The sequence below is a fragment of the Microcaecilia unicolor genome, chromosome 1 (assembly GCF_901765095.1).
Source record: "Microcaecilia unicolor chromosome 1, aMicUni1.1, whole genome shotgun sequence".
NCBI lineage: Eukaryota > Metazoa > Chordata > Amphibia > Gymnophiona > Siphonopidae > Microcaecilia > Microcaecilia unicolor.
In genome coordinates, this window is record NC_044031.1 from 769,389,117 (window position 1) to 769,632,909 (window position 243,793).

The 243,793-nt window shown below is 45.6% G+C and overlaps 1 protein-coding gene across 4 annotated transcripts; it reads left to right on the top strand.

The window, feature by feature from the left end:
* The first annotated feature begins 23,983 nt into the window (after positions 1-23,983).
* Positions 23,984-242,546, top strand: ADAMTS7 (ADAM metallopeptidase with thrombospondin type 1 motif 7). Of its 4 annotated transcripts, none has more exons than XM_030189821.1 (25): positions 23,984-24,436; positions 50,026-50,381; positions 77,280-77,451; positions 98,738-98,934; positions 99,197-99,280; positions 100,076-100,200; positions 123,793-123,942; positions 128,189-128,332; positions 139,909-140,053; positions 149,857-149,949; positions 150,434-150,579; positions 166,652-166,821; positions 167,504-167,637; positions 182,382-182,502; positions 190,311-190,555; positions 196,962-197,103; positions 211,053-211,179; positions 217,660-217,873; positions 221,343-222,995; positions 223,032-223,064; positions 223,887-224,039; positions 227,584-227,757; positions 232,143-232,289; positions 236,301-236,460; positions 241,218-242,546. In XM_030189821.1, exons 1-25 carry the CDS (start codon positions 24,334-24,336, stop codon positions 241,379-241,381), a joined length of 5,352 nt encoding a protein of 1,783 aa, XP_030045681.1. In that variant the 5' UTR covers positions 23,984-24,333; the 3' UTR covers positions 241,382-242,546. The 4 variants fall into 4 exon arrangements, with proteins under 4 accessions (XP_030045681.1, XP_030045683.1, XP_030045682.1 ...); XM_030189823.1 differs by having other exon boundaries at positions 221,343-222,845; positions 222,966-223,064; XM_030189822.1 differs by having other exon boundaries at positions 221,343-222,828; positions 222,889-223,064.
* The last annotated feature ends 1,247 nt before the right edge of the window (positions 242,547-243,793 follow it).

The window sequence follows — 243,793 nt, forward strand, 5'->3', positions numbered from 1 at the left end:
GGTAGAAAAGCAGTAATAAACTCTATTTTGTGCTAATATTTCTACACTGTTCTAAAGAATACAGTAATACGTGGTCACATTTTAGGATATCCTATTTCCTAATAGGTTCATCTTAACTGTTGTTGTAATCTGCCTTGGGAAGCCTGGTGATATTAAGATGGAGTATATTGAAATTAAATAGAAGTAAAATTAAACTCTCCTTTCATTGGAGCACATGGAATCACAGCTTCACCTGATCTGTTTTGTAGAAGTTTACATTTTAGATGCAGGAATGGATTATATTGTTTTGAGCATGTTTCAGGGACAAGTGGTTTTACAAGTAAAAATAATAAAAATAAATACGATGTTTCATGCAGATCTCTCAAGTGTTTAAACATAACTAAATGGGCTATTAGCCCCTAATGCAGTCCATTGGTGCTATACTGTGCCAGAACTGAAAACTCTTATCTTCTCTATCTGGTCGATAATAAAAGGAGTTCATTGTTAACACTGTCCACCCAAATCTTGCATCATTAATAACAAGTTCAGGGCACCCATAATGATATACTGCAAGCAGTTCCAACACAACTTTAACTCTTTTAAATGCTGGGTTATTACACAGGTTAAGTAAGGCACCCATGGTGGGGACAGAGCAACAACAACATTACATAGTAAATGATGGCAGAAAAAGACCTGCACGGTCCATCCAGTCTGCCCAACAAGATAAACTCATATGTGCTACTTTTTGTGTATACCCTACTTTGATTTGTACCTGTCCTCTTCAGGGCACAGACCGTATAAGTCTGTCCGGCACTATCCAAGCCTCCCAACCAGCCCCGCCTCCCACCACTGGCTCTGGCACAGACCGTATAAGTCTGCCCAGCACTATCCCCGCCTCCCAACCACCAGCCCCGCCTCCCACCACCGGCTCTGGCACAGACCGTATAAATCTGCCCAGCTCTATCCCCGCCTCCCAACCACCAGCCCCGCCTCCCACCACCGGCTCTGGCACAGACCGTATAAGTCTGCCCAGCACTATCCCCGCCTCCCGCCACTGGCTCTGCCACCCAATCTCGGCTAAGCTCCTTAGGATCCATTCCTTTTGAACAGGATTCCTTTATGTTTATCCCAAGCGTGTTTGAATTCTGTTACCATTTTCATTTCCACCACCTCCCGCGGGATCTTTTGTCTAAAGTCCCTTGAACCTGGCGTTCTGAACAGTATGTTACATTGGTCAGTGTTTCTTTGAAGATTCTTGCATGTTTTTTAATGACTCTTTAACCATTACTTTCAGGTTTGCAGATGGTGTTCTGATTGGTCAGTTTACCTGTGATGCCATCATCTTCTGATTGGCTCATTGTACTGTGGTGTCTTTTTTAAGAGTACGCCATATTTTGCATCTGTAAAAAGAAAGAGCCTGCCCATACGGCAGCAGTTTTATTTCACCTTAGTAGCAGCATTTGGGTTTTTTCCCCTATTCTGTATCGTATTGATGAAAGTTTTTGGTTGCAGGCACTGGTACGGCTAGGTCTCCAGAAGAAGCCGTCAGGACCAAAGACATCTTGCCTGGACCCATATTGAACTGAGAGCCATAGCATTGCTCCAAAACTTTGAAGTTTGTTCTATTACAACACAGCATCAGCTGCAGCACTGCTACAATGCTGTGAAATTAACATAAGAATAAAGCACTTCTACCATTTTGCAGTGGAAAGAAGTACCATAAAGCTAATTATGTTTTTGACTGATTGATGCATACTACTACTACTACTATTTAGCATTTCTATAGCGCTACAAGGCGTACGCAGCGCTGCACAAACATAGAAGAAAGACAGTCCCTGCTCAAAGAGCTATGTAATAAAAGTGAGCCAAGTATAGGACAATCAAGCCATTGTGACATCACTGATGAGGTTGGCTCTTATTGGTGGCCTGAGGCATTATGACATCACAATATCACCTCTGATTACAACAGACTACTACTACTACTACTATTTAGCATTTCTATAGTGCTACAAGGCGTACGCAGCGCTGCACAAACATAGAAGAAAGACAGTCCCTGCTGAGCAGTTTAAGGGCCCTGTTTATTAAGCTGCGCTAGAGGCACGATAAGAGTTTTTAGCGCACACTGCTAACTGTGTAGGCAACCACAATATTCCTATGGGCACCTACACATCATGCGCTAATTTTGTACAAGCGCTAAAGATGCTAACGCACCTTGGTAAACAGGGCCCTGAATTTTCTGAATATACTTAAGGAAATAGACTGATTCTGAAAGTTTCTCTGACCTATGGTTACTTTTTTTTACTGGTTACTGATAAAAAGTTATTATACTTAAGAACCATTGTAGTTTTATCAGTACCAGTTTGATGAGGTCTTGTCCTCCTTTTTTTATATTAAAACAAAAAAAGTAAAGTATTTTTTCAATTATACTTTTTCTATACGTTTTCCTGAGCTTTCTAGTTTTTCACCATCGTTTTCTAATTACTTGTGTAATTCATGGTCAGTAAGATCTGAGTTTTGTGATTTTGTCTTTAAGTGATTAGTGGAACATAACCAAAAAGGCATTTTCAATATGGTAATACTAGAGTCCAACTAAAGAACGGGTTATTTGGAGTTAGTCTTCACTGGACCAAACTTCCTTTCCTTGTGCCATCACCATCCAACTGGATAGGTAGTGCCTTAAAAGGTGGAGGATAAAGGCTTGAGATTAGCATATACACCCAACTAGGCATTTAAAAATTTGTCCTTTAATGATTCCGTATGTTCAGAAATCACAGCCTAAGTATAGACAGTTATTCAAACGTCAAATGCACACAGGCATCCATACACACACTGCAAAAGTAAACAACAACTTCTATACAGTACATTCAAGACTTAACATTTATTTCCTCATTTCCATCTTCCAAAAATTCTAGACAGCAGATGTACTGAACAGTAGGACCCAAAGCAGTGCAACAACGTTTGGTGGCCTTACAGGACAAAATTGAAGGCCAAGAAAATAGGAACCGAAAATCAAATATTCGCATTCTTGGGATTCCTGATGGTTGAGAAATCCTAGGAGTCACCATAGACCGAAATTTGACCTTTGACAAAAATCGAATCTTATGACAGGGGCATAGCTAGGAGGGACCCCCACAGATTTAGTCTGGGCCCCCTCCACTTTTGACCCTCCCCCCGCTGCTGCCGCAAGGTACCTTTGCTGGTGGGGGTCCCCAACCCCCGCCAGCCTTAGTCTTCATCAGGACTTGTAGGAACCAAGATGGCCGCCGAACTAGACGTGTGTGCGTGAGCTCCGGAGTTTCCAGTTTAGTGGGTCTATGCCATGGAGCGCTCCCCGGGAGAAATGGGGAAGAGGAAAGGAAAAGCGGCGGCTCATACCTCCTGGAGCGCTGCTGGTGGTCCCGCCATGACACAGCCCACACTTGAGACTTTCGGAATCCGCTCACCGGGACCGAGGAATCCTGCTACTGGAACCTCCAAAACGACATATACAGAACACAGTATAGAGGGCGCTACTTTGAGCCCGTTGGCAGGCCTGACCCCACCACAACCTGGAAGGAGTAGCGGAACAGAGGAAGCGCTGATTGAACAGCTGTCCGAAGCGGGCAGACTATCGTCGGCGGTGGGAGGTCTGGTTCTGGCTTCAACTCCAGGTACTGATACAGCAGAAAGGGGATTTTCGTCCCTAGCCTTAACCCGAGAAGTAAATCTTCTAGGGTTGGGAGGTGGTATGGAAAAGCCTGCAGAAGTCACCATGGATGTGATTTGGGAGGCCATTCAGGGGGTGAATGTGAACCTCCAGCGAATTTTTAATGCCTCACAGACTGAAATAAGTCAATTAAAGGAACAATCTAACCAACTTACCACTAAAGTCGAATTCCATCAGGAAAAAATTCAGACTTTCGATTTGAATTTAAAATCCACGCAGACTACAGTGGGGCTGTTATTAAAGAGAATAAAATCCAGGCAAAGAAATTGGAATATATAGAAAATCAAATTAGAAGGCATAATCTTAGAATACTCAATTTTCCAATTTCACCATTCCTTACTCCAGCTGAACTATTGAAAAAGTATTTTCTGGAAGTTCTGGACATTCCTGTTGAAAGTCACCCTCTGGTGTCAAAAATGCAATATATAAAAAAATGTATGCCTACAAATTCAGAACCTCCTCAAGATAATTTGACTGATTTTCTAGAACGTTCTGAGATTTCAGATCGATCAACATTACTTATAACGCTTGCCCTGGAGTCAGATAAGACTTTAATTCTACGTTCTTATTTCAGGAAAATGAATGTTAATTTTATGGGCGGGAAAATACGTATTTTTCCAGATTTAGCTAAAGAGACTCAAACCAGGAGAAGGGAGTTATTGGCATTGAGGCCAAGAATCCTTTCCCTGGGTGGAACATTTATTCTTAGATATCCATCTAGATGTATGATCTCATTAGATGCTGTAGATTACCTTTTTTTCTGTCCTATTAAATTAAAAGATTTTCTTTTAGCTAAGGAGGCTATACGTGACCCGTCTGTGATGGCTGCTCCCACTTAGCTGTACTGTCTAGGCTGCAGGATACCAAAGTCCTTCTAGTTCAGTTTTGATATGTGTTATTTTACAAGTTGTATTAGTTAAAATTTCCTATTCTTGGTTCCCCCTTGTTGTGGACAAATATGATAAGATTTTGTTTGTAATATAAATACTTGGAGTTATATTCTAAATCTATACATCTTAATGTATGAACATTGGTGTGTTATTAAGATGAAAATATAAATAAACAGTTAAAAAAAAAAAGTCTTCATCAGACCCACTTAAAGGAACGTGCAGGACGTCAGGACTCACAGCACAGATCAGTGAGGTGAGCGAACGTGCAGGAGACCGGCGCTGAAGAAGATTAAGGCTGGCGGGGGTTGGGGACCCCCGCCAGCAAAGGTACCTTGTGGCGGGGGCGGGGGTTGGTGGCTGGGGGAGGCGGGCTAAAATGTGCCCCCCACCTTGGGCTCTGGACCCCTCTCCCACCGAGGTCTGACCAAGAGATGTATTCCGCACACTAGCTCAAGTCATAGTCCTCACCCATGCGAACTACTGCAGTAGAATCTAAGCCAGATGCAAGGAACAATTACTAAAGAGACTACAAACAACAAAAAACACAGCAGCAAGACGTATCTATGGAAAAAAAACCGATTCAACAGCGCCAGACCAATCCAAAACCTTCACTGGCTACCAGTAAAAGCATGGCTATCCTTCAAGATATGCTGTTTCACCTACAGAATAATATTTGGACTTTCACCGGAATACATGACAAACCTAATAGAACTACCTAAACGCAATGAAATCAGAGGTGCATGAACCTTTCTCAACCTTCACTTTCCCAAATGTCGAGGTCTGATATACAAATCTTCATACTCAACCAACTTCACATGCATTTACCCCAAGACATGGAATGCATTACCGAAAACCCTCAAATGTATATACAACTACTTAACATTCTGAAAACACCTGAAAGCCCACTTTAGAAAATTCTTCTCTGACGATCCCACATAATCAAACCAACCACCAACCATCACACCATGATACCAGAGCACTAGCAGAACACGAATCAAGGACAGATCTAACTTTTAACGGCTAATGTAACATGTGTACCTGAAGTAACTTGTAAGCCACATTGAACCGACCACCTGATTGGAAAATGTGGGGTACAAATGTATAAATAAATAAACCTGCCCTATTATATACATCAAATCCTGATGACCTGTTTTCTGGGGATCTCATCAAATCCTCTGTTTGAAATAAAGACAGCACATAGGGAGCTTAGACCTAAGCCAAATATAAATATGCCTCCCCATGGAGAGAGTTGTGGACATATAAAAAACGGGCTCCAAGAGACAGGATTTCAGGTGGGTCTTTCGAACCCTGCCAAGTTAGTATTATGTCATGGTTGTGGCCGTGCCCTTATGCTCAGACCTACTGTTTCTCTGTATCTACCTCTGTGACCTCTCCAGTCTGCCTTTTTCCCTATTGTTGCTCTTCCTGCTTTGGTCTCCCTGCTTCTGCTTCATTTCCTGTTGTTGTTCTTCCTGTTAGCCAAGCCTCGCTTTGGTCTCCATGCTTCTGTTTCATTTCTTACTTGTGACATCATCAGCCTACTCCTTTATAAAGACCCAGGGAGCTTTCGTAGCTCACCGTTGCAAGAGGTCTCTTAATCTTGTGTTACCTGTGTAGAGCATTTCCCTGCTTGGCTTGGTTCCTGAGAGGCTTGCTCCTGAAGGTCTTTTCTGTGTTCCTCTGAGCATAGGAGCCAACTTTTCAAAATGATTGGGGGTGCTGAATTTTTGTTGTTTTGTTTTGGTTCTAATGGTCAAACACAGTCATTAATGAATGGGGATTAATCTTCTGAGGAACTTCTGGGGGAGGTTCCCTCAGGCTCTTCGAGAGGAGTGCATTCTTCCAGTATACCTCCTATTACTAATGATATTTAAGTCTCCAGACTCTTAGGCTATCCAATACAACTCCAGGCAAACAGAGGGGTCCTTTTACAAAGGTGTGCTAGTGTTTTTGGTGCACGCTAAAAATAAGCATGGGTGTCTGTAGCATTTAGCACATGCTAAAAATGTTACCTCACCTTTGTAAAAGGACCCCCCGAGTCACCGTGGAGAGGTGATTCTCGTCTACATTCACTATCAAGAGGTTTCCAGATGTATAACCCCCTCCCTGGTAGTGATGTAATTACATTACAATTTAACAGTTATAGTTAAATGCATAGGATGTTACTGTAGTCACGGTAGTTATTATGATGGTTTCCCATTCAATTCACATCACCACAGAGATGTAACATTTGTTTGCAATAATAATATAATGATCATTGAAACAGAATCAAGATGTTTAATTCAACAATTTTTAGTTTTATAATTCAGATAGAAATCAGTTATAATTTTTAAATGTAGAATAACAAGTTACAATTATTATTCAAGAGTAATCAAATTTATATTGTTCACTCAGATATAAGTACCGAATGTCAGCTTTCAAGTATTGATATTTTCAGCTTAAAGCTAAGGGCCCTGTTTACTGAGCCACGCTAGGAATATATGGGTGTCTCTAGGTAGCTCAAGTTAGTAAACAGGGCCCTACATTTTAAACTACCAATTTCTGCAGCTTGAGAACTTACTTTTGTCTCAATTCATATCTTCACCAAACGTTTTTAATAACACACATTAACAAAACTGGTTATTTTCTCAAACTATGTTTTCTTTCCACAGATTTCAAACTGATCAAGACTTTCTTAAGATTCATCAGGATTGTTCAGAAATTTCAGGTTCTTTGGTAAAAATTTGACCTAATAATTACTAAAACCCCAGAAAAAAAAATAAAAAAAAATAAAAATGATGCATACTGAGTGTAAAACATGCGTAAAATATGTGTGCACACAACAAAAATATTAAACTTTAAAAAAAAACACAATTTAAATATAGACATGAACTTTTCCCTGATATTGCTAGACAAACTCAGAAAAGACGTCACTCCTTTCTGAAACTTTGTGACCGTGTGTTGTTGTAGGGGAATTTTCTGGCTTAATTTTCCTTGTAAATGTGTTGTTAAATTTCGATCAATTAAATATGTTTTCTTTGAGAATGACCAATTAGCCAAATTCCTGGACTCTAGACAAGAGCCGGCCGTAAACTCTCCGGCGCTTCCTCCATTAGTATCTACTCCGTAATAGGATAAGTGGGAATAAGTTCTATTCATTTTTTCCTATGTTAACCAATGTTTGAATAGTGCCTTGCCTATAATTGTGGACTTTAGCAGTAATTATCATTTAATAGATACTATATATAAACCATTTTCTTGAATTGCTATGATAATACTCCTTCTCTGTACAAGTGTTTTCTTTTAAAATTTATTGAAATTATAAATAAACTAGTAAAAGAGGCCCGTTTCTGGAGCAAATGAAACGGGTGCTAGCAAGGTTTTCCTCCCCAACACCCCCCCCCCTTCTCCCTCCCTCCCTCCCTACCTGCCGACCCCTTCATCGTTCTGACGCCATTGCTCCGCACCTCCTGAGCGCACCGTACGCCATTGCTCCGCCCTCTGTGTGTGTCGCCATTGCTCCGCCCTCGACATCATCACGTTTGACGCGAGGGCGGGGCCCCGAGACTTGGCGATTTCGGTGGCTTCACCACCACGAACCCTTCAAACCCGTCTTGAAGGAAGTGACGTCAGTGTCTTCAGAACGTTGAGGGTGAGTTTTATTATATAGGATAAATACAAACACAAAACCTTGCTGTTCACCGGTGTTGCTGTTTACCAATGAAGGGTAATTCTGCTGTCAGTCTGGAACCTGCAGCTTCTTTGATGAATCCACTGTGACCTACGATCCTATCTGAAAATAAATGAAAGGAAGCAAAACCCAATTCTTCTTGGGTATGAATTGCAGATCAGTGTCTTCGTAGGCTAAGGCCATGTATAACTAACTATATAGCGAATGCTACATACCTGTAGAAGGTATTCTCCGAGGACAGCAGGCTGATTGTTCTCACTGATGGGTGACGTCCACGGCAGCCCCTCCAATCGGAACACTTTACTAGCAAAGGCCTTTGCTAGTCCCCGCGCGCTCATGCGCACCGCGCATGTGCGGCCGTCTTCCCGCCCGAACCGGCTCGTGTTCGTCAGTCCCGTATGTAGCAAGACAAACCAAGGGAAGACACAACTCCAAAGGGGAGGCGGGCGGGTTTGTGAGAACAATCAGCCTGCTGTCCTCGGAGAATACCTTCTACAGGTATGTAGCATTCGCTTTCTCCGAGGACAAGCAGGCTGCTTGTTCTCACTGATGGGGTATCCCTAGCCCCCAGGCTCACTCAAAACAACAACCATGGTCAATTGGGCCTCACAACGGCGAGGACATAACTGAGATTGACCTAAAAAATTTACCAACTAACTGAGAGTGCAGCCTGGAACAGAACAAACAGGGCCCTCGGGGGGTGGAGTTGGATCCTAAAGCCCAAACAGGTTCTGAAGAACTGACTGCCCGAACTGACTGTCGCGTCGGGTATCCTGCTGCAGGCAGTAATGAGATGTGAATGTGTGGACAGATGACCACGTCGCAGCTTTGCAAATTTCTTCAATAGTGGCTGACTTCAAGTGGGCTACCGACGCTGCCATGGCTCTAACATTATGAGCCGTGACATGACCCTCAAGAGCCAGCCCAGCCTGGGCGTAAGTGAAGGAAATGCAATCTGCTAGCCAATTGGATATGGTGCGTTTCCCCACAGCCACTCCCCTCCTATTGGGATCAAAAGAAACAAACAATTGGGCGGACTGTCTGTTGGGCTGTGTCCGCTCCAGATAGAAGGCCAATGCTCTCTTGCAGTCCAATGTGTGCAGCTGACGTTCAGCAGGGCAGGAATGAGGACGGGGAAAAAATGTTGGCAAGACAATTGACTGGTTCAGATGGAACTCCGACACAACCTTTGGCAAGAACTTAGGGTGAGTGCGGAGGACTACTCTGTTGTGATGAAATTTGGTGTAAGGGGCCTGGGCTACCAGGGCCTGAAGCTCACTGACTCTACGAGCTGAAGTAACTGCCACCAAGAAAATGACCTTCCAGGTCAAGTACTTCAGATGGCAGGTATTCAGTGGCTCAAAAGGAGGTTTCATCAGCTGGGTGAGAACGACATTGAGATCCCATGACACTGTAGGAGGCTTGATAGGGGGCTTTGACAAAAGCAAGCCTCTCATGAATCGAACAACTAAAGGCTGTCCTGAGATCGGCTTACCTTCCACATGGTAATGGTATGCACTGATTGCACTAAGGTGAACTCTTACAGAGTTGGTCTTGAGACCGGACTCAGACAAGTGCAGAAGGTATTCAAGCAGGGTCTGTGTAGGACAAGAGCGAGGATCTAGGGCCTTGCTGTCACACCAGATGGCAAACCTCCTCCACAGAAAGAAGTAACTCCTCTTAGTGTAATCTTTCCTGGAAGCAAGCAAGACGCGGGAGACACCCTCTGACAGACCCAAAGTCTACGCTCTCAACATCCAGGCCGTGAGAGCCAGGGACCGGAGGTTGGGATGCAGAAGCGCCCCTTCATCCTGCGTGATGAGGGTCGGAAAACACTCCAATCTCCACGGTTCTTCGGAGGACAACTCCAGAAGAAGAGGGAATCAGATCTGACGCGGCCAAAAAGGAGCAATCAGAATCATGGTGCCTCGGTCTTGCTTGAGTTTCAACAAAGTCTTCCCCACCAGAGGTATGGGAGGATAAGCATACAGCAGGCCCTCCCCCCAATCCAGGAGGAAGGCATCCGATGCCAGTCTGCCGTGGGCCTGAAGCCTGGAACAGAACTGAGGGACTTTGTGGTTGGCTCGAGATGCGAAGAGGTCTACCAAGGGGGTGCCCCACACCTGGAAGATCTGTCGCACTACACGGGAATTGAGCGACCACTCGTGAGGTTGCATAATCCTGCTCAACCTGTCGGCCAGACTGTTGTTTACGCCTGCCAGATATGTGGCTTGGAGCACCATGCCGTGACGGCGAGCCCAGAGCCACATGCTGACAGCTTCCTGACACAGGGGGCGAGATCCGGTGCCTCCCTGCTTGTTGACGTAGTACATGGCAACCTGGTTGTCTGTCTGAATTTGAATAATTTGGTGGGACAGCCGATCTCTGAAAGCCTTCAGAGCGTTCCAGATCGCTCGTAACTCCAGAAGATTGATCTGCAGATCGCGTTCCCGGAGGGACCAGCTTCCTTGGGTGTGGAGCCCATCGACATGAGCTCCCCATCCCAGGAGAGACGCATCCGTGGTCAGCACTTTTTGTGGCTGAGGAATTTGGAAAGGACGTCCCAGAGTCAAATTGGACCAAATTGTCCACCAATACAGGGATTCGAGAAAACTCGTGGACAGGTGGATCACGTCTTCTAGATCCCCAGCAGCCTGAAACCACTGGGAAGCTAGGGTCCATTGAGCAGATCTCATGTGAAGGCGGGCCATGGGAGTCACATGAACTGTGGAGGCCATGTGGCCTAGCAATCTCAACATCTGCCGAGCTGTGATCTGCTGGGACGCTCGCACCCGCGAGACGAGGGACAACAAGTTGTTGGCTCTCGTCTCTGGGAGATAGGCGCGAGCCGTCCGAGAATCCAGCAGAGCTCCTATGAATTCGAGTTTCTGCACTGGGAGAAGATGGGACTTTGGATAATTTATCACAAACCCCAGTAGCTCCAGGAGGCGAATAGTCATCTGCATGAACTGCAGGGCTCCTGCCTCGGATGTGTTCTTCACCAGCCAATCGTCGAGATATGGGAACACGTGCACCCCCAGCCTGCGAAGTGCCGCTGCTACTACAGCCAAGCACTTTGTGAACACCCTGGGCGCAGAGGCGAGCCCAAAGGGTAGCACACAGTACTGGAAGTGACGTGTGCCCAGCTGAAATCGCAGATACTGTCTGTGAGCTGGCAGTATCGGGATGTGTGTGTAGGCATCCTTCAAATCCAGAGAGCATAGCCAATCATTTTCCTGAATCATGGGAAGAAGGGTGCCCAGGGAAAGCATCCTGAACTTTTCTTTGACCAGATATTTGTTCAGGGCCCTTAGGTCTAGGATGGGACGCATCCCCCCTGTTTTCTTTTCCACAAGGAAGTACCTGGAATAGAATCCCAGCCCTTCTTGCCCGGATGGCACGGGCTCGACCGCATTGGCGCTGAGAAGGGCGGAGAGTTCCTCTGCAAGTACCTGCTTGTGCTGGAAGCTGCAAGACTGAGCTCCCGGTGGACAATTTGGAGGTTTTGAGGCCAAATTGAGGGTGTATCCTTGCCGGACTATTTGGAGAACCCACTGATCGGAGGTTATGAGAGGCCACCTTTGGTGAAAAGCTTTCAACCTCCCTCCGACTGGCAGGTCGCCCGGCACTGACACTTGGATGTCGGCTATGCTCTGCTGGAGCCAGTCAAAAGCTCGTCCCTTGCTTTTGCTGGGGAGCCGAGGGGCCTTGCTGAGGCGCACGCTGCTGACGAGAGCGAGCGCGCTGGGGCTTAGCCTGGGCCGCAGGCTGTCGAGAAGGAGGATTGTACCTACGCTTGCCAGAAGAGTAGGGAACAGTCTTCCTTCCCCCAAAAAATCTTCTACCTGTAGAGGTAGAGGCTGAAGGCTGCCGGCGGGAGAACTTGTCGAATGCGGTGTCCCGCTGGTGGAGCTGCTCTACCACCTGTTCGACTTTCTCTCCAAAAATATTATCCGCACGGCAAGGCAAGTCCGCAATCCGCTGCTGGATTCTATTCTCCAGGTCTGAGGCACGCAGCCATGAAAGCCTGCGCATCACCACACCTTGAGCAGCGGCCCTGGACGCAACATCGAAGGTGTCATACACCCCTCTGGCCAGGAATTTTCTGCACGCCTTCAGCTGCCTGACCACCTCCTGAAAAGGCTTGGCTTGCTCAGGGGGGAGCGCATCAACCAAGCCCGCCAACTGCCGCACATTGTTCCGCATGTGTATGCTCGTGTAGAGCTGGTAGGACTGAATCTTGGCCACGAGCATAGAGGAATGGTAGGCCTTCCTCCCAAAGGAGTCTAAGGTTCTAGAGTCTTTGCCCGGGGGCGCCGAAGCATGCTCTCTAGAACTCTTAGCCTTCTTTAGGGCCAGATCCACAACTCCAGAGTCGTGAGGCAACTGAGTGCGCATCAGCTCTGGGTCCCCATGGATCCGGTACTGGGACTCGATCTTCTTGGGAATGTGGGGATTAGTTAGAGGCTTGGTCCAGTTCACCAGCAATGTCTTTTTTAGGACATGATGCATGGGTACAGTGGACGCTTCCTTAGGTGGAGAAGGATAGTCCAGGAGCTCAAACATTTCAGCCCTGGGCTCATCCTCCACAACCACCGGGAAGGGGATGGCCGTAGACATCTCCCGGACAAAGGAAGCAAAAGACAGACTCTCGGGAGGAGAAAGCTGTCTCTCAGGAGAGGGAGTGGGATCGGAAGGAAGACCTTCAGACTCCTTGTCAGAGAAATATCTGGGGTCTTCTTCCTCTTCCCACGAGGCCTCACCCTCGGTGTCAGACACAAGTTCACGGACCTGTGTCTGCAACCTCGCCCGACTCGACTCTGTGGAGCCACGTCCACGATGGGGGCGTCGAGAGGTAGACTCCCTTGCCCGCATCGGCGAAGCTCCTTCCGCCGACGTAGTCGGGGAGCCTTCCTGGGAGGCGACGGCAGCCGGTACCGCACGCGGCACCGACGCCGGAGACCTCACCTCGGGCGATGGGCCAGCCGGCGCCACACTCGACGGTACCGGTGGCGCAAGCACCGCCGGTACCGGAGGGTTAGGGCGCAACAGCTCTCCCAGAATCTCTGGGAGAACGGCCCGGAGGCTCTCGTTCAGAGCGGCTGCAGAGAAAGGCATGGAAGTCGATGCAGGCGTCGACGTCAGAACCTGTTCCGGGCGTGGAGGCTGTTCCGGGCTGTCCAGAGTGGAGCGCATCGACACCTCCTGAACAGAGGGTGAGCGGTCCTCTCGGTGCCGATGCCTGCTGGGTGCCGGCTCCCTCGGCGACCCAGAGCTCTCGGTGCCGACATGGGAAGGAGACCAATGACGATGCTTCTTCGACTTCTTGGAACGAAGCATGTCACCGGAGCTTCCCGGCACCGACGAGGAGGACGTAGAATCCAGCCGTCGCTTCCTCGGGGCCGAGGCCGAAGGAGGTCGGTCTCGGGGGGGCTGTACCGCAGGAGCCCTCAGGGTAGGGGGAGACCCACCCGAAGGCTCACTGCCACCAGCATGGGAATGGACAGCCCTCACCTGCACTCCAGACGAAGCACCACCGTCCGACGACATCAGCCGACGAGGTCCCGGTACCACCGACGTCGATGCAGCTGTCCGATGTCTCAGCGCCGATGCAGAGGGCCGATGCCTCGATGCACTCGATGCACTGGCGGCCGAGGATGAAGGTCTGGACGCTGAAGACGTCGATGCACACGATACCCCCAGTGCCGATGCCGACGAAGAGCCCGAGAACAAAACGTTCCACTGGGCCAATCTCGCTACCTGAGTCCGCTTTTGCAAAAGGGAACACAGACTACAGGCCTGCGGGCGGTTCCCAGCCCCCAAGCACTGAAGACACGACGCGTGCCTGTCAGTGAGCGAGATGACCCGGGCGCACTGGGTGCACTTCTTGAAGCCGCTGGGAGACTTCGATGTCATGGGCGGAAAAATCACGCCGGCGAGATCAAAAGTCGAAATGGCGGAAAAGGCACCAAAAACAACAAGGGGAAGAAAACTTCTACCCGAGGCCTAAAAGCGGCCTACCCCGACGACGAAAGAAAACTTACCGGGGCGAAAAAGCTGAAAATAGCGGGGGGGAAAAAGACCAAGAGTCTTTTTCCACACAGAATGTTTTTTTTTTGAAACAACACGACAAACGCGCGAGGTCGACTTTGCGGGGCCCGACACGGCGAAAACACGACCGTACCGAGCGCGGACAAAAGAAGACTGACGAACACGAGCCGGTTCGGGCGGGAAGACGGCCGTGCATGCGCGGTGCGCATGAGCGCGCGGGGACTAGCAAAGGCCTTAGCTAGTAAAGTGTTCCGATTGGAGGGGCTGCCGTGGACGTCACCCATCAGTGAGAACAAGCAGCCTGCTTGTCCTCGGAGAAATATATATATATTTAACAGATAAGCAATTATCCCTAAACTAGACCTCCCATTTACAGAAAAAGAATTTGTGATAAAGAATCAGCTCACGAAATCCAAATGCACCGTCTCACTATCTGAACACTCTGCTTTTCCACTCAAAGGGCCCTGTTTACTAAGGTAAAAATTAGCGTGTACTAACCGTGTAGACGCTCAAAGGAATATTATGGGCATCTACACGATTAGCGCATGCTAATGCTTAGTGCGTGCTAAAAAAGACCAATGCCTCCAGCGCAGCTTAGTAAACAGGGCCCAAAGTTCTGTGAAAATTCTAATGTTGCTAGTATTAAACCATTAGTACCCGATAAACACGTCAGTACCGCTCAGCTTACAATCCAGCTCAAAATTCTTAGCTTTCAAATTTTCAGCAAGATTTGGAGCCCCGTTTACTAAGGTGTGCTAGTGTTTTTGGCGCACTGTAATGCTAGAGACACCCATATATTCCTCCGGGTGTCTCTAGTGTTAGTTAAAAACGTTAGCGCACCTACAGCACAGCTTAGTAAACAGGGCCCAAAGATTGGAACAAAATAACAGACATCATCACATCAGTGAATTATTTAGCAGATCCAAATGAAACTATGATTTATGCAGGGGCGTAGCCAGACTACAGATTTTGGGTGGGCCTAGGCAAGAAGTGGGTGGGCACCAAGTGCTCTCCCCCCACCAAAAAAATATCTCAGCAGGTGAGAAAATACTTATTTCCACCTTTTCAGTCTGCAGTAGGCATGTGCAGAAAACTGAGCATGAGCAGGTGCCAGTATCGTGGAGAGTTCTGTTTTCGTTACCATCAAGGGGAAGTCTTCAGCTGGCTGAGCTTGGGATCCCCACCAGCTACCACCAAACATATGCTACTGTTGGGTGGGCCTGAGCCCTAAGGCCCACCCAGGCCCACCTGTGGCTACACCACTGGATTTATGATTATGATTCAGCTAAGATACCAGCGTCAGTGGTGGGTCAGTTGAGCTGAGGTTGAAACCCTGGAGGACTGCCAAAACCTGATGGTCCTGGAGCAGTTTCTACAGAGATGAGGGAACATGTTCAAGACCACCAGCCCTGTACTCCAGAGAAGGCGGATGAGTTGGCTGACATCTTTATGTCTAACCATTGCTGGTTGGCAAAGAGAACCCGTCCTTTTCCTCAGAAGGCAGGATCTAAGGGCAGCCAGGGCCCTAAGCCAAATATCCCTGTAACCTCAAAGGCTGTCAGCAAAGCATCCAGTGTTCCCCCAAATCCTAAAGACTTTAGACATGAGTGTCCTTGTTATCAGTGTGGGCATACAGGATATTTGAAAACAAATTGCCCAGATAATGTCAAGCCTGTACTAAAAAGCATTTCAGTTCCTGCACCAAAGCTGGTGGCTTTTGTGGGTGGCTGGCTCCAGTTCCACGAAAGAGGCCCACGCAGTTGCCACAGCACAGAAAGTTACTGGTCATTCATCAAGCAAGGAAGCAGATGGGTTTCCACAACACTACAGCACCCCAGTAATTGTGAATCAGACCCAGGTGGCTCTAGCATGATTTTATTACGATCAGAGCTAGTGCTGGAAGATGCTATTCCACCAGGACGCACTGCAGAGGTAGTGTTAGCCATGGTTCGGGATAAGGTATCTTGCAAGGATACCTCACAAACAGGGAAGATAGGGTTTCTGGATAGTGAGGTTGCACAAGAGACAGTGGTAGGCCAGGTGCCCTTAAATACAACTAAAGATCAGACAAAAGATGGCAAATCAATAGTGTCAAGTACTAAGCATCATGCAAATAGGAACAACAAACATACTCTGAAATGTCTATATGTAAATGCTAGGAGTCTAAGAAATAAGATGGGAGAGTTGGAATATATTTGCACTAAATGAAAAATTGGATATAATAGGCATTACTGAGACCTGGTGGATGGAGGATAACCAGTGGGACACTGTCATACCAGGGTACAAAGTATATCGCAGTGATAGGGTGGACCGGACTAGTGGAGGGGTAGCATTGTATATTAACGAGAGCCTTGACTCAGATAGATTACAAATTCAGCAGGACACAAATCACACCTTTGAATCATTGTAGGTTGAAATTCCTTGTATAAAAGGGAAAAGGACGGTGATAGGAGTGTACTACCGTCCGCCTCGCCAGGTTGAGCAGGTAGACACAGAAATGATAACAGAAATCAGAGACGTGAACAAAATTGGCAATGTGATAATAATGGGTGACTTCAATTATCCAAATATAGACTGGGTAAATGTAACATCAGGACACGCTAGAGAAGTACAATTCCTTGACGAAATCAAGGACAGCTTTATGGAGCAGCTGGTGCAGGAGCCGACGAGAGAAGGAAAAATTCTAGACTTGGTCCTTAGTGGAGCGCATGATCTGGTGAGGGACGTTATGGTACTGGGGCCGCTTGATAACAGTGATCATAATATGATCAGTTTTTATATCAGTCTTGAAGTAACTATACACAGGAAGTCAAATACGTTAGCGTTTAACTTTAAAAAAGGAGACTATGATAAAATGAGAAGAACGGTAAAAAAAAAACTTAGGGGGGCAACTGAGAGGGTAAAAACTGTACAACAGGCATGGACGCTTTTCAAAAATACCATCCTGGAGGCCCAGGCCAAAAATATTCCACAAATTAGAAAAGAAAGACGGAAGTCCAAAAGACAGCCGGCCTGGTTGAAAAGTGAGGTGAAGGAAGCTATTAGGGTAATAGAAATGCCTTCAGAAAATGGAAGAAGGAACCGTCTGAAAATAACAAGAAGCAACATAAGGAGTGTCAAAGCAAATGCAAGGCGCAGATAAAGAAGGCCAAGAGGGATTATGAAAAAAAAATAGCAGTAGAGGCAAAAAAACGTAGTAAAAAATTTTTTTGGTATATTAAAAGCAGGAAGCCGGCAAAAGAATCGCTTGGGCCGCTGGATGACTGAGGGGTAAAAGGGCAATCAAGGAAGACAATGACGTAGCAGAGAGACTGAATGAATTCTTTGCTTCGGTCTTCACTGAGGAAGATTTGGGTGGGATACCGGTGTCGGAAATGATATTTCAAGCGGACGAGTCGGAGAAACTTACTGACTTCATGGTAAAAATGGAGGATGTAATGGGGCAGTTCAGCAAACTGAAGAGTAGCAAATCTCCTGGACCGGATGCAATTTATCCTTAAAATCAAGCATGGTACCGGAAGATTGGAGGGTGGCCAATGTAACGCCGGGGAAAATGGTAAAGGCTATTATTAAAAAATAAATTACAGAGCACATCCAAGGACATGGATTACTGAGACCAAGTCAGCACGGCTTTTGTGTGGGGAAATCTTGCCTGACCAATTTACTTCAATTCTTTGAAGGAGTGAACAAACATGTGGACAAAGGGGAGTCGGTTGATATTGTGTATCTGGATTTTCAAAAGGCGTTTGACAAGGTACCTCATGAAAGGCTACAGAGGAAATTGGAGGGTCATGGGATAGGAGGAAATGTCCTATTGTGGATTAAAAACTGGTTGAAGGATAGGAAACAGAGAGTGGGGTTAAATGGGCAGTATTCACAATGGAGAAGGGTAGTTAGTGGGGTTCCTCAGGGGTCCGTGCTAGGACCGCTGCTTTTTAATATATTTATAAATGATTTAGAGATGGGAGTAACTAGCGAGGTAATTAAATTTGCCGATGACACAAAGTTATTCAAAGTCGTTAACTTGCGACAGGATTGTGAAAAATTATAGAAGGACCTTATGAAACTGGGAGACTGGGTGGCTAAATGGCAGATGACATTTAATGTGAGCAAGTGCAAGGTGATGCATGTGGGAAAAAAGAACCCAAATTATAGCTATGTCATGCAAGGTTCCACGTTAGGATTTACGGACCAAGAAAGGGATCTGGGTGCTGCTGCGGCTAGGAAAGTGAATAGAATGTTGGGTATTATTAGGAAAGGAATGGAAAACAGGTGTGAGGATGTCATAATGCCGTTATATCGCTCCATGGTGCAACCGCACCTTGAGTATTGTGTTCAATTCTGGTCACCACATCTCAAGAAAGATATAGCAGAATTGGAAAAGGTGCAGCGAAGGGCAACTAAAATGATAGTGGGGATGGGACGACTTCCCTATGAAGAAAGACTAAGGAGGCTATGACTATACAGCTTGGAGAAGAGACGGCTGAGGGGAGACATGATAGAGGTATATAAAATAATGAGTGGAGTGGAACAGGTGGCTGTGAAGCATCTGTTCATGCTTTCCAAAAATACTAGGACTAGGGGGCATGCAGTGTAGCCTACTGTGACCCACAGTGGTGGTGGTAAATTGGCTTGGAATTGATTACTCAATCCTGAATGCTTCCTTAATTGTAGCCAATTCCTTCTTGAGTTTGTTGATCTAATTTTCCATAGCTGATATTTGAAGACAGATAGGACAAGTTCTAAGGTTCCAGATAGTTTGCCTAAGGATTAAAGTGGAACATCTATTGCACTGAATGAAGGTCATGTTGATGTGATTCACAAGTGTGAAAAAGTGAACTGTGATAGGGGATATAAAGGAGTAGGACTGAGTCACCAATTCAAATAAGTACCTGTATATAATATGTAAGCCGCATTGAACCTGCTATGAGTGGGAAAGTGAGGGGTACAAATGTAACAAAAAAAAAAAGTACCAATTTGGTTGGATTAAGTCATTGGCACAGAAGGTTCAAGATACAGTTCTAACAACAATACTACTACTGCTTGCAGTGGCCAAAGGGGCAGAGCTCTATAGAGTATAGATAAAGAGTTTGACTTCTTGCTTAGAAACCCACTGTTTCGTCACACCTTTAAGACCTCGAAGGTCCTCTCAAGGATCATTACAATCTGTACCCTTGTCAAAAGAAATTGTACAATGTGATACCCCCCAGCAATCCGTCTCGGGAGTAGCCCCCATGCTCTGGAATTTACTCCCAGAGGGGCTACGTATAACGAGACTACCTCTACTTCAGGAAGCAGGTGAAAGCCTGGCTCTTCTCCCAAGCCTTTAATACATAGGATGACTGACTACACTCATTCTGCACCCGGACTAGCTTACTACACACACTGTAACTTAGATCAGTTCCTTATCTCTTACTTAACTATAGAACGAACTTGTCTTGAGTTTAACTAACCAGGGCCGTGCCTAGGGTCTCCGGCGCCCCCCTGCAGTTGGCCCCGCCCCCACGAAAACGATCGCTACACTACCGCACTCTTCTCCCCAGATCCTTTTCCTTTTTTTTTTTGTTTAAATTTACCTCTGTCTGGCGGCAGCGTAGCGTTAGTGAGAAGGAGGCGGCCTCCCCTGCCCCGATGTGTCAGTCTTCCCTTCGCTCAGTGTCCCACCTTCTTCTGATGTCATTTCTGATGTCAGAAGAAGGCGGAACTGAGCGAAGGGAAGACTGACACATCGGGGCTGGGGAGCGCCGCCTCCTCACTAACACTACGCTGCCGCCGGACAGAGGTAAATTTAAACAAAAAAAAAAAGGAAAAGGATCTGGGGAGAAGAGGGCGAGGTAAGCATGGTGCGGCGGCTCCTGCCATGCTTACCTCGCTTACCGTGTTGGCACGGCCCTGTAACTAACCATAAAATTATCCCAACTAACTCTGTACCATGCATCTTGTTCCCATCATATATCTGCTCTTGCTCCCTCAGCTATATGGTAAGCTGTATTGTGGAGAACCTTTAGCATCATATCTATGTTAGTTGAATATTCTAATGCTGCTTATTAGGTGTATCATTAATATTATGCTAACATTGTATTATATATCTGGTATTTTAATTCCAGGGCTACTAAATGTATATATTTTTGATACTGTTTCATCGGTAGTCATAAGAACATAAGAGTAGCCATACTGGGTCATACCAATGGTCCATCTAGCCCAGTATCCTGTTTCCCAAACAGTGGCCATGCCAGGTCCTGGCAGAAAAGCAAATTGTTAGCAACATTCCATACTACAAGTCGCAGGGCAAGCAGTTGCTTTCCATGTCTGTCTCAATAGCAGACTATGGACTTTTCCTCCAGGAATTTGTCCAAACTTTTTAAAACCCAGATACACTAACTGCTGTTACCACATCCTCTGGTAAAGAGTTCCCGAGCTTAACTATTAATTGAGTGAAAAAATATTTCCTCCTATTTGTTTTAAAAGTATTTCCATGTAACTTCCTCGAGTGTCTCCTAGTCTTTGTACTTTTGGAACGAGTAAAAAAGTGATTTACTTGTAATCATTGTACACCACTCAGGATTTTGCAGATCTCAATCATATCTCCCCTTATCCGTCTCTTTTCCAAGCTGAAGAGCTCTTAGCCTTTCCTCATACGAGCGTTCTATCCCCTTTATCATTTTGGTCGCTCTTCTTTGAACCTTTTCTAATTCTGCTATATCTTTTTTTAGATACGGCGATCAGAACCGAACTCAATACTCAAGGTGTGGATGCACCATGGAGTGATACAAAGGCATTATAGTATTTTCAGTGTTATTCACCATCCCTTTCCTAATAATTCCTAGCATCCTGTTTGCTTTTTTGGCCGCCTCCGCACACTGAGCAGAAGATTTCAGCGTATTATGTACAATGACACCCAGATCTTTTTCTTGAGCACTGATACCCAAGGTGGACCCTAGCGTCAGGTAACTAAGATTCGGATTATTCTTTCCAATGTGCATCACCTTGCATTTGTCCACATTAAATTTCATCTGCCATTTGGACGCCAATTTCCTAAGGTCTTCCTGCAATATTTCACAGTCTGCATGTGTTTTAACAACCTTGAATAGTTTTGTATCATGTGCAAATTTGATCACCTCACTCATATTTCCGAGTTCCATATCATTTATAAATATGTTAAATAGTACCGGTCCCAGTACATATCCCTGTGGCACTCCACTGTTCACCCTATTATTAGGTTTAAATTTAATGTTTTCACCTCATTCATTGTATTTATATTTACTCTTGGTTATTTTACTATTGTTATGATGTTAACAAATTTGTAAGTTTCATGTTAAACTGTACCTGCTATACACCGCCTTAGGTGAATCTCTTCATAAAGGTGGTTAATAAATCCCAATAAAAAAGACAGTTTCGTATCCAAAATCACTCCCAAACTATGAAGTGAAGTAACCACTGGTACAAAAACAGAATCCAACTCAAATCCAGGAACAGGACATGGTTCCCCCAAACAGGGCAACCTAGAGGAGTGGCCTAGTGGTTAGGGTGGTGGACTTTGGTCCTGAGGAACTGAGTTTGATTCCCACAGGCAGCTCCTTGTGACTCTGGGCAAGTCACTTAACCCTCCATTGCCCCATGTAAGCCACATTGAGCCTGCCATGAGTGGGAAAGCGCAGGGTACAAATGTATAAAATAGATACTATTGGAGATTCTATATGGAATGTTGCTGCTATTGGAGATTCTGTTGCTACTGTTTGACATTCAACATGGAATGTTGCTACTATTGGAGGTTCTAGATGGAATGTTGCTACTATTGAGATTCTACATGGAATGTTGCTATTCCACTAGCAACATTCCATGTAGAAGCCTGGCCTTGCAGATCAGCAACGCGGCTGCGCAGGCTTCTGTTTCTGTGAGTCTGATGTCCTGCACATATGTGGCCGCATTGCTGATCTGCAAGGGCAGGCTTCTACATGGAATGTTGCTAGTGGAGGAGTAGCCTAGTAGTTAGTGCAGTGGCCTTTGATCCTGGGGAACTGAGTTGGATTAACACTGCAGCTCCTTGTGACTCTGGGAATGTCACTTAACCCTCCATTGCCCCTGGTACAAATAAGTACCTGTATATACTATGTAAACTGTTTTGAATGTAGTTGCAAAACCACAGAAAGGCGGTGTATCAAGTCCCATTAACAAGATTCCAGGCACAATCTCAAAGAGTAGCAACATTCCATGTAGAATCCCAAAGAATAGCAAGATTTTGGAATCCCAAGGAGTGGAAGAGTAGCCTAGTGGTTGGTACTATTGAGATTCTGTTGTTACTACACCTACACCTTCCCAATTGTAGAGGAATTAAGTACAAGACCTACTACGCATCCAGTTTCTCCTTTTTGGGCAGCCAGCTTTGGAACGCTATACCCAGACCAATCCGATTAATAAACGACTTCCGCCCCCAATTCTGTTCTGACTTAAATACCAACCTCCCATCCTTCTCTTTCCATCGCTCCTTAATTTTATCCCTCCTTACCCTTTCTCCCAAATTACACTATCCTATCCTGTCTACCCTCTTTTATCCTAGTCATATATTATCTAGCTCAACTTATCATACACTACTAAGCCCAACTTTACATTGTTTTACTACTGTTTTATTAAAATTCTATTAAGTTTGTATTTCAAATGACTATGTAAGCCGCATTCAGCCTGCATTATGTGGGAAAGCGCGGGGTACAAATGTAATAATAATAATAATAATAATAATAATAATAATAATAATAATAATAATAATAATAATAATAATAATAATAATTGAGATTCTACATGGATTGTTGCTAGTGGAGGAGTAGCCTAGTGGTTAGTGCAGTGGACTTTGATTCTGGGGAACTGAGTTGGATTCCCACTGCAACTCCTTGTGACTCTGGGCAAGTCACTTAACCCTCCATAGCCCCTGGTACAAACTAAGTACCTGTATAAACGTAAACCGCTTTGAATGTAGTTGCAAAAAACCTCAGAAAGGCGGTATATCAAGTCCCATTTCCCTTTCCCTTAATAAAAAAAGATACCTTTTTTTATTGGACTAACTTAATAATGTTTTTTATTAGCTTTCAAAGGTAATCCTTCTTTTTCAGAATGGGGGATTACATCAGCAATTCCTAGCTTTGAAATTGTTCAGCTTTTGGGGGGTTTGCTGCAATGCGGAATTCCCCCTCAATACACCAGAAAGAATTCCATAGGCTGTACTTTCTCGTTTGTTTTTCTATTCCTCGTGTCAAGCCTTCTCTTATAGAGTTAGTCTGTGCAGTTTTCAGCTAACTAACATACCTCCGACCCACCCCCATCCTCCCACCCTGTCAGACTGTCATAGTAATGCTTGAATGTTTTCACTTATATACACTGTCAGCTAGCACATTTGCTTATTTCCGATCTGAGGAAGAAGGGCAACCTTCGAAAGCTAATCAAGAAATGTATTAAGTTATGTCCAATAAAAAAGGTATCATCTTATTTTCTTTTCCATGTTTTATTTTGTTTGATTTCTATTGATAGTCAAAAGGCAAAGAAATGACTGTTTCAGCCTCGTGCCTTTCTGCAGAGCACCAGCAGAGGGCGCCAGTGCACAAGGTCCCGGAGCTGAGGGCAAAGGAAGAGCCAAGAGCCTCCTCCAGAGCCTGGAAAGAGGGAGAGGGGGAGGGAGGGGGAGATACTTACTTTGCACGCTTAATGCTTTTCATTGTCTGTGGATCTGCAAAACAAAGCAGCAGAGAGGAAGGGCTGCAGCAGGCAAAGTGTCACTTCTGCCTGTCCTGAGGGGCTGAGCTGAGATGCATCCGGTTCTGGAAGTGATCTTTAGCTGCAAGGCTGGATGAGTTCAGGATACCACCGTTATGGGAAGATCTGGGGTCGGCCCAGGGCTAAACAAAAAACAAAGCCAGAAGCCGGTTTTCTGTTCCTGCAGATGAGAGGGGGCTGGGGAGGTGGGTCAGGCTCAGGCAGTGCCCCTCTGGTCCCTGCACTCCCGGGGATCTGCCTGTAGACGACCCCCGTGTCCCCCCCCCCCCAGCCCTATGCAACCCCTCTGTCTCCCCCGGGTCGGGGGCTTTCTGCTCCTGGCTGCATTTCTGGCACGGTCTTACTGCTCGGACCAGGAGGCGAGTTCACAGGAGAAAGGTTTGTAACTTTCCCTTTGCCTTTCCTTGGCCATATCCTTCAGAGAAGCGAGTGATAGCTGGGAGCCCCCGCAGGGGGGAGGGGAAGGGCTGCTGCCCCTTGTGCAGATCTGCTGAGCTGGGTTATTCGAGGGCTAAGCTGAAAGTCCTCCCTCCTCTACTTCACCCATCCTACTGGCTGCGTGGTGTGCCATGATGGGGAGCCCCATCTCTGCCAAAACTGTGCCATCCCTCTCCCCTCTGTAGTGTGCCACTGGGTTCTAAACCCCTCTTCCTTCTCCCACTGCCCCTCTCCAGACTGTGCCGCTGGGCTCTAAACCCCTCTTCCTTCTCCCACTGCCCCTCTCTAGACTGTGCCACTGGGCTCTAAACCTCCTCTTCCTTCCCAGGCTGTGCCATTGGGCTCTAAACCCTCCTTTTTTTTCTCCTCCTGCCCGGATGTCAGTCCACCCCTGGTTACTGGGATCTGAAAGGTCATCTTTCTCCCTCTCTTCCCAGACTGTGCCACTGGGCTATCCCCCTCCCCCAGTTGCAGCTGGGTCCCTTCCTCCCCTTTTTCCTCCCTTGCTGTGTAACTGGACCCCCACCATCCTCTTGCTCTTCTGTGCTGCCACTGGGCTCCTTTTCCCTCCCATGTTGCACTCACCTCCTTCTCCTGTGGGTCCCCGTCCCCCCTTCCCACTGTGGGTGGCTGCCGATACAGAAGAGAGCCACTTGATTGGTCAGAAGAAGTGCTTTGGTGTTTTACTGTGTTAGTGTGAAATTACATTATGTTGATGTGCTTTCTATATCTGTCTATAGAAGTTTTTTTATTCAGCCAGTGATGAATTGCAGCTCATTCACCATCCTTTCAGCTCTATAAGATCTGGGGATCCAGAGCTCTTTCAAGCTGTTTCCTTCCCATTCCTAAACTATTTGGCACTGTGAGTGTGGGACACCTAAGTTTGCTCATTTTTTTTTCCACAAGGGATCTTTTGTAATTGGTTGAGTTTGTTCATTTAGATCCCTTATCCACTGTATTTTGGTGTGTTTTTTTGCTTATTGTACATCACTTTGGTTGGTATTTACATTACAAGACCTATGAGGAGAAACTTGATGACCTGAACATGTATACTCTGGAGGAAAGGAGAAACAGGGGTGATATGATACAGACGTTCAAATATTTGAAAGGTATTAATCCGCAAACGAACCTTTTCCGGAGATGGGAAGGTGGTAGAACGAGAGGACATGAAATGAGAGTGAAGGGGGGCAAACTCAAGAAAACTGTCAGGAAGTATTTTTTCACAGAGAGAGTAGTGGATGCTTGGAATGCCCTCCCGCGGGAGGTGGTGGAGAGGAAAACGGTAACGGAATTCAAACATGCGTGGGATAAACATAAAGGAATCCTGCTCAGAAAGAATGGATCCTAAAGAGCTTAGACGAGATTGGGTGGCAAAGCCGGTGGCGGGAGACGGAGATGGTGCTGGGCAGACTTATACGGTCTGTGCCAGAGCCGGTGGTGGGAGGCGGGACTGGTGGTTTGGAGGCGGGGATAGTGCTGGGCAGACTTATACGGTCTGTGCCCTGAAGAGGACAGGTACAAATCAAGGTAAGGTATACACAAAAAGTAGCACATGTAAGTTTATCTTGTTGGACAGACTGGATGGACCGTGCAGGTCTTTTTCTGCCGTCATCTACTATGTTACTATGTTACTATTTACTGGGGAAATTACACATAAATTGTTAAAAATATGACAAAAATTGAAGTAACTATACAGAGGACAGTTCTATAAAAGCGTGTCTGGTTTAAGCCTATCGATGAAGGAAAGTAGGTTTCTTTAGAGAACACAACTGGCCAAGAATACACTTGGTGCAATCCAGAGGTGTAGCCAGACCTCGATTTGGGAGGGGGTATGAGCCCACAAGGGGGGGGCACATTTTGTCCCACCTCCCCACTGCTCAATCCCCACCGTAACCTCATGTACCTGGGCTGGCGGGGGTCTCCAAGCTTTCCTGCGGCGATATTTGCTGTCGCGTTGCCTGCCCTGCTTTCCCGTCCTGGTGCGAAGCTCGCGCATTCTCAATTTCACTAAAAATAAGCAGGTGCATGGGGAAGGGGGAAAGCAGGGCAGGCAGCACGGCGGGAAATATCACTGCAGGAAACCTGCTGGCAGGGCTTGGGGACCCCTGCCAACCAAACCAGCAGACCTTGGGGGGAGGGGCTATGCCACTGGTGCAATCAAGTACCCTGCCATAAAGCTGATAGAAGTGCTTGCGACTAGTAAGATGGGACAAACATAATTTACTTGCGAACTCCGAGCATTGTACTTTACACTATCTTCTCCCCCCCCCCCCCCCCCCCCACTACTTCTTCCCTTCCAAAACTAGACGGCTCATTTAGAAGTAACGTGGAGGGGCATAATCGAACGTCGCTGGCGAAATAGATAGCCAGCAATCTATTTTGGCGGAGGCGCAACAGCTGGACGGAACAGTATTATTGAAAAAAATGGCCGGCCATCTTTTTTTCGATATTACGGTTTAGCCCGGCCAAATGCCAGAGTTCGCCGGATTTGAGATGGCCGGTTTTGTTTTTCAGCGATAATGGAAAAAAATGCCGGCAATCTCAAACCCGGCGAAATCCAAGGCATTTGGTCATGGGAGGAGCCAGCATTTGTAGTGCACTGGTCCCCCTGACATGCCAGGACAGCAACCGGGCACCCTAGGGGGCACTTCTAAAAATATAAAAATAAAAATAGCTCCCAGGTGCATAGCTCCCTTACCTTGGGTGTTGAGCCCCCCCAAATCCCCCCAAAACCCACTCCCCACAACTCTACACCATTACCATAACCCTTATGGGTGAAGGGGGCACCTACATGTGGGTACAGTGGGTTTTGGGGGGGTTTGGAGGGCTCCACACTTACCACCACAAGTGTAACAGGTAGGGGGGGATGGGGATGGGCCTGGGTCTGGGTGCCTGAAGTGCACTGCACCCATTAAAAACTGCTCCAGGGACTTGCATACTGCTGTCAGGGAGCTGGGTATGACATTTGAGGCTGGCATACAGGCTGGTAAAAAAAAGTTTTGTTATTTTTATTTTTTTAGTGTGGGAGGGGGTCGGTGACCACTGGGGGACTACAGGGAGGTTATCCCCCATTCCCTCCGGTGGTCATCTGGTCAGTTGGGGCACCTTTTTGAGACTTGGTTGTGAAAATATAAGGCCCAAGTAAACCTGGCAAAATACTGAATCACGCCGCTTTTTTTTTTCCATTATCCGCGAAAGCCTGCCATCTGGTAGCCACGCCCATGCCCGCCCATGTCCAACCTTTGCTATGCCGCCGACACGCCCCCTTGAACTTTCACCGGCGCGGCGACGGGAAAGCGGCAATGGTGTCCAAAAAGCCGCTTTCGATTATACCGATTTCGCCGCTTTTGAGAGATCGCCGGCCATCTCCCGATTTATGTCGGAAGAAGGCCGGCGATCACTTTCGAAAATAAGCCTGATAATAACACAGCAGATGATGGCAGATAAAGACCTCAATGGTCCATCCAGTCTACCCAACATTCAAACTCATTATCAATACATGATTAAACCAACAAAGAGCGTGGTATAAAATACTTGATCCTGGTTTTTCTTTGCCTTTTCTGGGACACAGACTGCAAAAATTCCCCAGGCACTTTCCTCACATGCCATCGAATCCCTCTCCAGCCCATCCTACGGGACACAGATCATAGAGTCTGCCCACCACTGGCCTTAGTTCTTCACAGCCAGAATCACCATCTAAGCAGCACTTGACACATCAAACGCACATGAAGCCATTTAAGTTTAATTTCTTATACCGTTCATTTTCTAATTAGACATCCTCTGTGTTCATCCCATGCCTTTTTGAAATCCGTCACCATTTTTGTCTCCACCACCTCCTTCGAGAGGGCATTCCAGTCATCGACCACCCTGTCTGCAAGAAACAACAGCAGAGTCGATGAGATTGGCCGGAGAACTTTAATAATAATTCTTCCATCTGACTCGACACAGACCATGTTTCGGCGCTAGGGCCTGCGTCAGGAGTCTACAAGTACATAAATAAAAAACAAACTACACACATATAAGAACGTGAGAATAACCCTACCCAAAATATTGTGAGTGGAAGAATGCTCTAAAAATCCAAAAATACTTCATGGCAGTAACCTCTGAAGAAGAATGCAAAATCTTAAATACTCATTGTAATGGGAAGGGAAAGGAAAGGGAAATGGGACTTGATATACTGCCTTTCTGAGGTTTTTGCAACTACATTCAAAGCGGTTTTCATATATTCAGGTACTTATTTTGTACCAGGTGCAATGGAGGGTTAAGTGACTTGCCCAGAGTCACAAGGAGCTGCAGTGGGAATTGAACCCAGTTCCCCAGAATCAGAGTCCACTGCACTAATCACTAGGCTACTCCTCCACTAGCAACATTCCATGTAGAAGCCTGCCCTTGCAGATCAGCAACGCGGCCGCACAGGCTTTTGTTTCTGTGAAACGTCAGACTGACAGAAACAGAAGCCTGCGCAGCCGCGTTGCTGATCTGCAAGGGCAGGCTTCTACATGGAATGTTGCTAGTGGAATAGCAACATTAACATTCCATGTAGAATCTCCAATAGTAGCAACAGAATCTCAATAGTAGCAACATTAAAATTACAAATTACAGTCACATATAATGGTGTACAATAAGCAGAAACAAACAGGAGACAAACCACTGCAGAATCAAATCAGACAACCCAACAGCAGCAGCGATCTAGGGAAGGACAAAAAGGCAATAGCTCATCCAAGTAAAACTTTAATGAAAACAGGACCCAACCTGGTCAAGTTTCGGAAAACCTTCGTCGGGGGACATACTGCTTTCCACAATTCAAACGCAGGACTATAATTGTACTGGAAATCCTTCATGAAATGATGCTCAGTTCAAATGCCAGAAGGCAGTGGAGACATAACTCCTGACGAAGGAGGTCTTCTGAAACTTGGCTAGCTTTGGGTCAAGTTTTCACTAAAGATTTACTTGGATGACCTATTGCCTTTTTATCCTTCCCTGAATCGCTGTTGGGTTGGCTGTGCAGTAAAGCAGCGCATGCATGTTGCTTTCACAAAAAGAATACAGGTTTAAAATCGAAAAAGGCCTTTTTCGATGACGTCATCAGCCCATTGGATTCCAGGAATTTCAGTTCTTCTGTTACTTTTCCAGTGACCGAAATGAGACTTATCCGCTTCCTCTCTGTTACCACTTTTGTGAAGAGGGACCACATCCGCTCTTCTCCAATCCTGCGGAACCTCTCCCGTCTCCAAAGATTTGTTAAATCTTTCACTAGTCCCGCAACGCCCCGGAATGGATCCCGTCCGGTCCCAGAGCTTTGTTCCCAGAGGAGGGCTTAATTGCTGAGGGAACAGCCTGGAACGTTGTTCTGTCACTTATTTTCAGACTCCAGAGCAGCAGGGAGGTTCTACTGTAGTCCGTCCTTTCCAGGCTGCCTGCAGGGAGGGGAGGAGGTAAGCCTGGAGCAGAGCAGAACTAGTCACTAACCTCCTTAATCCAGCCCCTCTTCTCTTGTCGCGCCTTCCTCTGGCTTGTGTAAGCCCTCGCCTGGCTTCACAGTTCCACTTCCTTTGTTTTAGCTTTCAATTAATTTCTCCCTTCCTGCCAGGCTCACAGGAGCTGTCAAGAAAGAGTCATTCCTATGACACTATTTTTTCTTGGTATCTTGGATATATAGAGAGAGGCACATCACCTTCCCGATGAAAGCTTCTGATCAGTATTGCATCACTGGTGCTGCACCTGTTGGGTCCTATGGGAATGTCTGGATGTGGAACCAGGGACATGAAGTCCCTCAGCGTAGAGTATGTGTATATATACTCATGTGAGAGCCTCCTGTAGGGAACCGTGTCAAAAGCTTTGCTGAAATCCAAGTAGATTAAGTCTATAGCATGTCATAAGTACATAAGTACATAAGTAGTGCCATACTGGGAAAGACCAAAGGTCCATCTAGCCCAGCATCCTGTCACCGACAGTGGCCAATCCAGGTCAAGGGCACCTGGCACGCTCCCCAAACGTAAAAACATTCCAGACAAGTTATACCTAAAAATGCGGAATTTTTCCAAGTCCATTTAATAGCGGTCTATGGACTTGTCCTTTAGGAATCTATCTAACCCCTTTTTAAACTCCGTCAAGCTAACCGCCCGTACCACGTTCTCCGGCAACGAATTCCAGAGTCTAATTACACGTTGGGTGAAGAAAAATTTTCTCCAATTCGTTTTAAATTTACCACACTGTAGCTTCAACTCATGCCCTCTAGTCCTAGTATTTTTGGATAGCGTGAACAGTCGCTTCACATCCACCCGATCCATTCCACTCATTATTTTATACACTTCTATCATATCTCCCCTCAGCCGTCTCTTCTCCAAGCTGAAAAGCCCTAGCCTTCTCAGCCTCTCTTCATAGGAAAGTCGTCCCATCCCCACTATCATTTTCGTCGCCCTTCGCTGTACCTTTTCCAATTCTACTATATCTTTTTTGAGATACGGAGACCAGTACTGAACACAATACTCCAGGTGCGGTCGCACCATGGAGCGATACAACGGCATTATAACATCCGCACACCTGGACTCCATACCCTTCCTAATAACACCCAACATTCTATTCGCTTTCCTAGCCGCAGCAGCACACTGAGCAGAAGGTTTCAGCGTATCATCGACGACGACACCCAGATCCCTTTCTTGATCCGTAACTCCTAACGCGGAACCTTGCAAGACGTAGCTATAATTCGGGTTCCTCTTACCCACATGCATCACTTTGCACTTGTCAACATTGAACTTCATCTGCCACTTGCACGCCCATTCTCCCAGTCTCGCAAGGTCCTCCTGTAATCGTTCACATTCCTCCTGCGACTTGACGACCCTGAATAATTTTGTGTCATCGGCGAATTTAATTACCTCACTAGTTATTCCCATCTCTAGGTCATTTATAAATACATTAAAAAGCAACGGACCCAGCACAGACCCCTGCGGGACCCCACTAACTACCCTCCTCCACTGAGAATACTGGCCACGCAATCCTACTCTCTGCTTCCTATCTTTCAACCAGTTCTTAATCCATAATAATACCCTACCTCCGATTCCATGACTCTGCAATTTCTTCAGGAGTCTTTCGTGCGGCACTTTGTCAAACGCCTTCTGAAAATCCAGATATACAATATCAACCGGCTCCCCATTGTCCACATGTTTGCTTACCCCCTCAAAAAAATGCATTAGATTGGTGAGGCAAGACTTCCCTTCACTAAATCCGTGCTGACTTTGTCTCATCAGTCCATGTTTTTGTATATGCTCTGCAATTTTATTCTTAATAATAGCCTCCACCATCTTGCCCGGCACCGACGTCAGAGTCACCGGTCTATAATTTCCCGGATCTCCTCTGGAACCCTTCTTAAAAATTGGAGTAACATTGGCTACCCTCCAGTCTTCCGGTACTACACTCGATTTTAGGGACAGATTGCATATTTCTAACAGTAGCTCCGCAAGTTCATTTTTTAGTTCTATTAATACTCTGGGATGAATACCATCAGGTCCCGGTGATTTACTACTCTTCAGCTTGCTGAACTGACCCATTACATCCTCCAAGGTTACAGAGAATTTGTTTAGTTTCTCCGACTCCCCCGCTTCAAATATTCTTTCCGGCACCGGTGTCCCCCCCAAATCCTCCTCGGTGAAGACCGAAGCAAAGAATTCATTTAATTTTTCCGCTACGGCTTTGTCCTCCTTGATCGCCCCTTTAACACCATTTTCGTCCAGCGGCCCAACCGACTCTTTGGCCGGTTTCCTGCTTTTAATGTATCTAAAAAAATTTTTACTATGTATTTTGCTTCCAACGCTAATTTCTTCTCAAAGTCCTTTTTTGCCCTCCTTATCTCCGCTTTGCATTTGGCTTGGCATTCCTTATGATCTATCCTGTTACTTTCAGTTGGTTCTCTTCTCCACTTTCTGAAGGATTGTTTTTTGGCTCTAATGATTTCCTTTATCTTACTGTTTAGCCACGCCGGCTGACGTTTAGTCTTTTTTCCCTTTTTTCTAATACGTGGAATATATTTGTCCTGAACCTCCAGGATGGTGTTTTTAAACAGCATCCACGCCTGATGCAAGTTTTTTACTCTGCGAGCTGCTCCTTTCAGTCTTTTTTTTCACCATTTTTCTCATTTTGTCGTAATCACCTTTTCTATAGTTAAACGCTAGCGTACTTGATTTCCTAGTTTCACTTCCTTCAATGCCAATATCAAAACCGATCATATTATGATCACTGTTATCAAGCGGCCCTCGTATCGTTACCCCCTGCACTAGATCATGAGCACCACTAAGGACTAAGTCTAGTATTTTTCCTTCTCTTGTCGGCTCCTGAACTAGCTGTTCCATGAAGCTGTCCTTGATTTCATCAAGAAATCTTATGTCCCTTGCGTGTACAGATGTTACATTAACCCAGTCTATATGCGGGTAATTGAAATCCCCCATTATTATTGTGTTGCCCAGTTTGTTTGCGTCCCTGATTTCCTTTAACATTTCCGCATCCGTCTGTTCGTCCTGGCCAGGCGGACGGTAGTACACTCCTATCACTATCCTTTTCCCCTTTGCACATGGAATTTCAATCCACAGTGATTCCAAGGAGTGTTTTGTTTCCTGCAGAATTTTCAATCTATTTGATTCAAGGCTCTCGTTAATATACAATGCTACCCCTCCACCAATCCGATTCACCCTATCACTACGATATAATTTGTACCCCGGTATGACAGTGTCCCACTGGTTATCCTCCTTCCACCAGGTCTCAGAGATGCCTATTATATCTAATTTTTCATTTAGTGCAATATATTCCAACTCCCCCATCTTATTTCTTAGGCTCCTGGCATTCGCATATAGACATTTCAAACTATGTTTGTTGTTCCTAAGTACATCATGCTTAGTACTTGACAGTATTAATTGGCAATCTTTTGTCTGATTTTTATTGTTATTTAAAGATACCCGATCTACTACAATCTCTTTTGCAACCTCACTATCAGGATACTCTATCTTCCCTGTTATGGTGATATCTTTGAAAGATACCTTATCCCGAACCATGCTCTTTTGAGCGACTATCGGCCTTCCCCCCATTTCTAGTTTAAAAGCTGCTCTATCTCCTTCTTAAACGCCGATGCCAGCAGCCTGGTCCCACTCTGGTTAAGATGGAGCCCATCCTTTCGGAATAGGCTCCCCCTTCCCCAGAATGTTGCCCAGTCCCTGATTCAATTCTCCGGTCACCCAAAGAATTCAATGAGATTCGTTTGGCACGATTTCCCTTTGGTGAAACCATGTTGTCTCGGATCTTGCAACTTATTGGCTTCCAGGAAATTCACTATCCTTTCCTTCAGCATGGCTTCCATTACTTTTCCAATAACCGAAGTGAGGCTTACCGGCCTGTAGTTTCCAGCTTCTTCCCTATCACCACTTTTGTGAAGAGGGACCACCTCCGCCGTTCTCCAATCCCTCGGAACCTCTCCCGTCTCCAAGGATTTATTAAACAAATCTTTAAGAGGACCCACCAGAACCTCTCTGAGCTCCCTCAGTATCCTGGGGTGGATCCCATCCGGTCCCACTGCTTTGTCCACCTTTAGATTTTCAAATTGTTCATATACAGTCTCTTCTGTGAACGGTGCTATATCCACTCCATTCTCATATGTACTTTTGCCAGTCAATCGTGGTCCTTCTCCAGGATTTTCTTCAGTGAAAACAGAACAAAAGTATCTATTTAGCAAATTTGCCTTTTCTTCATCATTATCTACATAGCAGTTCGCAGCATCTTTCAGTCTCACAATTCCCTGAAAGATGCTGCATCTGTTTACGCTTTCCAAAAATACTAGGACTAGGGGGCATGCGATGAAGCTACAATGTAGTAAATTTAAAACAAATCAGAGAAAATATATCTTCACTCAATGTGTAATTAAACTCTGGAATTTGTTGCCAAAAATGTGGTAAAGGCGGTTAGCTTAGCAAAGTTTAAAAAAGGTTTGGATGGCTTCCTAAAGAAAAAGTCCATAGACCAAATTAAATTGGACTTGGGGAAAATATTTCTAGGATAAGCAGTATAGAATGTTTTGTACTTTTTTGGGATCTTACCAGGTATTTGTGACCTGGATTGGCCACTGTTGCAAACAGGATGCTGGGCTTGATGGACCTTTGGTCTGTCCCAGTATGGCAATACTTATGTACTTATGTAACAAGCATCCACTGAGTTGGCTGGAGGATGACTTCTGCAGGGGTGGTTTCTAGAGCAGGAGGCTACATGTTGGCATGAGGTGTACAGGTCGTAGTTGTGACTTCACCTACAATGGTTGCAGGCGTGGCAGTATCTGAGGAGTTCTGAGAAGCGGCATTTTTAACTCAGATGCAGTATCCTCCTGTGTGGCTCCAGTTGCTGTGCTTATTGTTTTATTCCACAGCAGCTGTCTGAAATTCTGCGCCCCCGGCAGTCAACTTTATTTACCAACTCCTCCAGTTTTCTTTAGAGCATCGTCTATCTGTCTTACCTATATGGACCACTGGATCATTTTCTAAGGTTTTCTACATGGTTACACCTACTGCAGCCACTTCCAGGACATTGGATTCAGCAGTTGCTTGTATAGCTTTGGCCCATACAATCACTGGCTTGGTTCCTGCTGCTCGATGGTTACCTCATTCTAAGGTGACCTGATTCAGCTCCTGATTTGGTAGCTACGGCTATTCTACTCGCTAGTTTATCATCTCTATCTTGATTCTCCTGGGGTGTCTGGCAACTCCGGCATATTATTTTCTGGTAGTTTCTGTTTTTTACGATGTCTCACTTCCTCTATTCACTTATTTGGTGGCTTTGCCGGTCTGCTGTGTGTCTTGGACTCCATCATTTGTATGTTTCTAAAGTTTAGCTGTTTCCAGGGCACCTGCTGTATATCATAAACATAAGTATTCCCTGTTTCATGTCTTCTGAGTCCACAAATGGGGGCATGTCAGTCAATCCTGAGCCTCATGAGATCCTTTTCTCTTCTCGATCAAGGATGTATTCTGTCATGGACTGACTCATGACCTTATCTCTTGTCTACACCTTTCAGTTACATGGGTGTTCTATCACAAGCTTTGTCAATCCATATGTCTCAAATCCTTTTCATCAGATTTCCTTGGTATTTTTCCATATTCTGAAGTTGACTTCCTTCACATGTATAGTGCTTCCTTACGGTTTACCGCACTTTCAGTTATGTGCCTTTGGAAAGTCTATGCACACATGATGCCTTTCAAACTTTGAACCAACCAAAAGTTTGGGCTATCCTTAATTTATTTCTCTACCTTTTGGCCCCAACCTTCTTGAGAAGCTGCTTTGCTGCATCCCATTGATCTGGACTGGACTGGTATGGATGTAAGAGAAGGAAAAATGATGTCTTACCTGATAATTTTCTTTCCTTTAGTCCTACCAGACCAGTCCAGAAGCCCTCCTTGTCTCGCTTCTGGGTACTCTTTCTCTCTCTTTATTTGCAGATATAATTTTTTCAATGTTACATCTCCTTTCCTTTGGTGTTCCACATCTCCTGACTCAGTGAAATATCTGTATGTCAGTTGAGTATGAGCCTAACTACAGCTTATAGTGACTGCCAGATGGCCTCATTGGCTATTGAGGTTTCCATGTTCTTTATATGTATTGAGCACCATTGCTTGGCTATTCGAAATACTGAGCATTCCAGGCTGCACGATGCCCTTAAGGGGCGAATTACTTAGAACTGCTTTGTTCTTGGTCTCCTTAAACTGGTGGACGGACATAACCCATTGGTATGGTAGGACTAAAGGAAAGAAAATTATCAGGTAAGACATAATTTTTCCTTGTCTTTGTATGTTCAATTCAGTCTCCCAAAGGTTAATTGCACCATTAAATATTGAAAAGAGTTATTTGTGAATTTGTTTGTACATAGTGGAAATAAGTTTATCTCTAATTATAGTCTTGTGACCTTTAAGCTTCGCTAGAGAGCTGGAACTTTTAATAGTCTTGTAAGCCTCCACAGTTAAAATATCGAGATTGTGGTAAATTGTACGATAGAGAGAATTCCTGAAAAGAAAATAAGGAAGGGTTATTTTGTGTATATCTTAAGGACCAAATTCCTAATGATTGCCATTTAGAAACATAGAAACATAACGGCAGATAAAGGCCACATGACTCATCCAGTCTGCCCATCCTCTGTAACCCCTAATTCTTCCTGTTCCTAAGCGATCCCACATGCTTATCCCATGCCTTTTTAAATCTATCCTCCAATCTATTATCTACCAATAACGATACATTGTAAGCCACATTGAGCCTGCAAATAGGTGGGAAAATGTGGGATACAAATGCAACAAATAAATAAAAATAAATAAATAAATAAATTCTGGAACAGCCCTCGACTCCACCGCCTCCACCGGGAGGCCATTCCACGCCTCCACCACCCTTTCTGTGAAATACTACTTCCTTAGGTTACTCCTAAGCCTATTCCCTCTTAACTTTGGGCCACTTAATGCAGACCTTAGCAATCTTAAACTTCGGATTATTACAAATAGCAATATTCAAAGAATTCCATCTTGTTAGTTTTAAACATTTTTATTGATGACGTCAAAATAACACATTCAATTATAAAGGTGTACAGAGATTCAAATGCAATATCTCTACAATAAAGACCAATGGAAAAGAAAAAAAAAAACGGTCATCAAACTTTTAACAATTTTTAACTCCCCCTAACCCTAGCCCCCCACCCCTACCCTCAAAATTTTTGTTAAAGGTGATTCAAATTAGTCACATCCAAACTTGTTAACAGACATCTATTCAGAACAGATCCGATGCACTGACCTGAGAAGTAGAGAAACAGTTATCAAGGTTTTTTTTTTTTATTTCCTCTCCACATGCCTCCAACTTTGTTCCTCCCCCTCCCAGGTTATTAACTACAACGCCCTGTCTTCAGTGAAATATCCCCAACTTAACATCTTTACATGCTCACCAATGGCTAAATCAATCGAATTCCATCTTGTTAATGGAGAAATATTTTCCAGTGTTATGAGAACATTCTGAGTATCTTTTAATAATTTATAATACTTCAGTGTCAAAGGCGCATTCGATGTCAGTAACATGGGTAGAAGAAGGTCTTTCTCATTTTCCAACCATGGCAGAGAATAAGAGTTTTCAGGATCATTTGTAATCCAAAATGTCCCATATTTTAGTAGGGATGCCAAGTGAGAGGAATGAAAATCTGGGAAATTAACTCCATCTTGATACCTGGGAGTTTTCAAAGTTTTTAAGGCAATACATGAAGACTTAACCAAGATTGGATAGCAGAGCCGGTAGTGGGAGGCGGGGCTGGAGGTTGGGAGGCGGGGATAGTGCTGGGCAGACTTAGACGGTCTGTGCCAGAGCTGTTGGTGGGAGGCGGGGATAGTGCTGGGCAGACTTATACGGTCTGTGCCAGAGCCAGTGGTGGGAGGCGGGGCTGGTGGTTGGGAGGCGGGGATAGTGCTGGGCAGACTTATACGGTCTGTGCCAGAGCCGGTGGTGGGAGGCGGGGATAGTGCTGGGCAGACTTATACGGTCTGTGCCAGAGCCGGTGGTTGGGAGGCGGGGCTGGTGGTTGGGAGGCGGGGATAGTGCTGGGCAGACTTATACGGTCTGTGCCCTAAAGAGCATAGGTACAAATCAAAGTAGGGTATACACAAAAAGTAGCACACATGAGTTGTCTTGTTGGGCAGACTGGATGGACCGTGCAGGTCTTTTTTCTGCCGTCATCTACTATGTTACTTGTTCCATAGAAATTTGGAAAGTTTAGAATCGTATTTTTTAATAGATTTCTAGGGGGCATTTTCCAGGAAGCATCGTGAGAAAAAAAACAGAAGAATGTAAGAATAGTCGTACTGGGTCAGACCAGTGGTCCATCTAGCCCAGCATCCTGCTTCCAGTAGTGTACAATCCAGGTCAGAAGTACCTGACAAAAACCCAATTAGTGGCAACACTCCATGGTACCAATCACGGGGCAAACAGTGGCTTCCCCCATGACCATCTCAATAAAAGACTATGGACTTTTCCTCCAGGAATTTGTCCAAACCTTTGTTAAACCCAGATATGCTAACTGCTGTTACCACATCTTCTGGCAGCGAGTTCTAGAGCTTAACTATTCTTTGAGGGGCCCTTTTACTAAACCAACGCGTTCCATAATGGAGATACCGCCCGGCTACCGCGTGGCTCTTGTGGTAATTTCATTTTTTGCATCTAACTTGACAGTGCTAATGTTGGTTCTTATTTTCTTCATTTGAATTCTTTTTCCATTCTTTGAAGGATGCTCTTTTGGCTCTAATAGCCTCTTTCACTTCATCTTTTAACCACGCTGGCTGTCATTTACTCTCCTTTCCACCTTTGTTAATATGTGAAATGCATCTGGTCTGGGCTTCCACCATAGTATTTTTAAACAATGTCCATGCCTGATTTAAAGTTCTAAATATTGTGTTCAATTCTGGTCGCCGCATCTCAAAAAAGATATAGTGGAATTAGAAAAGGTGCAGAGAAGGGCGACGAAAATGATAAATGGGATGGGACGACTTCCCTATGAGGAAAAGCTAAAGCGTCTAGGTCTCTTCAGCTTGGAGAAAAGATGGCTGAGGGGAGATATGATAGAGGTCTATAAAATAATGAGTGGATTGGAACGGGTAGACGTGAATCAATTGTTTACTCTTTGCAAAAATACTAAGACTAAGGGGCACGCAATGAAGCTACAAAGTAGTAAATTTAAAACGAATCGGAGAAAATATTTCTTCACTCAACGTATAATTAATTTCTGAAATTCGTTGCCAGAGAATGTAGTAAAAGCAGTTAGCTTAGCGGGGTTTAAAAAAGGTTTGGATGGCTTCCTAAAGGAAAAGTCCATAGACCATTATTAAAATGGACTTGGGAAAAATCCACTGCTTATTTCTGTGATAAGCAGCGTATCTGTTTTGGGATCTTGCCAGGTATTTGTGACCTGGATTGACCACCGTTGGAAACAGGATGCTGGGTTTGATGGACCTTCGGTGTGTCATGTATGGCAATACTTATATACTTATATTGTTGGAATTGGAGGAAGTAAATTCATCAACTCCTGGAATGAGAGGCCAGAGAGGCCTGGGGCTCTCACAAACTGTTTGTACAGATTTGGGATGGTTATTTACAACCAGTGTCAGCTAGAGGGCAAAGTCTTATATTAAATAAATTGTAATCATAGGCTTTCAACACAATGTCATGGACCCAGAGGTGATTGATCTCATACTGTGAGAGGGGTAGGGGGTGGGGTGGGATTTGCTCAGTTTAATTGGTATAGTCATAATTCAAACGTTGGAGGCCATAAGAGCAAAGGCCTCTGATGCTTATAAATTGATTATAGTGAGCAGAGTTGTCATTAGAAGGGGATGCTGGGGGGGGGGGGGGGGGAAGATTACTACTGATCACATAAGCTGTTTTGTTATTGTTTAACTGGTTGAAAACTTCTAATACAATTGTTTAAAGATAAAGCTACATAAAGGTGAATTTTCGAAAGAGAAGGGCGCCCATCTTCTGTAACATGGAATAAAGGGGGAATGAGGAGGAAAAAAAAAAGATAAATACTTACCTGTGGGGGCAGTTCCATTGTTTTGGGCTTCCGATTAAGTTTGGGGCCAGTTGGGGCCGGGTGCAGGGATGTGGTGCTAAAGGAGCGCTACGGGGGGGGGGGGGGGGGGCAAGCCAGCATTGATGTTTTTTTTGTTGTTGTTGTTTTGGGCCTGTTTTGGTGTGCCTCAGGGATCGGTACTGGGACCGATTCTGTTCAATATATTTGTGAGTGACATTGCCGAAGGGTTAGAAGGTAAAGTTTGCCTATTTGCGGATGATACTAAGATCTGCAACAGAGTGGACACCCAGGAGGGAGTGGAAAACATGAAAAAGGATCTGAAAAAGCTAGAAGAATGGTCTAAGGTTTGGCAATTAAAATTCAATGCGAAGAAATAGGGAATAGAAACCCACGGGAGGCGGGGAGAATCTGATAGGTACGGACAGGGAGAGGGATCTTGGGGTGATAGTATCTGAGGATCTGAAGGCGACGAAACAGTGTGACAAGGCGGTGGCCGTAGCTAGAAGGTTGTTAGGCTGTATAGAGAGAGGTGTGACCAGCAGAAGAAAGGAGGAGTTGATGCCCCTGGATAAGTCATTGGTGAGGCCCCACCTAGAATATTGTGTTCAGTTTTGGAGGCCGTACCTTGCGAAGGATGTAAAAAGAATTGAAGCGGTGCAAAGAAAAGCTATGAGAATGGTAAGGGATTTGCGTTACAAGACGTATGAGGAGAGAGACTTGATGACCTGAACATGTATACTCTGGAAGAAAGGAGAAACAGGGGTGATATGATACAGACGTTCAAATATTTGAAAAGTATTAATCCGCGAATGAACCTTTTCCGGAGGTGCGAAGGCAGTAGAACGAGAGGACATGAAATGAGATTGAAGGGGGGCAGACTCAAGAAAAATGTCATGGAGAGAGTAGTGGATGCTTGGAATGCCCTCCCATGGGAGGTGGTGGAAATGAAAACAGTAACGGAATTCAAACATGCGTGGGATAAACATAAAGGAATCCTGCTCAGAAGGAAGGGATCCCCAGAAGCTTAGCCGGTGGTGGGAGGCAGGGCTGGTGGTTGGGAGGTGGGGATAGTGCCGGGCAGACTTATACGGTCTGTGCCAGAGCCAGTGGTGGGAGACGGGGCTGGTTGGGAGGCTGGGATAGTGCCGGACAGACTTATACGGTCTGTGCCCTGAAGAGGACAGGTACAAATCAAAGTAGAGTATACACAAAAAGTAGCACATATGAGTTTGTCTTGTTGGGCAGACTGGATGGACCATGCAGGTCTTTTTCTGCCGTCATTTACTATGTTACTATGGTCAAGACAGCGACACGGTTTTGGGCTCCCGGGGACGATTGAGCACGTCCCCGGGAGTGAAGAGCTGTTTGGGGCATTTTTGGGCCAAGTTTGGGCCGATGGGAGGCAGCACGACAAGTTTTGGGGCCCGGGAGTGATGGAGCACGTTCCCGGGCCTGAAGATGTGAACCGGAGCGGGGGGAGCGCTCTAGGTGCTGCGGGCGCTGAGGTTTTCGGGGAGAGCCAGCGGGTTTAAAAAAAAAAAGGGCCGGTGATGCATGCAGGACGTGCGCGCGCGTGCATGAGGCGGCGCGCCTCATGCACAAATCGGCAGCGCGCGTTTTTCCAGGTAGGCCGAAGCCGGGGCCTAAATTTTGGGCCGGCTTCGGAGGTTTTTTTATTTTCGTTTCCGTTTTTGTTTTTGGACATCCGGGACTGGAACCAGGGGCAGGCGTCAAGTGTAGAGAAAATCTACTATAAGGTAAGGGGTTTTTAAACCCGAAATTTTTATTTATTAATTTTTAAATTGTGAATATTGGGATTTTTATTTTTTAAAAATCAGGGGTTCGTTGAATTTAAATTTTATTTTTGGATTTGGGGTCGGGGAATTTTTTGTGATTTTTCTGGTATATTAGTTTTTGAATTTGAATATTTTAAGTGGGTCATTTGGGAGGGATCTGGTTTTAAGGGGTTAAGAAAGGGTTAACTGGTTAAATTCGACAGAGTAGGTTCAGAGGGGAATATTAAAATTTTTGAAATAGGTTTTAAATTTTTTGGGAATTTTTACAGGGATTTTTAGAAGATTGTTGCGTGGCGGGGGTTAAATGTTGGGATATTTAAATTTTAAAAACACAGATTAATAGCGGATGGGAGGTTTAATTGGCATGGGAAATTTGGGGTAATTTGATGAAAATTTATAGGTGTTTTAAATTAATTGAAGAATTTCCCATTGATTTCTATGGGGATTGAGCAGTGCTGCTCAACATTCCGCTTGTCGGCAGGAAGAGTCGGAATGTTGAGCGGGACTAGGGATTGGCTGGCTGGGGGCGGAATCCCAAGTCAAGCAACCGTCTCCCAGGAAACGGTCAGTGGGACAGTTGGCAGAGCGCTGGTGACTGTGGAGGTGGAAGGAAGTGTGTTTGGTGGTGTGGCTGATGTGGTGAGTTTGGAGTGATCTTGAGCAGGTTGGAAGTGGTATTTGACTCAGTTTGGTGATAGGAGGGCAGGGTGTGAGGTTGGATGCTGGGAAGTGGTGAGTTGGAAATATTTTGTGATTTTTTTTTTTTGGTGGAATGTGGAAGTAACATAGTAACATAGTAGATGACGGCAGAAAAAGACCTGCACGGTCCATCCAGTCTGCCCAAGAAGATAAATTCATATGTGCTACTTTTTTTATTTGTACTGTCCTCTTCAGTGCACAGACCGTATAAGTCTGGCCAGCCCTATCCCCGCCTCCCAACCACCAGCTCTGGCACAGACCGTATAAGTCTGGCCAGCCCTATCCCCGCCTCCCAACCACCAACCCCGCCTCCCAACCACCAACCCCGCCTCCCAACCACCAGCTCTGGCACAGACCGTATAAGTCTGCCCAGCACTATCCCTGCCTCCCAACCACCAGCTCTGGCACAGACCGTATAAGTCTGCCCAGCACTATCCCTGCCACCCACCACCGGCTCTGGCACAGACCGTATAAGTCTGCCCAGCACTAGTCCCCTCTCCCAACCACCAGCCCCAGCACAAACCGTATATGTCTGCCCACACTAGCTTCGCCTCCCAACCACCAACTCTGCCACCCATTCTAGGCTAAGCTCCTGAGGATCCCTTTCTTCTGCACAGGATTCCTTTATGTTTATCCCACGCATGTTTGAATTCCGTTACCGTTTTCATCTCCACCACCTCCTGCGGGAGGGCATTCCAAGCATCCACCACCCTCTCCGTGAAAAAATACTTCCTGACATTCTTCTTGAGTCTGCCCCCCTTCAATCTCATTTCATGCCCTCTCGTTCTACCGCCTTCCCATCTCCGGAAAAGGTTCGTTTGCGGATTAATACCTTTCAAATATTTGAACGTCTGTATCATATCACCCCTGTTCCTCCTTTCCTCCAGGGTATACATGTTCAGGTCCGCAAGTCTCTCCTCATACGTCTTGTAACGCAAATCCCATACCATCTTCGTAACTTTTCTTTGCACCACTTCAATTCTTTTTACATCCTTAGCAAGATACGGCCTCCAAAACTGAACACAATACTCCAGGTGGGGCCTCACCAACGACTTGTACAGGGGCATCAACACCTCTTTTCTTCTGCTGGTCACACCTCTCTCTATACAGCCTAGTAACCTTCTAGCTACGGCCACCGCCTTGTCACACTGTTTCATTGCCTTCAGATCCTCAGATACTATCACCCCAAGATCCCTCTCCCCATCCGTACCTAGCAGACTCTCACCGCCTAACACATACGCCTCTCTTTCGCATTGAATTTTAATTGCCAAACCTTAGACCATTCTTCTAGCTTTTTCAGATCCTTTTTCATGTTTTCCACTCCCTCCGGGGTGTCCACTGTGTTACAAATCTTAGTATCATTCGCAAATAGGCAAACTTTACCTTCTAACCCTTCGGCAATGTCACTCACAAATATATTGAACAGAATCGGCCCCAGCACCGATCCCTGAGGCACTCCACTACTCACCTTTCCCTCCTCCGAGCGAACTCCATTCACCACCACCCTCTGGCGCCTGTCCGTCAACCAGTTCCTAATCCAGTTCACCACTTTGGGTCCTATCTTCAGCCCATCCAGTTTATTTAAGAGCCTCCTGTGGGGAACCATGTCAAAAGCCTTGCTGAAATCTAAGTAGATTACGTCTATAGCACGTCCACGGTTCAATTCTCCTGTCACCCAATCAAAGAATTCAATGAGATTTGTTTGGCACGATTTCCCTTTGGTAAAACCATGTTGTCTCGGATCTTGCAACTCATTTTCTTCCAGGAAATTCACTATCCTTTCCTTCAGCATCGCTTCCATTACTTTTCCAATAATCGAAGTGAGGCTTACTGGCCTGTAGTTTCCAGCTTCTTCCCTATCACCACTTTTGTGAAGAGGGACCACCTCCGCCGTTCTCCAATCCCTCGGAACCTCTCCCATTTCTAAGGATTTATTAAACAAATCTTTAAGAGGACCCGCCAGAACCTCTCTGAGCTCCCTCAATATCCTGGGGTGGATCCCGTCCGGTCCCATGGCTTTGTCCACCTTTAGTTTTTCTAGTTGTTGATACACACTCTCTTCCGTGAACGGTGCTATATCCACTCCATTCTCAAATGAACTTTTGCCGGTCCATCGTGGTCCTTCTCCCGGATTTTCTTCAGTAAAAACAGAACAAAAGTATCTATTTAGCAAATTGGCGGTGTATATATGTTTGTACTCATTAGTTTAGGGAAAAATAAGTAAGGTTAGGGGGTTTAGTGAGGGTATAGTTATTTTAATTTTCTTAGTTAAGTGTTGCCCAGTGTTTTAAACTGTATATATTTAAGTCATTTAGTGTGGGAAAGGGGTTAGGAAGATAGGGTTTTCCTTCCATTTATTTTTGTTAAGAGCGAGGTGTAGGGTGACGGTGACAAAGAATCCTGGAAAATACCTGGGCCCCTACACAAGAAAGACCGCGGAGGATACTGCACCAGAATCAACCGCAGCTAAGTGACAACACAGTGACAGGACAGAGAAATAATTCCTACTTACCTGAGATGGGTCACTGGGGTTGTGTTGCCACCGAGGTCCTGTGAGAAAAGGGAAGAAATAGGACACAAAGTATCAATTCTTTAGAGTTAAGATACAACAGAGAGTTAAGAAGGAAATTAGTCAAAAAGAAAAGTTTACACATAATACTTATCTGATAAGAGTCTTGGTATCGATACCAGAGGGGAAATTCTGAAAAGAAGAAAAGAGTTATACAATTGTAAAATACATTTGGTTTTGAATTAGAATATAAATGTTGATATATTATAGTAGTTGAGGGAGATTGGGGTGTTGGGAAGGAACACATATTGTTGTAATCAAATATTATAAGTTCAGTGGTTAAATTCTGATAGTTAAAAATTTATATTTACAGTATTGGAATTGAATTAAAGTATTGTTGCTTTTAGTTAATCACTGTTCCTGTCTGGTTATTTCAAAAGCAGGACAAATCCAAATTTAGCTTATTTTTTTCCCCTCATCTTCTTTGAGATTATGAGGCGTGGTTAGTGAACTGTCGGCCTCTCCGTCCTTGGTGAGGTGATTCTGAGTACTGTTAGTAATTTCAAGTGCTCGGGAACACTTTACATTGAGGAACGAGGGGGGTACAATGACACTTCCAACACAAATCGGGAGATGGGCGTCCTTCTCGCAAGGTCCCCTAAATCGGCATAATTGAAAGCCGATTTTGGGCACCCTCAACTGCTTTCCATCATGGGGACAACCAAAGTTCACGGGGGCGTGTCGGCAGTGTAGCGAAGGCGGGACTGGGGCGTGCTTAGGAGATGGGCGTCCTCAGCCGATAATGGAAAAAAGAAGGGCGTCCCTGACGAACACTTGGGCGACTTTACTTGTTCCATTTTTTTCATGACCAGGCCTCAAAAAAGTGCCCGAACTGACCAGATGACCACCGGAGGGAATCGGGGATGACCTACCCTTACTCCCCCAGTGGTTACCAACCCCCTCCCACCTTCAAAAGAAATCTTTAAAAATACTTTTTTGCCAGCCTCAGATGTCATACTCAGGTCCATCGCAGCAGTTTGCAGGTCCCTGGAGCAGTTGTAGGGGGTGCAGTCAGTGTACGTCAGGCAGGTGAACCCAGGCCCATCCCCCCTACCTGTTACACTTGTGGTGGTAAATGTGAGCCCTCCAAAACCCACCAGAAACCCACTGTACCCACATGTAGGTGCCCCCCTTCATCCCTAAGGGCTATGTTAGTGGTGTACAGTTGTGGTTTGGGGGGGGGTTGGGGGGCTCAGCACCCAAGGTAAGGGAGCTATGCACCTGGGAGCAATTTCTTAAGTCCACTGCAGTTCCCCCCTAGGGTGCCCGGTTGGTGTCCTGGCATGTCAGGGGGACCAGTGCACTATGAATGCTGGCTCCTCCCATGACCAAATGGCTTGGATTTGGTCATTTTTGAGATGGGCGTCCTCGGTTTCCATTATCACCGAAAACCGGGGACGACCATCTCAAAAACGACCTAAGGACGACCATCTCTAAGGTAGACCTAAATTTCATGATTTGGGTGTCCCCGACCGTGTTATCGAAATGAAAGATGGACGCCCATCTTGTTTCGATAATACGGGTTGCTCCACCCGTTTACAGGGCTGTCCTGCGAGGACGCCCTCATGAAAACTTGGGCGCCCCGTTCGATTATGCCCCTCTTATAATTAAGGTTATGAAATAAAGGTAGATTATCACTAGTATATCTATTATTCATGAAACCAATTTGATTTGGATGAATTACTAAATGCCAGACTTTATTGAGCCTGACAGCAATAGTTTTGGTGAGAATTTTATAATCCAGGTTTAATTCCCAGTTTTATTTGGATCACGACCTTCCTTTGGCATTAGAAGACTTGTTGCATCTGAGGAGTTTGAGGGCTCAGCTTGTTTAAAAGTATTAGGATGATTGTTCTCTTGCAGTTGAGAACCTCAGGGATCCCTCTGAGCAGCCAGCTTAAATTCAGATTATTTGCTTGTAGCGGATGGAGAACTGTCATCTCTCCTCTGCATCTTCCGCGTCAGGCTTTTTACCAGCAGAATGATTGAATGAGGCAGGAGAGGTTCCTGCCTGGTTGACTTGCAGTGATTTTCAGCAGCAACATAACCGCACAGCGTTGCTGAAAAATCCGGTGTGACCGCATTTGCATCACTCGCTGACTTACCTCGCGCGGTAAAAAGCATGCAGGCTCGGCACTTACTTCAGTTTTCCCTTCTCTGTTTCTCAGCTCTGGTCCCACCCTTGCGGAAACAGGAAATGAGGGCGGGACCAGAGCTGAGAGACAGAGAAGGGAAAACTAAAGTAAGTGTCGAGCCTGCACGCATTTTACTGCTGCTGCTGGCTGCCGTAACCCCGACAAGGTAAGTCAGGATGACTTTTAAAATTTGGAGGGAGGGGACCTGGAACTGGGAGGGAGGGAGGGGGAACCCTGGAACTGGGAAGGAGGGAGGGGAGACCTTGGAATTGGGAGGGAGGGAGGGAGGACACTGGAACTTCCCTTAAAAATATTAATGGCAGAAGGTTGCTAGCGCCCGTTTCATTTCAATGAGAAACGGGCTTTTTTTTACTAGTGTTTTCATATGACTTTAGGGTTTTTTGCACGGTGACACAGGGATCACACATAGTTTTAGCTGGTGTATTTTGCACCAAGTTTTGAAGCAGAAATTCATGTAAACTTTGCTTTGAAACTCACCCCATGTTCTGGGCAGGTTCTTACTAAATAGAAGACAACGTGGGTAGAGTTGAAAATGGAATCTAGAAATGCACCTTTCCCCCCTGTGATCAAAACATGCTGCCAGGAAGACCCTCCTCTCTCGTGTATTTATTTAAACTCTTTTCTAGCTCCCCCTCTGATAACATTTCTACAGGGATTACAGAGAATGTCGGAAGTATTTTATGACTGTTTATTTTGAAAACAACCTAGATTGTCCTTGATTAGAAATGGGATAAATAATGAATATTTATACAGCGTAAAACAATAGTTAAACTGAGTGTAAAATGCGACCTCAACTTCATTTCTGCATTAGAGAATGACACGGGGACAGAGTTTGTCTCCGTCCCCGTGGGCTCTGTCCCTGCCCTGTACCTACGGGCTCTGTCCCCATTCCCATCCCCGCAGTTACCGAGGGTCCCTGTCCCCGTGTCATTCTCTAATGAGCATATCATTCCTGTGAGTGCAAAAACCCCCACTTTGCCCCTAAATTGTTCTGAATTTGCTATCTTAAAGTTCAGTATATTCCAAGGAATGCATTGCTTTGGCTAATCACAGCCATCGTTTTTATTGAAATGTCACTCAGGCGATAATTTGTGATGGGGTCTGCGACAGGGAGGGCAGAAAGATGCCTGTCTTGTTTGGAAAGGGAATATATGTGGCTTTTATAGAGTTGTCTTTATGAAAACACCTACTCTGAGGCTGAACTTTGTGCATCTATATGCCAGTAAGAATCAGCACTTGTGTGTGTATTTTATAAGAAATGAACATCCCAAGCCATAGAAATAAATAATCAGGCATCAGATAGGAGCACAAACCCTCCTATCAAAGACGGAATCACACAGTTCCTTCTGCTGCCAAACTCTTCATAGACCCAGTTCTAAATGCAGGGACACCTTCAGATGTGTCGCGCTGAAATATGGACTGCGCAATCCTAGTGCGTACTTTTATGTGTGGAAACCCCCAGACAGTCTTATAAAATTATCCCCAAACTGTGTTGGGTTGCTTTGAAATTCTAGCCCACAGGAGAGACATGGCATTGCCATATTTATTTATTATTACATTTGTACCCTGCGCTTTCTCGCTCATCGCAGGCTCAATGCGGCTTACATAGTAACAAGAGAATACAATCTGTAGTATCTGAATCAACAAAGGAGGTATGTGGTAGGACAAATGAACAAGGATAAAAGAGGTATGAGAGAGAGGATAGGTAAGGAAGTGGAGCAATGAAGAAGAGGTAGGGGAAGAGCCTGAAGGGTAAGAAGATTGGTAGGAGGTCATTTCTGAGCCATTGTTGTTAATGATTAGATGAAGCGGTAAATGGATGGGTTGCTTATGTTTGCTTATGGTAGGTCAAGTCATTTGGGTAAATCTGTTTGAATAGATGGGTTTTCAATAATTTCCTAAAGGGAAGGTATTCACTAGTTGATGGAATGTATCTGGGTAGAGCGTTCCAGAGTTGGGATTACTACTACTACTACTACTACTACTACTACTACTATTTAGCATTTCTATAGCGCTACAAGGCATACGCAGCGCTGCACAAACATAGAAGAAAGACAGTCCCTGCTCAAAGAGCTTACAATCTAATAGACAAAAAATAAATAAAGTAAGCAAATCAAATCAATTAATGTGAACGGGAAGGAAGAGAGGAGGGTAGGTGGAGGCGAGTGGTTACGAGTCAAAAGCAATGTTAAAGAAGTGGGCTTTCAGTCTAGATTTAAAGGTGGCCAAGGATGGGGCAAGACGTAGGGGCTCAGGAAGTTTATTCCAGGCGTAGGGTGCAGCGAGACAGAAGGCGCGAAGTCTGGAGTTGGCAGTAGTGGAGAAGGGAACAGATAAGAAGGATTTATCCATGGAGCGGAGTGCACGGGAAGGGGTGTAGGGAAGGACGAGTGTGGAGAGATACTGGGGAGCAGCAGAGTGAGTACATTTATAGGGATCCCAGGTAAGGGAAGTTAGATGCATGATATGGCTCCCTCCGCCCTCGGTGAAAAGCACTGAACTGTAATCGATAACAAGTATCCCAGAACAAGTTGGGAGAGCTGTGGCAAAGCTCTCCTGCCCATTCTCAAACCGTGGCAGTCCTGAAAGGGAGGGAAGGGTTGGTCTCGCCAGTGGCTTTTCCCCCTTGAGCGTCCTGAGAGGGACAGGACTGGTCTCCAGCACTTGCTGTTCAGGTTATCAAACGTTACTCAGTTCCTGCCTTTCATTCTTGCCTTTTCTTGTTTCCGTTACAGAGACGCTGCACGGTGGATACACTGACTTAGAAATTGTCTATCCTGTTCAGACGGACGAGCAAGGCATCTTTCTGTCCTATGACTTGTCTCAGAGGAACATGCGTAAGAGAGACCTCTCGCCTCTGGCCCACCTGCCTGTCTATTACCAGCTGCATTACAGGGGCTTGGACCTGACCTTCAACGTCACTGTTAACACAAAGCTGTTGGCACCAGGCTTTGTGCGTGAGAGGCGTTCTGGAGGCTTCGCCAGCGCTGAGATCCAGTCGTCCACTCAAACCTCCTGTCATCTAATCGGAGAGGTGCAGAGCCACAGGCTGAGAGCTGGACTCGCAGCCTTGAGCTCCTGCAATGGACTGGTGAGTGCAGCCCTCATTCTTTCAGTATCACCCCGAAAGAGGGACCTGGAAGCCTCAGGGCTATTGTCACAGTTAGCTTTAATCCTTAACACAGATCTTTTCCTTACGATAAGCTGCCTGGCTTCCTTCTCTGCACTCTGATTTATTTTTTGCTGTTTTCAACGTAGGGCTGCCAACAGGGCCGCTGAGAGGGGTGGGGCAGGGGGGCAAAATTCTGGCGCTGGGGTCAGGCCGCCGGCGCTGCAGTCCACGGTCTCACCTGCTTGCCTTCATGGCTCTGGGCCCCCTTCATTCAAAGCGGCAGTCACAGATCGCCTCTCTTCTGGCCTTCCCTCCCTGTGTCCCGCCCTCGCGGAAACCGGAAGTTACATCAGACGAGGGCGGGACACAGGGAGGGAAGGCCAGAAGAGAGGCGATCTACGACTGCCGCTTTGAATGAAGGGGGCCCGGAGCCATGGAGGCAGGCAGATGAGACCGTGGACTGCAGCGGCGGGGGGAGCGACGGGGGGGGGGGGCAGCAACGGCAGGGGGGGCGGAGGCGGGGCGGCCTTGTCCTGGGCCTGGCCTAGTCTCTCGGTGGCCCTGGTTTTCCAAGACATCTGTAATGAATATGCATAAGATAAATTAGCTTGTATACTGTCTCCATTATATGCAAATTTAACTCATGCATATTCATTAAGGACATCCTGGAAATCAGACCCATTGATGGTCCTCAAGATCTTGGAATGAAGACTACTGCTACTACTTATCATTTCTATAGCGCTACTAGACGTACGCAGCACTGTACTCTTGAACACGAGAAAGTGCCTGCTCCAAAGAGCTTACAAACAGGACAAATAAGGGATAAGGGAATTGATAAGGTGGAAAGGATAAAACATACAAGGGTACTGTACAAGTGAATAGGGGTTAGGAGCTAAAAGCAGCATCAAAAGGTGGGCTTTTTAGCCTAGATTTGAAGGCGGCCAGCGATGGAGCTTGACGTACCGGCTCAGGAAGTCTATTCCATACCAATAGTGTAGAGTGTGGCAGTGGAGCTTCCTTCCTCTTACTACTACTACTAATTTCTATAGTGCGACTCTAGACGTACGCTAAACACGTAAGAGACAGTCCTTGCTCTACAAGTACTACCGGTACTATTACTAGTACTAGTTATCATTTCTGGAGGACTCAGGGGATGGACACAGGGATTCGGAGCCCATCACCTCTAGGACTGGAGGACTCAGGGATTCGGAGCCTGTCACCTCTAGGCCTGGAGGACTCGGGATGGACACGGGGATACAGAGACTGTCACCTCTAGGACTTACTTTATTTTTTGTCTATTAGATTGTAAGCTCTTTGAGCAGGGGCTGTCTTTCTTCTATGTTTGTGCAGCGCTGCGTACGCCTTGTAGCGCTATAGAAATGCTAAATAGTAGTAGTAGTACGTCCCTTGGCTGTAATGTTGAAAGAAGCCTCTATGGAGTCTTCCTGACTTAGAATATTAGGCTGCTGGAGAGAACCTAAAAAAAAAACAAAAAACCCCAAAACAACTACAATCCTGATCCTTAAAATCTTGTCTGGGATTTCAGTCTTGCTTCTCAAAAAGAAAAACCAGTTCTGCCACAAGGTAAAGCTTGTATTCCTAATAGGCAACTCAAGAAGGAAAAGCAAACTTCAGCCTTCCTTCCTTCCTTTCAGTAAAGTCCTTTGGCATAGCTCGGAGCAGAGTCCAGTCTCCAGGGCAAACAATAGCCACAGCCTTACTATGGCTTAGCAAATAAAGTTACATTTCTCAGTTCAGTTCACAGATCAAACCGTTGACAGTCCCAGGGTAGTTTCAGCCTGGGCTTGTCCCCTACCTCCCACTTTACAGGGTAATCTGACTCCAGTCCTTCCACAGAGACTGTGTGAAGACCAAACAACAAACAAATGCAAAGATTGGCCCTGCAGCTGGTTTCCTTCACTTGTCCCTGCTACCTCCATCTGCTCCTCCTCCTGGAGTAGCTTGAGACCAGGGGCGTATCTGCGTGGGGCCTCAGGGGCCTGGGCCCCCGCAGATTTTGCCCTGGACCCCCCTACCGCCATCAACCCCCCCCCCCCCGCTGCCGTTCTTACTTTTGCTGGCGGGGGACCCCAACCCCCGCCAGCCGAGGTCTGCTTCCACCTGCCGCAAAAACTTCTTCTTCAGCCGGCGGGGGACCCCAAACCCCCGCCAGCCGCCCCGCGGTGTTTAAAATTCATCTTCGGCCTCCGTGGCCGTGCTGCTGTGATAGGCGCTGTTGAAATCCACTTCGGAGTCTGACGTCGTTGTACGTTGTACGTGCTGCGACGTCAGACTCCGAAGTGGATTTCAACAGCGCCTATCACAGCAGCACGGCCACGGAGGCCGAAGATGAATTTTAAACACCGCGGGGCGGCTGGCGGGGGTTTGGGGTCCCCCGCCGGCTGAAGAAGAAGTTTTTACGGCAGCGGCAGGTGGAAGCAGACCTCGGCTGGCGGGGGTTGGGGTCCCCCGCCAGCAAAAGTAAGAACGGCAGCGGGGGGGGGTTGGCGGCGGGAGGGGGGTGGAGAGAGTCATTGGTGGCGGTGGGGGCGCGGCGGCGGCGGGGGGGGGGGCGCTAAAATGTGCCCCCTCCCTCTGGCTCTGGCCCCCCTACCGCCGGAGTCCAGATACGCCCCTGCTTGAGACACTGCCGGATCAGCCCACTCCATCTCTGTCTGCTCATTTCCTTCTTCCTATTATCCCACGGGACCCCTCCTCCTCCCCTTTATCCATATTATACTGTTTAGTCAGCCAGGGGGCCTGGGCTAAATCGGAATCCTGGTCTGTCTTTAAAGTTTTTCCCTGATAGTGCATGGAATCTGTCTGTCTGGGATCGTTCTACTTTTCTTGCCAGGCCAGGCTTTCCCTCTCTCCCGAAAACCTATGCGGGGTTACTATAAGTGTGAACTTTCCTTACTCCACCAGCCAGCTTTAGGTAGAGCCCACGAGTCATTACACTATAGAGCAACTAGATGTAGGCAGCACAGAACACTAAACGTGTAAGAGACAGTCCCTGCTCTACTACTAGTTATCATTTCTATAGTGCTACTAGACATATGCAGCGCTGTACACTGAACATGTAAGAGAGAGTCCCTGGTCTACTACTACTACTACTACTATTACTACTACTACGTATGCAGCACTGAACATGTAAGAGATAGTCCTTGCTCTATTAGCACTGCTATTCGTACTACTATTACTACTAGTAGTTATAATTTCTATAGTGTTACTACACGTATGCAGCGCAGAACACTAAACATGTAAGAGACAGTCCCTGCTCTACTACTACTACTATTACTACTAGTTATCATTTATATAGTTCTACTAGACATATGCAGTACTGTACACTGAACATGTAAAAGAGAGTCCCTGGTCTACTACTACTACTACTACTATTACTACTACTACGTACGCAGCATTGAACACTAAACATGTAAGAGACAGTCCCTGCTGTACTACTACTAGTTATCATTTCTATAGTGCGACTAGACATATGCAGCGCTGTACACTGAACATGTAAGAGAGAGTCTCTGGTCTAATACTACTACTATTACTACTACGTACGCAGGGCTGAACACTAAACGTGTAAGAGACAGTCCCTGCTCTACTACTACTAGTTATCATTTCTGTAGTGCTACTAGACATATGCAGCGCTGTACACTGAACATGTAAGAGAGAGTCCCTGGTCTACTACTACTACTACTATTACTACTACTACTACGTACGCAGGGCTAAACACTAAACATGTAAGAGACAGTCCCTGCTGTACTACTACTAGTTATCATTTCTATAGTGCGACTAGACATATGCAGCGCTGTACACTGAACATGTAAGAGAGAGTCCCTGGTCTACTACTACTACTACTACTACTATTACTACTACTACGTATGCAGCACTGAACATGTAAGAGATAGTCCTTGCTCTATTAGCACTGCTATTCGTACTACTATTACTACTAGTAGTTATAATTTCTATAGTGTTACTACACGTATGCAGCGCAGAACACTAAACATGTAAGAGACAGTCCCTGCTCTACTACTACTAGTTATCATTTCTATACTGCTACTAGACATATGCAGCGCTGTACACTCTGCTGAGTCTAGATTATTCGTGGACTCCCTGTGCTTCTCTGCATTGTTTTACACTCTGCTGAGTCTTGATTATTCAGGGACTCCCTGTGCTTCTCTGCAGTGTCTTACACTGTGCTGACTCTTGATTAGTCGGGGACTCCCTGTGCATCTCTGCATTGTTTTATACTTTACTGACTTGATTTTTCAGGAACTCCCTGTGCTTTTGTGCATTGTTTTACACTCTGCTGTGTCTTGATTATTCAGGGACTCCCTGTGCTTCTTTACACTGTCTTACACTGTGCTGAGTCTTGATTATTCAGGGACTCCCTGTGCTTCTCCGCACTGTCTTACACTGTGCTGACTCTTGATTACTCGGGGACTCCCTGTGCTTCTCTGCATTGTTTTATACTTTATTGACTTGATTTTTCAGGAACTCCCTGTGCTTCTCTGCATTGTTTTACACTCTGCTGTGTCTTGATTATTCAGGGACTCCCTGTGCTTCTCTACACTGTCTTACACTGTGCTGACTCTTGATTAGTTGGGGACTCCCTGTGCATCTCTGCATTGTTTTATACTTTACTGACTTGATTTTTCAGGAATTCCCTATGCTTTTGTGCATTGTTTTACACTCTGCTGACTCTTGATTATTCAGGGACTCCCTGTGCTTCTTTACACTGTCTTACACTGTGCTGAGTCTTGATTATTCAGGGACTCCCTGTGCTTCTCCGCACTGTCTTACACTGTGCTGACTCTTGATTACTCGGGGACTCCCTGTGCTTCTCTGCATTGTTTTACACTCTGCTGAGTCTTGATTATTCAGGGACTCCCTTTGCTTCTTTGCATTATTCCACAGCATTGGCCTAATGGCTGGGAAAGACCTGGGTCCTCCTTTTACCCTTAGCTTTGCAGTAAGAAACTAGATTAAGAATCAGATCCCAAGCAGAACATTATTAACCTCTGTCAACTAGGATTTCCCTGAATACTATTAAGGAAAGATTGCTTTGTCCTGTTCTGGTAATCACCCTTATTATCTGTTCTCTGTCTTCATCTCTCTTCTTCTTTCTCCTACTACCCTCCCCCCCCCCTTTACTTATCTATTCGCTCTTCTGTGCCTTCCTTAACTCTTCCTACATCTTGCACGCAACCACTTTAACCCTATTCTTCAGGGTTCCCTTTCTCTTCTTTCTCCCCAAGAAACCTTCAGTGTTCTCTGTCAAAAAAGGTGGAATGAAGGTCAATCAACAGCCGGCATGGTTAAAAGGTGAGGAGGAACAGGCTGTTAGAGCCAAAAGAACATATTTTTAAAAAATGGAAAAAGGTAATAATGAAGAAAACATGAAGCACTATAAATACTAAATGCAAAGTGTTAATAAAGAAGTCTAAAAGCGAATCTGAAAAGAATCTTGACACGGAGGCAAAAAACTCATAGTAAAAGCTTTCTAGGTGCATTAGAAGCCTGTGAGGGAGTCAGTTGGACCGTTAGATCATTAAGGAGTAAAAGGAACATCCAGAGAGGACAAGACCATAGTGGAGAGACTATATGAATTATTTGCTTTAGTCTTTATTGATAAGGATGAAAGGCTGCTACCCATGCCAGTAATGGTATTTAAAGGTGATGACACGTAGGACCTGAAACAAACCTTGGGAACCCATACAATGTAACAAGTCAAAGAAACAAGTTAAAAGAGCAGCAAATCACTTGGACCAGATGGTATATCCCCCAGAGTACTTCAAGGACACAAAAAAACACATTGCAGATTCATATTTGTAACCTGTAATTAAAATTGTCCACTGCCTGAAAATTGGAATGTGGCTAATGTAAGTTTCTTTTTTTTTAAATATATTTATTTTAATATCACATATCAAAACATCAACACAGCTGTCACCACTCAGTGTACATTATTTGTCCTAGCTATCTGAACAAAGACAGTAACTATACTTCCCTCCCTTCCCGCGGGAGGTGGTGGAAATGAAAACGGTAACAGAATTCAAACACGTGTGGGATAAGCATAAAGGAATCCTGTTCAGAAGGAATGGATCCTAAGGAGCTTAGCCGAGATTGGGTGGCAGAGCCGGTGGTGGGAGGCGGGGCTGGTGGTTGGAAGGCGGGGATAGTGCTGGGCAGACTTATACGGTCTGTGCCAGAGCCGGTGGTGGGAGGCGGGGCTGGTGGTGGGAGGCGGGGATAGTGGTTGGGAGGCGGGGATAGTGCTGGGCAGACTTATACGGTCTGTGCCAGAGCCGGTGGTGGGAGGCGGGGCTGGTGGTTGGAAGGCGGGGATAGTGCTGGGAAGACTTATACGGTCTGTGCCCTGAAAATGACAGGTACAAATCAAAGTAGGGTATACAGAAAAAGTAGCACATCTGAGTTTATCTTGTGGGGCAGACTGGATGGACCATGCCAGTCTTTTTCTGCCGTCATTTACTATGTTACTATGTTCCCCCCATCCCTTCCTTCCCCTCCCTCCTTCTCTATCTATTAACTCCATCCATAGAAGAGCGAACCTTTATGGTGCCTTTCGAGATTTGTCATATATGTCCCAAACCTTTTGGTACTGTACCATAGTGCCTTTCCGGATGGCTGTCAGTTTAGACATTAGTCTCACAGACGTTCTAGTACCTGTTGCAATCCCAGCACTTTAGGCTGTTTCCATGCTGCTGCTATAGTCATTTTGCTACAAACAAATATGCAGCAATTCTGTGGGTGTCTCGATGTATCCCTGGAGGTCTAAAATGTAGCAGACAGCATTCCATAGTTGCTGGGTAGAACACAGAAATTAATTTGTTTAAGTAAGATATAATATGCTAATGTAAGTTTCAAGAAGGGTTCTAGGGGTGATCCAGAAAACTTCAAAGCTATAAGCCTGACATCAGTGCCAGGCAAAATGGTAGAAACTATTATAAAGAACGAAATTATCAAACACTAACATGATTTAACGGGACAGAGTCAACATGGTTTCAGCCAAGGGAAGTTTCAGCCTCACCAGTTTGCTACATTTTTTTTGAAGCTATGAATAAACATGTGGATAATGTGAGCCAGGTGTTGTAGTGTATCTAGATTTTCAGAAAGCTTCTGAGAGGCTCTTGAGAAAATTAAAAAGCAGTGTTCTGTTGTGGATTAGGAATTCTCTAAATGGAGAAAGGATCTGTACCGGGATCGGTGGTTTTTACTTATTTATAAATGATCTGGAAATTGGAATGCCGAGTGAGATGCGCAGATTTACAGATGACACTCAATTATTCAAAGTTGTTAAATCACTTGCAAAATGTGAGAAATTGCAGGAGGACATTATGCGACAGCACTCTAGAAAAAGATCTACAGTAGGTGTCGTAGATAATACTCTGAAATCTGCCCAGTGTGTGGCGGCAGCCAAAAAAGCAAACAGGATGCTAGGAATTATTAGGAAAGGGATGATAAATCAGACTGAGAATACTAAAATGCCTCTGTATTGCTCCATGGTGCGACCTTATCTTGAGTACTGTGTTCAGTTCTGGTCGCCATATCTCAAAAAAGGTATAGTGGATTTAGAAAAGGTTCAAAGAAGAACGACTAAAATGATAAAGGGGATGGAACTCCTCTCGTATGAGGAAAGGTTACAGAGGTTAGGGCTCTTCAGCTTGGAAAAGAGTCGGATGAGGGGAAATATGATTGAGGTGTAGAACGAGTAGAAGTGAATCGATTTTATAAGTCAATTGACTGTATAAGTCGTTGGCAGAGGCCACACCTGGAGTATTGTGTTCAGTTTTGGAGGCCGTACCTTGCGAAGAATGTAAAAAGAATTGAAGCGGTGCAAAGAAAAGCTACCAGAATGGTAAGGGATTTGCGTTACAAGACGTATGAGGAGAGACTTGCTGAACTAAACATGCATACCCTGGAGGAAAGGAGAAACAGGGGTGATATGATACAGACGTTCAAATAATTGAAAGGTATTAATCCGCAAACGAACTTTTTCCGGATATACGAAGGCGGTAGAACGAGAGGACATGAAATAAGATTGAAGGGGGGCAGACTCAAGAAAAATGTCAGGAAGTATTTTTTCACGGAGAGAGTAGTGAATGCTTGGAATGCCCTCCCGCGGGAGGTGGTGGAAATGAAAATGGTAACGGAATTCAAACATGCATGGGATAAGCATAAAGGAATCCTGTGCAGAAGGAATGGATCCTCAGGAGCTTAGTCAAGATCGGGAGGCGGGGCTGGTGGTTGGGAGGCGGGGATAGTGCTGGGCAGACTTATACGGTCTGTGCCAGAGCCAGTGGTGGGAGGCGGGGCTGGTGGTTGGGAGGCAGGGATAGAGCTGGGCAGACTTATACAGTCTGTGCTGGGGCTGGTGGTTGGGAGGCGGGGAAAATGCTGGGCAGATTTATACAGTCTGTGCCAGAGCTGGCGGTGGGAGGCGGGGATAATGCTGGGCAGACTTATACGGTCTGTGCCAGAGCCAGTGGTGGGAGGCGGGGCTGGTGGTTGGGAGGCAGGGATAGAGCTGGGCAGACTTATACAGTCTGTGCCGGGGCTGGTGGTTGGGAGGCGGGGAAAATGCTGGGCAGATTTATACGGTCTGTGCCAGAGCCGGTGGTTGGGAGGCCGGGCTGGTGGTTGGGAGGTGGGGATAGTGCTGGGCAGACTTATACGGTCTGTGCCAGAGCCGATGGTGGGAAGCGGGACTGGTGGTTGGGAGGCGGGGATAGTGCTGGACAGACTTGTACGGTCTGTGCCAGAGCCAGTGGTGGGAGGCGGGGCTGGTGGTTGGGAGGCGGGGATAGAGCTGGGCAGACTTATACAGTCTGTGCCAGGGCTGGTGGTTGGGAGGCGGGGAAAATGCTGGGCAGATTTATATGGTCTGTGCCAGAGCTGGTGGTGGGAGGCGGGGATAGTGCTGGGCAGACTTATACGGTCTGTGCCCTGAAGAACACAGGTACAAATCAAAGTAGGGTATACACAAAATTAGCACATATGAGTTATCTTGTTGGGCAGACTGGATGGACCGTGCAGGTCTTTTTCTGCCGTCATCTACTATGTTACTATGATTTTTTTTACTCTTTCAAAGACTAGTGGCCAGTCGAGGAAGTTACACGAAAATACTTTTAAAACAAATAGGAGGGAGATCACGTGACGTCTAGAGGAGTGGAGGCTGCCTGTTCGGCTCTTCTGTTTCCCCACCAAAAATAGCCACATACTCTGTAGATTTTGGCTGGATTGGGGTTAGAGTTGCTCTGGTGAAAAGCTGTTTTAGTGAGCTTCATGGGAGTGTAATATTGACGGGTGCTGGTTTTGTTATCCCGAAAAGAGAAAGCAACACTGGGAGTGTCAGCTAAGATGGAGGATCCAACAGCTTTATCGAGTCCATCAGAAAGCTCCGCCTGGACAATGGAACTTGTGTCTGAGGTTCGTGTCGTGGTGGAAGCTGCACTTGAGCAACTAGATAATTTGGGTCAGGAATTGGACACCCAACAGCATCAAGTCGGGGCGTCAGAGGAAAAGACCCAGTGTGGTAGTCAAGAGGTGAATCAACGCATTCACATAGTCCAGCACCTGAAACACCAGAAGGACGAGCGAGAGGTAAAGCGCAATATAAAAATCTACATCTGGTGGGCTTAGTTGAGTCCTTATCGGAGGCCGACCTTCTAAAATCTTTGGAGGTTTGGATCCCACAATCTCTTAATTTGGATTCTCTGGTGGACCCTTTTAAAATTGAGTGGGCGTGTAGGCTTGGCGCTTGGAGAAATGATGTTGCTCGTCCCCGTGTGGTGCTTTATAGGCTTCAACATTTTGTGCCTAGACAAGACATTCTACAGGGAAGATTTTGGGTTATGACAGTCGGAGAGGCCTTTGCTTTCATGACTATACTGCAAAACCTAAGGACTTTGCTCCCATATGCACAAAGCTAATTGAACAGATTTCCAGTGCTTTATTATATCCGGCGAAACTCCGGATTACTGTTGGGGGTCAACTGCATTTGTTTCTTTCTGTGGAGGCAGCACAAACTTTTATACATACTGTCCCAGCCACTCTGGGCACTTAGATAGCTGCCATTTTTTGAACTGTTGGATTTATTGGTCCCCTAACCATTGTTTGGAACTTTGACCCCCTTGCTTCTGGTGATTTTTACTGTAGAAGGTTTTACTTCAGCCCCATTGGAAGATGGACTTATTATTTTTCTTACTTTTGTTATTTTATAGATGGCAGATGACGTTTAATGTGAGCAAGTGCAAGGTGATGCATGTGGGAAAAAAGAACCCGAATTATAGCTACGTCATGCAAGGTTCCACGTTAGGAGTTACGGACCAAGAAAGGGATCTGGGTGTCGTCGTCGATAACACACTGAAACCTTCTGCTCAGTGTGCTGCTGCGGCTAAGAAAGCGAATAGAATGTTGGGTATTATCAGGAAAGGTATGGAAAACAGGTGTGAGGATGTTATAATGCCGTTGTATCGCTCCATGGTGCGACCGCACCTTGAGTATTGTGTTCAATTCTGGTCGCCGCATCTCAAGAAAGATATAGTAGAATTGGAAAAGGTGCAGCGAAGGGCGACTAAAATGATAGCGGGGATGGGACGACTTCCCTATGAAGAAAGACTAAGGAGGCTAGGGCTATTCAGCTTGGAGAAGAGACGGCTGAGGGGAGACATGATAGAGGTATATAAAATAATGAGTGGAGTGGAACAGGTGGATGTGAAGCGTCTGTTCACGCTTTCCAAAAATACTAGGACTAGGGGGCATGCGATTAAACTACAGTGTAGTAAATTTAAAACAAATCGGAGAAACGTTTTCTTCACCCAATGCGTAATTAAACTCTGGAATTCGTTGCCGGAGAACGTGGTGAAGGCGGTTAGCTTGGCAGAGTTTAAAAAGGGGTTAGACGGTTTCCTAAAGGACAAGTCCATAAACCGCTACTAAATGGACTTGGGAAAAATCCACAATTCCAGGAAAAACATGTATAGAATTTTGTACTTTTTGGAAGCTTGCCAGGTGCCCTTGACCTGGATTGGCCGCTGTCGTGGACAGGATGCTGGGCTCGATGGACCCTGGTCTTTTCCCAGTGTGGCATAACTTATGTACTTATATAAGCTGGAAGGGGCTTTTTGGCTCTTTTATGCTGTTTTTGAGTTTTTTTGAGGGGTGTTTTGGGATTGTTGGGCTTGAGGTTGGGGATATGTGACTTTATTATGTTTCTTGTGTTGTTTTGAATATTTTTCAGCTGGGGTGGGTTTGACACTTGAGAGTTCCCATATAATATGGCACAGTAATTTGGGGTAGGGGTTAGGAGGGATGAGGGGGGTTGGATAGGGTGTGGGAGAAAAGTGAAAACCTTTTGGCGTTTATATTACTAGTTGTAGTTCTTTGTATTAGATTTTTTTTACATTGTTCTTTGTAGGATATACCTTTGTTTGTAATTTTTGCTTAACTATATTGTCATCAATAAACAGATTTAACAAATAGGAGAAAATATGTTTTTCACTCAGTGAATAGTTTAGTTTGGGAACTCTTTACTAGAAGATGTAGTGACAGTGGTTTTCGTATCTGGGTTTAAAAATGTTTGGACAAGTTCCTGGAGGAAAAGTCCATAGTGTGCTATTGAGACAGACATGGGGAAGCCACTGCTTGCCCTGGGATTGGTATCATGGAGTGTTGCTACTAATTGGGTTTCTGCCAGGTGCTTGTGACCTGGGTTGACCACTGTTGGAGGACCATTGGTCTGACCCAGTAGGGCTATTCTTATGTTCTCTTCAGCTTGAAGAAGAGATAGCTGAGGGGTGATGTGATAGACGTCTATAAAATCTTTAGTTCGGTAAGTAGAATGGGTAAGCGTGGATTTGATTGTTCTTTCTGAAAGTACAGAGACTAGGGGGACACTCCATGAAGTTATATAGTATAGTTACATAGTAGAATTTTTAAAGCAAATGGGTGAAAATATTTTTTTCACTCAATATATAGTTAAACTCTGGAACTCATTGGTGGAGCAAGTGGTAAAAGCAGTTAATGTGCTTGGGTTTAAGACAGGTTTGGACAAATTCCTGGAGGAAAAGTCTATAAACCATTATCAAGGTAGTAGACCTGGGGAAAGCTACTTAAGTAACATGGACTCTTGCCACTTTTTGAGACTCTGACAGGTACCTGTAACCTAGACTTGCCACTGTTGGAAACAGGATACTGGGCTAAATGGCCCCTTGGTCTGACTCAGTATGGCCATTCAGGTAATCTTATGTGGTTCTATTTCCGCCTTTCTTGAAACTCGTTAGATGTAAAGTGGTTTCTATTGAGTGTTTCCTGTGTTCTCTGTTTACTGCTACTGGAAAAAACAACAACTGTCTCCTCCTGATAAAATTATGCATTAAAGAATCTCAAAAACCCCCCACCTGAAAACTCTCTCCTCCTGTTCTTTCTTCCTGTTCTGTCCTTGATACTTTAGCTCCTGCATTGTCCAAATAACAAGGGCAACTACAACTCTCAACTGGTTAGTTCCCCTATTTAGTTATTAGGTTTTATTTACTGCCTTTTTGAAGAAATTCACCCAAGACGGTGTTCAGCATGATAATTCCCCTGCCCCCTTTGCTTACAGAGTGTTTTGACTTGTTTCCATTTTTTCATTGAAGCCTTTGACAGTTCTGTTAATATCTATTTGTTGTCTTATTTCTATTCTTTCCTTCCTGGATTCCTGAGCACAAAATCTGTGGTTAAGCTGTTCACACCTTTCTGTCTGTTAACACTATGGAATCCTTTTAATTTGGTTTGAGAGCTTCCAACGCCACTGAATCCATTTCATAGTAACACAGTAGATGACAACAGATAAAGACCCGCACGATCCATCCAGTTTGCCCAACAAGGAGGCCAGAGCCACACCCATCATTCTGTGCGGGCAACAGTCACCCATGCTTAAACACTGATTGGCAATTCTCCACCAGCCAAACATGACGGAGTCTTGGTTCTACCATCTATCATCCCCAAGTATTGCTGATGGTAGTCAACTAATCAAGATGTCTTCCCCTCCGCCCTGAGTTGCACAGTACTTTTACTTGCAGTACTTGAACATAAAGTGATCTACAATACTGGATTTGTTGAAGCTTCATCTGTCTTGTTCACAGTCTATCTGGCATCGGCCTTGGTTCCCCCATGCTGGATTTGATGAATCTTTGTCTTTTGCCATTTGCGGGAGACAGACCATAGAAGTCTATTTGACCGGCCTTAGTTGCCACTACTCTTGCTCAATATAACACATCAACAGCCATGTTGTGCTTCCACCCTCTTTCTATTTAGGCATCCCCCATGCATTTTTTAATTCTCTCACCATTTTTGACTCTACAGCCTCTCCTGGAAGAGTGTTCCAGGCATCTGCTACCTTCTCTGTGACATTACTCTTAAATCTACCCTCCTGCGACCTTAATTCATGTTCTCTAGTTCTACCACCCCTATGTCTGTGGAAGAGATTTGTTTGTATCATACCTTTCAAGCACTTAAATGTCTGTATCATATCACCTCTCTCTTTCTCTCCTTTTGAGGTCCTTCAGCCTCTTTGCACAAACCCAATTCCCTGTTTGTCCCCTTCTGAACTGCCTCTTTTTTTAAATATCCTTCAAAAGATATGGCCTACAAAACTGGACATAGTACTCCAAGTGGAGGAAATCTAATAATAAATATAAATGCTCAGATCAGGAGAAGAGAATAAAAAAAGCTTCAGCTAGTGAGAAAATACTTTTAACGCTGTACACTGTGCCCCTCAAAGGCTTTTAGGAAGAATGTGCTTTCAGTAATAATGATTCAGTACCTAATATGAAAGGAAGTTGATTCCAAAACTGGGATGTTAACTCCTCAAAAAGCTGATTCTTGTGAGACTACTCAGCAGTTGACCCCTCAGCTCCCCTGTTCCCTCTCCCCTTTCTCTGGACAGGCCTGTGATTGCTTCTCCTCTTACCTAAGTCTTCTGTTAGTGTCCTTGTCAATATCTTGTATTCTGACCTATTTTGTTAATAATGAACCAAGTTCTGGTCATGCTGCAGTTACTTTCTCCTTATTTGCTCATGGCCTGGCCATCTCATAGCCTGTTTCTGTTCTCATGGCTTCGGCGCCCTCTCACGTCCTGTTTCTGTTCTCATGGCTTCGGCGCTCTCTCATGTCTCTTTCTGTACTGGTGTTCTGGGCTCTCTCTCATATCCTGTTTCTATACTCATGTCTTGGGCGCTCTCTCATGTCTCTTACTGTACTGGTGATCTGGGCGCTCTCTCTTGTCCTGTTTCTATTCTAATGTCTTAGGTGCTGTCTCGTGTCTCTTTCTGTACTGGTGTTCTGGGCGCTCTCTCATATCCTGTTTGTATTCTCATGGCTTGGGCGCTCTCTCATGTCTCTTTCTGTACTGGTGTTCAGGGCGCTCTCTCATATCCTGTTTCTATACTCATGGCTTGGGTTCTCTCTCATGTCTCTTTGTGTTCTGCGCGCTCTGTCATATCCTGTTTCTGTTCTCATGGCTTGGGCGCTCTCTCTTATCCTGTTTCTATACTCATGCCTTGGGCACTCTCTCATGTCTCTTTCTGTACTGGTGTTCTGCGTGCTCACTCATATCCTGTTTCTATACTTGTGTCTTGGATGCTCTCACATGTCTCTTTCTGTACTTGGGACCTGGGAGCTCTCTCATCTGTGTTTTGTACTCATATCTCAGGTTTACTTTTCCTCCCTTGGGTGCTCTGAACACTGTTTGCTGATGGCACTGGGATCTGCCTTTTTCTCATCCTCCTAATGTTGTCTTCTCACCCTTTTTCTTGTCTCTGTTCAGGGTAGGATTAAGACATAGGCAGAGCCAGTATTTTAGGAGATGGGTTTTCAGTGTGTAATTTTCTCAGCCAAGCAAGTGGCTAAGCAAATAAAGGCCAAAGAGTTGGCGTTCATGAAATACAGAAAAACTCAAGAAGAGGAACACGGAGAGGAATACCGGATGAAACTGAAAGAAGCCAAGAGAGAGATATGTCTGGCGAAAGCGCAAGTGGAAGAAAAAATGGCTAGAAATGTAAGGAGGGGTGACAAAAATTTCTTCAGGTATATTAGTGAAAGGAGGAAGACTAAAAAGGGAATTGTGAGACTGAAAGATGCTGCGAACCGCTATATAGATATTGATGAAGAAAAAGCAAATTTGCTAAATAGATATTTTTGTTCTGTTTTCACTGAAGAAAATCCTGGAGAAGGACCACGATTGACTGGCAAAAGTACATATGAGAATGGAGTGGATATAGTACCGTTCACAGAAAAGAGTGTATATGAACAACTTGAAAATCTAAAGGTGGACGGGATCTACCCCAGGATATTGAGGAAGCTCAGAGAGGTTCTGGTGGGTCCTCTTAAAGATTTGTTTAATAAATCCTTGGAGACGGGAGAGGTTCCGTGGGATTGGAGAACAGCGGACGTGGTCCCTCTTCACAAAAGTGGTGATAAGGAAGAAGCTGGAGACTACAGGCCGGTAAGCCTCACTTCGATTATTGGAAAAGTAATGGAAGCGATGCTGAAGGAAAGGATAGTGAATTTCCTACAAGCCAATAAGTTGCAAGATCCGAGACAACATGGTTTTACCAAAGGTAAATCGTGCCAAACGAATGTCATTGAATTCTTTGACTGGGTGACCGGAGAATTGAATCAAGGATGTGCTATAGATGTAATCTACTTAGACTTCAGCAAAGCTTTTGACACGGTTCCCCTCAGGAGGCTCTTGAATAAATTTGACAGGCTGAAGATAGGACCCATCATGGTGAACTGAATTAGGAACTGGTTGACGGACAGATGCCAGAGGGTGGTGGTTAATGGAATTCACTCGGATGAGGGAAAGGTGAGTAGTGGAGTGTCTCAGGGATCGGTGCTGGGGCCGATTCTGTTCAGTATATTTGTGAGTGACATTGCCGAAGGGTTAGAAGGTAAAGTTTGTCTTTTTGCGGATGATACCAAGATTTGTAACAAAGTGGACACCCCGGAGGGAGTGGAAAACATGAAAAAGGATCTGCAGAAGCTAGAAGAATGGTCTAATGTTTGGCAATTAAAATTCAATGTGAAGCAATGCAAAGTGATGCACTTAGGGAGAAGAAATCCACGGGAGACGTATGTGTTAGGCGGTGAGAGTCTGATATGTACAGGCAGGGAGAGGGATCTTGGGGTGATAGTATCCAAGGATCTGAAGGCGACGAAACAGTGTGACAAGGTGGTGGCCGTAGCCAGAAGGTTACTAGGCTGTATAGAGAGAGGTGTGACCAGCAGAAGAAAAGAGGTGTTGATGCCCCTGTACAAGTCGTTGGTGAGGTCCCACCTGGAGTATTGTGTTCAGTTTTGGAGGCCGTATCTTGCTAAGGATGTAAAAAGAATTGAAGCGGTGCAAAGAAAAGCTACGAGAATGGTATGGGATTTGCGTTACAAGACGTATGAAGAGAGACTTGCTGACGTGAAGATGTATACCCTGGAGGAAAGGAGAAATAGGGGTGATATGATACAGACATTCAAATATTTGAAAGGTATTAGTCTGCAAACAAACCTTTTCCAGAGACGGGAAGGCAGTAGAACTAGAGGACATGAAATGAGATTGAAGGGGGGGCAGACTCAAGAAAAATGTCAGGAAGTATTTTTTCACGGAGAGAGTGGTGGATACTTGAAATTTGGGATAAACATAGAGGAATCCTGTTCAGAAGAAATGGATCCTCATAAGCTTATCAGAGATTAGATGGCAGCACCTGTGGTTGGGAGGCAGGGCTAGTGCTGGGCAGACTTCTACGGTCAGTGCCCTGAAAATGGCAGATACAAATCAAGGTCAGGTATACACATAAAGTAGCACATATGAGTTTATCTTGTTGGCCAGACTGCATGGACCGTACAGGTCTCTTTCTGCCGTCACCTACTCTGTTACTATCAGGCTTATTTTCGAAAGTGATCGCCGGCCATTTCTCGACATAAATCGAAGATGGCCGGCGATCTCTCAAAAGCGGCGAAATCGGTATAATCGAAAGTGGCTTTTTTGACAGCATCGCCACTTTCCCGTCGCCTCGCCGGTGAAAGTTCAAGGGGGCGTGTCGGCGGCGTAGCGAAGGTGGGACATGGGCGGGCATGGGCGTGGCTACCAGATAGCCGGCTTTCGTGGATAATGGAAAAAAAAAAGGCGTTAAGCAGTATTTCGCCGGTTTACTTGGTCCTTTTATTTTCACGACCAAGCCTCAAAAAGGTGCCCCAACTGACCATATGACCACCGGAGGGAATGGGGGATGACCTCCCTGTACTCCCCCAGTGGTCACCAATCCCCTCCCACACTAAAAAAATACAAATCAAAACCTTTTTTTTACCAGCCTGTATGCCAGCCTCAGATGTCATACCCAGCTCCCTGACAGCAGTATGCAAGTCCCTGGAGCAGTTTTTAATGGGTGCAGTGCACTTCACGCAGGCAGACCCAGGTCCATCCCCCCCCTACCTGTTACACTTGTGGTGGTAAATGTTAAGCCCTCCAACCCCCCCACCCCAAAACCAACTCTACCCACATGAAGGTGCCCCCCTTCACCCATAAGGGCTATGGTAATGGTGTAGAATTGTGGGGAGTGGGTTTGGGGGGATTTGGGGGGGCTCAGCACCCAAGGTAAGGGAGCTATGCACCTGGGAGCTTTTTTGGTATTTGTAAAAATGTTTTAGAAATGCCCCCTAGGCTGCTCCGTTGCTGTCCTGGCATGTCAAGGGGACCAGTGCACGACAAATGCTGGCTCCTCCCACGACCAAATGCCTTGGATTTTGCCGGGTTTGAGATGGCCGGCATTTTTTTTCCATTATCGCTGAAAAACAAAACCAGCGATCTCACACCCGGCGAACTCTGGCATTTGGCCGGGCTAAACCGTATTATCGAAAAAAAGATGGTCAGCCATCTTTTTCAATAATATGGTTCCGGCCAGCTGTTGCGCCTCCGACAAAATACATCGCCGGCGATCTATTTCGCCGGCAACGTTCGATTATGCCCCTCCACGTAATTCAGTGGCTCTGAAGGTATATTTTAATTTTGGCAAGTTAGCTGGTGGCAGAAGGAAATGTGAGGACAATGCCCAGGGGGAGGGGACAATAGACAGACCTGGGGGAGGGGGTGGTAGCAGTAGCTGTGTCCTCCCTTCTTTGAAATCAATATGTAAAAGTAGAACTACAATATCTCCTGCATCTATCAATGTATTTTTCTGTCTTTATAAGAAGAATTTTAAGTGTCAGGATAGTCAGGTTTTAAGATTTATAGCCAAGATCGGAAGAGAGTAAGTGCTACGCATGAGAGTCCAGAAAAAAACAGAGGAGTTCAAAGTACCTAATGAGAAGCAGATGGAGTAGATATGAAAAAAGCGCAGCAGTGGAGTCCGGCCAGATTTCTACCGGGTGCAGAGAGATCTGTAACAGTAGTTAAGCAGCTTTCCAGCAGTACACAGATGTGGAAAATCTGCAGATAAATGGATGCCTTCCCTTGGGTCAGGAGCAGTACATATATATGCAAACCACTTTGGTTGTATCACAGAAAGGCGGAATATGAAATCCATGGCCATTTACATGTATAAATCTGTGTGGATTTTTTTTCTATAGAGATATGTACGTGTAGCTTCAGAAATCCCAAAATCTGCATGTATATTCAATCTCCGCCCCTATCCTGCTCCAGGGAACACGTCCTCAATATGCACGTTCACCGACATGTACATTGGCTGTATCCACATATGTGTTGGGCAGTTTTGCAGAGTCCCATGTGCACAGATATAGCCTTGCTTTCCATGTAGAAATGCCTTGGAGAATTATCCCACAGAGGGCAGTATTGAGAACAGCACAGAGAGATGGGGTAAAAGACAGGATGGGCAACTCATGCTGGTTAAAGAGGATTTATGGATTCATCTAGAGAGGAAGATGACTGGAAATGAACAAGGAGGCTATTATTGGGAAAAGGAACATAAATAATAGACATCAAAAGGCAGAGAATCGATGTGGAGGAGTGGCCTAGTGGTTAGGGTGGTGGACTTTGGTCCTGGGGAACTGAGGAACTGAGTTCAATTCCCGGCACAGGCAGCTCCTTGTGACTCTGGGCAAGTCACTTAACCCTCCATTGCCTGTCGCATTGAGCCTGCCATGAGTGGGAAAGCGCGGGATACAAATGTAACAAAAAATAAAAATAAAATGTTACGAAAATGATGCAGCTGAAGACAAAAAAAAAGGAGATGGACATGATGGTACTGTGAAGAGAAAGAGATGGATCCGAGTAATCCCTGAAGGCAAGGAGATGAAGTGAAAAGAGGGGCAAGCTGAAAAAGAGGAGGTCGAGTTTAAAGAGGGGAGAACAGGTCCAGGCATAGATGAGGACATATGTGGTTCTGATTGCACTAAGAAGCTGTATTCACTAGCTCCCCCTGTCCACTGGAGGACTATAAGCACAGGGGCTGGGAAGAAGAGAGACCTCTGTAGGTTCCCCATCACCACCACCACCACCACCACACAGCCAGCACCTCTCTTATGATGCTGGGGGTTATTTTAGAAACATCTCCATGTGGAAGTAGCAGCATTTTACATTTACTTTATTTATTTATTTATTAGATTGTATTTACTGCCATTTTGAAGGAATTCACTCAAGGCAGTTTACAGTAAGAATGAATCAAACATGAGCAATAGACAATTACAGCAGTAAAAATATTCAAATAACAATACAAAGTATGGCATACTTACTTACAATGTCAACACAATACATAATAGAACATTTTAATTGATAGTGAAGGGTAAAGCAAATTTGTAACATATAGATAGGTAAGAAAGTAGGAAGAGTTAGAACGTAAGGTGATTGATTTAAAGAAAGTTGCACATGAGGTCAGAGAAATGGTTAAATGTTATCTCAGCTAGGGTAGGAGTGGATAAACATGTCCTGCTGCAGTATGTGCAGCCCCAGTCAATCCTTGTGTGTGTGAGTGAGACTAACGAGTTAGTTACTTCTTCCAGTAAAGGCCTGGTTGAAGAGCCAAAGTTTCACCTGCTTCCTGAAGTAGAGATAGTTGTGTACATTTCAGAGTGTGGGGGCTACTCCCGAGACTTTAACATACACGCTGATGACCCATCCGACCCTAACGCTTCTAAGTTCCTCACCCTAACGTCCTCCTTCAACCTCCAGCTGTGTTCCACCACCCCTACTCACCGTGACGGCCATTGTCTTGACCTCGTCCTCTCCTCCTCCGGCTCACCCTCCAATTTCCATGCTTCTGCTCTTCCTCTCTCCGATCATCACCTGATCACATTCACACTTCTTCACCCCCCCCCCGCCCCGTCCAACTTTAACCACCACCTCCAGGAATCTCCAGGCTGTTGACCCCCCCACTTTATCCTCTAGTATCTCTAATCTCCTCCCCTCCATCATGTCCTCCGAGACTGTAGACAAAGCGGTCTCCGCTTACAATGCCACTCTCTCCTCTGCTTTGGACACCCTCGCTCCATCCACCTCCCATCCCACAAAGCGTACTAATCCCCAGTCTTGGCTGACCCCTTGCATCCATTACCTTCGCTCCTGCACCCGATCCGCTGAACGTCTCTGGAGGAAATCTCGTACCCATTCAGACTTCCTTCACTTCAAATTCATACTATCCTCCTTCCATTCCTCCCTATTCTATGCAAAACAGGACTATTACACCCAATTGACCAATTCTCTCAGCTCCAACCCTCATCGTCCCTTCACCACCCTTAACTCCCTCCTCAAAGAGCCCCCCGCTCCCACTCCCCCTTCACTCTCTCCTCAATCACTGGCTGACTACTTCCGTGACAAGGTGCAAAAGATCAACCTTGAGTTCACTACCAAGCCACCACCTCCTCTTCACCCTTTAACCCTCTCCCACAACCAACCAACCCAGGCCTCTTTCTCCTCCTTTCCTGAGATCACCGAGGATGAAACCTCCCGCCTTCTTTCCTCCTCGAAATGCACCACCTGTTCCTCCGATCCCATTCCCACCAACCTACTTAACACCATCTCCCATACTGTCACCCCCTCCATCTGTCGCATCCTTAACCTTTCTCTCTCCACTGCAACTGTCCCTGACACCTTCAAGCATGCCATAGTCACACCTCTCCTAAAAAAAACCATCACTTGACCCTACCTGCCCCTCCAACTACCGCCCCATCTCTCTCCTACCCTTCCTCTCCAAAATACTTGAGCGCGCCGTTCACAGACGCTGCCTTGATTTTCTCTCCTCTCATGCCATCCTCGATCCACTTCAATCCGGTTTTCGCCCTCTACACTCGACAGGAACAGCACTCTCTAAAGTCTGCAACAACCTGCTCCTTGCCAAATCCAGAGGCACTATTCCATCCTCATCCTCCTCGATCTATCCGCCGCGTTTGACACTCTCAATCATGATTTACTTCTTGCCACACTGTCCTCTTTTGGGTTCCAAGGCTCTGTCCTCTCTTGGTTCTCCTCTTATCTCTCCCACCGCACCTTCAGGGTACACTCTCATGGATCTTCCTCCACTCCCATCCCACTATCTGTTGGAGTTCCCCAGGGATCTGTCCTTGGACCCTTTCTCTTCTCAATCTACACCTCTTCCCTAGGCTCACTGATCTCATCTCATGGTTTTCAGTATCATCTTTATGCTGATGACACCCAGCTATATCTCTCCACACCAGACATCACTGCGGAGACCCAGGACAAGGTATCGGCCTGCTTATCCAACATTGCTGCCTGGATGTCCAACCGCCACCTGAAGCTGAACATGTCCAAAACCGAGCTCCTCGTCTTTCCACCTAAACCCACTTCTCCTCTTCCTCCACTCTCTATCTCAGTTGATAACACCCTCATCCTCCCCGTCCCATCTGCCCGCAACCTCGGAGTCATCTTCGACTCCTCCTTCTCCTTCTCCTTCTCTGCGCATATCCAACAGACTGCCAAAACCTGTCGCTTCTTCCTCTTCAACATCAGCAAAATTCGCCCTTTCCTCTCTGAGCACACCACTCGAACTCTCGTCCACGCTCTCATTACCTCTCGCCTTGATTACTGCAACTTACTCCTCACCGGCCTCCCACTTAGCCATCTATCCCCCCTTCAATCCGTTCAGAACACTGCCACACGTCTTATATTCCGCCAGAACCAATATACTCATATCACCCCTCTCCTCAAGTCACTTCACTGGCTTCTGATCAGATACCGCATACAATTCAAGCTTCTCCTCCTTACCTACAAATGCACCCGGTCTGCGGCTCCTCACTACCTCTCTACCCTCATCTCCCCCTATGTTCCCGCCCGTAACCTCCGCTCACAGGACAAATCCCTCCTTTTAGTACCCTTCTCCACCACTGCCAACTCCAGGCTCCGCTCATTCTGCCTTGCCTCACCCTATGCCTGGAACAATCTTCCTCAACCCCTACGCCAAGCCCCCTCCCTACCCATCTTCAAATCTCTGCTTAAAACTCACCTCTTCAATGCTGCTTTCGGCACCTAACCATTTGAGAAATATAGTATGCCCCCCAATCTATCTGCCCTATCAGATTGACTCTACACTTGTCTTTAGAATGTACACCTGTCTTTTAGATTGTAAGCTCCTTGAGCAGGGACTGTCCTTCCATGTTAAATTGTACAGCGCTGCGTAACCCTAGTAGCACTTTAGAAACGTTAAGTAGTAGTAGTAAGGCTCGCTGGATGACCGAGGGGTAAAAGGGGCACTCAGGGAAGACAAAGCCATAGCGGAGAGATTAAATGAAGGAAGATTTGGGAGAGGTACCGGTACCAGAAAAGATATTCAAAGCTGACAAGTAGGAGAAACACTGTAATCTCTATAAACCTGGAAGATGTAATGGTACAATTTGATAAACTGAAGAGTAGAACTATTCTGTAAACCGTATTTAGAGTAAGACACACAACGGATTGAGATTCTGGGGAACTGGGTTCAATTCCCACTGCAGCTCCTGGTGACCTGTGCAAGACACTTAACCCTCCAGGTACTAAAACTTTGATTGTGAGCCCTCTAGGGCCGGAGGAAGTACTTGCATGTAATGTGTACAGGTAGGGTTACCATATGGCTCCAGAAAAAGGAGGACGGATTGAGCCAGCCGGGTTTTACTTCCATTGCTTTCCATTGAAAGCAATGGACAATTACTTCCATTGAAAGCAATTACTTCCATTGAAAGCAATTGCTTTCCATTGAAAGCAATGGAAGTAAAACCCGGCTGGCTCAATCCGTCCTCCTTTTGCTGGAGCCATATGGTAACCCTATGTACAGGGCTGTGTACGTCTAGTAGCGCTATAGAAATGATTAGTAGTAGAAGTTGTGGATGCATTTCAATTAAAACTTAACGCAGAAAAAACACAATGCCTTATACTCACCTCACAACATAATACAAATAAATTCACTACCATAACCACACCAAACGTCTCCCTTCCCGTCTCAAATACACTGAAAATTCTTGGAGTTGATCGAAATCTCACACTCGATACCCACGTGAAGAATACAACTAAGAAGATGTTCCACTCCATGTGGAAACTTAAAAGAGTAAAATCTTTCTTCCCAAGATCCATCTTTCGTAACCTGGTACAGTCAATGGTACTAAGCCACCTGGACTATTGCAACGCACTGTACGCCGGCTGTAAAGAACAAAATGTCAAGAAACTTCAAACAGCCAAGAATACCGCAGCCAGACTCATATTTGGAAAAACAAAATATGAAAGTGCAAAACCCTTAAGAGAGAAATTACACTGGTTCCCACTTAAAGAACGAACCACATTCAAGATCTGCACGATGGTTCATAAAATCATATACGGAGGCGCCCCGACTTACATGCTAGACCTCGTTGACCTACCTCCCAGAAATGCTAAAAGATCTGCCCGCACATTTCTTAATCTACACTTCCCCAGCTGCAAAGGATTAAAATACAGACTAACACATGCTACCAGCTTCTCCTACATAAGCACGCAGCTGTGGAATGCACTACCAATAAATTTGAAAACAATCAACGAAATCACTGACTTTCATAAATCTCTAAAAATCTCTCTCTTCAACAAGGCCTATCATGAGAATATAGCCTAACTATAACACTACACCACCCCACACTTACTCTGAATGACACCTTCTATAACTGTCTGCTTAGTTCTTCTCTGGTATCCTTGTTATCTTTGCAATACCAACTGTATCTTTTACCCTGGAATGGCGATAACAGGTCTTTGTAAGCCACATTGAGCCTGCAAATAGGTTGGAAAATGTGGGATACAAGTGCAATAAGTAAATAAATACCAGTGGCTCCCAAACTTGGTCCTGGAGGCACCCCAGCCAGTCAGGTTTTCAGGATATCCACAATAAATATGAGAGAGATTTGCATGCACTGCCTCCACTTTATCCAAATCTCTCTCTAATGAACATAGAATCCAGCTGTTAGGGGGTAATTCTCTAGAGATCAGCTAAAGTTAGTCACATGTACTTGCTGTTATAAAATATTCTAATGTGAGTCCGCATTTATACACTGAACTAGGTGCCAGCACTTATGCTAGATCAGTGGCTGCTGTAAATGCTTGCTCCTCCCATGCCACACCCTGCCCCTCCCAGGCCCACGCCACGCCCCTTCCCCTCCAAGGCCCACACCACGCCCCTGCCCTTCTCAGGCCCAGACCATGCCCCTTCCCCTCCCAGGCCCACACCACACCCCTGCCCTTCCCAGGCCTATGCCCTTCCCAGTTCCACATCACACCCCTTCCCCTCTCAGGCCCAGGCCATGCCCCTTCCCATCCCAGACCCACACCACGCCCCTGTCCTTCCCAGGCTCACGCCACGCCCATGCCATTCCCAGGCTCATGCCCTTCCCAGGCCCATGCCCTTTCCAGTTCCACATCACACCCCTGCCCCTCCCAGGTCCCTGCCCTATTGCACTTCCACACTGTGGATTTTGTACCCATACTTTGTAACAGCATTGGTGCGTCTAATTGCTATTTAGTGCCAGTTAACCCCAGTTAACACAAATTACAGTTATTAATTGGTTGTTAGCACCAGTTAGCAGCTAATTATGAAATAAAGTTATCTGACACTATAGGCAGATAATACATAGAAAAGGCACCACTTAAACCTGGAATTCAGGTTACTGTCCCAGTCTCTGTTAATGTAATCTGCTTTGAACTAATCGATGTTAGTGGAATATAAGAGAGAAATGTAAGGAGTGGATGAGTGGCCTAATGGTTAGTGCAGTGGTTCAATTCCCACTGTGTCTCCTTGTGACTCTGGGCAAGTCACTTAACCCTCCATTGCCCCTGGTACAAAATAAGTACCTGAATATATGTAAACTGCTTTGAATGTAGTTGCAAAAACCTCAGAAAAGTGGTATATCAAGTCCCATTTCCCTTTCCCTTATGACATCACAATATCAGAAGTGAGACAAGTATCAGACAATCAAGCCATTGTGACATCACTGATGAGGTTGGCTCTTATTGGTGGAATGAGTGGAGGAGTAGCCTAGTGGTTAGTGCAATGGACTTTAAGCCATTGTGACATCACTGATGAGGTTGGCTCTTATTGGTGGAATGAGTGGAGGAGTAGCCTAGTGGTTAGTGCAGTGGACTTTGATCCTGGGGAACTGAGTTCAATTCCCACTGCAGCTCCTTGTGGCTCTGGGCAACTCACTTAACCTGCTATTGCCCCAGGTACAAAATAAGTACCTGAATATATGTAAACTGCTTTGAATGTAGTTGCAAAATACCACAGAAAGGTGGCATGTCAAGTCCCAGTTCCCTTTCCCTATTTGAGATTATACAGGGAATGTTGCTACTCTTTGGGATTCTGGAATGTTGCTACTACTTGAGATTCTGTTGCTACTCTTTGGGATTCTACATGGAATGCTGCTAGTGGAGGAGTAGCCTAGTGGTTAGTGCAGTGGACTTTGATCCTGGGGAACTGAGTTCAATTCCCACTGCTGCCCCTTGTGATCTTGGGCAAGTCATTTAACCCTCCATTGCCCCTGGTACAAAATAAGTACCTGTATATACTATGTAAACCGCTTTGAATGTAGTTGCAAAAGGTGGTATATCAAGTCCCAGTTCCCTTTCCCTATTTGAGATTATACAGGGAATGTTGCTACTCTTTGGGATTCTGGAATGTTGCTACTACTTGAGATTCTGTTGCTACTCTTTGGGATTCTACATGGAATGCTGCTAGTGGAGGAGTAGCCTAGTGGTTAGTGCAGTGGACTTTGATCCTGGGGAACTGAGTTCAATTCCCACTGCTGCCCCTTGTGATCTTGGGCAAGTCACTTAACCCTCCATTGCCCCTGGTACAAAATAAGTACCTGTATATACTATGTAAACCGCTTTGAATGTAGTTGCAAAAGGTGGTATATCAAGTCCCATTTCCCTTTCCCTGTATATAATATATAAACCGCTTTGATTGTAACCACAGAAAGGCAGTGTCTCAAATCCCAGCCCCTTTCCTAATGTAGCTGATAAGCAAGCAAAGAGGAATGAATCCATAGCAGACAGAAAGTGAATGATTGATTCCTAGTACGCTGCATTCTTAGAGAAGGGTGAAAATGAAAAAATAAGGTTAAGTATGACGGGGCTGTACCATGAACAACACTAAGTACTAAAGTGCATAATTTAAATAATATGTGAGCCTGTTACATTCCAGTGAATTTTACCCTGTCTATTCATCTCCTGTGGATTTGGGTTGAATATTTGGATAAACGTAACAGGAGTAAATTTGATCATCTTTCCCTGAACACGGTTTGTTTCTGATTAGAATTTCCCTGAAATTTGGCCTCTGTTTGGGATCTGGTGCTTTCCACACTGCCTTGTGCTTACTTTTTTTTTTTGGTAGGTGTAACAGTGACGTTATGTTTCCCTCTCCACAGATGGGACTGTTCCATCTCTCCGAGGAAGATTATTTTATAGAACCTGTGGAAGTCCTTGAGCCTGGCGCTGACCGTGCACAACCGCATCGCATTTACAGACACCAAGGCGCACATGGGCAAGCCAGAACGGTCCCTAACCAGATAACTGTGATGGAAGGCTGTGGGGTAAAAGGTTTGTTACACCATACCACTCATTATTCTATAGGTAGAGAACAGCAGACTATAATGTATGAGGTATTTATTTTTATTTATTCATTCTTGTATCCCACTATTATCCAAAACAAGTTTCGGTTCAAAGTGGCTTACAATATACATTTTGGTGGAATTACAATAGTGTTGTGCAATGTGGAGAGGGCATCTGTACTTCATGTGGTTATTTATAGAGTTTTTGATGAGATAGATTTGAAGAGAATAAGGTAGTGGTAGCTTTTGTGTTCAGTTGTGCAGTTTTGGTGATCTTTATTCATATAGTTTTTGAAGAGGTAGATTTGAAAGGAAGGCGACGATATCTTTGTGATTAGCTGTAGAATTTTTTGAAGAGGTAGGTTTTCAGTTCTTGATTCTTCTTATGGTTTTTGTTATCGGGTACAACCAGTTGGCACCCTGGTAGCTAAATTCTACTGTGTAGATAGTTTTGTAGATGGTGTTTTTGCAGTTGGGTAGACGTAGGAATAGGTAGTTTCTGAGCTGGCATTTCTTGAGGGTAGTTCAATCATGTTAAGCATATATTCGGGTGCCATTCCAAATAGTATCTTGAAGATTAGTGTACTTGCTTTGAAAAATATTCTTCCTTGACTGGTAGCCAATGTAGTGTTTCAAGCAATGGAGTTGCTCTTTCGTATTTCGATTTCTTGAAAATCAGTCTTGCTGCTGTGTTTTGGACTGTTTGCAGCGATTTTGGTGTGCTTTTCTTGTACCCTACGTATGCTGCATTTCAGTAGTCTAGTTGTGGTAGTATTGTTGATCGGACCAGTATCCGGAAAGATTGTCTAGGGAAATAGTCTCTTATTCTTCTCAGTTTCCATAGTGTTCTGAAGCCTTTTGATGTTACCATTGATATTTGATTGTCCAGTGTTAGATGTTTGTTGAGAACGATTCCTAGTATTTTAAATTGTGTTTCGATGTGGTATGTTTGTTGTTTGATTGTGAATTTTTGGTAGGATGTGAGTTTGTGTGGGCTGGATAGTACTAGGAATTTGGTTTTGTCTCTTTTCAGTTTGAGTTTGAAAGTTGTTGCCCATTCTTCCATGAGGTCCAATCCTTTTTTAATTTTGTTCTGTATGTTTGTGATATTGTTTTGGAAAGATATGAAGATGGTGACGTCGTCTGCTTATATAAATGGGTTGAAACCCATTAATTCCATTTTTTTTCCGAGTGGCGCTATCATTACATTGAACAGTATTGGTGATATTGGCGATCCCTGTGGTATGAAGCAAAGGAAACAGTGGATACAAAAAAGTCCTCTCTCAAGTGGTGTCTTCTTAAACAAGTTCTTTCGCAAGTTGTTTCGCAATAAAGAACTTGTTTAAGAAGACACCACTTGAGAGAGGACTTTTTTGTATCCACTGTTTCCTTTGCTTCGTTGTTCTTCTGTGGAGAGAACACCTTCTGTGTGGGTTGGATCCCTGTGGTACCCCACACTCAGAGATCCATGAGGCTGATTGATTGGTTGGATATCTTTACAATGTAGAATCTGGTCTTTAGGAAGCCTTTGAACTGTGTTGCCACTGCACCACTGATTCCTATGTTGTTCAGTTTAGCTAGCTTCTTGCAAACAGTCTTCTAATAAACTCAAAACCCGGACAAAGCCATATAATATTAGCTACCAACAAATTTTCTACAGGTTAACATTATTATTCAGTCATTCAGTTACTGAACCTGTACATCCCTGTGTCATAGCCAGGAATCCCACTTGTCCACGGCTTGAAGAATGTGGTGTTCCTGCGATCAAGCATTAATAACACCTTCCGAATATCACCCTTCAACAAGTGTGCCTTGTTTCGCCAAATTTCTGGCTACCTCAGGAAGGGCACAACTTCAAAACAACAAACCTTTTAGTCCAAAGTACTGGCTTCAAAAGATGGCTTTGTCTGGGTTTTGAGTTTGTTAGGCTTTTGTGTGTGTGTGTATGCTGGGGGGGGGGGGGGTGTCCCTGCTTATAGAATTGAAAGTGTGTAGTCTAGATCGGGGTTTCCCATGAAAGTCGGTTTGTTTATTGTGTCTCTCACTTGTTTTGGGTTTTAGGAGTAAAAGTTTTTTAAATCATCCGATTTTCTCATGTAAGTACGAGTTTTTGCGGATGATTCTGGAACCAATGATAATAACTCACTCCTAAATTTGATAGTGGTAAGTCTTATACTGTTTGTATTTTCCCTATCTGGAGCTCTGAGGTTCCGGTTGTGTAAATTCCGATTACGGATTTCCTGATTGAAATCTTTCCAGTACAAGGGGGAGACACACACAAACTAACTTTTTCAAACTTCTTAGAGTATTTGGATTATGTGGTGATTAAGTTTGAAAATCCCTGTTTAATTGTAGAGTTTGAGAAATCCTATATAATAAAAAGCACCTCCGACATTCTGAAGCTGACTCTGTGGCACTTTAGGGTTCGTAAGTCTGTAGTTCAGCGTTTCATTGGCTCTCACTATCCCTGCCCTCACCAATCGGACAGAGCGGAACTTGGAGGAGGGAAGTGGAGTGGATTGAATCTCTAACAAACCATCATATACAGGGAGGTACGAACATCAGTGGAGGCAAAAGGGAAGACAAACATTTAATCACTTTGTCACTCACACACAGACAACTCAATCACTCTGTGTATCTCTCTCTTACACTGTCTGTAAAACACACGGTCACTCTCAGTCTCTCACATGGGCAACTGTATGTTGCATTCTCAGGAGTAAGGAGCTCTTCTGATGTGATTGAAGGGCCTGAACAAGGAAAACTTTTACCACATTGTAACACAGTTTACACAAAAAATATTTTATATAAAGAAATCTTACACATGTAAACAACAATTATATTCAGAATACAACCGTGGAAACATTAATGGCAGGAACTCATTACATTGCTAGCGCCCGTTTCATTGCGCTAAGAAACAGGCTTTTTTTACTAGTAAATAAATAAAATATCAAAAACAAAGTACAAAAGAATGGCAGCATACAAGGGGTAAGAATTCTGTAGGCACAACCCAACGGTCAAAAATTGCCAGCAGGCTTATATATTAAACAAAAAAAAGTGATGATATCAAACGGTTAACATGGAGGTCCCCCACCAATCACAGAAAACCTTTTCTATGAGATTCAAAATCATAACATAGAAGTCAACTTTTCAAAATTATTGGGGTGGCTAAACCCAATGTAAATTACCCCTTCTTAGACACAGTTAAGGGGTTTTCTCAATATTGAGGTGCTCAAGCACCTACAGAGCTGGCTCCTATGATGAATCATAATGAACTCCATTCAATCATTCCAGTTGCTATTGTGTATCTGGATTTTCAAAAGGCGTTTGACAAAGTACCTCATGAAAGACTCCAGAGGAAATTAGAGAGTCATGGGATAGGAGGTAGGTGGATTAAAAACTGGTTAAAAGATAGAAAACAGAGAGTAGAGTTAAAAGCATTAATATCTTAGCGATATTATTTGAATGTTTTAATTGTGTGCTTATTAGATACTCCATTGCTATTATGCTTACATCGTATTATTTGAATTTCAGTGCTGTTAAATGTGTATATTTTCATGGTAGTCTTATTATTAGGTTTTAATTTGCTGTTTTCAAGTTTCCTCTCTCATTGTATTTATGTTTATACTTGTACATTTTACTATTGTTATGCTGCTAACAGAATTGTAATTTTGATGTTAAACTGTACCTACTGTACACCGCCTTGGGTGAATCTCTTCACAAAGGCAGTTAATAAATCCCAATAAATAAAAAAGATAAATAAGAGGCCACAAATCGTCTACAAGATGACCAACTTGCACTCAATGGGAAACTAAGGGAGCCTCCTCACCATGATTTCGTAAACAGCTTAAATGTTCTACAATGCGAGTCGTAATTGCTCACCATGTTTGTCCTATATAAAACAGGCATGGGCACTGAATACAGTATATCACAGGTTGAAGAATGTTTAAACCAGTACTGTTTTCTTATGTGTGGATAGCACATAAAAGTAGCTTCAATAGCAAAACAACAGTAGATACAATGGCCACACATAACGCCCTTTAGGAGTCAATCCAGCTGTTTCATCTGGCAGCAGAAAGGAATTGGTGAGCAAATCACCCAAATTCCTACCGTGTGATATCCTTAAAACAACAATAACATTGAAGCACATGCCAATGATTCAAAATGGCTCTCCATATTATAAATGCTCTTGAAGAGTCTGGAACAACACATACCACAGAGGTATTAACTGCAGGAGATTGAGGTTGTAGAAGCCAACAACGTTCAGCATAATATGCCCTTTTAAGAGCATGCATAACCACATTATAAGGTTATATTTAATTTGAAGCCGGAGAAGTCTCCAAATTCAGTAGAACTCATAGTAACATAGTAGATGACGGCAGAAAAAGACCTGCGCGGTCCATCCAGTCTGCCCAACAAGATAAACTCACATGTGCTACTTTTTGTGTATACCTTACCTTGATTTGTACCTGTCCTTTTCCGGGCACAGACCATATAAGTCTGCCCAGCACTATCCCCGCCTCCCAACCACCAGCCCCGCCTCCCACCACCGGTTCTGGCACAGACTGTATAAGTCTACCCAGCACCATCTCCGTCTCCCGCCACCGGCTTTGCCACCCAATCTCGTCTAAGCTCCTTAGGATCCATTCCTTCTGAGCAGAATTCCTTTATGTTTATCCCACGCATGTTTGAATTCCATTACCGTTTTCATTTCCACCACCTCCCGCGGGAGGGCATTCCAAGCATCCACCACTCTGTCCATGAAAAAATACTTCCTGACATTTTTCTTGAGTCTGCCCCCCTTCAATCTCATTTCATGTCCTCTCGTTCTACTGCCTTCGCATCTCCGGAAAAGGTTCGTTTGCGGATTAATACCTTTCAAATATTTGAACGTCTGTATCATATCACCCCTGTTTCTCCTTTCCTCCAGAGTGTACATGTTCAGATCTGCAAGTCTCTCCTCATACGCCTTGTAACGCAAATCCCATACCATCCTCGTAGCTTTTCTTTGCACCGCTTCAATTCTTTTTACATCCTTAACAAGATACGGCCTCCAGAATTGAACACAATACTCCAGGTGGGGCCTCACCAACAACTTAAACAGGGGCATCAACACCCCCTTTCTTCTGCTGGTCACACCTCTCTCTATACAGCCTAACAACCTTCTAGCTAGGGCCACCGCCTTGTCACACTGTTTCATCGCCTTCAAATCCTCAGATACTATCACCCCAAGATCCCTCTCCCCATCCGTACCTATCAGACTCTCCCCGCCTAACACATACGTCTCCCGTGGATTTCTACTCCCTAAGTGCATCACTTTGCATTTCTTCGCATTGAATTTTAAATCCCAAACCTTAGACCATTCTTCTAGCTTCCGTAGGTCCTTTTTCATGTTTTCCACTCCCTCTGGGGTGTCCACTCTGTTACAGATCTTAGTATCATCCGCAGATAGGCAAACTTTACCTTCTAACTCTTCGGCAATATCACTCACAAATATATTGAACAGAATCGGCCCCAGCACCAATCCTTGAGGCACTCCACTACTTACCTTTCGTTCCTCCGAGCGAATTCCATTCACCACCACCCTCTGGCATCTGTCCGTCAACCAGTTCCTAATCCAGTTCACCACTTCGGGTCCTATCTTCAGCCCATCCAGTTTATTTAAGAGCCTCCTGTGGGGAACCGTGTCAAAAGCTTTGCTGAAATCTAAGTAGATTACGTCCATAGCTCGTCCCTGATTCAATTCTCCTGTCACCCAATCAAAGAATTAAATTAGGTTCGTTCGGCACGATTTCCCTTTGGTAAATCCATGTTGTCTCGGATCTTGCAACTTATTGGCTTCCAGGAAATTCACCATCCTTTCCTTCAGCATCGCTTCCATTACTTTTCCAATAACCGAAGTGAGGCTTACCGGCCTGTAGTTTCCAGCTTCTTCCCTATCACCACTTTTGTGAAGAGGGACCACCTCTGCCGTTCTCCAATCCCTCGGAACCTTTCCCTTCTGCAAGGATATGTTAAACAAATCTTTAAGAGGACCCGCCAGAACCTCTCTGAGCTCCCTCAATATCCTAGGGTGGATCCCATCCGGTCCCATGGCTTTGTCCGCCTTTAGCTTTTCAAGTTGTTCATACACACTCTCTTCCGTGAACGGTGCTCTATCCACTTCAATCTCATTTGTACTTTTTGCAGTCCATCGCGGTCCTTCTCCAGGATTTTCGCCTGTGAAAACAGAACAGAAGTATCTATTTAGCAAATTTGCTTTTTCTTCATCATTATCCACATAGCGGTTCGCAGTATCTTTTAGTCTCACAATTCCCTTTTTAGTCATTCTCCTTTCAGTAATATACCTGAAGAAAATTTTGCCACCCCTCCTTACATTTCTAGCCATTTGTTCTTCCGTTTGCGCTTTCGCCAGACGTCTCTCTCTCTTGGCTTCTTTCAGTTTCATCCGGTATTCCTCCTCGTGTCCCTTTTCATGAGTTTTTTTGTATTTCTGGAATGCCAACTCTTTAGCCTTTATTTTCTCAGCCACTTGCTTGGAGAACCATATCAGTTTCCTTTTTCTCTTGCTTTTATTTACTTTCCTTACATAAAGGTTCGTGGCCCTATTTATAGCTTCTTTCAGCCTGGACCACTGTCCTTCCACGTCTTGTATTTCCTCCCATCCCATCAGCTCCTTCCTCAGGTATTCCCCCATTTTACTAAAGTCAGCATGTTTGAAATCCAGGACTTTGAGTTTTGAGAGGCCACCCTCCTCTTCAGACGTCATATCAAACCAAACCGTTTGATGGTCACTGCTGCCCAAGTGGGCACCCACTCGGACATTTGACACATTATCTCCATTTGTGAGTGAGTACCAGATCTAGCGTCGCTCCCTCCCTCGTGGGTTCCGACACCATTTGTCTGAGCAAAGCACTTTGAAAAGCATCCACGATCTCTCTACTTCTTTCCAATTCCGCAGACGGAACCTTCCAATATACATCCGGCAGATTGAAATCTCCCAACAACAGCACCTCTCTTTTCTTCCCCAACTTTTGAATATCAGCGATCAGATCTTTATCTAGTTCCTCCAATTGTGTCGGGGGTCTGTAGACAACACCCACGTGGACAGAGGTTCTAGTCTCTTTTTAAGGTGATCCATATCGCTTCTTCCTTTCCCCAGTTCCCTGTCATTTCAGTCGCTGTGATATCATTTCTCACATACAGAGCTACTCCTCCACCTTTACGCCCTCTCTATCCTTCCTAAAAAGATTATAGCCTGGTATGTTTGCATCCCATTCATGGGAACCATTGAGCCATGTCTCTGTGATTGCAACTATGTCGAAGTCTGCCTCCAAGATTAGGGCATGTAGGTCATGAACTTTATTGCTTAGACTGTGAGCATTTGTGGTAATCACTTTCCATCTACAATTCCAAGTATGTGTTTTGGTTTTAGTGATTTGGGGTGTCTTTTCTCTTTGGGTACCTTCATATCTTTTTGTTCCACCTTCTTTGGTTTTTCTTTCTCTTCCGCCTCAGTTTTATTTTCAGGAGCATCACAGTGCTGTAGTGGAGCAAAAGAATTCTGTAGGGGCAAAACTTGTTAGGGCGAAGGCTTTTGTGTCACATAACGAAGCCTGCCTGAGCCTACTGTGAACCATCTATGTATTGGGAAAGGGTCAGATAGGCTCCCATTACTTGCGCAAGTGGCTCCTGATGTAAATGTCTAATATCATTCACAAATGGACCTTCTATTCCATATCTACGTAAAACCCCAGTCAAGTCAATCAAATGCCTTCTTGGTATCAGAACTTATTAGGGGAGAGGGCTGTCTTATGCTATGAGTTCTCTCCAAAGTGGCCAATATTTTCCTAATACTCTTCATTGTGGACCTCTCCCTTATAAATCCTACTTGGGGATCCTTGATTAAGGTCAGCAACACTTGTGCCAGTCTGTCTACCAGAATCTTAGGGGCCCTTTTACTAAGTCGCATAAATGTCTACGCTCCCCCAACGCACGCCAAAATGCAGTTACCGCCTGGCTACTGCATGACTCTTCCGGTAATTTCATTTTTGGTGTGCATCCGATACGCACGTCCGAAAATAATTTTTATTTTCGGACGCGCGTATCGGTTGCGTGCCAAGTGGCATTTGGCACGCGTAGTTCATTACTGCCCGGTTACCGCATGAGTCTTTACCACTAGGTCAGTGGCTGGCAGTAAGGTCTCAGACCCAAAATGGACGCGCAGCAATTTTCATTTTGCCGCACATCCATTTACGGCAAAAATTAAAAAAGGCCTTTTTTACAGGTGTGCTGAAAAATGGATCGGCCCGCGCTCAAATCCTGCGCTTACACTACCGCAAGCCATTTTTCAGCTCGCTTTTGTAAAAGGACCCCATAATTAGTGGTTTGATCTCATAACATAAGAGCAAAATAGAATGTTAGATCCTGCAGTGCCTGCTAGAGGCAATCTGTTAATGCTGTGGTACAAAGTTCAAGTTTTAAAACTAAGGGGAAAAGACTATGGAGATTAGTTGATAAAATTTGCTTTTTTATATTTTTATTCTGCCTATTACTAACCTACAATTCCTCCTTTAAAACCCAATCTTTAAGTTCCCAAAATCAAAATAGTGTTCACTTACCAGAGAAATGTCCTCTTCTCTCAGAACTTCTCAGAAAGTTTAGTGGGACCTTTCCTCTTTATATAGTTTTGAATCTAAGGGGTCTTTTTTAAACAGGCTCTTTGAAGCTAACTCAGCAACCTATGCAAATATTCTACTTCCCCACACCTTAGTTAACACCTAATTGAGGTCACTGGATGTGCTACCTCTCCAGCAACCAAATAACAGAAACTAACTGCCTTTTAGAAGAAGAGTTTTTGGCTGTTAAGTTTCCACCTCTAGAAAAGGTTTCCGTTTAAAACTATGGGAAACTAGAGAAAATTTTAGTTTAAAACTATGGGAAAAGGGTTGTACACTATCCAGCTTATTTTTGAAAGAGAAAAATGCCTATAGTGCGACCTAAATCGGGAGATAGACATTTGTCTCGCAAAGGCGCCCAAATCGGTATAATCGAAAGCCGATTTTGGGCGTTTCCAACTGCACTCCATCGCGGAAACGAATAAAGTTGACGGGGGTGTGTTGGAGGCGTGGTGGAGGCGGAACTGGGGCGTGGTTATCAGCGGAGGAGAGATGGGCGTCTTTAGCTGATAATCGAAAAGAAAAAGGCGTTTTTACCGCGATTTTGGATCACTTTTTTTGGACCCTATTTTTTCACGAGCAAGTCCCAAAAAAGTGCTCCAACTGCCCAGATGACCACTGGAGGGAATCGGGGATGACCTCCCCCAGTGGTCACTAACCCCCTCCCACCAAAAAAACCCCACTTTAAAAACTTTTTTTCCAACCTGTATGCCAGCTTCAAATGCTGGACCCACCTCCATGACAGCAGAATGTGTTCGATCCTGTCACAGTTTTTCCCTGGGTCAGATGTGGCTCTCAGGTGCAGTACAGGGTCACATCAGCATTGCATTGTGGTGGGTGTAGGGTATTGGGCTCCGTGATTTCATTAGCTTGTGTTACAGTCTCACGATGTTGGTAGTTGGTAGGCTCTTTTCCCATGGTGCTTTTCCCCCTGCCTACTGGGTCAGAGTGTGCCCTGTTGTGTTTCCTGTTGTAGTCCATGCAGTAGTGGCCATTTTTGTAAGCCAGTTTTTGTTCCCTTTCCTGTGTTAGCCACGTTAGACAACTTAGTTCTTCCCTTGAATGTGGCTGAAAGAGGGCATTGTACAGCATTCTGCCAGCTCTGACCTACTGCTAATCTCAGTACCAGGGAGACTCGTTGCCAGTGGGGCACAACCTCTGATCTGCAGTTAACTGTGAGTAAAGGCGGTTATTCCAATAAAGGACGTTTTCGGATGAGATTAGTCTTCAGGTGTCAACTAGTGTGCCAATGTTATATAGCAGCAACCAGTCCTAGAGGCCTGCATGTATGCAGGTCCCTGGAGCGCTTTTAGTTAATGCGCGAGCTTCGCACCGGGACGTACGTGCAGGATGTCAGACTCACAGAAACAGAAGCCTGTGCAGCCACATTGCTGATCTGCAAGGGCAGGCTTCTAGATGGAATGTTGCTAGTGGAGGAATAGCCTAGTGGTTAGTGCAGCTGACTCTGATTCTGGGGAACTGGGTTCGATTCCCACTGCAGCTCCTTGTGACTCTGGGCAAATCACTTAATCCTCCATTGCCCCTGGTACAAAATAAGTACCTGGATATATGTAAACCGCTTTGAATGTAGTTGCAGAAACCTCAGAAAGGTGGTATTTCAAGCCCCAGTTCCCTTTCCCTATTTGAGATTCTACATGGAATGTTGCTACTATTGAGATTCTGTTGCTACTATTTGAGATTCTACATGGAATGTTGCTATTAGCAACATTCCATGTAGAAGCCTGCCCTTGCAGATCAGCAATGCGTCTGTGCAGGCTTCTGTTTCTGTGAGAAACAGAAGCCTGCCCTTGCAGATCAGCGACGTGGTCGCGAAGGCTTCTATTTTTGTGAGTCTGAGGCTGCGTCACTGATGTGCAGGGGCAGGCTTCTACATGGAATGTTGCTACTGGAATAGCAACATTCCATGTAGAATCTCCAATAGTAGCAACATTCCATCTAGAATCTCAATTAGGGAAAGGGAAATGGGACTTGATATACCACCTTTCTGTGGTATTTTGCAACTACATAAGTACATAAGTAGTGCCATACTGGGAAAGACCAAAGGTCCATCTAGCCCAGCATCCTGTCACCGACAGTGGCCAATCCAGGTCAAGGGCACCTGGCACGCTCCCCAAACGTAAAAACATTCCAGACAAGTTATACCTAAAAATGCGGAATTTTTCCAAGTCCATTTAATAGCGGTCTATGGACTTGTCCTTTAGGAATCTATCTAACCCCTTTTTAAACTCCGTCAAGCTAACCGCCCGTACCACGTTCTCCGGCAACAAATTCCAGAGTCTAATTACACGTTGGGTGAAGAAAAATTTTCTCCGATTCGTTTTAAATTTACCACACTGTAGCTTCAACTCATGCCCTCTAGTCCTAGTATTTTTGGATAGCGTGAACAGTCGCTTCACATCCACCCGATCCATTCCACTCATTATTTTATACACTTCTATCATATCTCCCCTCAGCCGTCTCTTCTCCAAGCTGAAAAGCCCTAGCCTTCTCAGCCTCTCTTCATAGGAAAGTCGTCCCATCCCCACTATCATTTTCGTCGCCCTTCGCTGTACCTTTTCCAATTCTACTATATCTTTTTTGAGATACGGAGACCAGTACTGAACGCAATACTCCAGGTGCGGTCGCACCATGGAGCGATACAACGGCATTATAACATCCGCACACCTGGACTCCATACCCTTCCTAATAACACCCAACATTCTATTCGCTTTCCTAGCCGCAGCAGCACACTGAGCAGAAGGTTTCAGTGTATCATCGACGACGACACCCAGATCCCTTTCTTGATCCGTAACTCCTAACGCGGAACCTTGCAAGACGTAGCTATAATTCGGGTTCCTCTTACCCACATGCATCACTTTGCACTTGTCAACATTGAACTTCATCTGCCACTTGCATGCCCATTCTCCCAGTCTCGCAAGGTCCTCCTGTAATTGTTCACATTCCTCCTGCGACTTGACGACCCTGAATAATTTTGTGTCATCGGCGAATTTAATTACCTCACTAGTTATTCCCATCTCTAGGTCATTTATAAATACATTAAAAAGCAACGGACCCAGCACAGACCCCTGCGGGACCCCACTAACTACCCTCCTCCACTGAGAATACTGTCCACGCAATCCTACTCTCTGCTTCCTATCTTTCAACCAGTTCTTAATCCATAATAATACCCTACCTCCGATTCCATGACTCTGCAATTTCTTCAGGAGTCTTTCGTGCGGCACTTTGTCAAACGCCTTCTGAAAATCCAGATATACAATATCAACCGGCTCCCCATTGTCCACATGTTTGCTTACCCCCTCAAAAAAATGCATTAGATTGGTGAGGCAAGACTTCCCTTCACTAAATCCGTGCTGACTTTGTCTCATCAGTCCATGTTTTTGTATATGCTCTGCAATTTTATTCTTAATAATAGCCTCCACCATCTTGCCCGGCACCGACGTCAGACTCACCGGTCTATAATTTCCCGGATCTCCTCTGGAACCCTTCTTAAAAATCGGAGTAACATTGGCTACCCTCCAGTCTTCCGGTACTACACTCGATTTTAGGGACAGATTGCATATTTCTAACAGTAGCTCCGCAAGTTCATTTTTTAGTTCTATTAATACTCTGGGATGAATACCATCAGGTCCCGGTGATTTACTACTCTTCAGCTTGCTGAACTGACCCATTACATCCTCCAAGGTTACAGAGAATTTGTTTAGTTTTTCCGACTCCCCCCGCTTCAAATATTCTTTCCGGCACCGGTGTCCCCCCCAAATCCTCCTCGGTGAAGACCGAAGCAAAGAATTCATTTAATTTCTCCGCTACGGCTTTGTCCTCCTTGATCGCCCCTTTAACACCATTTTCGTCCAGCGGCCCAACCGACTCTTTGGCCGGTTTCCTGCTTTTAATGTATCTAAAAAAATTTTTACTATGTATTTTTGCTTCCAACGCTAATTTCTTCTCAAAGTCCTTTTTTGCCCTCCTTATCTCCGCTTTGCATTTGGCTTGGCATTCCTTATGATCTATCCTGTTACTTTCAGTTGGTTCTCTTCTCCACTTTCTGAAGGATTGTTTTTTGGCTCTAATGATTTCCTTTATCTTACTGTTTAGCCACGCCGGCTGACGTTTAGTCTTTTTTTCCCTTTTTTCTAATTCGTGGAATATATTTGTCCTGAACCTCCAGGATGGTGTTTTTAAACAGCATCCACGCCTGATGCAAGTTTTTTACTCTGCGAGCTGCTCCTTTCAGTCTTTTTTTTCACCATTTTTCTCATTTTGTCGTAATCACCTTTTCTATAGTTAAACGCTAGCGTACTTGATTTCCTAGTTTCACTTCCTTCAATGCCAATATCAAAACCGATCATATTATGATCACTGTTATCAAGCGGCCCTCGTATCGTTACCCCCTGCACTAGATCATGAGCACCACTAAGGACTAAGTCTAGTATTTTTCCTTCTCTTGTCGGCTCCTGAACTAGCTGTTCCATGAAGCTGTCCTTGATTTCATCAAGAAATCTTATGTCCCTTGCGTGTACAGATGTTACATTAACCCAGTCTATATGCGGGTAATTGAAATCCCCCATTATTATTGTGTTGCCCAGTTTGTTTGCGTCCCTGATTTCCTTTAACATTTCCGCATCCGTCTGTTCGTCCTGGCCAGGCGGACGGTAGTACACTCCTATCACTATCCTTTTCCCCTTTGCACATGGAATTTCAATCCACAGTGATTCCAAGGAGTGTTTTGTTTCCTGCAGAATTTTCAATCTATTTGATTCAAGGCTCTCGTTAATATACAATGCTACCCCTCCACCAATCCGATTCACCCTATCACTACGATATAATTTGTACCCCGGTATGACAGTGTCCCACTGGTTATCCTCCTTCCACCAGGTCTCAGAGATGCCTATTATATCTAATTTTTCATTTAGTGCAATATATTCCAACTCCTCCATCTTATTTCTTAGGCTCCTGGCATTCGCATATAGACATTTCAAACTATGTTTGTTGTTCCTAAGTACATCATGCTTAGTACTTGACAGTATTAATTGGCAATCTTTTGTCTGATTTTTATTGTTATTTAAAGATACCCGATCTACTACAATCTCTTTTGCAACCTCACTATCAGGATACTCTATCTTCCCTGTTATGGTGATATCTTTGAAAGATACCTTATCCCGAACCATGCTCTTTTGAGCGACTGTCGGCCTTCCCCCCATTTCTAGTTAAAAGCTGCTCTATCTCCTTCTTAAACGCCGATGCCAGCAGCCTGGTCCCACTCTGGTTAAGATGGAGCCCATCCTTTCGGAATAGGCTCCCCCTTCCCCAGAATGTTGCCCAGTTCCTAACAAATCTAAAGCCCTCCTCCCTGCACCATCGTCTCATCCACGCATTGAGACTCTGGAGCTCTGCCTGTCTCTTGGGCCCTGCGCGTGGCACAGGTAGCATTTTAGAAAATGCTACCCTGGAGGATCTGGATTTCAGCTTTCTACCTAAGAGCCTAAATTTTGCTTCCAGAACCTCTCTCCCACATTTTCCTATGTCATTAGTACCCACATGTACCAAGACAGCCGTCTCCTCCCCAGCACTATATAAAATCCTATCTAGGTGACGCGTGAGGTCCGCCACCTTCGCACCAGGCAGGCAAGTCACCAGGCGATCCTCACGTCCACCAGCCACCCAGCTATCTATATGCCTAATGATCGAATCACCAAGTACAACAGCTGTCCTAACCTTTCCCTCCCGGGCAACATTCAAAGCGGTTTACATATATTCAGGTACTTATTTTGTACCAGGGGCAATGGAGGGTTAAGTGACTTGCCCAGAGTCACAAGGAGCTGCAGTGGGAATCGAACTCAGTTCCCCAGAATCAGAGTCCGCTGCACTAACCACTAGGCTACTCCTCCACTCATTCCACCAATAAGAGCCAACCTCATCAGTGATGTCACAATGGCTTGATTGCCTGATACTTGGCTCACTTCTGATATTGTGATGTCATAAGGGAAAGAGGGAAAGGGAAATGGGACTTAATAAACTGCCTTTCTGAGGTTTTTGCAACTACATTCAAAGTGGTTTACATATATTCAGGTACTTATTTTGTACCAGGGGCAATGGAGGGTTAAGTGACTTGCCCAGAGTCACAAGGAGCTGCAGTGGGAATCAAACTCAGTTCCCCAGGATCAGAGTCCACTGCACTAACCACTAGGCTACTCCTAGGAGTCACCACCCAGGAAAAGAATCTTGGAGCCACTGTGGACAATGGAGGCATTGTGAGAGTCAACCTTTGGTCTCTTCTCCTTTCTAAAATTCCTAACATTCCATTTGCTTTTATGATCACCACTGCACAACTCAGCTGAGGATTTCACTGTTTATTTCTCTGCTGCACAGTTGTAGCCATTGCATTTCAAAAAGATTGAGAGGAGCTGCAACGATGAGAAATTATTTTAAATGGCTCCGTTATGTAGAAATGTTGCAAAGATAGAAAAAGGCAGCCGAGAAGAGATGGGATGGGGTGGAACTGGTCAGTAGGGAACAGTTATGTATTTCCTCAGATAGTACTTGGAGAAGGGAACCATCCATGAAATTAACAAAGACACGGATTGCTCAACAGTTATCCAGGGTAGGGAGAATAAGTGCAGTTAAGATGGTCATACTCCTGAAGATACTGTACCTGTTTATGGCACTGCCGATTTCTATACCAGATAGTTTTTTTCAAGGCCTCCAGAGGAAGGTATTTTCCTTTATCTGGAAGAAAAGACCCCCACGAGTTCGCAGGGAAGTTTTGTATCAACCAAGGGAGAGAGGGGGGATGGGAGTCCCATCTTTTGCCTCATATTTCTTGGCAGCGAATCTTAGAGTATTGGCGGCCTGGTTTACAGATTCGGAAAAACTGGGAATACAAATTGAGCAAGGCTGGATGGGGCCATTTCCGCTAAAGGCTATACCATGGCTAGCTAAACAGGAGTTGGAGGTGCTAATCAAGAGATGCCCACCATTGATACGATGGCCCCTACAAATTTGGTGTAAAATTAGGGAACAGTTTTTTCTGGGGCGTAGCTACTTTCGACACATGTACCTTAGATTTGCACCCCATTTTGGTCCAGGCAGGCAAGATACGGCGTATCTTGCATGGGAGGAGATGGGTTTATTTACACTAGGACAAATGTGGCAAGATGACAAATCAGTAAAGTTAGATGATCTCTATAGAGAATACGGCCTCTCCCCATTACAAGCATTCCAGTACTATCAGGTGCGGGATTTTATAACCCGTAGAGCAAAAGGGGAGTTAAGCCTAGCAGAAACTGGAATAGAAAGGGGGATGTTGAAAGGAGGAGGTAAAGGAAGTATTTCCAGGCTTTACGGAGCACTACTGGCATATTCCAACCCGATAGAATATTATTTGACTAAATGGGGGGCGGCTCTGGGGGTTACCTACACAATCCCGCAATGGAAATTAGCATTTTGATTTTTGCTTAAGTTGTCGATCTCAAATGCTATGATTGAAAGTGGACATAAAATATTATACTGCTGGAACTACACTCCCCATCGCCTGGTAAAGATGTTTCGGACAGGCTCGGCGTCATGCTGGCAACAGTGTAACGCAATAGGGGATATGTTTCATATTTGGTGGCCTTGCAAACATGCTCAGGCATACTGGATAGAGATATTGGGAGTGACATACCCATTAAAGATGGACCACTGTTTGCTGCACTTTAAGCCCGAAGGGGTCCAGAACTCCATACGTAGATTTGTGGGACATGTATTTTGTGGTGGCAGCATGGAAACAACCATCACTTCCTGGCCTGGGAAGAGTATTGCAGAAATTGGACTATATCAGTTTGATGTCTAAGCTTACGGCATTGCGCACAGGCCGACTAATGTAGCATCAAAACATTTGGAAGTTATATGAACACTGGTTATCCTCGCAACATATCTCTGGACACTAATGAGTATAGAAAGGTTGGGGAAGCTTAAGCTGACACTTTACTGAGAAGGGAAGTGGGGGGGCAGGGGGGAGAGGGGAGGAGACGATGGAAAAGATAAATATTTTGGTTTATTGGACTTGTTTATGATGATTTGGCTAGTACTTTTGGTGTATTAGTAATGTTGAAACAAAGCCGATGTTATACTGAAAATAATAAAATCAATGGTTAAAAACAAAACAAAGACACGGATTGTTTATTAGAATCAGGTCTGGGTTTTAACCGAGCCATTCGAAGACATTGGCCTTTTTCCTTGCTAAGTTACTCCATTGTTGCTTTTGTTCTGTGCATTGGATCATTGTTCTACTGAAAGGTGACTTCTCCCCAGTCCAAGGTATGTGGCATTCCAGAACAGGTTTTTACCAAATCTGCCTGCACTTTGCACTATCCATCTTTCCCGAGCTCTTCTCGAGCTTCCCTGTCCCTTCTGCTGCAAAGCAACGTTGCAACGTAACTGCTGCCATCCCCATGCTTTCTGTAGGGATGGTGTTAGCGGCATGATATGCTGTGTTTTCCCTTACATATGGTTTAGTATTGAGACCAAAACGTTGCACTGTAGTTTCATCAGACCACAAAACCTTCTTCCACATGTGTGCACTGTCCCCTACATCACTGGTTCTCAACCCAGTCCTCTGGGCACATCCAACCAGTAAGTCTTTCAGGATATCCACAATGAATATGCATACCAAGGAGGCAGTGCATGCAAATCTGTCTCATGCATATTCATTCTGGATATCCTGAAAGCCTGATTGGCTGGGCTGAGGAGCACTGGTCTAAGTACACCTATGAAAAAACTATTCTATAACAGGGTGCTGAAAATTAGGAGCCAAATCCTCTAAAGGAACATGGAGTGGAATGGAAGCGTGGAGGAGTAGCCTAATGGTTAGTGCAGTGGGTTGAGAACCTGGGGAACTGGGTTCAATTTCCACTGCAGACTCATGGTAAAATGCAGTAGATTGAGATTCTGGGGAACTCAATTCCCACTTCAGCTACTACTACTACTACTTATCATTTCTATAGCACTACTAGACGTACACAGTGCTGTACACTGGACATGAAGAGACATTCCTGCTCAACAGAGCTTACAATCTAATTAGGACAGACAAACAGGACAAATAAGAGATAAGGGAATTACTAACATAGGAATGATAAAACATGAGTACTGAATAAGTGAGTAAGTGTTAGGAGTTAAAAGCAGCATCAAAAAGGTGGGCTTTTAGCTTAGATTTCAAGACGGCCAGAGATGGAGCTTGACGTACCGGCTCAGGAAGTCTATTCCAGGCATATGGTGCAGCAAGATAAAAGGAACAGAGTCTGGAGTTAGCAGTGGAGGAGAAGGGTGCAGGTAAGAGAGATTTCCCCAGTGAACGGAGTTCCCGGGGAGGAATGTAGGGAGAGATGAGAGTGGAGAGGTACTGAGGAGCTGCAGAGTGATGCACTTATAGGTCAATAAGAGGAGTTTGAACTATATGCGGAAACGGATAGGAAGGCAGTGAAGTGACTTGAGGAGAGGGCTAATATGAGCATAATGACACTGGCGGAATATTAGTCGTGCAGCAGAATTTTGAACAGATTGAAGAAGAGAGAGATGGCTAAGTGGGAGACCTGTGAGAAGCAAGTTGCAATAGTCTCAGCGAGAGGTGATGAGAATGTGGATGAGGGTTCTGGTAGTGTGCTCAGAAAGGAAAGGACAAGTCACTTAATCCTCCATTGCCCCAGGTACAAATAACACTTAGATTGTGAGCCACCTGGGACCAAAAGTACTTGTACAAATACCTGTGTGTGAACCACTTAGGTGAAGGTGGTATATAAGTTGTAATAAATAAATAAATGTAGATGACTAGTTTTCTTTATAGAATACTGGCCTAATTCAGTATATAGAAGTCTGTTTCATAAAGAAACATAGGTGCCTAGTTTCTTATATAGAATACTAGCCTAATTTGGTATTTAGGAGCCTGTTCTGTAATGGAATGTGGGTGCCTGTTTTCCTTTATACAGTGGCCTAATTCGATATATTTTGAGATTGTACAGGGGGTGTAAGACCCCACGTTGCCTTTTATTTTCAAGGCTAACATAGAGCTAGGAGGGTGCAGCATGGTGGCAGCAAGGGGGAGAGGAAGAAGGAACCAAAGGGGAAATGCTGGGGGGGGGGGGGTCGGGGATGGGAAGAACAGGGATATATTGAGGAGGGAAGGGAAGCAAGGGGAGATGCTGGACCAAGGAGGAAGGAACCAAAATGGAAATGTTGGGGAGGGGGAAGGGATGGGAAGCATGGGCAACATATTGAGGAGGGAAGGGAAGCAAATGGGAGATGCTGGACCAAGGAGGAAGGAACCAAAGGGGAAATGCTGGGGGGGGGGGGGAGGGTTTGGAAGCATGGGCACCATATTGAGGAGGAAAGGGAAGCAAATGGGAAATGCTGGACCAAGGAAGAAGGAACCACAGGGGAAATGTTGGGGGGGGGGATGGGACGTATGGGGACATATTGAGGAGGTAAGGAAAGGGAAGCAAATGGGAGATGCTGGACCAAGGAGGAAGGAGCCAAAGGGGAAATGCTGGAGGGGGAGGGATGGAAAGCATGGGGTCATTGAGGAGGGAAGGGAAGCAAGGGGGAGATACTGGATAAAGGAGAAAGGAACCAAGGGAAGAGATGCTGAGGATGGAAGGGAAGCAAGGGCAAGGGAATATGCTTTACCGGGGGGGGGGGGGGGGGGGGGGGGTGGTAAAGGCATACGAGGGGGACTTGGGGGTCATTGTGTCTGATGACCTTAAAGCTTCCAAACAGGTAGAAAAAGTAACGGTCAAAGCCAGAAGGATGCTTGGGTGCATAAAGAGAGGCGTGACCAGCAGGAAAAAGGAGGTGATAGTGCCATTGTATAAGTCTCTGGTGAGGCCTCATTTGGAGTACTGTGTGCAGTTCTGGAGACCACACCTACGGAAAGATATAAACAGGATGGAGTTGGTCCAGAGGGCAGCTACAAAATTAGTAAGCGGTGTTGAACACACAAAAAAATATAGGGACAGGCTTAAGAACCTCAACATGTATACGCTGGAAGAGAGGAGATATGATAGAGACATTTAAATATGTCAAGGACATTTAATGTACAGGAAGTGAGCCTTTTTCAACTGAAGGAGAGCTGTGGAACGACAAAGGGAATGACAAGCCTGACTCAACAGCTTATGGGTAGACTTAATCCGTTCCTGTTCCCAGCGAGCCATCTGAACCATCTTTGCATTCCAGTGTTGCAAGGGCGGCAGGCTGTCTGCAACCCAGTGTATCAATATGGTCTTCCTGGCCAACATTAATGCTATGTAGATAATACACCCGTGAGAATCAGGTATCCTCTGTCCATGTAAAGCAGATTCATCCCCCAAAGTAACCCTCGGTGAGACCATTCAATGGATAAATCAACCTATGCGTCCAGCTTCTCCTATATAAGCACACAACTATGGAACGCATTACCAAGCGCCTTGAAAACAACATGTGACCACCTAAACTTCTGGAAACTACTAAAAACTAACTTGTTCAAAGAGGCATACCCTAATGATCCAACTTAAATGCCTTAACCCTGTGACATAACGAAACCAAAGCTAGAACTGGACATAAGTTAACTCTTCCTCCTTACGATTCCCAATGTGTCTGTCACACATGAACTTACTCTATCACAACCTCACTATGTATTTGTTCAAACCGGTACTGGCGATCGCCTCTACGGTACCGTGTAAGCCACATTGAGCCTTCAAAAAGGTGGAAAAATGTAGGATACAAATGTAACAAATAAATAAAATAAATTAATCACTCGCGCCAAATTTGCAAGCACACCGGTCCAAAAGTCCCACAGCCTCACACATTCAAGAAGTTGTTGGACAAGACTGCCCACCGCACAGTGGCATCTCACACAAGTATCATCCGCCCAAAGACCCATCTGCATCCCCCTAGATCTAGTGATATAAGCTCCATGCATCTCATTCCTTTCAGCAATTTCTCTCTCTCTCTCTTGCTCTCCTTGCAACTCATTGAAGAGGGATGTCTCTCAGCAGTGTTTTCCCCCTGTCACTTAATGAGGGTCTCTCAGCATTTTTATCCGTCACTCATTGAGGGGAGAGATCTCACTGGGGTTTTTTTCTGTACTTGTTACTCTTTTAGGGGGGGCACAGGGACTCTCAGAAGTTTTTCTCTCTCTCCTTGTAACTTATTTTGGAGGTGGGATGTCTCTCAGCAGTTTTTCTCTGTGAGGAAGGGGTGAGGGGTCTCTCAGCAGTTTTTCTCTCCCTGTCACTTGTTTTTTTTTTTTTTTGGGGGGGGGGTTGTTCTCAGCTGTGTCCTTTGCTTTCTATCACTTAGTGGGGGGGGGGGGTCTTTCAGCAGTTTCTTTCTGTTCCTGTCGCTGACTGTGGGGTGTCTCAGCAGGATCTTTCTCTCCCTGTTACTCTTTGTGTGTGTGTTGGGGGGGGGGGGGCTCTTAGCTCTTTCTCTGAGTCACTCATAAGGGTGGGAGCAGTTGTTGGAATACTCTGAATTGAAGCAGTGAGGAAGCTTCTAGACTGCGGTAGGTTCTTTTGAGAGGCTCTTATCTGAATAGCTGGACTGGTAATGTCCTGTACCAAATCCTTTCAGAACTTCCCTGGACATGGAAGAAAACAGAAAGGTGGCGAGAGCACTGGGAGCAAAAGCAGAATCGCAGGAGGCGGATCGTACAGCGCTCGATCAGCCAGGAGAAGTGGGTAGAGACGCTAGTGGTCGCAGATCCAAAGATGGTGGAGTATCATGGCAGCTCTCACGTGGACAGCTATATACTAACGGTCATGAACATGGTACGGTAGGACTTGCATCCTTCTGGCCTGTCTCCAAAGCCCTTTCCGATCCTGACAGGTACCCAGCAAGTAGTGGGAATAATGCATGTCCCAGTTCTCGAGTGGGCGCAGCAGGATTTTAAAGTCATAGGAGATGTTGGTATGTTGTTTGCTGCTACCTGTGTTTGTCCTGCTTGGATGGGATGAGAGTTCTGCAGTGTTACTGCACCTTTCTAAGCTTGTCAACCTGCAGACTCACTTTTGTGCTTTTCTTTCATTGCAGGTTGCTGGATTATTCCATGATCCTAGTATTGGGAACCCTGTTAATATTGTGGTTGTGCGTCTTGTTCTTCTGGACAGAGATGAGGTAAGACTCAGCAGCTGGAGCGTAGCTTGCCTTCTCTGCTTACCTGAATTATTTTTTTTTATGAGCATTTTCATAATTAGACATGAACTATACAAGATAACAAAGAAGTATAAGAAACCCGCTAATCATAGAGAATCTATTTATAAGTCAAGTCTGCATCTAGGAAGAGAAAGAGAGAAAAAGCCTAGGGAGCTGCACTTCACTCTCCTTCAACATCCATCCTCCCAAAAAGAATAACACAGAGAAAAAGAAAGATGTTACATGTCTCCAAAACAAAATCTGTCTTCAGTTGAACTAGTTCAACAAAACAGATTTAGTACCAGAAAGAGTAACTGAGCACTTACAGTGAAATTTGGGGAAAAAAGGTTCCCCATCCCCAGCCAACATCCGAGGGCGCTGTTGTAGGAAAGCCATTCTCTTAAGCTGGGCTGCACGACTAATGTCCAGAAATATGTACACACACTGAGCGCGAAAGCAGTAATCTTTCTTCCAAAAGTAGCTCTATTAGGAATGCTGTCAGTAGAATCGGAGATATCGTGAGGCAGGTGTAACTGTAGACACACATTTATAGAAAAGATAGCGGCAGAATGGGAGATACTTGAATGTATAAATTCAGTGCTCTTCCTTCTGGAGACACAGTAAACTTCATATGGTGGAGGAAGGGATGGAAAGAGGTTTGAAAGAAGCTGACTCAGCTCTGGATCCAGTCCAAGAGGAAATATGTGGAGGAGGATGAGGGAAGGAATGCAAGATTAGAGAAACGAAAAGCTGAGACAGCATTTTTGCATTTTGCAGGAGGATCTAAAAATCTCTCATCATGCTGACAATACTCTGAAAAGTTTCTGCAAATGGCAGAAGAGCATAAATCCAAAGGGAGACGCTCATCCCACACACCATGATGTGGCAGTTCTCATTACAAGGTAAGAGTCTATTTAATCTCAGTACTGCTGAAACTTTCTGGTGTCACACTGCTCCCAGCACATCTGAGCCCCTGAGGCATCACTCCGCCCCTCCCTAACACACCTGAGGAATCCCTCCACCCCACTCCAGTACATCTGAGTAGTTATTCTGCCCCCTCCTCACTGCACTTGAAGAATCATTCCGCCCCTTCCCATCGCACCTGAGGAATCACTCCACCCCTCCCAATCGCACCTCAGGAATCACTCCACCCCTCCCTATTGTACCTGAGGAATCACTGAGCGTAGCAGACCCACTTCAGATAAGCGCCTGGGGGATTTCTTCTTTTTGAAAGATTTAATTTATAAATGTTAAAAATTAAAACATGAAATGAGATTGAAGGGGGGCAGACTCAAGAAAAATGTCAGGAAGTATTTCTTCACAGAGAGGGTGGTGGATGCTTGGAATGCCCTCCCGCGGGAGGTGGTGGAAACAAAAATGATAACGGAATTCAAACATGCGTGGGATAAACATAAAGGAATCCTGTTCAGAAGGAATGGATCCTAAGGAGCTTAGACGAGATTGGGTGGCAAAGCCGGTGGCGGGAGGCGGGGATAGTGCTGGGCAGACTTATACGGTCTGTGCCAGAGCCGGTGGTGGGAGGCGGGGCTGGTGGTTGGGAGGCGGGGATAGTGCTGGGCAGACTTCTACGCTCTGTGCCCTGAAAATGGCAGATGCAAATCAAGGTAAGGTATACACAAAAAGTAGCACATATGAGTTTATCTTGTTGGGCAGACTGGATGGACCGTGCAGGTCTTTTTCTGCCATCATCTACTATGTTACTATGTATGTTACTCCAACCCTCCCCATTGTACCTGAGGAATCACTCCTACCCTCCCCACCGCATCTGAGAAATCCCTCCACCCCTCCCCATCGCACCTGAGGAATCACTCCACCCCTCCCCATTGTACCTGAGGAATCACTCCGCCCCTCCCCATTGTACCTGAAGAATCACTCTGCCCCTCCCCATCGCACCTGAGGAATCACTCCACCCTCCCACCGCATCTGAGAAATCCCTCCACCCCTCCCCATTGCACTTGAGGAATCACTCCACCCCTCCCCATTGTACCTGAGGAATCACTCCGCCCCTTCTACTGCATCTGAGAAATCCCTCCGCCCCTCCCCATTGCACCTGAGGAATCACTCCGCCGCTGTCCAGCGCATCTGAGGGATCACTCATGTAAACCACTTTGCTTGCTTTGACATAAAGGTTGCATATCAAGTACTACAATTAAGAAAAAAAACCTAACAGAAACAGGGCAAGGCAGTTGAAAAGATGGCATTCCCTACCTTTAGCAACTGTCTCACCCTCAAAATGCCTTCATAACCCAAAATCTATCTCCCCACAACACCCTGCTCACTGCCAAATCCCCCAAAACAACCCTCTGCAACTTCCCCACTGCTTCGCAAACTGCCCTATCCCTAAAAACTACTGCCTTCAACTGCCACACCACCCGGCACCAAAATTACTGAGCATATTCAAAAGCATGGATTAATGAGACAAAGGTAACATGGATTTAGTGAAGGGAACTCTTGCCTCACCAATCTATTACATTTCTTTGAAGGGGTGAACAAACATGTGGATAAAGGTGAGCCGGTTGATATTGTGTATCTAGATTTTCAAAAGGCGTTTGACAAAGTACCACACGAAAGACTCCAGAAGAAATTGGAGAGTCATATAAAATAATGAGTGGAGTGAAACAGGTGGATGTGAAGTGTCTGTTCTTGCTTTCCAAAAATACTAGGACTAGGGGGCATGCGATGAAACTACAAAGTGTATTCTTACTGTGAAATCACTGGTGCAGTGTTCACAGTAAGAATACTGAAAGGTAATTTTAAAACAATACAGGAACGTAAGACCTTTGAAATAAGAATGATTGAATATTTTGACACCCAACAAACAGGACTTAATAAGGATCTGGGTTTTCTAACCCATTATAAACCATAAAGCTGTATTTCTCTGTTTATTTCTCTGTTTATTACCCTCCTCTCACCTACCAACACCCATCCTGTTAGAATATCAATGAAATGCTTTGATGTCCCCATGCATACCCCCACCCAGGGAGAATCTGCTACAGTACAAGGAGAAAAAATCCACAGACAGAATCCCCCTTGTAGTGACATACAATCCAGAGCTGGAAAAACTGAGGAAAACCATAAGAGATCAACAACCTATACTCCAGGAGGATGAATTACTGAAAGAGATATTCCCATCCCACCAGTACTGGCCTTCCGACAGCCACCCAACTTAAAACACAAGCTAATCAGAAGTAAACTTCCATCACAGACTGAAAAGGAACATAAGGGCACACTTCCCTGTAATTTATCCAGTTGCAAACTATGCCAAAATATTTCACAGGACCCCACAGTTACCCACAAAGGAAAGATATTCAACATAAAGGGATCTTTCACTTGCTCATCTTCCAATGTGGTATATATCATTCAGTGTAAAAAATGTAAGGAAGGATGCTATATTGGAGAAACAGGCCAGATGCTTAAGACAAGATTCAATTTACATAGACATCACATGAACAATACTGGTGCCAGTAGGGCTCCTACCCCTGTTGGTCAGCATTTTACAGGACCAGGACACTGTACCAGTGACTTCACAGTGAGAATCCTGAAAGGTAACTTTATGTTTAAATCTTGTTTATTGGTTGACATGTACAATTAACAAATGCTTATCAATAAAATTACATTACAATGGATATCGTCCAGTGTCATACATTCAACATAATAAATTACAATATTGCTTTTATTTTTCTCCCATAATCTCCCGTCCACCCTCCCTCCCTCCCTCTGGTTGTCTACTAGTTCTGCTTGGGCTTTATCACTGTGTTCTTTAATACCAAAACAACATGTGCAAAGTGTTTAGCCCGTGCGTTCTGTAATGTGCATTTCTTCTCTTCTCTTGACTAACCAAACCCTCCCTCTACCCTTCCCTTCTGGACTCCCTCGGGTTCAACAATAGGTAATGTTTGGGTCTCTCGCATATATCAAATGAGGTGATGCCGGGCACGACATCTTATCTAAACAAGTTGCCTATCTGCGTGTCAGAATCTGGGCCAGGGGTCTTCTTAACAAGGAGCTCCCCACAACTTGTAGTCACGTCACCAGGTTCCCCGTTTAATGTAGGATAGGAGGTGGAGCCGAGTATAAATCAAAAATTTAGCAATAAACTTCTTGCTCTAGACGGGAGGGTGACCCACAGTGCCTCCCATTGTGCCCTAAACCTAAGGCCCGCTACACTGTCCAAATCTGCTACTCCACACCTATCAATTCTCATTTGTTTCACTAACTGTGAGCGCCATATCTGCAGGGGGGGCCCCTCTTTCGCTCTCCAAAATTGCAATATGGATGTTATCCCAAAATACATTGCTGTCTTTGCAAATGCCCTGAAGCCTTCTGGGGGGTCTGCAGTATAACTAAAGATATTAAATAAAATTGTAGGCTCCCATACAAGGGTACAGTGCCATATTTGTGCCATCCCCTCTAGGACCTGTCTCCAGAACCGCCCAATATAGGGACAGCTCCAGAACATATGACCAAGAGAGGGCGCACCCTGATTACATTTAGGGCATGCCCCTGTTGTGTCAAACCCCGCTTTTTGTGCTCTGTGAGGAGAAATATGTGTTCTAAGCATCCACCGATATAGCCGCTCCCGTTGCGGGATACAAAGCCGCTGCCTATATATGGACTTCAAATATGATCTGTATTCTTCCTCAGTAAGTGTACACCCTAAGTCCTTTGACCACTCTTGCGCTAATCGCCTGAAGTCTATCTCTTCTGTGGTATCTTTGAGTTGCTGGTGGTGGAATTTTAGTGGTACCTTAAGCTGTGCTCCCAAGGTAAACTCTTCTGTGAGAACTTCCACCACGTCTTCCGTGAGGTCTGTCCATTCTAGGGAGGCTACATAATGATGCAACTGGTAATATGCAAATTGTTGTGTCGGAGGAATCCCGTACCGGGATTGGAGTTCCCGGTACGTGTGTATGCGCCCCTCCTCTGTAACTATATGTGCCAGATATATGATCCCCTTTTTTGCCCATTTGCTAAATATACTGATCCCCTGGCCTTGGGGGAAAGCTGGGTTATCACATATTGACATCCAGGGGGTTACTCGGGGGGAGAAACGGTGACGTCTACACACCCACCTCCAAGTTTCCCTAAGAGATTTCAGTAAAGGATGTCTCTGGAATGCCGCTGTAGGCAACGGGGCTCCAGAGTGGAGTAAGTACCTTTAAACATCGAGGTCTCCATTGGTGTAATGGAGAAATCCGATGTACCCCGATACCAATCATTTATGTGCCGCATTGAACTCGCTATTGCCAAATATTTAATATTTAAAAGTCCCATACCGCCCCCCTCTCTCGGGGTCGCTATCTGATTGTATGGCATTCTGGGTTTCTTCCCTTGCCACAAATATGCTTGTATTAAACGCTGCAACTGCTTATCATCTCTATTTTTCAGAAAGACTGGTAGTTGTTGAAAGACATAAAGCCATCTGGGAGCAACCACCATGTTGAATAACGCAATTCTACCCCAAATAGAGAGTGGTAGCTCCCTCCATATCAACAGCTTACTCTTAGTCATCTCCAACAATGGGGCAATGTTCTCCCTATACATGGAGGTTCCAGCTCTGGTAATGTATACCCCCAAATACTTCATTTTCGCTGCCTCCCACCTAAGAGGAGCTTCCCCTTCCCATCGTAAATCAGTATCAGTGTCCATAGACATCGCGCAGGACTTGGAGAGATTGAGGCTAAACCCGGACAATGTCCCATATTCCTCTATCAGTGTCAGGGCTGCTTGGAAGGACTCTTGTGGATTGGTCAGCACCAGGAGGACGTCGTCAGCATAAGCCAGCGCACGAACCTCCTGTTCTCCCAATTGCACTCCACTGATTCTAGGGTCATAATTTAAAAGACGTAGCAATGGTTCCAGGGTTAGATCGAACAGGAGTGGTGACAAGGGGCAGCCCTGCCTTGTTCCCCTACCTATCTGGAATCTTGACGAGAGCCCCCCGTTTGCTGTTACATGTGCTTCCATACCAGTGTACAAAGCCTCTATTGCCTGTTTTACTCTAATAGGGATCCCAATCCAATCTAATATATGAAATAGAAAATCCCACCCTACCCTGTCAAAAGCCTTAGTGGCATCTAGACTTATCAATATTCCGGGAGTCCCCTCGGATCGGCATCTTGCCATTGCGAGTAGAACTCTCCGGATATGTAACACTGAGTGTCTATTGGGAAGGAATCCCACCTGTGCTGGCTCGATCACATTGGGTATGCACTTGTTGAGTCGTGCGGCCAAAATCTTCGCCAGAAGCTTAATGTCTACGTTAATTAATGATATGGGCCTGTAAGACTCTGGCTCCTCTGCAGCCTTCCCTGGTTTCAACAGTAATGATATACAAGCAGTGTTTTCATGTAATGGGAATCTCCCTTCTTGGACCACCGCTTGATGATATTCAAAGAGTGGCCGTATCAATTGGGGTTGCAGCATTTTATAAAATTCCCCGGAGTACCCATCCATCCCTGGTGCCGAATACGACTTTAGCCCCTTTATAGCTTCAGATAACTCTTTGGGCAGGATGGGGGCCTCTAAGCAAGCGATATCGGAATCTCCAAGTTTTGGCATTTGAGCTTTTCTAAGAAATTCGTTTATTTGTGATTTCCTGATTGGCTGTTCAGCGGTGTATAGTTGCGCAAAATGCTCCTGAAGTATTTGAAGGATCTTATCCGGTCTATTAGTAATGCTGCCCTTCTTGTCTTTCAGAACCGATATAGTTCTGCCCACTCCCCTTTTCCGGGCCACCCGGGCCAGCATACTCCCTACTCTGTTTCCAAATCTGTGGAACCTATATTTTAGGAAAATCCTATTTTTTACCACTCTTTCATGTAACAGTGAGTTCACAGCTGCCTGAACAGACAGATAGGCCTCCCTATTTTCTGTGGTTTGCCGCTCCATATATCGGCGCCTAGCCTTCTGAAGTTGCCTGTTCAGGTGTAAGAGGCTAGCTGCATTCTTTTTCCGTTTACTCGCTACATAAGCAATTAGGTCCCCCCGGAGTACCGCCTTACCAGTACACCAAAACAATTGTGGATCAGATTTATGTTCTCTGTTAAATGATTCATACTCTTCCCATTTTTTAGCCAAGTATTTTTGGAAAGATTTATCTTTTACTAGGTGATTGGGAAATCTCCATTGTCTGTGTAATTGAAAGTTGTGTGGTGCACCCAATTCTAACCAGACCGGGCTGTGGTCAGAAATCAATATCTCTTCTATCTTTGTATCTTGGACACACTGAAATAAAGCTGGTGAGATAAACATATAATCTAATCTGCCCCAAGTCCCATGTGCTCTGGACTGATGTGTATATTCTCTTGAATCAGGGTGCAGATTCCGCCACACATCTATCACAGAGAGAGAATTACTGAATTCTTTCAACACTCGCGTCCCTTTCCTGTACTCTACTCTCTTGTTTTCTTCCCCCAAATGGTCAATTGTGGGATCCATTAGCACATTCATATCACCTGTAATTATCAGGTGTTTACTTTCATAGGGAAGCAGCCGCCTTGACAGCTCAGGGAAAAAGGAACTATCGGGAGGAGTGGGAGCATATACGTTTAACAGATATAATTCTCTTCCCTGCAACCACATTTTAACCAAAATAAATCGTCCATTGGGATCTTGCAAAACTGGCTCTACCGTGCAAGCGAGCTGTCGGTGAATGCAGATTGCCACCCCTCCCTTCCGCCCATCTGGTGACGCATAGATCACCTGGCCTACCCAGTCCTGTTTGAGTTTTTCGTGCTCTGCAGCTGTTAACTTTGTCTCCTGTAAGCATGCAATATCTGCCTTAAGACGCTTTAAATGTGTTAAAATCTTTTTCCTTTTAATTGGGGATGAAATGCCCCCTACATTCCAGGTGACTAATTTACAATGAGATACCTCCCGAGCATGTGAGCTCCATCATAGTATACCAGAAAATTTCAGCCCCTGGGTCCCAGCCCTTGCCCAGTAGCTGTAAATATTGTGTCTTCTTTTCTGGTCCATTATTCTGACTTAAACATCTTACCCGTGCTTCATTCATTTGTGTGACCCGAGTGCGAGTCCTGATTTTTGCACCCCTAGAACCCTCCCTCCCTGAATGTTGAATCCCATTGAAGTCCCACTTCCCCCCACCCGTTGCCCTTCTCATGTTGAGAATCCCTTCCCTCTGTCTCGAGTTCCTCTCCTTCCTATGGTGTAAAACCGCTATGTGACTCGTCCCCTCTTACCACCCTACCCCCCCCGTCTTAATAAGGAGTTCCCCCCCTCCCCCTCGGCGATATATTTGTATCTATCCTGGTTCCTCCACCGGGAAAACCTCCCAAACAGCCAACAATACAATTGTAACTTTTAACATAACAACTCTCATTCTACATTTTCTTTGTTAAGGACAACTTAGCTTGCATGGTTGTCTCCTCGTCACAGTTTGGAAACTGTAAGCAAAGCAACGTCTTTTACTCATTCTGTATTCTTCTGGATATTGGATCATGGTGGTGCGTCGACTGGTGCATATAGTTCAGAGTCTATAAACTGTTGTGCCTCTGTGACAGTGTGGAATGAACGCCATCGATTTTCATGTTGGATCTTCAAAACAGCCGGGTAAATCAGCATGAATCGTGTTTTCTTGCTAACCAATGACGTGCAGAGAGGGTGAAACCAGCGTCTTTGTTCTTGTACTCCAGCAGAATAGTCCTGAAAAATTTTTATCGGAGCGCCATCGTATCTCAAAGTGTCCCTTTTCAGTCTAAAGCCCCTCATGATTTCCTCCTTGTGTAGGTAATTGTGGACTTTAATTATCACCAATCTGGGTCTTTGTTGCCCTTGTTGCCATCGACCAAGCCTGTGGGCCCGTTCTATACATAGTTCTCCATAGCTGTCTGACAGGGCTAGCTCTTTTTTAAGCCAGTTTTCCAACAGGTGCCCTAGTGATTTCTCGGGGATTGCTTCAGGCAGTCCAACAATTCGCAGATTACATCTCCTTGCTCTGTTCTCCATGTCCTCAATCTTGTCTTGCTGTGCCTTAAGTTGCTCCATCAGACGTGTGACATCTTGAACATTCTGCACTCTCATGTCTTCAGCCGTTGAGATTCTATTTTCCGCTTCACCCACTCTCCTCACCGTGTCGGCCATGGTAGCTTCTAGGCTGCTCATTTGGCGTTCTAGCAAGTCAAACCTTGGATTCAGTGCTGCGCTAACCGCCATGGTAATCTGCGCAAGTTGCTTTTCAGAGAAATCACCCAGCTTTTCAAGTTTCCCTTCAGTCATCTTGGCCCCAGTGGATGACGGGGAATTTTTCACCTTATCGTATTTAATCCCGCTTCTAGTTGTTCCTGTTGACTTGGGCTTCAAAAATTGCTCCATACAGAGGATGTTTCAATCTCTCAATGATCTCTGTGTGTCTGATCTCATGGGGTTCACTCTTTTATCCGGGGGTAATGCAATTGCGTGACAGGTTAAGCTTTAATACTCTCATATGAGTTGTCATTTAATGCTTGAGAGTCCTTTAAGTCTTTTCTCCACGCTAATCCTGATCGCAGGTCCAACCCCTTCTTAATTTCTCCTTTAACTAGTTGCTCGTGTTGTGCCCGCAGCCTTTAGTTTACCATCAGCTCTCTGTGTTATTGTCTAATAATGTTATGTAAACTCTGTTTTGTGGCTGCCAAAGTCCGATTTAAGCTTGGTTGCCCAAAATCTCTGCTGTGTTTTAATGCTGGCGCGCTATTTCTCCACTTTCCGACGTCGCCTCCTCTCAACAGCCAGAGTGTTGCAGTAATAAACTTTGTTTGGATGTCCGCGCTGTTGTAAGCAGCGCCAGCCACACTCTAAAGTTAGGATTAGCGCTCTTGGCCTTTTGTATTATATTGTTCTCGCAAGGTCTCCCAGCGCCTCAATAACTCTGTTCCGTGCCTGTTCGCCAGGGGGGGGTGGGGGAAGGGAAGACAGAAACGTTGCCAATTTTCTCTCGCCTCCCTTACGCTGCTGCGCCTCTAGCTTCCCCGATATCTGGCTTTATCGCTCTTACACTGTTCGCCGGTCTTCCGCGCTGTTGTCTCTAAACTTTCTTTCATTCTGCACCTTGGTCGCCATTTTGGTTCGAGCCGCATGCACTGATATCGTCGATTTTCCCGCTTTATGAAGCGTGTTGGAAGATCTTCGGCGCTGCCCTCCGGTTCTGGGGGGGTTTTGGACATCTCCTGGATGTTGTTTGGAGAGCCCAAAGAGCGGGGGAACAAAGAGCCCGATAGCGGGTTGCGGAGCTCCTCTAGTCCGCGGCCATCTTGCCGCTCGGCTCCACCGGAAGTCTGAAAGGTAACTTTAAAACCATACAAGAACGTAAGACCTTTGAAGTCAGAATGATTGAATATTTTAACACCCAACAGAAAGGACTTAACAAGGATCTGGGGTTCCTAGCCCATTATAAACCATAAAGCTGTATTTCTCTGTTGATCACCCCACCCCTCACCTTTCCACACCCATCCTGTTAGAATATCAATGATATGCTTTGATGTCCCCATGCATACCTCCTACCCACCCCATCCTCCCACCCTGTCAGACTGTCATAGTAATGTTTGAATGTTTTCACTTATATACACTGTCAGCTAGCACATTTGCTTATTTCCAATCTGACGAAGAAGGGCAACCTTCGAAAGCTAATCAAGAAATGTATTAAGTTATGTCCAATAAAAAAGGTATCATCTTATTTTCTTTTCCATGTTTTATTTTGTTTGATTTCTATTGATATTGATAACCAGAAATTATTTATAATGAAAAAAAAAAGTAATTTTTATTCTCGTGTATTGGTGTAATATTTTCAATGATTACTGTTTATATGCGCCATGGCTGGTAAATGGGTGTGGCTAAATGTGCCAACATTGTCCAGTTCAGCACACTATTAGCAGCCAAGTTCATATAAAGTTAATTATGTTCAGTGGAAAATAAATCTGTTGGCCCAGGCTGCTTGGCTAGCTGAATATTCAATCACTGTTTCATTATTGCTACCAAGTATTACATATTAAGGAGATTTGTTTTAATTCATTTATCCAGTGAAGACGTAGGGGTGTCATGAAAAATTACTGATACACTAAGGGTGCCTTGGCTCGAGAAAGTTTGGGATCCACTGGTGTATTGATTACTCCTAGAGTAGACAAATGGGGTGATGGATTGGCTATTATTAAACAAAACAAAAAATTCACCTAACATTACTTGATTCTGCTGTTCTTTCAGGATTAGAATACACATTTTGCAGATTTTTTGATGAATCACAATTATCTGTAGGTAACATTGGTATTTTGCTGTTTTATCATCCACCAGGTTCTTGGGCTTCAATCCAAGATACTTTGTATGAAATGTTATCTTATTATGCTCCTCAGTATTCTAGGTTAGTTATTTTAAGTGATTTGAATCTTCCCTTGAAACAGGGTTTTAACTCATTTTTAGTTTCTTGTAATTTGAAGTTGGTTTCTCAGGATGTCACTCATGAAAAGGGACATTCCTTAGATCTTATTTCTTATCCAGTTAATATAATAACTGATGTTGAATGGTCAGTCATTCCACGGTCTGACCATTTCAAAGCTGATCTTAATTTACATATTCATCTAACATCTACTACTAATATACATCACCAATGTAAGGTTCGATCGAGGGGACAAATTGATACAAGTTTGTTTTGGCCTTTAGATTTAAAGCATATTAATGAGGTTCAGACGGATCCAACTGCATTTAAACAAACTTGGGACAACGCAGTGGTCAATGCCATAGAGAAGTCATCCCATCTCCATAATCATTTTCGTCGCCCTTCTCTGTACCTTTTCTAATTCCACTATATCTTTTTTGAGATGTGGTGACCAGAATTGCATATAATATTCGAGATGCGATCGTCCCATGGAGCAATACAAAGGCATTATAGCATCCTCATTTTTGTTTTCCATTTCTTTCCTAATAATATCTATAGAAATCAAACAAAATAAAACATGGAAAAGAAAATAAGATGATACCTTTTTTATTGGACATAACTTAATACATTTCTTGATTAGCTTTCGAAGGTTGCCCTTTTTCCTCAGATCGGAAATAAGCAAATGTGCTAGCTGACAGTGTATATAAGTGAAAACATTCGATCACGTGGTGCGATGAGCTGAGCGGCTGTGCTTTGCTTTGGCTCGAGAGCTCCCGCTCCACACTTTGAAAAATCTGCACGACAAATGCTTGAAATTTGAATTGGCGGTCTTACTAATATTGTATGGACAGATTTATCACTAAATCCCCAACTGGAATGGCGTTACGAACGGGGAAAAGAGAGAAAGAGAAGACCAAATTGCTTACCCCCGATTCCAAGATGGCGGCGGCTCCGGTGCAGGCGGACCAAATATTTACAGGTTCGCAACTAGAACAGATCACTTTGGCAGTCGCGAAGGCCTGGCAGCCGAAGTGGGACGTGTTGGACCAAAAGCTGGATGCCATTCACACAAAACTGGAGGGACTGGAGACCCGCACGGAAGATCTCGAGACTCGGGTCTCGGCCCTTGAAGATGACTCCCAGGGCTACAATGCGGACCTCCGCGACGTCAAACAACAGCTTCAAGAGCACATGGAAAAACTTGAAGACCTTGAGAACCGTTCCCGAAGGAACAATCTTCGGATCGTAGGCCTCTCAGAGAACATCCCAGACAGAAACCTGTCGGAGTGGCTTACAACTTGGTTGGCAAAAGAGTTGGCATTGTCGGACTCCCTGGGGCCCCTAATAATAGAAAGAGCACATCGTGTGGGACGCCCCAGAGAAAATCAAACCAGACCACGCGTGATTGTAATGCGCCTGTTGAACTACCGCCAAAAAATAGAAATCCTAAACGGATTCAAGATCTGCAGAGGGGAATTAAAACATGACGGGCGGCAAGTGCTAATGTTTCAAGATTACTCAGCGGGGGTCCAGGAACAACGACGGAAATACCACCCATTGTGCTCCCTGTTGGCTCAAAAGCAAATTCGCTTTATTCTTCAGTACCCTGCATCACTAAAAATATTAAACCAAGGACAATGGAGAGTTTTTCGGTCCCCTGAAGAAGCAAGAACTCTTTTAAGAGAACAAGGCATACTAGAAGGAGAATGAGAACATTGCAACTAATATCGGGGGATTGAAGGACAGAATATTAAAGTGGCAGTAAGTACAGTAAATAAACGCTCAACGGGGCGGGAGGCTCTCAGCAATCCAGGTGATCTCCTGCTAATTCCAGGTTTAGGCCTGGAAAGATGGCTGAAGGGATGGTAATGAGGGGGGGGGGGGAAGAAGGGAGGGAGGGGGGGATTTAGGGAAAGAATTGGAACTTTGATTGTATATAATAGGGGTCTAGTTTGGTGCCAAGAGATAGGAGGTGCTCCAAATCGGGAATGGTTAGAGTTAGCTTATAAAATAAACATGAGGGCTAATGTGCAACTTCGGAGCTGGGGAGACCTAGTAATATCACAGAGGTGGAACAGAGTGGCTATACAGAGGGTAATTTCATCAAGGACAGAAGGGTTAGGAAATAATGACTACTAGGATAATAACGTGGAATGTAGGGGGTATTAGTTCCCCGGTTAAGAGGGCTAAGATCCTTACAGCGTTAAAAAGACACAAAGCAGACATAGCGTGTTTACAAGAGACACGCTTAACAGATATGGAACACTCCAAACTGCAAAAACTGTGGGTTAGTGAGGTATTTGCGGCCTCGTCGCAGAGTAGGAAAGGAGGAGTCGCGGTCCTATTTAGAAAGGGGCTCTCATATAAAGCAACTATATTGGACAGAGGGGTCAAAGGAGATTATATCTTATTAAACGTGTGGCTCCCAGGAAAAGAATTTACGCTACTAGTCCTATATGGGCCCAATAACTATGAAGCCACATTCTTTAAATCCTTAGCTGGGAAATGCCTGCACAATGGGAGAGGAGACCTGATAGTTGTGGGAGATTTTAACGCAGTGATTGACACACGTCAGGATTGTTCAAACACACTAGCCTCTCACTACCGGGGGACACGAGCTAGAGAGTTCCAAGGATTCAACAAGACTCTTGACCTGGTGGATCCATGGAGAATTCACCATCCTGGGGATAAAGATTATACACACAGATCAAGAGCCCATGGTACATCCGCCCGGATTGACTATATTATGGTAGCTCGCTCATTATTTTACTCGGTGAGAACGGCAACTATTGGACCTGAAGAGATAACAGACCACTCATTAGTGTGGGTAGATTTTGCATTCACGATGGATGATAGGGGGGGGGAGGGGGTGGAGATATCCTGCACATTTATATCAGGACCAACACTTACGAGCACATATACAAAAGAATTGGGCCCAATATATAGAACATAACCAAGTACACCTTGAATCTCAACCAGAGTTGTTTTGGTCCGCCTCTAAAGCAGTATTGCGAGGTGCCATCATAGCATACTGTCACATTAAAAACAAGAAAAGGGCCATAGGCATTTTAAGATTGGAACGACAATTGCAAAGGGCTAAGAGAATCCATCTACATCACCCCTCAGATGTCACTTTAGAAACCTTAAAAGCTACTCAGGTGGCATTAAATAGTTTATTGCATGAAAAAGAACTTAAATCAGCATTGTTTTATAAATTTAAATTACAGAGATTTGGTAACAGGGCGGGCAAAATGTTAGGACGTTTAATTAAAAGTGCGGGAGTCCCAAGGACTGTAACAACAATTAAAGACTCCAAGGGAAACCTTCTTACAGATAATAGGGAAATAGGACGGGCATTTACAGATTACTTCACTACTTTGTACCAGGCGGGATCACCTCCAACAGAGCAGGCAACACGACAATACTTACAACAGATAGGCCTCCCCAAATTTTCAGAAGAACAATTGGAAGGTTTAAATAAACCATTAACAATGCAAGAATTGCAGTGGGTGATTAAAACGTTAAAACTATGGTCAGTGCCAGGCCCGGACGGGTTATCCGGGGAGTATTATAAAATGCTACCGGGGGAGGCTTTAGCAGCGTTGTTGGAATATCATCGGGAAGTAGTGGAGAAAAAAGGCTTCCCGAGGTACGCCAATTCAGCATTGATTACATTGATACCGAAGCCAGGGAAACCTCTTGATAAAGTGGAATCCTATAGACCGATATCCCTGCTTAATGTTGATATGAAAATACTGGCAAAGATGATGGCGGAACGACTAGCGCAATGTCTGCTATCTCTGATTGGGGCGGAACAGGTGGGATTCGTACGAGGTCGTCAATCGGTTCATAACGTTAGAAAAACCCTGATGGCCCTAGCAGCAAGTCAACAAATTGGAAAGCCCACCCTGATCTTGAGTTTAGACGCTGAAAAGGCCTTTGATCGGGTTGGGTGGGACTTCATGTTTCAAACTTTGTCAATGATGGGTATGGAGGGCTGGTTTATGCATGCAGTACAGGCATTGTATAGAGGACCCAGAGCAGGGGTGTTAATAAATGGTGTTAAAGAACCAGAATTCCAAATATATCGAGGTACAAGACAGGGTTGTCCCCTGTCGCCATTGTTATTTTTGCTATCTCTGGAACCTTTAATAAGGAAAGTCTCCTCAGCTCCGGATATCCGGGGGGTCACGTTGGCGGGTCAGGAAATAAAAATCTTAGCATATGCAGATGACCTACTAATAATCCTGAGAGAGCCTACTGAAACCCTGGGAAAACTAATACAGATACTAGAGGAATATGGGAGTTATTCAGGCTTCTGTTTAAACCTGTACAAATCAGTAGCACTGCCGGCTTTCCCGGAAGTGCGCACGGGGTGGCCTGGGACATTTCCCCTACAATGGGCACAAAATACCTTGAGATATCTGGGAGTGAATATCCCCATGAACTTAGCCACACTTTATGAACAGAACGTGCAGCGATTGATGCAAGACACGAATAAACAATTACAAGCTTGGGGCCCATTACCACTCTCCCTGATGGGGAGGATTGCTCTGTTTAATATGGTCATTGCCCCTAAATGGCTATACACTTTTCAAACGCTACCACTTTTCCTAAAAAAGACTGATGAATATAAACTGACTAAGATAGTGCAATCCTTTTTATGGAAGGGGAAAAAACCACGCCTCCCATTTTCCACCATATGTGTCCCGACGGAATATGGAGGACTGGGATTGTTAAATGTAAAATATATGACTGTTGCCAGTGGAATGCGACATCTGAATGATTGGTTCAGAGGTACACAAGACTATACAAATACTTCAATGGAGTTACAATTATATCCCGGACTACATTTCAGTAATTACCTCCATACAAAGGGGCCCTCGCCGCCATATATCCTGCAGAAAACGGGAATAATGGGGTCAGCGAAGGCAGTGTGGAAATGGATTTGTAAACTCCACAGGTTTTAGGCTAGAGTTACTCCAAACCTGTCGATATGTGGAAACCCTGCTTTTGAACCAGGGCTCCTATACCCAGCATTTACCCGCTGGAAACGGAATGGGATGGTGTATTTGATGCAAGCAATCACGCAAGAGGGGAAGATAAAACCTTTCCAGGAGTTACAGACTGAGTTTGCAATGCTTCCTTCGGACAAGTTTCATTACTTTCAGTTGAGACATTATATACAATCTTTACCGTGGGAAGACCTGGCTGAGGATGTCCAAGAGGAATTGGCCTCAGCCTTTTCATTGACAGCACAGCAGAGGGTGCCTCTCAAATTTCATCACAGGCACATTCGGGATACGGCAGAGGAGCTGGACTATGGGAAACTGCTAAATATGTGGCAACAAGACATACCAATGACTCTTACCCTATCTCAGTTCAAATCACATATTATTACAATGCGAAAACAGACAGCTATGATCTCACACTGGGAGACTCAATACAAAGTGGCGCTCCGGCTGTATATTTCTCCTCGAAGGGCCTTCCACATGGGGCTCTCTCCCTGGGGGGAATGCCCCAAGTGTCGGGAACCGGGGGCCACCTTGGGACATATGTTGTGGACTGCAGAGGTATAATTCAATACTGGAAGGATATAATACAGTACGTTTCAAAATTGTGGGCATCAGGGTGGAAATATGATTCAGGTCTACTACTGGGACATCCGATATTAATCCACCCTATCCCGTCGGGACTAACAGCTTTTGTGAATAAATCTATTATAGTGGCCAAACAGGTGATCCTCTCTGAGTGGCTTTCCCGACATTACCCTACATGTTCCCGATGGAGAGCCCGCATGATCACATTGGTGAGAGTTGAAAGGATGGCAGTTGTGGACTTCAAATCCAAAACAGGATTACAATTCCAGAACATTTGGAGCCCATTTCTTAATACACTGTCCCCGCATGCTAGGAGCAGATTGCTGAACTTTTAATGGGACTTACACAGCTGGACTCAGAATGTTTGGAAGGGAGGAGGGGATTGAAGGGGAAGGGGAGGGAGTTCTTTCAGGGGGGGGAAAGGGGAAAGGGGGGATGGGAGGGAAGAGGGAAGTTGGGGGGGAGCATTAAAAGAAATAAGTTTTTGGTCACCATGTTTTTGTATTTACAATGTTTTCTTTATTCAATAAAAAAGATTAAACATAAGTGAAAACATTCAAACATTACTATGACAGTCTGACAGGGTGGGAGGAGGGGGGTGGGTAGGAGGTATGCATGGGGACATCAAAGCATATCATTGATATTCTAACAGGATAGGTGTGGATAGGTGGGGGAGGGTGATCAACAGAGAAATACAGCTTTATGGTTTATAATGGGTTAGAAAACCCAGATCCTTATTAAGTCCTGTTTGTTGGGTGTCAAAATATTCAATCATTCTTATTTCAAAGGTCTTACGTTCCTGTATTGTTTTAAAATTACCTTTCAGTATTCTTACTGTGAAATCACTGGTGCAGTGTTCTGGTCTTGTGAAGTATTTCTCCTCTCTCCCCTAAATCCATGTGCATCTCCTCCTGTCTTCCCTCTCCTCCATCCATGTCCAGCAACTCTCCTCTCTCCCTTGCCCTCCCCTCTATGTCCAACAATTCTCTTCTTCCCTCCCCTCCCCTCCCATCCATGTCCAGCGATTCTCCTTTGCTCCCTATCCTCCCCTCCCATGTCCAACGATTCTCCTCTCTCCCCTGCCCTCCCCTCCCATCCATGTCCAGCGATTCTCCTCTACCCTCCCCTAACCATCCATGCTCACTGATTTCTCCTTTGTTAGTCTGGTTGTGAGCCCTTGGGCCCAGGCTGAGGCCTAGAATAGGTATTAGGCCAAGGCCAGAGTGGACCGAGCTGGTGCTACACACTACCCCAGCTACCATGTCCTGCACATACACGCAGCAACCAACTTGCACCTCCAGAAAAGGAAAGATAGGGCATTCAGGTGGGCCTCACGGCCGATCGGGAACCCATTTACTCAGAATTCAAGCTTGCGGGCCTCATGGCCTAACCGGAACCGACTCTTACGTAGGGAGGGGAGAAAGAGGAAAAAACTAGGCGGTCTCCACGGGAACTAGGGCACCAGCACACCTACGGTGCTGGCTAAGGACACATAGGAAAAGAAACTGACAGACGTATCTACAAGAAACACAAGGCAGTGCCCTAGGCAATCAAGGAGAAAAGGAAGCACACACAGAAACACGTCAATCAATACTCCACGGCACACAAAGGAAATGAGGGACTGAGAAATAAAGATACTGTAAGCAGAGATCCTCAGCGGACAGGAGAGGGAAAAGTCAGCAAAACGGTGGAGTGCGGTGCCTAACACACCCCCAGCACAGAAAGGAACAGTGCTCAGCAATACAGAAGATAATTACAGCAAAGAAAGGACTGACAGTCACAAAACTGCACCAAGCAGACAACTGCCAAAAGCAGGAAAACTCTGCAGAGAAAGAGTTAAACCAAGCTCAAACACACAGCTGCCAGAGGCAGGGAACACTGCAGTACAGGGAAAGAGCAAACAAACAACCCCCACGGGGAGAAACAAAGGGTCCCGAGCCTGCTACAAGGGCAGGACATACAAATCAGAATACAAACACAGCAACAAAGAGTAACTCCGAAGGAAGGGGAAAGGGAAATGGGACTTGATATACTGCCTTTCTGAGGTTTTTTGCAACTACATTCAAAGCGGTTTACATATATTATTTTTATTTTTGTTACATTTGTACCCCACGCTTTCCCACTCATGGCAGGCTCAATGTGGCTTACATGGGGCAATGGAGGGTTAAGTGACTTGCCCAGAGTCACAAGGAGCTGCCTGTGCCTGAAGTGGGAATCAAACTCAGTTCCCCAGGACCAAAGTCCACCACCCTAACCACTAGGCCTCTCCTCCACTGTTGCTACTATTTGAGATTCTACATGGAATCTCCTCAGGTCACTTCACTGGCTTCCAATCAGATACCGCATTCAATTCAAGCTTCTCCTTCTTACCTACAAATGCATTCAGTCCGCTGCCCCTCACTACCTCTCCTCCCTCATCTCCCCCTATGTTCCCGCCCGTAACCTCCGTTCACAGGTCAAATCCCTCCTCTCTGTACCCTTCTCCAACACCGCCAACTCCAGGCTCCGCTCATTCTGCCTCGCCTCACCCTATGCTTGGAACAACCTTCCTGAGCCCTTACGCCAAGCCCCTTCCCTGCCCATCTTCAAGTCTTTGCTTAAAACCCACCTCTTCAATGCTGCATTCGGCACCTATCTCTTACCGTTCACTAAATCCATAAGTACATATAAGTACATAAGTAATGCCATACTGGGAAAAGACCAAGGGTCCATCGAGCCCAGCATCTTGTCCACGACAGCGGCCAATCCAGGCCAAGGGCACCTGGCAAGCTTCCCAAACGTACAAACATTCTATACATGTTATTCCTGGGATTTTGGATTTTTCCAAGTCCGTGTAGTAGCGGTTTATTAACTTGTCCTTTAGGAAACCGTCCAACCCCTTTTTAAACTCTGCTAAGCTAACCGCCTTCACCACATTTTCCGGCAATGAATTCCAGAGTTTAATTACACGTTGGGTGAAGAAAGATTTTCTCCAATTTGTTTTAAATTTACTACACTGTAGTTTAATCGCATGCCCCCTAGACCTAGTATTTTTGGAAAGCGTGAACAGACGCTTCACATCCACCTGTTCCACTCCACTCATTATTTTATATACCTCTATCATGTCTCCCCTTAGCCGTCTCTTTTCCAAGCTGAATAGCCCTAGCCTCCTTAGTCTTTCTTCATAGGTTCTTTTTTCCCACATGCATCACCTTGCACTTGCTCACATTAAATGTCATCTGCCATTTAGCCGCCCAGTCTCCCAGTCTCGTAAGGTCCTCTTGTAATTTTTCACAATCCTGTCGCGAGTTAACGACTTTGAATAACTTTGTGTCATCAGCAAATTTAATTACCTCGCTAGTTACTCCCATCTCTAAATCATTTATAAATATATTAAAAAGCAGTGCACAGACCCCTGAGGAACCCCACTAACTACTCTTCTCCATTGTGAATACTGCCCATTTAACCCCACTCTCTGTTTCCTATCCTTCAACCAGTTTTTAATCCACAATAGGACATTTCCTCCTATCCCATGACCCTCTAATTTCCTCTGTAGCCTTTCATGAGGTACCTTGTCAAACGCCTTTTGAAAATCCAGATACACAATATCAACCGGCTCCCCTTTGTCCACATGTTTGTTTACTCCTTCAAAGAATTGAAGTAAATTGGTCAGGCAAGATTTTCCCACACAAAAGCTGTGCTGACTCGGTCTCAGTAATCCATGTCCTCGGATGTGCTCTGTAATTTTGTTTTTAATAATAGCCTCTACCATTTTCCCTGGCACCGACGTCAGACTCACCGGTCTATAATTTCCCGGATCTCCCCTGGAGCCTTTTTTAAAAATGGGCGTTACATTGGCCACCCTCCAATCTTCCGAAACCACGCTCGATTTTAAGGATAAGTTGCATATCACTAGCAGTAGCTCCGCAAGCTCATTTTTCAGTTCTATCAGTACTCTAGGATGAATACCATCCGGTCCAGGAGATTTGCTACTCTTCAGTTTGCTGAACTGCCCCATTACGTCCTCCAGGTTTACCGTGAAGTCAGTAAGTTTCTCCGACTCGTCCGCTTGAAATACCATTTCCGACACCGGTATCCCACCCAAATCTTCCTCGGTGAAGACCGAAGCAAAGAATTCATTCAGTCTCTCCGCTACGTCTTTTACCCCTCGGTCATCCAGCGGCCCAACCGATTCTTTTGCCGGCTTCCTGCTTTTAATATACCGAAAAAAAATTTTACTATGTTTTTTTGCCTCTAATGCTATCTTTTTTTCATACTCCCTCTTGGCCTTCTTAATCTGCGCCTTGCATTTGCTTTGACACTCCTTATGCTGTTTCTTGTTATTTTCAGACGGTTCCTTCTTCCATTTTCTGAAGGTGTTTCTTTTAGCCCTAATAGCTTCCTTCACCTCACTTTTCAACCAGGCCGGGTGTCTTTTGGACTTCCGTCTTTCTTTTCTAATTTGCAGAATATGTATGGCCTGGGCCTCCAGGATGGTATTTTTGAACAGCGTCCACGCCTGTTGTACAGTTTTTACTCTCTCAGTTGCCCCCCTAAGTTTTTTTTTTACCGTTCTTCTCATTTTATCATAGTCTCCTTTTTTAAAGTTAAACGCTAACGTATTTGACTTTCTGTGTACAGTTACTTCAAGGTCGATGTCAAAACTGATCATATTATGGTCACTGTTATCAAGCGGCCCCGGTACCATAATGTCCCTCACCAGATCATGCGCTCCTCTAAGGACCAAGTCTAGAATTTTTCCTTCTCTCGTCAGCTCCTGCACCAGTTGCTCCATAAAGCTGTCCTTGATTTCATCAAGGAATTGTATCTCTGTAGCGTGTCCCGATGTTACATTTACCCAGTCTATATTTGGATAATTGAAGTCACCCATTATTATCACATTGCCCATTTTGTTCGCGTCTCTGATTTATTTTATCATTTCTGTGTCTACCTGCTCATCCTGGCGAGGCGGACGGTAGTACACTCCTATCACCGTTTTTTTCCCTTTTATACATGGAATTTCAACCCACAATGATTCAAAGGTGTGATTTGTGTCCTGCTGAATTTGTAATCTATCTGAGTCAAGGCTCTCGTTAATATACAATGCTACCCCTCCACCAGTCCGGTCTACCCTATCATTACGATATACTTTGTACCCCGGTATGACAGTGTCCCACTGGTTATCCTCCTTCCACCAGGTCTCAGTAATGCCTATTATATCCAATTTTTCATTTAGTGCAATATATTCCAACTCTCCCATCTTATTTCTTAGACTCCTAGCATTTGCATATAGACATTTCAGAGTATGTTTGTTGTTCTTATTTGCATGATGCTTAGTACCTGACACTATTGATTTGACATCTTTTGTCTGATCTTTAGTTGTATTTAAGGGCACCTGGTCTACCACTGTCTGTTGTGCAACCTCACTATCCAGAAACCCTATCTTCCCTGTTTGTGAGGTATCTTTGCAAGATACCTTTTCCCGAACCATGCGCTTTTGAGCGACTGTCGGCCTTCCCCCTATTTCTAGTTTAAAAGCTGCTCTATCTCCTTTTTAAATCCAGACTGGCCTAATTTGACCTCCCCTATCGAACTGTCCATTCACTTGTCTCTTAGATTGTAAGCTCCTTGAGCAGGGATCGTCCATCTATGTTAAATTGTACAGCGCTGCGTAACCCTAGTAGCGCTTTAGAAATGTTAAGTAGTAGTAGTAGTAGGCCACTCCTCCACTGTTGCTACTATTTGAGATTCTACATGGAATGTTGCTATTCCACTAGCAACATTCCATGTAGAAGTCGGCCCTTGCAGATCACCAATGTGGCCGCGCAGGCTTCTGCTTCTGTGAGTCTTACGTGCAGGACGTCAGACTCACAGAAACAGAAGCCTGTGCAGCCTTCTACATGGAATGTTGCTAGTGGAATAGCAACATTCCATGTAGAATCTCCAATAGTAGCAACATTCCATGTAGAATCTCCAATAGTATCTATTTTATTTTTGTTACATTTGTACCCTGCGCTTTCCCACTCATGAGCTTACATGGGGCAATGGAGGGATAAGTGACTTTCCCAGAGTCACAAGGAGCTGCCTGTGGCTGAAGTGGGAATTGAACTCAGTTCCTCAGGACCAACGTCCACCATCCTAACCACTAGGCCGCTCCTCCACTGTTGCTACTATTTGAGATTCTACATGGAATGTTGCTATTCCACTTGCAACATTCCATGTAGAAGTCGACACTTGCAGATCACCAATGTGGCCGCGCAGCCTTCTACATGGAATGTTGCTAGTGGAATAGCAACATTCCATGTAGAATCTCCAATAGTATCTATTTTATTTTTGTTACATTTGTACCCTGCACTTTCCCACTCATGGCAGACTCAATGTGGCTTACATGGGGCAATGGAGGGTTAAGTGACTTGCCCAGAGTCACAAGGAGCTGCCTGTGCCTGAAGTGGGAATCAAACTCAGTTCCTCAGTTCCCCAGGACCAAAGTCCACCATCCTAACCACTAGGCCACTCCTCCACTTAGTTTTCTATTCTAGAAACAGTATGCAAAATCTATAGTGTGTTACTGCAAGAGGGACGTGGACATGGGCGGGTCAGGGGTGCACCCAGCACTCATGTGCTAAGATTCTTAAATTCTGTCGGTCATGCATGCTAGTACATCATTTAGTCAGGGTCATTTATAGCAGCCTTTGACATGGCGTGAGCTCCCACACCAAAATATTGGCACATGCAGACTTAAACTCAAATTCTGTAACAGCAATTATACGTGTAATTACTGATGTCGATTTGCACTTAGAATGCTGCATTTCTTTTCAGTAATACCAATGATGGTACTGGACAATATATAATCTCCACTCCCCTCGACCCTCATGATATCTGATACACATCTTCCTCATTCAACCACAACATAACCTTGTACTTGCTTTCTCTACCGGACTAGGCGAACGCCTTTACGGTACTATGTAAGCCACGTTGAGCCTGCAAATAGGTGGGAAAATGTGGGGTACAAATGTAACAAATATACTGTGTAGACCTAAGGGTTTACAGTGTCATTTTACAGGTACTAGGTCTGGTCCTAGTGGGCTCACAGTCTAAGTAGTACATTGTACTACTGTTGTACCTGGGGCAACGGAGGGTTAAGTGACTTGCCCGGGGTCACACACGGCTGCAAAGGGAATTCTACCTGCTTCCCCAGGATTTCGACCCACTGCACCAGGTAGCAACAGGAATCAAACCCAGTTGCCCAGGTCTGCAACCCACTGCACTAACCATTAGGTCACTCTTTCTCTCAACACCTTTTCAGAAGTCCCTTCTATATGGCCAGCGTGATGTGCTTAGGTCTGGTGTGGGCTGGAAGGCTGTCCTGTGTTTTCCATGTCTATTTAGCAACAGAGATATGCACATAAGTCATCCACTCCCTGACTTTTTGAATATGGCCTGCTCTTTTCTTTTCTTTATGCTCTTTGTTTCTGGAGTACATTTTAACCCCGTGTTTGCTGTGTTCTTTTTGCTGGCTGTGACAGGAAAGACATTTGTGCTGCAATGAACCGGCCGTGTGAGACGCTGGGACTGTCTCATGTCTCTGGTATGTGCCAGCCCCATCGCAGCTGTAACATCAATGAAGACACAGGCCTTCCCCTGGCCTTCACTGTGGCACATGAACTGGGACACAGGTACTGCTCCCTCTTCTGCACGTTTTCCTGCAGTGCTGCTGAAAGGGCTGCTCACGTGACTATCAAGCTTATTTTTGAAAGAGAAGGGTGCCCATCTTTCGACACAAATCGCAAGATGGGCGTCCTTCTCACAGGGTCGCCCAAATCGGTATAATGGAAAGCCGATTTTGGGCGTCACCAACTGCTTTCCGCCGCAGGGATGAACAAAGTTCCCGGGGGCGTGTCGGAGGCGTAGCAAAGGTGGGACTTGGGCATGCCTAATACATGGGCGTCCTCGACCCATAATGGAAAAAAAAAAAAGGGTGTCCCTGACGAACACTTGGACGACTTTACCTGTTTTTTTTTTTCTTACGACTAAGGCACAAAAAGGTGCCCGAACTGACCAGATGACCACCGTAGGGAATCAGGAATGACTTCCCCTAACTCCCCCAGTGGTCACTAACTCTCTCCCACCCTCAAAAAAAATTTTTTTAAATATTTTGTGCTAGCCTCTATGCCAGCCTCAAATGTCATACTCAGGTTCATCACAGCAGTATACAGGTCCCTAGAGCAGTTTTAGTGGGTTCAGTGCACTTTAGGCAGGCGGACCCAGCCCCCCCCCCCTACCTGTTACACTTGTGATGGTAAATGTAAGCCCTTCAAAACCCACCAGAAACCCACTGTACTCACATCTAGGTGCCTCCCTTCACCCCTAAGGGCTATGATAGTGGTGTACAATTGTGGAGAGTGGGTTTTGGGGGCTCAGCACACAAGGTAAGGGAGCTATATACCTGGGAGCTTTTTCTGAAGTCCACTGCAGTGCCCCCTAGGGTGCCTGGTTGGTGTCCTGGCATGTCAGGGGGACCAGTGCACTACGAATGCTGGCTCCTCCCATGACCAAAGGGCTTGCATTTGGTCGTTTCTGAGATGGGCGTCTTTAGTTTCCATTATCGCCGAAAATCAGAAACGACCAAGTCTAAGGATGACCATCTGTAGGGATGACCTAAATTTCACGATTTGGGCGTCCCCGACCGTATTATCGAAACGAAAGATGGATGCCCATCTTGTTTCAGTAATACGGGCTTCCCTGCCCCTTCGCCGGGACGTCCTGCGAGGATGTCCAGAAAAGCTTGGGCGCCCCTTTCGATTATGCCCCTCCACGTAGCCCCACATTCTGGTGAAAGGGTTCCATCCTTCAGAAGTTGATGTGAGGCAGGCAAGAGTGGACTCCCTCCTTCCATGTCATCACACAGGCAGAGCCCATCATAGTTTTTGCTGGCTGTATGCAATGTCTGGTTTGAATTTCTTTAAGAAGAGCAGCAGTATAAGTTCATTACTGCCCCGAGATCAGGGTCAGGAACCCCCTTCTCTCGGTGTGTTCTAACTCTATTGCTCTGGGCCCTGTTTTTGTCTGGACAGCTGTAGTGAACCCCCCTCCCAATCCTGTCTTGCTCTAATCAGCCACAAAAAAGAGGGAATACAGTATACAAAAGCAAACACTGGGCCTTCAGGATTGAGAAAAATGTAGTACTTTATTTATAATGGAGACCCGACACGGTCCGTGTTTCGGCGTACAAACGCCTGTATCAGGGGTCAAGGGACTCCTATAGGTCAGCAAGATAATAAGTTGACAAAGACGTGGAATAAACAATCAGGTTATCTTGCTGACCTATAGGAGTCCCTTGACCCCTGATGCAGGTGTTTGTACGCCGAAACACGGACCGTGTCGGGTCTCCATTATAAATAAAGAACTACATTTTTTTCAATCCTGAAGGCCCAGTGTTTGCTTTGTTTGGTTGCTCTAATCAGCAACATGAAGCATCTCGTACACTTCTCCTGGAAGCAATACCCATAACCAGGTGCAAATCTCAGTTCACTGACTTGTGGTCCACAAACACTGTAGGACAATGGTTCCCAAATCTGGTCCTGGGATTTCCAGAATGAATATTCATGATAGATTTAAATGAACTGCCTCCATTGTGTGCAGCTCTCTCTCATGAATATTCATTGTGGATATCCCAAAATCCTGTCTGGCTGGGGTGCCTCCAGGTGTCAGGTTTGGGAAACTCTGTTGTAGGAGAAAGCAGTGTCCTACCCGTAAGGGCCTGCAGTAGAGTGGCCTTGACTCTAGGTGAACTGCCCCCATCCCTTGCAGTCCCGCTATATATTAATCAGAAATGCTGTCTGTACTCTGAAATGAGTTTGGAGCATTTACCAGCTCCTTTATCTGTTTATCCCAGTTGGTTTTATACTACCCATCTTGTCCCCATCTAAGCTGCACGTTCTCCCTCACCTATATAGTAAAATGTTTCATTGCATTGTTAGCATTAGATCTGTGTAAGTTGAATCTTCTAATGTGTCTGTTAGGTGTTTCATTGGTTTTATGCTAGCATTGTGTCATATTTCTTTATTGGGATTTATTAACCGCCTTTATAAAGAGTTTCACCCAAGGTGTGATGTACATCAGGTACAGTTTAACATAAAACTTACAATTTTGTTAACAGCTTAACAATAGTAAAATGACCAAATATAAAATAAATTCAGTAAATGAGATAAACTTGTGTTTGTGTTATTTGAATGTTATTTTGTGCTCTCTCTCTCTCTCTCTCTCTATTATGGTATCATTCGTATTCTGCTCACACTTATATTTCTAGTATCATGTTAGTTCTATAACTAGAATTAAATTTGCCATCATTTATTGTATTTATGTTTGGTTATTTTGCTATTGTTATGTTTTATGTTAAACTGTACTTGCTGTACACGACCTCTTTGTTAAAGCTGTTAATGAATTCCAATAATCAAAGAGAAAGATTGGAGACAATTACTGATTTTGTGTCCCATCCTCCATCTCTCCTATTCACTCTTACATCATGTCCTTTTTCTCTTCTCCATCTCTTCCCGTCACGTCCGTTGCTCTTCTCTGCCCATGGCTCCCCTTCCCTTCTCTTTTCCCATTGCTCCTCTACCCTTATTGCACACCCCCACTTCCCTTCTCTCTGTGTGTCATAGTATGCTCGCTGCTTCTATTCTCTCACAGTTCCTTTGTCCCCATGGTGTGCTCTTCTCTGCCTCCCCATCATGGTATGTTCACCTCTTCTCGCAGAACTCCCCTCCTCCCATGGCATGCTTTCCTTCCCTTCTCTTCTCCCCACGCTGTGCTCCCGTTCACTTCTCTCTGTCCCGTAATAGTATGTTTACAGCTCCCCTTCCCCCATTGCACACTCTGTTTCCTTCTTTCTCTCTCCCCATCATGGTATGTTCACCTCTTCTCGCACAGCTCCCCTCTACCTACTGCTCACGTCTCTTCTCCCATAGCTCCCTTCCCCCCATGGTGTACTCCCTTTCACTTTTCTCTTTCCCTGTAATGATATGTTCAATCTCTTCTCCTACAGCTTTCCTCTACCTATTGCACACGCCCTTCTCTTTCTCCATGTCGTGGTATGCTCACTCATTCGCTTCTCCTACAGGTCATCTCTCTCGAAGGCACACTGTCCTTCCATTATTTCTCTTTCTGTTATGGTATACTCACCTCTTCTTTTCTCCTACATCTCCCCTTTCCCCATGACTTTCCCTTCTCTCTCTGACATGGTATGTACATAAGTACATAAGTATTGCCACAGTGGGACAGACCAAAGGTCCATCAAGCCCAGCATCCTGTTTCCAACAGTGGCCAATCCAGGTCACAAGTACCTGGCAAGATCCCCAAAAAGTACAATACATTTTATGCTGCTTATCCTAGAAATAAGCGGTGGATTTTCCCCAAGTCCATTTTAATAATGGTCTATGGACTTTTCCTTTAGGAAGCCATCCAATCCTTTTTTAAACCCTGCTAAGCTAACTGCTTTTACTACATTCTCTGGCAACAAATTCCAGAGTTTAATTACACGTTGAGTGAAGAAACATTTTCTCAGATTTATTTTAAATTTACTACTTTGTAGCTTCATTGCGTTCCCCCTAGCCCTGTATTTTTGGAAACAGTAAACAATCAATTCACATCTACCTATTCCACTCCACTCATTATTTTATAGACCTCTCAACTTCTCCCACAGCTTCCATCTCTCATGGCATGCTTCCCTTCTCTCCTCTTTCTCCCCATCATGGTATGTTCACCTCCCTTCTCCCCATGGCATGCTTCCTTTCCCTTCTCTCTCTCCTTGTCAATGTATGCTCACCCATTCTCTTCTCCTGCAGTTCCCTTCTCCCCATGATGCATTTCCTTTCTCTCCCACCTTATTGTGGTGTGATTACTGCTTTTTTTCTCCCACAGTTTCGGGATTCAGCATGATGGAAGTGGTAATGATTGTGAACCTGTCGGAAAAAAGCCTTTTATCATGTCCCCTCAGCTGTTGTATGACACATCGCCCCTAACTTGGTCCCACTGCAGCCGTGACTACATCACACGCTTCCTGGAGTAAGAACAGTTTCCTCTTGGGCACTTTTCCTTGTCTTTATTCTCACGTTCTCGATTGTCCTTTGTTGTTCACTTAGCAGAAATCTCTAGTGGATTGCACTTTGTATAATGCACTGTGCTTTATTACTAACTAGTAAAACAGGCCCATTTCTGACACAAATTAAATGGGCGTTAGCAAGGTTTTCCTCTGAGTGTGTATGTTTGAGAGAGAGAGAGAGAGAGAGTGTGTGTGTGTGAGAGATGGAGTGTGTGTGTGAGTGAGAGAGAGAGAGAATGAGTGAGAGACAGAGTGTGTGTGTGTTTGTGTCAGAGAGAGAGAGAGAGTGTGTGTGAGAGACAGATTGTATGTGAGTGTGTGAGAGAGAGAGAGAGAGAGAGATAGTGTGTGTGTGAGAGACAGAGTGTGTGAGAGACAGAGTGTGTGAGAGAGAGTGTATGTGAGAGAAAGAGAGTGAGTGTGTGTGTGTGGGGCTCCGAGTTCCATGACCCCCTCCTTCCCTCCCTCCCTCCCTCTCCTCCGAGTTCCAGGCCCCCCTTCCGTCTGAGGTGCAGGCCCCCTCCCTCCTCTCCTCCGAGTTCTTGGCCCCCCCCTTCCCTCCGAGTTCCAGGCCCCCTCCCTCTCCTCCCCAGCGTGTTCCATGCCCCCTTTCCTCAAAGTGTGTATGTTAGAGAGTGTGTGGGTGAGAGATGGAGTGTGTTTGTGAGAGAGAATGAGTGAGAGAGACAGACAGACAGACAGACAGAGTGTGTGTGTTTGTGTCAGAGAGAGAGAGAGTGTGTAAGAGACAGAGTATGTGTGTGTGAGAGAGAGTGTATATGAGAGACAGAGAGTGAGTGTGTGTGTGTGAGAAAGTAAAGCCTTGAAGCATTTGTGTGCTCTGTAAGGCTCTATCTCCTCAATTGACGACACGTAGTTCCGGAACGTTGCAGGAGTGCTTCAAGGCTTGAAGGCTTCACTTTCTCGGCTTCAGAATGTTGGAGGTGCGTTTTATTATATAGGATAAGACAATCAGGTAATTGAAATGAAATACATAATAAATATGCTGGTTATGTCTTAATTGATTTTAATGATCACGCTTTGTTTGCTAGAGTCGGGTATAACTTAGGTTCTTTCCTCTCCATTTCCCACAGTGCAGGAGCTCAGCTGCTCTGTCTTCTGCTTGTTCTTCTGCATTTCCCTCGTCGTGGCCACATTCACTGATGTCTCATTCATTTTGTCCTCCAGTTGCTCTGATGGTTCGGCCACCTCTTTTCTACATAGTAACTAGTAAATGATGGCAGAAAAAGACCTGCACCATCCATCCAGTCTGCCCAACAAGATAAACTCATATGTGCTACTTTTTATGTAAACCTTACCTTGATTTACATCTGCCATTGATAGAAATCAAGGTAAGGTATAATCATGAAAAAGATCTGGGGGTCGTTGTAGATAATACGCTGAAATCTTCTGCCCAGTGTGTGGCGGTGGCCAAAAAAGCAAACAGGAGGAAAAGGATGCAAAACAAGACCGGCAATATTATAATGCCTCTGTATCACTCCATGTACATTCTCTTTGAATCAGTAATTTTTCTCCATGGTCTGGGAGTTTTTTTGTACTGATTCTTTTTTCTCCTTTCACTTTATCTCATTTGACCAATTCTAGTATCTGACTCCCATTTAAGATAGTGGAATATTTCAATACCTTGGTAATTGTTGCTGTCCCGAGATTTGAGGTCTTCTTTGTTTAATGGTGTTTTTATTTGAACAAGTGAGAGTACTGCAAAAATTGTTTCAAACTCTTTTTTTTTGTGGATTTAATAACATTTTATTTTTTTAGTTACATTTGTACCCCGCGCTTTCCCACTCATGGCAGGCTCAATGCGGCTTACATGGGGCAATGGAGGGTTAAGTGACTTGCCCAGAGTCACAAGGAGCTGCCTGTGCCTGAAGTGGGAATCAAACTCAGCTCCCCAGGACCAAAGTCCACCACCCTAACCACTAGGCCACTCCTCCACTGTTGCTACTATTTGAGATTCTATTCCACTAGCAACATTCCATGTAGAAGTCGGCCCTTGCAGATCAGCAATGTGGCCACGCAGGCTTCTGCGAGTCTGACGTCCTGCACAGCCTTCTACATGGAATGTTGCTAGTGGAATAGCAACATTCCATGTAGAATGTCCAATAGTATCTATTTTATTTTTGTTACATTTGTACCCTGCGCTTTCCCACTCATGGCAGGCTCAATGCGGCTTACATGAGGCAATGGAGGGTTAAGTGACTTGCCCAGAGTCACAAGGAGCTGCCTATGCCGGGAATCAAACTCAGTTCCTCAGGACCAAAGTCCACCACCACTAGGCCACTCCTCCACATGCCATGATCAATGCGTGATTACCGCAGCCAATGAAATGCAGTCAGATGCTGACTGGGATACCACATAAATGTCTATCCAATGTACTACATTCAGCTGGAACATCTGATACCAGATAGGCAGGTTTGAAATTAAGAACATAAGAACAGCCATACTGGGTCAGACCAGTGGTCCATCTAGCCCAGTATCCAGCTTCCAACAGTAGCCAATCCAGGTCACAAGTACCTGGCAGAAACCGAAGTGCTAGCAACACTCCACACTACCAATCCCAGGGCAAGCAGTGGCTTCCCCATGTCTATCTCAATAACAGACTATAGACTTTTCCTCCAGGAACTTGTCCAAATCTTTTTTAAACCCAGATAAAGTAACCGCTGTTACCACAGCAGCGGCAGGCGAGTTCCTAATATTCAAAAAATGTGTAGAGATACAGAAACAGCAAAAAAATACTAGAATTTGCCCAAAAGGACCCCCAACTATGCAAGTAAGCTTACTGCCCCAAAAAACAAGTAGGGAAGAGATCAACAAAAATACATGAAGGAAAGTTTTCAAAAACTTAAAGGAGCAGCACAAACAAAGATCCCCAACGACCCACAGAGAATCACTGGGCGTCTTAATCTGAGACAAGCCGTTTGCTTCTGTTTCTCCTACTCTGTTGATGAATGGGGAGGTTATTCTGTTTGACACACACCATATTTTCTTCCCACTCAGTATTGAGACCTGATGTTCAGGGCCAGGTTTAAGATTTTGGCAACCCTATAGGCAGGGTTAGAAAGAGGAGGGTTGAGGGGGAGGGACCTCCTCTGCCCCAGAGATTGAAATGCTTTGGCTCCTGTACAGAAAATAGGGTTTGGTGTGGTGGGCAGACTGCCACATTGGCACTTCTTTGAAGCCGCTCTGATCCTCAGCTCTGAAGCAGGCAGGAACAGGCTCCTCTTTGGCTGAGGTATTTGGCATCGTCAAATGTTGCCTGTGCTTCTTTCTGGGTCAGACCCATAGGTGTTCTCAGTCTCTGCCTTAGATCGTACTCTCTCTTCTCTGCCTCCTTGCGCATCTCAGTTCTGAGTATGTCTTTTCTCCCTCCCTCCTGGCCTGAGCTCTTGGAATCCTACCTTCTCTCATTCCTGGGCTGAGCTCCCAGGGTATTTCCCTCCCTCCCTCCCTCCCTTCCTCCCCCCTAGGGTTTTTCTCTCCCTTCTAGGTTTACTTTCCAGGGTCTCTTCCTTTTTTCTTTGCAGTATAAGCTTCTGGGGTCTCTTTTTTTTTTCTTATTCTTCTAGGCTCAACGTTGGAGATCACTTCCTTCCTATCCCTTCTGGGCTTTGTTCCAAGGGTCACTTCCTTTCCTCCCTCCTAGGCTTAGCTTTTATCGTCTTTTCCCTCCATTGATTTTGAATGTAACTCCTGGGGTCATTGCTCTCCATCCTTGGTTCTATTTCCAGAGTCTTCTTTTCCGCCCTCCCTTCCTCCTCAGAGCTGGCTCTGTATCCTTGGTTCATCTCATGATATCTCTCCCCTCCCTCTAGGTTAGCTCCTGATATTTTTTCTCAAGGGTATCAACCATGTGCCTTACAAGGTCCCCTATGGTCCCTCCTATTGTCTAGCATTCCCCCTTCCCTGTCCTTGCCCAGGTATCTAGCATCTCCCCTTCCCTACCATGGGTCCAGATCTTTCTTCTTCTGTCCCCTCCCCAGATGTCCTCACCCCCCCAGGTATCTAGCATCTCTCCTTTCCTCCCCCCCCCAGGTATCTAGCATCTCCCCTTCCCTACCTGTGCCCAGATCTTTCTTTTTCTGTCCCCTCCTCAGATGTCCTCACCCCCCCAGGTATCTAGCATCTCTCCTTTCCTCCCCCCCAGGTATCTAGTATCCCCTCCCTTTTCCTTACCACTGCTACAGCTGCTAATCCCCCCCCCCCATGAACCTCTGCTAGAACAATGCCTGCATAGAAGAGAATGGAAGCCTTTGAACATCCATACGCAGGGCCCAGGGCACAGATGTGGATGGTCAAAGGCCCTTAAGGGACTGTATTGCCAGCCTCTGAAGCCTGCTGCCCTAGGTGAAGCCTAATCTGCTTAGTGTAGGGCTGGCCCTGCCCCTCCTGGTGATCTTTTATTTATTTGGATTTGGCTCAGGCCTTTTGTTTAGTTGTAGCTCCAGGTGAGTTACACTTGGGTACAGTAGGTATTTCTCTGTCCCTGGAGGGCTCACAGAGGGGCATAATCGAAAGGGGCGCCCAAGTTTTCCTGAGGACGTCCTCACAGGACGTCCCGGCAAAGGGGCGGGGAAACCCGTATTATCGAAACAAGATGGGCGTCCATCTTTCGTTTCGATATTATGGTCGACCTTAAAGATGGTCATCCTTAGAGATGGTTGTTCCCAATTTTCGGCGATAATGGAAACCGAGGACGCCCATCTCAGAAACGACCAAATCCAAGCCCTTTCGTCGTGGGAGCATCCAACATTCGTAGTGCACTGGTCCCCCTGACATGCCAGGACACCAACCGGGCACCCTAGGGGACACTGCAGTGGACTTCAGAAAAAGCTCCCAGGTACATAGCTCCCTTACCTTGTGTGCTGAGCCCCCCAAAACCCACTACCCATAGCCCTTAGGGGTGAAGGGGGGCACCTAGATGTGGGTACAGTGGGTTTGTGGTGGGTTTTGGAGGGCTCACATTTACCACCACAAGTGTGACAGGTAGGGGGGAATGGGTCTGGGTCTGCCTGCCTGAAGTGCACTGCAGTACCCCTAAAACTGCTCCAGGGATCTGCATACTGCTGCGATGGACCTGAATATGACATTTGAGGCTGGCATAGAGGCTGGCACAAAATATTTTTAATTTTTTAAGGGTGGGAGAGGGTTAGTGACCACTGGGGGAGTAAGGGGAGGTCATCCCCGATTCCCTCCGGTGGTCATCTGGTCAGTTCGGGCACCTTTTTGTGCCTTGGTCATAAGAAAAACTGGACCAAGTAAAGTCGTCCAAATGCTTGTCAGAGATGCCCTTTTTTTTCCATTATGGGTCGAGGACACCCATGTGTTAGGCATGCCACAGTCCCGACTTCGCTATGCCTCCGACACCCCCCCGGGAACTTTGGTTGTCCCTGCAACGGAAAGCAGTTGGGGACGCCCAAAACTGGCTTTCGATTATGCCGATTTGGGCGACCCTGTGAGAAGGACGCCCATCTTCCGATTTGGGCATCCTTCTCTTTCGAAAATAAGCCTGACAGTCTGAGTTTGTACTTGAGGCAAGGGAGGGTTAAGTGACTTGCCCAAGGTCACAGGGGGCTGCAGCGAGATTTGAAGAGACTGAGTTTCCCTGGTTCTCAACCCACAGCTCTAACCATTAGGTTGCTGCTCCTCTCTTTAAATCACTTCCTTGTCTGCTTTCTGAGCAGTGCTCCTGGGCATCTGTTCCTAACTCCTTGGTTCATCTCCTGTCTGTTCCTTCCCTTTTTGGCTCAGCTCTTCATCTTTTAACTTTGATCTCTTCTCTCCCTTCATCCTTGTCTCAAATCCTGCTGTCTTTTCTCTCCCTGCCTCCTTGGTGTCTCTTTGCTCCCTCCCTAGGTTAGTTCCTGTATTTTTTCCTCCCTCTTTCCTTTATTGAATCCTGCTGTCTCATCTCTTCCCTTCCTCCATTCTTCCTTCTCTCAGATCTTGGTGTCTTTTCTCTGCCTCCTTCCTTGGCTCATCTCCTGAGGTTTATTCCCTCTCTCCTTCATCCTTTGGCTCATCTGCTGGTGTCTCTTCCTTCACTCCCTGGTTGTCTCGTCTTTGCAGAGAGTTTTCAGTTTGCACAGAGCCAGAATCCTTCTTTTGTGCATTGCTCATTTTTGGATTCCTCAGTTGTTTAACATCTCCCTCCTTTTAAGTCCTTGTTCTAAAAAGGTTAGAAAAACAAGGAGTGAAAGAGAAGAAAAACAGTGATGCTTCCAGGAACTTCCTTGGAACAAGAACACAAGAATAGCCAGAGTGGGTCAGAGCCCAGGCTGATTCTGACAGCAGGAAGTAAGGCGGGGGCTTATCGAGAATGTGTAAGAGACAGGACATAGTAAAACATAGTAACATAGTAGATGATGGCAGAAAAAGACCTGCACGGTCCACCCAGTCTGCCCAACAAGATAAACTCACATCTGCCATTTTTTGTGTATACCTTACCTTGATTTGTACCTGTCTTTTTCAGGGCACAGACTACACACATCTGCCAGCACTATCCCCGCCTCCCAACCACCAGCCCCGCCTCCCAACCACCAGCCCCGCCTCCCAACCACCAGCCCCTCCTCCCAACCACCAGCCCCGCCTCCCAACCACCGGCTCTGGCACAGACCATATAAGTCTGCCCAGCACTATCCCCGCCTCCCAACCACCAGTCCCGCCTCCCACCACCGGCTCTGGCACAGACCGTATAAGTCTGCCCAGCACTATCCCCGCCTCCCAACCACCAGTCCCGCCTCCCACCACCGGCTCTGGCACAGACCGTATAAGTCTGCCCAGCACTATCCCCACCTCCCAACCACCAGCCCCGCCTCTCACGACCGTCTCTGGCACAGACCATATAGGTCTGCCCAGCACTATCCCCGCCTCCCAAACACCAGCCCCGCCTCCCAACCACCGGCTCTGGCAGAGACCGTATAAGTCTGCCCAGCACTATCCTCGCCTCCCAACCACCAGCCCCGCCTCCCAACCACCAACCCCTCTTCCCCCCACCGGCTCCACCACCCAATTTCGGCTAAGCTTCTGAGGATCCATTCCTTCTGCACAGGATTCCTTTATGTATATGCAGACCTAGTTTAAGGATTCACTGATCCAAAACCATACTTCCCTAATCTATATAGATTTAATAATCTCTCTGTTTAACGCATCCTTGTTCACCCACCAGTCTTAATCGTTTTATTTTACAATTCAATTTCAGATAACTTTATTGGCATGACAATTTTACATGTGTTGCCAGTGTAAAACCTGGGAGTAATGAGTGTGTAGGTTTGGACAGTGTTTTGGAGGACTGGCCCTTTAACAAATATTAGGCAGATGATAGGTATGGGGATTGCAAACTCTTTTGAACCTGGGAGTGAGCAACATGGAATGGATCCCCTTATTTGGACTTCTAAGTGACCTGGTTTGATTACTCTCGGAGATGGGGTGCTGAGAAGAACGAGGGAAGCAGATCAAGCAACGTCTGTACGCCTGCTGCAGACAGCATGTCAAGGAACTCCTGAGCCCGGTCCTGAAAAGTTGCAAAAAAACATCCATTTTATCAAAGATCCCGGTCAAGTTACACCATCTACCTCAGTGTCTGACACAGGGCAATACAACCTGCGTTCATGTTATGTTTCAACAATTTTTTATTGATGTACACATCGTATCACAACCTTAATCAGGGGTCTACAACAATTCGCCCCAGATGCTTCCAACCTTACAAACAGTGATAACATCCTTCAACAATCTTTTAAACATTTTTTCTCCCCTCCTTCCTCCCATTCCCCAATAAATCTCCCAAGTGAGCCCTATACTCTTCTGGGCCCCATTGGTGTGTCTTCCCTTCCCCTCCCCCCCCCCCTACTTCCCTCCCAAGGAGCATAATCTCCCCTCTACTTCAACAATGAAAACCATAGGTACAAATATATAATCTTATATTTAACAGGTAAAATTCAAAAGCAGACTGCGACCTCGCGGGCTTAACGTATCTATATATCCATTCCAAACTTGCATAAAGGCCTTTTTCTTCTTGGGGGATCCCCGCGCCTCTCTGGCCTCCCAGGTGGCTAGCAAATGAATTTGATTCCTCCATTGCCAGTAGGACGGGGGATCTGGAGAGAACCTGCGTTCATGTTAAAGAATCTTTTGTATAGTGGGGTAAGAGTGATCTGTATGACTCACCCCTTATCATCTAATATGGACATGCTCTGTTTGGCTTGTGAAATCAGTGAAAACCACAAAGAAAAAGAAGTCACTCATTTGATGAGAAAAGTTTTTGATTGGACTACTGCAATATTCTGTACTTCGGCCTGCCTAAGTCTGGTGTCCAGGCGTTGCAAATGGTCCAGAACTCAGCTGCTCCACTGGTAACTGTCCTTTCACGACTGATCACGTGTCTCCTTTGTTGTGACAACTGCGCTGGCTACCATTGATTCAAACTACTGTTATTGGTTCATCAAGGATTATATTGTGACTCTCCCTGCTTTTTGCAACTGCTTTCCAGCACTATGTACTGTCTAGAGCTCTGCGTTCTGCAGCTGATTTGAGGTGATTATAAATGAGCAGAACTGGTACTCTTTCTGGAGCCGGACCTGAAGTATGGAATAAGCTACCTTTGTGTTTGAAGTCTTAGCAGTGGACTGTATCATTTAAAGAGATGTTGACGTGTTATCTGTTAGACCACCTTATTGATTCCTGATTCTTCTTTTGCATTGATACTGCAGTATTTATGCTGAACTGATTGATGCCTTTGTGTTTCTGAGTAGTCTGAATTGTCGTGTCTTTCAAATTATGTATGTTATGTTGCTTCCTTGGATAAAGGCAGGTATAAATGAAATATACCTGTCATGGCCACCTTTTGGCAAATGCCTGCACTGGGCTTTATAGAAAACTAGTAAAAAAAAGGCCTGTTTCTGGAACGAATGAAACGGGCGCTAGCAAGGTTTTCCTGGGAGTGTGTATGTTTGAGAGAGAGAGCCAGAGTGAATGTGCGGGTGTGTGACAGAGTGAGACTGTCTGTGTGACTGTGTGTGTGTGAGAATGAGAGTGTGTGGCAGGGCCCCCTCCCCTGTTCCCTCCCCTCCTTTTCCTCCTCCTTCCCACACTTTGGGTTCCTTAAGGCTTTCAAAAGTCTATGTACCCCCGTGGCCCTAACATAGTAACATAGTAGATGACGGCAGAAAAAGACCTGCACGGTCCATCCAGTCTGCCCAACAAGATAACTCATATTTGCTGCTTTTTGTGTATACCCTACTTTGATTTGAACCTGTGCTCTTCAGGGCACAGACCGTATAAGTCTGCCCCGCACTATCCCTGCCTCCCAACCACCAGCCCCACCTCCCAACCACCGGCTCTGGCACAGGCACAGACCGTATAAGTCTGCCCAGCACTATCCTCACCTCCCCACCACCAGCCCTGCCTCCCAACCACCGGCTCTGGCACAGACCGTACAAGTCTGTCCAGCACTATCCCCGCCTCCCAACCACCAGTCCCGCTTCCCACCACCGGCTCTGGCACAGACCATATAAGTCTGCCCAGCCCTATCCCCGCCTCCCAACCACCAGCCCCGCCTCCCGATCTTGACTAAGCTCCTGAGGATCCATTTCTTCGGCACAGGATTCCTTTATGCTTATCCCACGCATGTTTGAATTCCGTTACGGTTTTCATTTCCACCACCTCCCGCGGGAGGGCATTCCAAGCATCCACCACTCTCTCCGTGAAAAAATACTTCCTGACATTTTTCTTGAGTCTGCCCCCCTTCAATCTCATTTCATGTCCTCTCGTTCTACCACCAACGCGCAGTATCCGGATACCCCACTGCTTTCCTCCTCACCCCTCCCCCAAGATGTAATACTTTCACGTCCTTCATTTTTTTTTTAAGTGTCCTATCTACCCTGTGTCCAAATGCCCGGCATTCAGATTGTGTTCCTCTCATAAATTTTCATTTCTTTCATTCATTCAGAACTTGCCCCCCCCCCCCCCCCAACACTTTCGGTTCCTTCAGTCTTTTAAAACTCTCCTATGTACCCTGTGTGCTAATGGCCAGCATTCAGATTGTTTTCCTTTCCCAAATGTTCATGTCTTTCAGTCGTTCAGAACTCCCCCCCTCCCCCCAGTCAACACTTTCGGTTCCTTCAGTCTTTTAAAACTCTCCTATCAACCCTGTGTCCTAATGGCCAGCACTTAGATTGTTTTGCTTTGCTAAATTGTCTGTCACTGACTGCCTGCCTGCCTAGCAGACCACTGCCGGAAGGCACGGTCCCAGGCACATCCTGTTGGAGGTGAGAATTATTATATAGGACATCAATGTTCCAAAAAGGATATGAACTGCAAATGATCTGAGAAGGTTAGAAACAAGGCGATAAGTCAACTCTCCTGTTGCTAGGGATTTTGCTTTTCATTGACTGTTGTCTGATGTATGTATGTGTGTGTGGAGGGGGGATGTGTATGCATGAGGTGTCTGTTCTAGTGTGGTTCCCTTTGTAGTCCAGACCAACTAAAAATAATGGTCGCTTTGTGTGGTGGGGTAGGGGGTTGTCTGTGTCTCTCTTTTCCAAGAACAGTAGTGCAGAAAGGAACTACAATAATTTGATAGGAAAGTCAAGACATCATTCATTCAAGGTGGCAGCACTAAACAAGGATGCGAGCCATAGTAGAGGGAAGGGGAATAACAACAGGGAATTTTGGACCACAGTCGTCTTCAACCAGGGGTAAAAGCAAGTGAGAACAGCCAGGTTTTTAAGACAGTTTGACATTTTTAAATAGATGATTCCACTTAGAGGGCTAAGGGAAGTGAGTTCCAGTGGAACAGAGCAGCGAAGGAAAAGGTTCGATGCTTAGTCGTCTGTAAGATTGATCATTCAGAGAGCAAAGGGTCCGGGAAGGAGAGTTTGGAATTGTTCGGTGATTGATAGGAAAATGTTCCGTTCAACAGGGTTTTCTATATCGCTCCTCTGGGGCATTTAATAAAAGAGGCAACCTGCTGCTTAAAATGCAGAATTTTTGACTGAAAGATGTATTAATTTTCCAAAATATAATGCCGCATATCCATGAAAAATCAGAAAAGTCATAGAGCAGAATTTGAACCATATATGTGACTTAACCAGGTGCCAATAGAGCTTCTTCCGAAATGGAGAGGCAGGCAAATACCTGGAGGAATGGTAAATTAACCATGCTGTGGCATTCTGCAGTGTCTGAAGTCTTCTCAGAAGACTCTCATTTAGGCCCTACATACACAGCATTGCAGTAATTCAGGTGCGATAGAACATGAGAATGTACCGATGATCAAAGAAAGACCTAATTCTTCTTAATCATCTGTATGTTCCCCCCTCTGTTTTTGCTGAGGTAAAGGTTGTCTCCCCCTTAATGTTATATGATTCTGATGGTTCTCTTTGTGTGTGGTAAGGTGGAAGTTGTCTATATGTCTCCACCCTTCCCCCCACTCCAGTATGTGACTCTGATAGGCTCTCTGTTTGTACTGGGGTAGGGGTTATGTTTGGGATACCTTTGATCTGACCTGATTGCTTTGTCTTTTCAGTCGCGGATGGGGGCTGTGTCTGGATGACCCTCCTGCTAAACAAAGTGTGAACTTCCCTTCAGTTCCTCCTGGAGTTCTCTATGATGTTGGACATCAGTGCCGACTACAGTATGGAGCGTATTCCACGTTCTGTGAAGATATTGATGTAAGCATGGCCTGTACTGAGTGAGGATAGGGGCTTGTGAATGCATACCTGGTTTGAATGAGGATGGGGATGTAACATGCACAGAATAGCAGGTATAACAATCCTAAACAGTTACAATCCTAAACAGAAGGTATGGGGATGGTTGTTACCAGCGTAGGCTAACAGTGCTTGCTTGGGTCATGGGATTTACTGGTCAACAGTCTAGACTCTAGCAATGCTCTCTAAGCATATGAGGCTTTCTGGACACCAGCACAGGCTGTAGGAATTCTTCTGCTCCCCCAAGAATCAGCTCAGACCGTAGCAGCACTTTCTGGGGTTGTGAGGCTGCCCAATCACCAGCACAGGCTGTAGCAGTGCTTTCGGGGGGGGGGGGGGGGGGGGGGGGGGGGGGGGGCTCTCCAAGAACCAGCTCAGACCATAGCAGCAAATGTTTAAATCTATTAAAAAAAAAAATTATTATTCCGCTCTATCTACCACTTTAGGTGGAGTACAGAAATCATAGACAATTTAACACACAATTTAAGAAATAAAACAACATTCATAATCTTACGCAACAAAAAAATCAAATCATAACATATTTAAAGTTAAGCTCTAAAACTCACTGGGCCTCTGCAAAGATGCATTTTATTTATTTTGCTCACACCTTTTTCAGTAGTAGCTCAAGGTGAGTTACATTCAGGTACTCTGGATATTTCTCTGTCCCAGGAGGGCTCACAATCTACATTTGTACCTGCGGCAATGGAGGGTTAAGTGACTTTGCCCAAGATCACAAGGAGCAGCAGTGGGATTTGAACCAGCCACCTCTGGATTGCAAGACCGGTGCTCTAACCACTAGGCCACTCCTCCATCTAACCACTAGGCCACTCCTCCACCCAGCAGCATTCCATGTAGAATCTCAAATAGTAGCAATATTCCATGTAGACCAACATTCCATGAAGAACCTCAGATAATATCAACATATAGAATCTCAAATAATTTATTTGGATTTTGCTCACACCTTTTTCAGTAGTAGCTCAAGGTGAGTTAGATTCAGGTACACTGGATATTTCTCTGTTCCAGGAGGGCTAATAATCTAACTTGGTACCTGAGGCAATGGAGGGTTAAGTGACTTGCCTAAGATCACAAGGAGCAGCAGTGGGATTTAAACCAGCCACCTCTGGATTGTAACAGCTGCTCTAACCACTGGGCCACTCCTCCACTCCTTATTACATAGTTCTACCTTTCTCGGTATTCTAAGTTGCAATGGCAAAGCTGTGTAGACCCAGCTATGTAAAAGATTGATGACCTACATTCATCTAAGTACACAGACCGAAAAGATGGAACATCCAACAGATTCATCGTACCTGACCATAGGGATCGAGTAGGTTAATATAGATGTAAAACGTATACAATCACTACAGAAACTTGACTGGTCAATATTTAAAAAACCAACAGTAGTATATTGAATACGGAATTCAATAGGTAACCAGTGAAGTTTGATAAGGACCTGAGATATATGCTCAAACCTAGATAAGTACATAAGTAATGCCACACTGGGAAAAGGCCAAGGGTCCATCGAGCCCAGCACCCTGTCCACGACAGCGGCCAATCCAGTTCACATAGTACATGCGCAGTTGTGTTTTGTGCTACCTGTAAACATCGTAAAGCATTTTTAGGCAAACCAAGTAACACACTATTACAGTAGTCAAAATTTGGAACTATTATACTCTGTATGACCAGTCAAAAATTTCAATATCAAGATAATCTTGCAAATGTCTTATTAGTCTCAGCTTCGAAAAAACAACCATTTTAAGTACTTGATCTCTCATTGTCAGCACAGGATCAAGAATTGCACCAAGAGATCTAGTGTTTTAGTCAACTCAGTGGTTGCTCCATCCAGAGAAAACGATGTAGGTAACATCATATACAGGATGGGCAGCTAGAAACATAACCTGTGTTTTGGAAACATTCAACTTTAAATGGTTTGCTTTCATCCAACAACTGACTGTTTGCAAGTAGAGACACAGTAATTCAAAACTTTCCTCAACAGTTGATCCAACATGAAAGAAAAATTGAATATTGTCAGCATATATTCTGTAATGCAACCTAAGGCTTCCTAAAAGTTTACATAGAGGTCTCAAAAAAAATTGAACAAGGTTGATGATGCTGCTGACCTCCGAGGGGCTCCTGTAGTACACTCAAAACAATCTGATTTCTGTCATTGATCTAAGAAATTTTCTGTTTGAAAAGTAAGAAGAAAACCATTGAAGGACAATACCTCCAATATCAAATGACTGAAGCCGATTTAATAAAATATCATGATTTACAGAATCAAATACCACAGATACATCCAAGCTTACTAAAATAAAATGACTGCCCTTATCAAATCCAGTCTTAATAAATACCAGTGGAGAAATTAAAATCATTTCTCTATCATGCAGTGATCTAAAACACACTGGTACTTATCTAAAATATCTTGTGAATTTCAAAAAACGTTCAGTTGTTCAAGCATGATTTTTCAATCATTTTAGCAAGAAGATGCAAGGATGAGAGAGGTCCTATAATTATTCACAGGTTTCACAGCAGCAAGTTTCAGAGAGTCTGGTAGAAGACATCTCACCTTTGCTGGTTTGGGCCTATACAAGCCTGAACCATTCTTCTAATGAATTCAGGTCACAAGGCTTTAGAATCCATTTTGTTAGAAGAATGGTTCAGGCTTGTATAGGCCCAAACCAGCAAAGGTGAGATCTCAGGTAAATACTACTACAAATCTTCATTAATGATTTACATATGATCTCTAAGATTGATGGGAAAAATTATTCTTTATTGCTTTAACCACAGGACCCAATAGACATGGAGGCGTATTTTCAAAGCACTTAGACATACAAAGTTATGTAGAAATCTATGGAAGTTTGTAAGTCTAAGTGCTTTGAAAATTAGCCCCATTTGTCATATAAGCCTTAATCTGATCCATAGTGGGGTTCTGAAATTGAGTTCAAAGTTGGTCAGGACTCAATGGATATACGTCTTCTTTTGGTAAAGGCACTAGTTCAGACTCTTCAACAATAGTATTCACCTTTCAAATAAAACCATGAGCAAAATCCTGACTTGAAATATTTACACCTTTGTGTCAATCCTAGCCAACCTGGAAACTAGTGTAAAAAGGTTCATGCGATTGTGAAGGAGCCTCCCGGTGATTTCTGTTTCTGAATTATTTATTCATTCGTGTTCACATTTCCTCATGGTCCTTTTACTAACTCTCAATTCATCAGCGAACCAAAGAGCCGAGAGATGTTGTTTACTAGAAAATTACTTCATACGGAATTTTATTACACATCCTTGAATACTTCGGAATTGGAGGCAACGTCCTCAATTGGTTCAAGGGATTTTTAATCACAAGATCATACCAAGTGACATCTAATTTGACTATTTCAGCCGCATGGGTACCTGAATGCAGAGTACCACAAGGATCCCCCCTCTCGCCGACTCTATTCAACTTAATGATGATACCCTTGGTTAAATTACTATCAAATCAAAACCTTAATCCATACATTTACGCAGATGACGTAACGATCTACATCCCATTCAAACAAGACCTAAAAGAAATTTCCAATGAGATCAACCAAAGTCTCAATATCATGCACTCTTGGGTGGACGCATTTCGGCTAAAACTCAATGCAGATAAAACCCAGTGCCTAATACTCACCTCACAACACGACAAGAAAGAATTCACCGCCATTAACACACCAACTCTAAACCTTCCTATTTCAGAAACCCTAAAATTTTCTTGGAGTCACTATTGATCGACACCTAACACTAGAGAACCACGTGAAAAACACAACCAAGAAGATGTTCCACTCAATGTGGAAATTAAAAAGAATAAGACTTTTCTTCCCAAGGAGTGTTTTCCGTAACCTGGTACAATCATTAGTGCTCAGTCACCTAGACTATTGCAATGCACTATATGCTGGCTGCAAAGAACAAATAATCAATAAACTCCAGACATCTGTTTTTTATCTACCTCTTTTTATAGACCTCTTTCTGACTCCGTCACACGGGGGACTAAAGGTACTTATTTCATATATCAGGTTCTGTATAGTTTCTCTAACCTCCATTGTCACCCAATCACAAGGTCTATTCTGGGGTGGCATTAGGAGCCGTAATTAAAAACTAATTCCCATAATTACTGCTTTCTGTTTTTTTTTCTGGATCTAGATATACTCTGGGCCATTTATGTTCCCACATAAATCTTATTAAACATCTGTCTAAGTTTCTGCAAAGACTGAGTGTCACTTGTATATGATCTACCTTGTAGGCTAAATGTAAGGTAAAGAGAAGATAGAATCAATAAAAATAAAGACAGAGATAGGTTTAGATAGATAGATACATTTTATTTCTTACCCAAACACAGGTCTTCAAGTTGATACAAATACAGACATCAGATTCTGGTTTCAGCCGCACAGGGCTTCGCCGTCTGACAGAAGCTTCGGAGAAGACTCTCAAACTAAGCCAAAATCTCCCCTCTTTTATACATAAACCTCTCCATAGAAGTGAATGGTGAGAAACCTTGCTCCTAATCTTTCTCACTTTCTGAGATCATACTTTCCCATGCGGTCTGCTGTCTGATGTGCCCACCTCCTTCCGTTCTCAGCTACTGCTAATTATCAACATGTTTTGGGAAGCGTTGAGATAACAGTTTCACATCTTCCGGCTGCAATACTTTTCACACCATCTCATGAACTCTGTATTACCTCTGTATCATTGTATACCAAAACTAATAAGCTCCATTTTATTCATCTGATCCATCATTCTTTCATTACAGGTGCTGATTTAAATTAAAAGTTGTACCAGTTTGTATCAGGACTCATTGTTCAGACCTGCTTTTTTTCAGATTCTCAAATATTAATTCACTTGCTTGCTGTTTGGCCTAGTCAGTATTTTTTTCAGTTGTTCTAGGCTGCATAGCTTTGGCCATCACTATTCCAGTGGTAGCCTTAAAGCTAGGCCATATATTAACACATCCCAGAACACTGCAGCTAGACTCATATTTAGCAAACCAAAGTTTGAAAGTGCCAAGCCCCTACGAGAAAAATTACACTGGCTCCCACTTAAGAAACGCATCACGTTCAAAATATGCCTTCTAGTTCACAAAATTATCCAAGGAGATGCACCAGCTTACAAGTCAGTCCTGATAGACTTACCACCTAGGAATGCCAAAAGATCATCCTGTACATTCCTTGATTTGCACTTCCCCAACTGCAAAGGTATGAAATACAAACTAATGCATGCGTCAAACTTTACCTACCTGAGCACACAGTTATGGAACGCACTGCCGCGCAGCTTGAAATCGATCTACGAAAGAACGAACTTCCGCATATTACTGAAGACACATCTCTTTAATAAAGCATACCACAAAGATCAACCAATGTGAATATGCACAACTCGCCCATTTATATTCAGAACTGTTTCATAATATTTGCTCGTATACTATGACTTCGTTTATTTTGTTTGTTTTATTAACATCATGCTGACCAAGATCCTGCAATACCAAATATTTATCTACTAACAGTCTTCCACTACTCATGATGTATTGTAAGCCAATTTGAGCCTGCAAAGAGGTGGGATAATGCAACAAATAAATAAATAAATAAAAATACCTTCATACCATCCTACAATAAAATTGAAAATTGACTACTGCCCAGAAAAAGCCAACTTTCTAGACACTACAGTTTCCATCAGCAATGGCTACATACAAATATCGATATACAAGAAACCTACAGACAGATGAGCTATCTCCACAACTCCAGCTTCCACCTGTCACATACCAAAACATCCATTATACACAGCCAAGCCACAAGATACCATCATATCTGCTCTGACCCAAGAGACAGAGATAAACACCCAGAATATTGCTTCTTCCCTTAAAATACTTAGCATTTGTTTACACTTTCTAACAATAATAGAACCAGGGGACACAAGATGAAATTAGAATGTGGTAGGTTTAAAACAAATCGGAGAAAGTTTTTCTTTACTCAGCGCGTAGTTAGACTCTGGAACTCATTGCCGGAGAAGGTAGTGACGGCAGCTGGCCTTGCTGAGTTTAAAGGGGGTCTGGATATATTCCTGAAGGAAAAGTCCATTGATCACTATTAAATTTGGGGTTTTTGCCAGGTTCTTGGGGCCTGGATTGGCCGCTGTCGGAGACAGAGTGCTGGGCTTGATGGACCTTTGGTCTTTTCCTAGCGTGGCAGTGCTTATGTACTTATGAAACCTCTTGCAGTCAAAGAGAAGAGAGCCACAGAGAGAATCCCTGTGGTAGTGACATACAATCCAGAGCTAGAAAAATGTGCAGAATCATAAAAGATTTACAAGCCACAACTCCAGGAGGATGAAGTACTGAAAGAGAGTTTCCCAGCCAAACAAACATGAAAGAAGAGAATGCCACATGGCCCTGCAATATTCCCAGCTGCAAACTGTGCCAACACATTTCACAGGATCCTACAGTCACTCACATGGGAAAAACATTCAGAGTAAGGGGCTCATTCACATGCTCATCCTCCAATGTAATATACATACTACTACTACTTATCATTTCTATAGCGCTACCGGACGTACGCAGCGCTTTACACTTGAACATGGAGAGACAGTCCCTGCTCGATAGAGCTTGCAATCTAATTATGACAGACAGGACAAGTAAGGGATAAGGGTTAGGACAGACAGGACATATCATCATTCAATGTAAAAAGTGTGAAGAAGGGATATTGGAGAATCAAGCCAGATGCTAAAGACACGGCTCAATTTACACAGACACAATATTAAACACTCCAGGGCCAACCAGGATGCTAATCTCTGTGGGTCAGCAATGATCTTATGGTAAGGACACTAAAAGGAAATTTTAAGACAATCCAGGAACGTAAGACCTTTGAAGTTGAAATGATGAAGTATTTTGACACCCACCAGGCTGACGTAAGAAAGATCTGGGTTTTCTATCCCACTATAACCCATAAAATTCTGCTCTGTCACTCTCTTATCTGCCATCCATCTCTCCCTGCCCCTCGTCCACCTAGTTCCCATGTTTCATACCTTACCCACATCACCCTTTTCCTGTGAGACTGTTATTGGAATGCTTTTGTGTTTCATTTATATATTCTGATATTTGTCAACATTTTCTTATTTCCGATCAGAAGAAGGATTACCCTCAAAAATTAATCAAAAGATGTATTAAGTTAGTCCAATAAAAAAAAGTATTGTCTTATTTTCTTTTCTCTGTTTTATTTCTATTTATTACCTTTAAAAATGGACTAACACAGCTACCACTTTACTCAATCTTATCAACAGAAACCCTATTTATCAACAAAAAGAAGATCTAAAGTATAACTTTCTCCATGAGTAGCTTGAGAAATAATTTGTTTCCATCTCAAGGAATCCAAGGCAAAAAGAACCTCAGTGACGGTCATATCAGTATCGTACTCATCAACATGAAGATTTAAATCCCCCATGATAACTGTTATACTTGGATCTAAGTTCAAATCTAAAAGCAGTTCAATGACACTAGAAAAACTATTAGTTAAAATCCCTGGGGCAATAAAAGAAGATAAGGTTTACCAGTGAAGATACCAAAATTAAAACTTTAATCCCTTGTAAAACAGGTAAATGAAACAAAATCCCTGTATAAAGTCGCTCTCCTCCCCCTCCTCCTCTTACTATACATGTGAGAGAAAATCTCATAACCTGGAAGACAAAAGTTGTTTCAAAATTACTATATCTTTATCAATCAACCATGATCCAGTCAAACATACAAAATCACCATTGCTGTCTCTAATTAACTCAAACATTGCTACCTTATTTCTTAGAGACCGTACAATCACTAACATGAATGGAGGACTGGCCTAGTGGTTAGAGCACCGGTCTTGCAATCCAGAGGTGGCCGGTTCAAATCCCACTGGTGCTCCTTGTGACCTTGGGCAAGTCACTTAACCCTCCATTACCTCAGGTACAAACTTAGATTGTTGAGCCCTCCTGGGACAGAGAAATATCCAGAGTACCTGAATGTAACTCACCTTGAGCTACTACTGAAAAAGGTGTGAGCAAAATCTAAATAAATAAACAAAGATTCTAGAATTCTAAAGAATAACAAGATTCCATGCAGAATTTCAAAGTGTAGCAACATTCCATGTGGAACCCCAAAGAGTAACAAGATTCTTTGGGGTGGAGGAGTGGCCTAGTGGTTAGAGCACCAGGTTCAAATCCCACTGCTGCTTCTTGTGATCTTGGGCAAGTCACTTAACCCTCCATTACCTCAGGTACAAACTTAGATTGTGAGCCCTCCTGGGACAGAGAAATAGCCAGAGTACCTGAAAGTATCTCACCTTGAGCTACTACTGAAAAAGGTGTGAGCAAAATCTAAATAAATAAATGTAAAAGGATCAGAACTGAGTTTCTGTATTAAAATCTGTTAAAGGAACACTGCAATTGGGAAGCAAAGCCAGTACTGGGCAAACCTTTAAGGCAGTGGCCTGGACAAATTCAGCTTCAGAAGTTGGAGAAAAAGAGCAGTGCTGGGCGGACTTCTGCAGTCTGTGTCTTAATCATGGCTGAATCGATTTGGATGGGCCCAAGTGGAGCTTTTCAGCGGCTTTAACATTACATTCAGAAAATTTAGATCAAGGACAGTGCTGGGCAGACTTCTAGGTCCACAGTATACATCAGACAATTCAGTTACCCCATAATGTCCTACAAAGGAGTGCTACTTTTTCGGCATGACAAGGAGGCACTTGTCACTCTGGGCCTGACCTCAAATCCTTTTGCGCACCCCAGCAACGTCACTTGGGGGGACGGAGCAAGCACTGTTCCAGGGTGGGACTAACACGGCATGGCTGTTCCAGGAAGAAGAACAGTCTAGATGTCACACTGGCACTCAGATGTTAAAAACCGGGGGTAGAGCGTTGCCTTCAATTTGTGTATGGAAATTCGGGGGTTGCGGGGCTGCCCAATCACTAGCACAGGCTGTAGCAGTTATCTTTAGTAGGGGGGTGGGGGGGGGGGAGGAAGGGGTTCAGTCTCACTACTTACCAGCTAGAGGCTGACACAGGGTCAGAGCTGGGGTGGGAAGGGATTCTATGCTTTCCCTTTAATCTTCTATTTGTCACTCGATAAGGCTATGACAGAAACCACATGGACTGGAGGGAGGAAAAGCCAGCAAAATACAGAAACTGAAGAAGCTAAAAGCACTGGGGTAAATTCTCAGAAGCCCGACAACTATACAAAACTAGATGGAGAATTTGTCAGTATCTCTTTTGCAGATTTTCAACTGTAAATGCTGAGTCTGGCAATGTAGCTGTTCGGGAATAGTAGAAAGAATTTTATGTGTGTAAAAGGGACATTTACGTGTGTACAAGTCAGCATAGTGCAAAGGTGGTTTCACTTTTGTGTGATTCTCATGCAGGTGTGTTTGGGGGCGGAGTCCTGAAATAGGTGTAAATCAGTGCATGCACTAAAGTGTGAACATACATTGCAAGTCCACCCATGCTGCGCTGCCTGGAAAGCCTGTGTGTGGTCTGCGAGAAAATACCTGCATTTGATGTGGAACAGGCTTTTCAAGCAGCAGAAGCTTATAAATGTACCCCCTAAATGTGGCTGAAATGTAATTGGCATCCACTAGCAGCCTGCACCTTCTTCTAGCCACATAATTACTTGCAAATATCAATTTCGGTAGAACGCAGGGAAAGGTACTGGTGAAGTGGATGCAGTAAGATTGTCAGACGTGTGCTTCAGTTGTCCTGGGGTGTCCTGGGGGTAACTTGTGTCACGTTCTTCTTCTCTAGAATGTCTGTAACACGCTGTGGTGCAGCGTTGGAACCACTTGTCATTCCAAGCTCAATGCAGCGGTTGACGGCACTAAATGCGGTGACGGGAAGGTACAGTCAGTCTCTTGGGTTTTCACGTCCAGCAGGTCCTACGCAGTCAGTAGCACTATAGTAGTGTCGGGGCTTCCTGGAGTATCAGAATACAAAGTACTTCCTCCGTGTCCCATCCATGCAGGTCATGGTTCACCAAGGTCTGTGGGTTCAGCAGCTGGAGCCATTTTCAGTGTTGGACATCCAGCACACAGACTTGCTTAGCGTTCCCATGGCTGGATATACTGGGATTCTGCTGCAGTTTTCTGGTGTGGTCGTGCTGGGATCCTGCTGTGCTTGCCCAACTGTGTCATTGCAAGGAATGGGCAAGCAATGTGACTGCCCACATACCAAACCAACGGTAGTGGGAGGGGGGGGGGGGCTATGCCTCCCGTTTAAGCCAATTGGGGACAGCCAAAAGAAAGCTTTACCTGGGGTGCTTTTTAGTCCAGCGACTGTTCAGTTCTTGAGATCCAGCATCTGTTTGTTCTTTCTTTGCCTGTAGTGGTGCTTTGATGGAGAATGTGTGCCTGTCAGTTTCCAGCCTGGACCCATTCATGGAGGTTGGGGAGCCTGGAGTTCCTGGTCCAGGTGCTCTCGGTCGTGTGGCGCTGGGGTGCAGAACTCAGAACGCAGATGCACTAATCCCACGTAAGTACCTTTGCTGGTCCTGATTCTTCCTCTTACAGTCTGCGCATAGGGAGGATTATTAGGCTGTCAGTTGTTTGTAAAATTATTTAATAATACTGCCTTCCATGGGTCTGTAAATCTCAGCTCACGTTTGCATCCTTTTGCAGGATGCACAGTTCAGCAGCTGGGAGCAGAGTCTGTATCTGGTCACTGCATTTCAGAGACCTCCAAGAAAAGTTGTGTATTCTAAAATCTTTCCTGCACAATTCCTGTGCGCGAATGTGGTTTATAAGCATTTACCCACGTTACCTAACTGACAAATTAGCTAAAATCCCCATTAGGGTTCAGTGTGCTTTACATCAGTTAATTGGTAGCTTGCAGCAGAAGTTAACATGCATCAAGTAAGAAGATCAGCCTATGATCAGTGAGGGAAAAAGAGGATTAACATAATCAAGTCGGTAAGAGTCTGAGGAATCTCGAGGGATCTTTGCAGTCGGGCATTTATTTGTTTGGCTTTGGGAACAAGATGGGTTAGACTACTGCAATCTGCTTCTTGCTGGCCTCCCACTTAGTCACCTCTCCCCTCTCCAATCGGTTCAAAACTCTGCTGCCCGTCTTGTCTTCCACCAGGGTCGCTTTACTCATACTACCCCTCTCCTCAAGTTGCTTCACTGGCTCCCTATCCGTTTTCGCATCCTGTTCAAACTTCTTCCACTAACCTATAAATGTACTCACTCTGCTGCTCCCCAGTATCTCTCCACACTCGTCCTTCCCTACACCCCTTCCCGTGCACTCCGCTCCATGGATAAATCCTTATCTGTTCCCTTCTCCACTACTGCCAACTCCAGACTTCGGGCCTTCTGTCTCGCTGCACCCTACGCCTGGAATAAACTTCCTGAGCCCCTACGTCTTGCCCCATCCTTGGCCACCTTTAAATCTAGACTGAAAGCCCACCTCTTTAACATTGCTTTTGACTCGTAACCACTTGTAACCACTCGCCTCCACCTACCCTCCTCTCCTCCTTCCTGTACACATTAATTGATTTGATTTGTTGACTTTATTTTTTGTCTATTAGACTGTAAGCTCTTTGAGCAGGGACTGTCTTTCTTCTATGTTTGTGCAGTGCTGCGTATGCCTTGTAGCGCTATAAAAATGCTAAATAGTAGTAGTAGTTTTTAAGTTTTTTCCTGAAGCTTTGTCAATTGCAATCTGTTCTAATGCCTACGAGAAGTGAGTTCCAGAGAGTGGTTCCTAGACTAGAGGCACTCAATGAAATACTTTTAAAACAAATAGGAGGAAGTCTTTTTCACTCTTAAAAAAAGGTTTCGACCAGTTCCTGGAGGAAAAGTCAATAGTTTGCTACTGAGAGAGACATGGGGGGAACCCTGGGATTGGTAGCGTAGAATGTTGTTACTCTTTGGGATTCTGTCTGGTACTTGTGTCCTGAGTTGGTCACTGTTGGAAACATGATACTGGGCTAGATGGACCATTGGTCTGACCCAGGATGGCTATTATGTTCTTAATTATTGGTCATAATTGGCAGTAACTTGCAGATACACATTGTAACTGTACTTAGGGCCAGATGCACTAAACTTAACGAGCCCTTAACGAGCAAGTAGTAAACCCTGGCATGCACTAAAGACTTTTTTCCAACGACGGTAGCAGCTAACGAAAACGGAATGCAGATGATCAAATTGTGTAGAAACCCCATTGTAATGAGATGCACTAACCTTTTCCGATTGCCTTAACGCTGGAAAACGCTGGAAAATCTAACGAGAGGTCTGTACCTCGCGAGATTGGAAAAATTATTAAAATGTAAAAAAAAAAAAATCGGGGGGCAAAAATGGCCAAGTGCTCGTCAGGAGCGTCCTTTATGGACGTTCTTCACTATATAACAGAAAAAACACAATGTCTTATACTCACCTCACAACACAAGACAAATAAATTCACCACCATAGCCACCCCTAACTTTTCCCTCCTCATCTCAAACAATCTAAAAATTCTGGGAGTCACCATTGACCGAAATCTCACACTTGAAAACCACGTGAAGAATTCAACGAAAAAGATGTTTCACTCAATGTGGAAACTCAAAAGAGTAAAACCTTTCTTCCCAAGGGCCATCTTTCGCAACCTGGTGCAGTCCTTGGTACTAAGTCACCTGGACTACTGCAATGCAATTTTCGCTGGTTGTAAAGAACAGACCATCAAGAAACTTCAAACGGCCCAGAATACTGCAGCCAGACTCATATTTGGAAAAACAAAATATGAAAGTGCAAAACCCCTAAGAAAGAAATTACACTGGTTCCCACTGAAAGAACGCACCACGTTCAAGATCTGCACGATTGTTCATAAAATCATCTATGGAGATGCCCCGACCTACATGCGAGACCTCGTGGACCTGCCACCCAGAAATTCTAAACGATCTTCCCGCACCTTTCTCAACCTACCCTTCCCCAGCTGTAAAGGTGTAAAATACAAACTAACACACGCGACCAGCTTTTTCCTACATGAGTACGCAGATGTGGAATGCACTACCAATCCACTTGAAAACGATCAATGAACTAAATAACTTCCGCAAAGCTTTGAAAACCTATCTCTTTAACAAAGCCTACCATGAGAACCCATAATTAACTAGAACACAACCCCTATACGCCTTGATTCAGAATATCTTACTCTACAACTGCTTGACCAGATCCTCCTGTCTTCATTTATCTCTTTGTAACACCAACTGTTATGGCGATGCCATAACATATCTTTGTAAGCCACATTGAGCCTGCAAATAGGTGGGAAAATGTGGGATACAAGTGCAATAAATAAACAAATTAAATAAAATAAAATAAATCAAACAGGCTCCGATGCTGTTTTGATAAATGTTCAATAAAGACTTCATACAACTTAAAAAAGTGGGGAAAAAATCCAAGTGCTCATCCTTTTTTTTAACAAACCTATTAGTGGGATTTGAACCTGCCACCTCTGGATTACAAGACTGGTGCTCTAACCACTCAGCTACAACCCTACTTGCTTGGATGGCCCTCCCTTATTTCCAGGTCTCTCAGCCGAGTGAAGCACGGCCAAAAGGACGTTTTTATTATTTAGGGTTGAATGATGTCCAATAAACAGCTTGCAGCATCGGAGCCTGTTTGATTTTTTTTAATAAAGCTTCACTTTAAAAAAAAACATACATTTTGGGCGGCCTCTCTCCCCCCCCCCCCCCCCCCCCCCCCCCCCCCCCAGAGGTGGTGAGTTCAAATCCCACTAATAGTTTTGTTAAAAAGAAAAAAGGACAAGCACTTGGATTTTTTTCCACTTTTTTTAAGTTGTTTGAAGTCTTTATTGAACATTTATCAAAACAGCATAACAAAATACAGCACTCCAGAACAAGTAAGTAATAGCATAACTGATCCAGGTCTCTCTCCAGGTCTCTCTCAGCCAATCCCAGCATGTTTAGCTGTTACCAGTATCAGCTAAACGCGCTGTGATTGGCTGAGAGAGACCTGGAGGGAGGAACGTCCAAAAGGTTTTGATTTGTGTCTTCTCACGTCCCGATTTTCTGGGCTGGAAGGCTCCTCCGTATCGTCAGGTTAGTTTTTATTCTCTTGCCTCTGAACTGTACATTAGCTTGTAGCCTGTAAAAAGAACGTCTTTTTAGAGGGAGTTTTTTTTATAGTGAAGGCATGCGCAGAGCAGCCAGCATAACGCTTGGCTGCTCTGCGCATGCTCCACCGGCCGATTGACTGACTGTTTAACGATGGAATAGAGAATGCAAGTGAGCTACAAAGAGAAGCTCATTTGCATTCCTATTCCTTGATGCATGCCCGTTCCTTACCGATTTGCTAAGGGAATCAGTAAGGGAAGGGCTCTAACAATTGATTAGTGCATCTAGCCCTTAGCTTGTAACTGCAGGGGGTGGGACATGGGTGGGTCAGGGACCTGCTAAGGTTATGCCCGCAACGGCAGCATTTAGTCAACAGACGTTTACACCAGCCATCGACATGCTGTGAGCTGCCATGTCGAAATGTTGCCACGTAAATACTCTAGATGTATCGTTGCCAGTATAGAATTTGCACTGAACATGCAGCATCCCAGCACAGAATTTTAGGTGATCTGTAGAGAATTTAGATTACCCTCCTTATAGTCTTCCCACACAACTGAGAGTCTTTTGTATATTTCCTCAGTGATGGTGCTCTCAGCAGTTCCTTCAGTAGCAGATTTGTGTTTTAGGCACTACATTTCCATGAGGTTTACTGTTGTAGATCACAAGCTAGGATGTGCCCTATGTACTGGAGAAAACACATGAGAGCTGCAACTGTCATTAGAGAGTTAAAAAGAGAGAGAGGCCCAATGCTGAGAAGAGAAATGTCTTGGGGGAATGGTTTGCATATCCAGTTGAGTGGTTGAATGGCTAGAGTGAGAAAACGGATGCGTGCAAATGGTCTTGTGTTGAATACATCTAAAGATTACATAAGTAATGCCACACTGGGAAAAGACCAAGGGTCCATTGAGCCCAGCATCCTGTCCACGACAGCGGCCAATCCAGGTCAAGGGCACCTGGCAAGCTTCCCAAACGTAGTCCTAGTATTTTTGGAAAGCGTGAACAGACGCTTCACATCCACCTGTTCCACTCCACTCATTATTTTATATACCTCTATCGTGTTTCCCCTCAGCCGTCTCTTCTCCAAGCTGAAAAGCCCTAGCCTCCTTAGTCTTTCTTCATAGGGAAGTTGTCCCATCCCCGCTATCATTACAATACTCAAGGTGCGGTCGCACCATGGAGCGATATAACGGCATTATAACATCCTCACACCTGTTTGCCATACCTTTCCTAATAATACCCAACATTCTGTTCGCTTTCCGAGCCGCAGCAGCACACTGAGCAGAAGGTTTCAGTGTATTATTGACGACGACACCCAGATCCCTTTCTTGGTCCGTAACTCCTAACGTGAAACCTTGCATGACGTAACTATAATTCGGGTTATTTTTTCCTACATGCACTTGCTCACATTAAACGTCATCTGCCATCTAGCCACCCAGTCTCCCAGTCTCGTAAGGTCCTTCTGTAATTTTTCACAATCCTGTCGCGAGTTAATGACTTTGAATAACTTTGTGTCATCAGCAAATTTAATTACCTCGCTAGTTACTCCCATCTCTAAATCATTTATAAATATATTAAAAAGCAGCGGTCCTAGCACGGACCCCTGAGGAACCCCACTAACTACCCTTCTCCATTGTGAATACTGCCCATTTAACCCCACTCTCTGTTTCCTATCCTTCAACCAGTTTTTAATCCACAATAGGACATTTCCTCCATACCATGACCCTCCAATTTCCTCTGTAGCCTTTCATGAGGTACCTTGTCAAACGCCTTTTGAAAATCCAGATACAGAATATCAACTGGCTCCCCTTTGCAGGGGCGTAGCTACGGGTGGGCCTGGGTGGGCACAGGCCCACCCAATTTCGGCCCAGGCCCGCCCACCCAAGCGCATACACTGCAGCAGCCTAGCGTAGTGTACCACGGCAGAGACGGCACCACTTGCTCAGGTCAGCTGATCTTGAGTCCAGGCTCCAGCCCGCCTACTTTTCGGGCTTGCAGAGTCAAGAGTGGCAGGCTCGGCGCTAACGCACTGCCACTTGCAGGCCCGTCACATCGCGGCCGCGCAGTTCGTGCTCGGCGGCCTCGTCGTTGTTGTAGTTGTTCCATCAGATTTCCAATCCTACGCGGTAACGGTATGATGACATGGCTGTGCGCGGCCGCGTGCTCAGCCTTGCTCTCGCTCCACTCCATCTGCTCGCTCGCTCATGGCATCAGGGGAGGGCAGGCTAAAAAAATAGCTGCACGTGCACGCAGGAGGGTTGAGCATTGAGCTAGTGCACTGCGAGCCTCAGCCTGGCTCTGCCCTGGAAATGTGGGAATTGGGAAAAAGGTCGAGAAGATCATTTGAGAATCGAGTGCAACTCTAATACTGCCAAGCAGCTGCCAGCCCAGCCCAGCGGGTAATAAAATTGTAATTTAATGCTTTTTTTTTTTACATCATAATTTTAACTTCATCATGTAATTTCTTTCTAAATTAAGCTAGCTGGGGCCTGGGCACTGTTAACATTTATTGTTGTGGTTGTGGAATTTCTGAGTGGGGTAAACACTTCACTCACTGCCTAGGGCAAAAAATGTACATATTTAATGATTAAAATATACCTTTTTTTGCCCTGCAGTGAAGAGCCCGCCCCCACCCAGAAGCTCAGCACCATGACCAGCCAGCATTTTGATTACTCTTTTGTAATCAAAATCATGGCTGTGGTCTGGTAGTGGGCTTCTGGATGGGGGGGGGGGGGGGTAGACATTTCACTGCCTGCCCTAACGCAATGAGGAGTCCATCCCCACCCAAAAATTCCCCAACAATAGATTTTAATAGTGCCAAGCTAGCTTAATTTTTAAAAAAAGTTGTCTTTCTCTCATTTTGGTGGGGTTTTGGGTGGGGGTGGTCTCTGCAGTGCCAAGTTTAAAATTAAAAAATAAATAAAAGTGTAGGCGCTGGCGGTTTTCTCTGGGTGGACCGGTGCGTGCAGAGGTGGGCATGAAAAAAGCCTTTTTTTATTTACTTCCATGGGGGGTGGGGGGAGGGGTAGGGAGTAGGACAGGGCTGATGCTAGGCTACAGGGAGGAGTGGGGTGGAAGGATAGAGCTGATGTTTAGCTATGGGATGGATGGGGGAGGGAAGGGCTGATGCTGAGCTATAGGGATGGATGGGGAGGGAAGGGCTGATGCTGAGCTATGGGGATGGATGGGGAGGGAAGGGCTGATGCTGAGCTATGGGGATAGATGGGGGAGGGAAGGGCTGATGCTGAGCTATAGGGATGGATGGGGGAGTGAAGGGCTGATGCTGAGCTATAGGGATGGATGGGGAGGGAAGGGCTGATGCTGAGCTATGGGGATAGATGGGGGAGTGAAGGGCTGATGCTGAGCTATAGGGATGGATGGGGAGGGAAGGGCTGATGCTGAGCTATAGGGATGGATGGGGAGGGAAGGGCTGATGCTGAGCTATAGGGATGGATGGGGGAGGGAAGGGCTGATGCTAGGCTACAGGGAGGAGTGGGGTGGAAGGATAGAGCTGATGTTTAGCTATGGGATGGATGGGGGAGGGAAGAGCTGATGCTGAGCTATGGGGATGGATGGGGGAGGGAAGGGCTGATGCTGAGCTATAGGGATGGATGGGGGAGGGAAGGGCTGATGCTGAGCTATAGGGATGGATGGGGAGGGAAGGGCTGATGCTAGGCTACAGGGAGGAGTGGGGTGGAAGGATAGAGCTGATGTTTACCTATGGGATGGATGGGGGAGGGAAGTGCTGATGCTGAGCTATAGGGATAGATGGGGGAGGGAAGGGCTGATGCTAGGCTACAGGGAGGAGTGGGGTGGAAGGATAGAGCTGATGTTTAGCTATGGGATGGATGGTGGGGAAGGGAAGGATTGATACTGGGCTACAGGGATGGATGGGGGAGGGAAGGGCTGATGCTGAGCTATAGGGATGGATGGGGAGGGAAGGGCTGATGCTGAGCTATGGGGATAGATGGGGGAGGGAAGGGCTGATGCTGAGCTATGGGGATGGATGGGGGAGGGAAGGGCTGATGCTGAGCTATGGGGATGGATGGGGGAGGGAAGGACTGATGCTAGGCTACAGGGAAGAGTGGGGTGGAAGGATAGAGCTGATGTTTAGCTATGGGATGGATGGTGGGGAAGGGAAGGATTGATACTGGGCTACAGGGATGGATGGGGGAGGGAAGGGCTGATGCTGAGCTATAGGGATGGATGGGGAGGGAAGGGCTGATGCTGAGCTATGGGGATAGATGGGGGAGGGAAGGGCTGATGCTGAGCTATGGGGATAGATGGGGGAGGGAAGGGCTGATGCTGAGCTATGGGGATGGATGGGGGAGGGAAGGGCTGATGCTAGGCTACAGGGAGGAGTGGGGTGGAAGGATAGAGCTGATGTTTAGCTATGGGATGGATGGTGGGGAAGGGAAGGATTGATACTGGGCTACAGGGATGGATGGGGGAGTGAAGGGCTGATGCTGAGCTATGGGGATGGATGGGGGAGGGAAGGGCTGATGCTGAGCTATGGGGATGGATGGGGGAGGGAAGGACTGATGCTAGGCTACAGGGAAGAGTGGGGTGGAAGGATAGAGCTGATGTTTAGCTATGGGATGGATGGTGGGGAACAAAGGATTGATACTGGGCTACTGGGATGGATGGGGGAGGGAAGGGCTGATGCTGAGCTACAGGGATGGATAGAGAGTATTGAAGGGAAAAGCTGATGCCAGGCTGCTGGGATGGATGGGGTAGAGTAGGGAAGGTCTTTGTTTTTGTAATATGTTTTAAAATTAATGTGTGTTTAATTGTGATCTGTTTAGAATTGCAGAGATAATGTGGCATAAAAATTTAGAAAATAAATCAATACATTTCTAATTTTTGGTCCTTTATTCTGTAATTGATGAGGGTTGGTCTGTGGTCTGCATGTGACCGAGCAGGTGAGAGTTTCTGCTGGCATGTGGTTTGTATGGGGATCTATGAGTCTGACTTTTCTGGCTTTTCCAATGGGATGCATATTGCTGTTGTGTATATTCACTGCTGCCTTTTTAAAGGTACTGTTATGATGACTTCCGGTCATGCGGTGAGCGAGGCGGCAGCAGTGGCTCGAGGCTCCGGGATCCCCCGCTCCAGAACGGCAGAATAATTGCTTAAAAAAGGCGAACGAGCCCCTCCAGACAGCCCCCTTGAGCTCCAGACCGCATGGAAAAATATTTAGGCAAATCACCTACCGAGATGGCGCAAAAATCCAGCGCGAAGACACGGGGCAAGGTAGCGTGTGGAGAAAATAAAATGGCGGACGGTACGCCGCAACCGGCTTCTATATTTACAGACCAGCAGCTGGAACAAATAACTGCGGCGGTGATCCGCGCCCTGAATCCCCGTTGGGACGCTTTGTCGAAGAATTTGGAATCCATACAAGTCGGACTGGATGGCTTAGAAACTAGAACCGCCGATTTGGAAGTGAGAGTCTCCGCGCTGGAAGATGATTCCCGCGCACAGGGCCCGGATATTGCACAACTGCAAAAACAACTTGCAGAACAGGCTGAAAAACTAGAAGACCTAGAAAACCGCTCCCGGCGCAATAACATCAGGATCGTAGGGATCCCAGAGCGAGTGCCGGAGCGGAACCTGACTGACTGGCTAGAGATGTGGCTATCGAAAGAGCTGGCGCTGACAGATTCCATGGGCACCATAACCATCGAACGGGCGCATAGAGTGGGAAGAAAAATGGTGAACTCGCAGCGTCCGAGAACAGTTGTGGCAAAAATCTTAAACTTTCGACATAAAGTAGAGATTCTCAGAGGGTTCCGCTTAAAGAGAGACAATTTGAGCTTTGAAGGTCACCAAATAATGATATTTCAAGATTACTCGCAGAGGGTTCAAGAGCAAAGGTGAGCATTCCATCCGGTTTGCTCTGATCTGGCCAAGAACAAGGTAAAATTTGCACTCATGTATCCGGCACACTTGAAGATAATGCACCAGGAAAAGTGGCATCACTTCCAATCAATTGCGGAGTCTCGGGCTTTTGTGACAGAACATAAACTAAGCAGCGGGACCTAGATGGACTGTCCGGAGGGCAAGAATATTTGGTGATGTATGTAATGTTATGCCTGTAAAGTACTAAGCTGGGGTGTCTTGGAGCGGGGGGCCCCTCGCCGATTAAGGAAGTCCTATTCCATAGGTATGCTTACGGAGCAGAGGGAGCAAAGAGGGGAGAAGGGTAAGGTTAAGGGGAAGGGGAATGAGGGGGGAGGGTTAGAAGTTATAGCGGGGAGGCAAGTTAGGGAAGATAAAGGGGATTTGGGGAGAAGATGGTACACAATAAGAGGGAGTCAAATTAGGTGCGAAAGACTGAGGCTGTGGGAGCAGAACAAAAATACACCAAGGCAATGCTTACACAAATCTACAGTACAAAAATTTGGTGGAGACAGGGGTAGATGGCCAAGACAGATAGATGGGACATGTTTGCTTGGAAACCATAGACAAATTACGTTATGCCTGCAAGGTTAATTACATGGAACGTGGGAGGCATAAGCTCCCCCATAAAGAGGGCAAAAATATTGACAGCCTTAAAGAGGCATAAAGCTGACATAGCATGCCTGCAGGAAACAAGGCTTACAGATCTAGAACATGCCAAATTGCAAAGGCTTTGGGTGGGAGAGTGCTATGCGGCTTCCCCACAGGGACAGAGAGGGGGCGTGGCAGTCCTCTTTCGTAAAGGCTTACAATACAGGGCTAAGTTGTTGGCCAAAGGGGAACAAGGGAACTACATTGTAATACAGATATGGTTACAGGGCACTGAATTTATCCTGGTGGGAATTTATGGACCCAACCTCTGTGACCCAAAATTTTATAACACAATAATAGGTCAATGTCTTAAATACCAACCTAAGCAGATCCTGGTGATGGGGGACCTTAACATGGTCGCAGACCCAGAACAAGACAGCACTAATCCCACATCCTTTCATTATACAGGTCAGCGAATGCATGAATTTGATAAACTCTCCCAAACCCTGGGGCTAATCGATACCTGGAGAACACTACATCCAGGGGAGCGAGATTATACCCATAGGTCCAGAGCACATGGAACCTTATCTCGGCTAGATTATATTTTAATAGACCGAAAAATGTTCCACCTGGTAAAAGCTGCAATAATAGGTCCAGAGGAGATATCGGATCACGCATTGGTCTGGGTAGACTTGGTCATGCCAGTAGATGACACGGGGGGCTGGGGTTGGAGGTTCCCAACATATTTATACACGGACCCCAACTTCAAAGCACACATAAATGCCAAATGGGAAGATTACGCTCTTAATAATGATATACATGCGCACGCACAACCTACGCTATTGTGGTCCGCCTCAAAAGCAGTGCTACGGGGGGAGGTAATTGCATATACTAGCTTGAAAAGGAAGAAAAGGGCACAAGGTATCTTACTGCTCGAAGAGCGGATGAAGAAGGCCAAACGCGCATACATACAACGCCCCACTCAAGACACTCTAGACACGCTGAAAGCTGCCCAAATAGCGCTTAATACGCTTTTGCACGACCAAGAAAACAAATCTTCACTTTATTATAAATATAAATTGCAAAGATTTGGTAACCGCCCAGGGCGTTTACTGACGCGGGTTATAAAAAACTGGGGTGGTTCTCTAAAGGATAGTAATGGCAACATAACAACAGGCAGGAAAGAGATAGGGAAGCTATTCACCGATTATTTCTCAAGCCTTTACTCTGTTGAACATGGGCCGCTGGGCACTCAACTTTCAGAATACCTAGCCAAGTCGGGGCTGGCTGAAATCCCCCCGGCAGGCCTAGAGTCATTGAACAGCCCTCTCACTTTGACAGAGATTCAGACAGTAGTGAAATCCTTAAAACAACACTCAGCCCCAGGGCCAGATGGTTTTACGGGGGAATATTATAAAATGCTGCCCCCGGGTGCGTTAGTATCCTTATTGGAGTTCTATGAGGCAGTGATACAGGAGAGAACCTTCCCCAAATTTATGAATACAGCACATATTACTTTACTACCAAAGCCGGGAAAGCCACCTGAGGAGGTGAGCTCGTATAGGCCAATATCCCTGCTCAATTTAGATGTGAAAATACTTGCGAAAGTGCTGGCGGAACGGTTGGCCCGGTGGCTTCCCGCTCTTATAGGTCCCGAGCAAGTAGGGTTCGTCAGACGCAGACAAGCAACCCACAATGTAAGGAAACTATTGGTGGCAATGGTGTCATGTCAGGAGACTAGAGACCCAGCCATGGTGATTAGCTTGGATGCGGAAAAAGCTTTTGACCAGGTGCGTTGGGATTGGTTATTCCAAACACTAGGTCACATGGGAATACAGGGATGGTTCATAAAAGCAGTGGAAACCCTATATTGTAACCCAGAGGCAGGGGTGATAGTGAATGGGATAAGTGAGGAAGCATTTGGTATTGGGAAAGGTACGAGACAGGGTTGCCCCCTATCCCCCCTACTATTTGTAATTGCATTGGAGCCACTGCTCCGGACACTAAAACATACTAAAGAAATAGAGGGAGTTAAAATAGCAGGTCAGGAAGTAAAAGTCTTGGCGTATGCCGATGATTTCATGTTAACATTGACCAACCCAGATCACTCCTTAGACAAATTACTAGACAGCATAGACCAATATGGTCGGCTATCAGGTTTTAAACTAAATATAGGCAAATCACATGTCCTCGCCTTAGGACCTAAAACTCGAACACTCACGGAACACAGACTACCGTTGCAATTGGCAACAAGAGAGCTCAAATACTTAGGGGTGTATATTCCCTCTGATCTCACGAATCTGTACGAGTATAATGTCCGTCGGCTACTCAAAGGAACAGAGGGGAGACTGCGGGCGTGGGCCTCCTTACCTCTCTCTTTGGGGGGAAGAATTGCATTGTATAATATGATGGTAGTACCCCAATGGTTATATGTACTTCAAACTTTACCATTGTACTTGAAAAAGACAGATGAAAGGCAATTAAACGCCATGCTTCAACGTTTTCTATGGAGGGGGAAGAGAGCACGTCTCCCCATAGAAACACTACAGATCCCAGTAGAATATGGAGGGCTGGGGCTCCTTAGCCTTAGGTTCCTAAATGTGGCCTGTGGCATGAGACATGTTAACGATTGGTTTAGACAAACACAGGAATACTCTAATACCGAGCTAGAGCAGAGATTGACATTAGGGGTACACTTCAGTAACTACTTGCATGTCACCGGGGCAAGAATACCCAAGTTATTAAAACCAACTCAGATAATACATGTAGCCAGGGCAGCGTGGAGGTGGATATGCAGAATGCACAAATTCTCCACCAAAACCACCCCATACTTACCGATCTGTGGTAATGTAGCATTTCCTCCAGGGCAAATGTACTCAGTCTTTCGCAGATGGGATAAGAAAGAAATAAAATATTTATTACAGGTAGTTACAGAGGGGGTCCGAATGAAACCATTTTCAGAATTACAGGCAGAATTTGCCCTGCCGGACAGGGATGCATTTTATTATGGACAACTACACCACTATGTATCATCCTTGCCGTGGGAAGACCTGGCAGAAGACGTTCAGGAGGAACTGTCAACAGCCTTTTCGTTGGAGGCCCAGAACAAAGTGCCTCTTTCCTTTCATCACAGACACATAAGGGACACAATGCCGGAACTAGATTATGGTAAACTAGTAAACTCCTGGCAACAAGACTTAACTTTCACCATATCTTTGGAAACCATCAAATCATACATTCTGTCTATTAGAAGTAGATCGGCCTGGCCAGCACATTGGGAGCAGCAATACAAATTTGCGCTTTGCCTCTATATTCCACCAAGACGGGCCTTCCATATGGGACTCTCCCCTTGGGGAGCATGTTTGAAATGTGGGTTTAGTGGGGCAACACTAGGCCACATGTTTTGGTCGTATGAAGGCATACACAAGTTTTGGAAAACATTGGTGCAGTACATATCCAATTTATGGAAGAACAGATGGAGATGCAAACCGGCGCTACTCTTTGGACAACCAAAGATGGGACATCCGATTTCAAAAGGATACAAAATTTTTATCAACAAAGTAGTAGTTGTGGCACGGCAAGTTATCTTGCAGGAATGGTTGACATATAAATACCCCACATTGTCACAGTGGCGGATACAGATGATGAGGTTGCTACGTATGGAACGTATTGGAATAAAAGACATGGACACGAGCGCAGGAGAAGAACTGCAACTGGTGTGGTCACCTTTTTGGAACACCATGAGCCCCGCAGCTAGAAGTCACTTATTGAACCTATAAAGTCACCCGAACTGATGGACTACAAGGACACTGAGGGAGGGGATTAAGGGAGAAGTGGGGGGGGGGGGGGAAGGGGAAGAGGGAAGGGGGGAGGGTTGAGGGAGGGCAATGGGAGGGGAAAGGTGAACTGTTGATGGAACCAATTAGCAGTTGACATATGTTAAGCTGTAGAATGTGTCTATTATTACTATTGAAGGTTGTAGATGCTTGCCTTACAGCAATGCTCATTTAATAAAATAATTTGAACCATAAAGGACAGGAGGGTGGGGGGGAGGGGGGTATTATTTGGGAATAAAAGAGAAAAGAATTTAGACACTCTGATAAAGAATTGATAATAATCTGTTGTATTGGTTGAAGTACTATGAATGTACATCTTGTGTTAATAAAGAGATTTAAACATAAAGGTACTGTTATTGACAGTTTGTAATATAGGCTCTAAGAAGCCTCCTTGCAGGATTTAGTGTTACTTCACAAAGTACCTGGCAGTGACGGGATTTTGTTGTCATTATTGAGATGCTACCAGAATTTGAATACATTGTTATATGTCATTGCTGTAATTATAATGGAGGATCCTGTCATGTGCGTTGAGATGTTTGCCATTATAGTAGACTTATGTTAGGGTGAGGAACTGAGTTCAATTCCCACTTCAGGCACAGGCAGCTCCTTGTGACTCTGGGCAAGTCACTTAACCCTCCATTGCCCCATGTAAGCCGCATTGAGCCTGCCATGAGTGGGAAAGCGCGGGGTACAAATGTAACAAAAAATATATATTGTTTTTTTCCATGAAGTATGTATGTAGTTTATATTGGTGCAGGGCAGCTGTTGGGCAGCATTCTAAGGCATTATTTTGCACTACTCATACCTATATACATAGTGCCCACCCATATTAGCTCTGGGCCCACCCAAAAAGTCAGGTCTGGCTACGCCACTGCAAGTGCCTCACACCTCTAGAGCTTATTTCAGCCGATGGTCAGCAGAGGAAGGGTCTCAAACCCTGATAATCCTATTCCAGTCTCTATTAACTAGTGAGAACTCCACATGCTCTTGAGTCCCGGGATAACTCTATTTGCCCCAGGGAAAAAGACATTTATGGTCTTCCGCTTACTTCTCATTCTTCCGCACCCCCTCCAATCTTCATTCATCATCTCCTCCCTTCAGAAGTTGCAGGGAAAAGTGCCCAGCATAGCTGTGGGCATTGTGGCAGTAACCGTTTCTGAGTGGCCACGGGAGCTAGGTGAGCCCACTTTTAATGGAATGGCCTAATGGTTAGAGCTGGAGTGCTTCCAAGTTATCCAGTTCCAAAAGGCTTATCTTAGGTCAGTTCTGGATTTCTAACACTATTCTGGTGCATTATGGGACTTGCAGTGCTGATCTGAATGGGTAGAATCAGGGACTTCAAATAGCACACTAACATTTTTTACACGCGTTAACCATGTACGTGCCTACAATATCCCTATAGGCGCCTACACGGTTAGTTCACATGCTAATTGTAGGCGCGTTAAAAACAGTAATGCACCTTAGTAAACAGGGCCTAAATTGGGATCTTATTAGAGGGGATGTTCCTCCCCCCCCCCCCCCCCCCCCCCCCCCCAATCCTATTTCAGCCTCTGATCACTGGAGGGAAGTTCATACCCCAAGATCTTAATTCAGCATCCTGTCACTAGAGGGAGCAGTGTACATTCTGAGATTGATTTATGATATTTATACCCCACATTATCCCAAACTGGCTCAGTTTCAGTGTGACTTACAAGCAATAAACAGCAATGACTGACATTAAAAGGTTAATTTAACAGTAAGCATAGATTATTAAATCATGCCAAAAGACAGAGATTACTACTTTTATTTTATTTATTTATTGCATTTGTACCCCACATTTTCCCACCTATTTGCAGGCTCAATGTGGCTTACATAGTAGCATCAAGGCATTTGCCCATTCGGTTGATAACAGATACAAGGTTGTATAGTGATCGTATGAGTTATAAGTGGAGGGTGTCAGAGAAGTGTTGATCTCATTCCAGCCTTCTTTCTTTTCATACCGAGATCCTATCCTGACTTCAAATCACTAGAGAGTGATGACTTCTCCCCTTCCAGCGTGCAGTCACTAGAGAGGGCAGATGTCTTACTGTATGTGTTGAAGTATAATTTTTCTCAGTAAATATATAAGTGAGTTTTCTCAGTATGGTAGATGCTGATCTCAAGGTTTGTTTTTTTTCTTTCTTTGATTTGCTAGACCCAAGTATGGAGGTAAATATTGTTTGGGAGAACGCCAGCGTTACCGCTTGTGTAACACAGAGCGCTGTGCCTCTGAGCAGCCTTCCTTCCGCCAGCTGCAGTGCTCACGGTTTGACGCTCTGCCCTACAAAGGAAAGCTTCGCACATGGATTCCCCTGCCCAGCACAAGTATGTTCTCTTTTCATGTCTCGTAACCTTCCTCACTGTTCCTGAAAGAAAGGGGAAACGCCAGCTGCAGGCTGCTGCGCCTTTTCTGAATGGAGGCATCACCAAGAATAACGCAAGGGGGCTGTCACCTCGCTCAGCTCAACCCAACGAGGCTCTTCCTGAACTGGTTCTGCCCCCTTTCATTTGATCATCTTTTAGGTTGTGCTGGGTGAGATGGCAGCTTTATTAAATAAATGGGAGGAAGGGGGGGGGGGGGAGTCCCACCTTGTTGCCAGCGCTAGCCTGCAGGAACCACTCCTCAGGTCTTCTGGAGCAGCTTCTGACACCTCAGCCACTCCACTTTCTCCCCCTCCTCTCTTTCTCCTCCTCCAGATCTCTTGCCTGTCTTCGCTTGTGCTCCTCAGCTTTTTCTATCCAAAGCAATGCCTGCTGATCCTCCCCAGTTCCAGTTCGCAAATGACAGTTGGAAGTGTTTCTGACCTGTGCTGCTGTTTCTACCCCTTCCACAACCTAGTGCGCTCACTGTCACACCAGGAGGGTGGGAGAGGAGACAAGGTCAGCAGTGTGGAAGAAAGGTTCTCTCTCTAGTCCTTGTAGCTGTGCTCTCATGGTTCGGAGAATCTGAGAAATCTCCTGCTCATTGCCTCTCCTTCCTTCATGTCTGCTCCTTGAATCTTTGCAGTAAACCCCTGTGAGCTACACTGCCGTCCAGAGCAAGAATACTTTTCCGAGAAGCTGCTAGATGCGGTTGTGGATGGAACACCATGTTATGAAGGAAGTCCCAGCCGTGATATCTGTATCAACGGGATATGTAAGGTACTACTGCCTCGCCGGATTTGGTTCTTCCGTTAGATGGGGCCTGTAGGGCTGTGCTGAGCTGATAACACCAGAAGGGAGGGATGGAAGCTAGATGCTGGTACAGTGGCACCCCTGTCTACCACCAGAAGGGTCCTGAAGGCTTGCCACACAGGAAATTTTCCCCATACATTTGTTACACAGACCTGCTATCCCAGGAAAGAGAAGTTATAAAAAGGGAAATATTGGGGTTAAGAGCCCAGGGTGCCCATCTGCTCTTAGTGAATCCCAAAGCTGTAGAGCAGTGATGCTGTGTGCCAACCAGCAGAAGGCATAAGCTTGAGATTAGTCAGTATCTGGTCTCTGACTAGCTTCCAGCCTGACCAAGGAGGACAGACCAGCAGCACTGGAAGTAATCAGCCAAACTTGGCCAAGTTGGGTTCAGTTTTTGACCCATCCACTTCTTGTTTGGACTTTTCACTGGACTATCTGGCCTTTTTTTGGATTGGTCCTGCTCTCTGCTGGTCTGGTCCTTGTGGATGTCTTCCTGTTTGCTTCCTGGGATCAGTCTTAGACTTTGTCATAAAGTTGATTAAAAAAAGAGCTGAAAGGAAACTAAGAGGAATCTCATCCAGTGCTATTCACTGGTGGCCCTTGAGGGCCAAGAAAGAGTTGGGTTTTCAGACTATCCCTAATGAATTAGCATGAGCGTAGCCAGACCTGTTATTTTGGGTGGGCCCACAGTTAAGTTGGGTGGGCCTTCTAAAACTACCTCCCTTTATCCTGCATCTTGCTCCCTTCTCCGCATTTGCCACCTTACCACCGCTCGTGGTCTGGCAGCTCCGCCCCCCCCCCCCTCAGGTGTAGCTCAGCTTCTTCACGGGCAGCGGCAACAACATGCATGTGCTGCCTGTGCCAGTCCCACATTCACAAGTGAATCGCACCAGAGAAGAAACAGGAAGTGATATCAGTGAGGGTGGGACTCGGCAGAGGGAAGCCTGCAAAGGGAAGGCAGTGGATGCGCTTTGATGCTCCCGCTTGTGAAGGTGATGAGGTACACTGGGTAGGGGGAGGTTTAGAGAGAGGGGGAGTTTCCAGGCTGTGGGCGGTCAGGGCAAATGCCAGATCTGGATTTAGGAGAGAGGGAGAGAGGGGAGCCACTGCTGAATTGTCTTGGGTGGGCCTGAGCCCACACAGGCCCACCCGTAACTATGCCACTGTCATGTACATGCCTCCATTTTATTCAGATCTGTCTCATGCGTATTCAAAAGGGATAGCCTGAAAACCTGAAACATATGTGTCCCTTGAGGACTGGAAGTGAACACCATTGTCTAATCCATCTGCCGTCTCTTAAGGATCTTCTGGACTAGAATGATGCCTAAGGACATAACAAGGCAAGAGATCCACAAAATCCAAAATGACGATGCAAAGAAGTAGATCACAAAAGGAAAAGTCCTTTTAAAAGCACTTTATTCATATGAGAACTAGAACTAAAATAAGCCCACACTTAAAATGAGGTCATGGTTTCATTATAAGTAAAAGGTTTCCTCCTTTTTAGTTTTATATCAAGGTGGTGGTAGATGCCCCTGTTTAACCTCTTTTAGTAATTGATATATATGTGCATTTGATTCATTCAGTTATTTATTTATACATTAATTATTTATTTATGATATATTGGTGACATATTGGCTTGTTTTACATGTTATGGTATGGGAATGTATTATCATTTTTCACTAATGAGTCACATTTATTTATCTCTCTTTTACTAATATATATTTTGTTTTATCTGTCATTAGTTACTTTTAGCCCCTGACGCAGCTCGTACGTGGGGAAAACACTGCCGGTGTTGGGCTCATTTTAGTTCTAGTCCTCATGTGAATAGTTCTTTTAAAAGGACTTTTCCTTTAGTGATCTGGGTCTGAATTGCCCTGAAGTCTTACCACCGCCAACAGGAGAAAGGATGATCTTCCACAGGAAATGTTGCTTAAACACACTTTATTCGCCCTTTGGCTAGCCTCTATTTTCTCTGGTCTATGCTGCTTTCGTAGAGGTTCTGCCTGTTTGCTGTTCCTGCACCTGTCCTACCCACCACCTCCAATGTCTAACTATCTACATGATTAGAAAGCTCTTTCTTACATCCAGACTAATTCTTCCTTTCCAGTGCTGGGGTGTTGCTCTAAGGGAAGGGGAAGGGAAATGGGACTTGATATACCGCCTTTCTGAGGTTTTTGCAACTACATTCAAAGCGGTTTACATATATTCAGGTACTTATTTTGTACCTGGGGCAATGGAGGGTTAAGTGACTTGCCCAGAGTCATAAGGAGCTGCAGTGGGAATCGAACACAGTTCCCCAGGATAAAAGTCTACTGCACTAACCACTAGGCTACTCCTCCACTCACAAGGCAGGGGTTCTCAGCCAGTCCTTGGGACACACCCAACCAATCTGGTTCTCAAGATATCTACAATGAATATGAATGAGATAAATTTGCATGCACTGTCTCCATTGTATGCAGATCTATCTCATGGGTATCCTGAAAGCCTGACTGGCTTGCTGTGTCCCAAGGACTGGGTTGAGAACCCCTGATTTAAGGGCATAACCAAAGGGACCTTGAGTTTTCATCCAGTTTCCACTTCTTACCTAGGTTCATCACATCAGTTATCCACTTCACCCCAATTTTGTTTTTTTCTTTCCAGCCCAGGGGAAGTGAGAATTATTTTGTTTGTCTGGGGGCAAAATAACTTTCAAAAAATGTAATGAAATCGGATGAAATTTTATATTGGGGAAAAACAGATGACAAGACACGTCCCCCCTCACCCCCCAATATTCAGCACTATTTCACCGGCTGGGAAGGGCTCCCAGCTGGTTAAATAGCACTTAACCAGCTATCCATGAACATTCAGCGGGAGATAGCCAGTTACCTCCCACTAAGTATTCACAGACCCTCTACAAGTCATTGGTGAGACCCCACTTGGAGTATTGTGTTCAGTTTTGGAGGTCGTATCTTGCTAAAGATGTAAAAAGACTGGAAGCGGTGCAAAGAAAGCTACAAAAATGTTATGGGATTTGCATTGCAAACCGTACGAGGAGAGACTTGCGGACCTGAACATGTATACCCTGGAGGAAAGGAGAAACAGGGGTGACATGATACAGATGTTCAAATATTTGAAAGGTATTAATCCGCAACTGAACCTTTTCCGGAGACGGGAAGATGGTAGAACTAGAGGACATGAATTGAGGTTGAAGGGGGGCAGACTCAGGAGTAATGTCAGGAAGTATTTTTTCAGGGAGAGGGTAGTGGATATGTGGAATGCCCTCCCACAGGAGGTGGTAGAGATGAAAATGGTAATGGAATTCAAACATGCGTGGGATAAACACAAAGGAATCCTGTTTAGATGGAATGGTTCCACGGAATCTTAGTGGAGATTGAGCAGAGACGCCGATAATTGGGAAACAAAATGGGAGCTGGGCAGACTTCTATGGTCTACACCCTGATCATGACTGAATAGATAGAGATGGGCTGGAGTGTAAATTTTAAGGGGATTCGATGTTAGATTCAGAACTTAATACAAGAACAGTGCTGGGCAAACTTCTACGGTCTGTGCCCTGAGAATGGCAAGGACAAATCAAACTCAGGTATAAAGTATCACATACCATGTAAAATGAGTTTATCTTGTTGGGCAGACTGGATGGACCGTACAGGTCTTTATCTGCCATCATTTACTATGTTACTATGGTCCTTGCTTGCACCTGTATGGACTACCTTTTAGTTAGGTTTGGTTTCAAGCTCTGCTTGTACTGTTTCTGGGCGTGTGTAGTTCTTGTCTGTTTATTCTGAGAGTCTGTAGAAGCCAACATTGTCCCTGATTACTTCACTGCTGTGCAGCTGTGTCTGCTGCCTCTCAGTCTGCCTTGCCTTTCCCTTCCCGGCTGTGGGTGCAGGTAAGCACATTGCTTCTTTGTTTGTTTATCTTCCCTGTAGCCTGTTTAGTCCTTTGTGTGCTGTGTTTGTGACCTGGCTGTTTTGAGCACTTCTCCTTTGCTGACTTGAGTATTAGAAGCAGCTTTTTGTCTGCTGTGTTTTTTTTCCTGGCTCTTGTGAGCTGTGTTCTGTTCATGCTGTGTGTTTGAGCCAGGTTCTGCTCCTTCTCTGTGTTTGAGCTGGTTCTGTTCCTGTTCCCTGCTAAGTCAACTCCCTTTCAGAATCCTGTTCCAGTCAATCCAAGCCTGTTCCAGTCAAGCCTGTTCCAGAATCCTGTTCCAGCCAAGCCAAGTCCGTTTCCTGAATCCTGTTCCTGCCTCACTCCTATCCTGTCTTGCCTGTTTAGTTGTGCTTTGATTGTCTCATTCAGTCTAGTCCTGTCCGGATCCAGCTCTTGCCTTGTCCTTGTCTTACCCGTTTCTGGACCCAGTTTTAATCTAGTTCCGTGTCTTGCCATGCCTTCTATTGCCTGGGTCTCAGTCCCAGTTTTAATCCAGTTCTGAGTCTTGCCTTGTTCTGTCTGGGTTCCAGTTCTTGCCCCTTTGCCATGTTTTCCTTGCCTCATCTGGACCCAGTCCTTGTTCTGTCCATTGTATTTAGTTACCTCTGCCCGCAACCTTGGTGTCATCTTTGACTCCTCCCTCTCCTTCTCTGCGCATATCCAGCAGATAGTCAAGACCTGTCGCTTCTTCCTCTATAACATTAGCAAAATTCGCCCCCTCCTCTTTGAGCACACCACTCGAACTCTCATCCACTCTCTCATTACCTCTCGCCTTGACTACTGCAACCTACTCCTCACCGGCCTCCCACTTAGCCATCTATCCCCCCTTCAGTCCATCCAGAACTCGGCCGCACGTCTTATCTTCCGCCTCAACCGATATACTCATACCACCCCTCTCCTCAAGTCACTTCACTGGCTTCCGATCAGATACCGCATACAGTTCAAGCTTCTCCTACTCACCTACAAATGCACTCGATCTGCAGCCCCTCCTTATCTCTCTACTCTCATCTCCCCTTATGTCCCCACCCGTAACCTCCACTCTCTTGACAAATCCCTCCTTTCAGTACCCTTCTCCACCACCGCCAACTCTAGGCTTCGCCCTTTCTACCTCGCTTCACCCCATGCTTGGAACAAACTCCCTGAGCCCATACACCGGGCCCCCTCCCTACCCATCTTCAAATCATTACTCAAATCCCACCTCTTCAATGTCGCCTTTGGCACCTAATCACTACACCTCCTCTCAGGAAATCTAAACTACCCCAACTTGACATTTCGTCCTTTAGATTGTAAGCTCTTCTGAGCAGGGACGGTCCTCATTTGTTAATTTGTACAGCACTGCATAACCCTAGTAGCGCTCTAGAAATGTTAAGTAGTAGTAGTAGTAGTCCTGCCTTGTTGAATCTGTTAGTTTATTCTAGTCCAGTCTGTTCTGACTCCTGCCTGTGCCAGCCCAGGGGATTTGTCTGCCATCGCTCCAGCTTTGGTCCAAGGGCTCACTATTCCTGACAGCTGTGACAACTCCTTGAATTCAGACTCCCTGTAAGTAGCACATTTAATTGTGAAGGTACCTGGGTGGGGAGATGGTAAGGTAGTATGATGTCACTAGTTTCCCTGCACCAGTGGTCTCATGGGGTCATAAGAATCCAGACCTCGCAAGACCTGGAAAAGAGCGATTTGTTTTCGTATCTGGGGACAGGTGTGGGGGGGGGAGGGGGTCAATACTATGCTCATTGCTAGCTTGTAATGATATTACAGTATAGGGGGGGGTGGGATAGGGGAAAAGGGTGTTAAGCGAGAAATAACTTGTTGACGGCCCAGGAGGGAAGGGTTAGGTGCCAAGGAGGGAAGGGTGCCTGGTGTGAAGGTAGCGGACCTCACGCGTCACCTAGACAGGATTTTAGATAGTTCTGGGGAGCAGCCGGCTGTCTTGGTACATGTGGGTACCAATGACATAGGAAAATGTGGGAGAGAGGTTCTGGAAGTCAAATTTAGGCTCTTAGGTAGAAAGCTCAAATCCAGAACCTCTAGGGTAGCATTTTCTGAAATGTTACCCGTTCCACGCACAGGGCCCAAGAGACAGGTAGAGCTCTGGAGTCTCAATGTGTGGATGAGACGATGGTGCAGGGAGGAGGGTTTTAGATTTGTTAGGAACTGGGCAACATTCTGGGGAAGGGGGAGCCTATTCCGAAAGGATGGGCTCCACCTTAACCAGGGTGGGACCAGGCTGCTCGTGTCGGCATTTAAAAAGGAGATAGAGCAGCTTTTAAACTAGAAATGGGGGGAAGGCCGACAGTCGCTCCAAAGTGCATGGTTCGGTATAAGGTATCTTGCAAGGATACCTCACAAAGAGGGAAGATAGGGTTTCTGGATAGTGAGGTTGCAAAAGAGACCATAGTAGATCAGGTGTCCTTAAATAAAAATAAAAATCAGACAAAAGATTGCAAATTAATACTGTCAAGTACTGAGCATGATGTAAATAGGAACAACAAACTGAAATGTCTATATGCGAATGCCAGGAGCCTAGGAAATAAGATGGGAGAGTTAGAATATATTGCACTAAATGAAAGATTAGATATAATAGGCATCTCTGATACCTGGTGGGACACTGTCATATCGGGGTACAAATTATATCGTAGTGATAGGGTGGATCGTGGAGGGTAGCATTGTATATTAAGGAGAGCCCCGAATCAAACAGATTGAAAATTCTACAGGAAACAAAACTTCTTGGAATCACTGTGGATTGAAATTCCATGTGTAAAGGGGAAAAAGATAGTGATAGGAGTGCACTACCGTCCGCCTGGCCAGGATGAACAGACGGATGCGGAAATGCTAAAGGAAATTAGGAAGGCTAACAAACGGGGCAACACATTAATGGGTGATTTCAATTACCCTGATATTGACTGGGTGAATGTAACATCAGGGCATGCTAGGGAGGTAAAATTCCTTGACAAAATCACGGACTGCTTTATGGAGCAGCTGGTACAGGAGCCGACGAGAGAAGGAAAAATTCTAGACCTAGTCCTTAGTGGAGCGCATGATCTGGTGTGGGAGGTAATGGTGCTGGGGCCGCTTGATAACACTGATCATAATATGATCAGATTTGATATTAGCTTTGGAGTAAGTATAAACAGGAAATCCAATACATTAGCGTTTAACTTTTAAAAAGGAGACTGTGATAAAATGAGAAGAATGGTGAAAAAAAAACTTAGAGGAGCGGCTGCAAGGGTCAAAATTTTACATCAGGCGTGGATACTGTTCAAAAACACCATCCTGGAAGCCCAGGCCAAATATATTCCACGTTTTAAAAAAGGAGGGAGGAAAACCAAACGACAGCCGGCGTTGTTAAAAAGTGAGGTGAAGGAAGCTATTAGAGCTAAAAGAAAATCCTTCAGAAAATGGAAGAAGGAACCGACTGAAATTAATAAGATTAAATCAAACTGTAAGCCACATTGAACCGACTACCTGATTGGAAAATGTGGGGTACAAATGCAGACAGAAATAAAGGAGAAAGAGCAGCTTTTGAATTAAGATGGGGGGAGCTGACAGTCGCCCAGGAGCGCATGGTTGGAGTATCCTTGAAGGATACCATTATTTGTCTATTAGATTGTAAGCTCTTTGAGCAGGGACTGTCTTTCTTCTATGTTTGTGCAGCGCTGCGTACGCCTTGTAGCGCTATAGAAATGCTAAATAGTAGTAGTAGGTTTCAATAATGGTGAAAGAAATCCAGGAGTGTATAATGGAAGAACAGAGTAAAGGATTCAGATTATCCCCATCAACTTCAAAGCAGCCTGTAGATGTAAGGAAAAAACACAATTTGAACTGTTTATATACAAATGCTAGAAGCCTAAAAACTAAGATGGGAAAGTTGGAGTATATAGCATTAAATGAAGAGGTACATGTGGTAGACACCTCAGAGACTTGGTGGAAGAAGGACAATCAATGGGAAACTGTGTTATCGGTACCAGTTATATCGCAATGATAGAGTGGATCAAATTGGATCGAGGGGGGGGGGGGAGGTTTGCACTATATGTTAAAGAGGGAATCGAGTCAAACAAAATAAATATTCTACATAAAGCAGATAGCATCGTGGAATCCTTGTAGATAGAAATTTCATGTGTGAAGGGAAAGAGTATACTGGTAGGACTGTACTTCCATCTACTGAGACAGAATGAACAGAGAGATGAAGAAATGTTTACAGAAATTAGGAAAGCTGGCAAATTGGCCAACACTATAATAATGGGTGATTTCAATTACCATACATCAACACTTAATTTCTACTTCAATAAATATTCTGTATCTCCAGGGTTGTCATTTAATTTCTTAAAAAATGTATGTATATATATATAAAGGGAAAAAAAGACTTCAGTGAATATCAGAGTCACTCATATTTGTAAGGCAAACGCCTTCAGAATTATAGGAAGCTCTGTTCAATCATAAGTCATAAAAAAAACTTCACTTTAGCATTATCAATATCTCGGAATGACAAATAACCTTCCATAGCTACCAAATAAACTGAAAAAGATGAAATAAATGTTGCCCACAATTATATAGTCTCTCTGCATTCTCAATATGCTGCATCCGACATATCTTTTGAGCTGCAAATCCCGAAGGAGTTCCCTGTTTCACCTCTACAGGCTGCTTCAGGGGAAAGATATTTAATAAGTCTCATCATCCAAGAAATTAACAAAAAACGTTTAGAGCAACTTTCAAAAAAGGGGAGCTTCTCAGCTGGCGGCACAATACAAAATGGCAGAAAGTCTTACTGTAGACGCCAAGAATATAAACTTCTACAAATCATACGTTAAATCCAACGTCATGACATATACTGTATCTTACCAACAGTCACAGAAATGCTTTCCACTCTATCGCCACATTTAAACTTTGAGGAGTGATAGTTCTTAGTGTAAATATCCATCATTGTTCATGTTGCCGAACCACTCGGCGCACATCTCCTCTACGTATTGTCAATTTTAATTGTTCCAACACCATATGTTTAAGATCCAAAAAAGCATGTCGTTTTTCGACAAAATGTGATAGCAAAGGTTCATTTATTTTTCGTGATTGAATACAGTGTCTTTGTTCAAATAATCTTGTTTTCAAAGGACGGGAAGTTTGACCGATGTAATATTTTATTTATTTATTTATGGGATTTATTTACTTTTTGAAGGAATTCACTCAAGGCGGTGATATAAGTTACAAGAACATACCAATATATATATTAAGTTCATAGTAACACATGTAGTATTAGAATGTAATGGATATATTTTTCCCGTATGTGTATCCGTAAATTGAGTAGAGTCCCACAGGGCATAGCGAACAAGTTCCACAAGCACTGTGACAACCCCCGTGGTGGCCTCCACTGTGTTTCGATTCGAAATACCCAGTGCCGGAGTATATGGTAAGAGTGGTTAGCATATCTCGGTTTGAAAAAGGTTTGGGCAAGTTCCTGGACGAAAAATCCATAGTCTGTTATTGAGATGGACATGGGGGGAAGTCACTGCTTGCCCTGGGTTTGGTTTCATGGAATGTTGCTACTAATTGGGTTTCTGCCAGGTACTTGGCCTCCATATTATATGGAACTGGTAAAGGGAGCCCTGTTGGCTTGGGATGCATGTAGGTGTATGTATATATCTCTATATAGTGTAAATCTCCCAGCCACGGAGGAACGTGATAGGGCCCCCTCACAGCCTGTGTCCTGCCCTGCTCGATCTCTGCACTTTTACAGTCTGGAAGTTTTCTTTGTACCCTCCGCGTTCTGGGGTTTTGGAATTCCACAGGGTCCTTTGCAATCCACCGGACCATGGGCAGAGCTATATTGTAATCCACAGTCAGGGCTATCTCGCTCACCCTCTTCGTTTTTACAGTCTGGAGGTTTCCCTCTTAGCTGCCCCCTGCTTGGGACTAAGACTCCTAGGTGCGTCCCGGATTCCACCACCACTTCCCCCACTCAGCTCCAAACTCCCTCTGAAACAATCCCTCTCTCTCTCCCTTCCCCTTTCCTACGGAAGGCAAGGAGTGTCTCTGTGCGCTCCCTTCTCCCCCCCTTTTCTCTCAGGTTACTACTACTACTACTTAGCATTTCTATAGCGCTGCCAGGGTTACGCAGCGCTGTACAAGTTTAAACATGGGGAAGGACGGTCCCTGCTCAAGAGAGCTTACAATCTAAAGGTAACAAACTATGTAGTCAGTGTAGGTATCATGAATGGGGAAGGTGGTTAGGTGCCAAAAGCAAGGGAGAAGAGATGGGCTTTGAATAAGGACTTGAAAATGGGCAGGGAGGGCGCATGGCGTATGGGCTCGGGAAGTCTGTTCCAGGCATAAGGTGATGCGAGGTAGAAGGGGCGGAGTCTGGAGTTAGCAGTGGTAGAGAAGGGTACAGATAGGAGTGATTTGTCCTGAGAGCGGAGATTACGGGTGGGAACATACGGGGAGAGGAGGGTAGAGAGGTAATGGGGGCTGCAGATTGAGTGCACTTGAAGGTCAGTGTTGCAGCACAAACCCCAATTTAAACAGTTCACGTTTCCGCTTCAACCTTTTTTTTTTTTTACATTTGTACCCCGCGCTATCCCACTCATGGCAGGCTCAATGCGGCTTACACGGGGCAATGGAGGGTTAAGTGACTTGCCCAGAGTCACAAGGAGCTGCCTGGGTCGGGAATCGAACTCAGTTCCTCAGTTCCCCAGGACCAAAGTCCACCACCCTAACCACTAGGCCACTCCTCCACTTTTTTCCCCCTGTCCATCTATTACCAGGCCAGGGGCATGTAAGGGTCCCACCCTTTCACTGTCAGCACCAACTCCTAACAACCTCCCACTTGACCCTGGTTGAAACATTTGTTCCTTAATCCCACCTCTGATGCAGCCACCTTTTGCCTTCCTGCATCAAGCCAGAGAACTAGGCTGCCATTTGCCCTCTTAACTCTCTACCTTTAGCTTTGGCAAGAGCTTAGATATCCATGGGCTCCTCTTCCAGGTTCTCCTCTCTCTATTTCTCCCCACCCTCCCCTGATTGCCAATCCATGGGTTCTTCTACCCTGCCGCCTCCCAGCTGCTCTTCATTCCCCTGATTGATTGAACTTACTCAGAGTCTCCTCCTTCCCCTTAGCCCTCTGGGACTGGTAGTGTGAATAATTCTTACTTGCTCTACTCTGTGTCTCCCTCAGGGGTCACTGGGAATTGTAGTCCCTGGCTCTACTTGGTGTCTCTCTCAGGAGCTACTGGGAATTGTAGTCCTTGGCTCTACTTTGTCTCCCTCAGGGGCTGCTGGGAATTGTAGTCTTTGGCTCTCACTATTTCCTCTGAGGAAGGTGACCAACTGCTGTCCCTAACATGCTGGATCCTTGGGGACTGGAATCTATGGCAACCACCCCTACAGGCGGACTCAGGCCACCCCGAAGGAGCCCTTCTCTCCCCTTCCCTGGCCATTTCCCACTCCATGTCCTCGTACTCTTCACAATAGGTGTGTATGCATATGATGGTATGGTTGTATGCGTGTACTTGTGTGACTGGGGGTGTGTACATCTGTCCATGTAAGTATGCACGTATGTATGTATGTATGTATGTATGTATGTATGTATGTATGTGTGTGTGTGTATGTATATTTATATATATACAGTGGGGGAAATAAGTATTTGATCCCTTGCTGATTTTGTAAGTTTGCCTACTGACAAAGACATGAGCAGCCCATAATTGAAGGGTAGGTTATTGGTAACAGTGAGAGATAGCACATCACAAATTAAATCCGGAAAATCACATTGTGGAAAGTATATGAATTTATTTGCATTCTGCAGAGGGAAATAAGTATTTAATCCCTCTGGCAAACAAGACCTAATACTTGGTGGCAAAACCCTTGTTGGCAAGCACAGCGGTCAGACGTCTTCTGTAGTTGATGATGAGGTTTGCACACATGTCAGGAGGAATTTTGGTCCACTCCTCTTTGCAGATCATCTCTAAATCATTAAGAGTTCTGGGCTGTCGCTTGGCAACTCGCAGCTTCAGCTCCCTCCATAAGTTTTCAATGGGATTAAGGTCTGGTGACTGGCTAGGCCACTCCATGACCCTAATGTGCTTCTTCCTGAGCCACTCCTTTGTTGCCTTGGCTGTATGTTTTGGGTCATTGTCGTGCTGGAAGACCCAGCCACGACCCATTTTTAAGGCCCTGGCGGAGGGAAGGAGGTTGTCACTCAGAATTGTACGGTACATGGCCCCATCCATTCTCCCATTGATGCGGTGAAGTAGTCCTGTGCCCTTAGCAGAGAAACACCCCCAAAACATAACATTTCCACCTCCATGCTTGACAGTGGGGACGGTGTTCTTTGGGTCATAGGCAGCATTTCTCTTCCTCCAAACACGGCGAGTTGAGTTCATGCCAAAGAGCTCAATTTTTGTCTCATCTGACCACAGCACCTTCTCCCAATCACTCTCGGCATCATCCAGGTGTTCACTGGCAAACTTCAGACGGGCCGTCACATGTGCCTTCCGGAGCAGGGGGACCTTGCGGGCACTGCAGGATTGCAATCCGTTATGTCGTAATGTGTTACCAATGGTTTTCGTGGTGACAGTGGTCCCAGCTGCCTTGAGATCATTGACAAGTTCCCCCCTTGTAGTTGTAGGCTGATTTCTAACCTTCCTCATGATCAAGGATACCCCACGAGGTGAGATTTTGCGTGGAGCCCCAGATCTTTGTCGATTGACAGTCATTTTGTACTTCTTCCATTTTCTTACTATGGCACCAACAGTTGTCTCCTTCTCGCCCAGCGTCTTACTGATGGTTTTGTAGCCCATTCCAGCCTTGTGCAGGTGTATTATCTTGTCCCTGACATCCTTAGACAGCTCCTTGCTCTTGGCCATTTTGTAGAGGTTAGAGTCTGACTGATTCACTGAGTCTGTGGACAGGTGTCTTTCATACAGGTGACCATTGCCGACAGCTGTCTGTCATGCAGGTAACGAGTTGATTTGGAGCATCTACCTGGTCTGTAGGGGCCAGATCTCTTACTGGTTGGTGGGGGATCAAATACTTATTTCCCTCTGCAGAATGCAAATAAATTCATATACTTTCCACAATGTGATTTTCCGGATTTAATTTGTGATGTGCTATCTCTCACTGTTACCAATAACCTACCCTTCAATTATGGGCTGCTCATGTCTTTGTCAGTGGGCAAACTTACAAAATCAGCAAGGGATCAAATACTTATTTCCCCCACTGTATATATACGAGAGGGGCGGGAGGGAAGGAGAAGGGATGAGAAAATATCATTTTTTTTCCTCTTGGATGGAGCATCCTTGAGCTTAGATGGTGGTGTGGGTGGGGGAATGGGAGTAGACACCACCCCTTCCCATTATTGTGGACCTTCACCTTTCAGTCTCACAGGTCCACTTTTGCATGTCCTCCCATCACAGTCTCTTCTCCTCAGTATTTTCATCTTTGTTTTCCTGACTACTCTACCAGCTTCTCGTAGCTTTTCCAGATCTTATCGCCTGTGTTCCTCATTCTGCAATCGCTTGTAGTTTATAAAGGTTAACCTCTTTTTCCTTATCTTTTCTGCAACTACTTTTGAGAACTAAAGCGGCCTCCTTTTCCTCTTTTATTCACTTTTCTTACAAAAAGGTTTGTTTCCTTTTCAATAGCTTCTTCCAATTTTGCCCAGTGCTTTTCAGCTTCTTCCAGGTGTTCTCATCCTGACAGCAATTCCTTGAGTTCTAGAACCTTCACTTTTGAATGAACCTTCTCCGCACCTATCTTAATATTAATAAACCATGCCACGTCATGTCTGGGCACATTTCTGGCTTTCCCTTCCTTTGGAACTGTGTAGGTCTTCCATTTGTCTCTCCTTTAGAAAGCAATTGAAGACCTGTCTGTTGAAATGGCTTATGTTATAATCAGTGTCCTTTTTCTGCTTATAATTTCTTTCTGTTAAACCGCTTTGAACCTGCTTTAAGAGGGAATTAGTGGTTTAGAAGAAATATATCACATCACACCTGGAGCTAATTACACCTATCTGGGCCCCACCTGAATATTGGCCAGAACCTACGTAAGAGTTGCAGTTCCCTCAGCACCTCTGGTTCCCTTCCCCTCCCACCCCTGATGACAGAAAGCTCGACTGAGACCCTCCCTTACCTTGTCCCCCCCAATAGGTCCCTACAGGTGCACCTTTTAGCTTCCTGGAGGTTTAAGTGGTCTTATGAGCAGGGACAATGGCTTCTTTCACAAAATGGCTGCCGCAACCTCTCGTGGCAGCCTCAAGGGGTCACAGTGGCCATTTTCAGAATGCAGCTGTGACGGGCTGGAGCGATTGGGCATTGCTTCTGCCCGTAGGACCCCACTAGATCACCAGAAATATGCAAGGTAGGTCTAGGGTCTTAAGGGGGTTGGGAGGTGGTAGGAGATGGACAGGGGATCTCGGTTGAGCTTTCTGTTATTGGGGGTGGGAAGGATTAGGGGATTAGGATAGTGAGGAGGGAGGAGAGCACCAGGAAGCCTTATGCTGCTACCTGGCTCAACTATTCATCATCGGCATAAAAAAACTTCCACTGGCAGTTGACTTGCTGTCAATTTATTTAGTAGAGTAAAAAAAGCCATTACTAATATAATATATTTTACTTAGCGTTAAGCTGCTTTAGACTCTATATGTCACTGTTCATTTGAGATGTAAAGTATCTGAGCCGTCCCCGATTGCCAGAAACCAACGTTGGGTGTTATTTTGTCCCCTCCCCCTGGGTTTCTAATGATTGCTGCCCATGTTTACTGTCCAAGGACTGACCATGGTTTGCTGGACTGTGTTGCAGAATGTTGGCTGTGACTATGAAATTGATTCCAACGCAGTTGAGGACCGCTGCGGCGTGTGCCATGGCGATGATTCCACCTGTCAGACTGTGAAGAAGACGTTTGAGGAAAGCGAAGGGCTCGGTAAGAAGATTTCTGTTTCTCCAAGCAGTCTGATCAGATGTCATAGCTGATGTGGGGGTGGGTAAGTTCTCAAATGGTTCGAACTGGGACAAAGCCCCACTTACTTTTCAGCCACTGGCTTTGCTCCAGGTTAGGAGACTTGTCTTGGTACTGAGTACCTGTACACACTTCAACTATCTTCTTGTGTGGATAGGATTTTCCTCAAAAGCATGAGTATAGATTTGTAAATATAAAGACCCTGATCATAAAAGCTCTATTATCCTAACTCAGTCACCATAACAGATGTAACAAACGACAGACCAGTAGCCTCCATTCCTTTGATGATCAAGGCGATGGAAGGAATAAGTAGCAGCACAAACTATGGACTACCTTTCACATTTCTCCCTACTACAAAAATCACAATCAGATTTCAGACCGTGCTATGGCACCAAGACTGTCCTTATATGTGGAAGTGGAGGAGTAGCCTAGTGGTTAGTGCAGTGGACTTTGATCTTGCGGAACTGAGTTTGATTCCCACTGCAGCTCCTTGTGACTCTGGGCAAGTCACTTAACCCTCCATTGCCCCAGGTACAAATAAGTACCTGTATATATTATGTACAGCACTTTGAATGTAGTTGCAAAAACCTCAGAAAGGCTGTATGTCAAGTCCCTTTCCCTTCCCTATTTGAGATTCTACATGGAATGTTGCTACTATTGAGATTCTGTTGCTAATATTTGAGATTCTACATGGAATGTTGCTACTATTGGAGATTCTGTTGCTACTATTGGAGATTTTACATGGAATGTTGCTACTATTGGAGATTCTGTTGCTATTATTTGAGATTCTGTTGCTACTATTTGAGATTTTACATGGAATGTTGCTACTATTGGAGATTCTGTTGCTACTATTGGAGATTCTACATGGAATGTTGCTACTATTGGAGATTCTGTTGCTACTATTTGAGATTCTGTTGCTACTATTTGAGATTCTACAGGGAATGTTGCTACTATTGAGATTCTGTTGCTACTATTTGAGATTTTACATGGAATGTTGCTACTATTGGAGATTCTGTTGCTACTATTTGAGATTCTACATGGAATGTTGCTATTTTACTAGCTAATAAACACAAACCAGGACTCAAAAGCCACCTACTGCGAGTAAGTGTAGTAACAAACAGTTATTTCACCCGTATGTGATCAATAATTTTTAATTTTTATGTGTAGAGTACCCTCAGATATAAACCACCGTGACTGCAGTCAATAATGCTGCTACAACGTGGCATAGCACTTCTTTCATTGGGTAACTCCTACTGAATTTTTTTGGGGTAAAGAGCAACCTCTGCTCATATTTTTTTGCATCCCAATCACCACAGTGCTATAAAATCACTTATTCATTTGTTTAAAAGATTACATATACTAGGTGAAAAAAACTGTACACTTATCTCGTGAGTTCTTGCCTCTCTGGCAGAACTGTGTCACCTAGTATATGTAATCTTTTAAACAAATGAATAAGTGATTTTATAGCACTGTGGTGATTGGGATGCAAAAAAATATGAGCAGAGGTTGCTCTTTACCCCAAAAAAATTCAGTAGGAGTTACCCAATGAAAGAAGTGCTATGCCACGTTGTAGCAGCATTATTGACTGCAGTCACGGTGGTTTATATCTGAGGGTACTCTACACATAAAAATTAAAAATTATTGATCACATACGGGTGAAATAACTGTTTGTTACTACACTTACTCGCAGTAGGTGGCTTTTGAGTCCTGGTTTGTGTTTATTAGCAGTTGAATGTTACCAGAGACATTGATATTGTGAGCTATTTTACTAGCAACATTCCATGTAGAAGCCTGCCCTTGCAGATCAGCGATGTGGCCGCGCAGGCTTCTGTTTCTGTGAGTCTGACGTCCTGCAAATATACAGAAGCCTGCGCGGCCACGTCGCTGATCTGCAAGGGCAGGCTTCTACATGGAATGTTGCTAGTGGAGGACTAGCCTAGTGGTTAGTGCAGCAGACTTTGATTCTGGGGAACTGGGTTCAATTCCCACTGCAGCTCCTTGTGATTCTGGGCAAGTCACTTAACCCTCCATTGCCCCTGGTACTACTACTACTTAACATTTCTAAAGCGCTACCAGGGTTACGCAGCGCTGTACAATTTAACACAGAGGACAGTCCCTGCTCAAAGGAGCTTACAATCTAAAGGACAAAAAGTGCAGTCAATCAAATTGGGGCAGTCTAGTACCTGAATATATGTGAACTGCTTTGAATGTAGTTGCAAAAACCTCAGAAAGGCAGTATGTCAAGTCCCAGTTCCCTTTCCCTCTGGATATGCCTTTGAGGACAGTTGAGGAAGGACTGATTTCCTTAATTGATATTTGGCGATTGCTCACCGGAATAGAGAAAATGTTGACGGGGAAGATTGCTCAGTTATGTACGTTTTCCTGAAATGTTGTTACTAGTACTTCAGAATTGCAATGTAAGATCACTAATTTGGATACTTTGTTAAAATGTAGTGCAAGGGCAGGTTAAAACTTTACCAGCTGTGCACGTTTACGCTGTAAAGAATAGCCTAACAATGCATCATAGGATAGAGGGTTCCTTTTACAAAGCCTGAATGTGAGGAAGCCCATTCAATTTCCACGGCCTTCTTTGCATTCAGTGCACGCTAATCGATAGCACTGCTTTGTAAAAGGAGCCCAGTTTCCTCTTTAACATCTGCCTAGCAGTTGTTACGGAAATACTTTAGAGAAACGTTAGTGTTGGAGGATGTTGATTCTATTCTTATTGTGGAAATGTTCCTATTTGCCAGTTTCTGTGACAAGGTCTAATGAGGAAGCTGTTGATGTAGTTGGTGCCTGGTTTAGGGCCAGGGAATTAATGGCTTTTGTTAGAAGATGCTCAAGATATTATTACCTCTAGACTGGAGCTACCCTTTTGGTGACCTTTGCACCTGAAAGTGAGAAATCTTACTTTAAAGTGAAAAAGCAGATGTTCTGTAGGCAACCCATACACATTTTTCCAGATGTGACTGAAGTCAGTCAAGAACGTAGGAAACAGTTTTTGTTATTAAAGATTAGAGTAACATTTTTTGTGTGTGTTTACAATGCAGTTGGCTTGGTGCATTTTAAGGAGCGGAAGTATATATTCTATGATCCTACACAGCTGGAGAAATGTCTATTGGAATTTGAGAAAGTTTGAGATCTGGCAAATTTGATCAATTAATTTTCTTTTGAGAGTATATTCTTAGTAAAGTATTCTGAACTCTACTTTTGATGTGGACTTTTGGATAATGGTAATGGATATGGAAAATCAGTTTTGGATGACTTTCTGTTTTATTTCTTGTATAAATCCTTGTTATACATATGTATAAAAATTATTATGAAAGTTAAAAACAAATACTGGATCACTGGCACCCCTAGGCTGGTTTTTTTTTCGCTTTAGGTTTGAATGATGCGCTGATTACCTTAATCCCCAAACCAGGTGGTTTACAATTTGTGAGTCTTATAATCCGATATCTCTTATCAATGTCGTTATTAAGATAATAGCTAAGATTTTAGCGGATCGTTTCGCTGACTATATTCCAAATGTAATGGAGGAAGAGCAAGTAGGGCTTGGTAAAACGGAGAGAATCGGAGCTAAATGTCCGAAAAGTGCTAACAGCTAAGTCTTCATTTTCTGCCTCAATCATATTTATTTATTTATTTATTTGTTACATTTGTATCCCACGTTTTCCCACCTATTTGCAGGCTCAATGTGGCTTACAGTACATAGTACCGGAGGGGCGTTCACCAATTCCGGTATGAACAAATACAGTAATGTTGTGGTAGAATAAGGTTTGTGTGTACAGACACAATAGGGAATCGAGTGGAAGAGATGTGTTGTCCGTTACGCTTTTTAGTTTTGATTGTGTTGTAGGTTTCAGGCATTTAAGTAGGGTTGGTAGGGTATGCCTTTTTGAACAGGTTAGTTTTTAATGATTTCCGGAAGTTTAGGTGATCATAAGTTGTTTTCACGGCTTTTGGTAAGGCGTTCCATAGTTGTGTGCTTATGTAGGAAAAGCTGGATGCATAGGTTCATTTGTATTTGAGTCCTTTGCAGCTTGGGTGGTGGAGATTGAGGTATGTTCGTGTTGATCCTGTTGTGTTTCTGGTTGGTAGGTCTATGAGGTCTGTCTTCTAGACTTCTGCGAATCCACATACGGACAAACCAAAATATGTTTTTTTTATGTATGTACAACCTACCTAGCAGTTGACTGGAGTAATTTGGGGAATACCATATTTTATTTTTTATAATTAGTATTATCTCTGTTCTTTAAATATTCCTAGGATACTTCCGCTTTTATCATAACCTTTCTGTGAGGATTTTCTAACATCTGTATGTTGTCAGTATCTCTTCAAGACACCTTACTCCAAAACACAAGCTCCTCTCAGTTTTTCTCCCACGTTCTAGTTTAAAAGCTGCTCAGTCAACTTTTATTTAGTAGAACAGATTTAATGTATTTTTAAAGACATCCATCCAAGGTGCTGTTCAGCAAGAATAAGCTGGGCATAGCCAGTAGATAATTGCAGCAGTAAAAATATTCAAACAACAGTACAGAGTGTGTCATTGCATGTTACTCAGTGTCAACATACTACATGTTAAAACATCTTCATAGACTGCATAGGGCAGCGTTTTCCAGCTGCTCTGCTGTGGCTGCTCCCCAGGTGTGCCATGGAGTCCGCTGGGATCTGCAGGCACAGGCATCATTATGGGGTGGCAAATGCCACCCCCAAATCCCTCCAGCAGTCCAGCATCTCCTACTTACCTCCCTTCCCCCTGTTCCTTCCTACGGGTTCGGCATAGTTTTACTACCTCCATCTGCTCCCGCGGGCCTCCATACTTGCAGCGGCAATGATTACAGCAGGCACTCTGTCCAACCAGCTCCAAGGTCCTTCCCTTTGTCACAACTTCCTGTTGCCACGTGGGAAGGATGTGGCAGAGGGAAAGCTTCAGGGCAGCCGGAGGGAGCTAGACATAATCGCTGCCACCACTGTTGGCCAAATCTATAAATCTGTAGGTCCACAGGGAGGAGGGCAGTGGGAGGTAGGAAGGCATACTGGATTCACAGGGGGAGAACCGGAGGGGGGGTGAGAAGCTGTACATCGATGGAAGGGAGAGGGGGAAATTGTGCACATGGATGGAAGGGAAAGGGGGAAATGCACATAGAAGGGAAGAGAAGTGAGGGATCCATATGGATGGAAGGGAAGGGAGAGGACATTATTCTGCACATGGATAGAAGGGAAGTGTGTGTGGGATGGGGGTAACACATAGATGGAAGGGAAGGGAGAGGGACCATGGATATAAGTTAGAGGGGAGGAACGCACATGGAGACGTTCAGTTCTGGTCACCTTATCTCAAAAAAGATATATTGGAATTAGAAAAGGTTCAAAGAAGAGCGACCAAAATGATAAAGGGGTTGGAACTCCTCCCATATGAGGAAAGGCTAAAGAGGTTAGGGATCTTCAGCTTGGAAAAGAGATGGATGAGGGGAGATATGATTAAAGTCTACAAAATCCTGAGTGGTGTAGAACGAGTAGAAGTAAATCGATTTTTTACTTGTTTCAAAAGTACAAAGACTAGGGGACACTTGAGGAAGTTGCATGGAAATACTTTTCAAACAAATAAGAGGAAATATTTTTTCACTCAACAAATAGTTAAGCTCTTGAACTCTTTGCTGGAGGATGTGGTAACAGCAGTTAGTGTACCTGAGTTTAAAAAAGGTTTGGACAAATTCCTGGAGGAAAAGTCCATAGTCTACTATTGAGACAGACATGGGAAGCCACTGCTTGCCCTGGGATTTGTAGTATGGAATGTTGCTCCTTTGGCCGTTTTGACAGTGGCCGTTATGTCAGGGACTATTATGTCGGGAGCTTTTTTTGTTTGGAGCTTTTTTGTCGTGGCCATTTTGTCGGGGTTGTTTTGACCAGGTACCCTTGACATTATCTGATGCAAATGCCCAGAAGTCTAAAAAGAGACCTGGAGAGTTAGAATGTAGTCAGATTCCATTTGTGATGGGGAAGATCATATGGTCATACTATCCAGGTGAGAAGGAGGAAGAGACCGTGCTTTTGAAAGGACCTCCATATACCACAATAGCTGTCTCCTCACGAGCAATGTCTGAGATCCTCTTTAGGAGATGCATGAGGTTTATCACGTTACCAAGCAGACCCTCGTGCCCATTAGCCACCCAGCTGTCTGCATTCCTGTTGATTGAATTACCAGCTACAATGATCATCCTAACCTCTGCCTCCTAGGAATAGGCCCCTACAAATGTGAGTTTCTCCAGTACATCCCAGGAGGCAGCACTGTAAGAAGTTGGGAGTGCTACGCCCTTCTCCGTAGATTCGAGGTACACGGGAGAGGGTCCCTCGAGCCCTCTCGGGGGTGGGGGAGTTGCACTGCTAGAGGGGGGCCTCCAGCTCTGTTTGACAGGTCTGGGCTTTTCGACAGCCTGGACCTTTCAAGCAGCTCTTGTGGGAGGTCTGTGGCTTGGGCATGCTATTAGGAGGGCTTTAATTCCCCGTGCCGTTCTGGTGCTAATTTTTCAGCGCTGTTCAGAACAGTGTGGGGAATTTGACCATCGGGGTATTAGAAGGCCATAGGGCTACTTAAACTAACATAAAGACTCTTAGGTTAGGTATATTTTACGCTATTCCATTGACGTGGTAAGGACTAGAATTAATCTATTATTAGGGGATAATCACTTGTTAATCAAAATCCCCACTTATGTTTTGTGGTTAAGGATTTCCCGCTTATCATGTTAATTGGCAACATAAGAGCTATGATTTATAGTTATGATATTGCTATGGTAGGCCAATTAACATGATATGAGAGCTGGGGGACGTGGGTGCAAATCAAACACAGAGAGAGAACCTTTACCTACCCTAATGCTTAACTTTCTTTTTTAAATAGACAGAGGATGTTGTAACTGAGCACAAGTAGTTCTATGTGGCTTATGTACTCCACTATGCATTTTTCTATAAGTGTGTAATTGCAAGATGTCGTGTACATAGGTGGAGCGTGGCTGGGGTTGCCACTTATATGCTCAGCTTACAGATTACTGTAAGTTACGTGTGTTGCATGTCGGACTTAGGTGACACCTACTAATACTACTTATCATTTCTAAAGCGCTATTAGACGTACACAGCGCTGTACATTTGAACATGAAGAGACAGTCCCTGCTCCACAGAGCTTACAATCTAATTAGGACAAACAGGACAAACAAGAGATAAGGGAATATTAAAGTGAGGATGATAAAATAAGGGTTCTGAACAAGTGAATAAGGGTTAGGAGTTAAAAGCAGCATCAAAAAGGTGGGCTTTTAGCTTAGATTTGAAGACGACCAGAGATGGAGCTTGACGTACCGGCTCAGGAAGTCTATTCTAGGCATAAGGTGCAGCAAGATAAAAGGAACTGAGTCTGGAGTTAGCAGTGGAGGAGAAGGGTGCAGATAAGAGAGATTTACCCGGTGAATGGAGTTCCTGGGGAGGAATGTAGGGAGAGATGAGAGTGGAGAGGTACTGAGGAGCTGCAGAGTGAAAGCACTTATAGGTCAATAAGAGGAGTTTGAACTGTATGCGGAAACGGATAGGAAGCCATGAACTTGGTGTAGATGGTGCGTCTGCATTCAAGGGGGCCAATGTGGGTCTCTACTAACAGAACAGGCAGCATTGGGGTGCTTAAAAGGGGGCAGCCCCCACAGAGTTTTGCATGCACTACTGTGTATCCCTTGTGTTCTGGTCTCTTTGGGATGTGTGAATTCCTTTTTTTGACTCTAGATTGGTCTTTTTAGGATATGTAGACATTGGGTTGATTCCAGCCGGTGCCCGTGAGATCCGCATAGAAGAGATGGCAGAAGCCGGGAACTTCCTTGCACTGCGAAGTGAGGATCCCGACAAATATTTCCTAAATGGTGGCTGGACCATCCAGTGGAATGGAAATTACCCTGTGGCAGGAACCACTTTTACTTATGAGAGGACAGGAAACTGGGAAAATCTGACAGCCCCAGGACCCACGATAGAGCCCGTCTGGATTCAGGTACGCTTTTTCTTCTCACAGTACCCAGTTGCTCTGTCGTTTCCATCCCCGTTCCAAAAGTGATGCTATCATTCAAACAGAGAAAGGTCCTCGTGGTGTCCTTTATACACAGCTTTTGTCTCACCTACTGTGCACAAAGCATCAGGGTAATTTTAAAGAGATTCGCTTGTCACAATTCTCTAAATGAAGGGGGTTAAGTTTGGGGAACAGGGAGATTGGGGATGTAGGGAATTCAGGGAGTAGTATGGGATGGGGTGGCTTTGGGTGGAGGCTCAAAGAGTCCAAGCCTTTCTCCCCTACTGTGGGTGGGTGTTATTTTGTTAAATTGGATACTTCTCATTGCTTTTCAAGGATACTGTTCTTAGCTCTTTTCATGCTGATTGTTTTACATTTGTGATTGCTGTTTATCTTTACCATTGTTTGGATTGACTGTTGTATCCTTGCCATTTTGTATCCATTTTTCTAATAAAATATATTTAAATAAAAGAGATTCAGTCATTTAGAAATGCCCTGTGACAGTCCCCCCCCCCCCTCGCCAGGGAAAATGAGTGGTGCAGAGATGGTGTAACTAGAAGGTTCCTGCCCAGCCGTTCCCACATGAGCCACATCACTTACATCAGTAGCTTAGGAGATAGAGGGATTTCTCTGGCCGATTTATCCTGTTACAGGTGAGCTGCTTTACTTCTCTGTCGGTGAGCAGTCTGGACTAGGTCTGCTGCATTTCGTCTTACTGGGAGCTGCTTTACCTGGGGAAATGGGCCTTTATGTGGGGGTACAGGTGTATGTACTGGGCCATTTTTCTGCTGCAGCTGAATATGTTCCTGGAGGCTGAGTTTGGAACTGTGCTCCTAGTTTTACTGGAGAATATCTGCATAGTAGTAATAAATATTTGTAGGGACTTTTTCTGCACATATTTGTATTTTGAAAATCCTGTGAAGTCCATGGAATGAAAAATTCTGCAATTTATAAAATTACACCCTTAGGCTAATTACCCTGAAGGGATAAATATCACAAAGGTATTTTGTCTGACCCGGATGTAGTGATGTTTGAGAACAGGTTTTGGGCAGAGTTGTGAATTACACACAGGTGTAAATATATTTATTGATTGATTGATTGATTGGGATTTATTAATGGCCTTTATGAAGAGATTCACCCAAGTCGGTGTACAGAAAGTACAGTTTAACATAAAACTTATAATTTTGTTAACAGTATAACAATAGTAAAATAACCAAGAATAAATATACATAAGTGCATAAGTATTGCCATACTGGGAAAGACCAAAGGTCCGTCGAGCCCAGCATCCTGTTTCCAACAGTGGCCAATCCAGGTCACAGATACCTGGCAAGATCCCAAAAAAGTACAAAACATTTTATACTGCTTATCCCAGAAATAGTGGATTTTCCCCGTCCATTTAATAATGGTCTATGGACTTTTCCTTTAGGAAGCCGTCCAGACCTTTTTTAAACTCCGCTAAGCTAACCGCCTTTACCACATTCTCTGGCAACGAATTCCAGAGTTTAATTACATGCTGAGTGAAGAAAGATTATCTCCGATTCGTTTTAAATTTACTACATTGTAGCTTCATCGCATGCCCCCTAGTCCTAGTATTTTTGGAAAGCATAAACATCTACCCATTCAACTCCACTCAATATTTTATAGACCTCTATCATATCTCCCCTCAGCCGCCTTTTCTCCAAGCTGAAGAGCCCTAGCCGCTTTAGCTTTTCCTCATAGGGAAGTCGTCCCATCCCCTTTATCATTTTCGTCACCCTTCTATGGACCTTTTCTAATTCTATTATATCTTTTCTGAGATGCGGCGACCAGAATTGAACACAATATTCGAGGTACGGTCGCACCATGGAGTGATACAAAGGCATTAACATCCTCAGTTTGGTTTTCCATTTCTTTCCTAATAATACCTAACATTATATTTGCTTTCTTAGCCTCAGCAGTACACTGAGCAGAAGGTTTCAAAATATCACCAACAACGACACCTAGATCCATTTTTTGGTCTGTGACTCCTAACGTGGAACCTTGCATGACGTAGCTATAATTCGGGTTCCTCTTTCCCATATGCATCACTTTGCACTTGCTCACATTAAACGTAATCTGCCATTTAGACGCCCAGTCTCGTAAGGTCCTCTTGTAATTTTTCACAATCCTCCTGCGATTTAATGACTTTGAATAACTTTGTGTCATCAGCAAATTTAATTACCTCACTAGTTACTCCCATCTATAGGTCATTTATAAATATGTTAAAAAGCAGCGGTTCCAGCACAGACCCCTGGGAAACCCCACTAACTACCCTTCTCCATTAAGAATACTGACCATTTAACCCTACTCTCTGTTTTCTATCTTTTAACCAGTTTTTAATCCACAATAGAACTCTACCTCCTATCCCATGACTCTCCAATTTCCTCTGGAGTCTTTCATGAGGTACTTTGTCAAATGTCTTCTGAAAATCCAGATACACAATATCAACCGGCTCACCTTTATCCACATGTTTGTTCACCCCTTCAAAGAAATATAGTAGATTGGTGAGGCAAGATTTCCCTTCACTAAATCCATGTTGACTATCAGGCTTATTTTCGAAAGAGAAGGGCGCCCATCTTTCAACACAAATTGGGAGATGGGCGTCCTTCTCCCACGGTCGCCCAAATCGGCATAATCAAAAGCTGATTTTGGGCGTCCTCAACTGCTTTCCGTTGCGGGGATGACCAAAGTTCATGGGAGCATGTCGGAAGCATAGCGAAGGCGGGACTGGGGCGTGCTTAACACATGGGCGTCCTTGGCTGATAATGGAAAAAAGAAGGGCGTCCCTGTCGAGCACTTGGACGACTTTACTTGGTCCATTTTTTCTTGCGACCAAGTCTCAAAAAGGTGCCCGAACTGACCAGATGACCACCGGAGGAAATTGGGGATGACCCCCCCTTACTCCCCCAGTGGTCACTAACCCCCTCCCACCCTAAAAAAAACTTTAAAAATATTTTTTGCCAGCCTCTGTGCCAGCCTCAAATGTCATACCCAGCTCCCTGACAGCAGTATGCAGGTCCCTGGAGCAGTTTTAGTGGGTACTGCAGTGCACTTCAGGCAGGCGGACCCAGGCCCATCCCCCTCCCTACCTGTTACACTTGTGGTGGTAAATGTGAGCCCTTCAAAACCCACCACAAACCGACTGTACCCACATGTAGGTGCCCACCTTCACCCCTTAGGGCTATGGTAGTGTTGTACAGTTGTGGGTAGTGGGCTTTGGGGGGGGGGTTTGGGGGGGCTCAGCACCCAAGGTAAGGGGAGCTTTGCACCTGGAGGCAATTTCTGAAGTCCACTGCAGTGCCCCCTAGGGTGCCCGGTTGGTGTCCTGGCATGTGAGGGGGACCTGTGCACTACGAATGCTGGCTTCTCCCATGACCAAATGGCTTGGACTTGGTCGTTTCTGAGATGGGCGTCCTCGGTTTCCATTATCGCTGAAAACCGGGGACGACCATCTCTAAGGTCGACCTAAATGTTGAGATTTGGGCGTCCCCGATTGTACTATCGAAATGAAAGATGGACGCCCATCTTGTTTCAATAATACGGGTTTCCCCGCCCCTTCGCGAGGACGCCCTCAGGAAAACTTGGGCACCCCGTTCAATTATGCCCCTCCAGATGTCCTGATCTCCCCAGGTACTATTTAGATAGTAAACAAATGTTTAGATAGTTTTATAAATAATCCATATTTCAGTTACGTGTTACTGTTTGCTGATTGCACCTTTCTGTTCATTGTTCTAATTTTTTCATGACAATAAACATTTTTAGTTTATTGCCTCTGCTTGACTAAGAATCCTGGTGGTTTGTGTGTTGGGTCTGTGGGTGCTTTCTAGGAGCTGTGTGACCACTGGGAGCGTGGCCCCAGTAACCTAGAAATCACTGGGGAACACCTTGAGAGTGGGATACTCACCCAGAGGGAGTTGGAACCCAGTCGGTGGAAGGAGGATGCTAGTGTACAGCACAAGCGGCAAGTGCAGGTGGACCTGAACTGTGCTGGTGATAGACCCTTTTGTGGCCATGGGGTAGCTCCAGGCGGGAGGCTATGAATAATTTATACATGTAAGTTTGTGCAGATTGTCAGCCTATCTGTGCTTCAAAGCCAGAACTTTATAGAGTTAACTTACCCTTGGTATTCTTTGTTCATAATTGAATGCATAAATTATGTAGCCGCCCTTTGTATTACTTCTGGTTCTACTGCAAATCCACTTTCACATTGGATGGATAACTTTTGGTAATATAGAGGGGGATAATCAAACGGGGGCGCCCATCTCTAAGGGTGCCCATTTCTAAGGATGGCCCTGCAAAGGGGCAGGGCAACCCATATTATTGAAACAAGATGGGCGTTCATCTTTTGTTTTGATAATACGGTCGGAGAAGCCCAAATCATGAAATTTAGGTCGACCTTAGAGATGGTCGTCCCTGGTTTTTGGCGATAATGGAAAGTGAGGACACCCATCTCAGAAACAACCAAATCCAAGCCATTTGGTCATGGGAGGAGCCAGCATTCGTAGTGCACTGGTCCCACTAACTGAATGGAAAAAGCCCTTCCCTTACCGATCTGGAAAGGAACGGGCATGCATGAAGGAAATTTCATGCAAATGAGCTGCTCACTGTTAGCTCATTTGCAGATGATTTCCTTCCTAAGGAGGGGAAGTGACAGCAGTTGAGGATGTCCAAAATGTGGTTTTTTCTGTGAGAAGGATATCCATGCCTTTGCTATGCCTCTGACACCCTCTTTATTTATTTGGATTTTGGATCACAAGTAGTAGCAGTGGGACTTGAACCAGCCACCTCTAGATTGCAAGACCAGTGCTCTAGCCACTAGACCACTCTGTTACTCCTCCACTCTACTCCACTCCCTTGAAATTTGGCCATCCCTGTGGGGGGCAGTTGAGGATGACCAAAATGTTTGAAAGAAGGACGTCCACACCTTCATTATGCCTCTGCTGACACACACATACCTCCCCTCCCAGGGACCTGCATACTGCCCCCCCCCCCCAGGGATGGCCACATTTCAAGGGAGCAGAGTGGAGTGGAGGAGTGGCCTAGTGGTTAGAGCACTGGTCGTGCACTCCAGAGGTGGCCAGTTCAAAAATCCCACTGTTGCTACTTGTGATCCAAAATCCAAATAAATGAACAAAGAGGGTGTTGGAGGCATAGCAAAGGCATGGATCTCCTTCTCACAGAAACATCCACATTTTGGACGTCCTCAACTGCAGTCGCAGGGACAAAGTCATAGCGACGGACATACTCTAAAAAGACAAAAGTTTTTGAAGTTGTTTTTTTTCAGGGTGGGAGGTGGTTAGTGACCACTGGGGAAGTCAGGGGAGGTCATCCCTGATTCCCTACGGTGGTCATCTGGTCAGTTCCGGCACCTTTTTGAGGCTTGGTCATGAAAAAAAATGGACCAAGTAAAGTCGGCCAAATGCTTGTCAGGGACGCCGTTCTTTTTTCCATTATTGACCGAGGACGCCCATCTGTTAACCACACCCCCCATCCCACCTTCGGTACACTGCCAACACACACTCCCCCTTTGAACTTTGGTCGTCTCCGTGACGGAAAGCAGTTGAGGACACCCAAAATCGGCTTTCAATTATGCCGATTTGGGCGACCTAAGGAGAAAGACGCCCATCTCCCGATTTGTGTCGGAAGATGGGCGCCCTTCTCCTTCGAAAATAAGCAGGATAGTGACTTATATAAACAGAATTTATCAGTATACATGCCCAAGAAATTAAAACCCAGCTATGTGGTTAAGCACCCACTGGAAAAGATGTGAGGGGGTGAGGAATGAAATAGGACTGTGCAATTTACACAATTTCCTGTATTTAGCCAGTACCCTGGGCTCTGTTCACAGGATGTTCTCTAGGGCAAGTACAGATTCTCATCCGCTGCTCTTTCCTGTCAGGAATGAAGTTTTTAGGGGACATTTTTAGCCAGTTCTCTCCTGAATAAGTTCTGTGGAATGAATTATAATCAGAAGCATTGTTGCAAACACACAATCTTAACATTGTAATATCACACCACAATGCAGAAACCTGAAGAAAGAGCCAGTTCATTTCATGCAACTGCTTTAACCCTTCGGTCCTGGCTGACACCAGGGAAAGCCTCTAGGCTGCCAGGAATGCATTTATTTATTGAGATTTAGTTCACACTTTTCCAGTAGTAGCTCTGGGTGAGTTACATTCAGGCACAAGTAAGAACTGCGGAACATCCCAGAAGCCAGCATGCCACTTAATTAAATTAACTTCAGAATTTGCAAGGGAAAGGTGTACAAACAGAGGAGATAAAGCTAGACGGGTCACACCGGCTTCCGATTTCACCACAAAGGTGCCGCCCTGCTTGAGGATAATACGGATCTCTCTGCTTGTTTATTCTTCAGCTGCTGTTTCAGGAGACCAATCCTGGGGTGCGATACCAGTACACAGTCCAGCGGCAGTCGGACCATGAGAACGAGATTGATTCTTCGGAGTTTTCCTGGCGTTTTGGATCATGGACCTCATGCACTGCGACCTGTGGCATGGGTAAGAGGCAAGGAGCTCAGCTTCTCAATATGTTATAAAACTGTGATGAGGACACACACCACACTGACAGTGAGAGCCCCTCCTGGAGTGAGCAACCAGGAGCTTTCCTACAGCATGGACACGAGGGACTGTTATGGTGCTGTCCTAACTGAGGGATTCTTCTCAGAGCTTCCTTGTACTGAGGACACTGCATACATTACATTTTAAAAAGCAGCATACCAAAAAAAGATGAATTTATTTTAAGCACGATACTCCACAGCAAACCAATCGCTCCTGGATGGCTGTCGGCTTCCCCCCCCCCCCCCCCCATTCCAGTTTAAAAGCTGCTCTATCTCCTTTTTAAAAGTTATTGCCAGCAGCCTGGTTCCTTCCCGGTTAAGTTGGAGCCCATCCTTTCGGAACAGTCTCCCCCTTTCCCAGAATGTCACCCAGTTCCTGACAAATCTAAATCATTCATCCTTGCACCATCGTCTCAACCACACATTGAGGCTTCGGAGCTCTGCCTGCTTTTTGGGTCCTGAACTTGGAACAGGGAGCATCTCTGAAATTGCTACCCTGATATACTGCAAGTGATCCCTGAGTTTACAGTTTCTATTACAGTACTAGTACTGACCCTAGAGTGGAGGAGTGGCCTAGTGGTTAGGGTGGTGGACTTTGGTCCTGGGGAACTGAGGAACTGAGTTTGATTCCCAAATCAGGCACAGGCAACTCCTTGTGACTCTGGGCAAGTCACTTAACCCTCCATTGCCCCATGTAAGCCACATTGAGTCTGCCATGAGTGGGAAAGCGCAGGATACAAATGTAACAAAAATAAAATAGATACTATTGGAGATTCTACATGGAATGTTGCTACTATTGGAGATTCTACATGGAATGTTGCTACTATTGGAGATTCTACATGGAATGTTGCTATTCCACTAGCAACATTCCATGTAGAAGGCTGCGCAGGCTTCTTTTTCTGTGAGTCTGACTTCCTGCACATACGTGCAGGACGTCAGACTCACAGAAGCAGAAGCCTGCGCAGCCACATTGGTGATCTGCAAGGGCCGACTTCTACATGGAATGTTGCTAGTGGAATAGCAACATTCCATGTAGAATCTCAAATAGTAGCAACAGTGGAGGAGGAGTGGCCTAGTGGTTAGGGTGGTGGACTTTGGTCCTGAAGAACTGAGTTTGATTCCCGGCCCAGGCAGCTCCTTGTGACTCTGGGCAAGTCACTTAACCCTCCATTGCCCCATGTAAGCCACATTGAGTCTGCCATGAGTGGGAAAGCGCAGGATACAAATGTAACAAAAATAAAATAGATACTATTGGAGATTCTACATGGAATGTTGCTACTATTGGAGATTCTACATGGAATGTTGCTACTATTGGAGATTCTACATGGAATGTTGCTATTCCACTAGCAACATTCCATGTAGAAGGCTGCGCAGGCTTCTTTTTCTGTGAGTCTGACTTCCTGCACATACGTGCAGGACGTCAGACTCACAGAAGCAGAAGCCTGCGCAGCCACATTGGTGATCTGCAAGGGCCGACTTCTACATGGAATGTTGCTAGTGGAATAGCAACATTCCATGTAGAATCTCAAATAGTAGCAACAGTGGAGGAGGAGTGGCCTAGTGGTTAGGGTGGTGGACTTTGGTCCTGAAGAACTGAGTTTGATTCCCGGCCCAGGCAGCTCCTTGTGACTCTGGGTAAGTCACTTAACCCTCCATTGCCTGCCGCATTGAGCCTGCCATGAGTGGGAAAAAGTGCAGGGTACAAATAAAAAAAAAAGGTCTCATAATGTAAGTTATATATTGTACCTGGGGCAGTGGAGGGCTGGGTGACTTACCTAGCATCACACAGAGCTGCAGAGGGAAGTGAACCCGGTTTCCCAGGTCCGCAACCTGCTGCTCTAACCATTAGGCCACTCCTCCACATTAGGTTGAAGAATATTTTAAGCCAAGATTTTGTTTGTCACGTGAGTAGTCAAAAGCAGATTTTGAGGAGCTCATGAATGAATGGAGCAGTGGAATACTCTGATTACTACAGACAGGATGGTAGGTGGTAAGCAAGATAAGGGGTGATTTCTTTTTTTTATGTTTTTATTTATGATATATCAATATGAATCAAACAATAAACTTGTACAGCAAAGCCAAGACTTAAAACAATTATTTGTAACAGAAAATTTAAAAAAAGGAAAAAATTATATTTTGCTTAGCTTCAATCCCCTAATATTTGGGATTCCAATTTATTGAAAGCAGAAATAAAAAAAATTCCCGAAACTTTATTAATTTTCAATTAATATAGAATTGAACAATAATCAGGATAAACACGTTCCATTATTAATAGACAAAGGGGGAAATAATGAACTTAGAAAAGATGAAAGAAGAGAGAAAGAAGGAGAAACCTGAAAGAGAATATTGATTAGCTGCTTATCAAATAGAGTAACACAGAATGAATGTAGATTATTCTAGGCAGATGAAAGGGATTGTAAAGATGAGTTAAGTGAGCATCAAATCACATTTTATTTCCCCACTAGCCGTTAAGCCCGTTAAAACGGGAGCATATTGGAATGTTTTTTTTCCCAAGGCCCCCCTCCCGTTGCAGCTGCAAGGCCCCCTGCCATCCTCCTTCCCTGCCAGCTCCAAGGACCCCTCTGTCCCTCCCTCCCAGCTCCAAGGCTCCAGTCCTCCCCCCTTCCCAGCTGCAAGGCCCCCTGCCCGCCCTCCCTCCCAGTTCCAAGGCCCCAGGCCCTCCCCCCCAGCTCCCAAGGCCCCCTTCCCTCCCTCCCAGTTCCAAGGCCCCCTGCTCTCCCTCACAACTGTAAGGGGCCCCATTCTCTCACAACTGTAAGGGGCCCCCTGCCCTTCCTCCCAGTTCCAAGGCCCCCTGCCCCCCCGTGCCTTCTTCCCAGCCAGCTGGAAGGCCCCCTTCAGTCCAGCCCTCCCAGCTCCAAGGCCCCCCCTCCTTCTGAGACCTCCCATGTCCCCTCCCCCCCCCAAGGTAGCCGCTACCGCCCCCCCACCCCGGAGTCGTCCCCGCCCCCCCTTCACCCGGCCCGGGCCCTCTCTTCATTATTCAACTTACAGCAGCGCCAAAACAGCAGCAAGCAGCAGCTCCCGTTGGCCTTCCTTCACTGCCTGTGCCTCGCCCTCGTGTGACGTCAAATCGGTGAGGGCGGGGCACAGGCAGGGAAGGAAGGCCGACGGGAGCTGAAGCTGAGCTGCTTGCTGCTGTTTCGGCACTGCTGTAAGTTGAATAACGAAGAGAGGGCCCGGGCCGGGTGAAGGGGGGGTGGTGGCGACTCCGGGGGGGGGGGGCGGTAGCGGCTACCTTGGGGGGGGGAGCGGTAGCGACGTCAGCGGTTCCCTCCCTCCCCTTCCGCGCAGTTTCCCTCTCTGTCCCGCCCCCTCCCCCCGTCATCACGTCTTGACGCGGGGGCGGGACAGAGAGGGAAGTCTCTACTTTGCATTTGCAGGTGAGTCGGTCACTTGCCATTTATAGGTTTGATAAGTACATAAGTGTTGCCATACTGGGAAAGACCAAAGGTCCATCAAGCCCAGCATCCTGTTTCTAACAGTGGCCAATCCAGATCACAAATACCCGGCAAGATCCCAAAAAAGTAGAAAACATTTTATACTGCTTATCCCAGAAATAGTGGATTTTCCCCAAGTCCATTTAATAATGGTCTATGGACTTTTCCTTTAGGAAGCCGTCCAAACCTTTTTTGAACTCCGCTAAGCTAACCACCTTTACCACATTCCCTGGCAATGAATTCCAGAGTTTAATTACACGTTGAGTGAAGAAAAACTTTCTCCGATTTGTTTTAAATTTACTACATTGTAGCTTCATCGCATGCCCCCTAGTCCTAGTATTTTTAGAAAGCGTGAACAGACGCTTCACATCTACCCGTTCAACTCCACTCATTATTTTATAGACCTCTATCATATCTCCCCTCAGCCGCCTTTTCTCCAAGCTGAAGAGCCCTAGCCGCTTTAGCCTTTCCTCATAGGGAAGTCGTCCCATCCCCTTTATCGTTTTCATCGCCCTTCTCTGCACCTTTTCTAATTCCACTATATCTTTTTTGAGATGCGGCGACCAGAATTGAACACAATATTCGAGGTGCGTTCGAACCATGGAGTGATAACAAAGACATTATAACATCCTCATTTTTGTTTTCCATTCCTTTCCTAATAATACCTAATGGAGTAGCCTAGTGGTTAGTGCAGTGGACTTTGATCCTGGGGAACTGAGTTCGATTCCCACTGCAGTTCCTTGGGACTCTGGGCAAGTCACTTAACCCTCCATTGCCCCTGGTACAAAATACGTACCTGAATATACAGTATGTAGTTGCAAAAACCTCAGAAAGGCAGTATGTCAAGTCCCAGTTCCCCCCCTAACATTCTATTTGCTTTCTTAGCTGCAGCAGCACACTGAGCAGAAGGTTTCAACGTATCACTCAGTGATACCAATGATTTTAGCCGCTGTGGTTTCCAGGTTATGATAGTATAACATTGTGTAAGTGCCCAGTGCTGGAAGACTGGGTTGTAGTTGTTCTATCTTGGATTGTTAACTGAGTTTTTTTCCCTGAAGCAGCCTGGATTAGCAAAACACAGGGAACCCCTGTCGGAATAGAAGTGACACAATTTTGGACTTTTCCAAGATAAGTGCTGTGAAAGAATATGTATACTGGCAACTGTTAATGAGCATTATTATCAATTTATATTCTGTATCAGTAAGTGTTATTGCTATATAAGGACTTTTTTGTCTATATTTACTCGTGGAGTTTTTTTTTATGACCAATGATTATCGTGAGCCAGTCATATATTGAAAGCTTGCTATATGAATGGGTTTCTTCAGCTAACATAGTAACATAGTAGATGACGGCAGAAAAAGATCTGCACGGTCCATCCAGTCTGCCCAACAAGATAAACTCATATCTGCTACTTTTTGTGTATACCTTACCTTGATTTGTATCTGTCTTTTTCAGGGCACAGACCGTGTAAGTCTGCCCAGCACTATCCCCGCCTCCCAACCACTAGCCCTGCCTCCCACCTGTTCACTGAGGTCTTTTTTCTCCACTTTTACAACATTTGCCATCCTTCTGGTACAGATTATTTATCTAGAATTGCTATATACATGTTTTGGTGGTTTCAATTCTACAGATTCCTTGTGTGAGTGGCGATTGAAATCACCCATTATTATAGCGTTGCCCAGTTCTCCAGCTTTTCTAATCTCTGAAAACATTTCTTCATCCATCTGTTCTTTCTATCCCGGTGGACGGTAGTACAGCCCTACAAGAATACTCCTTCCCTTCATACGTGGAATTTCTATCCATGATTCCACGCTGCTATCTGTGTCATGTGGAATGTTTATTTTATTTGACTCAACCCCCCCCCCCCCTCCAATTTGATCCTCTCTATCATTGTGTTACAATTTGTACCTGTTAACACAGTGTCCCATTGACTGTCCTCTTTCCACCAAGATGCCTATTATATCTACCTCATCATTTAGTGAGTTACTATTTAAAAAGGCCCGTTTCTGATACGAATGAAACGGGCACTAGCAAGGTTTTCCTCGGAGTGTGTATGTTTGAGAGAGTGTGTGTGAGAGTGACTGTGTGAGTGTGTGTGTGTGACAGAGAGAGAATGAGACTGGGTGTGAGTTTGTCTGTGAGAGAGAGAGTGTGTGTGTGAGAATGAGACTGTGTGAGAATGAGAGTGTGTGCCAGGGGTAAAGGCGGTTGGCTTAGCGGGGTTTAAAAAAAGATTTGGCCGTCTTCCTAAAGGAAATGTCCATAGACCATTATTAAATGGACGTGGGGAAAATCCACTATTTCTGGGATAAGCAGTATAAAATGTTTTGTACTTTTTTTGGGATCCTGCCAGGTATTTGTGACCTGAATTGGCCACTGTTGGAAACAGGATGCTGGGCTCGATGGACCTTTAGTCTTTCCTAGTATGGCAATACTTATGTACTTATATAGCACCCAACACTGAAAGACACTTCTGGACCTTCCCTATAGTAAAGAAACTGCATACATAGCTCCTGACACTAACTCTCCCAGGAGCATCTCTACAGTGAAGACACTGCATAAACAGCATCTGAGATACTCTGGTCCTCATGGGTACTTTTCTGCAATGGGCCACTACTTATGTAGCCTTCTTCTCCCAGGAGCTCCTCCTCTGCAGTGAGACCGACACTGAGAGATCCTTCTCTCCCAGGATCTTCCCTGCAGTGATAATACTGTCTGAAAAGGATGTTATTATACAATGTCTTTGCATCAGAAAGGAATTTCTTCCAGGAAGTGGAAGGCCTGCTTTTCCCCTGGTGGTACACTGTTAGAAGTTGCTGAGAATTGGATGTCCTGTGGTGGTGCCAGGAAGTGGGGCTGGGGTATGAAAGAGACTTCTATCCTGTGGAATAGAGACTAAAATAGACTTTTGAGAGATGCATTCAACTTTGTAAGTAATGAATGAGACCTAAGAGTATTTCAGAGTATGGACCTAAACACAGCCCAGGTACCTCATCCCAGGGCTGGCTGTCTGGGGTGGGGGCTGCCTGATGATCTCTTGGTGATGTGCTTTTGGATAGAGTATGTTGGACTGACTTCCTGGATGACATAGCTGTGAGATGGGTGGCTGGGTACTTTCCCCAGAAGGGTGCTTGACTCACTCCTGGGATAATGTGCTTTGCAGTGATTCCCTGGGATAGTGGTGTTGGTTCTCAACTTGCTCCTGGGTGATTTGTTTTGGGGGGTGAGGATTCTTGACTGATAGCGGGGATGGGACGACTTCCCTATGAAGTAAGGCTAAGGAGGCTAGGGCTTTTCAGCTTGGAGAAGAGACGGCTGAGGGGAGACATGATAGAGGTATATAAAATAATGAGTGGAATGGAACAGGTGGATGTGAAGTGTCTGTTCACGCTTTCCAAAAATACTAGGACTAGGGGGCATGCGATGAAACTGCAGTGTAGTAAATTTAAAACAAATTGCAGAAAATGTTTCTTCACCCAACGCGTAATTAAACTCTGGAATTCGTTGCCGGAGAACGTGGTGAAGGCGGTTAGCTTGGCAGAGTTTTAAAAGGGGTTAGACGGTTTCCTAAAGGACAAGTCCATAAACCACTACTAAATGGACTTGGGAAAAATCCACAATTCCAGGAATAACATGTATAGAATGTTTGTACGTTTGGGAAGCTTGCCAGGTGCCCTTGGCCTGGATTGGCCGCTGTCGTGGACAGGATGCTGGGCTTGATGGACCCTTGGTCTTTTCCCAGTGTGGCATTACTTATGTACTTATGATTCTCCGAGGACAAGCAGGCTGCTTGTTCTCACGACTGGGTGACGTCCGCGGCAGCCCCCACCAACCGGAAAAGGCTTCGCGGGACGGTCGGCACGCCCACCGCGCATGCGCGGCCGTCTTCCCGCCCGTGCGCGACCGCTCCCGCCAGTTCCTTTTTTTCCGCGTCTGGAGAGAGTCGTGCTTTGCCGCTCTCTCTGCTTTCAGCCGCCGGAAAGTCGATCGCGTTTACGCGGATCGTTGTTTTTTCTATTTAATTTTTGTTACCGCCGGTTTCCTTTTTCTTTTTCAAAAAAAAAAAAAAAAAAACCTGAGCGTGTGGAGCACGTGCTCCCTTTTTCCCTCGTTTCCAGCGGGGACGCCACGTTGCGGCCTAGTGGCCGCACGGTCGTTTTCTTTTTTCGAGGTGTGATTTTCGCCACCATTGACGACTTTGACTTCGCCGACGCGATTTTTCCGTCGATGTCCTCGAAGGTCCCGAGTGGATTTAAAAAGTGTGGTCGCTGCGGCCGGCCGATCTCGCAGACCGACACCCACGCTTTGTGCCTCCAGTGCCTCGGGCCGGAGCACAATATCAAGTCGTGTTCCCTGTGTCTCGGTCTCCGGAAACGGACTCAAGTTGCGAGGCAAGTTCTGCGGGACCGTCTTTTTGGAACTTGCGCCGGCCCCTCGACGTCGACCTCGACGGCATCGGTATCGACGCCCGGTCCTTCGGTACCGGTATCGATGCCCGAGACATCGGCACCGATGGCATCGACCCCAGGAGAACAGGTCCCGTCGGCCCGCCGGTCCGCCGGCGAGGGTGGAGGTGAGCGGCCGCGTGGGCAGTCGGCCCCGGTCACTCCCTCAGCCCGTGGACCACGGGACCGAACCCTGTCTGACCCGGCTCCTCGAGACCGAGGGGGATCGTCCTCCTCCTCCTCCATACCTCCCGGCGCCGGTGACGCGCATCGAAAGAAGGACAAGAAGCGTCGTCACCGGTCGCCCTCGGTGCATCCGGACATCGGAGAGGAGGCGACGCCGAAGCGTCATCGCCGAGAGGAGAGGTCCCCGTCGGTTGTGGAGGTACCGACGCGTCAGGGTTCCGGCACCTCGGTGCCGTCTCCTGGCCCCCATCAGCTTCTGGCACCGACACCCCTACCGGCCCCACCGCCTTTCCCGGCAGCGGGCCTGGACGAGTGCCTCAGAGCCATCCTTCCGGGGATCCTGGAAGGGCTGATGCGCCAGGCTGTGCCGGCGCCGGGGGTGCTTGCGCCCTCGGCGCCGATGTCTGTGGCGCCGGCGAGCTCTAGCCCGGCGCCGGGGCCATCGACACCGCCGCCGCTTGCGGCGCCGGTCTCGACCGCCACGCAGGTGGAGTCCCCGTCGACGTCGATGGAGGGAGCTCCGTCCCCGCCGACGCGGGAGTCCACCGCTCGACGACACCGAGACCTCGGTGCCTCGACGTCGAGCCGGGCCCGGTTCAGGACTCAGCTACATGAGCTTATGTCCGATACCGAGGATGAGGCCTCGTGGGGGGAAGAGGAGGACCCTAGATATTTCTCCTCAGAGGAGTCTACGGGCCTTCCCTCGGACCCCACGCCTTCACCGGAGAGGAAGCTCTCACCTCCTGAGAGTCTCTCCTTTGCCTCCTTTGTGCGGGATATGTCTATTAGCATTCCCTTTCCCGTGGTCTCTGTGGAAGAGCCGAGGGCCGAGATGCTCGAGGTCCTCGACTATCCATCACCACCTAGAGAGTCCTCCACGGTGCCGCTGCACAATGTCCTCAAGGAGACACTGCTTCGGAACTGGGTGCGACCGTTAACTAACCCCACCATTCCCAAGAAAGCAGAGTCCCAGTACAGGATCCACTCTGACCCAGAGTTAATGCGGCCCCAACTGCCCCATGACTCGGCGGTCGTGGATTCTGCTCTCAAGAGGGCACGGAGTTCGAGGGATACCGCCTCGGCGCCCCCGGGGCGGGAGTCTCGCACTCTGGACTCGTTTGGGAGGAAGGCCTACCAATCCTCCATGCTCGTGACCCGCATCCAGTCATACCTGCTCTATATGAGCATCCACATGCGGACTAATGTGCAACAACTGGCGGACCTGGTCGATAAGCTCCCGCCGGAGCAGTCCAGGCCTTATCAGGAGGTGGTCAGGCAGCTGAAGGCGTGCAGAAAGTTCCTGTCCAGGGGTATCTATGACACCTGTGACGTGGCATCTCGTGCTGCGGCCCAAGGTATAGTGATGCGCAGGCTCTCATGGCTGCGTGCCTCTGACCTGGACAACCGCACCCAGCAGAGACTGGCCGACGTCCCTTGCCGGGGGGATAACATTTTTGGTGAGAAGGTCGAGCAGCTGGTGGACCAACTGCATCAGCGGGAAACCGCCCTCGACAAGCTCTCCCACCGGGCGCCTTCAGCATCCACCTCAGCAGGTGGACGTTTTTCCCGGGCCCGGCAGGCTGCGCCCTATTCTTTTGCAAAGCGTAGGTACAACCAGCCGGCCCGAAGGCCTCGCCAGGCACAGGGACAGCCCCAGCGTGCTCGTTCTCGTCAACAGCGTGCGCCTAAGCAGCCCCCTGCGCCTCCACAGCAAAAGCCGGGGACGGGCTTTTGACTGGATCCTCGGGAACATAGCCGCCCTCAAAGTGTCCGTACCGGACGATCTGCCGGTCGGGGGGAGGTTAAGTTTTTTTCACCAAAGGTGGCCTCTCATAACCTCCGACCAGTGGGTTCTCCAAATAGTGCGGTGCGGATACGCCCTGAATTTGGCCTCCCTGCCTCCAAATTGTCCTCCGGGAGCTCAATCTTTCAGCTCCCATCACAAGCAGGTACTTGCAGAGGAACTCTCCGCCCTTCTCAGCGCCAATGCGGTCGAGCCCGTACCACCCGGGCAGGAAGGGCGGGGATTCTATTCCAGGTACTTCCTTGTGGAAAAGAAAACAGGGGGGATGCGTCCCATCCTAGACCTGAGAGGCCTGAACAAATTCCTGGTCAAAGAAAAGTTCAGGATGCTTTCCTTGGGCACCCTTCTGCCAATGATTCAGAAAAACGACTGGCTATGTTCCCTGGATTTAAAGGACGCATATACTCACATACCGATACTGCCAGCTCACAGACAGTATCTCAGATTCCGCCTGGGCGCACGGCACTTTCAGTATTGTGTGCTGCCCTTTGGGCTCGCCTCTGCTCCACGAGTGTTTACCAAGTGCCTCGTGGTGGTAGCGGCCTACCTACGCAAGCTGGGAGTGCACGTGTTCCCATATCTTGACGATTGGCTGGTCAAGAACACCTCGGAGGCGGGAGCCCTCCGGTCTATGCAGTGCACTACTCGACTTCTGGAGCTGCTGGGGTTTGTGATAAATTACCCAAAGTCCCATCTCCAGCCAACACAGTCTCTGAAATTCATAGGAGCTCTGCTGAATGCCCAGACGGCTCAGGCTTACCTTCCCGAAGCGAGGGCCACCAATCTCCTGGCCCTGGCTTCGCAGACCAGATCGTCTCAGCAGGTCACAGCTCGGCAGATGTTAAGACTTCTGGGTCATATGGCCTCCACAGTTCATGTGACTCCCATGGCTCATCTTCACATGAGATCTGCTCAATGGACCCTAGCTTCCCAGTGGTTTCAAGCCACCGGGGATCTAGAAGATGTCATCTGCCTCTCCACCAGTTGCCGCACTTCACTGCTCTGGTGAACCATCCGGACCAATTTGACCCTGGGACGTCCATTCCAAATTCCGCAGCCCACGAAAGTGCTGACGACGGATGCATCTCGCCTGGGGTGGGGAGCTCATGTCGATGGGCTTCACACCCAGGGTCTGTGGTCCCTCCAGGAAAAGGATCTGCAGATCAACCTCCTGGAGCTCCGAGCGATCTGGAACGCACTGAAGGCTTTCAGAGATCGGCTGTCCTACCAAATTATCCAAATTCGGACAGACAATCAGGTTGCAATGTATTACGTCAACAAGCAGGGGGGCACCGGATCTCGCCCCCTGTGTCAGGAAGCCGTCGGGATGTGGCGTTGGGCGTGCCGGTTTGGCATTCTCCTCCAAGCCACGTACCTGGCAGGCGTAAACAACAGTCTGGCCGACAGACTGAGCAGAGTCATGCAACCGCACGAGTGGTCGCTCCATTCCAGAGTGGTACGCAAGATCTTCCGAGAGTGGGGCACCCCCTCGGTGGATCTTTTCGCCTCTCAGACCAACCACAAGCTGCCTCTGTTCTGTTCCAGACTTCAGACACACGGCAGGCTAGCGTCAGATGCCTTTCTCCTTCATTGGGGGACCGGCCTCCTGTATGCTTATCCTCCCATACCTTTGGTGGGGAAGACCTTACTGAAGCTCAAGCAAGACCGCGGCACCATGATTCTGATAGCGCCCTTTTGGCCCCGTCAGATCTGGTTCCCTCTTCTTCTGGAGTTGTCCTCAGAAGAACCGTGGAGATTGGAGTGTTTTCCGACTCTCATTTCGCAGAACGACGGAGCGTTGCTGCACCCCAACCTTCAATCCCTGGCTCTCACGGCCTGGATGTTGAGGGCGTAGACTTCGCTGCGTTGGGTCTGTCTGAGGGTGTCTCCCGGGTCTTGCTTGCCTCTAGGAAGGATTCCACTAAAAGAGTTACTTTTTCAAGTGGAGGAGGTTTGTCGTTTGGTGTGAGAGCAAGGCCCTAGAACCTCGTTCTTGCCCTGCACAGAACCTGCTTGAATACCTTCTGCACTTATCAGAGTCTGGCCTCAAGACCAACTCAGTAAGGAATCACCTTAGTGCGATTAGTGCTTACCATTATCGTGTGGAAGGTAAAGCCATCTCTGGAGAGCCTTTAGTCGTTCGATTCATGCGAGGCTTGCTTTTGTCAAAGCCCCCTATCAAGCCTCCTACAGTGTCATGGGATCTCAACGTCGTCCTCACCCAGCTGATGAAACCTCCTTTTGAGCCACTGAATACCTGCCATCTGAAGTACTTGACCTGGAAGGTCATTTTCTTGGTGGCAGTTACTTCAGCTCGTAGGGTCAGTGAGCTTCAAGCCCTGGTGGCTCATGCTCCATATACCAAATTTCATCACAACAGAGTAGTACTCCGCACCCACCCAAAGTTCCTGCCGAAGGTGGTGTCGGAGTTCCATCTTAACCAGTCAATTGTCATGCCAACATTCTTCCCCAGGCCGCATACCCGCCCTGCTGAACGTCAGTTGCACACATTGGACTGCAAGAGAGCATTGGCCTTCTACTTGGAGCGGACACAGCCCCACAGACAGTCCGCCCAATTGTTTGTTTCTTTCGACCCTAACAGGCTAGGGGTCGCTGTCGGGAAACGCACCATCTCCAATTGGCTAGCAGATTGCATTTCCTTCACTTACGCCCAGGCTGGGCTGGCTCTTGAGGGTCATGTCACGGCTCATAGTGTCAGAGCCATGGCAGCGTCAGTGGCCCACTTGAAGTCAGCCACTATTGAAGAGATTTGCAAGGCTGCGACGTGGTCTTCTGTCCACACATTCACATCACATTACTGCCTCCAGCAGGATACCCGACGCGACAGTCGGTTCGGGCAGTCGGTGCTGCAGAATCTGTTTGGGGTGTAAATCCAACTCCACCCTCCAGGACCCGAATTTATTCTGGTCAGGCTGCACTCTCAGTTAGTTGTTCTTCGTAGGTCAATTTCTGTTGTACCCTCGCCGTTGCGAGGTTCAATTGACCTGGGTTCTTGTTTTGAGTGAGCCTGAAAGCTAGGGATACCCCAGTCGTGAGAACAAGCAGCCTGCTTGTCCTCGGAGAAAGTGAATGATACATACCTGTAGCAGGTGTTCTCCGAGGACAGCAGGCTGATTGTTCTCACCTACCCTCCCTCCTCCCCTTTGGAGTTGTGTTTCATATTTATTGCTTGTCATTCAACTGGCGGGAGCGGTCGCGCACGGGCGGGAAGACGGCCGCGCATGCGCGGTGGGCGTGCCCTGCGTGCCGACCGTCCCGCGAAGCCTTTTCCGGTTGGTGGGGGCTGCCGCGGACGTCACCCAGTCGTGAGAACAATCAGCCTGCTGTCCTGGGAGAACACCTGCTACAGGTATGTATCATTCACTTTCCTAGGGATAGTGGTGTTGGTTCTCGACTTGCTCCTGTGTGATGTGCTTTTTGGTGAGTGATGCTTCACTGATTCCCGGGTGATGTGTTTTGGGAGGTAGTGTACTTGATTGATTACCTACTCTGGGATGAGGGTGCATAGGTTTTTCACTTACTCCTTGGTTGATGTGCATTTTGGCTGGTTGAATGGCATGTTTGAGGATGGTGGAGTGGGTGCTAGATGCTTGATGTTCTTTGGGGGAGAGGGGTGATAGGAAGTATGCTCTTGGATGGGGGTTGGATGCTTGACTTTTTCCCCGATGATATGCTTTGGGGTGGGCAATGCTTGACTCCATCCTTTGGTGATCCTCTAGGATGGGGAGATAAGTGCTTAACTAACTCACTTGGTTATGCAGTTTGGGGCAGAGGGTGTTCAGTTTGCTGTCCAGGTGACATGTTCTAGGACAGGGGGATACTTGACTTGCTCTCTAGGGGTGGAGAAGCTGGGTGTATGGTTGACTGACTTCCTAAGCAAGACGCTTGGGTTCACTTTTGGGGGCTTACTCGTGTTAACTGATGATGAGGTTCTAGGACAGACTGTCAGCTGTCTTCTGCTTCCCTTCTGCAGGTGTTCAGAGGCAGATTGTGTACTGTGTAGAAAAACTTGCTGGGATAGTGGAAGAGCGGTACTGTGAATCTCTGATACGACCAGATGACATACAGCGTACATGCAATGAGGAGCCCTGTCCAGCCAGGTACAGTGTTGTGAACTACATATCACCCTCCCCAAAACCCCCAGCTCATCCATGGAGTGCTCAGGTGCACAATTGATTTTCTGATTATTATATGTTTTCTAGCACAGGAATATAAAACATGGGCAAGTATTTTATCGTGGCTGCTATGTGGTTTACAATAGTATTAAAAGAGAAAGTTGAAGAGAGGAAAGAGAACGCGGAGGAGGTGAAAGGGGAGGGGGATTAGCTAGGCAGAGAAAACGCGGAGGAGGTGAAAGGGGAGGGGGATTAGCTATGCAGAGAGAACGCGGAGGAGGTGAAAGGGGAGGGGGATTAGCTAGGCAGAGAGAACACAGAGGAGGTGAAAGGGGAGGGGGATTAGGCAGAGAGAACACAGAGGAGGTAAAAGGGGAGGGGGATTAGCTAGGCAGAGACAACACAGAGGAGGTGAAAGGGGAGGGGGATTAGCTAGGCAGAGAGGACACAGAGGAGGTGAAAGGGGAGGGGGATTAGCTAGGCAGAGAGAACACGGAGGAGGTGAAAGGGGAGGGGGATTAGCTAGGCAGAGAGAACACAGAGGAGGTGAAAGGGGAGGGGGATTAGCTAGGCAGAGAGAACACAGAGGAGGTGAAAGGGGAGGGGGATTTGCTAGGCAGAGAGAACGCGGAGGAGGTGAAAGGGGAGGGGGATTTGCTAGGCAGAGAGAACGCGGAGGAGGTGAAAGGGGAGGGGGGTTAGCTAGGCAGAGAGAATACAGAGGAGGTGAAAGGGGAGGGGGATTTGCTAGGCAGAGAGAACACAGAGGAGGTAAAAGGGGAGGGGGATTAGCTAGGCAGAGAGAACACAGAGGAGGTGAAAGGGGAGGGGGATTTGCTAGGCAGAGAGCATGCGGAGGAGGTGAAAGGGGAGGGGGATTAGCTAGACAGAGAGAACACGGAGGAGGTGAAAGGGGAGGGGGATTAGCTAGGCAGAGAGAACACAGAGGAGGTGAAAGGGGAGGGGGATTAGCTAGGCAGAGAGAACACGGAGGAGGTAAAAGGGGAGGGGGATTAGCTAGGCAGAGAAAACACAGGAGGTGAAAGGGGAGGGGGATTAGCTAGGCAGAGAGAACACGGAGGAGGTAAAAGGGGAGGGGGATTAGCTAGGCAGAGAGAACACAGGGGAGGTAAAAGGGGAGGGGGATTAGCTAGGCAGAGAAAATACAGGAGGTGAAAGGGGAGGGGGATTAGCTAGGCAGAGAAAACACAGGAGGTGAAAGGGGAGGGGGATTAGCTAGGCAGAGAGAACACAGAGGAGGTAAAAGGGGAGGGGGATTAGCTAGGCAGAGAAAACACAGGAGGTGAAAGGGGAGGCGGATTAGCTAGGCAGAGAGAACACGAAGGAGGTGAGGGGGATTAGCTAGGCAGAGAGAACGCGGAGGAGGTGAAAGGGGAGGGGGATTAGCTAGGCAGAGAGAACACGGAGGAGGTAAAAGGGGAGGGGGATTAGCTAGGCAGAGAGAACACAGAGGAGGTGAGGGGGATTAGCTAGGCAGAGAGAACGCGGAGGAGGTGAAAGAGGAGGGGGATTCGCTAGGCAGAGAGAACACGGAGGAGGTGAAAGAGGAGGGGGATTAGCTAGGCAGAGAGAACACGGAGGAGGTGAAAGAGGAGGGGGATTAGCTAGGCAGAGAGAACACGGAGGAGGTGAAAGGGGAGGGGGATTAGCTAGGCAGAGAGAACACAGAGGAGGTGAAAGGGGAGGGGGATTAGGCAGAGAGAACGTGGAGGTGAAAGGGGAGGGGATTAGCTAGGCAGAGAGAATGCAGAAGGTGAAAGGGGAGGGGGATTAGTTAGGCAGAGAGAATGCGGAGGAGGTGAAAGGGGAGGGGGATTAGCTAGACAGAGAGAACGCAGAGGAGGTGAGGGGGATTAGCTAGGCAGAGGAAACACCAAAGGCCTCCAAAACAAGGTAAGTTTTGAGTGTAGACTTAAATATTGGAAGGGGGGTTGTGACCTAATATGAGACGGGAGGGAGTTTCCACAGTATAGGGCCAAGATAACTAAAGGCAGTTTTGTGTGAAATGTTGAGCGGGAGTGAGTGTGGGAAGGGAAGGTGAGAAGATTACTGTTAGCAGATCGGAGAGAGCAGGAGGAACATGGGCGATAAAGAGAGCGTCAACAGGTAATATACAGGCAAACTTGTGCTGATGCTCTTATTCTAGGATGGTCAGTGTGTACAGTGGGGGAAATAAGTATTTGATCCCTTGCTGATTTTGTAAGTTTGCCCACTGACAAAGACATGAGCAGCCCATAATTGAAGGGTAGGTTATTGGTAACAGTGAGAGATAGCACATCACAAATTAAATCCGGAAAATCACATTGTGGAAAGTATATGAATTTATTTGCATTCTGCAGAGGGAAATAAGTATTTGATCCCCCACCAACCAGTAAGAGATCTGGCCCCTACAGACCAGGTAGATGCTCCAAATCAACTCGTTACCTGCATGACAGACAGCTGTCGGCAATGGTCACCTGTATGAAAGACACCTGTCCACAGACTCAGTGAATCAGTCAGACTCTAACCTCTACAAAATGGCCAAGAGCAAGGAGCTGTCTAAGGATGTCAGGGACAAGATCATACACCTGCACAAGGCTGGAATGGGCTACAAAACCATCAGTAAGACGCTGGGCGAGAAGGAGACAACTGTTGGTGCCATAGTAAGAAAATGGAAGAAGTACAAAATGACTGTCAATCGACAAAGATCTGGGGCTCCACGCAAAATCTCACCTCGTGGGGTATCCTTGATCATGAGGAAGGTTAGAAATCAGCCTACAACTACATGGGGGGAACTTGTCAATGATCTCAAGGCAGCTGGGACCACTGTCACCACGAAAACCATTGGTAACACATTACGACATAACGGATTGCAATCCTGCAGTGCCCGCAAGGTCCCCCTGCTCCGGAAGGCACATGTGACGGCCCGTCTGAAGTTTGCCAGTGAACACCTGGATGATGCCGAGAGTGATTGGGAGAAGGTGCTGTGGTCAGATGAGACAAAAATTGAGCTCTTTGGCATGAACTCAACTCGCCGTGTTTGGAGGAAGAGAAATGCTGCCTATGACCCAAAGAACACCGTCCCCACTGTCAAGCATGGAGGTGGAAATGTTATGTTTTGGGGGTGTTTCTCTGCTAAGGGCACAGGACTACTTCACCGCATCAATGGGAGAATGGATGGGGCCATGTACCGTACAATTCTGAGTGACAACCTCCTTCCCTCCGCCAGGGCCTTAAAAATGGGTCATGGCTGGGTCTTCCAGCACGACAATGACCCAAAACATACAGCCAAGGCAACAAAGGAGTGGCTCAGGAAGAAGCACATTAGGGTCATGGAGTGGCCTAGCCAGTCACCAGACCTTAATCCCATTGAAAACTTATGGAGGGAGCTGAAGCTGCGAGTTGCCAAGCGACAGCCCAGAACTCTTAATGATTTAGAGATGATCTGCAAAGAGGAGTGGACCAAAATTCCTCCTGACATGTGTGCAAACCTCATCATCAACTACAGAAGACGTCTGACCGCTGTGCTTGCCAACAAGGGTTTTGCCACCAAGTATTAGGTCTTGTTTGCCAGAGGGATTAAATACTTATTTCCCTCTGCAGAATGCAAATAAATTCATATACTTTCCACAATGTGATTTTCCAGATTTAATTTGTGATGTGCTATCTCTCACTGTTACCAATAACCTACCCTTCAATTATGGGCTGCTCATGTCTTTGTCAGTGGGCAAACTTACAAAATCAGCAAGGGATCAAATACTTATTTCCCCCACTGTAAGTGTCACTGTTCTAGTACTACTACTACTATTTAGCATTTCTATAGCGCTACAAGGCGTACGCAGCGCTATAGAAATGCTGAGACACCCCCACCCAGCTATCAGTCTGTACCTCACACTGGACCTGCAGGTTCTCCTGTTATTCCAGAGTACTCCCTAGGTGACCTCCCAGACTCCCAGCCCCCACTTCCAAATGTGGGAGGTTCTGGCAGAGGTCCAAGCGGCCTCAGAACTGGGGCAAATCAAGGTGGCATCACATGTCCACACAGAACATCCCACACCAGCATCACAAGCGAGAGCTGCTCCTGTGAGTCTCGCACATCACCCAACAGAGCGTCCTAGTGGACTCAAGCACAGAGACGAAATAACACCTCATGTTAATTGAACAGACCACATCCCTCCTAGCAAGCCAGAAAAATATCCTGTCCCCCTGATGTCCATAGCTCTTGCTAGCAATCATGGTCATCTTTAGTCCTGCTGCCGCTTCACAAGTCCCTCTAATACTCATTAGTTCCTATTTCCTGCTTACATTGACGAAGACCAACAACCAAAGTCAGCATCGGTCTCACGGACAGAATAAGTGCTTGGATGCCTTGTTCCATCAGCCCCAGCTGTATCCCTGATGATACAGCTCCTGTTTTGCCCTGAGCGGGAGCACTAGTCCTCTGATTTGACCACACAACGCAGTGAAATCCGGTTCACCAATCATGGCAACTATGTAAACTTACTTCTTTACATTACTAATGACCCGATTAGTGAATACACTAGCGTGGTCTCTCGAGCCACAATACCTCATCCCTGTTCTGTCATCGTCTGGGCACCGACCAGAAGCTAGAATCTTAAGCTTAACTGGAAAATAGGTATAGTTATAGCTTATTGAACTTGCTTAACTGCTGTAGTTGCCAAAGCAGAGCAGAGCAGTGTACAAAGCTAAAAAAAACATACGGCAAAGGAAAGGAATTACAAATGATGATAGAAAAGAGAACTTAGCACACAATGAAAAAAAGAGGTACCATTATTCAAAGAGAGGCATTAGAACACACAATCAAAAACAGGGGTGACTCGACCCAACTGGCTGGCAGCAGCTTCTAGTCAACCCTCGTCTCCAAAGGCTTGTCTGAAAAGCCAAGCTTTCAGGTTGGCCTTAAAACTCCCAAGAGACAGGTCACAACGTAGAGCAAGGGGCAGACACTTCCAAATGTCAGGAGAAAGGAAGAAGAAAGCACAGTGTCTAGTTGTCTCTAGTTGGGCAAATACCCTTTATCATCCCACATCCTAACACTGGATTCCGATCTATTAAAAGGGCCAGAACAAGCACTTACAAAACCCTAAACATCAGCTGATAACCATCAGATGTGACACTGATGACACCTCCTCCTACATACTGAACCCATTAGCCTACATAAAGGCCCGTTCTGTTGTCAACAATGCAGAACTTTAACTGTTGTCTCTGCTTGGACTCTTCTCTCTGCTCCCATCCTTTAGCCTAAGCTTAGAGTTCTCTCTCTGCTCAGATCCTTTAACCTAAGCTCGGATTCTTGTCTCTGCTCAGATCCTTTAATCTACTCTTGTACTTTTGTCTCTGCTCAGATCCTTTAGCCTAAGCTCCGACTCTTCTCTCTGCTCAGATCCTTTAATCTAAGTTCGGACTTTTATCTCTGCTTCTATCTTTAGCCTAAACTTGTACTGTCATCTCTGCTCAGATCCTTTAACCTAAGCTCGGATTCTTGTCTCTGCTCAGATCCTTTAATCTACTCTTGTACTTTTGTCTCTGCTCAGATCCTTTAGCCTAAGCTCCGACTCTTCTCTCTGCTCAGATCCTTTAATCTAAGTTCGGACTTTTATCTCTGCTTCTATCTTTAGCCTAAACTTGTACTTTTGTCTCTGGTCAGATCCTTTAATCTAAGCTTGTACTGTCATCTCTGCTCAGATCCTTTAACCTAAACTCGGACTTTTGTCTCTGCTCCTATCTTTAGCCTAAGCTTGGACTCGTCTCTCTGCTCAGATCCTTTAATCTAAGCTTGGACTTTTGTCTCTGCTCAGATCCTTTAACCTACACTCGGACTTTTGTCTCTGCTCCTATCTTTAGCCTAAGCTCGGACTTCTCTCTCTGCTCTTATGTTTTAACCTAAGCTTGTACTTGTTTTCCTCTGCTCCTATCCTTTAGCCTAAGCTCAGACTCTTCTTTCTGCTCTGATCCTTTAACCTACGCTCAGATTCTTGTCTCTGCTCCAGTCCTTTAACCTAAGCTCGGACTCGGCATATTATTTCTTGTTTGGAAGAGAGGCTATTAGAACCCAAGCCTGTCTCCCCATCCTTGGAGGTTTCTTGTTGCTTATTCCTCAGGTTGGGAAAGGGAGGGGGGAAGATAATAAGGGGAGGGATGTTCTTCATTGGAGTAACATATCCAGTTTCTGATCCTGTTGTTCTGTTGGATGGTGGGGGTGTTGGGGGGACTTCATTTTGTATGAAAGTTCAAATGTGTCTCCTCCTTTAGTTTATATGCTGTTTCTTCTCTATTAATAAAAATGATTTATACTACCCTAAGCTCGGACTCTTGTCTTCTCTGATCCTTTAACCTAAATTTGAATTCTTGCCTCTGCTCCCATCTTTTAGCCTAAGTTCGGACACTTCTCTTTGCTCTGATCTTTTAGCTTCTTCTCCTGAACTTCCCTTTTTACTTGCTTAGGTGGTGGGTTGGAGAATGGCAGCCCTGCTCTGCATCCTGTGGTGACATGGGTGTTATAAAGAGGACGGTGCTCTGTATTCAGAGCGTGCGGCTGGACGAGCAGCGAGCCTTGCAGCCTGCGGACTGCCAGCACATTCCACGGCCTGACTCCAGTATGTCCTGCAACCACCAGGTCCCCTGCCCTGTGGAATGGACAACCGGTATATGGTCAGAGGTGAGAAACATAAAAAGAACAAAGATCTCTTTCTCTTGCCTCTACCACAGACTTGGGACATGAGGTATGTGAGAGCTGGATGAAACTCTTCCCTTCCCCTACAACCCTCTGAAATATATATCAAAGCTGGAGGAATTCTACTTACCCCAGGCTCGGAATATGAGAACTGCAGGAATCCACCTCCCTGTTCAAACTCTGAAGCTTAGGTATATAAGAGCTGAAGGTTTCTTCCCCCTACTCACCCCTGCACCAGACTCAGAAGCTTAGATATATAAGATATGGAGAGTCCCCCCCACCACCCTCCTTCCACTCACCACAAACATGAGTTATATGAGAGCTGGAGGATTCCCTCCCCCCCACCATCCCCAGACTTAGGAGCTTAGGTATATGAGACTTAAAGCCAGATGCACTAACTCCACGGAAAAAGCCCTTCCCTTACCGATCCCTTAGCGATTCAGAAAAAAACGGGCATGCATGAAGGAAATCGCATACAAATGAGCTGCTCGCTGTTAGCTCATTTGCATGCAATTTCCTTCCTAGGGAGGGGAAGCCAGTCGGCCAGCTGAGCATGCACAGAGCAGCCAAGTGTTATGCGTGGCTGCTCTGCGCATGCCAAAGACGGCTTCATACACGCAGACAAGCTGGGTGTATAATAGCCATCTACAACCTCCAATAAATTGCCGTCTTTGGCATTGTGCAGCAGAGGGAGGGAGCGGGACCCTGGAAAGAGAAGAGAGAACTAAACGATGCGATGGAGACCCAGGTCTCTCAGCCAATCACAGAGCGTTTAGCTGACAGCAATGACAGCTAAACGCGCTGTGACTGGCAGGCACTTCTGCTTTTTTTTTTAAAGCACATAAGCACTGCCATATTGGGAAAAGACCAAGGGTCCATCAAGCCCAGCATCCCGTCTCCGACAGCGGCCAATTCAGGCTTCAAGAACCCGGCAACCCCCCACCCCCAAAAAATGATTTTTTAATAATCTTCAATGGACTTTTCCTTCAGGAATCTGTCCAAACCCCCTTTAAATTCCGTAAGGCCAGCTGCTGTCACTACATTTTCCGGCAACGAATTCCAGAGTCTAACTACAACGCTGAGTAAAGAAAAACTTTCTCCTATACCATATTCTAGCTTCATCTTGTGTCCCCTGGTTTTGTTGTTGTTTGAAAGTGTAAACAATCGCTTCACATCTGTCCGCTCTACTCCGCTCATTATCTTGTAGACTTTTATCATATCACCCCTCAGCCGCCTTTTCCCTAACCCAGTGGCGTTCCTTGCCTGGATGGCACCCGGGGCGGAGCGCCGATGCGCCCCCACCCTCCGGGTGCAGCGCGCCCCCCCCCACTAAATTACACATTTCCCCCCCTCCGGCGAAATGACACCCCCCCCCCGGGTGCACGCTGCTGGGGGGGGGGGTGCCGCGGCGCGCGCCTACTCCGAGTTCGCTAAACTTCTTTGCTCGTTCGCTACAGCTCCCTCTACCCCGGAACAGGAAGTAACCTGTTCCAGGGCGGAGGGAGCTGCAGCGAATGAGCAAAGAAGTTTAGCGAACTCGGAGCAGGCGCGTGCCGCAGCACCCCCCAGCGGCGTGCACCCGGGTCGGACCGCCCCCACCGCCCCCCCCCTTGGTATGCCACTGCCCTAACCTTCTCAGCCTTTCCTCATAGGGAAGTCGTTCCATCCCTTTTATCATTTTTTAATGCAAGAAGCATAACACTAAAAAGAAGTGGCCTGCCATTTAGCTGTCAGTGCTGTTAACTAAACGCGCTGTGATTGGCTGAGAGAGACCTGGGTCTCCCTCAGATCTTTGCAGTTCTCTCTCTTTCCAGGGTCCTGCTGTCTCTCCCTCTGCTGCACAATGCCTAAGATGGCTTCATACACGCAGACAAGCTGGGTGTATAATAGCCATCTACAACCTCCAATAAATTGCCACAGAAGTGTCTGTTATGCTTCTTGTAACAGCAACAGATCACGGCAGCCCCAGCCAGGCATTACCGAGAGGTGCAGACCTCCCATTAGGTTTTCCACAGTAAAGGTAGGGACTGCTTTTGTGCAAGGGGTGGGAAAGCGGCTGTGCATCGCCTTGCATGCACATTATAATACTAATTAGCTCATTATAATACCTTTTAGTTCATTTGCGTTCCGTTTTCGTTAGCTGCTACCGTGACAGGAAAATGGCTCGAACCCTTGTGTGCATCTCTTGTTTTACTACTTGCTCACTAGACTAGCTAAAACTGGTTTAAAAACCACCTGGCTGGCTCGTTAGGTTTAGTGCATCTGGCCCTTAGAGTCTCCCCCCACCCCACGCCACCCCAGACATGAGATACAGCTACAAAACATACAGAGGCATCCATCCTTTGAAAACTGTGTGAAAAGCAGGTGATGCGGCCATGTGTGTGACCTGTACATGGAGTGCTGTGCTTGAGGGATGGGAATTGAGGTTGGGAGCCACATGGATTAGACGGGCAGGTTTAGAACTGTTTTTCTAGTGTTTTCAGGGTTAATTATAATTCTGTTGTTCCTGTGTTTCTTCCCTGTCTCACCACATCAGGGTGATGGAAATGTGGTTTATGGGACAGATGCAGTCTGAAGCTGGTTTGAGCCTCAAGTATTTCAATTGTGGTTTGGGTCTAACAAAGACTTTTTATTTCAGATATGAAAAGGAATTTCTTATTATTTTCCTGTAAAGATTAGCAAAGAGACAAAAAAATGGCTTTCAATGCAGTTGAAATTCCTTTTAATATGTATGTTCCCCGAGGACAGGGAGGAAGCAGCAGACAATGAACTAGAAAAACTCATAGTCAGGGGGTACATATTTTGGGTGTCTCTGTGCATAAGTCTGCTTTGAGGTTTCTCTTCTGCTGTCTGTGCTGTTTCCATACTCTGGGTGTGTCGGGGTGCATCAGTCTCCTGCTTTGAGGTTTCTCTTCTGCTGTCTGTGCTGTTTCCATACTCTGGGTGTGTCGGGGTGCATCAGTCTCCTGCTTTGAGGGTTTTCTTCTGCTGTCTGTGCTGTTTCCATACTCTGGGTGTGTCGGGGTGCATCAGTCTCCTGCTTTAAGGTTTCTCTTCTGTGCTGTTTCCATACTCTGGGTGTTTCGGGGTGCATCAGTCTCCTGCTTTGAGGTTTCTCTTCTGCTGTCTGTGCTGTTTCCATACTCTGGGTGTGTCGGGGTGCATCAGTCTCCTGCTTTGAGGTTTCTCTTCTGCTGTCTGTGCTGTTTCCATACTCTGGGTGTGTCAAGGTACATCACTTTCCTCCCTTAGATCTCTCTTCAGCACTCTACGCTGTATTCATACATGGGTGTCTCAGAGTTACATCCACAGCAACTGCTCAGCTCTTCAATCCCTTCCTGTCCCTCAGATTCCCCTATGCTTGTCCTATGCCTTCTTGAATGTAGAGGAGAACGTTAATGTAGCTCTGCTCTCATGGTCTTCTGATGCTTCCTTTTCTTTTTTTTCTTACCAGTGTTCAGTCACCTGTGGGACCGGAATACAAAGACGACTTGTTTATTGTAGTAATGATACAGCCTCTGCCTGCAGTGCCACTCAGAAACCCAGTTCCGAAATACCTTGCTCCGTGCAGGACTGTCCTGTGACCTTGGAAACCCCAAATCCCAACTGGTCAGGCAGTGGTTCATCCAGCCAAGAGATCTTTAATGAAATCCATTACATTCCGCAGAGCCAACCAATGAAACCACAAATCAATACACCCGAAGAGGAAAACCTCATTACAGCAGAAGACTTCATCACTGGCAATAAAAAAAGCAGGAGCAGAAACATCTTTGTTGATGACTTTTACTACGATTATAATTTCATTAACTTCCATGAAGATTTGTCCGATAACCCTCTGAGTGAGAAAGATGCTCCCAGTACTGCTGGTAGCCAGGAGACCTCTAGCCAGGCCATGGTGACCAATGACAATTGTCAGTCTCCTAGTGTTTCAACTGGAGGCGAATCTGGAGGGTGGAACTCCACAGCAGTGTCGCATGCCCAAGACAACGAGCTGGGACAAGTATCGGAGAAAGTCAGAACAACTCAAGCTAATTCCTCTGAGTCCTATAAAAGAGGCATAGAGGAACAGGCAGGGAATGATTCTGCAGAAGATAGTCTGTCTGCTAGCAACGGAACAAGCCCTTATCCTGTACTCCATAGCTCTGGCGATCCATCAGTAGAGACGTTTCAAGAAGACCAGGGGAGGACAGCTGTGCCCATGGAGAATGTTGTCATTACAACTTACAGTCCAGGTTACCACCACATCTTCAGCCCTACTGCTCTCCAGGCAGATACCCCTACAGTGGACACTATAAGGGAGAGTGAGGTAGTCAGATCTACGATCAGTGTGTCAGCAGAGGAGGAGAGAGTGCCTGACCCTCATACCATACACCCTCAGCCATCCTCTCCCTCACCAAAGACCCTTCTACTCCCCATGATACATAGAGGTTTCGTACTGGAGTCTACCGATTCCCTCAGTGCTGAAGGAACCCAGAAAAGCCATGAGATGAGACCCCAAGACCGGTATTCTCAGAATCCTGATCCACAGAATCCAGCCACTCTAGTGCTCACAACACCTTTACCGCTGGTGACGTCAGTATCTCCCTTGTCATCGGTAACTTCAAGCCATGCACCACTGGATTTTACCCAACATGGTGTCCAAGTACCAGTGCCACAGTCATCCTGGCACTGGAACAGCAAAGAGGGTCTACAGCTTTCCGTTGCATCTCCTGCTGCAACTGTCACCCTCCAGCCCAAACTGGATTCCACTGACATTACAATTCTTCCTCAAACAGAGCAGAGACCCAGCAATCTTCCTTCTGTTTGGAAAACAGCTGTAACATCTAGAGACCATCATGGCTCAGCAGATGCCAACTCTCTAGGACGCATTCCCAAAACGAAGAAACCAGAAATGACTGTTCCCAACCAGGGAGATTTCTCAGTGACATCCATTCCCGGTCACAATACTTTGAGAGAGGAGAATCCTCACTCGGTGTTGGCAGTGACAGCTGGTCCCACTTACAGCGCTCTGAGAGAGCAGGACGATCCTCATTCCGTACTGGCAGAGACATCCATTCCCAGTCTGAGCGCTGAGCAGGAGAATCCTCACTCGGTGCTGGCAGTGACAGCTAGTCCTACTCACAGAGCTGTGTTCGCAGTGGAGAAGCCACAGTGGGAGGTTGGAAGCTGGAGTGAGGTGAGTATTAGGATTCTGAGGAAGTTATAATATGTATGTGGTGAAATTTCCCATCTAACACAAAACAAAAATGGAAAAGCAACCCTACGTATAGAATGCAATCAGGAAAGAGTAAGGATGCACAAATAGCCTTCCAATCCAACCAAAAAGACGTAGTTGTGTAAAACAAAATTTGCTTTTGTCACAGGATATCAAAACAGGCACCACATGGGTGCTTATGGCTGCAGAAATATCAAGTCATGAACCTCATAACTGATTGATATTGTGAATGCCACTGAACAGCGCTGTGTAGTGGTGTTCGCAGTATCGATTGATTACGAGGTTAAATTTTGCAACACTTGTTAATGTGATGTAACAGACATTATTGTCATTAGTGCTTATTTACTAAGTAAGCACAGAACCCCCATCGTGCTGTGTGTTAAGAAGCCACGATGTGGATTGCGTGTTCAGTGTGCTCTATCTAATGTGTACAGTTATCTGAATAGTTTCACTGTTGAAATCGCTTATTGCCTATGCTGGGTTATATGTGCTGGACACCATCTTGGGTGAATTTCTTCATAAAGACGATAATTAAATCCAAATAAATAAATCATTTACATTAGTAAATCAGACCCTTAGATTGTCAGACCTTTGGGACAGGGAAATACCTGCCAGGCCTTGAGCTACTGCTGAAAAGGTGTAAAGTAGATCCAAACAAAAATAAATGAATTTGACTGACAGCTGCCCCGTCCTGCCTCCCAGGGAGCCCAGTTGCTGTTTGCAGTTTCATGTGGGTCACCCTAGAGGGAGGAATGTGCTGATTCAGCTCTTTCTGATTTGCAGTGTTCCACCACTTGTGGCCTTGGCGCCCTCTGGAGGACGGTACAGTGTAGCACTGGCAAAGACACAGAATGCGACATGACAGAGAAACCCATCCCCGCTCAAAGGTGCTACCTGAGACCCTGCGCATTATGGCACGTTGGAAACTGGAGTAAGGTAATGTGCTGGAACCTAGGCCTAGGAATACCCCACTTAAAATGATGAGCCTGTTGGTAATGGGGGGTGGGTGGAAATAAAAAATGGGTAAAATGAGAGGTGGTGCAGCTTGCTTTTTTTTAGGGGTGGGGAGGGGATGGGACTTGATACACAGCTTTTCTGTGGTTTTTGCAACTACATTCAAGGTGGTTTACATAGTAATATACAGGTACTTATTTGTACCTAGGGCAATGGAATCACAAGGAGCTGTAGTGGGAATTGAACCCAGATCACCAGGATCAAAGTCCACTGCACTAAACACTAGGCTACTCCACCACTAACCATGGTGTGACCACACCCCAAATACTGTGTGCAATTCTGGGCACCACATCTCAAAAAAGATACAGTGGAATTAGAAAAGGTACAGAGAAGGGCAACGAAAATGATAAAGGGGATGGGACGACTTCCCTATGAGGAAAGGCTGAAACGACTAGGGCTGTTTAGCTTGGAGAAAAGGCGGCTGAGGGGAGATATGATAGAGGTCTATAAAATAACGAGTGGAGTGGAACAGGTAGAGGTGAATCACTTGTTTACTCTTTCCAAAAATATTAGGACTAAGGGGCATGCAGTAAACATAAGAGTAGCCATAATGGGTCAGACCAATGGTTCATCTAGCCCAGTATCCTGTTTCCAAACAGTGGTCAAAGCCAGGTCACAAGTACCTGGCAGAAACCCAGTAAGTAGCAACATTCCATGGTACCAAAGTAGCAACATTGGGGATGAGTTTGCAATGAAGCTACAAAGTAGTAAAATTTAAAGCGAATTGGAGATAATTTTTCTTCAGTCAACATGTACTTAAACTCTAGAATTTGTTGCCAGAGAATGTAGAAAAAGCAGTTAGCTTAGCAGGGTTTAAATAGGTTTGGATGGCTTCCTAAAGGAAAAGTCCATAGACCATTATTAAATTGACTTGGGGGAAACTCCACTGCTTATTTCTGGGATAAGCAGTATAAAATGTTTTGTACTTTTTTGGGATCTTGCCAGGTATTTGTGACCTGGATTGGCCACTGTTGGAAACAGGATGCTGGGCTCGATGGATCTTCGGTCTGTCCCAGTATGGCAATACTTATGTACTTATTAGGGGCAGACAGACATTCGATAACACGAGGAGAGTTTTATGTCTCATCGCCATTGTGGAGCAGGGTTTACATCCTGCTATTTTATTATCTTTAGACACAAAGAAAGCCTTTGACAGGGTCTCCTGGCCCTTTATGTTGGTGGTTCTAAGGAAAATTGGCCTGTCAGGGCCTTCTCTGCATCACATAGTACATAGTAGGTGATGGCAGATAAAGACCTGTATGGTCCATCCAGTCTGCCCAACAAGATAAAATCATTTATATGTATACCTAACCTTGATTTGTCCTTGCCATTTTCAGGGCACAGACAGTAGAAGTCTGCCCAGCACTAGCTTTGCTTCCCAATTACCAGTGTTGCCACCCAATCTCTGCTAAGCTTCTGAGGATCCATTCCTTTATGTTTATCCCACACATTTTTGAATTCCATTACAGTTTCATCTCCACCAGCTCCCGCAGGAGGGCATTCCAAGTATCCACCACTCTCTCCTAGAGAGGAGACCACCTTGATGAGGTGCCCATCCTTGGCTAAAATTTGATCTGCTTTTTAAATACCATTTAGCGTAGCCATCAAAGATGGCAGTCTGGGATTCTACAGATGTAAGCCTATGAGGTCTTGACAAGAGGGACACTTGTGGCCCAGACTGTGAGAGATGATATCTCTTACACCATAAGAGCCAATATCTAAGAACTTGCTCAATCACTTCACTGGCTCCCTATCCATTTCCACATTCAATTCAATTTACCCACAAAGGAAAGATATTCAACATAAAGGAATCTTTCACTTGCTCATCTTCCAATGTGGTATATATCATTCAGTGTAAAAAATGTAACCAAGGATGCTATATTGGAGAAACAGGCCAGATGCTTAAGACAAGATTCAACTTACATAGACATCACATGAACAATCCAGCCAGTAGGGCCCCCACCACGGTGGGACAGCACTTCACAGAACCAGGACACTGTACCAGTGATTTCACAGTGAGAATACTGAAAGGTAACTTTAAAACAATACAAGAAAGTAAGACCTTTGAAGTCAGAATGATTGAATATTTTAACACCCAACAGAAAGGACTTAACAAGGATCTGGGGTTCCTAGCCCATTATAAACCATAAAGCTGTATGTCTCTGTTGATCACCCTCCCCTCACCTATCCACACCCATCCTGTTAGAATATCAATGATATGCTTTGATGTCCCCATGCATACCTCCGACCCACCCCCATCCTCCCACCCTGTCAGACTGTCATAGTAATGCTTGAATGTTTTCACTTATATACACTGTCAGCTAGCACATTTGCTTATTTCCGATCTGATGAAGAAGGGCAACCTTCGAAAGCTAATCAAGAAATGTATTAAGTTATGTCCAATAAAAAAGGTATCATCTTATTTTCTTTTCCATGTTTTATTTGTTTGATTTCTATTGATAACCTTAAGAGTGGACTAACACGGCTACCACACTCCTCACATTCAATTCAAACTTCTCTTACTGACCTATAAGTGCATTCACTCTACCGCTCCCCAGTACCTCTCCACTCTTGTCTCTCCCTACACCGCCTCTCGGGCACTCCATTCTGTTGACAAATCTCTCTTGTCTGTCCCCTTCTCCTCTACTGCTAATTCCAGACTCCGTTCCTTCTATGTCACTGCACCTCACGCCTGGAATAGACTTCCCAAGCATGTACGCCTAGCCCCGTCTTTGGCTGTTTTCAAGTCCAAGCTAAAAGCCCACTTCTTTGACACTGCTTTTGAGTCCTAACCACTACTCACTTGCCTGTACCTTTTATCCCCTCGTTTTTAATTTCCCTTACCTCTTAGTTGTTCTGTCTGTTATTATTTAGATTGTGAGCTGTTTGAGCAGGGACTGTCTTTATGTGTATGGTGTACAGCGCTGCATATGCCTTGTAGCACTATAGAAGTGATAAGTAGTAGTAGTAGATCGTACAAAATCTTTCAGTTGTAGCTATTTCTAAATTTCAATGCAAAATGCGTTGGGGAACAAACCCTACTCACTGCCTCTCTATTGTGCAGTAACAACTCTGAAGCCTCCTCCTCTGCATCTCTTATACAATTCCAAGTTTCACTCAGCATATTGCCATGAATAATTGTCACACTGGGTTAGGATCTGCCTTCTTACCGTGATCTTCTGGGATTCATGCACCGGGGAAGGATCAGCCTTCTTTCTATACTACTTCTGAATTGTCCCACTGGAATATAGTTTACTTTCTTCCTAGAATCCTTTGGGATTGCCACAGTAGAAAAAAAGTGTGCCTGGATTGTCTTGCTGGGTTTGTCTGCTTTCATCCTTGGATGCTGTGGAATTATCACACCAGTGAAATGACATAATGAGGAAAGGTCCCCTTATTCTCATGAGATTATCCCACCGGGGAAAAGTTCTGTTTGCTTCTCATAGTTAATGTGTTTGTCACACAGTGCTCAAAGAACTGTGGAGGGGGACTGAAGATTCGGGATGTGCAGTGCGTTGACACAAGGGACCAAAGACTCCTGAGACCTTTCCATTGCCAGGCTGTGCTCTTTAAGCCACCAGTACAAACGTCTTGCCATCCAAAGCCCTGCATGGACTGGTACATCTCCTCATGGAGAGAGGTAAGAGACCTCCAAACATCACAACTGCAGTGTATGGATTTTGTATGTCTGTCTGTTACAGTTATATCCACCGTATCAGTCTCGAAGGTTCACCCAGTGGAACAAAATGTTGGTCAGTGTGTAACTTTGCAGCTGTAACCTAAGTCAGTGTTGAGCTGAGTAATTATACAATGAGTGTATTGAAGGATACAACATTGAATATTTTTGAGTACTTAAAGTGTAGTGAAGGTCGCAATGTGCTGTATAATTGTAGGTAAGTGTAGAAAATATCATAGTGTTGTGAATAATTGCAGTTTAAGTGTAGTGATGGTCACAGTGTACTGGATAAATGAGCAAGTGTAATGTAGCTCAAAGTGCTGACTTATTGCAGAGTAGTGAAAGTCATCGTGAACAGTGATAGGATAGGTGTATTGAAATTCACAGAATTGAGTAGTTACATTGCAAGGCTAGTGATGATCACAGTGTGTTGTTTTAGTGGCGTAGGAAGGGGGGGGGGGCGGGAGGGGCGGTCCGCCCAGGGTGCATGCGCTCGGGGGGTGCCGGCCCTGCTGGTTCCCTGCTCTCTCTGCCCCGGAACAGGTTACTTCCTGTTCCGGGGCAGAGAGAGCAGGGAACCAGCGGGGCCGACGCAGCTCCGAGTGACATGCACTCGGGGCAGATCGGCCCTCCCGCAGGTAACAATGCGGTCCGGGGGGCGGGCCGCGCCGTGCTGCACCCGGGGGGGGGGGGGTGCGCAGCGGCGACCCGCCCCGGGTGCCGTTAGCCCTCGCTACGGCACTGTGTTGTGTAACTGTAGGGTAAGTATAGTGTAAGGACACAGTGCTGAGTAATTGTAGGGTAAGGGAAGTGAAGGTCAGAGGGTTGAGTAGTTGCTTTGTCAGTATAGTGGAGGTCTCAGTACTGAGTAATTGTAGGGTAAGGGAAGTGAAGGTCACAGGGTTGAGTAATTGCTTTGTCAGTATAGTGGAGGTCTCAGTGCTGAGTAATTGTAGGGTAAGGGAAGTGAAGGTCAGAGGGTTGAGTAATTGCGTTGTCAGTATAGTGGAGGTCTCAGTACTGAGTAATTGTAGGGTAAGGGAAGTGAAGGTCAGAGGGTTGAGTAATTGCTTTGTCAGTATAGTGGAGGTCTCAGTGCTGAGTAATTGTAGAGTAAAATAAGTGAAGGTCAGAGGGTTGAGTACTTACTTTGTCAGTATAGTGGAGTAAGGGAAGTGAAGGTCAGAGGGTTGAGTACTTGCTTTGTCAATATAGTGGAGGTCTCAGTGCTGAGTAATTGTAGAGTAAAAAAAGTGAATGTCAGAGGGTTGAGTACTTGCTTTGTCAGTATAGTGGAGTAAGGGAAGTGAAGGTCAGAGGGTTGACTAATTGCTTTGCCAGTATAGTGGAGGTCTCAGTGCTGAGTAATTGTAGGGTAAGGGAAGTGAAGGTCAGAGGGTTGACTAATTGCTTTGTCCGTAGAGTGGAGGTCTCAGTGCTGAGTAATTGTAGAGTAAAAGAAGTGAATGTCAGAGGGTTGGGTACTTGCTTTGTCAGTATAGTGGAGTAAGGGAAGTGAAGGTCAGAGGGTTGACTAATTGCTTTGCCAGTATAGTGGAGGTCTCAGTGCTGAGTAATTGTAGAGTAAAAGAAGTGAAGGTCAGAGGGTTGAGTACTTGCTTTGTCAGTATAGTGGAGTAAGGGAAGTGAAGGTCAGAGGGTTGACTAATTGCTTTGTCAGTATAGTGGAGGTCTCAGTGCTGAGTAATTGTAGAGTAAAAGAAGTGAAGGTCAGAGGGTTGAGTACTTGCTTTGTCAGTATAGTGGAGTAAGGGAAGTGAAGGTCAGAGGGTTGACTAATTGCTTTGTCTGTATAGTGGAGGTCTCAGTGCTGAGTAATTGTAGAGTAAAAGAAGTGAAGGTCAGAGGGTTGAGTACTTGCTTTGTCAGTATAGTGGAGTAAGGGAAGTGAAGGTCAGAGGGTTGACTAATTGCTTTGTCAGTATAGTGGAGGTCTCAGTGCTGAGTAATTGTAGAGTAAAAGAAGTGAAGGTCAGAGGGTTGAGTACTTGCTTTGTCAGTATAGTGGAGTAAGGGAAGTGAAGGTCAGAGGGTTGACTAATTGCTTTGTCAGTATAGTGGAGGTCTCAGTGCTGAGTAATTGTAGAGTAAAAGAAGTGAAGGTCAGAGGGTTGAGTACTTGCTTTGTCAGTATAGTGGAGTAAGGGAAGTGAAGGTCAGAGGGTTGACTAATTGCTTTGTCTGTATAGTGGAGGTCTCAGTGCTGAGTAATTGTAGAGTAAAAGAAGTGAAGGTCAGAGGGTTGAGTACTTGCTTTGTCAGTATAGTGGAGTAAGGGAAGTGAAGGTCAGAGGGTTGACATTGCTTTGTCAGTATAGTGGAGGTCTCAGTGCTGAGTAATTGTAGAGTAAAAGAAGTGAAGGTCAGAGGGTTGAGTACTTGCTTTGTCAGTATAGTGGAGTAAGGGAAGTGAAGGTCAGAGGGTTGACTAATTGCTTTGTCAGTATAGTGGAGGTCTCAGTGCTGAGTAATTGTAGAGTAAAAGAAGTGAAGGTCAGAGGGTTGAGTACTTGCTTTGTCAGTATAGTGGAGTAAGGGAAGTGAAGGTCAGAGGGTTGACTAATTGCTTTGTCAGTATAGTGGAGGTCTCAGTGCTGAGTAACTGTAGAGTAAAAGAAGTGAAGGTCAGAGGGTTGAGTACTTGCTTTGTCAGTATAGTGGAGTTCTCAATGCTGAGTAATTAAAGGGTGAAGGACACAGTGGTATTGAGTACTTGTATTGAAAGTCACAGATTTGAGCAATTGCAGTGTAATTGTATTAATGGTAATAGTGTGCTGAATAATTGAAGGGTAAGAGTAGTGCAGGTAGGAGGGCTAAGTAATTGAAGGGTGAACGTAATGAAGGTCACAGTGTAAGGGGAGTGAGATCATAGTTTCCTCTATAATTGTATGGTAAGTGTAGTTTAGGTTATTTAGATTGTAAGCTCTTTTGAGCAGGGACTGTCTCTTTGTATCAGGTGTTCAGCACTGCGTGCTTCTGGTAGCACTATACAAATGCTAATAATAATAATACAGTGGTGAGTATTTTCATGGTAAGTGTAATAAAGGTGATCGCATCTAGTATAAGTCACAGCACTGAGGAATTCAAGGATGAATGTAATTTACATGATAGTGCTGAGTAATAGCAGGATAAGTGTACTGATGGTAATAGTGTGTTTTGTATTCTAGGGTAAGTGTAAAGAAACAATGTGTTTTAAGCCTGTAAAATGTACAGGATATTTTCCTGTCTTAAATATTCTAAAGTGTATTTCTCCTGTTTGGCCAGCAGATGGTGCATGTTTGTGCTTAAAGCTGTTACAGAGGATAGACTTCTCTTGCTTTTATTTTGCACACAGCTAATAGGAAGTGTTTGTAGTGATGTAACCAGTTTTTATTTGAAACTTGACTGTTCTGGGCTCTGATTGGCCTGGAGTTTTGAAATTACCCAGCAGTGGCTGGCTGTTGCTTCAGTTTCAGCCCAGGAGGAGAGAGAGAGAGAGAAAGAGAGAGAGAGAGAGAGAGATCTCTTTGCTGAAGCTCTGTGAACAGATATATGTCCTCATCTTCCCAGGTACTTTCTAGGAAATTAGTTAGTGTTATAATTGAGCCATATTTCAGTAAATATAATGAAAGTCATGGAGTTGAGTAATTCAGCGCCAGTGTACTGTGGGTTGTTGGTCACAGTAAGAAGTAATTATAGGATGACAGTCATAATTTGCTAAATAGATTTAGGATATATACTGTGAAAATCACTATTCTGAGTAATTGTAGGGTAAGTGTAGTAAAGGTGAGAGTTTTCTGTGTAATTACAGTTTAGTAATTCATAGTAATGATATTGTAGGTCAGTCTTTGTGCTATATAATTGCAGGGTAAGAATAGCATCTGCCATGGTATTATGTGTAATTACAGGGTAGGAGTTATCATATTCTGAGTAATTAAAGAGATAGTAGTGGTAATCTCTGTAATTACAGGGTAAGTAATAGTGTTTTATGTAATTACAGGATAAGAGTAATGCTGGTCTGTGTAATTACAGAGAAAGAATAATCATATTCTATGTAATGACAGGGTAAGACTAATTGTATTCTGTCTATTTACAGTCACCATTACCTACACTGCTATTACACAGAGTATCACTACGCTTACACTTCTGTCTAATTACAGGGTAAGAGTAATGGTGCTTTGTGTAATTACAGGGTAAGATCAATGGTGGTCTGTGAATTACAGGGTAAGAGTAGTACATTAGTGTTGTGCTGTGTAACTGCAGTGTAGTTAAGTACCAGGCTTGTGATGTACTTTGATTTTCTGTATCTTTCTGGCTCCATTTGATTATACTGAGTATTTTCTTGACAGTGCTCGGAAGCCTGCGGAGGCGGGTTACAGGAAAGACTGGTTACCTGTCCAGAGTTTGGACGTTGTGATGAAACTTTGAAACCAAGCAGCATGAGACCCTGCAACTTGCATCCCTGCACCACATGGGTGCTTGGGTCATGGGGAGAGGTGAGTCCTCTGTAAATTAATTCAGTTTTTCCGCTATGGCCTTGTCCTTCCTGAGTGCCCCTTTTGCTTCTTCGATGGCTCAATTGGTGCTGATCAAGAGCTATGCCATAAGCCAATAGGGGTCTGGATTCTCCATGGTTATCATACCTGGAGCTATCCACCACCAGCCACATCAAGTCTATGTACCCAGAAGACACAGCTAGTCCAAAGCGACCAGTGTCGTTATGCTCATATTAGCCCTCTCCTCAAGTCACTTCACTGGCTTCCTATCCGTTTCCGCATACAGTTCAAACTCCTCTTATTGACCTATAAGTGCATTCACTCTGCAGCTCCTCAGTACCTCTCCACTCTCATCTCTCCCTACATTCCTCCCCGGGAACTCCGTTCACTGGGTAAATCTCTCTTATCTGCACCCTTCTCCTCCACTGCTAACTCCAGACTCCGTTCCTTTTATCTTGCTGCACCATATGCCTGGAATAGACTTCCTGAGCCGGTACGTCAAGCTCCATCTCTGGTCGTCTTCAAATCTAAGCTAAAAGCCCACCTTTTTGATGCTGCTTTTAACTCCTAACCCTTATTCACTTGTTCAGAACCCTTATTTTATCATCCTCACTTTAATATTCCCTTATCACTTGTTTGTCTGTCCTAATTAGACTGTAAGCTCTGTCGAGCAGGGACTGTCTCTTCATGTTCCAGTGTACAGCGCTGCGTATGTCTAGTAGCACTATAGAAATGATAAGTAGTAGTAGTAGTAATAACCAGGCTGAGATGGCATGAAATCCAACGCAATAACCTGCCCACCAGAGGCCATGGTGGAAAGGGCATACAGGAGAGCACATGTGGGCCAAGGTTGGACCAACATATCAATCCCATGGCCCTCGAACACTCTGGTGACTGAAGAATCGCAGGCATTTTGCACTGGCACAGATGCCATCAGATCCACTTCCAGTGGTTCACAATGGATTGAAAGACTTCTGCACTCAGAGACTACTCCACAAGATCCAGGACCTGTTGACTGAGAAAATCCACTTGCACATTCTCCACTTTTGCAATGTGCATCGCTGAGAAAGCTAGAAGGTGGTTCATGTGGAAACGGGAGACCTCATGAAAGACTCCAGAGGAAACTGGAAAGTCATGGGATAGGAGGTAGTGTTCTATTGTGGATTAAAAACTGATTAAAGGATAGAAAACAGAGAGTAGGGTTAAATGGTCAGTATTCTCAATGGAGAAGGGTAAATAGTGGGGCTCCGCAGGGGTCGGGGGTTAGGACCGCTGCTTTTAAAATATTTATAAATGATCTAGATATGGGAATAACTAGTGAGGTAAATACATTTGCCGACGACACTAAGTTATTCAAAGTTGTTAAATTGCAAGAGGACCTTACGAGACTGGGAGACTGGGCGGCTAAATGGCAGATGACGTTTAATGTGAGCAAGTGCAAAGTGATGCATGTGGGAAAGAGGAACCTGAATTATAGCTATGTAATACAAGGTTCACCAACCAGGAAAGGGATCTATGCATCGTCGTTGATGATACACTGAAACCCTCTCCTCAGTGTATGGCGGCGGCTAAGAAAGCAAACAGAATGTTAGGTATTATTAGGAAACGAATGGAAAACAAAAATGAGGACGTTATAATGCCTTTGAATCTCTCCATGGTGTGACCACACCTCGAATATCGTGTGCAATTCTGGTCACTGCTTCTCAAAAAAAAGATATAATGGAATTAGAAAAGGTACAGAGAAGGACGACGAAAATGATAAAGGGGATGGGACGACTTCCCTATGAGCAAAGGGTGAAGTGGCTAGGGCTCTTCAGCTTGGACAAAAGGCGGCTGAGGGGAGATATGATAGAGGTCTATAAAATAATGAGTGGAGTTGAACGGGTAGACGTGAATCGCTTTACTCTTTCCAAAAATACTAGGACTAGGGGCACGCAATGAAGCTACTAAGTAGTAAATTTAAAATGAATCGGAAAAAATATTCCTTCACTCCTTGTGTAATTAAAGTCTGGAATTCGTTGCTAGAAAATATGGTAAAAGCAGTTATCTTAACGGGGTTTAAAAAACGTTTGGATAGCTTCCTGAAAGAAAAGTCTATAAACCATTATTAAGATGGGCGGGGAGAATCCACTGCTTATTTCTTGGATAAGCAGCATAAAATGTATTGTACTGTTTTTGGGATCTTGCCAGGCACTTGTGACCTGGATTGGCCACTGTTGGAAACAGGATACAGGGCTTGATGGACCTTCGGTCTATCTCAGTATAGCAACACTTATGGACCTTCATCTCTTTGAGGTCCAAAATGGGGGACCATAAAGTAAATGGAATAATGACCCTGACCATGTTCCGGCAAAGGTTCCTCCTCCACCCTGCACTGCCTGGCATTTGAGGAGGAGCCACATGGAGACACCATAAAGGTATCAGAAACTGGGGAGGTAAGCTCCAAAGCATAACCGTTGTAAATGACTTCCAGGACCTATTGGTCAGAGGTAACAAGGGCTCACTTCTGGATGAAACCGCGCAACTGACTGCCCACTTGGGCTGGCCTGAGACGGGCCCTCTGACCTTCATTGGGGGTCCTTGAAGAGAGCAGAGGGAACTCCAGAGAGTTCCCCACTGTCCCTCTCCCACTTAGCACCCCAAAAAGACTGGCCTTTCTGATTCTGGCCACTTGGACTCTCGGATGTTTCCTGGGGCAAAACTGGTCTCAGACACTGGAACACCATCCTGAAGATCTAGACAATCCCAGAGACCTGACCGGAAGTGTAAGAGAATGGGACTCCCCTAAATCCTTGACCAACTTCTCCAGGTCCTCTCTGAAGAGGAGCCGGCCCCAAAAGGGGAGACTGCAGAGGAGGTCCTTGGACGCAGCGTCTGCTGCCCAATTGCGGAGACAGAGGTGTCTGATGCCACAACTGAACTGGAGCACTTGTGGAGCAAACCATGCAACAGATCATAAGTACATAAGTGTTGCCATACTGGGAAAGACCAAAGGTCCATCAAGCCCAGCATCCTGTTTCCAACAGTGGCCAATCCAGGTCACAAATACCTGGGAGAAACCCAAACAGTAGCAACATTCCATGTAGAACCCCAAAGAATAGCAAGATTCTAGAATTCTAAAGAATAACAAGATTCCATGCAGAATTTCAAAGTGTAGCAACATTCCATTTAGAACCCCAAAGAGTAGCAAGATTCCATTCAGAATCCTAAGTACATAAGTTTTGCCATACTGGGACAGAACAAAGGTCCAATGAGCCCAGCATCCTGTTTCCAACAGTGGCCAATCCAGGTCACAAATACCTGGGAGAAACCCAAACAGTAGCAACATTCCATGTAGAACCCCAAAGAATAGCAAGATTCTAGAATTCTAAATAATAACAAGATTCCATGCAGAATTTCAAAGTGTAGCAACATTCCATTTAGAACCCCAAAGAGTAGCAAGATTCCATTCAGAATCCTAAGTACATAAGTTTTGCCATACTGGGACAGAACAAAGGTTCATCGAGCCCAGCATCCTGTTTCCAACATTGGCCAATCCAGGTCACAAATACCTGGCAAGATCCCAAAAAAGTACAACACATTTTATACTGCTTATCCCAGAAATAGTGGATTTTCTCCAAGTCCATTTAATAACGGTCTATGGACTTTTCCTTTAGGAAGCCGTCCGAATCTTTTTAAAACTCCGCTAAGCTAACTGCCTTTACCAAATTCTCTGTTCCTCCTTAAATGGGTCCTCTCCCCCTGATAATATAACCAGAAAGAGATAATATGATGGTCTAACCAAGGGACTATTCTTTTCCTAAAATTCCACGACTTAAACACGAGGCCACTATCTCCAATTCTGTCTCCCTCCACATATTGCTCAGAACCCAAGACCAGCATTCAAACTTTCCTAATTGTGGCTCTTTCCACCCAATAAAACAAAAACTTGGGTTCCTGAGTGTGATCAAGAGCTGTGACGAGGGACAGGCCAAATAGCTAATTCGTGTCTCCCTGTCTTTCTTGGCACAGTGCACAGCTTCCTGTGGTGGTGGTATTCAGCGTCGACTGGTGAAGTGTGTAAATACGCAAACTGGAGCCACCGAAGAGGACAACAGCATGTGTGAACACGAGGTGTGGCCAGAAAACACGCAGAAGTGCAACCCCCAGGACTGCAACAGCACAGAGTCAAGTAAGCGCTTTCGCACCACTCATTTCCCTCCTCCTCCCTGGACAGGCACCCAATTCCCCACCTTCCCACCCTGCTGCTGCCGTGCAGTAATCTCTAAAATCCTTCTAGTCATATTCTCGCAGGAAGGAACTTTTCCTATTTTTGTTACATTTGTACCCTGCGCTTTCCCACTCATGGCAGGCTCAATGTGGCTTACATGGGGCAATGGAGGGTTAAGTGACTTGCCCAGAGTCACAAGGAGCTGCCAGTGCCTGAAGTGGAAATCGAATTCAGTTCCTCAGGACCAAAGTCCACCACCCTAACCACTAGGCCACTCCTCCACTGTTGCTACTATTTGAGATTCTACATGGAATGTTGCTATTCCACAAGCAACATTCCATGTAGAAGTCGGCCCTTGCAGATCACCAATGTGGCCGCGCAGGCTTCTACATGGAATGTTGCTAGTGGAATAGCAACATTCCATGTAGAATCTCCAATAGTATCTATTTTATTTTTGTTACATTTGTACCCTGCACTTTCCCACTCATGGCAGGCTCAATGCGGCTTACATGGGGCAATGGAGGGTTAAGTGACTTGCCCAGAGTCACAAGGAGCTGCCTGTGCCAGAAATCGAACTCAGTTCCCCAGGACCAAAGTCCACCACCCTAACCACTAGGTCACTCCTCCACTGTTGCTACTATTTGAGATTCTACATGGAATGTTGCTATTCCACTAGCAACATTCCATGTAGAAGTCGGCCCTTGCAGATCACCAATGTGGCCGCGCAGGCTTCTGCTTCTGTACGTACGTACAGGACGTCAGACTCACAGAAACAGAAGCCTGCGCAGCCTTCTACATGGAATGTTGCTAGTGGAATAACAACATTCCATGTAGAATCTCCAATAGTAGCAACATACCATGTAGAATCTCCAATAGTAGCAACATTCTATGTAGAATCGCCAATAGTATCTATTTTATTTTTGTTACATTTGTACCCTGCACTTTCCCACTCATGGCAGGCTCAATGCGGCTTACATGGGGCAATGGAGGGTTAAGTGACTTGCCCAGAGTCACAAGGAGCTGCCTGTGCCTGAAGTGGGAATTGAAATCAGTTCCTCAGGACCAAAGTCCACCACCCTAACCACTAGGCCACTCCTCCACTGTTGCTACTACTTGAGATGCTACATGGAATGTTGCTATTCCATTAGCAACATTCCATGTAGAAGTCGGCCCTTGCAGATCACCAATGTGGCTGCGCAGGCTTCTGTTTCTGTGAGTCTGACGTCCTGCACGTATGTGCAGGACGTCAGACTCACAGAAGCAGAAGCCTGCGCGGCCACATTGGTGATCTACAATATCTCCTATAACAGCTCTGTGGAGTCACACCATGTAATATAACTGATTGTTGGTTAACCAGGCAGCCACTGGAAAGAGCTTCCCACCTCTGCTCTGTTAAATCATCTGATTTTAAGATTTTTCCTTATCTTTTATGCTTCAGTATTTTAATATAGAAGCATAGGCCACTTTTCAAAGGGAGTTATGCATTGGCCACTGGGTTGCCAAAGCATAACTCCCCTATCTATAGAATTTAAACAGATGGGGAAAGCATGTGGAGCAGGGGCATAGCCACGGAGGGCCCTGAGGCCCCCCCCCCCCCCCCAGGTGCACAGGCTTTCTGTGCTAGGCTGCTTTTAGAAATGGCAAGTTTTGCCCCAAGTCTTCTCTCTCTCTCTCCATCTCTTCTCCGCCTCTTCTGCTTCCTTCTCTACTTTCGCTACCTCTTCCTCTCCCTTTCCCCTTCCTCCCCCCCCCCCTCCCCGGTCTTCCCTATCTCTTTTCTAGTACCAGCAGTGGCAGCAATTAAAGCAGGCTGCTTCCAGTTTGCATCAGGGCTTTCTGTAAGCAAGGTCCCACCTACGCGGGAATAGGCGGGACCCTGCAGAGAGAAAGCTCTGATGATGCCAGCTGGAAGCGGCCTGTTCTAATTGATGCTGCCAATTCTAGAAGAGACGTACGGAAGGAAGGGAGAGGGCATGACGCAGGACCCGCGGGGGGAGCGGAAGTGGGGGGAGAAATCGTAGGAGAACTGCCAAATCCATGTGGGGGAAGGAAGGGGAGGAAGAGGGAGTGGTATGGGCTAGGGGGGGAGGGTTGATGCTGGAAAAGAGATAGGTGGGGACCAAGGGGGAGGACAATGCTGGGAAAGAGAGAGATGGGGTTCCTGAGAGGACAGATGCTGAACATGGGGGAGGATAAGGATAGGGACAGAAAGGGAGATGCTGGACTGTATGGCTAGGGATGCAGAGGGAAGGTAGACGTTGAACATGGAGAGAAAGGAAATGTCAAATGGACAGGAAAAAAACTGAGAAAAGCAGAAAACAGACATTTGAACCAAAGCAAATGGGAAAATATAATGCTCAGACAAGAAAGGTAGAAAAAAGTATTCTATTTTGAATGTATTAATTGGAATATGTCAGCTTTGGGAAATCTGCATCTCCGATGTCTTGCATTTTTTTCTCTGTTTGCTGTATGCAAAGTCTGGCTTCTTGAGGGTTCATTTCAGTCTTTTTAGCTCTATATTACTAACCTGTGGTCCTTTGTTTCCTATTTGTTGAGGGTCTGTTTGTGGTTTGTGCATTTGACTACGGCGTGCTATTCTGCTAGCCGGTGGCTTCTGTGTAGCTGTCCTGTTTTCTCACTTGGTAGTGTGTGGTGTGGGAGTGCTGGAGAGCGGATGAGAGGGAAATGGAAATAAACAGTAGGTAGATAAAACGTGAAAGGAGGACACGAATGACTAGAGGGTGAGAGAAAAGGAGAATGAGGGTAAAATTAAATGACAGATTAAAAAAAAAAAAAACCACAGAAAAGTGAAAAAGATTAGAGCCAGACAGAGAAGACAAAAGGAGAAAGAAGAAATGGGAAGGCAAACCTGGAAAAGAGTTTAGGAGAAGACTGACATAAGGAGAGTGAAAAAGAGACTGAGACCAGACCAATTAGAAAAAAAATTGCCTAGACAACAAAGAGGAAGAGAAGGGGATATAGTGGACAAGGGGGGAGTAAGGTGACAGAATGGAGATGCTGGATTGGGATGGGTGGGGAACAGAAGGAATGTACTGGAATGTGAAGGAGGAAGATGCTGGCTTGGAGGAGGGGGAGATGCTAGATCAGGTAGGGAGTAAAGAGTGATATTGGAGGATGCAGGACATGGGGTGAGTAGGAAGATAGGGGAGATGCTGGACATGGGGGGGGGGAGTATGAAAACGATGTGGGGTGCTAGACATTGGATGGGGATGGGGCAGAGATAGGTTATGCTGGACATGGGAGGACTAGGGACATAGGGGAGATGCTGACATGGAAGGGGAGAGGGACATGGAGGGTTGTTGGATTTGATGGGGAGAGATGCTGGATTGAGGTAAGGGAAGGAGGATTTGCTGGACAGAAGGGGGTGAGAGAAAGAGAGGGATAAAATACTGGTCAGAGTAGTGAATATAGGAAGAGAGGGTGCTGGAAGAGGGGAGAGTTAGCAAAAAACAGGAATAACAGGATGAAGAATGGGATGGTTGGGGTGAGGAAAATGAAAAGCTGTAGGTAAATGTGGTTTTAAAAAAAAGGAAGATTGAATACTAAGAACGAATGAAGTCTGAGCAGATTGAGAGATGGAAAAATAAATGAAGGAAAGCTGAAGGGAAAAGATCGAAGTCAGAGATGGATATAGGAGAAGAAGTGAAGATCTTGTAAAGAAAGTTAAGAAAAGCTCAAGGAAAACAGAAACTGGAGACCGGGACAAACATGATTGGAAAAACCAAAACAACCAGACAAGAAAATTAGGAAGAAGACTTTTATTCTTAATTCAGTGAATGGAAAATGTCAGTTTTACAGTAAGTTTAAATTTACACTGCTTTCTTTCTAGTTTGAAGAGTGCAGGGTGCTGTTTCTTTTTTTCTTTTTCTAATGTTGCACCGTCTGCAGAGCGTGGCTTCTTGGGCTTTAAGAATTTTTGTCTGTGTATCCATATTTTAAGCTTGTGATCACTTGTTTTGTACCTGGCAAGGGTCAATCTGTGTTCAGTGTTTGTGACTGAGGCCAGGTATGTTTATGCTTATTAAAACTTTCTATACCGCTCTAGCTGACTGGCAGATCTGGGTGGTTTACAAATTTAAAAATATAAACTTAAACGGAAGGAAGGATTTGCTGCAAGAGGTAACAGTGTTGGGTCTGCTTGGCAACAGTGATCATAGTATGGTCAAAGAGTTCATAACTAGAATGAAAATGCATTAGCATTTAACTTTCAAAAGGGCAACTATGGGAGGACATGACACAGTGCTTCCTCACACCCGCAAAAGATTAGCATCTGGCTTTATCCTCAAGGTAGAAGCACAAGGTCAGTGAAACTACACAGCTGGAAGCTGATAGCGAGAAAATGGTGTTGGTGGAATTCAATGCAGAGGCTTCTGCAGACAAGAACGGTGCAAGCCCACCAGCCTACAATGAGAATTTAAGAAACATTTTGCAGATCTGGCAAGTGAACTTCAGGTGATGCATATATATATATATATATACATTTGTACCCCGCGCTTTCCCACTCATGGCAGGCTCAATGCGGCAGGCAATGGAGGGTTAAGTGACTTGCCCAGACTCACAAGGAGCTGCCTGTGCCGGGAATCGAACTCAGTTCCTCAGGAACAAAGTCCACCACCCTAACCACTAGGCCACTCCTCCATCAAGCTAGGAGTTGAAGAGTCACAAGTAACTGTTTTGTGTCTTTCTTCTCTGTCTAGGCTTCAACTGTAAGCGAGATCGTCTAACGTTCAGCTTCTGCCAGACTCTAAAGCTCCTGGGAAGGTGCCACCTTCCAACAGTCAAAATACAGTGTTGTCACACCTGCCAGGCCTACAGCCCCAACGCTCGAGAGCGTGGCAACGACCATGCTTCCAGGAGGTGAGACCTCTGTGACCGTGAGTGGGCTTCTACGAGACAAGCCTGCTGTAGCCAAGGTTCTCTTATAGACAAGATCCTTCCAAAGACCAGCAGGAGTACACAGCGACTTTGGGAGGAGGACGTCCTTCTGTCCACTCTGGCTGGAAAGCTCCTCTTCCTCTGGACTTTTACAGGTGCTGTTTCAGAGATACCAAGACCTCAGGGAATTCAGCAACAAATAGAATCAGACATTGGTTATAGACCTTTACTCTGTGGATGTTAAGAAGGTTTGGTTCCTCTGTCCTTCCCGCTGCTTTCCCCCAGAATCTAATTACATCATCGTTGGTGCTTGTGACATCACCAAATGCTCTTGTTCAGCTGCCAGTAACAGGAACAAGTATGTTTTGGGATGTGACTAAAGATACCGGATCGTTTTCTGTTGCCTGATATGGAGTCAGCTTTTCATGACTGGTCCTGCTATCTTCAAACTTGTATGAGGAGAGCAGGAAGAGGTGAACAGGTCTTCCCTGATAACCCATGATGGAAATTACTGTTTTATGGCAACAGTTTTAACAAGTAGAGTAGCTTAGTGGGTAGAGCAGTGGACTATGAATGGGGGAAGCCAGGCTTAAAAATCCTGGGCAAGCTTGTTTTAATCCTCCATTGCCTCAGGTACAACATTTAGATTGTAAGTCCCCTGGAGCAGGAAATGATGTAATTAGCCAGTACGTAACTCACCTTGAGCTTGAGTTTTGAAAGGCAAGTAATTAAATGCAAAATTCAAAAAGCAGTGAAGAGAGGGAATTTAGCAGAGCTCATGTAGAACCCAAAACAGGACAGGATAGTCCTGTATGGAAGTTTTTATCTGAGGCGCTGGCAGCTTTATCAACACAGGGAAACTTCCAAACTGCTGCTTGCATGAGCTGGAGAATCTGTTAGTTTTGGAGAAAGGAGTATTTCTAGCAGCTCTGAATCGTAGTCTGTCTCCTGTCCAGTTGCTCTTTCTGTCCAAGGGTAAAGGAGTACCTAAGGGTAAAGGGCTGCAGGGATCTGGTGCTGTCTTTTTACATGGTATTTCTCTTATCCCTGTGGTGCTGGTAAGCCATCCCAGACTTCCTGTATATGTTTATATTTAAGAAAGTAAGCTGTAGTCTGACTTTCTGTGTGAATAAACAGTTGCAAACATTCTAGACGGCCTGCAGTGGTGATTTTTTTAAAGCAGTGATCTCCTTTCACTCTCTCCCCTGCTCCCCAGCCTCACATGCTCTTTTTTTACCTTGTTTAATGTTTAATAAAACTTTCTATACTGCCTAATCTAGGTCTACACAGTTTACAATTCTAAAATTCATTAGTCAAAATTAGAAAAGAACTCCATTATTAAAAAGAAAGATACACAAAATGAAGAAGAAAAAATAATCAGGAGATGGACTGGATCCCAGAGTCCTCACAACCAAATGCTTGATGAAAAAAAGTGTGTTTTCAGGAATACTTAACATTTTTAATACGGTAACTCCCCTGAATAATTGGAGGGAGTGTAGTCCAAGGTTTTGGGGTGATAAAATAAAAGGCTGTATGTCTTGTCGATCAGTGGCGTACCAAGGGGGGGGGGCAGTGGGGGCGGTCCGCCCCGGGTGCCGTGGCGTGCGCCTGTCGCCCTGTCTCTGAGTTCGCATGTGCTCATTGTTCCCTCTGCCCCGGAACAGGTTACTTCCTGTTCCGGGGCAGAGGGAGCAGTGAACACATGCGAACTCGGAGCCGACAGGGCGACAGGCATGCGCCGCGGCACCCCCCCCCCCAGCGGTGTGCACCCAGGAGGGGGAGGTGTCATTTCGCTGGGGGGGGGGGCGCATCGGCGATCCGCCCCAGGTGTCAGCCAGTGTCGGAACGCCACTGTTGTCGATTCTAAATGGGCCAACCTCTGAGGAGGTATTACCCCATCTATGGCAGTCAATGGAGCACAAAGTTGTAGCGGGAGTATCAAGGACAGTGTGAGATGCCAGGAATGCTGGTGAGCCTATATGGTAAGCCTTATAGGGGTCCCAGAAAACAACAAGGCAACCGATCTGCAAAATCCAACGTGGAAAACAAAACTAGCAGATCAGTATAATATCCAGAAAACTTTATTGAAGATACCGTGTATAAGACAAATGCCCAACACAGGCCTTGTTTCGCCCAACAATAGGGCTGCATCAGGGGCTAGTCTGTATCTGACAGCAGACTATCTATCGACTATCTGGCGTCACACAGGATATGCTATTTTGAGCTGCTCAAGCTGGTTTTTTATGAAGAAAATTTCTTATATCCTTGCCCTGATAGATTATCTGATACCGCTCTTATTGAAGAAAGATACAGACTAGCCCCTGACGCAGCCCTATTGTTGGGCGAAACACGGCCTGTGTCGGGCATTAGTCTTATACACGGTATCTTCAATAAAGTT

Coding starts and splice junctions, on each gene's coding strand:
- ADAMTS7 (XM_030189820.1), top strand. CDS start 24,334: ATGCAACCCCTCTGTCTCCCCCGGGTCGGGGGCTTTCTGCTCCTGGCT. Junction 150,580..166,651: donor CGCAGATGCACTAATCCCAC/GTAAGTACCTTT, acceptor TTGATTTGCTAG/ACCCAAGTATGGAGGTAAAT. Junction 197,104..211,052: donor CACTGCGACCTGTGGCATGG/GTAAGAGGCAAG, acceptor TCCCTTCTGCAG/GTGTTCAGAGGCAGATTGTG.